General features: G+C 42.3%; 4 protein-coding genes across 13 annotated transcripts; 1 reads left to right on the forward strand and 3 right to left on the reverse strand.

Annotated features, from left to right (window-relative positions):
• The first annotated feature begins 304 nt into the window (after nt 1–304).
• Nucleotides 305–111,145, forward strand: RBM47 (RNA binding motif protein 47). Of its 10 annotated transcripts, none has more exons than XM_050947684.1 (6): nt 922–1,485; nt 56,624–56,724; nt 98,780–99,939; nt 101,860–102,066; nt 105,101–105,300; nt 108,063–111,145. In XM_050947684.1, exons 3-6 carry the CDS (start codon nt 98,811–98,813, stop codon nt 108,315–108,317), a joined length of 1,791 nt encoding a protein of 596 aa, XP_050803641.1. In that variant the 5' UTR covers nt 922–1,485; nt 56,624–56,724; nt 98,780–98,810; the 3' UTR covers nt 108,318–111,145. The 10 variants fall into 10 exon arrangements, with proteins under 10 accessions (XP_050803639.1, XP_050803641.1, XP_050803640.1 ...); XM_050947689.1 differs by lacking the exon at nt 56,624–56,724 and adding an exon at nt 65,803–65,954 and having other exon boundaries at nt 1,372–1,485; XM_050947686.1 differs by lacking the exon at nt 922–1,485 and adding an exon at nt 47,464–47,514.
• A 43,549-nt stretch (nt 111,146–154,694) lies between these two features.
• CHRNA9 (cholinergic receptor nicotinic alpha 9 subunit) lies at nt 154,695–162,968 on the reverse strand. The gene is made up of 5 exons (XM_050947813.1): nt 162,899–162,968; nt 160,454–160,599; nt 159,360–159,514; nt 157,516–158,048; nt 154,695–155,263 (listed from the first exon to the last, which is right to left on the reverse strand). The coding sequence occupies exons 1-5, from the start codon at nt 162,966–162,968 to the stop codon at nt 154,695–154,697; spliced, it is 1,473 nt and encodes a 490-aa protein (XP_050803770.1).
• A 17,850-nt stretch (nt 162,969–180,818) lies between these two features.
• On the reverse strand, nt 180,819–184,383 carry LOC127047394 (uncharacterized). Its single transcript, XM_050945510.1, has 2 exons — nt 184,050–184,383; nt 180,819–182,690 (listed from the first exon to the last, which is right to left on the reverse strand). The coding sequence occupies exons 1-2, from the start codon at nt 184,381–184,383 to the stop codon at nt 181,732–181,734; spliced, it is 1,293 nt and encodes a 430-aa protein (XP_050801467.1). The 3' UTR covers nt 180,819–181,731.
• A 31,425-nt stretch (nt 184,384–215,808) lies between these two features.
• Nucleotides 215,809–238,347, reverse strand: RHOH (ras homolog family member H). The gene is made up of 3 exons (XM_050948094.1): nt 238,259–238,347; nt 236,782–236,886; nt 215,809–222,270 (listed from the first exon to the last, which is right to left on the reverse strand). Exon 3 carries the CDS (start codon nt 222,037–222,039, stop codon nt 221,464–221,466), a length of 576 nt encoding a protein of 191 aa, XP_050804051.1. The 5' UTR covers nt 222,040–222,270; nt 236,782–236,886; nt 238,259–238,347; the 3' UTR covers nt 215,809–221,463.
• Nucleotides 238,348–260,117: the final 21,770 nt, after the last annotated feature.

A 260,117-nucleotide genomic window follows, 5' to 3' on the forward strand; every position in this document is an offset into this window, starting at 1 on the left:
GATGTGTGCTTCCTGTTCCAGTTTGTTTAGTCACAAGTACTGAATTAGATTTCTGTTGGCTGATTGTATTTATAATAAACAGGTTTTGTGCTTTGTTTAAATACATCAGGCTACTTAACCCTTGCATAGGCAGCTAAGGTAAAGGGGGTGGGAAGGGAAAGTTTACTCTCTGGCATCACTGTTTCTTTTGAGGTTAAAAAACAATTGCCAGAGAGATCACAGAAAGGTTAAAAGAGGGCTTGGCTGTTGCTTCTAAAACTAGTTTCTCTTTTGTTCCTTTTCTAGAAACTAGATGTAACTTCAGGTCAGAAGGGGTTGAAATGAGGCACTTATTTAACAAGCACAACTACTGTACTGATGAAACTGGATCAGAAAAGCTTGTGTGTTTCTCCTAGTGCAATATCTTCCTGTACTAATTCAAGCCATGCTATGCCTCAGGTGAGTACTATTGATTTGTTTTCCCTTTAAATCTACATCTCGATACTGAAAACCTACATTGTTTAATACCAGGGGGAAAGAAACCCATGATTTAACATTTTGTTCCTAAAGCGCTTTGTGCAGAGATAAAGCAGGTGACTCAGCAAATAGGTGGTTCCATTTTAGTGAGGGGATATATTCTCCCTTTCTGATACTCACATTGGAACTCCACCTTTTAAAAAATATACAAACATGGGGTGTCAAACAATACTTAAACTGTTTCCAAGTGTCTCTCTCATGCCAGCCTTTACATATCTTCAGGTTATCCTTGCCCCCGCCCCCGTCCCAGTCCCCCCGATTTTATTTTTTTTTATAAAGCAAAGATATCTGCACTCCTAAAACAACAGGAATGCTGCGCTGGCCTTGAGCCAGCAAAGGCTCTGAACAGGATAAAATTTCAGTGCAGATTTACGGGAAGTTGCTGGTGTCGGGAGTAAAAATCTGGTTTGGTGAGTTTAAGGGCAGGGAGTATACAAGAGACAACCTTGCTACTATGAGCAGGGAGAACAAGAGAGGGGGAAGAAAAAAAGAACACAGAGTTGAGACACTTAACATTTTCCTCTCACAAGTCACAGTATGTGCTCCTGAGTCCTGAGATATCGCAGGCTTTACCAAGCCAGTAGGCAGAAAGTAGGCTCTGGTAGGGCAATATCTTAGCTTAACTTTCATGCTTTATGTCTAGTCAGGAATTTAGTCTAAAAGAGTGCCTTCTGATTAGCACTCCTGTTTAGTACTTTGGAATGTGCAGCTTAGGTCAGTGAGAATCAAGGGTTTTAGCTTAGCTGGTATTACTAATTGCAAGTTTCTCTGCAGGCATTTCAGTGTTCAGAAACTCTAAACTGGCAGAGAGTGAAAGGAGGGGGTTAAACAGCATTGTAGGGAGTTGCTCAACACTCCTCATTTAGCAGAACATTAGAAAAAGTAAGAAGATGCATTCCTGCCCAGAAACTTTTTCTTCTCTGTGAATGGTGCTTAAGTGTAGAGACTGTCTTCAGAAACACAACACAGGTAGGTAAATTTTTGTGTTCACCTTGCTATCCCTGTGTCCTTACTGCAGGGTTTACTCTCTTGTGATTGTTTTAAGAACATGGTGGGACATAAGGTATTTTTGAAAAATTGTTTTATGTAATCTCTGTAAAAAAACAGAAACAAAACCACAAGTTGAACTAAGTTTTGATAAATCCTTTCAAGTGATTGAGCAATGGACTGGATTCTTTCTTTAAAAACTTGTAAGATTAGAGAGGAAACGAGAAATATCAACTAAGAGAAGACTGAAAAGTGATTTTTGGTACATACACTATTTCAGAAGCTAAGTTTAAAAGAGTATATACATCTTCATATCAAACAAATTCTAACATGCCAGTATCTTCTTATCTGATGAGTTAAATAGTGTTGAAGTAAATACATTTGTATTTGTTTTTAGTTAAAATCAGTCTGCGCAGAACATGTAGTGGTGACATAATTCTGATGGATGACAAATTACAAATTAACAGGGCAGCTAGCTGGGATCTCTGATTAGAGACATTAAAATGAAGAAAACAAGACTTTTCTAATAGCTATTTAAAAATAAAATACGTTATGGTAGATCTCACCTTCATATGCCTTTAGTTAGATTCATGTGTGATTAGATGAGGATTGTTGGGGCATGTCTCTCTCCCTATGCATGTAAAAAGAAACAGTTTGTTTTACAAATTAAAATTATACAGTTCATTTCCCATTGAGGCTTTAAAATAAAGATTGGGGCTAAAGTCACAGAATTTTAAAAGTTGGATATAGCAAAACGAGGGGTTAGATTCTGAAATCTGCCTTAAGTTCTACCTGTGCCACCCAGCTGAGGTCACAGGGCAGAACTTGGCCCCAGGGGCTAGTTTGAATCTAATAGTGGTTTCTTTATGAGCCTTCCAGTTTTATGTAATAATAATTTGGACAATCTTGCAATATTTCTTTACAAGTTTAATGCTGAGTTCACATGGTGGTCAGGGGGAGAAAAGAAAAAAGCATACATCAGGCTGTTGCAACAAATATGTAGCAAGTTGTTGTACTTTAGGACTATTGCCAGAGAGATATGCAACATTATATACTAAACATCTCCAAGTACTGCAGGTGCCAGATCATAAAGGTGAAAGATCACTTGTGGTATTAAGCAGAGCCTGGTATAAAATTGGAAAACTGAAGACAATGTGCACTCTTGAGAAAGGAAAATAAGATAACACCAGAAATATACTGCTATTCGGAGTTTATCTAACAGAGATTCATGTTTAAATTACTAACAAGGCTAAAAATCAAACTATACAGTCAAAATAACATTAGAGTCTGAAAAATAAATTAGGGGAAAACATTTTGCTTGTATTCTCAGTTTCTCTCCTGCTCTTATATTCAGTCACTGGGTCAGGTTCTTCTTTCACTCATGTTTTACCCCAAAGAAGTAACTTCATTGACTTCAATGTAGCTATTCCTGATTTACAATCTGTCTGAGATGAGAATTGGGCCCTCTCTTTTCCTCATATATCTTGGGATTTCAGACACACACAACAAGGCAGGCTAGCTTTGGCATGTAAATATGACTCCTAATAATATCTGTACCTTAATGTTCCAGTCCAGTCTGAAAAATCAATGTTGGATTAAAAAAATTAAAGGAATGTGCTGTAAATCAGCAAAGTATAAAATAACGTCAAACACTTTTGGATCAGAGTACTTATTTTAAGCAACTAAAATGGCAAATGTTTATGAAAATATTGTTTCAAGAAAAATTTTAACTAAGAGCCTGAGCCTGCCAGGAGGTCCATGCATGGAGCCCCATTGATTGCTGTAGGACTTTTCATAGGGTGCAGGAGTCCACCTGCATGGAGATTACTGCAGGATCATGGTTTCAGTCTGTGGCCCATGGCCATTCATATCTCTAATGGTTGGTGTTATAATTTGCTGTTCTACACATTGTACAGACGTTGAATTATGCTGATTCAATCATCACTGTCATATGATAGAAGCCTGTCTGTGAAAGCTGTATATGTGTCTGATATCAGGGAAATTCATAAGACTGCTCATGAGGATTTTTTAAATGTCTGCTGTACTTTCTCTGTTAACTAAAAGCAAGTGCTCAGATCTAGTTTGAGCTGGTTATCAATGTAAATATCTAATAACAAAAGTTAGATGGCACACTATTTAGAGCTGAACACTGTTAAAGCTATTCTGAACATACATATGCATGCTCATATTGGTTTAGCATAATGAGTTGTGGATGTATTTTTCTGGACTTTGGCAATTGTTATATTACACTTATCTGAATGTATAATTTCATCTCCCACTTTTATAAAATTCAAACTCTTTTCTCTGAGCGTGCATGACTGAGTTCTCAAATTAAGAATGATCCAAATGACTAAGAAGTATACTAAAAGTGTCTGCATTACTACCGACAAACAATAGTAGAGACTTAAGGGCCAAATCCTTTCCCTACTGAACACAGTGGGAGTATTGCAATTGATTTCTATGGGACCAAGGAAAAGGATTTGGCCCTTAGGGAGGAAATACATCTGCCAGGCCTTTACTTGTTAACTTTCAGGACATTTACATCTCAATATTGGAGACGAGTATAAAGCAAAAGCCCTAAGCTGAGCACCCCTTGACCTAAATTATACTCGGGTCACTGAGAACTGTGTTCCCATCTATCATTTTTCAATTTTCATGTTTCTAAAACTGACCAGTGCATGCTATACACTTGTAGTAAGGACACTGCTCATTGTCTTTCCCAGTAAGAGGCCTAAAAGAATATTTCTTTTCTGTTGTTATTTTTTTTAATAACATGGTTCTGGGTACACCTAGCTCCTGCCAAGATCAGGCACATCTTCTCAGTATCCTTGTCAAGACAATGTAGGCTTTGTATAGTTAAGACTTGCAAGAGATTGGTGACACAGTAAACTCAATAGAGCACAACTTATTAACTGCAAAGTCGACAGACAGCCTCATGTTTGGGGAATTTTTTGTTTGTTTTCTTTTTACATTTTAACCGCTGAAAATCATAGAGGAACTCTCTCTCAGGAGAGAGGACTTTTTTTTAGAATATACTTTTCACAAGATAATATTCAGACTCTATTTTTTATTTTTTACCTAGTTAACTTGCAGAAGATTTGAGAGGGGATACAGGCAAAGGTGGGATATTTTGGAGAATGAAGGGGTGAGACAAACTACAGATGCATCAGACTTATTTCAAATAGAATATTAAAGAGCCGTTCAGATAGTAACAATTTTCAGTCACTAACTAGGGATGCCAACTTTCTAATCACACAAAACTGAACATCTCAGCCCTGCCCAACCCCTTCCCAAGGTCCTGCCACACCCTGCCCCTTCTCTGAGGCTCCGCCCCTGCTTGTCCCATCCCCCCTCCCTCTGCCACTCGCTCTTCCCCACCCTCACTCACTTTCGCCAGGCTGGGGCATGGGGTTGGGGTGCGGGAGAGGGGTGAGGGCTCTGGCTGGAGGTGTGGGCTCTGGGGTGAGGCTGGGGATGAGGGGTTTGGGGTGCAGGAGAGGGCTCTGAGTGGGGCAAGCGGTTGGAGTGCAGGGGGTAGGGGTTCTGGGCTGGAGGTGCGGGCTCCAGGTGTGGCTAGAAATGAGGGGTTCAGGGTATGGGAGAGGGCTCTGGGCTGGGGTAGGGGATTGGTGTGGGGGGGATGAGGGCTCCAGCTGAGGGTGTGAGCTCAGGTGGAGCTGGGTATGAGGGGCTTGGGGTGCAAGGGAGAGCTCTGGGCTGGGACAGGGATGCAGGGTCACGATGGTGCTTACCGCATCTCCCAGGAAGTGGCTGCCAGGCCCCTGCAGCCCCTAGGTGCATGGGCAGCCAGTGAGGGTCTTCATGGTGCCCTCGTGCCTGCAGGCACCGCCTCTGCAGCCCCCTTTGGTGACGGTTCCTGATCATTGGGAGCCGCTTAGCCAGCACTCGGCAGCCACTTCTGGGAGCCCTGCGGAGCCAGGGCTGAGCTGTGGACTGGACTTTTAATGGCTCAGTTGGCAGTGCCTACTTGAGCTGCCAGGGTCTTTTTTTGCCCAGGCATTCTAGTTGAAAACTGTACACCTGGCAACCCTATCACTAACACACTGGGCTGGATTTAACTGACAACCCAGAAGCAGAAAGCTCTGATCCTATTTATTAAGCCCTGAAGTCATCTAGTCCCTCAACTGGATTTACTTTGTTGAAGCACCATCCCAATTGTAATGCATCTTACCGAATGAATGAGAAGAACTCCATGTACAGACCATGGAGCTAAAAAAGTTAAGGATCAAGTTTAGCTCTTTCCCACTTTATACAAACAATAGGGGCCTGATCACCCTCTCGTTTACACTGGTGTAAATTAGTAGTAACTCCACTGAAGTCAGTCTACTGTACTGATGCAAAACCTGTGTAAATGAGAAGGAGTATAAGCACTAAGTAGGAAGTAGAATGACTTGCTTCATCCAAGACAGGTTTAGGTTTGTCGGTGAGTAAACAGTAAAGCCAACTTGGATAAGTCACTGTATAAATAAAATATCTAGTTATCAGGGATGATCACAAAGCACTTTATAGAAATGTACTGAGATACACATAGGGATAATAAGAATACAGATACCTTTGGAGTGGAAATATCACCCATTTTACACCATCAATTACTTTTTTTTTAAGAGGGTAAATGAAACCCTCAGCAGCTCAGACTAGGCCCAGATGCCAGGGTTAATACATCCACTCTTGTGAAAAGTGCCAAGGCTGCTTTAATGACCACAAGATTTTCCCCCAACTAGCATTTTCTGAACCCTTGAAAAATCCATTTCCATCTAGACCTGCAGTAAACCTTTATACTTGCATGGACAAGTATGTTTAAAAACTGCAGAGTAGACCAACAATCCTGTGATTACTTATTAGCACTGTGTGAAACGCTGAATTTTCAATTCAGAGAGGATTAGACATATTTTGGTGTTTGTGTCCTGTGAGTATCACTGTGAGTTCGAGTCAAAGCAGAACTCCAGCAAAACCATGGGATTTAAGAGCTTTATTAGAGGTGAATCTGTACTGTGTAGTGTACAGTATATAGTACAGAATTGCTGGCTGCTATTGTCCCTTTGTTTGCTCCCCCAACTTTCTGTATGTACCCAGTGCCATAATGAGGGTAAGGCTAGTGAGGCACTTGCCTCGGGCGCGGAAAGTGAAGGGCACAGAAAGTCTCTCCTTCAGCGGCAATTCAGCAGCAAGTTCTTCCCTCTAAGAGGGACTGAGGGACCCGTCGCCGAATTGCTGCCAGTCATCAGCAAAGGAGAGGGGCGGCACATCCGACTCTTTGGCAGAAATTTGGCAGCGAGTCCTTCCCTTTGAGAGGAACCCACTGCCGAAGAGCTGGATGTGCCGCCCCTGTCCATTGCCTCGGGCACAAAAATCCCTAGTTATGGCTCTGTATGTATCCACCTGTTGCCTCTCTTCTTATACTTAGTTTGTAAGCTCCTTGGGACAGGGACTCTCTTTTTATTCTGTGTTGGAACAGTTCCTAGTACATTAGGGTCCTGGTCCATGACTGATGGTCCCAGGCACTACCTCAACACAAGTAATAATGGGCTGGGCTTTAATAAATAAGACGAGCTAAAGAGCCGTTTTTATTTTGATTAGAGATGGTTCGGATCTGGGTTCTATTTCATCCAAAATGCCAAGATTTGGATGGAAGGGGGAAGTCTGATAAACGGTTCTGATTTTTGGCCTCTCTCCAATCTGTGGGCCTGGGCTTCAGGCCTCCGTATGCAATATGTATACATAAAGAATCTGAAAACAGGAACCAGTTTTTTTGTTCCTTCCAAATACTCTAAACCATCCCTCCACTTTTAGTGCATATTTCCCTCCCGTGTCTTATCCATTTGCCATGTTGTACTTGCATGTGTAATGAGACAAACTATTTATGATGATGTTACGCTTCCCTATTTCCAGATCAAAGTATGATCTTTTGCAAAAACCTGGAAGCTAATTCTACCAGCACTTCATTTTTAAACCTGTCCTGGGTTAAGCACTAAAGATATACAAAGAACATTGATTTAACAACATTTATCTAGAATTTATTAATAATTTATATAGAATTAACAATTGTCTAGAAAGTAAGTGCCAGTGGACGATTCTTGTATTTTCAATCTTGGTATTTTTGAATTTTTTCCCAAACTCCAACCACAGCTGAAAGGATTCCCTCTGAAGTCACACACTAACTTTTCTGTATGTTATATACACACAATAGGTTTTAAATCAGTAGCTGAATGAAAAAGAAGAGAGGAATGAATGGGCCAGTAGTTGTAGCACAAGCTTTAGACCTGGGAAATCTGGGCTTAAGTCACTTCTCCACCACAGACTTCCATTGTGATCTTAGGCAAATCACTTAGGGTATGTCTACACTGGAATTTAAAGATCTGCAACTCACTCAGGCTAAGGGGCTTGGGCTAAGGGGCTGTTAAATTGCAATGTAGACATTCCAGCTTGGGCTGGAACCTGGGCTGTAAGATCCTGCTAGGTGGGAGGGTCCCAGAGCTTGGGCTGCCACCTGAGCCAGAATGTCTACACTGCAATTAAACAGTCCCGCAGCCCAAGCCTCATGAGCATGTGTCAGGTGGCATGGGCCAGCTGTGGATGTCCATTTGAAGTGTATAACATACCCGTAGTTTCTCTGTGCATCAGTTCCCCATTTGTAAAATGGGGATCATAGAACTTCCGTACTTCACAAGGGTGTTCTGAGGATAAATATATTAAAGATTGTGAGGTGCACAGAAATTATGGTAATGAGGGCCATATAAGCATAAAAAGCTCCACATAAACATTTATACCACGGGTGGCGACGATATCCGTGTGATAAACTGCATTTATCTTATACCTTTCTGTGGCTTTTCAGCACTATATGCCCCCTCATCTCTCTCTGCCAAGACTACTACTAACAGTCCAAATCTCTGAGCAGCTTTCAGACACCTTTAAGAATGTTAATATTTAAAGATGGTTTCCTTCTTTCCCCCTTCTTTCCTCCTTCCCCCCAAAATTATACTGCCTTGAGATTTAGGATGGGCAATGTTAAGTCCTAAACCAGCGACAGGTTAAAGGTCCAATGTCTCCTGCACTGTGAAGTGACAAATGCGTGTTTTATACTAGCGGTTCTCAAAGTGCGGTGACACCAAGGCTGAGACTCCAGACGTAGTTGCGTTGGTCAGGATTAGGGCCTTAAGCACTATATGTGGGATTTTCAAAAGCACCTGAGGGAGGTAGGCAGCCAGCTCCCACTGCAAGTCAGTGAGAGTTGGGTGCTGAACTCCTTTAGATGCTTTTAGAAATTTTGCCCTGTATCAAATGATCATTTTAGACTATGGGTTCTGCATGGGCACAGGGGTCCATGCACATGGACCCAGTGGTAGGTTTGGAAATTTGGACCCTAATCTAGAGAGGTGCTGAGCACCTGAAGAGATCTTTAAAAGCAGCAAAGAATCCTGTGGCACCTTATAGACTAACAGACGTTTTGGAGCATGAGCTTTCGTGGGTGAATACCCACTTCCTCAAATCCTAATAAAGTTGATAGGAATTGCAGAGTCTCAGCAAGGACGCAGCATGCTTCAAGATCAGACTCTCACACTACCCCTCATATTGTATATTACTTACACACACACGCGCACACACACTGTGACTACTTTGTTAAATATAGGAAATAGAGTGTAGAAATCCACTCTGTTCCACTGAGGGTTCCCCCCCCGATAGACAATTATTCATAAATTAAGTTGACATACCATTTACCTGAAATGAACCTGTGTTTTCACATTAGAAGGTAATGAATGGGATATTGGAAATATGATCTCTATTCATTTATTGTCCTACGTGCTATAAATATGGTACAGATTGATTTGGACCTTAATTTTTTTATATATAAACAGCCTTACAGTATTGAGTGTTTTGGCGGCGAAGTGATTAAATCAGAATCAGCAATGTTCAAATTGCTCCTACAGGGTGGGATTTGCATATTTGCTTGACATGAACGAGCCAACTTAACAGAAGGGGGGAAATGTGAGTCTAAACTTGTTTAATTCTGAATAGCGAAGGAAAGGGCTTTTAAAATATTTTTTTACAGACAAGTTAAGAGTACTGAATAGGAGTTGGGCCTCAGTCATTAGCAGTTAGAGATTATGTGATTGCAGACTCAGATGTATGTGTGTTGTTTAATACTTTCTCTCTGCTTTGCTGAATGGATATCGCAATTGGCATTTTGTTTATAATCAGACCCAATGATGAGGTACAAAGTTTCAGAATGGATGTTTTGTTCCTGAAAAAAAGTCTGTCCCTCTTGAAGTCAGTGGCAAAACTCTCAATGATTTAAATGGTGCAGGTTCAAACCCTTCGTATGCTAAACATACTTGACAAAATCCTCAGCTATGTAAATGGGCATAGCTCCATTCTTGTTTGTGTTTTGTTATAGTAGATCCCCATTGTTCTAGGCACTGTGTGCACAATGAAATGAGTCCCTGCCCCAACTAACTTGAAGTCAAGAGTCAGAAACAAGTCACTTAGGTAACCATTCAAACACTATTCATACCAAATAGTTGAAGATAGAGTCCAAGCAATTACTTCACAAATAAGATGAAATGCCATATATACCCCTCAAGTGTTCATTTAACAATTCTGAATAGTGAACACCTTCCTAAACACTATCGTGTGGATAGTTCACAAGCAGAAAAATGGGCAAAGTGCTCATGTAAATTACTCCCTAGGAACAGTTTACCCAGCTCTAATAGGGGAACAATTATTAAATTCTTCTCATGGTAAAGCACTGAGTTGGTGACCTTGATAGAAAGACAGAGAGTGATTTTTGTGAACTGTGGTATCAGAGGGCCTTTATAACAAATTATCATAATTTTTCCAAGTTTTGAGGCTTGATCCTGCATTCCAGGCATACTCAAATTCCCATTCACTTATGAATGGAAGTTCACAAAGAACATGGGATAGCTCCCTTGGTATCTGAGCCATTGTCTAAATAGAGGGGTTAGCCCTGATTTCAACCAACAGCAGATCACAGCAACCACCATAGCTGCGCTAGCACAACTCTCTAATGTAGACAAGGAAAACCACAATCTACACTGGTTTGAAACTTACACACTATGGGTATGTCTACATCTACAATTTTGCAGCGCTGGTTGTTACAGCTGTATTAGTACAGCTGTATAGGGCCAGCGCTGCAGAGTGGCCACACTTACAGCAACCAGCGCTGCAAGTGGTGTTAGATGTGGCCACACTGCAGCGCTGTTGGGCGGCTTCAAGGGGGGTTTGGGGGATGCGAGAGCAAACCGCGGGGAAGCAGGTCTCCTTCCCCGGTTTGCTCCAGTGTTCCCCGAACCCCCCTGCAAGCAGGTCTCCTTCCCCGCGGTTTGCTCTCGCGTTCCCCGAACCCCCGTGCAAGCAGGTCTCCTTCCCCGCGGTTTGCTCTCGCGTTCCCCGAACCCCCCCTGCAAACCGCGGGTAAGGAGACCTGCTTGCTCGGGGGTTCGGGGAACGCGAGAGCAAACCGCGGGGAAGGAGACCTGCTTGATTACCAAAGAGGCTTCCTCAGGTATGCTGGGATACCTGCTTATTCCACGGAGGTCAAGAAAAGCACTGGTAAGTGTCTACACTTGATTACCAGCGCTGGATCCTCTACACCCGAGACAAAACGGGAGTACGGCCAGCGCTGCAAACAGGGAGTTGCAGCGCTGGTGATGCCCTGCAGATGTGTACACTTCCTAAGTTGCAGCGCTGTAACCCCCTCACCAGCGCTGCAACTTTGTGATGTAGACAAGCCATATGCTGATTACTGGCCTCCGATGGCTGAAATCAGGGCTAAACCCCAGTGTACATGTACTCTGCAAGTCATCTTATTTTTTTACAGTTAGGCGATCTTAATACCTTTTATATTATTTCTCTTTTTGGATTTTTTTTTATTTTTAGTATTCTAACAATGTTGTTGTTGTTTAGTTTATTTCTTAATGCCTATAAGTTTCCTGCACTTATAGTCAATTTTTATGAAGAATTGTGGGAATACTTAGAGCTGTAAATTAGTGCCCTTTGCAGTTTTTTTAACAGAAGGAGTTAAATGAAACTATTTCTAATCTCTTTATCCTTGTCACACCACTCTGCTATGCAGTAATACACCAAAGAATTTCCAGAAAGCAAAGGTTGGTGACTTAAAGTAGCTCCCTCCCTGGCTAAAAAAAAAAAATATTCATAGTATAAATTCATGTTCTTTTCTATTTGGTGCTGAAAGTTTGTTATGCTTGTGGGTAAAGAAACCTTAAATGCAAAGGAGCTCGAGGCAGGAGAAAGACTGGAGCAGAAAAATGGAACTCTTTCTCATTTTTTATTAAAAGTGAATCCAAACAAACGATTCCCCTCTGAAAGTTAGATCAGGTTTTGAAATGCTGAAAATAAGACATTTTATAGGGAGATATCAATGGCACATTGCTAATCCCTGGCAGAGAGGTAAGCTGCAAAACAAATAGCAGTATGTCCTTGAGTGCATCAGAGTTATGTGCTAGACAGGTTTTCATTTTTTACTGTATTACATAATATCAGCATACTCATAAGGACACGTAGCATCTGAACGGCCCTTTCATTACTGGACAAGATCCTGCTCCTATTCAAAGCCAGGCAGTACTCTCATGGACTTCAACGGGACCTGGCTCTTTTTCCATATTGGATTCTACCATAGCCTGCTAAAAGCTGGACAGCAGTTTTCTAGAATGTCATCCTTCTTCCACTCTTTCCCTGCTCGCCCCAGCCTCCTCCCTCCCCAGGCCCACTCACTCATCCACACACACCACTACTGAAGTCACATAGCAACTGATGGTATTTGCAACCTGCCTGCTCCCCCCTTTTTTACTTAAATAGGGGCCCAGTTATTACTTAACTTTGAGATATTCAAGGCAAAATGCATATTGATTTTCTTGGCACACAGTAGTTACTAATCTTACTGAAGTTGCATGTGTAGGTGGTATTCTGCTTAAAAACAAACATATAAAAACGTAAAATGTGGGTGGAGGTGAAACTGTGGCTGCTACTATTCAATGCATTTGTGTCATCATAAATCTCTCTCTCTTCTATTATGCAACAAGCTAGAAATCTACAGATTACTTGAATCATCCTTTTGTCAACGGACCAAAAACTGTGTGGATTAATGCTTATATCATATTAGCAAGATCCTTATATACCAAATTTATATTTCATACCAGCACCAGCCCACACTGACATGATGAAATGTACCAACAGAGAAAGATGTATTTTTCCTAACACTACATAAAATCAGTATCTCTCAGCTTCCCTCCTTCTGCTCCGCCTCCCTGGTGATCCTATTTAAATCCAGAGCAATGTCACTGAATATAGTACAACACTCTCTTTCAACAAAGTTTCCCTGAGTAACTCTGGCAAATGATATGTCATAGTAAAAGTGCACCTGCATGAATTATTCAAAAGAATTAGTTTTTCTAAACATACTTTTTTACTGGCAACTCGGGTTTCCATGGGACCATAATTTATTTCAGAGCCAGCGGTATCATATATTGGCAGAATAGGCAGACTCCTAAAATTGCAAAATATTAGGAGCAGCAAAATGTTTATGGACAGCTTTTTAAATGACATCCATACCCAACACCTCCCATTTTAGGCACCAAAAAAAGTGGCCGGATTTTAAAAAATACTCAGCAATTCCAAATGTTCTCATCCTCCCTAAAGCAGTAGAACAATAGCACATATATAACATGCCCAGACGTCCCAAAAACTCTAGCTATAGAACTCATGCCATGATTCTAGGACTTAACTAGGATCCTGTTTCCATGGGGAGCAGTATGGCTGAATGAAGTAGAATAGAAATTTGTTACAATATTCCTACATATCTGATCATTCTCTTCTAAATTTCCACAGATCATGGATAGGGTCAGTGAGCCTTGTCCACTAGATTTATTTTGGGTGGTGGGAGAGGGGTTTAGTTATCTATTTTTGTTCTCTGTTGTCTCTGTTTATTCCTTACTGGCACTGGAAATGCACTTCAGTTCACTATTGCTCCTTCAAGGTCACCAGTGTCAGATATACATGCTTAATGCATCCTGATTCAAATAAGAGCGTGACTCGTCAGTTCAGGAATTATTACCTAGACAGCAGAAGTAAATCTTTCTAAACTGGGACTTTGGCAGAACAGGACAAAAACCTTGGAAATTTTGGGATCTCTGCTCCACAAGTCATCTGGAGCTCTGAAGGAGCAAGGCAGAGTAATAAGTGACAGCAGAGGACAATGCTGAGTGTTGCGGGTTGCCTGCTGAGCTGGACTGCCTCACTTGGGAATTGGCTCATGAATTTATGAGTGGGAATAAGACACTGGTGTGTTGGGAGACCATGAAGTTCTATTTTTGTTGTAGTTCTTTGGCAGGGTGGGAATGCTAAGTGGGTACAATACATTGGTAGAATTACATTCCATTTAGCTGTTACCTACCCTGGTCAGGGCAGCTCTTGAAGCAATCCACTCCCAAAGGAACCAAAAGGTTAGTTTGGTTCTGAGTCACACACACACACCTAAAATAAACTGGGTTGTTTTTTTTAACAACCGGGACCTAACTGAAAGTAAAAACATAATGTGGTTAAAAATCACAGACTCCATAGCTGGTAAATATAATATTAATGAGGCTTTATGTTATTCTTCAATCTGTTAACAATAGACAAATATTATGTAAACCAGTGGTTCTCAAACTTTTATACTGTCAACCCCTTTCACATAGCAAGTGTCTAAGTGCGACCCCCCCCTTATAAATTAAAAACACATTTGTATATATTTCACACTATTATAAATGCTGGAGGCAAAGCGCGGTTTGGGGTGGAGGCTGATAGCTCACGACTCCCCATGTAATAACCTTGTGACCCCCTGATTGGTCCTGACCGCCAGTTTGAGAACCCCTGATGTAAACCAAATGATGGCCTGATATTTCAGGTATTATATGAGATCACGTACTGAAATGCCTGCTGATTTGTGATGGTTAAATATTCTTTGCTTCAAATGTTACTGGAAGGTGAGAATACTAAGAAAGGGTAGGAATTACACTGTACTACCATTTTGATTGGGGCTCCTAGATCCTATGGTAATACATAATAATAATAGTTTTGATATTAAAGATCAAACAACTTTAATCAAGGTTGCTGAAATATTCAAAACGAAGATCTCAGTATGCAAAATGAGTTATTCCCTTCTTAGATGGAAGTGTTAAACTTTGTAAAGCTTGTCAAAGGTTCATCTGAGGAAGGTATTTTTTCCTAAGAAATATACCAGTTGATTTACTGTCTTCCTGTTAATTCTCAAATGATAAAAATGCTCTGGGTTCAATAGCAAGATTTTTTTAATTTGCCAGATTAATGTCATCATCCACCAACTTCACAGAAACCTGCTAACAGTAACAAATTTTAAAATTAATAGCAACAACTTTATTTCCTACTTATATCTAGTTTAACTAACGTGAAAACATCTAATCCTCTTAGTTTTTATACTTTCACAAACAGGGATTTGTTTGATTAAAAACTTTTAATTAGTCCAATCACATGGAGTAAGTATTTAACAACTCCAAGGCAAACCTATTACAGACATCAGAAGTGCCTCTCACATCCAATTTCTAGAGCTTAATTCTAGGACCCTTTAACCATAGGCTAAAGAACTTGCATAGCAGGGAAGGTGAATGCTAACCCAGTTTTTCTGGATAAGTGGGTAACATTCCTCAGAGGTAGCACCCTCACCTCCAGAGATAATATTGGCATCTTTTGCTTGCCTCCATTATGTGCTCTCTAACTAAGGTAATATCTCACTTTGTGTATTGAAAAACACAACTAAAGAGAGTAATAATCTTCTCACAGATTTGATGGCATTGTAGAAGAGCTGAGTGAGGTTACTGAGGCAGCTGATCACATTAAAACCATGGGGTGCTGAACCTACTGAACTTTTGAGCACAGTAGCGTAAACTCAAAATCAAGACTCCACAGTGAGTTTACAGGTGTTAACATAGAAAGTGTGGGGTCACCCCTACAGAAAAGAAGGCGAGGCTGGAAAAGGAATGCTAATCAGCAAATGGCCATGGATTTCGTAGTGAGTGAAACCAGATAAGAAAGGAATAGTTGATATAAAAGGAAAAAATAGTTACAGTAAAAAAGGCAGTGCAAATGTTTGCATAATGGGCTAAATGTGTACATTTATTTGTATCCCAATTAAATTCTAGAGGTGTCAGTCAAATCAACAGACTGATTCACTTTTGTATTGCTTTTATAGGATTTTCACTTGCTTTGGAAATCAAAGATGTGAAAATGGGGTACAATTCAAATGCAAGTAAATTAGAAAGTATGCAAACCTGAATCTGTGGAAATCATACACACAGTGAATATAGATTTGTGTCTAGTACAGTGCAAAGAGCATCATTAGCAGTCAGTAATAATAATGGTACTAAGGTATGATTTCAGCACATGCACTTCAGCCCTCACCCTACGGATCCATCTCCCAAAAATGTAAAGGGCCTGATTCTCAAAGGGCAAAAACAAGCTGTAAAGCTGCCATGACAGAGGAGTTCTGGGCTGATATACAGAGGATCTGCATGTATGGGAGATGGGGCCAGCCAGTGGCAGTACAATTACAAATATAGCTGAGCAGCCAGTGCTGCAGGGGTGATAAATAGCGCTGGTATTCCCATGGATTTCTGTGAGAAGTGGCAGCCATGCTCCTTGAATATTCCTCTCTGCTACTAACCCAGCCATCAGCAAGGGTGGATGCAATAGAACATGAAGTACGCAAAGGCCATAGCCTGCAGTGTTCCCTCTAATATTTTACATCCATGTGCGGAATGAATTTTGTTATGTGCATCAGTATGGAGGTGATGTGTGATGGGGGTGGGGCCGAAGGGTTTGGGAGGGGGCTCAGGGCTAGAGCAGAGGGTTGGGGTGTGGGGGGTGAGGGCTCTGGCTGGGGTTGGAAAGTGTATCAGAGGCAGAGGTGCCATGGAGAAATCTGTCTGCAACCCCTCTCTACCATGGCATCAGAACCAAGCCAGGGCACCCCACACATTGGCAGGGCCAGGTGATGCATTTCTCAGACAGTCTCTATTAGCAGGGATTTTAGGGAGTCCTGGCCAGAATGTAAAACTGCCCCTTCCTCAGGCAGAATCCCAAAGGAAGGGTGGCAATGGTATCAGTTTGTGTCCTTTCCCAGAGTGAATCCTCCTCTGCATAGACAATAAGCAATTGGAAACCCCTGTGCCTACAGGAGTAAATCTGCCTGCTTTTGTGTAAGTATATGACTTCTTAGTACCACACATTTCTTCTTGATGGGAATTGCCATTAAAAATGTAATCTGACAAATTAGAAGAACTCCACTTTCTGGCTGGCTTTCCTAGTTGAGTTGAAAGTGAACAGGAGTAAAATAAAAATCAGGCAGAATAACTTGAGAAGAGAAAGAGAAATTATGATAGGGAGCATAACTGAAAAGCTAAATAATGAATCTAAATAATTCCTTCAATGGCACATGGTTCAGATATTGTAACTCACGAAGAAAAATGGACTAGAAACTTGCCTCTATAAAGAAGCAAGAAGAGAACAATTATGGGAATTTCATTATGAGGTTATCTATTAAATCAGTGAATACAAAGTCAATGAAATAGGTATCACAGGGAAGACTAGGTTGAACAAATAGTGACAGGGAAGATGCATGATAATAGAACTGATACCAAAAGCAATCTCAGACCAGAGAGCAAAGCTTTAAAGACACAATAGAGGTAATTCAACATCCATTGAGTAGATGATGTGTGGACTAGACTTGGATCAAGACAAACACATTTGGTGGAGAAATGTTCACTCAAATTTAAAAAAGAAATTTGTTTCATTCAAGTGACTGCCCTTCTTCCATTTGCCTTCTGTGAATATTCATGCAACATCGTTTTGCTTACTCTAGCTCCCCTGGAGAGCAAATGTTAGGCCTTCACCTTAAATAATTGCATCAGAAGCACTATATTCTGTGTGGGATGAGACACTGCTTGATCCAGATTCCCTAGAATTCTTTGCGAGGGTCCAGAGAGAAAGGCAGTCAAACAAGCCAAAAAAGGATCTAAACCTTCATCTTCACAATTCGATCATGCACACGCACTCAACTGCTTTGTGTGAATGTGACCAAATAAAGTTTATATTCTAAACCCAAACACCACTGGCAACTTTAACATCAAGATTGGAGGCTTTCCTAAAACATATTCTCTAGGAATCGTTTTGGGGCTATTCTATAGTTTGTGTTATGCAGGAGGTCAGACTATATGATCACAATGGTCTCTTCTGGACTTGGAATCTATGAATCCCCACAGTAATCTAATTTTTATACCAATGATGCTTTACATAGTACAGCCCCAAAAGGACATTTAATATTTTCTAAATTTCCCCTAGTCTTCTTGCTGTGGTTGAAACCCTTCCCTGTGCAGAAGGCCAACACAAAATGTATGCACTACTTAAATGGGGAATGTGCTGGCCCTCTGCATGGGGATGAATTTCACCTTGAGAGACATAAAGCCCAAGTGGCTTCATTAAACCTTCCTCCTGATTTAATAGTTATGCTCATCCAATCAGAGCACTGAAATAATACCATGTAACTTACGCAAGCAATCACACCTAACCAATACACTTCAGATTTCAGTAATAAATAGTTGCAGTGAACTGTATGTGATCAATCCATACAGTAAAATATGGACCATATTCCTTTATAAATCCACTTTTAATATCCGTCAGTACACTATAGCATAACTGCAACTGTTCTTTAGGCTAAATTTGCTATATGGTACAGCAATCAATTGTAAGCAGAAAAGTACTAACAAATTCAACCACGTCAGGGAGAGGTAGGAACACTCGTGTATAGAAAAGAATTTGACCAGGATAATGCTAAAAGATCATCAGCAGCAGAAATTGAAATTTTAGGTGGAAATATTATCATAGGATTCAGGGACAAGATTAAAAAAAAGATTTTTCCAAATCTATCACCTGTAGGATTTTTTTTAAAAATTATTTTAGAAGTAAAGGGAAGTAGATGCTCTAATAAAGAAGAGCGTGAGAGAGAATAAGAACATGACAAGAAAAGGACGAATCTTTAAAACAAGCAGGTAAAGAAACTGGAAGGGAAAGAAGAAAGATGGAAAGTTTGTTTAAAAACTGATGGGAGAAAGAAGGGAAGGGCTGGGGGATTCATCACAGGATGAGGAAGGCAAGACAGCTGAAAATGATGACAGGGACAGAAGTATAATGAGGAAAGGAAAGTGGTAGAAGACATAGAAAATAAGTATGTTAAGGAATGGAGAAAGAGAAACAAGAAGGCAAGAAAGCAAAGAAAAATAAGAAAGGGAAGAAGGTTTTGAGGATAAAAAACAAACTGAAGCTGAGCTGGAGGATGGATCTGGAGATTTTTAGGGTAGGGAACCCTTCACCTTCAGGCTGCCAGTTCAAAGCCAGCCCACGTTAGCTGTTACAATCTGATGACTGTTAGATGGCCTTCATAGATTGATGGGCTGGCTTTACCTTACAAAATCCACCAGTTAGCACTGTTTTACAGAATCAAAAAGGTGGCAAATGCTCTGCCTAGAAGGTAAGCATCGCAGGGCTTGTCTACATCACAAAGTTGCAGCGCTGGTGAGGGGGTTACAGCGCTGCAACTTAGGAGGTGTACACATCTGCAGGGAATCACCAGCGCTGCAACTCCCTGTTTGCAGCGCTGGCCGTACTCCCGTTTTGTCTCGGGTGTAGAGGATCCAGCGCTGGTGATCCAGCGCTGGTAATCAAGTGTAGACACTTACCAGCGCTTTTCTTGACCTCCGTGGAATAAGCAGGTATCCCAGCATACCTGAGGAAGCCTCTGGTAATCAAGCTGGTCTCCTTCCCCGGTTTGCTCTCGCGTTCCCCGAACCCCGAGCAAGCAGGTCTCCTTCCCTGCGGTTTGCAGGGTGGTTCGGGGAACGCGAGAGCAAACCGCGGCGAAGATGGTCTCCTTCCCCGGTTTGCTCTCGCGTTCCCCGAACCCCCGAGCAAGCAGGTCTCCTTTCCTGCGGTTTGCTGGGTGGTTCCGGGAACGCAATAGCAAACCGCGGTGAAGCTGGTCTCCTTCCCCGGTTTGCTCTCGCGTTCCCCGAACAAGCAGGTCTCCTTCCCTGCGTTTGCTGGGTGGTTCCGGGAACGCGATAGCAAACCGCGGCGAAGCTGGTCTCCTTCCCCGGTTTGCTCTCGCGTTCCCCAAACCCCCGAGCAAGCAGGTCTCCTTCCCTGCGGTTTGCCGGGTGGTTCCGGGAACGTGATAGCAAACCGCGGCCAAGCTGGTCTCCTTCCCCGGTTTGCTCTCGCGTTCCCCGAACCCCCCTTGAAGCCGCCCAACAGCGCTGCAGTGTGGCCACATCTAACACCACTTGCAGCGCTGGTTGCTGTAAGTGTGGCCACTCTGCAGCGCTGGCCCTATACAGCTGTACTAATACAGCTGTAACAACCAGCGCTGCAAAATTGTAGATGTAGACATACCCTCAGTGTTGATGCAACAGAAAAATCAGTAATACTCTCCATTTGTTTGCAGAAGTTCAGCCATTTCTACTTTTTAGAAAATATATGTAGAGCTTCTTAGCATACGCACAACCTGCCTCAGGTGGCACATGACAGGATTCATCACCGAATTTGGTCCACTGGTTGGATCATTAGCTTCCCCAGCTTGGGCCAGGTACTGATGGGAATTGCAGCATAAACACTGAACCATGCCCCCATATGTAGCACTGAGACTTGTCTTCATTCATTCATTCATTCTCCGGCTTATGGAGAATAAAGTGCCCACTTTGGATCACCCATTTCCAGAGAGCCTGGTCTCCTGCCAGTGTAGTGCTCTATATTAAGGCTGAGACAGGCAAGGTCAGCAGCCACACCATCCCTCCAGTGTGTGTGAGGCCATCAGCAAAGTCTTTCCATCCAGCTTTTGTTGGATCTACTACATAAAGCTGGTGGGCTTGTACTAGGGTGACCAGATGTCCCGATTTTATAGGGACAATCCTGATTTTTGCGTCTTTTTCTTATATAGGCTCCTATCACCCCCCACCCTCTGTCCCGATTTTTCACATTTGCTGTCTGGTCACCCTAGCTGGTATAGACTCCTGCATACAGAGCAGAAAGCCAAGCCACTTGAGCCAGTGTTGAGTCAGTGGAGAACACATTGGAGGTTGGTTGGTCTGATGCCTGACATTCTCATTCATAACATGATAAAACCACTATATGACTTCAATATGTCACATAGAAAACATCCAGCAGCCACATGTGTGTCTCTGTGGTGGCCCAGGTTTCAGAACCATACAAAAGGACAGAAGCCACTGCTGCTTCACAAGTATGCATCTTAATATGAATTATATGTGGTGCTAATTCTACAAAGATTCCCAAAAAGTGTGTGTAATACCCTTAACCTGGTGTTGGGATGCTTATGTTTGACCATCAATACGGCCTCTACAAATCATGCTGGTGAAGATATACAGATGACCTTATGATGACCTCACACTGATGTAAATCAGAAATAACTCCACTGAAGCCAGTGGAATTTCACTGGTATAGAACTAGTGAGATTAAAATGGTGTCTGTCTTGCTCACTTTATTATGATGAGAAATGAACCTGAACATAAAATGAAATGGTTCATCAGCACAGCTTGTGATGACCTAATTTTATAACACATTCAGTGTTTCAGGAAAGCTAAGAAAAAATGGAATAGCTGAAGTCTTGTAGTACTCTGCTGACTGAACAGAACTTTCCACTTGAGGATGCAAAACCCAACACCAAGAATGGTTTCAACATTGCCAATCAACATTCAAAAGCCATGAGTCAGACCCCCAAAAATCATGGGGTTAGCTTAAAAGATCAGGAGATTTTTTTAAAAGTAAATTTAGAGTTCTTTTTATTTGCCTTCTAGTTTTTGAGCCATTGGGGTTCACAATTTCAACTTTTCCTCTACAACCAGACGTGCTAGAAGCATTTGTTTAAAGAAAGTAAGTTAAGATTCTCATGGAACCACATGATTCCAGGAGATGGGGCTTTAAGAAAAACACCAAATATTGTAAGTCTGGTAATAAAATAATGAGATGTGGCAACTCAGGAGTTTAAAACCAGCGATGGTAGGGTGGTCTATAAGACCCATTGGTTCTTACCACAGAGTGCAGGTGGGGCCCTGCTCCTGTGACACCCCACCCTGTCCACTGCCTGGCCAGGGGTTATGGGATTTTTGTGTGTGTGCACGCGGTGGTCAGGGGGCCCTGTGCAGGTGTACTGAGTACACATTGGTTAAATCAGAGCTGCAGCTGAGAATCTGGCTTATCTAGTCTCAAGAGAATTATCAGGCAATGATTTGATGCATCCCAGTGACTTCTATGAACTTTGCTTAATAAACTCTTTTGTATGCCTCTAAGCCTGTCTAGTTTTTTCTTTAGACTGCAGGGCATTTGACTTTTATACTGCCCCTAATACTTCTTAGCAAGGAATCAGGTTTGGAGACATTTAGGATTCTTCATAAAACCTAGAACTTTATGAAAGAAGAATACATGTTTTGTGAAATATTTTAGAACTGTTTTCACCACTCTTTCAAAGAGAGAAAAATAACCTATCTCCCCTCATCCCTTCCCAACTCGAATAAAATCATCCAAAGTTTTGGATTCTAGACATGAAAATTTCGAAAAGGATATAAAGTTTTAAGTTCTCCTGTCTCTAAAAAGGAGGATTCCTTGTATGGAAATGCAGCTTTTCACTCACCTTCCCTAGGATTTGTATTATTCTTGTAAAAGCATCGAAGAGTTCTGTGGCACCTTATAGACTAACAGACGTATTGGAGCATGAGCTTTTGTGGGTGAATATCCACTTCTTCGGATGCATGCATATTATTCTTGGTGTCCTTCCTATGCTAAACTCTGTCACTTATGGGTGGGATTTTCAAGAGCAATCGGCAATGGCCTAACTCTACTTCGGACGAAGTCAATGGGAATTTTATTGGTTTCATTGGGAGCAGTTAGGTCAACATAGAAAATCCCAACCTTCGTCTCCAGTTTACTGTTTAATCGCAGGTGGTACAACAGCTCTGACTTTGGTGACACCTTCTGTGGAGACTTCTCTTTCTACTGAAGTGTACCTGATGCCTCTTTCTCTCTGTCCTTTCACCTCCTTAGGGCCTATTTCCCTCAAAGGGTTAAACATATACAGTCTGCTAACACTGATGTTTATAATATCTTAGAATATATTATTATGAACTTCCATTCCCCTGATAGCTGGGCTAGAGGTGGGTATGGTTTGAGAGAAGGAAAACTGAAACAAAGTCAGGGTTGCATCGCTTGTTGCCAGCTCCGGGGGAGGCAGTCACTGCTTTGTGAGGGCTCTGGCTGCATTGAAGCTTGTTGGATTTGTTGATACTGTTGTCCCCCTGATGCTACTTCAATATGAAATAAATAACTGGACACTATTATCAGTTAACTGAAAGCAGATATTATAGTGCAGGATTCAGTTGTTTATTTATTGTTGCATCTGATGAAGTGGGTATTCACCCATGAAAGCTCATGCTCCAAAACGTGTTAGTCTATAAGGTGCCACAGGACTCTTCGCTGCTTTTACAGATCCAGACTAACACGGCTACCCCTCTGATACTTGTTTATCAAAGTCACTTAGATTGTTATCTCCATGGGGCAGAGAACCATCCTTTTATTATAGACATGTACAGTGTCTAGTACTGATATCTGACTGGTGCCTCTGAGCAATACTGCAACACAAAATAAGAAAAAGGAGTTCCATGCACAAGAGTTCCAGGAGAAGTTTATATAATCAGATCCAGGAGTCCTGTGCTTCACAGCTCCTTATACTACACCTAGTCTCCTTCCACCATGTTGAGACCACACAGCTCTTAGGAGTTTCTGCAGTTCTTGGGCTGTGGTGATTCGCCCACATAGCCTCTATATGGAACAAATCAGGCTACAGCAGGGATGTTCTATGTACGTTCAGCCCCTGACATGATAAGGCATGTTGTGCTCTGGCAGGTGAGCTATCTACTGGTCAGTGCAGTTTGAGTGGCTCTCCTCAGTCAGAGGTCTCCTATGCTATCTGATGACCAATTGTGCTGGGAAAGCAAGTGCTGCATGGTTCCCTTCTGTTTATATAGCTGACAGCTCCATTTCAGAAATCCACTCAGAAGAGGTGACAGTACTTCACATTTCTTCTATGGATGAATTACAATCTGTTAGTAAAAACCTGGGCAGACTCTGAGGGTTCACTGAGCACAAGTCTCCAGTGTCTGCATATCAGGTATGAATAATAATACAGGAATAGCAATAGAGTAAGGTGGAAAATTATTCCACTCCAGGGAATAGGTCAGTCTAGGATAGTTGTAGAGGCATTCTGCAGCTGTTGGTTAGATATAAATACCATCAGAATTGGTTGCAACCTCAGAGTTCAGAATTTTAGAAACATGCCAAGTTTGAGGGCCAGCAGCATCAAAATTTGGGAATGGATAATGTTCCAACTTAACCAGTGCCCATTTTTTGGTACAGTCCCAGAATCTTAAAACTGGCTCTCCCTCATTCTTCTCCCTCAATGTAAGTAAGGAATGCATAAAAAACCTCCTCACTGACAACTCAGAGGCGCAGTATATCACATGGGAAAGATCGGTACACTAAAGCAGTTGTGAGCAAGGAGCCTTGACTTGTTCCTTTTTTCCTTTCCCATTGTATGATAGAAGAATATAATCAGAAATCTGAAGACACCCACAACTTTGACTAATAAAGTTTCAACAAGCATTAATCAATGTGCTATTTAAAAAAAAAATTTTGTTTTCAAAAGATCACTGCAGACCATGCAAAATGGTCCATAGGCTGACTCATATCCTGGCATTTCACACTACTACACCATGTGATTCTACAAGGTTTGTATTCATAAATAAATGACTAGCATGCACATATTTTATCTAAAAGTACACATACAGAATACAAACCCACAAGAAAATTATATTTGGCATCAAAGATTGACAACTACAAATAAGCAAGTGAATCTATCTAATCTATGCCTATGAATTTTTAATGCATCTATCAGTTCAGTATCTAAGCACCAATTGCATAAGCAAAAAATAGCAACAAGTCTAATGGACCAAATTCTCCACACTTTTTGAGTGTGGTATTCTCACTTGTTCAGATTACCTGCGTGATGTTGCACAACACATTTCATTGGCTTTATGGACGGAAGGCTTGCATGAAGGAGGTCTTATTTTGTGCCCTAACTATGGGAAGTCCAAAGCCCATGCTTAATTCTGGTAGTAGGGAGTTCCACAGATGAGTGCCTGCCAGTGGGAATGTCCAGTCCCCAGTTCCTGCAAGTTTCACCCTAGACTCTTTCGGACACAGTATCTCCAATATTGCAGCCAATTACAGAGCAAGTGGTGACTTCTGACATAGCTAAGCGCGAGTCTTTGAGGGCTTTAATGAATAATACCAGAACCTTGGGTAAATTTGGAATTGGATGGGGAATCATCCACAAGTTACACTTCCTGTCATCTCTGGTTCACTAGAAGACTCCATCCCATCTTGGTGGACGATGACCGGGCCTCAATTATCCCTACCTTTGTCACCTCTCCTCTCAGCTAGTCTACAGCAATGCAATATACCTGGGCATGAGGCCTTCAGCACTTAGGAAACTTCAGCCAGCACAGAACTGTGCAACGCATATTCTCAGCAACACAGGGTACCACGAGCACATCAAACCTGTCCTCTACACTCTACACTGGCTTCCCACAGATTTATGAATCAAGTTCATGGTCTCAGTCCTTATCTTCAAGGCCCTCCATGGCCTGGGCCCCATGGAATCTAAAAGCTTAAAGCTCCAGATGGAGACGATAGTCAATAACTATGCTCCTCTGGCACAATAAAACTTTCTACCCCCAGGGTATATGCAGGAGACAGAACTTTCTCAGGGGCCTGTCCAAGACTGTGGAATTAACTCCTGAAGGAACTAAGAACCATCAAACCTCACCACCTTCTGCTCCAAGTGCAAGACACATGTTTTTGATCCCACCTTCTCTAATATACACATCAATATGTATGTTAAAACACCCTACTAAAACAAGGCACTCTATTGCCCATGCTTCTTTTCCTGGAGAGAGGCTGAAAGAACAAACACATGACAGATGCTAGTGACATTGCTTAATGCACTACTGGAAGGCACTTAATTACTGTGCTGATAAATGCAGTATAATAATTGATACAAAATAGAACTGCATAAAATACAGAGCACGGGTCTGATGTGTTCTTGTGCATTGAGCACTATGTTACCTAGCAGGCAGGGTACTGCATGGTAACTATGTGCAACAGCTCTAGAAGAGACGTTGCAATTCCAATTCTCTCCTGGGCTAAACTAGGCCCTGAATATGCCAGATAGCTAGCTGGAGAAAACTTATATTTTTAGTTGAAACAAAAACCAGGGAAAATAGGAGTTTAAAAATGGAAACATATGAGACCCAGCACTGTAGCAGCACTATGAAAAACCATACACAAACTTGATAACAGTATGTTCATCCCTGCTTCTTTTGTTGTATTGGATTTATGAATCTTGAATTAATATTCTTCTCTTAACAACTCAATTTTAGCCAGTGCTTTCCCCCCACTTATGCACAGTGGTAAGTACAGCAAGCAGGACTGGGAAACAGAAATTCCTGAGTTCTAATCCCAGTTCTAGCAGGTGGATCCCCATTTATGGTCTTGGATAAGCCACTTACTCTCTTTGCCTATTGTTTCCCCATAACACCACTCCAACTCACAGGGCTGTTGTGCAAATTGTTTGTGATGTACCTTGAGTATGAAAAATACAAATTATTCAGTATTTCTAGGGTTGCGTGTGTTAACAATCTGCTTAAATTAGTGTGTGAGACAGCATAACACAAAACTGCTGTTGCTGGGGCCAGCCTGGCAGTTTAGTAATACCCCAGTGAGTTGACATGTGGAGATCTGAGTTTGGATACCATGCTTCCAGGACAGCAGGAAGCAATGCTGCAAAAACAGGCAGGACGCTATGCCCCTGAGGGAAGGAAGGGAGAAATCTTGCATCACTCTTTAGCGCTCCTTTAGGTCACTGCATGGAATGGTGTTTACTGACTCCAGTGACAGACAAATTCAGCCCTTCTCTGGCGGAGAGAAACAGCCTCTATAAAGGACTTTGGAGAGAGGAATAGTAAAAATAGGGGAGTATAAATTTCCTTAAGTGGAACAGAGGGCTCTGATAAATATACTTGTTTTACTGTTGTCACATCCTTACTGAGACCTGGAGCTGGTTTTGGATCTCTTAAATATGCCACCAAGCATAGAAATAACCTACCATGACAAATATATAACTGATCTAGAAAAGTTTTGTGGTGGGTTTTTTTTTGGGGGGGGGGAGGGGAGAGTGGCAAGGCCTTTTAAGAAAGAAAGTGACTTTTTCAAAGTGCTTTAACTAAATTTACAAATCATGCAAACCCTTACTCATATGAGTAGTCCCACTGAAACCAAAAATCATTAGATAAATAGGAATAATTTCATACTGTACTGACATAGAGCCATCTTGGGTATCTATTGCTTGTATTTAAGTATCTATGCTTAGATCTCTGGCGTAGAATGTCAGTGTACACAAATATTATTCATCAGTTCCGGACTAGGAAGTGATAAAAAAAAATACTGTGTCTAATTTAAAGTACAAGGAAAATTCTAGGTAGTCAGAAAAAAATCTAATTTACTCCATCTGGAATTATTTTTTAGAATGCACCTTTTTATTTAAATGTCCAGAAAATAATTTTCAGAGTAATCTTTTTATGCTGGTAGTGGAACACTTATCCTAAATTCTACATTTGCCCCAAAATGACAGAGATGAGATGTGCTCTGTTTTTTATGTATAAAGATATTCTGGTTTGTGGAGCCAAAGAGCTATGTTGTATTTTGCTTTTTATTGCTTTACTAAAGGAAAGAGGCAGCCAATTATCACTTCCAAGGACTTAGCAGTAATTACGGTGAATTACTTTTTTTATTGTGTCATTTTCTTTTTGATTATCTGTCAAACTTTATTTAGACTTTACCTTGGGGAAATGGTGTACTCTTTTATAAAGAGTAGTGTGGCCTTATAAGAAGGAAAATTACCTTTTAAAACTTATCAGGATGCTCAGCTCTTCAGGCACCAAAGCAATCACTATGCCACCAGTACTCTTCATCTGGAAGTTGGTGTAAACACTTGTGTCTAATTCAGTAGATACATTCTGCTTACCCAGAAACCCACTGTGATTTCAATGGGATGTGGTATTATTAATTTCCAACCTTAAATGTATAGCACAGTGTTCCTCTCCAGAGATGGCTGCATTTCAAGAGTGGGTAAGTAATTAATGTATAAATGTTGCAGTTTATCAAGTGTGTTGGGATCCTTCTAGATGAAAGACACTGTGTAAATTTAAGTCATCAATATAAATAATACAACGGTGCATAAATATGTCAAATACTAACCATCACTTCACAATACTTTAAGGTTATTTCAAAACACCAATAAGCTTTATATTTAGATTCATACAGTAGGTTTCAAAAGATAAAGGCAAGTAGAAGTAATTACAAAGCATCCTGTTTTCCACTTTGCAAACTCATTATCACATACGTTGACGTTACTAGTAAGATAACATTTTGTTTGGGTTCAGAACTTGATTTTTTATTTAGGATTGGATGACTCAAACAGCTGTCCTGCAATCTGAACTTCCTGCTTTAACATTTTTGACAATCCAGTATTAAAATGACCCTCCAGGGTTGGTAAACCCCCAAATTTGATCTACTTCTCCCCTCCTCCAATAGCTATTTGCAGTGCTTATGCAATTTTTTAATGTGCTTTGTTTCAAAACTTGCTTCAGTGGTCTCCCCTCCACCTTCCCCGCCCCCAAAAATTCTAGTAGTCTGTCACTTCTGAGTAATCCTCCAATAATAAAGCAGGTTTATATGCATAATGGAGACAAAAATTCAGTGCCCCTTAAAGTTTTCTCTTCTTCACTGGAACAAATGGGAACATTTAGATCCACAAATTACCTGATCCATCCATCCATTTTATGGACTTAGATCATTCAGCTCTTAAGATTCAAAGTAGTCCCTAGAGCTTTGGTTCTTGTTCAGATGCTGCCGAAGCTATTTCTCATCAGATTTTGCCCTAAAGTGGCAGAAGTCTTGCAGAAACATGCTACTCTCCTGAGATTTCTGCCCTTTAGTGCCAAAAGTTAGTGAGAACAGCTCATGAGATTTCAGTGTTGCTTATGTAAAACAAATCCAAGCCTTAAACCTGAACACTAACATAAACCTAATCGCAACTGAGATCCAAACACCAACTCCCTGGCACATCTCTACCTACAAATAGAAGCCCAAATCTGCTCTCAGGTATGCATACACAGCACCTATCAATTTCAAGGGAAGATGTATTGGTTTACTTGAGGGCAGAACTTGGTCCACATGTCAGGTATCTAAAGACCATTTTATTTTGCATACGCCAAAACATTAAAATTTCTTCCTTCAGATAATCAGAAAAGGAAAAGATTCTAGAAATGTGTCTGACAACAAGATGTATCCTATAAATTGAAGTTTTAATCAATACATTTCCACTAACAACAGCATGATCCTTGGGAGAGCCATAATGAAAGGAAATTCAGTGTGGTTGTTGCAGTTCATAGTTAGATGTTTCAAAATTCATTTCAAAGTGCCTTGCCATAGTATGTATCCCCATGATTTTTTTTTTTAACCTCTCTCTTTGCATGGAAAAATAGCTAGTAAGACAACTTGAGCTGTAATGGGGTATCCAGAAGATAGCAATACCACAAAATTACTGTGGGAAATTTATATATTGGATAAATGCAGCAGTTTTCTGGTACAGAACACTGTGGTGTTCATCCCTTGAGCTTTCATACGATAGAATAGACCACTACGACCATAAAGTATTACTGGCTATGTGTGCGTAAGAGTAAGTGATATCTAGTTTTAGTTCCTGCATAGAAGAGGAACAAGTTTTGCAAAATAGTTGATATGCACATGTGATACAGCTGATGTAAGAGGGTATTATTGATTCTTCTTGGCTTCTTTTATATGAAGATTCTTAATAAGTAAGAAAATCCATCTAGTGCTACTTTAATCAAAAACAGTGAAAAAGATACAATGTTCTCAGAAAAATCACTACTATCTAAAGCCCCTTCATCTCCCATTCTGTCCATCTCCGGCACTAGCAGAATCCTGGATCCTGCCCCTCAACTCTCAACTCTGCCTCTGCAGTAGCTCGCTCTCTCAGTGCCCCCCCGCAACCTCTCACTTCAGATTGTCCCCACAGGATTGTCAGGCTTTTCCTCTCCTGCTCCTCTCACTTGCAGCCACTTCCACCCTACATATTGTCCTCCTTCAAACACCTCTCATCTGACTTTGCTCTCTTTTCCCACTTCCCAAAGCTACATCAACCATCCTCAACCAGACTCCTCCTCAGCCACCTTCCACTCTGACTAGAACACCCAGCTTGCCTCTTCCTCTCCTCACAATCTCCAACCTTCATTCTCAGTGAAATCAACTTCATTTGATGTCCCACCTCACCCACTAGCTTTCCAGCTCCTTATCCTCATTTCTATATTTGATCTTCAATGCTGAATCGTTTATCCCACTCATAGAAGAATGACCTAGTCTTCAGTAAACACTGCCCCTTCTCTGACCTTTGAATATCTGAGTTTCCACTCATGATCAACTCGTCTCCTTCAGCATTGCCCAGCTGCCTGACATCACCTCTCCTCCTAGCCCTTCTGTGACCTTCAATACATCTGTGTCTGACTTCCCTACCTCTCAGTCTTCTCCCTGCTCTCTCCTCCTCTGGTGACAACTGTCAGATCCCTCCACTCCACTATGTCCTCAACTTCCTTCCGTGTCTTTCCCAGGGCAAAGTCCATTCTGCCAGCTCTTGAGCCTGGGTCACTTCCAACAGCCAATTATATGCTGCTGAATGCCTCTGGTGAAATCCCATGACCATGCAGATTTTCCCTACTACAAATTAGTTCATTCCTTCTTCAGTTCTGCATATTAGCAAACAGCACTATTTTTCTATCTTCACTGGCTCCCAATACCAGCCACCCCCATATCACTTACAGTATTTACAACTTCTGAGTCTCTCCTAAATCCTCCCCTCCCCTGCATCCTCCTTCCTCTCTGTCTAGGATCTTGCTGACTTCTTCAAACAGAATATCAATAAGATAAGCCCTGATTTCCCTCCTCTCTCCCTTTTTTCACTTTAATTTCCTTCTTGCTCTTTGCTTTTCCCTCCTCCTCCATCACAGACATCAATGTTTCTCACCTGTTCTCCTCCAAAAACCTCCAACTGTCCCACATTTCCTCCTGCAGCATCACACTTGCTGTCACTCTTGCCATCTTCTGAGTCCTCTCCTCTAGCTCCTTTATCTCACAATAAAAGCATGCTCAGATTTCTCCTATCCTCAGAATGCGGACCCTCCACCTGATTGCCCCACAAATATCACTCCACTTGCCTTTTCCCCTTCATCAACAAACCTCATCCAAGGGGCAGTTTACAACCACTGCCTCAACTCCCTCTCCTCCAGCTTTACCTTGGATCTCCTCCAGATCAGATTTTACTCGCTTCAGTTCAGTGAAAATGCTCTAACCAAGTTTTCTATTAACCTCTTCCCAGCCATCTCTCAGGACCTTTACACTCCATCCTAATCCTCTGTGATCTCTACCATTGCTGCTGCTGCTGCTCAGTTTCCAGCTTGTATTTGGCCCACATTTGGCTGCCACAACACTGTCCTCTCCTGAGGCCGTATTACCTTTTTGAAGCCTCACTCCATACTGGGGTTCCCTTTGAGAGAGGTCCTGGAAGGAGTATTATTCCTCTGGAGTGGGGAGAGAGGGTGTCACTAGGAACACAGAATAAAGGATCCATAGTGTTTGTGGCCAGCTCTGCAGCTCCGTGCCCCCCCTCCCCCAGCTCCACCAGTGTAATGGTGCACCTTTAACAAACACCAGTGACTATCTGGTAAAACACATGAGAACAGAAAGGATTTTATCCAAATATTTTACAAATAATATGGTCAAGGTTCACCATTTTGCTGGCAAGACTGATTCAGCTGTAAAATCCCACTCAGCTGTAAAATCTCCATACACACGATCTTCTTATGTTTTATTCTTTAAACAGAAATTATGTTCACCTCTTGGAGTTCACTTACAGCAGCCAGTGCACTGAGCCAGAGAAAGAGGCTGTATATAATCAAGTGTTTAGGACAGAATATTAAAGTTATGTAGCAAATATATGTCAATGTTTAACCCTTAGGATGCTAAGGAGTTTTTGTAGTTCACTGCTAACATGATCAAATGGCTGCAACCTAATCAGAGTTTGTATTCTGCAGCCTGGAACAGCAGAATTAATGCATTATAAACAAGTCTTTTTATAATTTCTTAGAAGCACTTACATTTTACTGCCCCTTATACCCAATAATGTTCCCCAAAACACTTTTAAAACTTAGTAGATCTCCCCTGTGTACCTATACATATAACTCGATTGTAATACAAATACATTATTGTATAGAATAAACCATTTATTCACTGTCTCAGAGAACTACAGTAATTTATCAAAATTGTAATCAAAACTTTCTGCACTAAACAGTGGCATATAATTATATAACTCATAGGAATAATACACACCATTTTACATTGTAATTGAAAATGTCTAAACTGAAAAAGATTAAATGGAAGACATCATTCTTCATAGTATTACTTTTTAAAGAAGAAAAACTATGAAGAACCACTATGATACTTTGGGAAAGTAATTTTTTCAAATTTTTACTTTTCTAAGCAACAAACAGCTATCTTTGCATATTAAGCAATTTACAAACATCCTTTTGCCTTAGAACACATAAATCAATCAATCCCTTATTTTTGTGGTATTTTCCCTGTCATCTACACCTGCTGATGAAGGAATATGGTTATGAGACTCTACATTGCTCAGGACAGTGTATGTGGTACTTACAATAAAAACCTCAGGTTCTGATTTTGAGCTACACCTCATGAGCAATGCAGTTCTGGAGTATTAGCTCACAGAGGGGAACAAAGGGAGCTAGTTGGGTCCTATGACTAATTTTATAAACAAGATAGAGCACAAATACTGAATTTTAAAGTACGACACCCATCTCAGCATAGGTGGGATGTTGGTGGTTATCTTATAACCTTTAGCCCAGTTTTAAGAGCACTCATAGGATGTGGGAGATTCAAAATTCCGGCACTGCCTGATATAGAGCAGGGATACAGGTGGAACAATTTCAACAAAAGAGACTGAGAGACACCTACCCAAGATTACTCTGTAGCTCAATGGTTAGGACACTTACCTGAGAGCTACTGCTTCATTTCAGGCAGAGTGGATTTAAATATAGGTCACATCCTGGGTGAGTGCCTAAGCAGTGGGTTAAACTCTGTAAGGGAACACTGCCAACTCTGATCCAGTAGGCGTGCTCTGATCATACCTACTGGTTCTTCTTCGAGTGATTGCTCACATCCATTCCAGTTAGGTGTGCGCGCCGCGCGTGCACGTTTGTCGGAAACTTTTTTACCCTAGCAACTCCAGTGGGCCGGCAGGTCGCCCCCTGGAGTGGCGCCGCCATGGCGCTCGATATATACCCCTGCCGGCCCACCCGCTCCTCAGTTCCTTCTTACCGCCATGTCGGTCGTTGGAACTGTGGAGCGCGGCATTGCTGTCCTCCACGTCCCTAGCTCTCCTTGTTACTACCGTTATTACTACAGTTGTTAGTTAGTCGTTAAGTATAGTTAGTTAATTAGTTGTAGTGTAAATAGTATTTGTATATAGTTGTTCGCCGGTCTGGGCTGTAGCCCTTCCCGGCACCGGGCTCATGCCTGGTTCGCCGGGCTTTAAGCAGTGTGCGGCCTGTAAAAAGCCTATGCCAACCAGCGACCCTCACGACGCGTGTCTAAAGTGCCTGGGGGAATCGCACAGGTCGGACAAGTGCCGCATTTGCAAGGCTTTTAAGCCCAGAACAAAGAAGGAGAGAGACCAGAGACTCAGGACTCTCCTAATGGAAGCGGCACTTGACCCAGCAGCTTCGCAGGCCGTGATCTCGACGCCGGCACCGGATCGCACCGGCACCGGAAAGACTCCCCGGCACCGACCTTCCCCGGCACCGGGTGCAGAAGCGAGACCATCAATGTCTGCTACTCCAGCCAAGCAGACTCGAATGGAGCGCCCGGCATCGACATCGGCCGCGGCACTACCGGCACCGTCGACTCCGGGCCCGGTGGGTCCGTCGAGTCCGGTACCGCCAAGCTCCCCCATAAGCTCTGGGGTTGAGCTATTGGTCCCATCCACTCCGGAGACCTTCGCCTCGGCACGGGACCTTATCGCCCTGACTGAGTCTACTCAGCCGCCACCCCTGGTACCTCCGGTGCGGGGAGCATCTAGGGGCAAGCCCATGATGACGGCACCGTCTCGGGACTCGCGCTCGCGATGGAGGTCCCGACGCCACGGTCGCTCGAGATCTCGCCGCCGCTCGCAGTCCCGGCACCGCTCCCCTCGGCGGTACCGGTCGCACTCGCGGCACCGATCGACCTCCAGACGGTCACAGTCTGACTCCAGCCGTCGATACCGGCACCGTGACTCTAGGAGCCAGTCTCGCCGTCATTCACCGCGCCGGTCGACCTCCCGGCACCGAGCTGGTGGCAGGTCCCGGTCCCGGTCGACCTCCCGGCACCACGTCGGTGGCAGGTCCCGGTCCCGATCCTGGCACCGAAGCAGCGGCTGGTACCGGTCCAGATCCCGGCACCGAGACAGAACCCGGTCCCGATCCCGGCGCCGCTATGACTCCCGGTACCGATCCCCGGCACCGAGAACATCTTTGGTGCCGAACCGCGCAGACTCTTATCAGCCGCGGTCGGCCCCGCCATGGCCTTCTAGACAGCCGTCGGTGTCATCTCAAGCGGACAGCGTGTATGCGCTGGGCACCGACAGACAGGCGGCATTATTCCAGGACCCTCCGCAACAGGACCAGGGTCCGCAGCAGTGGGGGTTTTGGACACCCTGGGCGTACGATCAAGCCCAGGGCCCCCAACAGCTTCCTGCTAGGCCTGCAACGGCGGAGCACAGGGTGCCAGAGGCTTCGTTGTCTCGCCCCCCTCTCTCCCCTGATGGAGAGGAAGGATCGAAGCAGCAAGACCCTGGTCTTGCTCCTGAGACAGAGGCGAGGGCTGAGGGGGACCCCCCACTGGACACTTTCTTGCCAGGGGTCTCCTCATCCTCCTCCCCCAACGAAGCGGTGGCTGGCACTTCCTCCAGTAGCCCTCCTCCGCTAGATCTCAGGGCACACCAAGACCTCCTTAGGCGAGCAGCACAGAATCTGAGCTTGCAAGCCGAGGAGGTCTCTGAGATCGAGGACCCCATCGTTACCATCCTCTCATCCGATGCTCCCACCAGGGTCGCCCTACCCTTCATTAGGACGATCCAGGCCAACGCCAATACAATCTGGCAGTCACCGGCCTCCATCCCCCCTACGGCGAGGGGCGTCGAGAGGAAGTACATGGCCCCCTCCAAGGGCTACGAGTACCTCCACGTTCACCCGACACCGTGTTCCCTGGTGGTGCAGTCGGTGAACGAGAGGGAGCACCACGGACAGGAAGCCCCAGCCCCCAAATCCAAGGAGGCCAGGCGTATGGACCTCCTCGGCCGCAAGGTCTATTCGGCTGGGGCCCTTCAGCTCAGGGTTTCAAATCAGCAAGCCCTTCTTAGCAGATATGCTTTTAACTCATGGGTGGCAGCGGACAAATTCAAAGAGCTGCTGCCACAGGAGGCCCGGCAAGAATTTGTGGCCATTCTGGACGAGGGCAAGAAGGTTGCACGAACCTCGTTGCAGGCCTCTTTGGACGCTGCAGACTCGGCTGCCCGCACCCTCGCCTCGGGGGTAACGATGCGCCGCATCTCCTGGCTTCAGGTCTCTGGCCTTCCACCGGAGCTCCAATACACCATCCAGGACCTCCCGTTCGAAGGCCAGGGCCTGTTTTCAGAAAAGACAGACCCCAGACTCAAAAGTCTTAAAGACAATCGGGTCATTATGCGCTCCCTCGGGATGCACACGCCAGGAACGCAGCACAGACCCTTCCGGCCACAGCAGCAACAGCAGCGTAGGCCATACCCCCAGTTCCGCCAACGGCAGGACCTTAATAGGCGCCGCGGCAGGAATGGAAGGCATAGGCATTCGGGGAACCAAGGGGGGCAGAATCAAAGCTCCTCTAAGCCCCCGCCTGGGCCCAAGCCTTCGTTTTGAAGGTGCGCCCGAGGGCGCAGTAACAGTTTTCCCCACGGATCCTTCCCCCCCGTTTTCCAACCGCCTTTCGTTTTTCCTCCCGGCGTGGACCCAAATAACATCGGACCGCTGGGTCTTACGCACGGTGCAGACGGGATACCGCCTGCAGTTTATATCATTTCCTCCTTCCCGCCCCCCTTCCTCGTCCCTCTTCAGGGACCCCTCTCACGAGCAATTCCTTCGGCAGGAGGTACAGACGCTCCTCAACAAAGGAGCTATAGAGGCGGTTCCGGAAAACGAGAAAGGCAAGGGGTTTTATTCCTGCTACTTTCTGATCCCCAAGGCCAAGGGAGGCCTCAGGCCTATCCTCGACCTGCGAGAGCTCAACAAGTACCTAGTGAAGTTGAAGTTCCGCATGGTATCCCTGGGGACCATTATCCCATCCCTGGATCCGGGAGACTGGTACGCCGCCCTCGACATGCAGGACGCTTATTTTCACATTGCCATTTGGCCACACCACAGACGTTTCCTTCGATTTGTGGTGGGCCGCCTTCACTACCAATTTGCAGTCCTCCCATTTGGCCTTTCTACGGCTCCGAGGGTATTCACAAAATGCATGGCCGTCGTTGTGGCACATCTTCGGCGCAGTCGTATCCACGTGTTCCCTTACCTAGACGACTGGTTAATTCGGGGCACGTCGGAGCTACAGGTTTGCAGCCACGTCCGCAGGATCACCGGCCTGTTCGCTACCTTGGGCCTCATGATCAACGTAGACAAGTCCACCCTGCTCCCCACGCAGAGGGTGGAGTTCATCGGGGCCGTCCTGGACTCCACCGTGGCCAGGGCTCTTCTGCCGTTACCAAGGTTCCAGGCGTTGTCGGCGATCGTTCAGCGCTTGCGGGCAGCCCCCTTAACATCAATACAGACATGTCTAACCCTGTTAGGCCACATGGCAGCATGCACATTTGTGACCGGTTACGCTCGGCTCCGCATGAGGCCCCTCCAGTCGTGGCTCATCGCACATTACCGGCCGGCAAGACAACCACTAGACATGCTGATCACAATTCCCCAGGGGGTGTTGGATTCTCTCAGCTGGTGGCTAGACCAGTCCGTAGTGTGTGCGGGGCTCCCATTCCACCCACCCCAGCCCTCGGTGTCCCTAACGACGGATGCCTCAGATCTTGGCTGGGGGGCCCACCTGGGATCCCTGAGAACACAAGGCCTGTGGTCCCCGCAGGAGGTGAAGCTGCACATCAACATGCGGGAGTTGAGAGCGGTCCGCCTTGCTTGTCAAACGTTCTGTCACCAGCTTCGGGGTCGTTGTGTCGCGGTGTTTACCGACAACACGACGACCATGTACTATATCAACAAGCAGGGCAGCACCAGATCCTCTCCCCTATGTCACGAGGCGATGCAACTCTGGGACTTTTGCGTAGCCCACTCCATTCACCTCACGGCTTCCTTTCTCCCCGGAGTACGGAACACGCTGGCGGACCGCCTGAGCAGATCCTTCCTTTCACACGAGTGGTCCCTTCGCCCGGACGTCGCCCTCTCGATCTTCCAGAGGTGGGGTTATCCCCGTGTGGACCTCTTCGCGTCCGGGGGGAACAGGAAATGCCAGGCGTTCTGCTCTTTTCAGGGCAGGGAACCCGGGTCTATAGCGGATGCCTTCCTTATCCCGTGGACGACCCACTTGTACTACGCGTTTCCCCTGTTCCCGCTGGTCCACAGGGTCCTTCTGAAGGTGCGCAGGGACAGGGCTCGCGTGATCATGGTAGCCCCGGCGTGGCCCAGGCAACATTGGTACCCCATGTTGCTGGACCTGGCCATAGCCGACCCAGTTCCCCTGCCCCTTCACCCGGACCTGATCACCCAGGAACACGGGACTCTCTGTCACCCGGACCTGCAGTCGCTGCACCTAGCGGCGTGGTTCCTGCGTGGCTGACCAGTTCTGAACTGCACTGCTCCACCCCAGTACGGGAGGTACTCTTGGGCAGCAGGAAGCCTTCCACTAGAGCGACATACTCGGCCAAGTGGAAGCGTTTCTCCTGTTGGTGCGTGGAGAAAGGTCTCCGCCCGATGGAAGTTTCGGTGGCCAATATTTTAGACTATATTTGGTCCCTCAAACAACAGGGCCTGGCGATATCGTCCTTGCGGGTCCACCTGGCAGCTATCTCCACTTTTCACTCGGGTGGGGATGGCCGCTCCGTTTTTTCTCACCCGACGGTGACTAGATTCCTGAAGGGGCTGGAATGTTTGTACCCTAACGTCCGACTCCCTGCTCCAACCTGGGATCTTAACCTGGTGTTGTCTCGGCTCATGGGGCCTTCCACATCAACCAAGAGATATTCCTCCCGGTTTTTTTCCCGAAACCTCACTCTTCAGGCAGGGAGCAACAGCTCCACTCGCTTGATGTCCGTAGGACTCTCGCGTTCTATGTGGAGAGGACCAGACCGTTCCGCAAATCCCCCCAGCTTTTCGTGGCAGTAGCGGACCGCATGAAGGGGCTTCCCATTTCTTCGCAGAGGTTATCCTCGTGGGTAACGTCCTGTATCAGGACCTGCTATGACTTGGCCCACGTTCCTACGAGCCGTGTGACTGCGCATTCTACCAGGGCGCAGGCGTCGTCGCTGGCTTTCCTCGCCCGTGTGCCCATCCAGGAAATCTGTCGGTCAGTGACCTGGTCATCGGTCCACACCTTTGCTTCCCACTACGCCCTGGTCCAGCAGTCAAGAGAGGATGCGGCCTTCGGATCTGCAGTGCTCCATGCCGCTACTTCTCACTCCGACCCCACCGCCTAGGTATGGCTTGGGATTCACCTAACTGGAATGGATGTGAGCAATCACTCGAAGAAGAAAAGACGGTTACTCACCTTTGTAACTGTTGTTCTTCGAGATGTGTTGCTCACATCCATTCCACACCCGCCCTCCTTCCCCACTGTCGGAGTAGCCGGCAAGAAGGAACTGAGGAGCGGGTGGGCCGGCAGGGGTATATATCGAGCGCCATGGCGGCGCCACTCCAGGGGGCGACCTGCCGGCCCACTGGAGTTGCTAGGGTAAAAAAGTTTCCGACGAACGTGCACGCGCGGCGCGCACACCTAACTGGAATGGATGTGAGCAACACATCTCGAAGAACAACAGTTACAAAGGTGAGTAACCGTCTTATCAGGCCCTGCAGGGAACACTTTGTTTGAAGATCCCACTGGGGCATATGTGTGAGGTAGGTGCCAGGACATCAGGGCTCAGGTGGCTTTGCATATGTCCAGAGATGTGTTGGGAATTCAGGTGCCTACAAAGCTAGGCAGCAGCTGAGTGGGGGGGAGTTAGGATCTACATTTTGGACTAAGGTGCCTAGTTTAAACTCTGCATAGATTTGCGAGGTGTGGGTATGTTCGTGGTTTGTTTTTTAAAGTAGCTTGCTTCCTGCTTGGACTTTTCCAGTTGATTACTGTTATAAATGTGACCCCATTTGGTATGGTGCAATAAAGCAACACATGCAGAAGCAAGCTGAACGGCTACAAGGAAGTATTTTGAAATACTTGTCTGCAGTCAGAGCTTGCTGAATCACCGTTGTAGCCCTTTCCCACAAAATACAGATAAAAGCTAGACATTTCAAGACATCTTTGGATCTTCTAAACGAAATGTGCATATCTGCTTTCTAAACTTTTTTGTAAAAAGCAACAAGTAAAGAAGTGAGCAGACAAATATTTTATCTGTTTTTTTTTTTAATTCTTTCTTGTGGGGGATGTTCTCTAAGCCGTTATTGCAGGATTTTGTACTTCTTTTACCCATCTTTTGCTAGCCAGCTCTTTAAAGACAGAAAATGTTCTTGGAAACAGAATTGCAAACAACAAGTATTTCCTCCCATCACATTCAGTTTTTCTATGGATCGTGGACAATTTTTTTCCAAGTTGCATGCTCTTCCAGCCACAGATGACAGAAACCCTGCCTGGAGAAAACACTAATGATGCCAGCCTGTGGATCGGCCAATAGAGGAGTTACGTGAATAGCCATGCTATTATCTCCTTCTCCAAAAGCACTCACATTGCTTATAGCACTCATTCTCTGCTCTGGTGAGGACTCATTTTACACTAGCTCTGGACCTACAGTTCTTTGTCTAAACCCTTTGAGGAAGGCACTGAAGCTATATTCAAAGTAAAGAATAGGCACGGAAGTTGCAGTGGCTGAACTCCTTGTTGGCCACGTAGGTAGGGTATGTCTACACTGCAGCTGGGAGTGAGCCTCCCAGCCTGAGTAGACAGACTTTGCCAGCAGGGCTCACACTTCAAATAGCTGCATAGACATTGCTTAGATATTGCAGCCTGGGATCTCAAGCTTAAGGGGTCGGATGGACGGCAACATCTACACAGCTATTTTTAGTGTGCTAGCACGGGCCCCGCTAGCACAATTTGGTCTACCTGGGCTGGGAGGCTTGTTCCCAACTGCAGTATAGACTTGCCCATAAAAATCTCAATAAGCACAAAGTACTATGTTAAAGTAACAAGCAGAATACATGCTACCCTGGAGAGCGCCATCTTCAGATCATTGCTAAGGAGCAAGTTGCCAATGAATGCTCTTGATGTTTGTTTTTGTTGTTATTTCCCCCTGTGGTAGAGATGCTTAGGGTCCCACATGGAACCTCAAGGATAGATGCCCATTTTCCTTTCTCCTTTACACCGGTTCCCTTACAGCTTCTAAGGGCTGCCAGTCCTTCTGCTCAAGAGGGTGGCATGAAGTTACCTTTGGTGTTTGTCAACTCTGCCCTGATATTTATTGGAGGGGCCACTACAGAGAAGTTCAAAACACTCTTTTCTCCTGGGAGTGGGGATGAGTCTGAGCACATTATCTCCACAGTGCTTGCTATTCTAATACAGTAAGCTCTTTATTATGAACATCAAACTTTTAAAGCTTCTACAGCAGCCACAGGGACTTGCTCCTGGCTGCCATGCTGGATTTATCTGCACTTGGTGCATTGTTTATGGATCTGAATATCGCCATGAAGGATGAAACACAAACATACCCTGAATGAAGTGGGAACTATTTATCATTTCCTAACTAGTGCAGAAACACACTAGTGCAAATAGAAATTCACCCAATCAGGTATTTTACCTGCAACATTTTGATTCTGTTGTTGTTGAGGCTATTAATATTTCCTGAGTAACTGACAATGCTTCTTCCAAACGCATTATGGATTTTTAGGTGCTTTTTCCATTTCTGAAATGTACACCTTTCTCTTGCCTCCAAACCAATCTGAGGATATAAATTTTCTGTCCTAAGTTAACATTTGACTTTACAGCCAGAATACTGTATGACACAACATCTCTTCCGTTTCCAGTAAGCAAATATTCAAGTGTTATAATTGCCCTTGAAATCTATGCTCTGTGACAAAGGTTGGACTCTGAGAAGAGTGAAATGCCAAGTTTCTGTGGGTCACAGTTTCTTCTGTCACTGATATGTTAATCAAAAACTTGCCCTTGGTTATCTGTGTAACCATGATATGGGGGACTTTGCAATAGATGATGCAGAGATGGGCTGAACTGCCTGAGAAGTGTTTGGGTCACGCTGAATGCTGCAGAGCTCTGAAAAACTTCTGTTTGGAAACAGAAAAAGAGGAGAAATGAAACTCAGTCCAGGTTTATCAATCCTTACAAATAGTTTGGAGAGAATGTGACCCTGTTTATAGATTTGTGCCAAAACTGTGAGAAACAAAATCCATCTCTGGCACTGTCTTGCCACGTCAAATCACTTTACCTCATTGTTTTCCTCATCTTCAAAATGAATGTATTAACATTTATCTTCTGACAGTGCTTTGCAGGGTAACTTACCTCATAAGTTTAGTTTGCACTATGCTTTGAAATGTTTGAAATGAAAGAAAAGTGCTAAGTATTCTTACGCTTCATTCCAAAAGCAGATGAAACTCAGCGGTTTTGGTTGAGTTTTGCTGTGAGGTTTGGAGTTAATTCCTTGGAAATTAGAGAAAAAATTTGCACAGACCTATATGAATGAAAAACACTGAGTTTCACAAAGCCGTAGCTCCACACAAATAGGAGAGATACTTTATCACTTGTGTATCAACTTAACTTGTTAATTAACAATAAGTTATTTAGTTCACACTATATCTCCCCATATCAAGTGTGAAAAAGTGGTTTGTGTTGTGTGGCATTATAGTGATATGACTATAAAATGCAGTGTGTCACCCAGACCTCTACCAATCGTGATGACTGAACAAAAATTTGGCCACTTGACAAGCTAAACATTATTACAGAGAGTGTGTATAACCCCCTGGGGAACATGAGGTTTTGGCCATTCTTTCTATAACAGCTGGTGGATACTGGCCTGGTCTATAGTAGCACACAAACTAAGGTCAACCTGGTCCTTTAGCTCAAGCAGCAGAGTCTCATGCTTTTACCTCAAGAGCAATCCCTGATTCTGACCCAGCCAGGGATGTCATTACATAAGAGATACTGCGATGGTCTAAAGGAGTAGAAAATTTAGATTTAATTGACATTAATAAGTAGAACTAGTCAGAAATTTAAAAAAAAAGGGGGGGGGTGGTTGTGTAATGCTGATTCATCAAAAACCGAAGCTATTCACAAAAACATCATCAATCTGGCAAAACTTTTCTTGGGACTCGATCTCAGGTCCAGGATGGAATTTCTGGTCAAAACAGAAGATAAAGTCCATGCATCTCTCACATCCTAGGTGAATGCCCTAACCATTGGGCTAGAAAATCAGTTTCTTTCTCTCTGGCCCAATGGAGCTGTTTCATTTTGTATAAATAATTAAATATTCAACAGGAGAGACTGAGAAACGCACCCCAGAATAGCCAATACGTAGTGGTTAATCCTGCACTTGGCTGTTAGCTAGTCTGGGGTGATTCTCCCCCATAATTTCAAAGAACAAGTTATAAATTACTTAGACAAGTTAGATATCTTCAAGTCACCAGGCCTGATGAAATGCATCCTAGAATACTTAAGGCACTGACTGAGGATATATCTGAGCCATTAGTGATTATGTTCGAAAAGTCATGGAAGACGGGTCAGATTCCAGAGTACTGGAAAAGGTCAAATATAGTGCCAATCTATAAAAAGGGGAATAAGAACAACAAGGAATTACAGACCAGTCAGTTTAACTTCAGTACCCAGAAAGATAATGGAGCAAATAATTAAGCAATCAATTTGAAGACACCTAGAAGATAAGGTGATAAGTAGCAGCATAGATTTGTCAAAAATAAATCATGTCAAATCAACCTAACAGGTTTTTTTGACAGAGTAACAAGCCTTGTGGTTAGGGGGGGAAGTGGCAGATGTGGTACATCTTGACTTTAGTAAGGCTTTTGACACTTTCTCATATGACCCTCATAAACAAACTAGGGAAATACAACCTAGATGGAGCTACTAAAAGGTGGGTGCATAACTGGTTGGAAAACTGTTCCCAGAGAGTAGTTATCAGTTGTTCACAATCAAGCTGAAAGGGCATAACGAGTGGGGTCCCGCAGGGATCCGTTCTGGGTGGCGTTCTGTTCAATATCTTCATCAATGATTTAGATAATGGCATAGAGATTACACTTATAAAGTTTATGGACAATACCAAGCTGGGAGGAAAGATTGAAAAACTGTTTGCAAGTACATAAAAGGTTGTTTCAACGAGGAATGAGAAAAATTATTCTCTTTAACCTCTGAGGATAGGACAAGAAGCAATGGGCTTGAAATGCAGCAATGGCCATTTAGGTTGGACATTAGGAAAAACTTGCTAACTGCCAGGGTAGTTAAGCACTGGAATAAATTGCCTAGGGAGGTTGTGGAATCTCCGTCATTGGAGATTTTTAAGAGCTGGTTAGACAAACACCTGCCAGGAATGATCTAGATAATACTTAGTCCTGCCATGAGTGCAGGGGACTAGACTGGATGACCTCTCAAGGGCTTTTCCAGTTCTATGATTCATCCCCATGTGAAATTGGGAAGAGGAAGTAGGAAGACATCTTAAAAACTGTTTCCTGCCCAGCTCTATTAGGTCACAGACTTCAGAGTCTGTAGCACATTTTAAAAGGAAAAATGTAGATTTGTGACTTTAAAACTCTGGCAAACTTGTGTGTCCTATTGAACTTGCCACAAGTCCTGTACATACTCCATGTGGCTAAGACTACTTTGGTCATTCCCCGTGATCAAATAAGCTTTTCTGTTGAAGAAGAAGAATTTGCATATACATAGCTCCTCCCTTATGAGGGTCCCAATGCTCTTTATCTATAATGAATTAAAATTCACAACACCTGTATCTGAGGTGCATCTGAGGAAGTGGGTATTCACCCACGAAAGCTCATGCTCCAAAACGTCTGTTAGTCTATAAGGTGCCACAGGATTCTTTGCTGCTTTTACAGATCCAGACTAACACGGCTACCCTCTGATACTTAACACCTGTATAAGTTACAGATGGCAAAACTGAAACACAGAGAGGTTAATGTGACTTGTCCAAAGTTACACAGGAAGCCTGTTGCAGAGCTGGCAATAGATCCCAGGACTCCTGACTCCCCATCCTATGCTTTAGTCAAAAGACCACACTTCCTGACAGAAAGGAAAGCAAATGTTTTAAAGCAGCTGTGAGGTGCCTTGCTGTCAGGAGAGAATCCATGATGATGATTGGGATTTAACAGGGCCCACACACTAAGCACTGCACATTTTTGTAGAGTATCCCATGGCATCACCACAGTCACCAGTTGATATGAACTGAATTAAATATGAATTGTCTGCAGATGTCAAGGACCACATTAATACCTGACTCCCATCCTGTATAGACATGGGCTGCTGGAATGACATTCTTAAATACAAAATGCTGAGAGAAGCTCATCAGAATCCTCCCTCTTTTTCCAACTTCCAGGCAAAGGACAGATTATGTAATGGGAAGTCTTTTGGGAACATCAGGAGTGAGTGAAACTAATAAAATATAATTTCTACATTGTCCTTAGCAACTGCTACCATGTTGACTGTTTCTGAGAACTATCTAGGCTCATTTACATATGGGCAGGGCTGTGCAAATAGTGCAGGGTTCAGTTACAAACCAAGCTCAGTTTGCTTGGAGGGATTGGCAGTGAACCAGCTCCTGTAGGTTCACTTGCAGACTTAAGTTCTGTGACCACAAAAGGCAAACAGGAGCCCCAACTCTCATCTATTCCCAGGTCACCCCATGTTCTATCCTTGTGGTGCACAGGAGTGCCAACAGTAGGGCTGGGCAAGTGAGTTTTCAGTTCACTGGTCATTTTAAAAAAAATTCATTTTAGGTCAATTAATAAATAAAAAATTTCACCGTTCCTGGCAAATGGAGAAGTCAAAAAAATCATTTTAGGTCAAACCAAAAATCTTGTGCTTTGTTTTCGAGCATTTTTTAAATGTTTTTAAAATAAAATTAAAGGACATTTCCAAATGAAAAATCATTTTGAATAATAATAATTAAATTTTTCTATTTTTTCAAAATTTATTGTTTGTTTTTTGATGAAAACAATTTGGCAAAATTGACATAAATTTGCTAAATTGTTTCACTGACGCCAAATCTGCATTTTCTCCAAAAAAAAGTTGGTTGAAAAATTTTACCCAGCTCTAGTGAGCAACTGACCAATCCTCTCTCCTCCCAGCTGGCCTTTCAGTCCTTCTCCTTGTCTTCAAGGGCTGCCTAATAAATGTCACTGACTTCCAGTCTTTACATGTGTTTTCTGGGGTTGGAGGCAGTTGCACGTGCAAACTTCAGCATCAGCCCAGGTATGTGAACTGTTCACCTGCCCATTGCCGTTTTCTCATTACTCCACCTTGAACTGGGACTGGATTATCCAAAAAAATAGCAATTTGCCTTTATATTAGCATAAGAATAGCATCATGATGAAAAATTACCTGTACTCTATGTGTTAGGAAACCCCTTTGATATATTGAGAACTAAGATGTTGCCTGTGCTTCACCATCTGCAACACGCTCAGTGAGCCTCTTTATTGCTGCTGGTGATATTGCTACCACTTGCACAACTCAGTGCAGCCAGCATGGCTCATTCTTCTTATATGAATATAGAAAGCTCCCTAGGTTGTACATTTGCCCCTCTAATTTACAACTGACAACAGAAGATGGACCAGAAAGCTATTCTCCCTTTCTGTGACACATCAGGATGAGTCTACACAAAGTCTGGTTGCCGACTGGAATGCTAATTAATTCATATGCGAACACGTGTGTCAGATACAGTTCTGTACATTAGTCATGCTCCTACTGATCCATTGGCAGAACTTTCCAAATGCCAGTGGATTGAATTAAGGTATCTGTAGGAGGACCTAGAAGCCAGAGAAAAATCAAAAGTAGAGTTGGGATTAATTTTTCATTAGAATTAAGCTATCAACCTAACCAGATCCTTAGCTGATCTAAATTAGCATAGATCCACTGAAGGTAATGGAATTTCTCCGATTCACACCAGCTGAGGATCTGACTTACATAGTGCAAAATCCACACTCTACATAAAATCCAGAACACTGAAATACTCATCACCGTCATGTATACATCATGAAAAACAAGCCACCAAATAGATTGTTACAGACAGCTTGGATGTATGCATCAAGTGATTGATTATATATATATATTAGTACAATTTAGGAACCTTAAAGAAATCAAATTAGACAAAATAAATCAAACTTACCCAAAACAAGATAGAACACAGCAGACAATATACTGTCTCAAAATACAGATGGGGAAAGAAAGGTTTTTTTGTTGGTTTGTGTTCATGTGTCTGTGTATCAGGAGTTAGTGAGGGTTCTTCTATTCTATTGCACTGTTGTGTTTGATTCAGTCATTTGTTTAAACGCTCGCTGTCATTTTCAAGTTAGTTCACTGACCTCTCCTCTTTTGGGACCAGTGGTGGTACTTTGTCAAGTCAGTGTTCACTGTTTTAATGCCAGCTGGTTTCTGCTGTCCTCCATTTTTAATTGTTAACTTGAATGGAATGCAAAAACTCTGGTTTGGGACTAGTAGAATTTTAACTTTGGGTAAGTTCAGGGAAGTTGAAAAGTGGGCAGGTTACTTATTAGGAAAGCACCTTGTTGAGAAGTTCCTTTTACATTCATTTTACTTGTCACTGTGATTTGGTTCTGTTCACATAATTTTACTGTGTGATTTCAGAGTCCAATAGGGCTGGTCATGGGTTGTTGTTGTTGTTGTTGTTGTTTTTTAAATTGTAACTGTCATTGGGATGACTGTTCCTCGGTACCGAAGAGTTATTTAGAAACTATATACTCCATTTTATTAACCTGTTCGTCAGTTTTCCTGTTAAACACGCCCAGGCTTGCTTGCAGATTAGAACAATGAAGAAAAAGGTTATCATGATTTACTCCTTGAAAAATATTTATTAATAGTCCTGCTGATGTGGTTTTTTCCCTGGCACCCTTCTCTCATTATCCCTCTTTCATATTAGGGATTTTTTATTTTGGGAGAAGAGGGAGTCAAAACAGGGTTTCTTTGCTGCATTTGCACTGCCCTGTACTGCATGTGTGTGCCTTTGTGACCATGATACCATGTTCTCGCAATGGTGTTTGCATGGAGGGTGGGACAGAATGTTGCTTAGTGTCTCGTAAAACATTTACCAAAAGCAGTCAGCCATGGATTTGAAGGGCATTCCATTGCCAAGCTGCCTGTGGGAGGGGAGAGAGAGTGAGAGAGCACAAGAGCACACCAGGTACTTGCCAGGTACTGTTTCATACTTTGATTTTTCTTGAGTTAGAAATTCTAGAAGAGCAATGGTGTTTGACTGTAAAGGTTGCTAATGGTTTACATGGCAGAACTCGAAAATCAAAACAGTAACTAGCATTTCTCTTTATAGTTTGTTTTTGTCAAATATAATTCAGTTACAAACTGTGATCTAAGGCATCGATTGATCAATGTCTATTTGCTATGGGGTTTTTTTTTAACTGCAGAAGTAAAATTCATATGAATTATATAAGTAGTGATCTTCAGACGGTTGAGGTTTTCTAATGAATTAAAACCAGCTGGACTCAGTTTGTCCTGTAACCAAAGGGTTAGAACAAGAGTCAAGGCTTCTAAAATAAAATGTGTAATCCAGTGATTGAAACAGGGATGTGGTTAGTGACTCAGTCTGTTAGAAGACATGCTAAATGTTGAATCAAGTTTTGCTAAAAGAGGCAACATGACAAACTTTTTCAGGAATTTTTTTTCCTGTGCTGTCCAAGTTCCAAGACACAGACAAATCAGAAATCAGATTTATAATTTCTTTCTAATATAATTCACATATAGAAAAGACAGAAGTGAAGCTGAGTAGTTTCAAAGAACTGCTCTATGAATATTCTAGACAGAAAAATATATCACATGATATAAGCTGATTCAACCAAATGATAATATGTCCTCTTTCTGTAATGGTATAATTTGATAATCCTAACATGCTTTGAGAAATAACCTTAATAATGACCGAACCACCCCACCCCCCATGATTTCCCAGTTTGTTCTCAGGTAATCACAAGAGGTGAGTTTTCAATAATAGCTTGATGTGTAATAAATATTAAATGTGTGATAGGTAAAATTCTATGATTATCTACAATATGTTCTGAATCCAAAAAGGGGAGGTAAAATAGGGAAAATATATCACTAGAAAGGGAAAATCTGTTATTTCTTTACAGGGAAAAATGCTACAGCATCTGTTGCTTCAGCTTTCCTCCTACTAAGTCAAGCTCAGTGCAACATCCTATGCAGTTTTGCTTTAATACCTCTCTGATGTGAGGGAACACTATAAATCTGTGTGTTGCTTACTGTACTCACATGCTAGAGAGTAGCTAGATTTAGTAGATAGCTATTGCTGCTGGATGCTATTAAAGTTTAACAGCCCTTGAAGTATATTAAAAGTTGCTTAAACCAAATATGATGTTGATGTATCATGCTGCATGGGGCCTCTAAAAACCTAGTACAGAGTGCAGTGGTCACAGCTCCTGCAAAATAGTGAGACAATTTCTGGAAAACAAGGTCTCTGAAATCCCACAACACTGAGATGTAAATAAATGAAACAGACCTTCAGAAATGTAAAGTTTGGGTAAAACTAGCACCCTAGTCCTTCAGCTATTACATAGAAAAGCAGCCCTTGTATTAAAAACAATCCAGGGTACCACCAGTGACTTTGATTTCTAGATCTCATAGTAAATATGAGTCTTGTATTTGCATGCAAATAGTTTTATGTCAATGCCAGATTAGAAATTAGGCTGATATAGTTTAAGAACTTTTGGTTACAAACTTAAAGATTATAGATTTTATCTCGGAGCTCAGGGACTGGATTAAAAAAAGTAAAAATCTGAAACAAAAGACAGCAATGTTATCTCGCCTATTGTCATGTGATGATAGAGTTCTAGCAGGTCACCATAAGGATGAATTAATGGATTAAACAGAAGGGATAAGACTGTTGACAAAATTTGTTCAGTCTTTCAGTCCTGTTTACATTTTAAAAACCTACTATGGTGGGATTCCAAATACTGTATACCTATGAATCTTGTTCCCAAATGCCTGTGCGGAATGCAAAGAAACACTATCAAATAGATACAAATTTCAGTTGAAAGAGGCCATAATAGTTAAAAGGTCCACGAGCAAAAGTTGCTGTCCATAGTCTGCTGTCATACCGTGGTTGCTCTTAAACCTTTTCTAATTTTGCCTTGGATAAATAGAGAATGTTACTTCAGGATATGCTTTATTCTGTGCCTGCTTTAACTCTTTGCTAAGCCTCCTAACCTCAGTGCAACTCACCATTGTGATAATATTACAATATAGCTTAATTTTGTATAATGTTTTTCATACAAACTGTATCCCAGAATGAGTTACAAAGTTCCTAATGAGAGACAGCCCACAGTATAGCATAAATCATAAACCGCAGTGTAGACTTTTGGCCCATCCTAAACCTTGTTGCAGCCATTTTGTATCAGCCCTAGAAAATAATCCAGCCCTGTGCTCCCAGTCCATTTGCAATGTGGCTTGCTCTCCCAGAGGTCTCTGGAAAGGGCATTTTAATGAGTCAGACTAAATATTTGTACCCTCATGGCCCCCAAATAACCAGACCTCTTAATTGACTCAGGAACTGCAATTATCTCTGCCCCTTGCACTTCTGTCAGGCACAATCTTTGTAAATTGTGTGTGTCCTTTGAGATTGCGGCAAATTGTCAGTCTGCTCTCTGCTTGGCAAAGTTTGGGTATTCCAATATTCTGTTCCGATTTTCCTGTTCATTCCAGTGACTGTTATTCATTTTAGTATTCTTGCACTGCAATTGCTATGCAATCAAGAAGATAGTGTAGATTACATTTTATATATATTCTTCCTGGTCCTACATAATAACTAAGATATTTAGTAGTAAATCTATTTGATATGACAGAACTGTTCACTCCCCCCTTTTGTGTATGTGTGTGTCTGTCTTTCTGTCTCTCCATACAGTCTTTTTATTTAAGAACAGGGATGGTGAATCTTAACTCTGCTGTTTTAATATTTATTATTTTTTCACGACTTGAAATGGGAACTGCAAACACTTTGAGCCTAGGACTCAAAGAGGAGTTTCACGGCAGCTTTTGAAAATACTCCTGCATGTTCTATTGAAATGTTGATTTTAATATCTTCCCACACGTTTCAGTGATCAAAACAGATATCTCCATTTATACCACACTGAAAGGTCAGACACCACGCCAAACAGTCCGTGGAAAAGGTCCCTGCTCCAAGAAGCTTACAGTCTGGAAGTCAGACAGGACACAAATGAATGTGATGAACATGGTGCTGGGTTGTGCTCAGACAACCTTACATGAACAAGGTTATGGGGTCACTCCGTTAATTCATGATGAACAATCTAAAAAGCGTATATGTTTGTCAGGGGCCAGCCAGCAGTAGAGCCAGTCTCTAGGCAACCCAGTGAGCCCTGTAGAAGTTGTCTGATGGACCACAGGAGTATGCAGGCCGATACATAAGCTCGGTAGCCGTCCAGTGGCTACTCAATGCATTCTAGCCTGCTACTGTGCTTGGTCCTGGCCCTGCCTCCACTATTGCTAGCCTTGCTCTTGCTTCAGCCCCAGGCTATACCAGCTCACACCCCCAGCTCCTTCCTGATCTCTGACTTCTGGCTCAGACCCTCAGCTCCACCTTCAACTCCAGCTAACTCTTCAGCTTAGGCTATGGCCTCTCACTCCCAGCTATGACCCTTGGCATTGCTCCTAGACCCACCCCATCTGGATTCAGCTCAAACTGGTAGGCCTGATTCTTGCTCCAACTGCTAGGCTAGACTGCACATGGTTCAATTGCTGACAATATTTTAATTAGTTCACTTCTTTTACACTCAATAACACAAAAAGACTTTTACTTGGGGTAGGGGAGCTCTTTTTTCCTCTTATGGCAGCAATACATTACTGAAGGGAATTTTTTCCCTTTCTCCTCTAGAACTGTAAGTATATTTGTGTCAGTGGGACTTGCCCTCTACATTAAGGCTAATGGAGCTATTAAAGAGCCAACCTAAGAAAGTGAAGATTTAAAAAAACTACATAATTTAATACCTGCCCATTTCCAAATGTGAACAAATACTAATGTTCTGACCTCCAATTTCACTTTTGCTAAAATAATAATCTGAACAAACTAAAAGAACTCTAAAATCACTGCTCTAAATGAAATGCAGTTTTTATTAAATGAAGCACCTTTAATTACCTACAATATTAATTGCCTACAATATTATGTGCACTTCCCAATGATGTCCATGAGAATTGCTTGCATAGATGGAGGTAAGATATTCCTCTGATTTTTCTTCCTTTGTGTTCTTTGAATGAGAATATTTTCTGTGCACTTTGCTATTATATATATTTGAAAGTCAGATGCTGCAATGAGCAGAAGACACTGTATAAGCTGGATAGATATAATTGGCCACCTACTCAAGAAATAATAATATGGTTAAATACTACATTTAAATTACAAATGGCCCCAACTGAAAGCCAAGATCTGAATACACCTCTTCCCCGATATAACACGAATCAATATAACATGAATTTGGATATAACATGGTAAAGCTGTGCTTAGGGGGGAGGGACGGGCAGGGCTGCACGCTCTGGCGGATCAAAGCAAGTTCGATATAACGCCGTTTCACCTATAACATGGTAAGATTTTTTGGGTCTCGAGGACAGCGTTCTATTGGGGTAGAGGTGTACCTCTGAACTCTGGGGAGTTCTTATCTGAATTTGATGGCTCAGGATGTTCTCCAGCCTAAATAATGCAGAGCCTCACAAATCCTCACATTACTAAACCACCACATGATCTAATTTACACAGACATACATAAAATGTGTGGTTTCTCTCCACTTTTTAGCCAATAGACTATAGTGAGGTCTCATATTAATGAGACTTACAAAATAAACACAAGAAATTTGCTCACACGCCATAGAATATAATATCAGTCATAATTAAAACTAACCTGCAACTGACCAAGTAAATTAAAATATTTTAGGATAAATCATCCTGGCTTTTATATTATATATAAATTTGTTTTCTCACTCAATTGTAAAATTCAGTGAGTTGCAATGAGTCTCCCAGTCATTAATTTGTGAGGAAGGGAAAAAAAAGACACTGTTAGAAAGCTTCCATCTATGTTCCATGATTGGAATGAATAAAGTCTGACATTTTGTAAGAACAGATATGAGAGAGGTCATCTGAGGAAGGTGAGTCTTACAAATGAAACTACATAACTCAAATTGAAACCTTTTCTGTTGTTGAATGGAGGAAGTCATATTCTGCAGATGCAAAGTATTACGTGGATTTTCATTCTTTTCAAAGGGCTTTAAAAAACATTCATTATCCTAGCCCTTCCTTTCCTACCCACAAAGAGTGTGCAAGGCAATGAGACAAAAATAGCAGCATCATAGCAGTGAGGTCTTTTTATTATTGTCGCCGATGAAAACGTGCATCATGCTTGGAACCCCTTCCCTCAAAGTACTTTCTGTGCTCATAAGAAAGTGGTGAACAGCCCCAGAAGCATTACCTGGACTGGGATCATATTAAGCTTTTCTGAACTGATTACTTTAGTTTAAATTCTACCCAAATTCTCAGCTTCAAGTTTTCATATAAACATTCTGTGATACATCGAGACTGTATCCTTTTAACCTGATTATTGACATATCTGTAAAATTTTTCTCCTAGAATCACTCACTGGCAGCTCCTTTACAGTGCAGCTCTCACCTTTCTAAAGCCTTCAGAGATTGCTCACACCACCCCTATACTTAGCCACATGTACCCCCAAAACGGAAGGTGCTGCCCCAAAGAAATTTCAATACAAGGCTCCAATTTTGCAAGGACTTACACACATGTTCATCTTTACATTGACTTCACTGGGGCTGCTCAGAGTGTAAAGCATGTATGCACATTTTTCTGGGCATAGATCTTATTACCGCAAGTACTCCTCAATGTGACTACCTGGTATAACAAGTGCTTACTACTATAAGTTCAGTGGGACTACACATAATAATAAACACTGTGCTTGATTGTTGTGATTCCTTGCTGTGTTCTGCATAACTAACAGAGCACTATGGGGCAAACCAGGGTTATAATAGTGACAGATTATGGAAGATGGATATGGTTAAATATATATTTTTAAAATATACCAAAATGTAGGTACAGTGACTGGGATTGGTGCTCAGGTATTATGGTGATGAAGGCCATACAAGAGGATGGAGAAATGGATAGATGAGTTGGAGGTCAGTGATGGAAATAAATGATAGAGGCCAATTTTGCACATACAGCATAATATGAGTACACAAGTAGGGAGAGCCTTTGTCAAAGCAATATTGTACCATTTATCCATAAACATATGTAAATGTTATATAAAAGCACAATAAAGAAAGAAAAATCATACAGATAGACAAATGAAGAAAGGAGATAAAGGGAAACCAGAAAGAAGCAGCTGAAGTACATCAGACTTTAACATACTGGTGGTTGAAAGAGATCTGCCTTTGTCAAAGCTTATTCAAACAAGGCCATTCAGATAAAAAATCCAAGGTGGTGATATCAAGGAGGAGTAAGTAGGGAGCAAAGAACAGAGTCTTCATGAGGCACATTTTACCTGCTGTTAGGGTCTGACTCAAGTTTCAAATTTCAGGAAAGCCTCAAGCCTGTGTATGTTGTTATACTCAGCCAGAAATGGAAATATTAAAATTTGGTACAACCTGAGAGTGAGAGACAAGGACAGGAGCAGAGTACACTCCACTCTCTTCAAAACGTCAGGGACAAGAGTTAGCAGTCAAAACCCGGGAGAAAATTAATTTGACAGACTCAGTGGGCCAAACACATCCTTGATAAAATTTCCCTGGTATCACCTGGTTGCCTGAGGTCAGTGGAGTTACACAGAGATGGATCTGGCCCATTCTGTTCTGGGTTTTCTTCCTATTGTTTGCGAAAGCTTATCACATCAATGCCTTACCACCTTTGAATAAAGGTCCAAGGGAGGGAAAATATACAACAGGAACTCGGAGGTCAACTGCAGAAGTCACAGACATCACTTTTCTGTTCTGAATATTAGACACAGCACTCAGATATATGATTATGACTGTGAAACTTCAAAACTGAACTAGACGTTATTTTAAAGACGCACAAGGTTTTATTTGATCAAAATGACAGACTTGGGTCCTAAAAATAAATAGGTTGCATATCGGTGAGAAAAAGCACCAGTTACCTAGTAAGGGGAGCCTGTATTTCACTCCTGAATCGCAGGGGGTCGGGGGGAAATCAGTGTACAACTGATTCTCTGCTAGGAGTTTGACAGTATTTAATTATAGAATAATAAAATAGAAGATATTCCTAATTGAAAAAGTACTCTCATCCTTTCTAGTGTAAGGAATACACGTACAATCCCATAAGGTTGAATAGAGGGACTCGTCATTTCTGCTCACATAGGGCTTCAAAACAGCAAGAGATCCATTCTTGTACTAATATTATAATTACATATTATTCATGCTATAACTATAGTCATTGGTACTGTGTAGAATTCTCATCCCTGTTTAATAAGATCATTAGCCTTAAATAGTAATATATTATTCACAGTAGCTGTGAAATGTTTTGACTCAAACAGCTGGTAGTGGATACTTAAAGAGCTCTGTTAAATGCAAATAATACTGCAAGTGAAGTAATGTATACAATTTTCTGGACACCTTTCAAAGCAACTGTATTCTGTCATGATGTTAGAGTTTTGCTGGAGTCAGAATTGTTTCTTTTTAGTGTTTTTTTTTAACATCATTTAAGGTAAATAGAATAACCTCTTATGTCAGCAGCTTTCTCACATAAGCACAAACAGAGGGATTCATATGCCTAGTGACACTTTTTTAAACTAACAAGGACCCAGTTGCACTGCGAAGGTACGAACTGGAGGTGGTGAAGTTAGATTAAGTAAGAAAACATGGAATCATCTTCACAAGTTAGGTTGTGGTGATGAACTGCTGTAGGCTCAAATTCTCTGATATTTGCATTTAATGCAAAGAAATGTTAATAAACAAACCCTGAATTACCAAGGATGATCTTCAGGGCAGCCAAAGAGACCTTGCTGTGTACACTAGTTGAACTCTTTCTGATATTTTAGTTGGTATTGCATGGAGGTTATTGTGATGTCAGTCTTCTGGAGTGTAATAAGCAGTTAGGCTTTGATCCAGCAAGGTATCGAAGCACATGAGTAACTTTAAATCCATGCACTGTACCACTGAAGTCAAAGTGATTAGTCACATACTTAAACACACAGAATCCTAATGAACATGAAGGTAAACAGAGACAACATTTAGTGGAAAACTGTAGAATTCTTAGGTTAAAAAAATTAAATGTAGACATTCTATTATAAGAAGTACCCAGGATTACTCTCTCAAATAAATCTGATGTACAAACCTAGAATTTTACAAGGAAGTATTAAGGCTGGCAAACCCATATTTTATACTCCTGCCCCTCAAAACTTGCCTATTTATCTACATTCTTTCTTAATAAAGATAAAATCCTAGTCTCAAAAATAAGGCATGGAATACTCTAAAAATCCCAGATGATGAGTTGAGTGGACAATGTGATGAATTCCTAGTGTAGCATTTATTCGGATAGCAGTTTTCCAGGAGGGGGGTGTGTGCGGTTGTGTGGTTGTGTATGTGCACGCATAGACACACTCCAGCAACCCTGCCAAACATAGCATCCTGAGTTTGTTGTTGTTCTGCTTGCCAAATTAATTAATTGTGATTTAAGATGGTAAAAGCTCTACTTGTTGAGGCCTGATAGATTTGTTCTACAATCTGTTGGCATGCAAAAAGTATAATTATAAAAGTTTTAGAGGAGTCAAATTTTGGTACGGTTCCTTAAAGTAAATGTAAAATTCTACTAACAAGCCAGACTAGAGAAGATAGGATCACTGTCTTCTATACATTTTTTGTGCAGTGAACTTCTGGGAAGTTTGAGACAGTACATTTGGTATTTTGTTAAAATTCAGGTTCTTCCAGAATTTTAGTTATGTGGATCATTCATATCTAGTGTTACGTTTAGTTGAATTTTGTGTCACATCTAAGTCATGGGTTCCTTCAGCATATAGAGTAACCCAGTGATAAGGCTACAGCCAGTTCATTTTGAGAAGAGAAGGAAAATGAGAGATTGTAAAAAGAATAAGATGTGAAAATGTCTATTCTAATCTCCAGTTCTGGGTGCCTGCTTTAACTTAGAGACACCCAAAGTTTGTTTCACAAAGGGCTTCAATGGTAAGTTGACAGAGGTCTATATGTAACTTGCATAAAATGGATGAGACTGTAGCCTCCCACTTCTTCTCATCTTTTACACAAAGGAACAAAGGTGGGACCACCAGGACTATTTAAGATGGTGCACTGCATGCAGAGAGCTGTGGTCAATGCAGAAGGATCCTTTGTATTAGAGGTGATGGCAGAGGTGAGCCACTTTATAGAACTGCATGAATGGCATTTGGCCATCACTGATCTAACATTCATTTTATTTCTGTCAGATTTTGTATCACTAAATTTCATAGCTAGAACTTTTCTGGATGAATAATGAATATCTTTCTGAGTACATCTTGGCTACATGTATTACACTAGCAGTATATTATTTGTAAACAGTTATGTTTTCCTCTTTGCTTATAAACAGTGTTTATAGAATGACATTATTTTGTATTTGCAATAGTTTATAGTTTTTCTTTCATCCCTTTTGATCTTAATAGTTTTACAAATACAGACACACACCCATTAATGCTCACTGATTCAGCTCTGAATGGATGGCTTCCCAGTGACTTCAATGGGAATTACATAGAGCAGGGGTTCTCAAACTGGGGGTTGAGCTCCTCAGAGGGGTCACGAGGTTATTACATGGAGGGTCGTGAGCTGTCAGCCTCCACCCCAAACACTGCTTTGCCTCAAGCATTTATAATGGTGTTAAATATATAAAAAAGTGTTTTTAATTTATAAAGGGGGGTTGCACTCAGAGGCTTGCTATGTGAAAGTGGTCACCAGTAAAAAAGTTTGAGAACCACTGACATAGGGCCAAATATTGCAATATGTTAATTTGTGGTAGAATGTGGAAGCTGAAGGCCCTTTAAGAAAAACCGTCCTGGGAAACTGTTTGGGGCTATACCAGCCTGGGATCATGCAGTTCAAGTTAGCTTTCAAAAACCTAATTCATTAAGAATATAAAATCTGAACAGACTTGTTTATTTCTCATTGTTTATTTCTCATAAGCCATTAGCACCTGGCTGCAGGGCCGGCTCCAGGGTTTTTGCCGCCCCAAGCAGCAAAAGAAAATTTTTTTTAAATGCTGCGATCGTGATCAGCTCTACTGCTGCCGCTTCAGTTTTCAGCAGCAATTCAGCGGCTGCTCCTTCGCTCCGTGAGGGAGTGAGGGACCCCCTGCCGAATTGCCGCCGAAGAGCCAGTTGTGCTGCCCCTCTCCTTTGGCCGCCTCAAGCACCTGCTTGCTGGGCTGGTGCCTGGAGCTGGCCCTGCCTGGCTGATCACAAGAAGAAAAGACAAAAAACAAACAAACAAACAAAACATTTTACCAGCTTCAAAGGAGGAATGTGCAGCCTATAGCAATGAGATGCAAAATGGCCAAAAGAACACTGCAGCTGCTTGTTTCCCCTGGTTAAAAGGATTAGCTATCAGAGAGACATTCAGGGAAAGACTTCTATGGGAGAGTGAACCCACATCAGACCAGGGCTTTGGAGTGGAGCCCAGAGATGGAGCGCGGAGCAGCTCCAGAGCAGTGGAGCTGCAGGTTTTTGCCTGGAGCTGGAGTGGAGCTGGAGCACAGCTCCAAAGCCCTGCATCAGACAGCTGAGTGGTAACTAATTAATCAGAGTGAATAGCCAGTGGAAGGATCTGAATTCCCACCTTTCTGAGGGCAACACATCAGGACTGAAAATATCCTGAGGTTTTCAGAGCTGAAGTTTGCTGCTTCCTGTGCCTAAAGTTTGCCGTCAGTCCTTCACAAATGCAGTATAGAGGAAGGTAACATGTTAATGAACAACCATGAACTGCATTTCATCCCGAAGTGTGTTACAAATTTAAGCTCCAAACCTGCAATGAGTTCTTGTTTCCTGCACCTGTGTGCAGCCCCACAGAATCAGCGATGCACAGAATGGGCACAGGAATCTGCCTGCATGGATCCAGTTGCAGAATCAGGGCCTAGTGTTTCTGTATAATGTTAAACAGTTGTGTTTCATCCCAAAGGTTTCTGCCTTTCAATAGCGGGTGAAGCAATCCTTACACATTAATTTAAAATGAGTGTCCCATTCATGACATGATTTTTCATTAACTTAGAGCCAGGGCCGGCTCTAGCCATTTCGCCGCTCCAAGCACGGCGGCACGCCGCAGGGGGCGCTCTGCCGCTTGCCGGTCCCGCAGCTCCAGTGGACCTCCCGCAGGCGTGCCTGCGGATGCTCCACCGGAGCCGCAGGACCAGTGGACCCTCCACAGGCACGCCTGCGGGAGATCCACCGGAGCCGCCTGCTGCCCTCCCAGCAACCGGCAGAGCGCCCCCCGTGGCATGCCGCCCCAAGCACGCGCTTGGCGCGCTGGGGCCTGGAGCCAGCCCTGCTTAGAGCATCTGTAACTCTTCCTCTTCCCCCTTCCCCTCCGCCTCCCAAATAAGAAGGTCAAGATTAGCTCTTCTATGAAAAGAAAGCACCAAGTAAAAATGAATTTAGCCACACCTTTAAGGGACACTTCTTCCTCGTGTGAGTAATCCCATTCACGTCAATGTTATTACCCTTGGGGGAAGGCAAATAAGATTTGGCCCTAAGGCCCTGATTTGTCAATGATCTCCATGCAGCTGGATCCCTATAGCTGCATTATGCATCACCACTGAAGCCAATGGGATTACATCTGTTTTAAACACATGCTTCAATGCTGTGCTGGTCTAGAGCCTTAGGTGCTTTCTGTTTAATTTTTAAAATATCTTTATTGCTCATTTTTAATAAATAATAATCATTTTTTTTATTATTAATACTAGGCCTGATTGTGCAAACCTTTATGTGATAAGAATTACCCATGTGAGCAAAGATTTGCAAAAATCAAGCACATTGTCTATGCAAATTTTCACATGATGCAGAAACATTAAGGAACATGTTATCCAAATACTCCCAAGTCTTCTTAGCATTGACAGAGGCTCCAATCCTGCAAACACTTACGCATATTGGTAATTGGTAAACACATGAGTAAGGGTATGGCTACACTCGAAACTTCAAAGCGCTGCTGCGGGAGCGCTTTGAAGTGTGAGTGTAGTCGCAGTGCCAACGCTGGAAGAGAGCTCTCCCAGCGCTGCACGTACTTCATATCCTCATGAGGTTTAGCTTGCAGCCCTGGGAGTCGCGCTCCCAGCGCTGTGGCACTGTTCAAACTGGTGCGTTACAGTGCTGTATCTTGCAGCGCACAGGGGGTGTTTTTTTCACACCCCTGAGTGAGAAAGTTGCAGCGCTGTAAAGCACCAGTGTAGCCATGGCCTAAGAGTTTGCAGGAGCTGGACTTACATGATTATTTACCATATGTACTAGGGCAAGGGTTCACAAACTGGGGGTCTTGAGATTGTTACATGGGAGGCTGCAAGCTGTTAGCCTCCACCTCAAATCTCACTTTGCCTCCAGCATTTATAATGGCGTTAAATATATTTTAAAGTGCTTTATAAGGGGGGAGGGTCTCACTCAGATGCTTTCTATGTAAAAGGGGTTACCAGTACAAAAGTTTGAGAACCACTGTTATTAGAGTATATTTGGCTACATGTGAAAAGTATAAATATTGTCAGACCTTTGTAATTTCTAAGATTATAATAATGCTAATGACAATAACTATCCAAAGCCTACAATATATGAAATCAGATGACAGGACACATTGTATTATTAAATATAGCACTGCAAGAATCCTTTCTTAGTGACCTCCAGTTTCTTATTTGGTTCAAACTTCTAAGTAAGTACTTTCACTGTAAATCTCTGTGTTGAAAACACTGTGAGGAGAATCCCATAAACACAGCTGGGATGCCATCCACATCTCGGCTGGTTCTCTTCTAGATACAATACAGCATGCAGCTTACCTTTTAAAGACATATCTCATCAGTTCCACAGCCTCTCAGCTGTAAAATATAACTCCTTCATTCAAATATGGCTATGAAGTCTGATTTTCTACTTTGCTAGTTAACACCAGAATTTTTGCTATATTAGTAAAATATGATATCACAATTAACTGACTGAATAACTGATTTTTTAGTTAAGGAGCTGAGCCAAAAAACTGAAAAATAATTCAGTTAAAAACCAAAACTGAATTTTTATGTGTTTGTCACAAGATAGATAGATAGATAGATAGATAGATAGATAGATATTGTTTTAGAAACATCCTCACATAGTGTTCTGAAAAGAAATTTGCTCCCCAGGACTGGCAGTTGCTGGCGAGTCTGCCTGTGAGTCATGGACTCTAGTGCTTCCTGAGTCCCCAGCAGCCCGCCAGGAATCCAGGCAGGGTTCCCTTTGGATTTGCAAAAAGTTTGTTGAACCCAGATGTCTCTGGTGAAACATTTTGAGCTTGATGAATCCACATTTTCCAGTGAAACTTAATTTAATTGGAAAAATATTCTACCAATTCTAATCACAGTATTTCAATGACAGCAGTATTATAGGTGGGACTCATGGACAACCTTAATAGTAAGTGGTACTAGGGCCGGCTCCAGGCACCAGCGCAGCAAGCAGGTGCTTGGGGCTGCCAAGGGGAAAGGGCGGCACGTCCGGCTCTTCGGCAGCAATTCAGTGGCTGGTTCCTCAGTCCCTCTGGGAGCAAAGGACCAGCCGCCGAATTGACCCCAAAGAATGAAGCGGCGTGGTAGTGCTGCCGCCGATCGCGGCTTTTTTTTTTTTTTTTTTTTTTGCCACTTGGGGCAGCAAAAACGCTGGAGCCAGCCTTGAGTGGCACTAAGACTTCCCATTGTAAGACCCTCCTGATCTTGATTGTAAGAGGATGCTAATTTCTCTATCATTAGCATTGAAATCACTTTCTGGCAGTTAGCCTGATTTTCAAATATCTGCTCTTCAAAATTATCAAAATCAAAGTGAAGTTTCTCAAAAATTGTAGTTGTTTACTTTCAGAGATTGTCTGTTTGTTTTGTGTGGATCACCATAACTTCTAAACTGCTTGAGCTGCAAACTCCTAAATTGATTTAACCTGCTTGGCTTTATCAGCAGTACCGTTGACTATTTTTGAAAGGGCATATAAGGCAAGCAGTTAGACAGTAAGAGTGGCTTTCATTTAAATACTGCAGCACAAATGTTGTTTGCAGGGGGGAAGAAGCATGTATCATTAACATATGAGCCACATATATTACACACTACTGGGCATACTTGCAGCCAACATGGACTTTATGAAGTCTGCACGTTTTTGTGGCTTATTATGAGGGTATATGGTCCACATAGCTTGACTGAATTCTCCATGATCTGATGCAGACTCTAGAACATCCATATGACCTGACACAGACTTTATACCTTCCACATAGCCCAGATGTAAATAGCTATGATTGGAGGGGAATGGCAGGCAGTGGGCTCTGGGGAACTTGCTGCAGAATTTACATGCACCTTGCCATACAGTATGGCTACTTCATTAGTGTCCAAGGTATTCTAAGGCGACCTCAGGTTATGCACACTCTTTCTGCCATTTCTTCGAGTTCTAATCTGCCCAACTGCTGGCTGCACAAAGACATGTGAACAGAAAGAGAGTAGCGTAAATCATCTCTACCATTTTGCTTACGTATGAGAGATTCTTCTTTTGGGGACACAGAAACAGCCGACGCGTTTCTAATTTTTGCACTAATCCAGATTTGAAGGTAAAGAATATGCTTCCAGTCTAGCTTGTTGATTATCTGACCATCCCTTAGTGTTTGACAAGTGCTATAACAATAACGTTAAAGGCACCTTCAGGATTAATCAGCAGCACTTAAATGCATTTGCTCAAGAAGTTTTGGTTTTCAAATCAGCTTCCCAAAATCTGGAACTACCAGCTCAAACCTAGGCACAAATGTGCTCAAGCACCCTTTCCCATGATGATAAGAATGGTAAGGATATTCTTGCGTGTCAAGAGAATTCTCACCCGGGGTGAGCAGATGAGTGGACATTAGCAAGTCTGTTTTAGGTTACCTGAAACAGTGTACACAAGGAATTCCGGAAAATTATCATAGCCCATGAAAGTTATCTCCTTCCTTCCATTTCTTTGTAGCACTAACATTAGCAATTGCTAAGAAGTTCCCAGTTTTAAGTAAGGTGGTTATCCAGTGTGAAATAAAATCAATTGATACTTTGCTCAAATTAATTGCAACATAAGGAAACTGGCATTTATAAAAAGGAGTTCACACTATCACTTATAAACAGTCAGTTGAGAGTGCAAAACCTGTATTTCCTGATCTACTGTGAAGGGTCTGCATTCACATATGTTCTATCATCAGGAAACTATTGCACTATTTGAAGTAGTTTCAATTCCTAATGCTGTGCTGGCTACACAAATACAGTTTGTGAGTTAAAGGAGGAAAAGCTAACTAGTTTGTAGAAAAGTCCTAACAGAAACGCAAATAAGGCAGCATGTCCCCTGTGCTGGAAAAACAGGATTGTTAAAAGTGCCACAATGGGTCGTATTATCGTTAGCAATTAATTGAGTTTGTTTAGGGAGAGTAAGCTACTGTTATTTAACATGGGAATAAAGTGCCATACTGTAGGCAAGCATAGTCTAGGTAGTCTGTTTACTTACAGAGATAACTATTGTTAAAACAGGGAGCATAAGGAGCCAAAGTGTCTGCTTTTATATCTAGCATTCATTGGAAACAGAAATCATGAGGGTACTGTATTTTGAATGTTTTTGACACCTTATCCCACTCTATGCCAACAGGGTAAAAATTAACAGGACTTCTCATTTGTGGAAAGCTTATGAGTAAAGATAAGCACTGAATAAACAGGCAATTTACCAAAGGATTGAATTAAGAGAATCCTCTCTCCAACTAGTGACAGGGCATGGGACATTCACACACTCATTCTGCAGCCTGTAGTGCAGTCCATGGGCTGTAGAAATGGCTCCACACACTCTATGTTTTACAAACTCCCAATATCTCCCTCCACAGTTTTGTATGGAAAGTGATGATGGAGCAGTGTTCTAGAACATGCAGGGGGTGTGGAGCAGGGGCGGCGCCAGACATTTCGCCGCCACAAGCACGGCGGCATGCCGCGGGGGGCGCTCTGCCGCTCGCTGGTCCTGCAGCTCCGGTGGACCTCCCGCAGGCGTGCCTGCGGAGGGTCCGCTGGTCCCGCTGCTCCACCGAGGCCACGGGACCAGCGGACCCTCCGCAGGCACGCCTGCAGGAGGTCCACTGGAGCCCTGCCTGCCGCCCTCCTAGCGACTGGCAGAGCACCTTCCATGGCATGCTGCCCCAATCACGCGCTTGGCATGCTGGGGCCTGGAGCCGCCCCTGGTGTGGAGTGCCCCCATGCCACTGCTACGACATAATTGGCTCAGCTGCCTTTTGTGCCTTGTACACCTGGGGATGGGGGACAGCATTTGGCCCGCTGAGAAGAAAAGCAATTTTATCATATTTGAACATGTTTATTCATGAATGCAACTTAGTTGTATTCCCACAACAAGGAATGTCAGGTCACAGTTCTTCTCTTATTTTGATCTGAGAACATAGTAGGTTGCAGGTTGTAAAACAGTGCACGCTTAACTTGGTAGGCCATTTTTAGAAACTCTGGCAGGTACTGATGGGTTCTGTTTGCACTGTTGTAAATTATCCCTGCCTTCATTCAGTTCCCTGATTTCTTTGATAATTCTGGTCTAAATTTACCACAGCCACAGTCATAATTTATTAATAAGCTGAAAACCATTCTGAAATCTCGCCACCTGGACAGATCCACAAGCTATGGCTTCCTCATTCAGATGAGAAACAAGAACATTGTTCAATATTAAACACTAGAGTGTTTTTGGTACTTCGGCTTCCTTTGACCATGAAAACACAGGAAACAAAGCCTTTAAAAAGATAATAAGCAAACTGATTTTTGGTCTCTGCAAAAAGCTTAAAGGAGGAGGATGCACAAAGCCACTATACAAGCCTTCATGGACACCCAAACCTTCAAGCAGACATCAGGAAATAAAATGTTGCTTTTTGCCATCCTCATTCATGAGTATAGCTGATTCTTTAGGCTGCCACATATCTCCTGATTTTTGTGATTGCTTCTGGTTTTATTAGAGGGACGCAGTCAACTTCTGTCTGAAAATGTTTTCCTTGTTACTATTATGTTAAAATTAACTGCTATACATTGTACCGAGGAACACCAGAGATTACTATAAATGAAAGAGATTAGAGAAAAAAATATTTTTCTGGTATTTCCCCATTATGTTTACTATGTGCATTTGACAGCAATATGGGCCAGAGTTTCAAAAGAGCTCGGCATATTGGGGTTCAAATGTCACAACAGACACAGCTGGTTGCTGAGCATATGAATATCTGGTGCTATGCATATACTCAGTTTTGCTATTTCCCCTATTAGTCACTTGGTCAGTTTTCCCTGTTTAAGTTGGTCTCTCATATAGCAGAAGGGAGAAAAACACTTTTTAAAAACACTTCAAGGAAACATTATTGTAACATCAAATAAATTAGCAGGGGAAATCTCAGGACTGGCATAAATATAGCAGCTGAAATTACTGAAATTCTTTTGTTTTTAAATGGACTAAATTTCAAAATGATTATATCCCTTTATTAGCAGTAATTATAAAGTGCCATTGGCATGCATGGCACTTTACAAACCAAATAAAGACAGAGTCCCTGCCCCCCCAAATTTATAATCCAGGTTAACACTAGAAAAACAGGAGATAATAGACACAAAGAGGAAGTTGATGGAGGAAAGAATGGGAGTGAAGACAGTAAGATCATGAGATTTTTGGAAGAGAAGTCTATTATCTTAAGAGTTACACAGCTTTTGCTTGTTTTGGTGATTGTTGTTAATATGAATATAACATTGTAGTTTATAAACTTGCTTGAAGAAATAGGTTTTGAGAAGTGGCTTAAAGGAGGAAGATGAGGCACGAGAGGCAAAATTTAAAAGGGGGTTTCAGGCAGAGAAGATCACAAGAAAGAAGACACTCTGGAAAATATGGGAGAAGGACATCGAGACAGTAGTCAGGTAGTCAGATGTGAAGCCTGGGCTAAGTGCAGAAGGCACTGGGAAGCGAAAAATGATAAGAACAGAGATGTAGGAAGGAGATAAATTCAGGAGGCCCATGAAAGCAAGCAAGCAAGAGCTAATTTGAGGCAATAGGGAGACAGTGAAGGGATTTTAAGGCCTTATCTACACTACTGCGGTAAGTCGACCTAAGTTACTCTACTTCAGTTATGTGAATAACGTAACTGGAGTCAACGTAGCTTAGGTTGATTTTCTGCGGTGTCTACACTGCACTGCATTAACAGGAGACGCTCTCCAACCGACTTACCTTCATCTTTTCCTTCCAGTGGAGTACCGGAGTTGACTGGAGAGCCATCTGCCATCAATTTAGTGGAACTTCACTAGATGTATTAAATCAACACCCACTGCATCGATTGCAGCAGCACCGACCTACCAGACATGGCGTTAGAGAGGTTGAATATGATCATACTATCAGGAGGTAGCTGACTTTTACAGCAGAGTTTTGAATAAACTGAAGGGTACATAGTGAACATTAAAAAGGCCAGAAAGGTGGAGGTTTTAGTATGGCGTAGAGCAGTGTTAAATTTTTTAGACAAAACTTTTTTTAATAGAAAAATGCAGATTTTGCTCAACCAAAACATTTGATGAATTTGCCTGGAATGGCTGTGGTTGAAAACAATTGCTGATATGTCTTGCTCACATGTTCAGCATCAACCTGATCACCATTTTTGAGGTTGGGAAGGAATTTTCCCCAAAGTTAGATTGGCAGGGACCTTGGGGTCCTTTCCCTTCCCCTGCAGTCTTGTGTACTAGTTGCTTGCTAGAATCATCTGGGTATTTCTCACCAGATCAATTCTTTACCGTTGCAGGAACCTCGGGCATTGGTGCACCATGGTCCCTCGTAGTCTCTGTCTGTGTCACACAATAGTTTAATCTTTTGAGGGCTGATACTTTAGTCTAATCCAGGCTATTAGGCTCAATACAGGGTAACTTGGTGAGATTGAGTGACCTCTGATGTGGAGGAGGTCAGACTAGATGTGCTGGTGGGTCCTTTCTGGCCTTAAATGCTATGAAAAAAAGTAAACAGAAAAAAATTCTGAAAAAAAAGTCAAAATATTTCTTTTTGACATTTTAATTTGAACATAGTTTTCATTTAGAATTTTATTTCAATTTTATTTTTAAAGGTAAAAAACCTTGAAAATAAAACTAAATGTTTTGTTTCATTTGACCCAAAACAAAATATTTTCAACTTTTTATGTTTGCTGGAAAATTTGAATAATTTTCCTTTAGAGTGACTTGAAACAACGTTCCCCTCCAATTTTTCTGTTTGGCCACTGACCCAAAAAATGGTTTATTCCCACGGGTCTAATAGGGATCACACTAAACCAGAGATTTCCCAAACTGATGTTCCACAGAATATTTCCTTGTTGACCACATTTCCAGCTGTTTCTGAAGGTGTGCAGGCTCTTCAAAGTAGGGCTCGAAAGGCTGAAAAAAGGATTTGGAAACAAGGAGGAAGACCCACTCTAACTGCCTCCATTAGGGACCATGGCTACGTTAAAAGATGAAGAAAGGCAGTGGGAGACACTTTTAGGTACTGGAGCCATCAGTGTGGATTAGAGTTGTCAGCCACTAGCAGGAGAAATATGTCTAGGAGAACAGGGGAGACAAGAACAATGTAGGTGATCAGTATGTCCAGAGTGATAGGAACAGACTGCTATGGTTCCTACAGACATGTTATATAATTGTAAATGAAAAGGGAGGAGCCCACAATACACCCTCTCTATTAAAATCTAGTTCACACTCCGAAAAGTATGAGAATCCCTGCATTCTAAACAGTTTACTAAACAGAAAACATTACTAGGCAACACAAAAACCATTTTGATAAACCAATATTCAGTTTCACATTTTCTGATGTCATCAAATCACAGTGAGTAAAACAAAAAAGATTTTGGACGCTCTGCAAAATGTCTTGGCCGTATGCTTATCAAATACTGCTTGCTAAAAATTTTTTCCAATAGCTAGTTTTTTAAATAAAATAGCCCTGAGATCATATTCCTTCTCTCCTCAATGATAATGGTTTCTTTGTAGCTTTCTCATCCCATTAAAGGGAAGAAAGCAAGCAGCTCCCTCTGGAGTCAACGGTAGTGCTGCTTTGTAGTTAAAACACTATAGAATAGGTGCAAGAAACTAAAAATCATGATTTTTCTGCAAATATGCTCAGTTTAAGGCCTGGTCCACACTACGCTGTTAAACCCATTTTAACAGCGTTAAATCGATTTAACGCTGCACCTGTCCAACTACACTGCTCTTTATATTGATTTAAAGGGCTCTTTAAATCGATTTCTGTACTCCTACAAAACGAGAGGAGTAACGCTAAAATCGATATTACTATATTGATTTAGGGTTAGTGTGGACGCAAATCGACGTTATTGGCCTAATTCTTTTACAGTAGCTACCCACAGTGCACCGCTCCAGAAATCGATGCTAGCCTCGGACCACGGACGCACACCACCGAATTAATGTGCCTAGTGTGGACGCGCACAATCGACTTTATAATATCTGTTTTATAAAATCGGTTTAAGCTAATTCGAATTTATCCTGTAGTGTAGACGTACCCTAAGATTCCAGCAGACTGAAAATGAGACAAGTTTATTGTTTCCTTATCTCTTAACTCTGTGCCCTGACACCAGTTTTCCTAGATGGCTTAATTATCCTGTTCTGTTATAAATTACAGTACCTTATTTGTACCTACAGAAATTTTAATAAAGTCTGAATTAAGTCTTTCTGATGAACGACTTCTTTTTTAGAGCATATGTCACTTAAAATTTAAGGTAAACTGTTAAGTTAAACTAAAGATTAGTATGGTCTAGGTCCAGAAGTTCACCTTTTGCCCAGAATATAATTACATGCATTTTCAGATTTTGACAATTTTCTTGACACTATTTCTGGAGCGCAATTTAGTGGTTAAAGTGAGTGCCTGGGAGACAGACCTTCTGGGGGTTTATTCTTGGTTCTGTAATTGACTTATGATGTGGCCTGTGGCCAGAGGTGAAAGTAAGCCAGTATGCCCCAGTATGGCGTACTGGCTTCCCTAGGCGGCAATTTAAAGGGCCTGGGGCTCCCAGCAGCAGTAGCAGTGGCTGGGAGCCCTTGGCCCTTTAAATTACCGCAGGAGCCCCGCCGCTGCTACCCCAGGGCTCTGGCAGCAGGGCTCTGGCAGCAATTTAAAGGGCCCAGGGCTCTGGCTGCCACTAGGCACCAGGCCCTTTAAATTGCCGCCAGAGCCACACTGCCAGAGCCAGGCGGAGATTTAAAGGGCCAGGGGCGGTACCGGTGGCCAAAGCCCCAAGCCCCATAAATCGCTGCCCGAGCCCTGCTGCCGGAGCCCCACTGTAGTGGCAGCAGCTGGGACCCCTGGGGCTCCATCGGCAATTTAAAGGGCCCAGGGCTTCGCTGTGGTAGTGGTGGCTGGGAGCCCCTGGTCCTTTAAATCACTGCCGGATTCCCCACATGCTGCTGCTACCCCAGGGCTCTGGTAGCAGGGCCCAGAGCTCCTCTGCGGTAGCCGGAGCACCAGACCCTTTAATTAGCCCCTAAGCCCTGGGGCTACCAGCCACCTCTACAGCTGGTAGCTCCAGCAGTGATTAAAGGGCCCGAGGCTTCCAGCTGCCACTACTGCAGCCGGAACCCAGGGCCCTTTAAATCTCAATTTAAAGGGCTTGGGGCTCTAAAGGTCCTGCCTCTTTCAGTTGAGGCCCTGCCCCCGGCTCAGGACTCCAGAGTATCGATAAGTCCTTTAAGTTACTTTCACCCCTGCCTGTGGCAGTTTACCTAACCCAGAATTTTCAAGTGTGGATATCTAAAATCAGGCTCCTAAGTCTATATTTAGGCACCTCAGTAAATGATCTGATTTTCAGAGGTGCTAAGTACCCACAGTTCCTATTGAAATCAACCTGATTTTCCACTGAGTGATTTGACCTCATAGTTACAAAAATATTGAGCATTCATTACCCTTCAGAAATAAGGAGGATATGTGAGTGTGAGGTGTAGTGTCCAAGGGTGAAGTTCACCACATATAAAGGGCCAGCATGACACATATCCACATTTAAGTCTCATTTAATGGGAGTAGTGTGCATAAGCCTTTGTCGTCCTGCTGTTCAGGAATGAATTTTACCCCAAGTTTAAGTCCTTTTAGTAGTTACAGCTAAGTAAATTTTCACAATAGCTTCGGTTCAGTGGTGTTTAGGATTAAATTGTTAGTTACTGTTGGACCTTGTTCACTTTGACATGGTGACCTTTGAGCATCAGAGGTAGTGGGGGAGGTTGGTTGCTCTTAGCAGAGCATGATCATAGTGTACTCAGGGAGGCACCTCTTGTAATCTGACCTTTTGTTACTGTATATAAGAAAACCTGGTCTTGAATTACTACAATATCTCTCACTCTCTCCCTTGAGATTGTAGTAATTCAAGACCATGTTCCTTTATAATTCAGCCACAATAAAAGCTAAAATCACAAGGCTGTAGATGATTTTTTGTTGCTTTAAGAAATCTCTACTCCAATTAAAAATGTTCCAAATTTACTGATAGGCTGGGCTGCTCAGCCCAAATTAAAAGGCACTTGAACATGCACAAGGGACTAACTTCTTCCTTGTTCTCTGCCTCACTGGGGTGAACTCAACCACTGTGCAGAGAGCTTAAGTGGGACATAAACCTTGCACTGGACTTCTGCACAGGGTTGAATGGTATGTTAGGAGCCCTATCCTGTAAATATGTACTACCAAGCTTAGTGCTTACTACTGTGAATGGGCCCGTTGGCATCCAGAGGGCTACTCAGATAGGTATACAGGAAATGCCGTATGGAATCAGACCCCAGTAGTTCATGTAATCCAGGGGTTTAAGATGAACATGCAAGAAACTATGCAGTAGTCAGTGGTGGAACAACTTGCTCTAAGAAAATGTTTCTTCCTATTCTAAATAGTTAAAGGTTGACTTATGCCTTGGAGCTAGAGGGTTTATATATCTTCTGACTGTTTATCTTCTTTAAAAAATATATATTTACTGCTATAACTATGAATAGTTTTGCTATTCACATAAATGTCTAGTCTGTCTTTAAATCCTGCCAAGCTCTTGGCCTTGATGACATCTTGTAGCAATGAGTTCTATGAGCTAATTTTGCATTGATGAAAGAGTATTTTCTGTTACTAGTTTTAAATTTGCCACGTCTGAGTTTCATTGAATGTCTTATAGCAGTAGGCTCTATGCCTACCATTACTGAATTCAGTGGGGGTGATTCACAGCAATAAATGATAAGATCAGTGTTTTTCCAGAATGGGTTAGTAAGCATCAGTTGTATGTTAGAATTCTGTTCTACTGTAGGCAGCAATACTCTAATACTTGTAGAGTAGGTACAGTAGCATTAATAGTGTTACAATTCAGAACTGATTAATAATTGATTTTTTAAAATTTTATTTCCCAACATTAGCAACATCAGGCAAAAGTAACCTTTCCTACTATATAACATGTATAAAATACCCTTTCAAATGTAAATGTAATAATTTTTTCCTCTCTGAACTAGCATGTTTGACTAATTATATGGGGGCATGACCTTCTCTATGTCGGCATCTTCTTTGAACTTAATAAAAAGTAACATACAAGACATCTTTCATTTCACATAGATTTAAATTTTGACCATAATTACTCCCAAAAGAATTAATAGTGTTTCCATACAAAAAAGTGTTGTGGGGCCTCAGTTTAACCTTACTACTTCACATTAGTTTTGTCTCACATCCTCTCAGACATCTTCTGGAAGTTGCAAAAACCCACAGCGCAGACTATAACAAAAGCATGGAACCAACTTTGCCTGATTATTTTATTCATGTTTTCTGAATGTATAATTATGCACCAATTTAGTGCCTTAAAATTTGTATGTAATGGGACAAATTCATGTCTGGAGTAACATTACTGATTTCAGGCTTGGAGTTGTTATACTAAGAATGAACTTGGCTTACTCTGTATTTTTATGGGTATATGTTCACTCAAAGTCACATTTCCTCCATAGGTTCTTTACATACACACATATAATTATAAACTAAGCAAGCTATTTCTCCTACCGGCTGGGAAAGGAGAAAGAGAAAAGTTACTTCTATTTTAGTACATTTGGGAGGCACTCAGATACTGGGGTAATGGGGCCATAGAAGATCAACATGTATGATTGACTGTACATTACTATGTTAAAATCATCTCAGGAAAAAGAGTTTAACACAGAGTTATCAACGAGGAGTATCACTGAAGGTTTAGTAGTGATTGGTCAGCTGACAAGCTTCAATTTAATTGAGAACATGGCCTTGTAAAAATCTAATATTTCTGATTATGTTCAGTAATTGAGGCTAATTCCTGTTCCCCTTGTGTCCTCCCCCACCCTTGCTAGTGAGGAGGGCTTTGGCTGCAGCAGAACTGGTGCTGTTTCTCTAAACAGTGGGAGGGTGCCCCAAAACACAGGAGATTTTCTGAAGTAGTGGATGCGTGGCTACATGGATCCATCAGCTAAAAATACATGTGGAGAAACATAAGAACTAAAGTAGCACAGCTCTGAAGATGCAGAAATTACTTGGAAGTAATTCTGTAACCACTCCACAGCCACTGGAAATTATTCCTTTTTGCTCAGGCCCTCAGCTTATAGACCAGGGGTTCTCAAACTGGGGGTTGGGACTCCTCAGGGGATCACGGGGTTATTACATGGGGGTGGGGGAGATGAGCTATCAGCCTCCACCCTAAACCCCACTTTGCCTCTAGCATTTTTAATAGTGTTAAATATATTTAAAAAGTGGTTTTAATTTATAAGTGGGAGGGAGGAGTCACACTCAGAGGCTTGCTAGGTGAAAGGGGTCACCAGTACAAAAGTTTGAGAACCACTGTGACATAGACTCAGACTTTGCATAGGCTCAAGGGTTTGGTCCTTTGTGATTAGGGAACATCCACTTGAAAATATGACCCCCTAGAAACAGGAAGCTTGGAAACAAGACACATTCTGAATTAGCTCACAGTTTGTTGTCCACAAAAAAGCTAGGGATTGAAGAGAATTCTGAATCATTGTAGCCATATTTTGTGGAGCAGGAAAGGTAGAGAGCAGCTTTATTGCTTTCTTTACAACGTATACCCATTCACACCTTTCTTTCAATTCAGCTACAATGTTCCTAACAGCCATTCACTATTTACCCTCCCACCTTGTCAAAGGCCTCAAATTTTTCTTGGAGAGAGAGAAATATTTTATGGCAAAAGTGAAGCATAGGACTGAAAAGAGTATCTTACCTTAGGGTTTTGTACTTCTGCCTATCACTATAGTACATGCACTCCTTCCACATTAGATTGGCAAGAGAGGATGCCCTCACAGAGTCTCTGGCACTTTTGAGGGGGTGGTTATAAAAGCTCTGTTTGGTGTAGGTTTTTTAACCTAAAACTTGCCCAAAGATATGCAGGGCTACAAGTGAGGAAAGGGTTCGTGGTACAAAGGTTGACATGCATGCAGCTCAGCAGGGTGCGGTGACGTGTGGCTAGGGCATATGGCATCCTATCATGGCGCAATGACATAGACAGCAGTCTGCATTCAGCTTAAGGAACAAGGTGCATACCACAGACTGAGGGTGTGTAGTTAGTAGCGAAAGAGGTGTAACTGCTTCACAATCTGATGTGAACATAAGCATCATGCACTAGTTGGCTTATCAGCTGAGCTATGCTGGGAGTACAGAGGGGAGGTGCAGAAGCATCTGAACCCACAGTGGAAGATCAACTCCTCCTTGGCTTTCACTGTCTCACTGTTGCCTCAGTGACAAAACATACTTCTCCTTCTATGAAGAGTTCTGGTAGGGTGACCAGGCAGCAAGTGTGAAAAATTGGGATGGGGGTGGGGAGTAATAGGAGCCTATATAAGAAAAAGACCCAAAAATCAGGACTGTTCCTATAAAATCAGGATATCTGGTCACCCTAAATTCTGGACACCAGCCTGCAACTCTGTGGGTCAGCCACATGTGAGACATCTTTACCTGTGATGGCAGGATTCTTCTGATCATAGATGCATCTTCTGCAGCGTGACTCTACCCTGATCCACCACCTTTTTGCTATGCTTGCTATATAACTATTGTGTCAAGTGTTGATATTGTAATAATGGTATAAAACATAGTCTGAATAATCCTTATAGTGATCTAATATAAAATGTTATGTATAGAATGAATACTGGCAGTTTATAAACTGCTTAATTGACAAGTAGCTAATCCCCCACGTTTTGTAATTTTGATGATGAGTCACCATTCTGTGACATGTCAGTTTGTAAATAGAGCATAAGCTAAAAGATTTGTGAGAATTAATTGGTCTAGTAAAAACACCCTTGCAACACATTCAGCCTTATTTATTGGTAATCATTTTTCTCATATAATTCAAGTTTATTTACCTTACTTAAGAAAAAGAAGAATTGAAGACAAACAGCCATTTATTTTAGCTTTAATAGCTGTTGCCCTCTCTTAATATTAAAATAAGGAAATCATGTATATTTTGTACAATTGTTTATTTTTAATAAAATATTAATAACTAAAATAAAGGAATAAAGGTAGTCACCTACCCAGAAATAATTTTAGTAGCTGAAGGGAACCCTTTCATGTTCAAGTGTCATCACTCTTAAGGGATGGGGACTAGGTGGAAGAACAAGGCAGTGCAGCAGGTTAAATGTACAGTATTAGTTTTTCACATGTGGAGACTAGAGACCTAGTTTCAAATTCTGGTGGTGTCATCCTAGATTTTAGTGGACACTTGACTGCATCACAAACACACTGTTTCCTGTGCAAAAGTTCAACAGGGGAATAGCATGGATGTGACATGTCAGCATTAAATTTAATTAATGGAGCTGTGTAGTGAAACCTTCACAACTGGGTGAAGCTCACCGTTGTGCAGAGCGCCAGCATAAAACCTGGGCAGCACTTAATTCCACTTCAGTCTGGCCTGAAGTGGGGCTTTAAGTGGTGTATAAGAGCTTGTGCTGGCTCTCCGAACAGGGATGAATTTCACTACTCCGCCCGACTCTAACCAGTGCTATTAGTCTCTGACTTTCTTGAGCACTCACATTTATTAACTGTATCCAAACTTTTAAAAATTGTTGTTATACCCTTGGGACGGTTCAATGAGTTCGTGAGTATCACTGAGACAGAGCACCTGTTCTGGCTTCTTTTGAGATCCCAGTGACTTCAGTGGGAGCTAGAACCATCTCATAATGCCATTTTTAGCATTATATTTGTTTTGTTTTATTTTACTTGGTCTCACAGGTAAATATGAATTTGCTCAATATTAAAATACTGACTTTTATCACTCAAAACAGAGTAGTCAGTCAAACACAGCTTCCTAAATGTAGAGCAAAAACTAATTACTGCACCTGTATAGAAGCCACTTTGGGAAGTTTAATAGCTATTCATTTAATGTTTCTTCCGAAAGAGTATAAAATATTAGGCCATATGTGGGTTATTCAATATGTCTCAATTTGCATTTTGGAAACTCAAACTTACTTAGAAGCACAAAAAGCAAAAATGTATATCCAACAAAAACTGTATAACTTTTACAGTGCTAATGACAAATATTCAAAAGAAGCTTTTATGTGGTACCAAAAAAATGCACCTAACTCCCACTGAAACCAGTGGGAGTTAGGCACCTAAACTGCTTAGGAACTTTGAAAATCCCATTAGGTGCTTATTTGCATTTTAGGGCACCTAAATACCTTTTGAAAATCTGTCTCATGAATGTTAGGCTTCTAACTCACTTAGGATATTTTGAAATGCCCCTGTACAAGACAGAGGTTCATACCTACAAGAAAAAGTACTTCATAAACAATTGTGGGTCTTGAATTTTATGTAATAATTTTTTATTCTTGTGACCTCTTCCCACACACCTAAGTGTCTGCCATTTCAGGAGAGATCAGGTCAAGCAAAGCATGCATCCTTAACATGACTGTATACATTACATTTGAACACACCTTTAAAAAATTGCATATGCAGCCTTAAGAATATATGGCTTATAAATTAATTTTTCTAGAAACACTAATTTATCCTCCCATGTAATAAAAATGAGCAGTTATCACAACATCTCTGGCAACACATGATACCTATGCTACCTCTGAGATACTGTATGCTCTGCAAAGACGCTTATCAGTATACAGCAAGTACAAATTTTTATAAAACTTTGAAAGAAAAGATTGTGCTATGATAAATTGTATTTCGTAAAAAACAAATGAAAGAACATGTTATGCTTTCAAATAAAGTGATGTTGTCTCTTTAAACATGTAAATTGGCAAGAAAATAGTTCTAAGGACATGTAGAAACCTGTTCTGCAGAAATTCAAAATGGCTTGTTAAAAAAAATTAACTGGTGGTGCAGAATTATCAGAGAACAGGCTACAGTATTGCTGCTAAGAATTGTTTTAGATGGATTCAAATTAGTGAAATGTAGCCACCTCAGAGACTTGAAATCTGGGGACTTCGCAGAATAGCTTTAAATCTATGTGTTTTGAAGGTGAATTACTTCAACTGGAAAAGTATTTTCTGCTTGCTCCAGTAGAAGCTCTCAATAGACTTTTGAAGTTCAAACTCAGCCAATAAAGTCAGCTTATTCACTTCATTTTTTTCTCTCACTTTCATCTTCACACTATCCCCTACGTCTAGAATGACCTCTCTATCCCAGTATGGCAGGCTAGTATCCTATTTTAATTCAAATACCTCCTGAAAACCCACTTACATGACAGCGAAAAGTGTTAACCCACATCAAGATAATGACTCAACTATATTCTCTTCTTAAAATATCTAGTCACCACCCTCTTGATCTCCCAGTGTGGTGGTGGTTAATATTTATAAGTTTCTTGGGACCAGAATCATTTCTGCATCAGTGCCTTTTACATAGCTGAACATACTACATGCTTAGTATCAGAGGGGTAGCCGTGTTAGTCTGGATCTGTAAAAGCAGGAAAGAATCCTGTGGCACCTTATAGACTAACAGACGTTTTGGAGCATGAGCTTTCGTGGGTGAATACCCACTTCTTCAGATGCATGTAGTGGAAATTTCTAGGGGCAGGTATATATATGCTAGCAAGCAAGCTAGAGATAACAGGATTCTTTGCTGCTTTTACATGCTTAGGGTGACCAGACAGCAAGTGTGAAAAATCAGGATGGGGGTGGGGGGTAATAGGAGCCTATATAAGAAAAAGACCCAAAAATCGGTACTGTCCCTATAAAATCAGGATATCTGGTCACCCTATACATGCTGCTTCTTATAGGAGGAGCAACAGCAGATGGGGGAAACATACTGCCCCTCTATAAGGCCTTTTCTACACTAGGGGACAGATCACTTTCTGGTGTGAACTGTCATAACTGCATTGAAGTCACGCTTTTTTCTTTAAAATTTTTAAACATCTCTACTACCAGTACAGCTCCAACAGCAACAGCAATGGAAAGAAATTCTTTAGGGAAAAAAACCTTTAATTCTCCACCAACTGGAGTTGATGAATAGCAACCATTTAATGTTTGCTTTGGCAGTTTAAGGGAGTGCGACACTCTGTAACTGCTTCCAAACTGTAAATGCGGGAAAGGATCACATACTATAAGGAACCAGTTTGTGCTTTGCATCTTGCTGAATGGGGGACACTTCAAAGCATGGGGCTAAAAAGCAAGTGTGAGAAAATTCATGTAGAGAATCTATTGATCCAGGTACTTGTATCATCTAGTATCAAAGCTTCTCCACTGTAGCTGAGCACCATTTTTAATTGTACTGCTCAGCATGATATTTAGGTGCCATTATAATGAGAGATTTTGAGTGAGTGCATTGTCACTCAGCATTGTTGAGAAGCATTCTGCACCTGCAGGGAAATAGACTAGGGCTGGGATATTCCAGGGAGCCTATGGAGATAAGGAGCCCAATTTTCTATGAAAGTCAATGAGTGCATTAATTCTACAGATGTAGAATTCTACCTAATTCTCTCAGGCTTCTTTTAAAATGCCAGCCTAGATGTCCCAATAATGTGGTGGTTGTCGAACCACTATGATTATGACACTTCATAATCCTCCCTAGCAACTCTGTCTCTTCATGTTTACTATTTAAGTAATAATGATAGAGGATCAGGGTATCTACTGGAGATTAATGATCATCTGGAGCTAAAAGGGAAAAGAGAAACAACAAAGGAGTATGGATTTGGTTTGATTTCATGGGTGATACAATTTTCAATTATTATGTAGAGGACATTTCTACAGAATGAATGCACTGCATATTAGATGTCAGATTACTGGTATAATTGCTTTTCTATTCTGTTTCATTATGATAATCTTCCTTATGCAGACAGAGGCACATGGGTGTTTGGTTAGTTTCCTGGAAGTTTAATGTACGTTGCTGAAGATTCTGGGCAGTAAAAGTACAGGCCATTTCTATAATTTATCATCCCACAGAAAAAATGTAATACTGATTTAATTAAAGAAGAAAGTGAAGTACTATTAAAAACATTTGACTTCAATGGGGCTATACCAGTTTACACTACTAAAGATCTCACTCTTCAGCTCTTACATGAAATACCTGCCAACTCTTAACTCCAGTTCTCCACTTCTCTGTTTAGGGCACTTGGAGAGAAGTATGGTTTGATCACAGACCTCCATCTCCTAAATTCTAATCCTAGCTCCGACACTGGTTCCCTCTGTGGCCTTGGGCAAGTCATTTAATTTCTATTCTTCAGTTCCCCAATCACCAGAATGGAGCTAATACTTACTCACCTCACGGTGGTGTCATAGTGATTAATTAGTTCATGTTGGTAGAGAGGAACTCTGAAGATGAAAAATATTATACAAGTACTATTTGAATTCAACCTCTTTGAGGCAGGGATGATATCTGCCTATGTGTTTGTACAGTGCATAGCACAATGGGACCATGATAATGACTGGGGCCTCTCGGCACTACCGCTCTACTAACAAGAAATCTAAATGCCCATAACACATTAATTATAATTAAAGTAGCCACCTGTCCTGCCAATCCTCAAAAACACTGACAGAAGATATTTTCTTAGCCAAAATCCTTTGTTGTTTTCTCTCAGCTCCTCCTCCCAGTCCCTTCCGCCACCTGATCTCTTCACTTTCCTAACTCCAGTCTCTGCTTTATCTCCTCTGTACCTTTTTTCTATAGATTATCCAAAGAATCCATATAATAAGTACATGTGATTATCTCTCTTAAGGGTTGTGTGCACAGATCAACCCACTCCCTGAAGTGAACATGTTTTTCTATGGCCTCTCCTGTTCCTTACGGAAATATGGCTATGATGGGGTGGGCAAACTATGACCTGGGGGCCACATCCGGCCCTCCACACATTTTAATTGGGCCCTCAAGCTCCTGCCAGGAAGTAGGGTGGGGGCTTGCCCCACTCCAGCGCTCCAGCCAGGGAGCAGGGTTGGAGTATTGCCCCACTCCGCATGGCTCCTGGAAACAATGGTATGTCCCCCGTCTGGCTTCTACACATAGGGACAGCCAGGGGGCTCCGCATGCTACCCCTGCCCCAAGCATTGCTCCCGCAGCTCCTATTGGCTGGGAACTGAAGCCAATGGGACCTGCAAGGGCAGCACCTGCAGAAAAGGCAGCTTGCAGAGATGCCTGGCCATACCTCCATGTAGGAGCTGGAGGGAGGACATGCCACTGTTTCTGGGAGCTGCTTGAGGTAAGCGCTGCCCAGAGCCTGACCCCCTCCCATGCCCCAATCCCGTGCCCCAGCCCTGATCCCCCTCCTGCCCTCTAAACCCCTCGATCCCAGAGCAGAGTACCCTCCTGCACCCACAACCTCTCATCACCAACCCTCTCACCTCAGCCCCACCCCATAGCCTGCACCATCAGCCAGAGCCCTCCTGCACCCCAACCCCCAATTTTGTGAGCATTCATGGCCCACCATTCAGTTTCTGTACCCCAATGTGGCCCTTGGGCCAAAAAATTTGCCCACCCCTGACCTATGAGGTGCTGTAGGAAGACATGTTCACTGCCATGGCCAGTAGGGGACGACTGGTCTATATGCATAAAGCCCAGGCTGTCCCAAGTCCAACATTCTGACCAAACCAAACCCATACTGGGTGTTACACTTGCTGGTTTGAACTTTAATCTCTGAGGAAAAGGAATGGATGTGCCAGTTAAAATACAACCCGATTGCAAACCCGTTGCTATAACTAATGAAAGGTGCATGTACTTTGGCCGGGCAGATTTTATTTAGTTTGCTACAACCAAAAATAATTAAATGTGTGGATGCACAATAGCCATGTCCATTTTAAATAGAATATACACACAGCCAATATATTTCATTGCATGAGATTTAACAAAAAGGGGGTAGTGGGGGTTCAGATCAAGTCCTAACTTCTAGATAAAACTTTACCCTCAAGGAGTCTACTATTGAGACTCTTGAGAAGTCTGTCAATTAATACTCCCTTCAAACCCCTATGGAAACAACTCACTTTGCCCATTGTAACTGTATTCCTGAATATGTTTCAAATCAGCATTCTGAAAATAGTTTTTAAGCTAAAGTGGCAGCCCAAAACTCTGGCTATAGCTTTAGGAAGAATTGTAACCTACAGTTTGTTTAGTTCATGCACTACAGTTTTTGTTTTTAACTTTGTATAGGTGGGCTCCAACCTCAGACAATTAATCATATTCTGGATCACACCCTTCTCCCTCTTTTCCCACTGGTTGGTTATATTGACAAATCCAACATCCAAAGAGTGAGGAGTACTTGTGGCACCTTAGAGACTAACAAATTTATTTGGGCATAAGCTTTTGTGGGCTAAAACCCACTTCATCGGATACATGCAGTGGAAAATACAGTAGGAAGATATATATACATAGAGGTGCCACAAGTCTTCTCGTTCTTTTTGCTGATACAGACTAACATGGCTACTACTGTGAAACCTGCCATCCAAAGAGTGTTTCAGTTTAGTTTCTTCTCTTAACTGCTTAAAAAGGTGTGTTGTTTACTTTGCCTAAGTGCTTCTGGGGCCTAGTGTTCCGTTGTTATGTACAAACCATTTTTACTGTCATGAATCATGTTTTACCACCCATTTGCTTTTCCTTCTATACTAGGTTTCAGTTTTTGGTTGTTTTTTTTTTTTTCCCCTTTCTAAGCAAACACATTCTGAGTTCCGTGTTTGCAAGCTGATAGTACACACCAGGTATTCAGCTGTTATTATTCTTTCATTCTTGGGGCCTCCGAGATCAGTAAAAGTACCTTTCAGTGTTTGAACTACAGTTGCTTTTTAGTACAACCAAAGGTAAGCTAACTAAAAGTAGCCTAAAATAAAGTTGCTAAACAGGCATAAGGAAAAATACTTTACTGAAAACATCGCATTGTCAACTAAAATTTGTGCTTTCCTTATCTTATCTGTTTTGATTAACACAAGCTATTTGCACAACGCCTTGTGCTAGGAAGTTGTTTGTACATGATTCACTCCCTTTTTGCAAGTTTCAAAGTTTGAATGAAATCTTTCTGTTTAAATTCCTCCTCCCTGTGAAAATGTCAGAGCGTCTCTCTTCTATTCTCTTAAGGTTCAGACAAGCCCTCCAAAAAATCCATTAGTTACAGATGGGTTTCTATTAATTTTCAAATTGCTGTTGGGAGCTTTCTTTCTAGATCTGGCTGTTTTAACATCGCTTTCCTTTCTGTTCCACCCACTCAGACTCATTCCAGGTGCCCTTAGCAAATGACTTCCAAGGAATTTAAATGGCCAAACCTCATTGACCAATAAAGAGATGCATGTGCTGTATAACAGAGTTACACAATTCTTGTGATTAGGAGAAAGGTTGCTCAAGCAAAAGGTGCTAATACTATTAACCTGTCGCACTTAGATTTCAGGATTGAAGAGGTAAGGGAAACATTTTTAATATAGGCTTTTTGGTTTGTTTTGTGTTTGCAAAGTAATTGAGAATAAAAGTCTGCAATGCAAAGGGTACTGAAAAATTGTATGAGGAAGAAGCAATTACTTCTAATCTTGAGCTACAACCTGAACAAATGAATGCAAAAAAGGATTGTGTGTCAGATAACAAAACACATTTGGAACTGTTAAAACTAAAAGATTAATATGCGTAAACAATTTAAATATATTTATGCTTAATTAAATATTGTTTGTGTAAAAAAATAGAATCAGGTTTCAAGGAGTTACTTACTTGCCATTATTTTAAATTAATCAAGTGAAAGGCATTCATTTACCACCTGTTTGCACTTTATTTTTATGGGCCTGACTCTGCTACCCTTACTCACGTTCCGTAGTACGGCATTCCTAGCTTATTCAAGGAATTGAAATCAGAATCTAGCTCTAAAAGTGCACTAGTAGCTTTAGTCAGATGTCTTTAGGTTTCTAGATTGATGGTGGCTAGGAAACATGAGTAAACAGAATTATATATCATTATTAATATAATGAATCTACAGTAGTCCCTCTGTATACGGAAAGTGTTTGGTATTATTATGTTAAGAGAATGGAAGTCTAACACTGTCGTTCATATTCTGTTTATGAAATGTGGATGTTTAATGCCTGCATATTGTACAAGGTCTAGGAAGAATGATGTTAACAAAAATCCTTTTTGTAAGGTGAACAAGTTATCTTCACATGTTGTTTGTACTTTGGGGTTAATATTAACAGAGAAGCAGGGGCGACGGGTGTGTGTGTGTGTGTTGAACTCAAGTATGGGAAAAATATCAGTTTGATCAAGTATGTTTAAAGAAAGGAGAATTGACTTTATTAATGAAGTCTAGTCCTGCTCCCATTTAAATCAATGGCAAAACTCCTATTAATTTAAGTGAGAAGAGGATCAGACCTATTACTTTCTATATAATGGAGTGTTATTTTAAGTTAAACATGATAGAAGATGTGTTCTGAAATGCACACTTGGGACCTAGTCCTTCACTCTTTGCACACTCAGTTCTCCCCGTGAAGTCAACAGGGTGCACAAGAAATGTAGGCGGGGGAGAGAGGGAAACCCCAGCAAAGCTATAGTCCTCTGTAGTGCTTCATGCTGAGTTAGGCCTTGTCTTAATCAGCAAAAAGGGTGCATTTTTTAAAAGCCCTCTGCACTTGTTAAGACACAGGGTAATGACTGTATGCTAGCTGGCTGTGATGTAGCCAAGGTCCCACCTAGTGTTTAAAGCTTTAACAGAGCTTTTCAGTCATGTTAAACTAGCTCGATTGAGCTAACACAATTGAAAAATATATTCTTTTTGCTTCTCAAGACAAGGCCTTCAGAATGTCTATAGAAAGCAGAGTGACTGTTATAATGCAGTTGATTTAAATAATTTTTCTATGGATACCTTATATGGTTTTGCACTTCATAATAGAGATTAGATAAAGTGTTGGATAAAAATGTAGAACATTAGCAAAAGATGGAGTAGTTTGGCTAATCTTCTAACATGGTCGTTTTCAATTCTATATTGGAATCTAGAAGCAATCTTGTTATGTGAATTGCTTTGAATCATTTTTTTTCTCCTTCAGCTATTCATAACAAAAATAAGGGTCAATGAAAGGTGAATTTCAAATGACATCTGCCTCTCATTCCATTTTTTTCTTAAGCCCAAGAAACATTACTTCCAAAATCATACATCTTTTTTACCAAATTGTACTGACCTAAATTGTCTTGAATTGATCAAAAATTGTGTCCGTGGCTCCTTAGACAGTTCCTGCCCTGGTTAAACATTTTTCTAATTTATAATATTAACCCTGGACAGAGGTAACAATAACTGGCAATCTCATCCTACTACTAGTAAACTGAGTTTCTCAATTTCAATCAGAAGTTCAAAGGTTTGTACGAACTTCAGAGATCAGGGGTCAGGCACAAATTGCTGTACTTTGCAGCTCAGTTCTGCCGATATGACAGAATTTCACAGCTATGATGATTGCTTTTTTTCCCCTCTTCTGCACACAGGCAATACCAGGCAATTAAAAGCATGATATGTACAAGTCAGTCATTGGTACCTGAGTTTAATGAGTAACTAGCTGGTGCCTTAGGTTTCCCTGGTGCAAGGTGCATATTATAAAAGGGGTCAAATGTCAGTGCACACTGGTTTAGTCACTGACTAAACCAAATACTTTGAATTTAATGTATTTTAACAATAAATGTTCCCATCCTCATAACAGAGGATATTTTGTGCTGAATGTTCATTCATTTGACCTGGAGGAAATATGTTGGACTATATTCACCTTTCACTTCCACCATTGCAATGCCATTACCATCAAAGTTGCAGGATTAGCCCCGTGATTGTTACAATGTTCACGTGGTAATATGAAACTCTGAGAAAGATCAAAACTCAATCAGACAAGAAACATGCTGCTGAAGATTAGAGTGAATTTAAAACAATTAATCCATGCTTTTATCTGTTCAAAATTGATTAAGCAAATAGGTTTTGTATTAAAAGTCAGTAGATGTCATTTAATTCAGGGACCTCCCTCGCAACTAGCTGAAAAGCCAGATCACAAACACTAAAAAAATGAAACTATAATATATAGATTTCTTTCAGACACTCTCAACACTGCTTTGATCACACTGTGGTGTGTAACATTATAGGATGGTCATTAGAAAATATTAACAGTGACCTAAATTCTACTCAGAGTTACATCCACACACTGCACCCCCTGATCTTAGTAGAAGTTACACAGCCATATTCCAAAGCAGAATTTTGGTCAGTCTGTTTATACATGAGAAAAGGCAAAGAGTGAACTGGATGAACTTTTGGTTCTTTCCATCCTAAGCTTTCTTTTCCCTATTGTCTATATACTGATTTTTAAAAAAGACACAAAAATAGACTAATCCTTTAAATTGCAAATGAAAAACCTTGCTATTTGCTGTCATTTGTTATCAAGATCCTACAGGTACATAGTCCAAAGTAAAACACTCCCTCTTTTCCTAGAAAGAAATGTGTTTCTTTAGCAGAGTATTTGTAAAGAAAGCCTCTTATCTGTGTTAGAACTCTGGTTTTGTAATTTTCATGGCAAACATACTCTGTAAAAACATTTCTCATTAAAACCTAGACATCTATCATCACAAATATTTGCAGCATATTGAATTATTACACTGCACTTGATTCATTTTCATTACTAATGACATTGGTAAGACTATTCATGCATATAAAATAGGTCCAAGTACAAGAATTTGGGGGTTTTATCGTAGTGTTAGCATTATTACTATTATTGTTATAGGTGTGTTTACAAAATAAAGATGGGGTGAAATCCAGGCCTCATTGAAGTCACTGGGAGTTTTTCCATTCACTTCAGTGGGACCAGGATTTCACCTGTGACACTAACTCAGAGCAGCTGGCAATCTAGGGGCCCCAATCCTGCAAATTTTTGCTACTGAGCATGTTGATCACTGTCACCCATTAGTACGCAATATATCAGGTAGTATTTTACAAGATCAGGTTCTAAACAGCATATGACCTAACATGATGTAGACAAGTGAACTACAAGGAAGTTTGCACAGTACAAGGTGACTTGATTTTTGTATGGGAAGCCTGTTACTTACCCTAACATTTTTATTTAATCGATTTGTATTAGGCTTGTATAGTATTAGATGGATTTCAGAGGTATAACTAAGGGCATAATTTGGCCTGCAGAAACTTTATATCATTGGTTATGGTGATGATGACTGAGGTGGAAAGAACTCAGCTTAACCTTCAGATCATGGGTTGAGTTTGCAGGGGTGTCAATTAGAAAAAAAATATTTTACTTCATAAACTGAACACATTTGATATTGAAATCCCTAAATATGGGACCCTGTGATTCCATTTGAACAGGCACTTCACAGAACAAAATTGCATTCATTTTAAGTCCAAAGTCATGGCCAGAAACTCCACTATTCCTTTACCCAGTCTACACATAGCACTGAATTTCTAATCTGGACAATGAAGCCCTAGGCAGTTTACTACTATAAGGATCAAGAAGTACAAGAAGACATTTAGAAGAATTTTGTTGTTGTTCATTTAATCAATGAATTGTTCACACTAAAGAGTTTTTACTGTGGTATAACATTTTGGGTAGCAAGTTTAGGGATAAGAAAGGGGACAAAACTAAAGGACATAGGGAAAGCGTTTAGGTTGGGATTTTCAAGAGCACTCATCATTGGCCTAACAGTGCTCCCACTGAAGCCATTGGGAATTTTACCATTGACTTCAGTGGGAGGAGAGTTAGGCTAACGCGGAGCACTTTTGAAAATCTCACTCCTAATTTAAATCTCTTTGCTTTTCTCAGTGTTAAAAAACAAACAGGAAAAACCTTGTTACCAACCACATAGTTCCAAAAATGAAACTGAAAACACTGAGTGAATTTCTTCTAGTGTGCTTACAGGACCCAATGACTTGTTCTCCTCTTAATAATCCTGTGGAGCTTCGCCCCAGTCCTTATGTTGTTAGCAACAATCACCTCACATATGCCCATAACATATGCAGTAAGCAATAAATACTGTAATTTCTATAAAAAGTGCTTTGTGTCGGTAATGTAACTCCCACATGTAAAAGTGGCTATGCATTTGGGGATATTCTTTGTCCATGAATGTCAGGGCATGGTGAAAAATCTGACCTTGTGGGCCCAGGCCTGAAGTTCTTTCTCAAGACTCACTCAGGACAAATTCCTAAATACATGTAAGCACCTATACTGTCACACAACTTCTTTTCAGTAAACATACTAAAGTCTGCGGGAGTTTTGGGTGAGTAGAGAAGACAGTTTTGGGCTTATGGGGCTGATCCAAAGCCCACTGAAATGAATGGAAAGACTCTAGTTGACATCTGTGAGCATTGGATCAGGCCCTGAATGAATAAGTGACTCCTTGTTGAAAGTACCATGTTAATATGATAATGGATCGAATACATCTTTACATAGACTCTCTGTATACAGTTTGCTTATTTTATAATGTTACATTTAGATAAACAGTCTATAGATGTAGCAGGACAGCACTTTTTTTGTTCACAGTTGTTAATGTTTCTATAGCATTAACAGACAACACCATATATGTAAGAAAGAGTGGAATACAACATTAATGTTAGCAAAGTGAGAATATTGTGATAATTAGTAGAGGCAGGAAATCTAGGTGGCCTGCTTCTCTTAACATTTTGATTTTTATAAATATTCTAGCCCAAAACGGTAACTTTCCATTTGTAATATTAACATTTCTAATTGCTCAGAATAAGTTTAAAGTCACAAGTGTAAGGTCTGATACTGCTTCCATTGAAATCAATGGCAAAACTTCAGTTGATGTTAATGGAATTTTGGTTAACATACCTATGTTTATGGACCTGTAATTAGGGAATTAGGGAAATGGGAATTCCAGACCCCATAATTGGAATTTTATAGTTTAGAGAATCCCTATGGCCCTGTAAAAACGTATATGGCTGAAGGAGAACAAAAGAGGATGAGAGAGAGAGATTCTCTTCTCTGGGCTTTCCTACCCTAGATAGCTACACATGTTTAAGTATTATAGCACATCATAAAGGTAGATATGTATATGTCAAGCAAATATTGAAAAGAAGTTGAAATATGTATAAACAAATGACATTTAAAATGAATTTCTTTGGCATGGAAGCTTATTGTACGAATCTCTGAAATGCTAACATGAAGATACCCTTTAAAAACTAAGAAAAAAAATATTGTCTTTGGTGGGGTTATATGTTTTCCCCTTTTCTAAAGCAAAAAGTTTCAACAGACAAAACAAATAATAAATATAAAAACCTAAAACATGGCCTATATATAGCTATATGACCTTTCCTGATGTTAACCAATAAGACTGAGATACACTAGGCAGGCCTTAATTCCACTGCCTTAGTGATTGATGTTGGCCTTGGCTACTGTGAGATCTTCCTCTCTACACTTCTCACTCCTTCAGTCTATCTAAAAAGATGCAGCTGAAATCATCTTCCTTTGATTTTACTCTGATCATGTCAGCCATTAATATCCCTTAATTGGCTCTCTCTGTGTAACTCTATCCTCACCTTCAAGGTTCTGCATAGCTCTACCCTATCTGTGTGTCAGCCCCTGTTTTGTCCTAAACATATTGTTCCATGAAGTCCTCTCTCTCTCTCTTTCCTTCTCCCTCTCTCAACTTTGTGACTTTTTTCATGCCTGTTTGGAACAGCTTCCTCTTTCCCATCTGCCAAGCGTTCGCCCTCTCCTCCAAATCCTCTCAAAATGAATTCCCTTTGCTAGTCTCCCAAAGCTGACCGTCTCCTACGCGGGGCTCCCACACTTTACTGCTTTGCAGTGTATCTGTCTAAATTAGACTCAAGGGGTAGAGAGCCATCATCATACACAGCTGTATACACGTGTACCTCTGCCACCCTAAACATTGTCATAAAAAGAAGCTGTATATATTACTTTTCAGATCCAACACCCATCAAAATCAATGGGATTCTTTCCATTAATTTTAACAGAACAGAGCTCTGTGGCCCTAATTCAGCAAAGCACATGCTTTATATTCACTTTAGATTTTGTGGGGGGGGGGTGTTTTTTTTTAAAAGGGGATTGGCAAAAGAGACCGGCTGAAACCAGTTACTCCCTTTTTGCAGTAACACAGAGTACGAACTTCAGCCTTCAGCTGAAGTAACTTTTAGGGTCTGGCATTTCACTGTGTGGCTGCAAGTGTGGATAGAGACTTTGATTCAGCTCCTCTCAAAGTGAGCGGGAATCTTTCTTTGACTTCAGTGAGAACTGGATATGGCCCTTAAAATAAAAATTTGGCATCATGACCTATAAGAAGTAACCTTATCTGTGTGGCCTTGCTGATTGTCAGCTGACTCCTCTGCCAACAGGCTCCTACTAACCCACCTGTGATGAATACACTGTCTACACTACCAGCCCAACTAAATCAGGTAGCCTGGTTACCAAAGGTTGTTCCCTAATCTGGTTACACAACCAAGGCCTGATCCTGTATTCTCTTGCAGTAGAAAGTACTGTACCATGTAGTAAGTGTTTACAAGATTGGGCTACAGCATGGTTCAGACCACCGTGTTGTAACTAGGCTCCCTGCTATGGTTGTACCTAAATATAGCCGGGACTACAACTAAGTTTGGAGTCAGAAGTCTCAGTCTTCTGCAGCCATGTACAGCTTAGCAGATGAAAGAAAAATATTTATTATATCAAATCTAAAGTGAATGCCTGTACTATACCTAAGTGTCTGTCAAAGTAGGTCACATGACAATCTTGCCAAGAAGGGGAACATAAATTATAACAGATACAATTGCTATATGCAAATCAAAGACAATTTTAAATGTTATATATGAAACACAATTCTAGAGCCAATACACTATTTTTGATTAAAGTTTTTAACTTCATTTTTATTTCCTCAGAAGGGATCTTCAAACAAGTATATTGTTTTCAATATTCAAAAGTATTGCCATTGCACTGAAAAAACTCACACTAACGCTGGTGTTTCTAAAACTGGATACTTATTTAATTTATAACATTTTAATTATTATTTTAAATCAGGCATTGCAAATAGTTTAACTTTAGTGCTTTTTTAAAAACAACAAGGGTGTTTTAAAAGACTGACTTTCTCTACAACTGTAATGGTGCTTTGTAGCTGCAAGTGAACTTCAGAGGCAGGGCTACTGTATACAAGGAATTTTAACTAAATAAAAGGGTCACACCTAAAACTGAAACTAATATTTTACTGTGTCAATATTACGCAGGACCTTTTATTAAGATGCCTTCTATGGATGCTTTGTTTATTGTGTGACTTTACTATAACACCTGATGAAATCAGCTAGCAAGGTTGTATAGTGCAAAACTGAGAATTTTCTGGCAGCAAACCTCACTGACATGTTTTCACTAATGAATGTGGCATGATCTTTTTATGCAGTCTATCATAGGAAATGTATTTTAAACTTTTATATTAAAGTCACTCAGTAATCATAAATGCCCTTCTGAAAACCAGACTAATAGGATTTGTCCTAGAGCTTAAAATAACTCACTGGTGGTGATATTTTAGAGAACCTCATCAGATAATCAGGTAATTTTATTTTTAAATTTCCTATTTTAGCAGGCTCCAAAAATCAACCAGAGTTGCACTATATAGGTTTGATCCCAAATTAAATTATCCTGTGCTGCTGATGTTTAATAGAAGCTCTGCAGACTCCTGGGCTCCATGGCCATGGAACCTACCCCACTTCTGAAGGGGGAGATAAAGTGCAGATTGGCTGGTTTATAATCCAAGATGCAATGCTGCAAACCCAAACCTACAGTGAATGCTCCTCTTCTCCTGCGCTGGCCAAGATCATCCATCACATTCTCTTCCCTAGTACAGAATCTCTTCTCCAGATAGTTTCACACCAGTTCATATTTCCCAAGAAGTTCTCCCATCCATCTTCCCAGTGCATAAAGATAACTTTATCCTCTTACTCCCCTGCAAGAACAAGAAGACACTATAGTCAACTTCTTGTCACCTAGCACCTCTGCCTTAAAGTGGTCTTTAAGGGTGGATCCTGGGTGGATCAGTGTCTACTGGAGTTGCTGGCACAGTCCTCTTCAGGTGAAGCCCATCTGTCTTAGTGCTGAGCTTATATAGGAGCCCATTCCACCTCTCTGCTTCTTTTTAAAGTGCTCCTGTAGAATCTGCATGAGCTTTTTCCTGCCAGCTTGCTTTGGAATTCTTGGCCACAGAGCTAGGCTACGTGGGGGACTTCCCTGGTGAGCTGACCCATTTGTTGACTAGCTAAGCTTGCTGACTGACTGACAAATCGAGTCAGTAGCTATGGTCAATGGGCACTTACGTGGCTCACCAGGATCTCCGTCTATCTTAGTTTCTGTAAGGCACCTGTCACCATTCTGTCTGATCACTGAAGTCTGTGGATGTTTCCTGAAGCACTGTGTCTTCTTTCACTCAATTTCCCAAACATGTTTTGCCGTTATTTGTTTTCAGGTATTTTCCAATCACTTCACTTCTGGTGCCATTTGCTGACCTTGATACACACTTACATGATGCCACTAACTAACTCTACTGTAGATCAAATCTCAGAACACAGGTACAGGGTTGAATGCATACATAAATAAGATTCCTTAATAAAACATGTGAGCCAGGTAGAATGTACGTTTGCAGTTCAACAGCATCTCTCAAACATCCACATTGTTTCCACATTCTGTTGTACTATAGCTGAAGGGCTAATTTCAGCAGTGATGTAAATGGTTGTGTAACCCCACGAGGCACTTAGTACCATTGTGGATGGTAAGTCTCAATTTTAGGAGCCACTGTAAGCCACAAAACTCCTCCTTGGTTGCCTGTACTGAAATACACTCGGCCCCTACGTATTTGCAGTAAAAAGCTCCCTGGGCTGCTTTGTTTCTGTCTCTGGGCATGCACACTACTGCCACACTCTAGGTGTCGGGATGCCGATCTCCCACCTAAGCCCCACAGTAATCCACCCCAGGGGAAGATAGGCATTCCTTTGCATAACTCACCCATGGTGCCTGATCTGGTAAGCAGCCTCTGAGCATGCCTACCAGATCAGGTCCCATTCAAAATCTGCCCAGAGGAGGAGGCAGCTGATGATGCCTACATTGTAGCTTTTAGCCCAGGGGTTAGCGCACTTGCCTGAGATGGGAGGGACCCAGGTTCAACACCCCTCTCTGCCTGAGGGGAAGAAAAGATTTAAACAGGCGCCTCCCACATATCTTAGGAAAGTGGCCTAACTAATGTGGGAATAGTCTCATGTGGGGATCCCTCAAGTTCTCTTGCTGAAGCTGTTTGCATTTTGGGTAACTAATTAAAGCGTGGGTGGAGCAGGGGGACTGGACCCAAGGTCTCTCACCTGCCAGACTGGTACTCTAACCACCAAGGTAGAGAATCTCTCTCATTCTGCATATGTGGCCCAATGACTCTTTAAGCACATCTGAGTGTTCTAACCATATGGCTGAAAGTTACAAGGTGGCAGGGCCAGCTCCAGGGTTTTTGCTGCCCCAAGCAGCAAAAAGGAAAAAAAAGCCACGATCGCGATCTGCAGCTCTACCGCACCGCTTCAGTCTTCGGCAGCTGGTCCTTCGCTCTGAGGGGGAGTGAGGGACCTGCCCCTGAATTGCTGCCAAAGACCCGGACGTGCTGCCCCTCGCCATTGGTCGCCCCAAGCAGCTGCTTGCAGGCTTGTGCCTGGAGCCAGCCCTGTAAGGTGGGCTCCTCCTCCAGTCAGTTTGTTTCCCCAGTCAGTTTGTGTGGAATGAAACACATGCCTAGTTCAATTTAGGCAGCTAAGCCACCTGAATGCAGGAGAGGGTTCCTGGTTGTGGCCCACAAGCAGAGATAGGTGCCTACCTCAGGGCTGCAGGAAGGCACCTATCTCCATGAGAGGGGTAGGGTTTAGGACACAGCTCCTCTTGTTGGCATCTCCCATTGGCTAACCTATGTGGCTTCCTGCTTAGCATGCTGGCTTCTGTGGATTGAATTCATATAAAATTTTTTAGGGTCAGAGGGTGTAAGTGACAAAGCCTAAGTTGCAGGAAAATGTCTGTAGCATTGAGTTTTTCAGTTTTAAATCTATTTGCTAAACTAATAATATTTACCTCAATTTTTTTAAAAGAAGCTGCTGAAAAGCATTAGAATGGATAATTAAAATCTAGGCATATTTATTCCAACACAGAAAAAGGACTTGACTCAGACTCATGGGCTGGTGGGTGGCAATATAGAAGGCAGAAAGCTGACATACTCATTTGTGAGGATTCATCACGTAGACCAACTGAACATTTGAAGCCATTTTGTTGTGTTTCTCCAGTAGCAGCAAAATGGTGTCAGGAAAGATAATTATCAGTGTGTTGATTCACATGCACACATTCTCCAAGATATCTCAAAAGTTTTCCTGTCTTCTAGGCACAATCACTTTCTTTCCCCTCCACTACATCACATGACTGAGGACCCACTTTTCCCAGATTTATAACCATCTTACACTTGAGTCAGCCAACTCTGCTTGCACATATCGATGGAGGTCTCATCACATGACAATCTTTAAATAAAAATTAATCTTCAGTTCCTGGAGACTCCTGAAAGAACTCTGAAGGTTTGGCAGCCCTATAGCCTTTCATCCAAAAGAAAATCCTTTCAGAGCCCTACAACATTTCTTACTCTTTAATTGTTGTCTGGAGTGTTGCTGTAGCCACGTTGGTCTCAGGATATTTCTTAGGCTTTGTCTTCTCTAGCACTTTCATTGTTAAAACTTTTGTCCCTCAGGGGTGTGAAAAAAAACAACCCCTCCCGAACAACAAAAGTTTTAATGACTAAAAGCGCTGGTGTGGACAGCACTTCGCCAGGGGGAGATGCTCTCCTGTCAATTAAGTTATCACTCCTCATTGGGAGTGGTTTTATTTTGTTGCTGGGAGACAGCTCTCCTGGCAACAAAGAGCAGCTACACCGCACACCTTACAACAGCGCCGTTGTAAGGTGTGCGGTGTAGACATAGCCTTAATCTTTAGACATTCAGAATCCACAGTAATGGCTGATGTACAAGTGTCTATGCAGATTAGATAGATAATCAACCAGAGGGGTTGCTGATGAGCAAAGGAAAACTATCATGTATCCCAAGGGCCAAGTGTTCTGTCTCTCCTGAACCCCTGGTTCCTGCTCACCTGGGCAGTGAGAGGCCAGGATAGGGGATTTAAACTGAGATTCCTGCATACCCCTGAGGAGCTCAACCAGCAGCCCTTAAAGGTAGCCCAAATTGGGTTTGGTTTTTGCAACATAAATTGTTAAACTTTTAATTGGAAAGAGGATGGGAGGGGAGGCATGAAAGGAAAATAGAGTCACACTGTATATCATAAATACCTTATGTGTGCAGATATTAAACAAATGATTTTCAAAGATAGTCTTGAGGTTAAGGCACTGCAGTAAGACTCTTGAGATCTGGCTTCAGCTCCTGACTCTGGTACAGACTTCTTGTGTGGCCTTGAGCAAGTTACACAATATTTCCATGTGTCAGTTCCTCATCTTCCACAATGGAATAAATACTTCCCTACCACACAGAAATGCTATGAGGAGAAAGTCATTCATTAATATTTGTGAGGTGCTTATATACTATATAAGTAGGTAGGTAGATGGATGGATATTATTTCTTAAATATATTCCATTTTTTAATCAATGCTTTGTATCGTTTTTTAAAATTCCTGAGTATTTCAGAGACTGCACATGCACTATGACAGTAACTATAGCAACCACAATTTTAATCCATTCCCAGATAATTAGTCACATAACACTTGTTAACTCCTACAGTCTCATTTTCACAACAGTTTAGATTAGGAATGGTCTTTTCTTCATATGATCCTGTGTCATTGTGAAGCTGGTGCAACCTACTCTTTGGATATACTAGATGAGGAATTGAGCTCTTATGTATCATAAGACCATGTGCTTCAAAGTGTAAATATATATTTTCTGGTTTTCCCCATATTAGTCATTCCTAATGGAAATAAGGAAGTCATCTGACTCAATCCAGCCTACTAAATGTGTACAATATTAGCTCTCACACTGCAGAGATACAGTTTTCATGGTAACAGATTTATGTTTCAATTGACAGTTTATTTACAATAATAAAATGTACATATGGTTCTGTCATTTCAGAAAAACATTTTAAAATTAATATTGTGCATGAGATTGGTTGCTATAAAGTCTTGCCCACTCATCTTTGAAAAATCAATCTAATGTATGAAAAGTAACAATAAAAGTAACAGTAAAAATGAGAATGCCCTGAAAATGTGCACTGTCTGTTTTTCTGGCCAAAAGACATTTTACCTGAACTTTGTGAAGATTTCTGTTGTGTCATGCAGCAGGCGAAGCTAAAATGTGTGTTTAACTAAGTGAGCAAAATAGGTTATGTGGGCCAAAGTGAAGTCTCTAAACAGTTCTGGTCTCTGCACTCTGTGCTACTGCAGTAACAACTGGGCACCCACAAGGAGCCATGTTCTACAGTACCGGTGGCTAGCTATGGATGAGAAAGAACACAAGGAAATGGAAAAAGCAGAGCGGGGAAAGAACTTGGAGGGAAACAGTGGGAGAACGTGGGGAAACAAAGGGGTAGATAGGTTGGTGAAAGAAGTGGAATGGAACAGACAGGAAGAGAATCTGAAAAAATACCCAGGATAGAGAAAAGAGACATGAAAAAATAAAGGGAACAGAGACAGAAAAAGTCAGAACACTGAGGCTTGGTATACATTTATAGCTTTTACTGGTATTGCTATGTCAATCAGGAGTGTGAAAAAACTATACTCTTGACCAACATAGCTATGCCAACAAAACTCCAGTGTAGAAGCAGCTATGCCATCAGACGCTATGCCATCAGCAAATCAGATCAAAACATTGTGTTTTGATAACATTGAGAAGTTTTATTTTCATTTTGATTTTAATTGTTTTTATAATATATATTTTGAAACGATTGTTTTGAAACAAAAATATCAAAATGTTCCCTTCCTATATTATCAAAATGGAATGCGCCAACCTTATTGACATTTTTGTTAAAATTTTTCTAAATGGAATTTCATCAAAATTGACACACTCCCAAAGAATGCATCAATTTTGATGAAACAGCATTTTCCAACAGGAAAATATTCCATCAGAAATTTTTCAACCCACTCTAACTTGAACCACTATGTGCACATGTTGATATATTACACTCCCCACATCCATACATCAAGTGGGTTAGGTACCACTATCTAAAGTTTACATTCGGTGCCATGAGTCTTCTTTTCTTTGTAAGAAGTGTTGTTCTAAGACGTTACTTCTCATAGTGTCTTCAGGTACTCTGACTAAACTTGGTGTATTACTAGCAGTGGATAACTGAGTCCAGGAACAGATATAGTAAGTATAGCTATCTCACTGTGACTCTGAAGTTGTACACATATCCTGAGGCCTTACTGCAAACTTAGGGAAAATTCCCTGCCAAAGACTTGAAATAACTGAAATGACGGAGTTGATTTTTAGAATTCTTAAGGGGGAAAAAAAATGCAAAATTTCTTAATGACATCTCATTAAAAGAAAGGAAATACCTACAAATGTCCATCTCTCTAACCATCTAACATGCACTCACTGCTCTATCTTTCACTTCTGTGAGGAGTGCTGATGTTTAGATACAGAATATTTCTGCTTCAAACAATGACAAAAGATATGAAAGGTCACACAGGCAGGTTTTGAAACTTGTTTTTAAAAGTGATATCAGGTATAGAGCCCATAATAGTCTCTGGCTCTAGCGACTGGAGTTGCTCAAAGATTATTTATATGCTACTACTGTTGAAAGCTACTGAAGATTCCCCTTTATAGATGAAACTGTTATTGGTCGTGAGTTACATCCTTTCCACTTGCATCAGACCTGTTTAGAGACAGAACTCTTCCTTTCATCCCCCCATGATACACAGACTCCAAGGAGTTGCTCTGTGGCATCTGTGACCCAGGCTTCTGCTTCACACCGTCCCTCAGCACATCAGAACCTCATTAGTTCCACTGCCTCTTGGGCAGTATGTACCTGTGGAGTGCAACATTTGCCCTGCGTGCAAGAGATTCTCCACTAGCTTTCAATGGTAGCAACACTTATAGCTTCTTTTCAGAACTCCTGTCCTATAAAATTAAATCTTTACGTGCTTCCTCTGTTTTACAGAAGCGCTTTGCTCTGAACAGACAAGCATAAAGACCTGGCGTACATATTGTCCCAGCAGAACTACGTCAGACTGACTAAAATCTACTAACTAGGACCAATCTTTCCATGCTCACACTTCAACCAATTTTAGGGAAAATAGATCTTGTCAAACAATCATCACTGAATAGGGGTGTTTTTAGTGATGTTCTGCAGGGATCAGCACTAGGCCTAACACTACTCAGTATTTTCATCAATGATCTGGAATATAAACTGGCAGATGACAAAGTTTGGCAGAAAGATAAATAATGATGAGGACAGAGCAGTCATACGAAGCGATCTGGATCACTTCATAAACTGGCCTCATTCAAACAAAACGTGTTTTAATGCAGCTAGATACAAGGTGATACATCCAAGAGCAAAGGATGCAAGCCATACCTACATAATGGGGGACAATATCCTAGAATGTAGTGACTGAAAAAATTTAAGGGCCATAGTGGACAAACAGCTCATATGAGCTCTCTGTGAAGTGCTGTGGCAAGAAAAGCTAATGGGATGGTTGGATTTATAAACAGGGGAGTTGTGAGGTGTTTTTTCCTTTGTAGATAGCATTGGTGAGACAGATACTAGAATACTGTATGTATGTCTGATGTCCACAGTTTTAAAAGGACATTGAAAAACTGAATAGGGTGCTGAGAAGAGTCACAAGAATTATACAAGGGCTGGAAAAAATTCCTTATTGTGACGAACTTAAAGAGCTCAATCTGTTAAACTTATCAAAAAGAAGAGTGAGAGGTTTTGTGTATAAGCACCTTCATGGGGAGAAAATATCAAGTACTAAAGAACTCTATAATCTAACAGACCAAGGGATAATAAGAATGAATGGCTGGAAGCCAAAGTCAGACAAATTCAAATTAGAAATAAAGAACAATTTTTAACAGCAAGGGGTGATTAACCAATGAAACAAACTACCAAGGCAAGTGATGGATTCTCCATCTCTTGATGTCTTCTCATCAAGACTGGATGCCTTTCTGGAAGTTATACTTGATTCAAACATAAGTTATTTAGCTCCATACAGGGACTACTCGGTGAAATGTAATGGTCTGTGATACACAGGAGGTTACACTAAATAATCTAATGATCCCTTCTGTCTTTAATATCTTTGAAACAAAATCCAAAAGCAACTATTCTTTTAATTGAGCTAGAGGAAAATCACCATTAGCACTCAGTTGTAGTAGCAGTTAGCATTTCTATCCTCTTTTTGAGGCAAGACTATCTCAAGAAGTAGACAGACAATACCTCCCTCACTGGTGTTCTACTTGGATACAGAACAAAATTTCATAAACTGCTTTTCCTTTTCCAGCAGCTTTACTGTGCTGATTGTGTAGAGACACTAGGTGGGTGAGGAAATATCTTTTATTAGAGCAACTTCTGGTGGTGAAAGAGAGAAGATTTTGAGGTACACAGAACTCTTCCTCAGATCTGGGAAAGGTGCCACAGCTAAATACAAGGTCGAACAGATTGTTTAGCATAAGTAGTTAACACATATTCTAAGGGACCATACAAGGTGAAGTGGGCAATTAATGCTGGTTTGTAATTGGAGATTTTTTCTGTAATTCCTGAATTATTCTTTTCAGCTTCTGTAAAGTAATTAATTAATTTACTAAAGAAGACAAATGTGTTAGACACCATAACAAAAACAATTAACTCAACTGGCAACTAGGAAGCTCATCTAAATTTACCAGATTACTGCAAGGGGACGAAAACCATTCTTTACATAAACCATGTTAAAATGGTTTTACTTCCATTTCAGGTTTTATTCTGCAAGTCCATAGAAACCTGGAAGTTCTTCGTTTACAAGTACTGTTCCCACTGCTTAATAAGCCTTGCCCATATTTTGCTGTAAAATTACTTAGTAGCGAATTAACCATGAGTATAGGATACACTGATAGCGAGGATTCCATCTGGGAACCATGGAAATGGGCAGTGCTAGTTCTGTAGGATCAGTCTCGTTTTCTGATCCAGCAGTAGCCTCTTTTTACCAGAAGATCAGGCTCCATTGGGTTTTGAGGATCCAGGTGGCCACTATACTCCGAGGTATCCTTCCCTCGTGTGGCAGAAGCTATCTGCATCGAGTGCCGTGTCTACTCTACCACTTATGTCAGTAAAACTTATGTTGCTTAGGGATGTGAAAAAAAACAATTGAGTGATATAAATTACACCAGCTTCTCCCGCTGACATAGCTACCGCCACTCATTGTGGGTGATTTAATTATGTTGACGGCAAAGCTCTCTCCCACCAGCATAAAGCGGCTACATGAGCGATCTTACAGCAGCACAGCTGCATTGGTATAGCAGCATTTACCCAGGTTACATGCCTATACTCACCTCAGAGTGGAACAGACTTAAGGTGCAAGAACAAGAGCTGCATGGTTCATGGGAAGTCGGACCACTACCTTCCTCCATAGACCCTTTTAGAGTCTCTCATACAAGGGGAAGATTTGAAGGAAACACATCTCAGGGAGTTTCCTGGGCCAGCATCCACTGCATGCAGGAGAGTATATTTTGCTATTTAAATTTTTATGTTTTTTATTTAATAGTCATCCCGTTCTTGAAAAATAAACTTGCACATAAACTGCAGAAAAAAGTCAGATTTCTGTCATGTTAACACCACCTAATTAATGTCCTCCCTTCCCCTCTCTTTGTTTAAGGTTTCATCCCACTTTGAATGATTTTGACATAATGACAGCTGAGGATTCCACTGCTAGGATGAGTAACGACTCCTCCAACGTGTCTACAACAAAAGTTCCTGAAGGTGTCGCTGGTGCACCTAATGAGGCTGCTCTGTTGGCACTCATGGAGCGTACTGGATATACCATGATTCAAGAGAACGGGCAGCGCAAGTATGGTGGGCCACCACCTGGCTGGGAGGGGTTGCACCCTCCTCGTGGCTGTGAAGTCTTTGTTGGTAAAATTCCCCGCGATGTGTATGAAGACGAGTTAGTGCCTGTGTTTGAGTCTGTAGGACGTATCTATGAAATGCGCCTGATGATGGACTTTGATGGGAAAAATCGGGGCTATGCTTTTGTTATGTACACACACAAGCATGAAGCCAAACGTGCCGTCAGAGAACTGAACAACTACGAAATCCGTCCTGGTAGGCTTCTAGGTGTTTGCTGCAGTGTGGATAACTGCAGGCTGTTCATTGGAGGTATACCCAAGATGAAGAAGAGAGAGGAAATACTAGAAGAGATCTCCAAGGTGACAGAGGGGGTGCTAGACGTCATTGTGTATGCGAGTGCAGCAGACAAGATGAAAAATAGAGGCTTTGCCTTTGTGGAGTATGAAAGCCATCGAGCAGCCGCAATGGCGAGGAGAAAGCTGATGCCTGGGAGAATCCAACTGTGGGGCCACCAAATTGCTGTTGATTGGGCAGAACCAGAGATAGATGTTGATGAAGATGTAATGGAGACTGTTAAAATCCTATATGTGAGGAATTTAATGATTGAAACCACAGAGGATACAATTAAAAAGATCTTTGGCCAGTTTAACCCTGGCTGTGTAGAACGGGTTAAAAAAATACGCGATTATGCCTTTGTGCACTTTACAAGTAGGGAAGACGCAGTTCACGCCATGAACAACCTCAATGGCACTGAACTTGAAGGCTCATGCCTGGAAGTTACCTTGGCCAAACCAGTAGACAAAGAGCAGTACACTCGTTATCAGAAAGCAGCTAAAGGAGGAGCAACAACAACAACAGAAGTAACTCAGCAACCCAACTACGTTTACTCTTGCGATCCATACACACTAGCGTATTATGGATACCCATACAATGCTCTGATTGGTCCCAACCGAGATTACTTTGTGAAAGGTTAGTAAGCACAGTTGAACATGATATAATTAGGGGCATTATTGCCAGCTCTGCATTCGGGGGGGGGGGGGGGGGGCATGAATCTGACTTAAATAGGTAACAGCTGACATGTTTTGCATTTTTCAGAACTTACTTTTGCAGCACGGTTCATCATAATTATACTCTGTCTTACTTTATTAATGCTAGTATATTGAAGATATTTTTCTTTTGACAATCCCTTTCTAAGACAGGTGTAAGGTAGGAGTGTATTAGTGGACAGAACACAAGATTGGGAGTCAGGAGATCTGACTTCTATTACCCTGGGCAAGTAACAGAAGTTTCCTATAGTTTGAGTACCAGACTTCTTGAGTCTAATTATCCAAAGTGTTGTACATCTCCACCTCCTTTTGACTTCAGCTACAGCGCTGGGTGCTCTGAAAAATCAGTTCCTAGACATCTCAAAATAGGCATCAAAAAATTACAGATGCCTTTGAAAACCTTAGCCATAAACTATCTATGCCTCAGTTACTGCATCTGTAAAAAAAAATTGATCATACTGTACCCTCCTTTATGAAAAGCTTTGAGATCTGTTGATGAAAGGTGCTATAAGTTAGAAGTATTCTCTAATTATTGGAATTTAATTGTTATTGAATTCTATATATTAAAAATTAACCAAAAAATTAATCATTCAGGCTTAAATTCCAACAATTATAACTGACATTTGTAATTGCAAGTGGTTTTGTACTATCATTACAGAGAGTATAATTTACTGAAATTCTGAAAATGTATTTCCCAGCCAAGTTCAGTTTAACAATAAGCATGATCTTATTATTTTACCACCTACATAAATACAGAAATATTTGTAAACCCTAACTTACAAAAGTTCCAGCCTCAACTCAATCTCTGGATTTATATCTGTAACTATTTCTGCACTAGAAATCAGTTAATTGCATGCCTAAATCAGAGGCACCAGAACAGGGGGTGGGAAAGGGGCCATGGCCCTCCCACTTTTTGCCACAAACTCAGCCCCCTGCCTCTCCTCTTTCCCCCACCCGCCTCCCCCAAGACTTTGGCAGCTGTAGGGAGCTGCAGACCCTCCACCTGCCCAAGGTGGAGGGCCCTGAAAGCAGCCCCCAGCACGTGTCCCCGCCCCTCAGGTCCCCTGCCCAGGGTCCGCAGCTCCCCACAGCTGTCCAGGTGGCTCTTACCATGGTTTGGCTGCAGCTCATCGGCCCCTGAGGCCCTGCCCCAGGCCAGACCAGAAACCAAGTCAGGGTAAGAGCCATGTGTGCAGCTGTGGGGAGCTGCGGACCCTCCATCTTTCCTCAGAGGGAGGCCCAGGAGGCAGGGACATGGGCTGAGGGCTGCTCTAGGGCCCTCCACCCTGAGCAGCTGGAGGGGCTTGGGTTCCCCAGCCTGGCTCTGGCTTCCGGCTTGGCCAGGGGGCAGGGCTTTGGGGGGAAGAGGAAGGGCAGGGGTGGGGCCATGGGTGGGGCCGCATGCCCTCTCCCCCTGCTTTTAGAAAAATTCCATCACCCCGGGTCTGAATATCCAGACAACCTGTCATAAAAATACCACTACATCCCAGGACCAAAAGCACCATAGTAATATGTGCAAAATTGCTGATATACATTTATATATATTAATATATATTAATATAAATTAATAAATTCCAGAGAATACCAAAGTCTGAACTAAACCACTAAAATCTAGTCGTGCAAGGAATAGTACTACGAACAACAGAAAATGCATTGTCTGATTGTGCCTTCCTGATTCGAGCAAGATTCCCTTTGTTTTCAAGAACAGAGTCATTCAAATTCAGCTATTTTAACTTCAGCAAGCTTATTACTATCCAAATGCCTATACATGGGGGTGTTAAGCATTTCCCCCATTGCTGTTACTGTGTTATTCATCCTCATTTTGTTATGTTGTTATTATAAGCAGGCAGCATAAGAGGCAGAGGGCGAGGTGCAGCTGGCAACAGAGCCCCTGGCCCCAGAGGCTCTTATCTGGGGGGATATTCTGCAGGCCGTGGCATATATAGCAGATACCACGAAGGGAAAGGAAAACAGCAAGAGAAAGGATATGAGCTTGTACCCAATTTGGAGTTGTCTGCTGTCAATCCAGTTGCCATTAAACCTGGTGCAGGTTAGTATAATTACTAGGTTGGGCAAACCTGTTGGGAGGTGGGTGGGGAGAAGAGGCTTGAAATTCAGCCTGTTCTTTGAACTGAGCTTGAACTTTTTAGATTCAGATTGGTTTGGGTAAATTAACACCCCACCCAACCAGCTGTGGTGATACTTAGGATATTTTTATGTCTGGGACCAGTAGGTCTGTATTCTTCCTGCTGAGTTTGTCCAATTGTTCTATTCAAATCTGACAATCACCATCTTCTCTACAAATGTGAGGCAGCAAATGCATTTTCCAGCACCACTCACTGATGGTTACTAGCTATGCTCACATATGTGGGCTCCACAGGCCAAAGGAACAAGATAGTCCCACACCTCGGTGTCCTCTCCAGGTCCAACATATAGCAACATAGCTGCTGGTTTCAGAGGCTGCTGCTCTGTTTGTTAGAGAACAAAGACTAGGGGTCACATTCCTCCCTGGTTATCTCCTTTGATGTTAGTGATTACATCAGGGGTGAATTTGGCCCCCTGACTACACACATCTAGAAGACAAAGGGGTTGAGAAACAGTTAGATCTCCCTATGTGAGGATTTCCTTGGCATGGGAGAGTCCCCAGCTGGCACAGAGTTGGCATTACTGGTTTCTATGCCACCTTTCTGGAGCCTCCAGTTTAGGATGTTACAGTAAAAATGCACTTGACTGTAGTTGCAACATTATGAAATACTCTAATAACAATCAATTACAAATAAGTGGAAATCACTTTTAAGATATGCACTTATCTTAAATAAAATAAAAAAAGATGAACACTCCTAAAGGAAAATGCCATCCTGACAGTTTGATGATGTAGTTTGAGAAAAGAGGCATTCAGTTTAGTATCTGCATGACAAAAGTAGATGATTTTCAAAGACTAGGGCTGTTTTCAAAGAAAGATTTGAGATAATTTAACCTATATCCTCAGACTCTCTGGGCAAAATGTCAGTTATCAGAGAGAGCATTCTCACCAGGGCTGGCGCAACCCATTAGGCAACCTAGGCAGTCGCCTAGGACGCTAACATTTGGGGGGCGGTGACTGCAGTGGCCAGACCTTCCGAAGCCTCTGTCGGGGACAGCATTTTGGGGGAGGGACCGTCCGCCGCCTCTGTCAGGGGTGGCATTTTGGGGATGGGACCTTCCGCCGCCTCTGTCAGGGGTGGCATTTCGGGGGTGGGACCTTCCTCCGCCTAGGACACCAAAAAAGCTAGTGGAGCCCCTGATTCTCTCCCTTCATAATTGTTAATATATCTTAGGAGTTTCAGGTATTTCTAAAGATTATTTGAAAAATGATTTTTGATATACACACTATATTCTTGCCTAGTAAATATTTATTTACAGTATCTGTCTAATTTATTAGAACTCCAAAGACAGGCCAAAAGCAGACTCTTGAGTTCACATATTTCCAGATTTTAGGAAGGTTTGGATTCAAATCCCTAGAGCCAAACCTGCTTGTGGTACTGGTTCCAGTACCTGAATGGGAAGGGCTAAGTTCTGATCCCTGTCAATGTGTGCTCAAACTCTTATAAAAAGAGGTGTTCTTGTGAAGTGGGGGTTGTTGTTTTTTTGTTTTGTTGGGTTTTTTTAAACCAAAATGGTGGAAAACAGAACTGCTGATCTCACATGATTTCTGCCAGTTTGGACTAAACTCTTGCAAGATTTATTCATAGAATACCAGCGTTGGAAGGGACCTCAGGAGATCATCTAGTCCAACCCCCTGCTCAAAGCAGGCCCAATCCCCAGACAGATTTTTATCCCAGATCCCTAAATGGCCTCCTAAAGGATTGAACTCACAACTGCGGGTTTAGCAGGCCAATACTCAAACCACTGAGCTATCCCTCCCTCCCAACACCATTGAAACCAAACCTTGATTGTGGGGGAAGGATAGCTCAGTGGTTTGAGCATTGGCCTGCTAAACCCAAGTTTGTGAGTTCAATCCTTGAGGGGGGCCATTTGGGGATTGGTCCTGCTTTGAGCAGGCAGTTGGACTAGATGATCTCCTGAGGTCCCTTCCAACCCTGATATTCTATGATTTGGCTTCAGATCTGATCCATGGCCTAAAGCTAATTCAGATCCCAATCCAGACATTACCTCCTCCAGCCATCTGTAGTCATTCAGTTACCTATAAATATATTGTTGAAAGATTAATCAATCAAAAGCTGACTGTACATTTTGAGGAACACACATTGCTGGAGATTTTCAGCAGGACAAATTTGCTTCCTAAGCAATGCAGCCAAACTCCATTCAGAAATGTATACAGACTCGCAGCCTTTGCATGTATAACCCTCACTGTTCACAGCTCTTTCCCCTTGTTCTTCTATTTATTGCAAGTTACCTGCTTTTCGACATGAGAAGAAAGGCGTAAGAGGTTTTTTTAATTAAATAAATAAGCTGAGCCCAGAGTCAAGCAGAAAGATGTGATGAAATATGTGCAGCTAAATTAAGCCAGAAAAATACACTACAGTAAGTAACTATAGTGCAGAGTTGGCCAAAGTGAAGCCTATAGGCCAGCTGCTACCCACAGAGTTACACAATATAAATCACAATCTTCTTTTCATACAGCAATTCTGCCTATGGAAACTTCAGGTCCCAGAATGCAATACTCCCATCTTGATCTCAGAGGCAGTAACTAAGATCAAGATGGAGCACTGCATGCTCAAATTTATCATCTCCTTAGGCCAATAGATGAGGACAACTGTAATCTGAACAGATTTCTGTAAATTTGATGTAGCCTTCAAGTTTTCAGTGTGACCCTCATGGGGGAGGGTCCTGCTTTAAGAGCCCATTGAGATAAAAGTGTTTGAAAACTGTGCAGTACATACAAAATTGTAGTACTGAGCACACCTTGAAATATTTATAGTAATTAACATATGAATTGAGAAGCACCCTAAAGACCTTGTGTGTTGTATATCACAGTGATGAGCGTGGTGTAAATTACCTAGCAAAAGAGGTTTCTTTTACCTTGGAAAGAAAGCACTGTAGATGCAACTCCAATATGTTTTTGTGTATGTGGTCTGTTCCAGTGGCAATCCCTGCTATTGGAGCCCAGTACTCCATGTTTCAGGCAGCTCCAGCAGCCAAGATGATGGAAGATGGCAAAATCCACGCAGTGGAACATATGATCAATCCCATTGCTGTCCAGCAGGATCCAGCTAGTGTGGCAGCAGCAGCGGCAGCAGCAGCAGCTGTTATACCTGCAGTGTCAACCCCTCCACCTTTTCAGGTAAATTCAGCATGTAGTCCTTGCTACGCTTATCTTGGTATATTGAAACCCTGGCCTCTTGCCAGACTGCAGTTTAAAGGGAGATTGTTTAGTTATTAGACTAAAAAAACCAGCCCTCCCTTGACAGTTGTCTCACACTGCAGTAAATCACTTAGCCCCAAACAGGTAAAGTATGAGTCACATTAACTATTGCACAGATTAGCTAAATCTCAAAAGGAGTGTTTTGTGTAGAGCTGGAGTGCTACTGCACAGCCTCAACATGCCTCTGCCAGAACTGTGTGCCCTGAGGCTATGCTAGGGTCTCCTTGGGCTTGTGGGGGGAAGAGTTTAGAAACTTGCAACACTGGCTCCCTCTTCAGTTTAGGGTCTTTTTCCATCTCATTTTAATTTATATTCTCCTCCCTATATAGCACAGGGCAGGGGAGCATATTGGCCACAGAGAAAAAGGAAGGTGGTTAAAACTCAGGTAGAAGCAATTCTACTTGTGCCTTGGCTTTACTACAGAGTTGCTGTGCAACATTAACTATTCTGTACGTCACTTACCCAGTCTGTCAAATGATGATAATTACCCTTTCCTATCTCCCTAGAGTATTGTGGGAATAAATTCTGTAATGTTTCTAAAGCACTTTGGGATCCTCTAATGGAAGGTGCTATAGCAATGCAATGTGTAATTACAACAATTAAGAAGATCTCTGCAAATAGTAAAAAGCTCTTCAGTCTGACATAGGATGAGAGAATTCATGTTCAACAGAACAAAATGCAGCTAAGGCACTTTCAGCACTTATTTTGGGGAGTCTTTAGTTCAGCAAGTGGAAACTGGACATATATAACATTAAAAAAACAAACTGTTTTGCCCCTTTTGTGCATGTGGGACTAGACACAACCCCAGATCCCTTCTCAGCTTGAGGTGTTTTGTTTTGTTTTTTACTGCTCTAGCCACATGAACCTTCACATGCCATTATCATAGGCACTAGTAAGAAGAAATACATTGCTCACCCTTTGAAGCCTGCTAGCAACATTCCTGTAACTGATTGGATAGTCTCTATTGACAGTGCAGAAGTGCTTCCCTAAAAGGCTGTTGGTGCTGCCTCTGTAGCAGTGCCAGTCCAGTCAGGGAGCAAGAAACCAGGATGGGAATCCATCCTGAAACCCTCTCATGGGAAAGCCACCATCAACCTATGGCATTGGCTGGATCTGTAAGGGTTTATTTTGATATGACATATTGACTTTTTTTTTTGGTAGTTCCATTCCATTATGTTAATAGTGAAAAAAAATGACACTCTGAGGCTACTACAGCTCCAGAATTACTCTGTGTAATTACATTGTGACAGACTCTTTGGGCACAGTAACATTTGCAAAACAAATGCCTTCCTTTTTATTATTCCTTATTTGTCCTGCAGCCCCTGTCCTGGGCCAGGAGCCGTACAAACACAAAACAAAAAGTCTCCCTGCCCCCAAAGAGCTTATAGTCTAAGTAAACTTGTTGCCATATCACTGATCTGCAAAGCTCTTTGGAAACAAGTTGTGAGATTTCAGAAGGTGAACAGGGACAAGGGGAGGTATTAATAATACTTTGCACTTCAGTAGCACCTTCTATACAAGAAGCTCAGATGTTTCACAAGCATGAATTAATTTAGCCCCACAACAAGCAATGGATTAGGAAAAGTATTATTACACCCATCTTGCAGAATTGAGACCTGGTGGCCTGTCCTGTATCACAGCTAGGAATAGAGTCCAGGAACTTGATTTTCCCCTATGGGTGCTGAGAGAACTGACACCGCCTACACCAACAAAGGCAGTGGTACCAGAGTGGGGAATGTACCCTTAGGTGAAGGAAGGCAGTGGTACCACGGCTGCCTCCAGCAGAGTAAAGCAGTTTCAGCTTAATTTAGGAGTTCCACAGAAGTTGTACTAGTGAAAACTACCAGGGAGATAGATATCTGTTCATGTAGGATGCACTAGGTATTTTACAGACATTCGAGAAAGGACAGTCCTTTCCCTGAAGTGCTCAAGGAAAGACAGAAATGTAGACAGAGTTTAGGGAGTTCTGTCTTTTTGTATACAAGTCAGCTAGATTCACTATGGGCCATGTGGCAGAAATGCATCTTTAAGAGGGATATATATATGGATGGGGAAGTTGAACCATGCATAAGGACCATGTGGAAGAAGGCACGAAAGTGACTGTGTGGGCAGCTGAAAATGAGGAGACAAGGCTGGGAACACTGGTGGAGCAGATTTGATGAGAGGCAACACAAAGTTTGACAAGAGAGGATAAATGGGAAGGAGCAGTAATATGTTAAATTTAAACTTCTTGTCTCTGCCTTCAGAAATCTGTAATAGTAGCTGAGGAGCCAGAGAGAGTCAAAGACAAAAGTGACATCACCCTTGTGCTCTAGCTCCCTCCCTCCCTCCCTCCACAGGTGGCCCTGCCTATTTTCTGGCCTGTGCTTGCTAGTTCCAGGTCCCCTGGAAGAGCAGGTGATGCACATGGCTTCACTGGCTTGCCTTCCCCCCATCACCCGTGATGTGCTGTCTCTACCCTTACAGGCCCACAGCCTTGGTCTTGCCAGCAGAATCAAATCCACAGTCTCCTAACTCCCAGTCCTATGCCTTCACCACAAGATCATCCTTCCTTAACTTTAAAGGATTCACTTCAGTTTTTTATTGTGTGAAATAATTATACTCATCCTAGTAGATTAGATTGCTAGTGACTGCATAAAGTCTGTGAGTTGGAATGTTAAATGCCAATTTTTTGTCCCCAGGGTCGCCCCATAACTCCAGTATACACCATGGCTCCAAATATTCAGAGAATTCCTGCTGCAGGGATTTATGGTGCAAGTTATGTTCCGTTTGCAGCTCCTGCTGCAACAACAGCAACTATAGCCACACTACAGAAGAACGCAGCAGCAGCTGCAGCAGCAGCAGCAGCTTATGGAGGATATGCCGGCTATATACCTCAGGCATTTCCTACTGCAACAATCCAGGTTCCAATACATGATGTCTACCAGACATACTGAGACTATCAAACAGTGGGGGGCAAGGGGTGGGGGGACGGGAAGGGAGGGACAAACACTGAAGGAACACTTTACTATTTATGAAGAAAGAACCTACTGCAAAAGAATATGTTTGGACTCAGTAAACTGAAAAAAACCTGAAAGTGAAGAATGTTATCAAATATTATGTATGAAATATTTTATATATGTGACGTTTTCACTAATTTTTTAGGATATTTTTAAAATTTAACATACCTGTATTCATACATTTCTAAGTGACCTACATGCATTAAGCCCATTGCCTATACACATTTATACACAGTAGTGGGATTGCATAGGGGGCTTTTTGGTTGGGTTTTTTTTTTTTTAAGCAAATTATATTTTCAATATATTTGTGGTATGAAGGTTATTTTTTAGTAACTTCTGCACTCCAGAGAATTCTATTTTGTAGTGCCTTTAATAATATATCAACTATATATATATTAAAAAAAAGTACATCTGAGCAGCTAGGAAATGTATAAACAATATATTTTGAAGAATATTTTCAATATTTAAAGAATACATACAATAGATTTTTGTTTGTTTTTGTTTAAAACAACAAGTATCTTATTTAAAAAGTTAAACTGGAAAGTGCAATTTGAAAATGAGCGAGACCTCTGCATTTTGTGCTGGCATTAGTACAGTTTGTTTATCACTATCAAAAATCACAGGCAACAAATATCTATTTTAAAAAAACAACTTCATAAAACATACCTCTTTAAAGCATGATTTCGTGAATCGTTTTAGCTAAAGAAGAGGCTGCTGTGTTTTCCGTAACATCTGGCTTTTATATTTATTGAAGTCACTTCTAGTTCAGTCTCTGAGCACTGCTCAGAGTATCTAATATTTCATGAGAGGTATCTTGACTTAGATCTTCTTCCAGTATAAAACCTAGTTTCTTTTTAAATGCTCTTTTTATTTTATTCTTTTGAAGTGTAAGTAGTAGTGACAGAGAATGTATGATATCTTAGACAGGGCCAAATGTGCTTTTGTCAGCAGGAAGTACTGCATTATTTACCTGTAGCTTCATCATGTTTCATGCAAAATTTCTAAGGTACTAGGGGTGTTAGTGATATTGTTCTTAATAAAATGGGGCTAGCCTCCTTCCCATTCTCCCTTTCACGCCTAATTCCTATTAGCGTTAATTGGAGTTATGCATGCACATCAGGGAAGGAAGAGACTATACCCCTAAGAATTTAAGAAACAGAGTTTGTAAATATCTTCTAATATACATTTTTAAAGTCATTTTATGTTGCTAATTTACATGGTATGTGGTTTGTCACAAAACAAAACAAAAAACATTTTATGTCAATGTTATTAAAAAGTTTGTTTTATTAAGTAGTAAATATATTATTGCAGTGTTTTGTGGCCTGTTTAAAGGCTTTTATTTAGTAATGCAGTGAATGTAAAATACAGTAAAATGTCAAAGGAATAGCTCACTCACTTTAGGAAGTGCATCAGCTTTGCCAAGACAACTCTAATGAAGTGTGGTGTGCAATAGAGTAGTGAATAAACAATTTTGCTTTCTTTTTTAATTTAAGAATCAACTGTAGGTCCATACAATAAAGGTATCTTTTACCTACTAACAACAATTTCAGATCATATCTAACTAAAATAAGTGACCAGCTAATATGCATTTTCTCAACTTAAGTTGGGCCACTGTTTTTTACTCAGCAACACTCAGTTATATTTAATGCTATTTAACTATTATCAAAAGTACTGTGAGGAAGCTAACCATTAAATCAGATTCTGCTCCCAATGCTTCTTCCCACGAGAGTTTTATCACATGTTCCAGCCTTTCCAAAAACACACTAGACCTTAGGCCCAGCCCAACTGCAGTGTTATCCAAGGGCTTGATTGCATGGAATGGGCAGCCTTCAAAACCAATCTCTCCTGGGAATCGGTGGGGAATAGAAGCCCAGCCCAGTGGAAGTGGGAAATAGTTCCCACCTCTCCTGCCTTTGGCTAAGTCATCTCATACCGTGCAGTGGCCACAGATAAGACCCAACATGAGTAAATGCCACTTCATGCAGCTTCAATACCTGACTGGATTGCTGCATAGAAACCCATTGGGTCAGCAGAGGATAATACAATGGAATGTGGGTTGATACTCTGCTTCACCCCATCCCAGCCCTTCCACCAAAACCTTGGCAAGTTCCAGCAGTGGAGAGATGGTGGGAGGGATAATGTTGAAGCCATCACTTCCCTGCCCCCATTTCTGTGCCCACCAAGAGGAATCTACCCAAATCAAAGTCTCCTCTGCTTGCAGAAGCAGAGGGTGTGATCCATTCCAAGGTATTTAGTTTAAACAGTAACTAGAGTTCTTACTGTATTTTACATATGCCTGTATATTATGTGCAACAAAAATAAAGATGGAGATGATATCCTAACGGGGCAGACACCAAGATACTTTAAAAACAAATGGCCTTGATGACTGGGGTCTGTGCTAGAAGCTCCAATGGCAAGATTAGGGCCAAAAGTTGGTAGTACAGTCAGTTAGGTATCTCTGAGCCCCGCACCTGTGGTCTGTCTTTATACTTGTTTTCTCCACCATTTCATGTACACTACTGAGGTAAGTTTATGACTTGAAATGTGAACATTTTTAGGTTAAGAACAAACTATATTAAGAAATATATATGTATATATAAATATATACATATATTAGCGTGCCTCATTTTCAGAAGTGCTAGTATTTTGGGTGTTTTACTATATCTCTGTTCTTTGTATTGTTTAAAACTTCTGAGTTTATTTAGTTCTTGCTCCATTTATGGTACGTTCCTAGGATGTAGTAAATAAAGCATTCTTTAAAAACAGATATTGTTACTTCATTTTAAAATGCTGCTTGCCGGGTTTAGTCACAGAGAAAAAGCTGGGACATGTGATACATTCTGTCTAATTATTTGCAACAAAAGTTGGGCAAATGTGTGAACTGAGTAGAATTTGTGGGTTAAAGTAAAGTAAATTGAAAAAGGAGGCTTTTGCCGTATGGCCAGAGTTGAGAGAGCACTCTCTAGATTTTTAGCAGCACCAGACAAGGAGGAACACTTGGACAAGGAGGAGCATACACTGTTTTTAATAGAGAAAGGGGAGATGTGCTGCTCCACTTCCCTCCCTTACTTTAATCTTTGAGCAGAACATACCAACTATGGACCCCACTCCAACTCCCGCTGAAGGTAATGGGAGTCTTTCCACTGATTTCAATGGGACTTGGATCAGGCCATATAGAATTTAACCAAGAGGTGAAAAATTTTCTCTGGACACAGATGGAGCTGAGTTTGGTGTCTGACTTTCATTTCCATTTATCCACAACACAAAACTACCACATAGTTTTGCAATAGCAGGGATGCTGCAGGGCAGCACTAAAAGTGAAATATATTGGCACTCTGGCATAGGAATCTGCCTGCATTTACTACGCCTGTCGCAGTTCAGGACTATGAGCCCTTCATTTGTTTTTTTCATTTGCACTACATTTGTGCACAGACATTTTAAAGAAAAAAAGATACTGATCTTTCATATATTTGTCCCTTCTCTGCATGTCTTCTCAATATATAGAGTTTCCTTTTTAAAAGTTAATTTCAATGGCTATAAAAGGCTGTCTGCCAGCCCTGCAGGCCAAAGTCTTCCTCAAAGCAGGCAGTAGCAATACCATATTCTCCTCACGGTCTCAGAACCCCCAAATACATCTCTACCCTAATATAACGCTGTCCTAGGGAGCCAAAAAAATTTTACCATGTTATAGGTGAAACCACGTTATATCTAACTTGCTTTGATCCACCGGAGTGTGCAGCCCTGCCTCGGCGGAGCACTGCTTTACTGTGTTATATCCAAATTCGTATTATATCGGGTCACGTTATATCAGGGTAGAGGTGTACTTTTAAGTGTCAGATGATAGTTAAGACTCTGTGCCAATTCAGTCTTTGCCTTACTCCCTTGACTGCCCTTGTAATGTAGACACCTGTATTGGAACTGGACTAAAGCCAACAACTCATTTCACATAAGCTACCATGGACCTGAATGACATTTGAATTAGAACTACAGATGAATGACTCCATGGTCTCTTGTCTATCCCAAGGGTTCTCGGCCTTTTTCTTTCTGAGGCTCCCACAACATGCTGTAAAAGTTCCATGGCCCACTTGTGCCACAATTGTTTTTCTGCATATCCAGAAGATTAAAAAACCAGGGCCAGCATTAGGGGGTAACAAGCAGGGCAATTGCCCAAGGCCCCACACCACAGAGGCCCTGTAAAACTAAGTTGCTTAGGTTTTGACTTTCAGGCCCAGGTGGCGGGGCTTTGGTTTTCAGCCCTGGACTCCAGCAAGTCTAATGCCAGCTCTGTTCTCTGGTTTATTTTGGCAGACCCCCTCAAACCTGCTTGCGGCCTTCCAGGAGGCCCCAGACCCCTGGTTTGAGAACCGCTGATCTATCCCTCTGCGTCTTATACTTGCAGAAGCTCCTGTGCGGATTTTCTGCCACAATGAAGCATGCACTACTGAAACCCAGGGTAGCCTTGCTCTCCTAGAGTGTTTCAGTTCTGCATGTGTCAGTCTTCAGGCAGGATCCCCCCTTAAACAGAATGTGCTAATTTTGCCTATATCTGTTTGGGTTTCTACATAGACTTTTAGAGAGTCTCTGTCTTCTTTTTCTCTCACGGTGTGTGCGTGTGTGCGCATATTCATCTGTGGCCAAATTTTCTGAAGATACCAACATTGGAGGAAAAGCAAATACAGGGGGAACGGAACCAAACTGCAAAGCGACCTGGAGCGATTAGAGCAATGAGAGCTGCAGGCAACCAGGGAAGGATTAGTACTAATAAATATGAAGTCCTACATCCAAGGAGAAGGACATCAACTGCATAAATACGTCACATACAGTTACACCCATCATGTGAAAGCAAATGTTTTTATAATTCACCTGTCTCTTAGCATGATGGATAATGGCTGAGAACCTTTGCTCACATACCCTGGTGATCAAAAATAGTCTTGAATACAAACTGTTAGAGGAACCCTCCAGTAGGTTTCTTTAGTAGGAATTTTTTCCTAAAAATTCCCACTGCCGTTAACACCAGCTCAGCTGTACCTGTACAGGGGCACTAACCATTGCACACCAGCATTAGCAACCCTGGCAGGTCAAGTCTAGACGATCCACCTGCTCCAGCAGTCATTTTCTGTAGCAGGTCAATTAAGCCTGTTCACAGCATGACTAATCAATATGATGCTGAAAACAAGTTTCAGATCCAGAGAGCCATCCACACTGTAGATTAACAGATTATAAAACCAGTGATCTAGTGTGACCTCCTCCATAATGAAGGCCACAGAGCTGCCCTGAATTAATTCTTGTTTGAACTAGAGCATCTCTTTTGGAAAAACATCCAATCTTGATTTTAAAATTGCCAGTGATGGAAAATCTACCCCAACCTTGGGCAATTGTTCCAATAGATAATTAACCTTACTGTTAAAAATTACATGCTATTTCTCTGAATTTGTCTAGCTTTAACTTCCAGCCATTGGATTTTTTTTATACTTTCTCTGGTAAATTAAAGAGCCCTCTTCTCAAATTTCTGTTCCTCATCTAGGTACTTATAGATTGTGATCAAGTCATCACATAACCTTCTCTTTGTTAAACCATTCAAAGAGCGCAATCTGTGTCTGTCAGGGCGACTCGGCTGCACTTTTGCGGTGGGTCCTGCTTCGGCAGTAATTTGGTGGCGAGGGGCACGCCACGGATCTTCAGGGCACTTTGGCAGTGGGTCCCACTTCAGCGGTAATTCGGCGGCGGGGGGCCCATGACAGGTCTTCGGGGCACTTCGGCGGCAGGTCCCAGAGTGGAAGGACCCCCAGCCTCCGGATTACTGCTGAAGCAGGGACCCCCACCGCTGAAGACCCCAGGCCCCCGCAATCCTCTGGGCGGCCCTGGTGTCTGTTACTCAAGGAGCTCAATACAGTATATTTTCCAATCCTTTAATCATTCTCGTGGCTCTTCTCTGAACCCTCTCCAATTTATCAACAGCCTGCTTGAATTGCGGGCTCCAGAACTGGACACAGCATTCCAGTAGTGAGCACACCAGTGCCAAATACAGAGGTTTAATCTCTTTCAGTCCTAGGGCTTCCAACGTTGCTAACACACTAACTGCCACACCAGATCACACCAAAAATCCAAATGAGGGCTTCCTGGGTTTAGCATAGGGCCCTATCCTGTGAACTGCTGAATCCCCTCAGCTCCCATTGCCTTCAGCTGGAGTTGGGGATGCACATCACTTCACTCAGGGTCAGAGACAGCTAGCCCAACTACTGTATGTTAATGAAGCAGGGAGGCACAAGCACAATTTTGCCCTAGCTGTTCTGAGTGAGATTTGGGAGCTATTGTGACCTTGGCATGTGCACATTCCATAGGTGAGGTTCATTTTTGATGTGTCCAATTAGTGCACTGACTCCACCACAATTAGTCCCCAATTAGTGTCCCACCTACATTTATGCTGAAGGATAAATAAAAGACACCCAAGCTCCTGACTTGTGTTTGCAAAGAGAAGCTTTGCTAAGACCTACAACGCAGTTTTCTGTTAACTATAAAATCAAGCACTCTTCCCAGGGAGATGAACAGTTGTTTTACTGTAAAGAGTGACATTGGGGCTCTAATGGAATATTCCCTTAACTTTGCATCAGATCCTTTTTAATTATTAAAACAAAACTGCAAACCATACATTTTATAAGCATTCTGATCTTTTAAAATAGAAACATTTACAAGAGTTTCTTGTTTCTCAAGCTTCCTGGCATCTTTTCCCAGTTCTGTAAGCTCTTAATTAATGATTAACCTATCATAAGGTTCAAATATGCCTGAGTCATGCTGAGGATATTAACATAAAAAGTGCCACTGAAACAGTTGTGTTTATAAGATGACCTTGCTGAACTAGGCTTGGTTCAAAAAACTATATTGGGTTCCTGCTTGCTGAGCCAATTAAAGCCTCTGCCAAGCTGATTTTATTTCTTTTTGAATACTTCTATCTTGAATAATAATTTGTTTCAAAGTTTTTCTACTAGTTATAATAGTCAATTGATTTTTAATATACCTTATTATTTTCCTGACACAAACAGCACACACAAAAGTATAGCCATACTACAATTAACAAGAATACAGATTAATCAAAAAGTCAAATGGAGTAACACCATTTCTGCATTGCAACACGTTATCTATATAGTATTACCAGAGCTCAAAAAATACACAGAAAATATGTTAGGCCATACGCAAAAAGGTATAGCAGAGAGTGTGTTCACTGATGTGAATATAAAACCAGAAGTCAGATTTTATGACCTAGTGAATGAATTTTCCAGTCTATGCTGAATTCCCATTGAGAGGATTTAAGGAATAAATCATAACCTGCCATGTAAAAAGAGTGACCAAGTGGGGAAGTGGGAAGCTGAAAGTTAGAAAACTTCATGGGTTTGGCTACAGAGGTTCCACTCCCTAAGGCAAGGGTGTGCTGCCCCACACATTCCAAATTCTACACAGGAAATCATATAGTTCTTCGGGCATCTGTGGTGGACAGAGGAATCCAGGCTGAGGCCCAGTGTCCCACCTGATTTCCTTGGGACCCCAGATACCAATCAGGCCTCGGGGAGGGGAAGGGAAGAGAGAAGATGACATTATGGAGCAGAAATCCATGCAAATTAAGGTTGACAGGGCCATGTCTTACCTAGAAAAAAACAACATATGGTTTTATAGATGGATGATACTACAGAAAGCAGCTGTTCCTCTGTCTCTCCTTGCTCAGTAATTCTTCCCCCTCCCCTCAAAACCACAGAGCCCATCAGGCGTTAGTTGTGAAGTTTAGAGTGACCACTAGGGGGCACACAGCAAAGAGGTAAGAGTCAGTGATGAGCTACCAAAATCTTAACCAGTTCCCTATAAAAAGTTCTGATTTAAGTTATGTGCCACAGTATGTATTTTTTGTACCTTTCTCCATAAGAAGTGGCAATGCATTGAGTCATTGGGAGTCATACTTAACAAAAAAAAATATGTCCATATTTTCCTGGATGATGATTTAAGAACCAAAAAGCCTGACGTCTGGGAAAATACGGATGTATGTTAACCCTACCTAAAGTTCTTTTTTAAAAAGATGGGCCTGAACTAGGAATGAGCTCCGTTTCACATGTGTGTGTCCCCATCATTCTCTGGGGGTGTGCTAGGGTGACCAGATGTCCCGATTTTATAGGGACAGTCCCAATTTCTGGGTCTTTTTCTTATATAGGCTCCTATTACCCCCCACCCCATCCCAATTTTTCACACTTGCTGTCTGGTCACTCTAGAGTGTGCACATGTGTGGGTCCCAGCTGCTCCCTGCCCCCCTCATTGAAGCAGGTGTGCAGAGTTACTATCCTGGAAACTGCAGGGCACCAGTGGATGTGGGACCGGCTGCAGACAGGGGTGTGGGGCAGGGCTAGCTGGAGGCAAGGGGTGCGGGGCTGGCTGGAGACAGGGAGTGGGGGGCTGGCTGGCTTCAGGCAGGACTGCAGGGCGGTGCAGCAGGGGCTGGCTGGAGACAGGAGTGTGGGGCTGGCTCGCTTCGGGCAGGGGGGCATGGCAGGGGTTGGCTGGAGACAGGGCAGTGGCTGGCTGCAGGCAGGCAGGAGTGCGGCAGGGGCTGGCTGCGAGTAGGCAGAGGAGTGTGGCAGGGGCTGGCTGTGGGCGGGGCAGAGGATGCGGCAGGGGCTGGCTGTGGGCAGGGATGTGGGGGGCGGCAGGGGCTGGCTGGAGACGGGCTGGCTGGCGAGTACTCACAGGGAGAGTGGCTCAGAGCAGCCTGAGCAGCAGGACAAAGCCCAGGCCCAGCAGAGCAGCTGGCAGGGGCAGCTCCAGGCACCAGTGCAGCAAGTGTGTGCCTGCGGCGGCAAGCCGGGGCGGGGCAGCATGTCAGTCATCATGAGGGCGGCAGTCAGGGAGCCTTCGGCAGCATTTCTGCAGGAGGTCCACCAGTCCCGCGGCCTTGGCGGGAATTCGGCGGCAGGTACGCTGAAGGCGCGGGACCGGTGAATCACCCGCAGAACTGCCGCTGAATCTGCGACTGGTGGACCTCCGGCAGAAATGCTGCTGAAGGCTCCCTGACTGCCATGCTTTGGGTGGCAAAAAACATAGAGCCACTCTGGTAGCTGGGGACCCACCAGGCAGCAGTGGGAGCCCCAGGGCCAGGGGTCAGGGGAGCAGCTTCAGCAAAAGGGCCCATTCCCAGAGCCAGGCAGCGGCCCACATGGCTCCTGCAGTGCAGTGCCCCCGGCGGCCAGATGAGGAATGAAGTCTATCAAAGCCACAGCACCCCGTCATAGGGAAGCAGGTTAACAACAGGTTCTAAAACTGCTTCAAAATTTAACAACCAGTTCACGTGAACCGGTGCAAACTGGCTCCAGCTCACCGCTGGTAAGAGTATGTGTAATTGGGAAAGAAAACTGTTGCATTCACCCCAACCACTGTGTGCTTGGTTTTTGTAAACTCTACACCCTGAGCATGTAAAACTCATGTGGAGGGGCTTTCTGGTGCTCTGAGGGCGATGATACCACATTGGCTCCACTCACCTCCTTCCAGCAGAGCTTAAGCCCTGGGGTGGGCTGTTACACACTTTCCATTGCAAAAATCTGAAGACCCTTCATGGAATATTGCAGGGTTGGCTTCTCTCTTTGGATATGAATGCAGGCTAACTGTAATAATCATTGATCAAGATCACAAATAAAGGAAATATTAAAAATTGAATGGTTAAGTTTTTGCTGATGTTTTAACTGTAGGACTATTTTAATCAAAATACTTTCTCTGACCCTCCAATGAACTAGAATGGGATTCCATGCCTTTCACCCAGAGGCCAGGACTGGAGTAACCTGTTATTCTAGAACATGAAGAACAGAAGGACCAGTCCTGCAGGCTATAGTCTTTAATCAAGAAGCACAACATTTTAAAGATGAGTAGTGAAATCCTAAAGCTTTATCAAGAAGCCTTCTATGAACTGCAAAGTGATGGACAAATTCTTCAGATGTACACAACACAGTGATATGCCACTGACATTTTAACAAGGGACTCCATCATAAAAATGCCTGGTCAGCAATACATGTGACAATATGAGACAATACATGTCACATTTCCTGGATACCATGCTCTCCCCCCAATACATAAACATCAACTTCACCCCTCTCCTACAGCCCCTCAAGCCACCACATTTCCCCTCCCCATCATCTCATGGAAGTGTCTCTAGTTAGCTCCCCACACCTAGCAGTTGATCATGAGAACAGCAATGGCAGACAGGTGACGTGCAGATGCCACGGTGACAGGCAGGCCCAGATTAACCGATGTGCACTCAGTGCACTTGCACAGCGTCCCCATCTCCGGGGAGCTGGAGGGGACCCTTGACCACGGAGAGAAAAACAAAAAGAAATCTGTGAGGTGCTGCAACCCCATGTGCCAGATTGCAAAGTCACTCACTCAAATTTAGCCCAGCCACCCCTCAGTTATGACAGAGAGGTGGCCAGGCCAAACCTGAGCAGCATGGGGCTATGTGAGTATGGAGCAGGTGATGGGTGCAAACTTAGTTGGGTGGCTGGGATCAGACACGAGCGTGGGTGAGTGGCCAGAAGGGTCCTGGGGGTGGTGGATGAGGGGCTGGGGACAAGTGGGGGTTGTTGGGAGCCAGGATATTAGGGGTGAGTGGGAGATGTTGGGAGCTATGTCAATGGGGCTGAGGTGTTGGGGGCTGTGGTGAGCAAGATATATGTCAGGGCTATTGGGAGGTGTGGGGGTGTCAGGATGTGTGGGGTAGGAGTGGCATTTGATGGGCTGTGTGTGGATAAGGAGGGGGCATTCTGGGGTCTGTGTGGGATGGGATATGTATGGGGCAGGGCCACTTTAAGGAAGGTGAGAGGGGCCCAATTTCCATAGTGCACAGGGCCCCAAAATTCTTTAATTTGCCAGTGCCAGGGGTGTTGTCCTGAGGCCACTGGCAGTGGAGTGACTGCTCAGGTGGAGAGAAGAGCCTCTATGGTGGTCATTGGGATGATTGGTTAGAGAAGAGGTACCTTTGCGTTCCTGACTTGGGCAGGGCTCCCTCACTACTGGAGCTCTCCTCACTGGTTCCTGTGGGGAGTAGGTCCACCCAGGCTGTGATGGGGTGAGCTGGGTTCTGGGCTTCCTCCCAATACTGGCTCTTCAAACACAGGGCTGGAGCTGGAGCTGGGCAGGAACCAATGATGCGAGAGATGAACAACAGCTGTGGTGAGAACTCCCATTCAGCACCACACAAATTTGGCCCTGCCTCCTTGTCTTTTCTCTCCTGCTGCTGCTGGAGCAGCCAGTGCCCTGTACTTTCGGGGTAGGGACTAACTGGTGAATTCCCCTACATGCTCCTACCAGGAATGGTGAGAGATATGCAGGTCTGGTGACTTCCTTGTATCATCTGTTATGCCTGTGCCCACTAGTCCCTCAACCTGCAGGCCAGCAGCTGCCTGACTACATACCAACCAGCTCAGTAACAGCCTTAGAGGGGACTGAAAACATTATCAGGCTGTGCTGGTCTTAGCTGAGCCCATAATATTTCACTCTCCAAGTGGCTTCACGTAATTATTGAGGAGGAGGGTAGACAGAACTGATTTTTGTAGGATCCCACATATGAGATCCCTTCAGAAAGAGCAACTACGCATACCCATTCTCTGGATCCTGTGGGAGAGAAATAAACTTAGCTACTTTAGTGATGTTCTGTCTACTCAGTCTGGATAGGAGTCATATCCTCTTGCTCCAAAATCATGACTGATCTATAAGAGAATTTCTGTTAGCTTGTTAGAAATATATTGCATAGGACTTACATTACAGAAATTCTGATTCTTTCTGGTAGGTGGCAGTGGTGTAAATACACATATGAAAATGTTTCAAATGTAAACAGCCACTTTTTTATTATTACTAAGCCAAATATTAAAACAGGATGGAGACTGTTTTAAAAAATCTGATATTGGGCTCCTGTATGGGTGCTGCACAGTGGCACTAGTTACCAAAATGACTGCTGCTGCCACCACTAATGGGCTCAGAAATACTAATGGTAATTACAAATCTTAATTCTCTAATGTGCTTCACTGTTTACTCATATGAGGCTTAAATGGAACATAAGGGAGGCATAGGCTTCACGCTGGTATGCAGGGGTGAATTGAATGAATGAATGTTTCCTGTCTTTCAAACTTTTAGAGTTACGCTGAGCAGGCTAGGTCCATGCAGTGTGTCCTGAAAGCTACCTTTTTCCACTCTCTCCCCCTTTTATTTGGATGTATGTCCACTCCCAAAAAATAATGGATAACATATTGATATACTAGTTACACTATAGATAGGAGCTTCAGCAGCAACAGAATGAGGGTTTTGGTTCAAGTGCAATGGATTTCAGTGTGCTCCTCTTCCTGGGATGTGAGAGAGATTTTGTGCAGCTGCTGCAAGCTGTTCTTTTGAAGTCTTTGGAACTGTCAATAAAGGGAACATTTTTAAATAGTGCAAGTTTTCTCTGAAGAGTTCTTGCGAGAAATAGTAAACTGCTCATAACCTAACAGCACAACTCTGTCAGAAGAAAAGTATTTAAACACATTAATTGGTAATTCTGTTCTCCAGAAACTTTTATCTTGCTAAACCACCAATTGTATCAATAACTGTGCACACTCCTATGCCCTTTCATGCCCAACAGTCCCTCAACATTTCAAGAAAGATGTGGAGAAATTGGAGAGGGTCCAGAGAAGAGCAACAAGAATGATTAAAGGTCTTGAGAACATGACCTATGAAGGAAGGCTGAAGGAATTGGGTTTATTTAGTTTGGAAAAGAGAAGACTGAGAGGGGACATGATAGCAGTTTTCAGGTATCTAAAAGGGTGTCATCAGGAGGAGGGAGAAAACTTGTTCACCTTAGCCTCCAATGATAGAACAAGAAGCAATGGGCTTAAACTGCAGCAAGGGAGATTTAGGTTGGACATTAGGAAAAAGTTCCTGTCAGGGTAGTTAAACACTGGAATAAATTGCCTAGGGAGGTTGTGGAATCTCCATCTCTGAAGATATTTAAGAGTAGGTTAGATAAATGTCTATCAGGGATGGTCTAGACAGTATTTGGTCCTGCCATGAGGGTAGGGGACTGGACTCGATGACCTCTCGAGGTCCCTTCCAGTCCTAGAGTCTATAAACATTATGCTTCACCAATTATCTGAACAGAGTATGGATCACAGACTGGGAGCCAAATTTCTGAGCTCTAATTCCAGCTCTGCCACTGACTTGCTGTGTGACCTCGGGCAAGTAGTTTCACATTTCTGTGCCAGTTTCTCCATCTGTAGTGTGATAATATGTAATAGGGATAATACCCGCCTATCTCACCCAGGTGTGGTGAAGTGCCTGAAACCACTTGAAGAGCTTGATTCTCTAAAATGCTGAGCACCTGCTTCTTCTGTTGGGTTCACTGGGGGTTGTGGATGCCCATAACCTCTTGATTTGAGTCCTGGAACTACAGAGAACTATCTAAAATTTAAGTATGACAGAGACAGTGATACTGTAGAATCTGATTCTGATCAGGGTTTGATCCCACACATAACTGATCTCACATCAACTTCCCTGGCACCGCTACAAGTTTATACTGTGATCTGAATATAATCCAAGCTCATGATGAAATTGCATGATATGACACATCTACCCTTAATTAAAGACTTGTTTAATCCATCACATAGTCATCTGCCCTCTCATCGCCTGTTGTGGATAAGTTTACTGGGTGAGGGATTTACGGTAGAGGATGCATGGTCCGCAGAGTAAGTGACAAATAATTACCTTGTCTCAGGCCCCACTCAATGTCAACCCGAGTTTAATTTACCGTGAAGACAATGGAGTCTTCTGAACCAGTTTTGTATCAGACATGGAATTTGTGCTGCAGCAGAATTTCGGTGGTGTTATAAAGACAGTCCACTATGTTCATGTGGGCAGCCACAAACCACAACACACAACTTCCTGGAGGTCTTCGTGCCTTGAACATGGTTGTGGCTTGGCTTGACCAGATTGCATATGCCAAATAAATAGTGTATATGGCAGACTGAAACAGCCATCAGACTATTATGCAATTAATCAGGTGCATGAAACTTGTCCTGCATATGCCCTTTCAGCTTTTATCTATATGAGTAATATTTTTTCGCATATTGCTTATTTGAGGTTGGGCCTTGGACTGCAGAGCAGTTTTAAAGGATTATGTTTGACAAGGATAGGTGCTGCATTCAACTTTTTTATTATTATAATTAATTTAAATCCACCCCATGAGAAAGCAAACTTTCTCATTACTCTATTATGTCCTTGCAGTTTGTATACACAGGAGAGAGAATATAAAATGTACAGCCATTGGTGCATTGCTCACCGTAAACTAGTTTTTCCACATTTTGCAAGCAATTCTGACCATGTGATCTGTGTGGCAAGATAAACTGAGACATATAATCCTTTTTTACACAAGGAGGTGAATGGTATGCCATTTTGGTGGTGATTAAATTACAGTTTGTCCAAAAGAAAAAAAGTTTAGGCTAGGAAAACCCACCATTTGATAATCAAATTTTATTTCTCCAGCTCAAAAATTCTCTTGTGGCAATCCTGATAATTCTACTTCAGCCTCGGCATTTAGGGCGTCAGTAATGTAAATCTCACTTAGGATGAGGATTATATTATTTACTTTTGCAAGCAAGATATTATTAATAGTTTTCTGGAAGTGTAGCTTGTTGATCCACTGCTTGTGTTAAAGCAACAGTCATTACGTACATGGAACTAAGAATAAGATGAGGCTATTCAGATACCATGTTGCTCTTGGAAGCAATGACACGTTTTTATTGTTGCCTTATCTTAAGAATAAGAACACCCTAGTTTTTCAAAGGAAATGTTAGTGCCAATGGACAGAAAAGTAGTATATTGTATTGTGATGGGTTAGGCACTGCATCTGAGATGTTACCACAAGAGAGAGAACAGATCTGATAGTAGCAAAGGCTAGCAGCATCTGTTCACTATACAAGAAAGTCAAAATGTACCAACAGAAGGGGAAGATTTGCAAGAAACTTGGCAATGTCTGCCCATGATCATACAGCTTATCTCACATTAGCCCTTAATGCCCATAAGATAATATGTGTAGATGCTTTGTAAGCATATGCTACCACAGATAATTAAAAGGAACAACAGAAATCTGTGAGGATTTTAGTGACAATAAGCAGCAATTTCCTTAAAAGTCTGATGGGATTAGCCAGCATTCAAGGAATTTCCAGGAAGATTTTCTGCTTTCTATCCTCTTTGGCTGTATTCTTATATTTTAATATATGTTATCATTGTAAGATGCATTATATTAGTAAGGCTGTGAATGGCCTTTTGCTACAGCCCAGTCAATTAAGGATCAAAGGGAACTATCACAAAATAACAACTGACACTGAAAAGTGTGTTTTTAAGGACATTGCAGTCTTGACCTGCAGCCCATTGAAGTCAGTGGAAAGCCTCCCACTGACTTCAATAAGCTTTGGATCAAGCCCTAAAACACTGTCAACTTTGTAACCCTGTAGAACCACAGCTTCAGCTCAATATCCTGACAGCCACATTTTACCAACTTTTTATTGGCCACATGGTGGCTAGCACTTGGCTAATCCAAAAAGGGAAGAGGCATGCAGAAAACTGGAAAGCATGCAGCAACCTCACTAGTGGGCATGCTCCCCAGAAGCCCTGGGTGGCATTGTGTCCCAGAGTCCACTCCAACTTGGACCCATCTGTTAAAAGCACAAGCATCATTATGGACATCAGTATTTTTGTAAGAATGAAACTGAAATATGGATGAGAAAAGTGGGAAGCTGGGTGTTGATGAGTGACATCAAACCTAATTGTGGGGGATGGGGAGATTCTTACACTTAGAATTTTAAAATGTCACTTATTGCAACCAGCATATCCTTTCTGCACTAGCACTGCTTCTCTGTCCCAGTTAATAAGAAAGTCCAACAGCTTATGTTATAGAGGCGGTCAGACTAGATGATCACAATGGCCCTTTATGGTTTTATAATCTATGAATCAATACATTTGGCCTTAGAACTAGTTTAACTAATTGATTTAACTACAGCTTTGTCATGCCAATTCATTCTACTCCTACTAGTTCCTTTCCAAAGACAGTTTCTGGGCAAAGACAGGGCTCATATATGCTGCCAGAACCCCAGGTGCATTCCCTCTGTGCCTGATCCATCAGCCTTCATTCACTTCTTCTTCTAATTCTTTCCTGGCATTTGCACAATTGCACCACACCGTTTCATGAATTTTCATGAATAGAAAAGACACTAGTGTCCTCTGTAAAGCCTGCTCAATAAGGGTGAGTCACAGTAATGTCATTACCACCTCTCCCTCACGCGAGGGAAGGATGGGAAAGTTCTGGTACATTCTTCTTTTTCCAGCATGAGCTCCTAGCAGTGTGTGAAAGGTTTGCTTCCTGGCTCGTCATCTGCCCACTTAACTCACCTGGTGTTGAGAGACCATATCATGTTTTAGCAGCTTCCCAACACCTCACAGATCTGTGTTCTTACTTTTTCTTTTTGAATGATATTTGATGATCTTTGTACCATTTGCAGAGGTTTTCATATCATCTATAATCAACATAGAAGATTTTCTCTATTAAGGAATATGACTCTGAGTAACTTCAAAAAATGTTAATTCATATTCAAAAAAGTGATTCTTTGCCTCTTTCATCCTTCTGGGGGAGCAGACCAATTAAAAGTCTCTGGATGAAGATAAAAAGGAAAAATAAGCAGGATAACGTTATGATGGGGCTCTACTACAGACCACCATGGTTAGGAGGAGGCAGTAGATGAAACATTTCTAAAACAAATAACAGAAATATCCAAACACAAGAACTGATAGTAATGCAGGACTTTAACTACCCTGGCATGTGTTGGAAAAGTAATATGGAAAACACATAAAATGTCCAGTAAGTTCTTGTAATGTATTAGGAACAACTTCTCTGTTTCAGAAGGTGGGGGAAGTAACTGGGGGACAGTCATTTTAGATTTGATTCTGAAGAATTGGTTGAGAATCTGAAGGTGGAAGGCAACATGGATGAAAGTGATCATGAAATGATAGACTTAATGATTCTACGGAAAGGAAGGAGTGAGAGCAGCAGAATAAGGACAATAGTGTTAGAGAGCTTATTTCTTCACTCTCACCCTTCCCTGGTCCTTCTCACATGAACAGAGAGCAACAATACCCGAAGTCCGAAGGTGCAATTCAATGTTTATTGGGGTGAACTTCCAGCAAGCTTAAATTCAAGTTCTTTTTCCTTATTTTCGAATCCCCACTTACTTCCTGTTTGTCCCTAATTTATATAGTAATATTTTCAGCTATACCTTAACCAATCATTCTGCTAAAATTTACCTAACCAATCCTAACGTATTGTAACATGATTAGCTAACCAATTATATCCCACCCCCTTAATTAGTTTACACCTAGCAAAATTAATTATACAGCAGACAGAAACAATCACAGAATCAGACAGAGACCATGCAAATAAACATACAAAACAATACAGAAGTAAGGATTTCACAACTACATCTATACAGACATAAGGGTTCTCCAGCTGTGTCTATTGTTAAGTGAGTTCTTACCAGACAGAAAACTATCAAACTAAATTTCTAGGCTCTTTCCTTTCTCTGGAGGTGATAGATCAAATCACCTTCCTAACAATCCCAGATTGCTTTATTTTAATATGACTAATTTGGAATGTGAGGACATGACCATACATTTCCCAGTTTATGGCTGCTAAAGAACCAGGCCTCAGACTGTCACAGTAAGAGAAGGTCACTACACAGACAGTGATTTTTTATTCTTTCTTTTATACCTCTATAACTAGCTAACTGATAAGAATACACCTAAATTCTTAAAGTATAGGCCTTTGCAGACAGGCTTGAATATCTATATCCTAACTAATGGACTTAAAAAAAAAAACAGACTTTAACAGACTCAGAGAACTAGTAGGTGGGGTCCCATGGGAAGACAAGCTATGGGGAAAAGGAGTTCAGGAGAGCTGGCAGTTTCCCAAAGAGACAATATTAAAGGTGCAATATCAAATTATCCCAATGCAAGGGAAAAATAGGAAGAATAGTAACAGGTCAATATTGCTGTACCAAGAATTCTTTAATGACCTGGAAATCAAAAAGGAATCCTACAAAAAGTGGAAACATGGACAAAAGTGCTAAGAATGAGTACAGTAGAGTTGCACAAGCATGTAGGGACAATATCAGGAAGGCTAAGGCTGAAAATGAGTTACATCTAGCAAGGGACATAAACGAAAACAAGAAAAAGTTCTATAAATACATTAGGAGCAAGAGAAAGATGAAGCTACTTAACCCTGTTGTTAGAGGCGGCCTGCAGGTTTGTTTTAATTAATTAGCTTGACAGTGGAGAGGGGCCATCAAGCTTGACAGTGGGAAGGGGCCATCAAGAGGGGTAATTCTGATAGCCACGGATGGCACAGGTCTTGTCCCCAGCAAGCCCTCCTTTTGCATGGTTTTTAATAATGGTTGAAGAGAAAGGAATACAAAGGACACTAAGAAAAAAAATCTAAATGAAAGCTTCTGTTTTAATGAAACCAGAAAGAAATAATAAGGTGAAGGCAGATTGGAAAAAAACAGCAAGATGATCATTTTGTAAACAAAAGAAACAAAAGGAAGCTTTGTGTAAGCAATTATTTCACTCCAGAAATCCAAGAACCATGGAACACAGTTATAGAACTGCTGCCCAAGCGTCTTTAGAAGAGGAATTTAGTGTAATTGGGATAATTTGAACTTTGCTTAAATCAAGCAGATAATGACAGGGCTCCTAAAGACAAAGTAGAGTTTACATTAAGATGAGAATTTGAGGACTGGAGTAAAACATAAATCAGTGAGGAGAAACTATTAGGGGCCAGAGTGTGAGAATATCCATGAGTGCACACAAATGTGTAACAGTGTGTGTAAAATATATATCTGCATGTGCAAAATGGGCACCTGGCATGAAACAAGTAGTACCTGTACACTTGCAATTTGCACACACGTTCCCACTGAGCGTAAGAGAGTTTAAGATTTGGAGAGACCCAGGGTGAACTGGTCCTAAGTTGTTGTCGTATTTTAGTTATTTATATGTTCCCACAGCAGTAAGTAGGCACATTTTAAACCATTAACATAAGATACTTCTTTTGCTTGCACATGTACAACTCTGGGCTCTAACTATTTAAAATATAGCCTATGTGCAAATAAGAAATGAAATATATGTACTAAATCTATAGTAATACAGCAGAAGGTTTAACCTGCATACTGTATAATACTCTTCTAATCAGAAATAAGCACTAATGTGTCTCTCCACTTTAGTGATGGAAGCTATGCAGAAGAATTAGACACTGTGAGCAGTGAAGGGGATGACAGCAGTACAACTACAGAAAAAAAAAACAATGTTGCTGGATATACAAGGCTGTTTCCTTCCTGACTCTGTGGAGTACTAAATAAGATTTGAAGTGATCCACTACATTTCAATCCTAGATATGCCTGATGCAAGACAAATAAAATAAAAGCTGTTGATGAACATTAAGGGATCTGCTGATCAGAAGATATAGATTAGAACCAGCTAACAGAATTAGAAGAGGATAAAGAAAGGAGATTGCAATCAGCTGTTAAGAAAATGAACTTTGGAAAATTGGTAACTATGAAAGGAGTCTCATTTTTTCAATAAAATGATAGAATCAAAGTAACAGTAACTAGACACTAATACAGTCAAACAAAGGTGTAAGGAACAGTGAAAAGAATGAACAGATCCCATTACAAAATTATAAGGAGCTAACACATGATGGGGGGTGGCCAGATCATTGTATCGAAGTGAAGCTTAAGCATGTTTCTGCCACAGAATAATTCTGACACTTCTAGTCAAACTGAATTCCATAGAAGACAGACACATAAAATCATAGAATCATAAAAATGCAGGGCTGGAAAGGACCTCGAGAAGTTATCAAGTCCAGCCCCCTCTACTGTGACAGGACCAAGTATATCTAGATGATCCCTGACTGATGTTTGTCCAACATATTTTTAAAAACTCCAATGATGGGGATTCTACAACCTCCCTTGGCAGTCTATTCCAGTGCTTAACTACCCTTATAATAAGAAAGTTTTTCTACAATCTAACTTAAATTTCCCTTGCTGCAGATTTTGCCCATTACTTCTTGTCCTATTTTCAGTGGACACGGAGAACAATTGATCACCATCCTCTTTGTAACAACCATTAACATATTTGGGCTGTTTTCATGTCCTCACTCAGTTTTCTTTTCTCAAGATTAAACATGTCCAGTTTTTTTAACCTTTCCTCATAAGTCAGGTTTCCTAAACCTTTTATCATGTTTTTGCTCTCCTCTTGACTGTCTCCAATTTGTCCACATCGTTCCTAAAATGTGGTGCCCAAAATTGGACACTGTACTCCAGCTGAGGCCTCACCAGTGCTGAGCAAAGCAAGACAATTACCAGACCTAAATGTCTTACATATAACACTCCTATTAAATACACCCCAGAATATTTTCCTTTTCCACAACTGTATAATATTGTTGACTTGTATTCATTTTGTGATCCTCTATAACTCCCAGCTCCTTTTCAGTTATTCCCCATTTTGTAGTTGTTTAATTTAATTTTTCCATCAGAAGTGTAGGACTTTGCACTTGTCTTTACTGAATTCATCTTTCTGTTATCAGACCAATTCTTAATTTGGTGAGGTCATTTTGAATTCTAATCCTGTCATCCAAAGTGCTTGCCTCCACACCCAGGTTGGTGTCATCTGGAAATTTTATCAGCATTCTTTCCACTCATTATCCAAGTCAATAAAGAAAATATGCTAACACACAGTGTAGCCCTTAACACACACTGTAGCCACTTAGTTCCTCCTAGTCCCTGCTTCAATTCTCACTCCTGGAGTCTAACAGGTTGTAACTGCCAATATTCCTCCTCACTTGAACACATGGTGATGCATGTTATCTTTGAAGTTTGCGCAATCGGACTAGCGCAGGGGTTCTCAAACTGGGGGTCGTGACCCCTCAGAGGGTCGCAAGGCTGTTACATGGGGGTCACCAGCTGTCAGCCTCCACCCTAAACCCTGCTTCACCTTCAGCATTTATAATAGTGTTAAATATAAAAAATGTGTTTTTAATTTATAAGGGGGGGTCACACACTCATAGATTTGCTGTGTGAAAGGGGTCACCAATACAAAAGTTTAATAACCACTGGACTAGAGTATATTTATCTATTACCAACATGATTATTTGTTGTATATGCCTTGTTTTCGGTTGGAAATTCCCAGTATAAAAAATTGTGTCATCTGTATATGGCTGCTGTTCTGCTTCAATATAAATTTTTAGCAGCAAAGATGCTACTCTACCCAGTTAAGTCTCCTGGGTGAGCCATTACTATAGACTAGTTTGAGATGCAAAACCAGTTTGAGAACTCTATCCTTACTACTAATAGAGATGATAGAACAAAAGAAAATACAACACTACATTCAAAAGTAGCCCATTGTTTATGTTTTGACAGACTCACGATATCCTGAAAAACTTTATGGAATTAAGATAAACTTTATTAAGATTAAGTGTATTAAATTAGGGTTAATATTTTGGGGGTACATTGTATTAAAAATGCAATTGTGTATGTGGTGTTGTGGCATTGTGCATACTTTCTCTAGTATGAACTTCCTCTGTCAGCCTTTGGAGCCCCCTGAAGAGAGATGCATATACTAGTTCAAACTGGATGCTCCAGAGACCAACAGACAAAGGAAAGACTTTTGGATAAAATCCCCAAGTTTAGGCTGACTCGGGCCTTCTTCCTGATCCAGAAAATAGAATGCCTGGGCCCCAATCCTTAGGGAAGGATTGGAAGGACTTGGCTCACTGAGGCCTCCTAAGACCATGTGCTTGTTCTGAGCTGAAGGTCTGATGATCTTCTAACCACAAATCCATGCATCTGAAGAAGTGGGTTTTTTACCCATGAAAGCTTATGCTCAAATAAATCTGTTAGTCTTTAAGGTGCCACCAGACTCCTCGTTGTAACCACAAAGAAACCCCTCGGGAGGAGAGATGGCTGGTAAGCTTATTAGTATGCATGTAGGTTTTTTTTATTGTTTTTCATGTTTTTCTTTGATGCTTTTTAACCTTAAGAATAAAGTAAAGTGACTGCTACAGATATAGTTATCAGATTCTGCAGAGAAAGAAAGAAAGAAAGTCTGTTTATGCAGATTGTCTTTGCTGGGAAGTACACAGTGAAGGCAGGGAACTGTGAAGCCTGAACATATCCTTGTCAGAGAAGAGTGAGATGCGGGTCTCCATGTAAGACAGGAAACAGTGGAGGCAGTTGAGAGTAGATGCCCTTGCTGAACCCCATATGTCTCAAGGGCAACAGAGAAATTACGTCAATTTTCCCTGATGACATTTAGGTGTTAGAGTGTAGTGGAGAACTGAATGCCTCGGACAGAGTTTACTATGGTTTTAATCCAGGATATTGCTTAGATACTACCATGATAAACAGTATATACATGCAGCTAGACTAGATGTCTTCCCATAATATATTTTTTACTTTTCCTCTACTTATAACTCGGGCCCTACTAAATTCATGAAAAATGCATCATGGACTGTGAAATTTGGCCCCTCACCCTGAAATCTGATCTTTTGTGTGCTTTATACCTTATACTGTACAGATTTCACAGGGGAGACCAGCGTTTCTCAAATTGGGAATCTTGACCCAAAAGGGAGCTGCAGGGGGTAACACGATTATTTCAGGGGGGTCATGGTATTGCCACCCTTGGTTCTGCAATGATTTCAGAGCTGGGTGGCAGTAAAGCGGCGGCTGCTGGCCACCTGCCCAGCTCTGAAGGCAGTGCCCTGCCGGTAGCAGCGCAGAAGGAAAGGTGGCAATACCATACCCAGGCCACCCTTATTTTTACACTGCTGCCTTCAGAGATGGGTGGCTGGACAGTGGCGGCTGCTCACTGAGGGCCCAGCTCTGCAGGTAGAAGCACAGAAGTAAGGTTGGCAATACCATACCCAGGCCACCCTTACTGCTGCGTTGCTGCTGGTGGCGGCTCTGCCTTCAGAGCTTGGCTTCCGGCCAGAAGTTGCCACTCTTCAGCCACCCAGCTCTGATGGCAGCACCGCTGCCAGCAGTAGCCCAGAAGTAAGGGTAGCAGTTCCACAACCTTCCCTACAATAACACTGTGACACACACACACATACACACAACTCCCTTGAGTCAGGACCCTACAATTACAACACTGTGAAATTTTAGATTTAAATAGCTGAAATCATGATTTACTATGAAATTGACCATGAAATTGACCAAAATAGACTGTGAATTTGGTAGGGTCCTATTTATAACCTGTATGTTTATTTCTATTTAAGCTATAAATTATTTGTTCATATCTGAAATTAATGTAGAAGAACAATTCAGTGTGCAAGGAAAGTAAGTGAATCTACTGATCATTTGGGACCAGGTATTCAGCAGAGTTCAGCATCCACCTTGGAGGACAGACTGGAGCACATTGGGCCCTGAATTCTTTTGTCTGACCTCAAGTCACATAGTGGAAGCTGCTGGGTACATTTGGAAATCATACCTTATTTAGGCATTTGAATGGGACCTGAGCTCTTGTGAAAGTCTGGCCTTAATTGCGGGGCTGCTTAATTGCAATCTGGCCCTGATTACTTTTGAAAATCTTAGTGTGTGTTGCTGCTGTGTTGCTGGGAGCTGTCAAGTGACAGTATGGGACTATGTCTGACAGGATTATTCAAGACCAGCTAGTGGAGAAGGAGCAGCCAGATTATCCATATGTGAACCATTACTGCTTAAACCTGAACTCATTTTACAGCAAGCTGTACTTATTGCTAACCAAACTGCTTCTATGTCAGAGGCTTCAATAACTGTTCACTCAGACCAGGTTCAAACACTGATTAGCAACGGCACCAACAGTCAAGCAGAGGTGTGGCAGACATAAGGGTGATAAACAGAGTAATGTTCATAGATCCAATAAATTCTATGCAGCTCATGTACTCTCTTTTAGATTAATTGAAGTCTTGCTTCAGCTGTGTATCTATTCTGTGCATGATCACAATACATAAATAGTCACAAAAGATATCCAGGGTGAAAAGGCAAAACATTTAATTAAAGCAGGCCACAGTCCTCAATCCAGAAATCAGAGAGATGGAGTTTCTGTCTCTCACGTTACTGTCCAAATGCAGATGGTTTCTGTTCTGCTCGCTTGGCTCACAATCTGCTTTGCTGTGTTTACACTAGTTCCCTTTAAGGCCTGTCACTCTCCACAGAATTACTGCTAGAGGCTTGTTCAGCAGTGAGATTTCTGCCCTAATCGACTTATCTACGGAGTTCTGATAGAATACACAACTAAATCAGCAAAAACAATGAGGAGTCCTTGTGGCACCTTAGAGACTAACAAATTTGTTTGGGCATAACATCTTGGTGCCGTGACTCGGATACATCATGTCAGACAGGTGAGTGGCAGCCAGGTAAGTCTCCCTCCCCGTAGTCTGTGCAGCTGCTTGGAAATGGTTATGGTGGGCTCTCATGATGTAATTGCAGGTCCTTGCAAGCTGGGGTGACGGTCTTTTTGGATAGGTGGATATGGAAGAAGAAAATACTCTGTCTCATCAGAGCTGGGAATGGAACACTAGGGAACAGACTCTATTGGCATATAGAAATAAGCCTGACTAGTGTGAAGGGCTTCTGAATATGCTTGCTTGGAAACTAACCCCAATAAACATTGCATTGTCTGCACTTCGGACTTCTGGTCTTTTGCTGCTTGCTGTCTGTGTGACAAAAACCAGGGAAGTGAGACGGTTGAGGGAAAGCCCTCTAACATCTTGTTAGTCTCTAAGGTGCCACAAGGACTCCTAATTGTTTTTGCTGATATAGACTAACATAGCTACCACTCTGAAACCTGACAACTAAATCAGTTACTGTAAGAAACAATCCCAGTATTTTATCTCATTTGCTTGAGGACTTAAACCAATTATAAGCACTTGGACCCAAATCCTCAAAAGCCATTTAGGCAACTAGTTCCCAAGGAATTCCCTAAATACCTTTTAGGATCTGGGATTTTATAACCATTGTATAATCCCAGGTGATGACTGTGAATCCCTGTGACCTCGAGTAATATAAATGATATAAATGAGAGCTTCCCAAATTGTTGTCCATGGAGCAGGTGCAGCTGATATTGGCTCCTCCTCATATCCAGCTGCTAAGTTACAGTGAATGAGAGAAAAACAAAAACCTGAATACATTCCTAATATATGACCTTTCAATGTAAGCACTTGGTGTAGTTGCCACAGAGGTGTTGTACGAATGTGAATGGGAGGGGAGATGGTCTAAATGAGGTTGTTCCCATCACCCATTCTTTCTGTTAAGATGTGGCCCACTTTCTGAAGAAGCTTAAGAACACCTGATTTCAGATACTGAGAGTAGTTCTACTTTATCATCATTGATGGAGATGGGGAGAGAGGGAGAGAAAGAAATCCTGTCCAATACATTTTGCTTTTAAACTGAACAGCAGATTGACAATGTATTTGCTCCATTAGAATTGAATGCACAAGGGGCAGCACAGTCCCCACATCAGGAAAGTGAGGAAATTGGCATTCCATTTTTCTCTGGAGATTTTTAAAGGGGCAGAATTTATTTGTAAAAGTTTATAAATCTATAACATGATTAAAACAAAGAGGACTTGAAAATAATTTCTCACCTAATGGTAAACAGAAGGCAAAAGGTTAATCAGGATCCAGACCATATGAACAGCCAGGGAAATGAGGAACATCCATGCGTCCAAAGGAGAAGGAGGACTTTTCCAACAACAAGAGGAAAATAATTAGCATATCCTTGTACATGTATTTCAGCTCATCTCACTGTGATGAATGTACCATATAGCATATTTACAAATACATTTAACAGTGTGATCCTGCCAAGTGGTTTTGGACTATGGCTGCCTCCTACTGTATGGTGTCTGAGCAGCCTGAGGGTTGCTCTAAATTATTCTTGTTAGTTATGTTCATATTCTGCCCCCCCAAAATAATCCATAATCACACATCCAAAGATCTGGCCCAAGCAATAACCATTGTATAATCCCAGGTGATGACTGTGAATCCCTGTGACCTCGAGTAATTCACTTACCTTCTCTCAGTCAATTTCTCCATCTGCACAATAATGATAATTACCTACTTCACAGATGTGTTGGAAAGATTAATCATTTAAATGTTTACAAAGTATGTGAAGATGGAAAACTATATAAATGCTAAGTGTTGTTATCCTCAATTAATCATCATACAACTCTCACACCACTCCCTGTTTAATATTATGGATTGTGTCTACTTGTCCCTTGAAAAATTTTTGTGGCCACAGGGATAGTTTTTACCACACTCTTATAGCTTTCAGCATTTGAACTCGAGTACACAGTTGGCTAGGTAAGTTATGGTTTCCTTTCACATTTTAATGAAGCTTCAGGCAAAAGGACACCACTGGAAACTGGATATAATAATATTCTGATCCATTATAACAACTCTTATGTTCCTAGACCTCCCTGAAATAAATCTCCAACCCAATCATGGTCAGAGGGAACAAGGATCCAGCAGATCTCTGCCAAATAATATAGAAGAGAGGGAGTCCTATCTTTGCAGCATGGACACTTATGAAACCCAGTGGACATCCCTTTGCAAGGATCTGGGACCATAGCTGGAGAGGAGCAGGCCATGTATGAGACTACAGGCCATGTGGTCTCTGCTTGTCATCAACCAGCAGTGTTCCAGGGATTCCACTCATTCTGACGGGGTTAGTATTACCTTGTGTGTGTGTACCACTTCTGCACTCTGATCTCCTGCGCAGTGTGATTTGCAGGGATAGCAGCCACTGGGAAAGACCCTATGGAACTGCGCTGCCAAGGAGCTGAAAGATGACAGTGAGTGGCCAGAAGGGATCATGGCAGTAAAAGACTGCTGTGAGGAAAGTCCAGGAATCCATGGGTTTCCCCCAAGATGGATCCACTGGTTTGTGGCAACAAATCCCTTATTTGTATCATGGAGGAACATAAGGGGCAAACCCCACCCTCACTAATGAAAATCTATAGAAAAATCCACAAGGGGAACTCCAGGGAGTTTTCAGTCATTTCAGGGTAGGTGTAAAGACCCCTGCATAACGAACAATCCTGACCACGACTGATTATTTCCCTTGATAGCTGCACTGAAGCTTCAGATTACTTGTGCAACAGAAGCGTCATTCTCCTATGTGAGTACACCTCAGTAAAATTAAAACTTTCTAGCATGATTTCCAGAAGTCACTCTAAAAACTAGTTAAGAGTTTACTACAAAACCAAGATATTCTTCCTGATGAAACCTGAAATGAATAATGAATTTAATCAATAGTCTTCTACATCAATTTTCAGGATCTGAGATACTGACAGTCTTTGTTTGAGGCCAAAGTCTCGGTAAACTTTACCAGAAGAAAAATTTAAGAACAGCAATTAATATTTAGAGGCCAAAATAATTAATCTAGACAGAAAGTAAAAGTAACAATTCTTTAGCATTTAAGATTGGAAAATTTGAGTGGAAAATATATTATGTACTTTTTTAAAAATAGTCAAGAGATGAAATTTATCACAGTGGCAGATCACACAAGGCTTAGTGTGGTTGAATAAGAGTGAAGATGAGAAGTGTCACTTTTTATCCTCTAACAGAAGAAGTTTCATGAAAAACCACATACTTGTTATACTCTGAGACCATCTAACTTAATTCACTTAGAATTCTAAACAGGGCCAAAATCCACTGAACAGTATTTAGTGGAGCAACAACAAACTTCATATGACTGTACAGATTGCTGATAAGATTTTCACCCAATTTTATAGCGAACCTTGGAACTTTTAGCCTGATACCAGAATGAGATTCTTTTCTCTTAATAACATACAATTAGGTAAATTGCTCCTTGTAGATAAAATTGCTCTTAAGAAAGATATTACTTAGGATGAGATAGCATAATCCATAAAACTAATGAAAGGTAGTAAGACTTCGGTGACTGCAGAAGTCTTACAAGGTGTTTTTTTGTTGAGCTCTCTCCCTCTCACTCAAAGGTGTGTAATCATACCTTGGCTGTGTATTCTCTTCCTCCCATCTGTAGATTAATTAACATTTCATTCATTTTAAAAAGAAAGAAGAGAGCCATATCTCTGCAACATATATAGGCCCTTATGTGTCTCTGTTTATTTCCCTAGTGATAACCCAGAGCTTCAACTGAAGGGTCCGTGTTTTTTTTAAAAATGAGCAACTGAAATTAAGATCCTAAATCCATATTTAGACACCATAATAAATGGCCTCATTTTCAAAAGTGCTGCGCATCCCAGAACTCCCAAGAGACGCCCAAGTCTGGATTTGGGGGACTAATGATAAGCATCCATTTTAAAAAAATACTCATCTTACTCAAAGTAGATATTTGACAGCATTAATTCTTTCAGCCAAGATCCGCCCTCCTGTGATATCCCTGTAAATATGTTAAAGTTAAAATAGTTAAGCCGTGGAAGGAAGGAAGGAGTAGGACACACGGTCCCATCCAAGCAGCCCCATGGAATATTGTATATATTAGCTCCTTTCTCTCTCCCAGGCTCCCTTGCCCTTGCCGGATATCCTCTCATCTCAGTTACCTGCCTTGTATTCCATTTAGGCCCTCATTCTCCCACTATGACTTATACAGGTGCTTCTGCCTTTACAAACTGTAAGTACAGCACCTGCTCAAGTGTTTGCAGTATTGGGGCCTAAGATTGTAAAATCACTGGGACAAGGACTACCTCTACTCTCCCTATAAAGCACCACCATACACCTCTCTAATGCTCAGACAGGAACCAGTTTCAGTGCAGAATTTGACTAACCATAGAATTGTTCTACTCTCGTAAGGAGTCCCTATCTTTTTAGATATTATTTTAGCCTTTTTAATCTCTCAGGTGTTCCATGCACCCTCCAAAGGAAGTGTTTCACAGGCAAAAGTATTTTCACAAGTAGTGCTTGCACCATTTTATAGTTTAATCGAATGGATTTGAAGTACTATTCATACAAATATGAGTGGGGATAATTACCTAGATTTTTGGGTTTTGTTGTTGTTATTTTTAAAATACACCGCTACAAAACTGAGACATGTAACATTAATAGGTGCTGGGTAACAGAGCCAAACAATGATTTCTGCTTTGTTGCTGCACAACTATCAAATTCAATTGCCTGAGCTGACCTATTATCATTGGCCCCTTATTAGGCTCCCCTCCGTACTAACGGCACTGGCATTCAACTCCACAAGTGGGCATTCTTTAGGAACCAGCATAAGCATATTTCTATGTGCTCTAAGGGAAGTACGTTTTATACCATAGAATGCTCTGTTTGTTTTGGCATTTTTTTCTGTGCAGATCTGACTGTGGGCAAGGTTTCCATATCCAGGATTCCAGGAAATATAATTACTCTGTGACCAACTATGGCTTTCTGCCTACATGGTTATGGCTACCTACAGTACAAGGGTATGTCTACACTACGGGATTATACTGGTTTTACAGAAACCGGTTTTTTAAAACAGATTGTATAAAGTTGAGTGCACGCGGCTACACTAAGCACATTAATTCAGCTGTGTGTGTCCATGTACCAAGGCTGGTGTCGATTTCTGGAGCGTTGCACTGCGGGTTGCTATCCCATAGCTATCCCATAGTTCCCACACTCTCCCCCACCCTTGGAATTCTGGGTTGAGATCCCAGTGCCTGATGGGGCAAAAAACATTGTCATGGGTGGTTCTGGGTACAGCCTTACCCCTCCCTCACTGAAAGCAGCAGACAACCGTTTTGCGCCTTTTTTCCTAGGTGAACTGTGCAAACACCATAGCACTGCAAGCATGGACCCTGCTCAGCTCCAGACAGCAATCATGGACGTTGTAAACACCTCGCGCATTATCGTGCGGTCTATGCTGAACCAGGACCTGCAAAACCAGGCGAGGAGGTGGCAGCTATGGCAGCGCGGCGACGAGAGCGATGAGGACATGGACACAGAATTCTCTCAAACTGCGGGCCTCTGTGCTTTGGAGATCCTGCTGGTAATGGGGCAAGTTCTAGCCATTGAACGCCCATTTTGGGCCCAAGAAACAAGCACAGACTGGTGGGACCGCATAGTTTTGCAGGTTTGGGACGATTCCCAGTGGCTGCAAAACTTTCGCATGCGTAAGGGCACTTTCATGGAACTTTGTGACTTGCTTTCCCCTGCCCTGAAACACCAGCATACCAAGATGAGAGCAGCCCTCACAGTTGAGAAGCGAGTGGCAATAGCCCTGTGGAAGCTTGCAATGCCAGACAGCCACTCGTCAGTTGAGAATCAATTTGAAGTGGGAAAATCTACTGTGGGGGCTGCTGTGATGCAAGTAGCCAAAGCAATCATTAAGCTGCTGCTACGAAAGGTTGTGACTCTGCGAAATGTGCAGGTCATAGTGGATGGCTTTGCTGCAATGGGATTCCCTAACTGTGCTGGGGCAATAGATGGAACCCATATCCCTATCTTGGCATCGGAGCACCAGGGCACCCAGTACGTAAACCGCAAGGGGTACTTTTCAATGGTGCTGCAAGCACTGGTGGATCAGAAGGGATGTTTCACCAGCATCCACGTGGGATGGCCAGGAAGGGTTCATGACGCTCGCGTCTTCAGGAACACTACTCTGTTTAAACGGCTGCAGCAAGGGAATTACTTCCCAGACCAGAAAATAACAGTTGGGGATGTTGAAATGCCTGTAGCTATCCTGGGGGACCCAGCCTACCCCTTGATGCCATGGCTCATGAAGCCATACACAGGCAGCCTGGACAGTAGTCAGGAGTTGTTCAACTATAGGCTGAGCAAGTGCAGAATGGTGATAGAATGTGTATTTGGCCATTTAAAGGCGCGTTGGCGCACATTACCGACTCGATCAGACCTCAGCCAAACCAATGTCCCCTTTGATATTACTGCTTGCTGTGTGCTCCACGATCTCTGTGAGAGTAAGGGGGAGACTTTTATGGTGGGGTGGGAGACTGAGGCAAATCACCTGGCCACTGATTAGGCACAGCCAGAAACCAGGGCAATTAGAATAGCACACCAGAAAGTGGTGTGCATCAGAGAAGCTTTGAAAACGAGTTTCATCACGGGCCAGGGTACGGTGTGACTGCTGTGTTTGTTTCTCCTTGATGAAACAGCCCCCCCTTGATTGACTTATTCCTTGTAAACAACCCACCCTCCCCCTTCGATTACAGCTTGTTTAAGGAAATAAAGTCACTATCGTTTAAAAATCATGTATAATTATTAATTCATTATAAAAAGAGGGAGAGAACTGACACGGTAGCCCGGGTGTGGTTTGGAAGGAGGATAGGAGGGAAGGAAAAGGCCACTAAAAAAATTTCAAAGTAATGACAGCCTTTTGGTTGGGCTGTCCAAGGGGGTGGAGTGGGCAGGTGCACGGAGCCTCCCCCCACGCGTTCTTACACGTCTGGGTGAGGAGGTTGTGGAACATGGTGGGGGGTGAGGGTGGTTATACAGGGGCTGCAACAGCAATCTGTGATCCTGCTGCTGTTCCTGATGCCGGAGCATGTCAGTTTGATCATGCAGCAGCCCCAGAGTTGCATCCCGCCACCACTGATCTTCCTGCCGCCACCTCTCATCTCGAGCATCCCTCCTGTCCTCACGTTCACTGGCATCTTTCCTGTAATTTGATACCACGTCCTTCTACTCATTCAGATGAGCTCTTTCGTTGCGGGTCCCTTCCATGATTTCCGAGAACATTTCGTCTCGCGTCTTCTTTTTCCGCCGCCTTATCTGAGATACCCTTCGGGATGGAGTAGAGAGGCTTGAAAAATTTGCAGCTGCATGAGGGAGGGAAAAAAGATACATTTTACAGAACAATGCTTATACTCTTTCATGGTGAACAACACTATTCACCTTACATAGCACATGTGATTTCACTACAAGGTCGCATTTTGCATCTTAATATTGAGTGCCTGCGGCTCTGGTGTTAAGAGATCTCACAGACGCAGGTCCGGGCAGCAGAATTCAGCTTGCATGCAGCCATGGTAAGCCATTGTCTTCTGCAGCCTTCATAGCTGCCAGTGTCCTCCTTTACCAAAGAGCAAGCAAAGCCCATTCAGTGCTGCTTCTTTCCTGTTAACATGCAGCAGCAGAAACCACCCCCCCATCCAATTCTCTGGGATGATCGCTTTACCCCTCCCCCCACCGCGTGGCTAGTATCATGGAAGATCACTGCAAAAACACCCTCTTCCCCCGCCCTCCCCCCCCACTGCGTGGCTGGTAGCAGGGGAGATCCCTGCTAGCCAAACGCGAAAAAGCTCAGCGCCAATCACCCGCCCCCCTTCCCCCTCCTTGGCTACCTGCAAGGAAGGATTTATTTTCAGCAACAGGCAAACAGCCCAGTAGGAATGGCCATCTCTGTGCCCTTAATTAAATAGTGGAATTTCAACCAGGTTACCATGAACGCTATCACTCTCCTGAGGATAACACAGTGAGATAAAGAAAGGATGTTGCTTTCTTCTTTCAGTGCCAGCAAACACCGGGACCATATGCAGCTAGGCTTTGTCATGCAATGATACCAGATTACTTGCTACATGCATGACGTGGTCAAATGTCCTACCATGGAGGACAGAATAAGGCTGCCCTGCCCAGAAACCTTCTGCAAAGGCTTTTGGAGTACCTCCAGGAGAACTTCATGGAGATGTCCCTGGAGGATTTCCGCTCCATCCCCAGACATGTTAACAGACTTCCAGTAACTGTACTGGCCGCGAATGCATCTCAAGTCCTCAGGGCAAATTAATCATTAAAAAACGCTTGCTTTTAAACCATGTTTTATATTTACAAAAGGTACACTCACCAGAGGTCCCTTCCATGGCTTCATTGTGTGGGATAGTGGCTTGGGAGGGCTGGGAGGGTAATTCCGTCAGGGTGTGAAAAAGTTTCTGGCTGTTGGGGAGAATGGAGTGCTGTGTGCTCTCTGAAAGCTAGTCCTCCTCTTCCTCCTCCTCCTCCTCATCTTCCCAGTCCGCAGAATCCTCAGCCATGGCTGAGATTACCACCCCCACCTTGGAATCCACGGACGGGGTAGGGTAGTGGTGGCGGACCCCCCGAGAATTGCATGCAGCTCAGCATAGAAGCGGCATGTTTTCGGCCCTGCCCCGGACCTTCCATTTGCTTCTTTGGTTTTCTGGTGGGCTTGTCTGAGCTCCTTAAGTTTCACATGGCACTGCAATGGGTCCCTGGTGTGGCCTCTCTGCATCATGGCCTTGGAAATTTTTTCAAATATTTTTTTCATTTTGTCTTTTGGAACGGAGTTCTGTTAGCACGGAATCCTCTCCCCATACAGCTATCAGATCCAGTACCTCCCGTGCTGTCCATGCTGGAGCTCTTTTTCGATTCTCAGGAGACTGCATTGTTACCTGTGCTGATGAGCTCTGCATGGTCACCTGTGCTGGTGAGCTCTCCACGCTGGGCAAACAGGAAATGAAATTCAAAAGTTCGCGGGGCTTTTCCTGTCTACCTGGCCAGTGCATCCGAGTTCAGATGGCTTTCCAGAGTGGTCACAAAGGTGCACTGTGGGATACCGCCCAGAGGCCAATACCGTCGAATTGCAGCCACATTAACCCTAATCCGACATGGCAATACCAATTTCAGCGCTACTCCCCTCGTCGGGGAGGAGTACAGAAATTGGTTTTAAGAGCCCTTTATATCGATATAAAAGGCTTTGTTGTGTGGACGGCGGCAGGGTTAAATCGGTTTAACTCTGCTAAATTCGGCATAAACGCATAGCGTAGACCAGGCCGAAGACTCGTACTGCGACTTCACTCCAGGAAGGATTCACGCCAGAGTTGTAGTCAACACGCCTAGTAGGAGAAGGAAATTCTCTATAATAAATACTATCCCCATTTCTCAAATCTTATTCAGGATTGTTATAAACATACCTTTATTTACAAGGCACCAATTCACTAGAGACGTCCCAGCACCAACAAAACAGAATATACCAATACACCATTATTAAAACTACAACCAGAAAGATCAAAATTCTATAGCCATCAATGTGCCATGGTGAAGACCCTCTGAAATAAAAGTGTTTTTCAACTCTCTCTCTCCTGCCATAGGGCCAATTCAGTGACCACCCCCACCACCATTGCTTTCTGCTTCTAAAGCAGAGGGGAAGCAACCCCTTAGCCATGGATGGTGCATATAATAGGCTGAGGAAGGCTATGCCTCCTCAAACAGCCTGGCCTGGCCCCGCCCACACTCCACCCCAAGGTCTCTCCTGCTGCTAGTTGGCCCCCATCCAGGCAGGCTGCTCCGCTTCCCAGACGGGAAACCTGCTGGAGCTAAGGTGGCTGGGACTTTGGTGGCTAGGGCCACCCAGCACTGGGGCGACCCCGGAGCTGGGGCCATGCTGCCCAGCGCTTCAGGGCTCAGGGGGAATGCACACCTCTCAGTGCTCCAGGGCTGGGGGGGGGTGCACCCCACAGTGTTCTGGGGGAGGGTGTGTGTGTGTGCTGGGGCCCACCCAGTGCTGGGAGGGGGTGGCCATGCACCACCCACTCGATGTTCCATTCCTGGGTAGGGGCCTGCAGACCTGGGACTAGGGAGCAGCTGGCTGCTGCAGGAAAGCTCAGGGGGCAGAAGGGGTGGGGGCTCAGGCAGAAGGGGTGGATTGGCCTGGGGGCTAGCCTCCCCAAAACTGTGGTTCACCCACCGCCCATGCCCTTAGTACTAGCTACATCATAGAATCATAGGACTGCAAGGGACATAGAGTGGTCATCTAGCCCAGTCCTTGTAACTCATAGCAGGACTAAGTATTATTTAGACCATCCCTGACAGGTGTTTGTCTAACCCGCTCTTAAAAATTTCCAAGGATGGAGATTCCACGACCACCCTAGGCAATTTATTCCAGTGCTTAACCACTTTGACAGTTAGGAAGTTTTTCCTAATGTCCAACCTAAACCGCCCATACTGCAATTTAAGCCCATTGCTTATTGTCCTATCATCAGAAGAAAAGGAGAACAATTTTTCTCCCTCCTCTTTGTAACAACCTTTTATGTACTTGAAAACTGTTATGTCCCCTCTCAATCCTCTCTTCTCCAGACTAAACAAACCCATTTTCCCCCCAATCTTCCCTCATAGATCAAGTTTTCTAGATCTTTAATTATTTTTGTTGCTCTTCTCTGGACTTCCTCCAATTTGTCCACATCTTTCCTGAAATGCGGCATCCAGAACTGGACACAATACTCCTAATCAGAATGGAGTAGAGTAGAATAATTACTTCTTGTGTCTTGCTTACAACATTCTTGCTAATACATCTCAGAATGATGACTACTTTTTTTGCAACAGTGTTACACTGTTGACTCATATTTAGTTTGTGATCCACTATGAGCCCAGATCCCTTTCCGCAGTACTTCTTCCTAGGCAGTCATTTCCCATTTTGTATGCGTGCCACTGACTGTTCCTTCCTAAGTAGAGTATTTTGCATTTGTCCTTATTGAATTTCATCCTATTTACTTCAGACCATTTCTCTAGTTTGTCCAGGATTAAAATTTAAAATTATCCTCCAAAGCACTTGCAACCCCTCCCAGTTTGATATTGTCTGCAAACTTTATAAGTGTACTCTCTATGCCGATATCTAAATCATTGATAAAGATATTGAATGGAACCAGACCCAGAACTAAGTGGATTTTGCACTCATTTAAAAAGAAAAAGAAAAAAGAAAAAACAAGCACAAAATCTGTGGTATTCCTTCATTTCTGAATGCTGAAGAAAATAGAATGGCATACAGATGACCCCTAGAGGTCTCATTGTTTAGAACATAGACTGTACTTGTACATAAAGCCTGGTCTGCAGTACAGAACTAACCAAGTTGAAGCATGGTTGTGAGACATGATTATGACCAAACTGTGCTGTATCAAGGAAGCACAAAAATTTATATCAATTCTATTCCTAGTAACTGCACTTAAACATGGTTATTTTTATAGAGCAGACAGGATCTTTGTATGACAGTCAATGTTAAAGCATAATTAAAAACCTACCTTGAGAATGGTGCTGGTAACTTCTTCCTCAATTTTGTGACATAAGTCCCAAACCTTTAAGAAAAGTTCCCACCATTTAGTTATAAGGAAATTTTATGAGCACAAAGATACAGTCTCCTATGCTTTTATTGTCAACAGTCAAGCCATAAATGGTAGATAAAGTTTATTACCTCATGTGTAACTAACCTTTAGGTTATTATAGATATTTTATTGTCATCCACCTACACCATTCCTATGGCTGGCAGAATGGATACAGCCTAAAGGTTAATGATTTGACAATCTCTCTAAATAGTATTGAGCCAAAATCAGGCCTTGTGCAGAGTTGGTGCAATTCCCATGGAAGTGTTGCAGCCAAATGCAAAGACGGCATAAATGGCAATGTACGTTGAACAGAAAATTTAAATAAGTGTAAGGGATAGAAGCAATTTGAACCAATCTGCTATACTATGTGAAAATGAGCTAAATTGCATGACAGTGGGGTTGCAGAGGGTATACCAGTAAAGCAGCTAACTAGAAGATGAAAAATAAATAAGGAGTGGGCAACTTTATATCTCACATCTTATTTTTAATTGCTTTTTTCTTCCTCTGTCTTGGCATGCAAGTTACACTCATTTTGCACACCCATCATGTCAAGTTAGTGCAAATTACTTGCCACTTAGAAGTTGATCAGCAGAGGGATGTAAGTGGATCTATCTAATGTAACTCACTCTACCCTTTTTTACCACTATCAAATTTGGACCACAGACTAATAGACTGTCTAGTCCCTCCTTGAAGGGACTTGCTAAGATGGACCCAGACAACACTGACATTTATATAACTTCATAGTTTGAGTCTATTTTTAATTTTGATGAAATATTTTATAGAGACAGAACATGGATGGTTAGTGGGTTGAGAAGCATCTGTTTTATTTATTCTAGATCCTTAAATCTGGCAGGAATACTGAAAAAATACTGTTGCTAATATGTACTATGCACATACTAATTACTGAATTATACAGAGGTATTCATTATAACACTGTCATCCCTTATTTGTTCATACAAATTGGTTTGATATTTTCCTGTTGGCATATTAGAAATCTCTAGTAAATGCATATAAAAAAACAGAAAGCAATGTTAAACTACATTTGGAAGTTATTAATAAGGTCTATGTGCTAATAATCACACATACTGAACAAGAATCCAGTAATTCTCAATGTATCAATTTTGTTCGCTGAAAGAACTTTGCTTATTATTAAGATTAGATTTAAACAAGCTCTGAAAATCATAAAAATGTAGAGCTGGAAGGGACCTTGAGAAGTCATCAATTCCAGCCCACTGTGCTGTGGCAGGACCAAGTAAACCTAGACCATCCCTGACAGGTGTTTTTAAAAGATTCCGATGATGGGTACTCCACAACTTTCCTTGGAACTTTATTTCACAGTTTCTACCCTTATAGTTAGAAATATTTTCCTAAAATATCTAACCTAGATCTCTCTCGCCTCATATTAAGCCCATTACTTCTTGTCCTACCTTCAGTGGACCTGGAGAACAATTGTTTTCTGTCTGGTTTATAACAGCCCTTACGATATTGGAAGACACTTATCAGGTCGCCCCTCAGATTAAAGATGCCCAGTTTTTTCAACCGTTCTTCATAGTTTGGGTTTTCTAAACCTTTTATCATTTTTTGTTGCTTTCCTCTGGACTCTCTCCAATTTGTCTACATCCTTCCTAAATTGCCCAGAATTGGACACAGAAGTCCAGCTGGGACAATTGCCTCCCATGTCTTATATACAACGTTCCTATTAATACACCCCAAAAACATACTAACCTTTTTTTGCAGCTGCATCACATTGACAACTCATTTTCAGTTTGTGGACCACTGTAACCCCCAGATCCTTTTCAATAGTACTACTACCTAGACAGTTATCCCCCATTTTGTAGTTGTGCATTTGATTTACCCTTCCTAAGGTTATGTCTACACTACAAAATTAGGTCAATTATATAGAAGTCAATTTTTAGAAATCAATTTTATACAATCGATTGTGTGTGTCCACACTAAGTGCATTAAGTTGGCAGAGTGCACTCTCACCTCCATGGCTAGCATCGACTTACAGAGCGGTGCACTGTGGGTAGCTATGCCACAGTTCCCACAGTCTCCGCCACCCACTGGAATTCTGGGTTAAGCTCCCGATGCCTGATGGGGCAAAAACATTGTTGCGTGTGGTTTTGGGTTCATGTTGTCAGTCACCCCTCTCTTCGTGAAAGCAATGGCAGACAATCGTTTCGCGCCTTTTTTTCATGCAGACGCCATACCACAGCAAGGGTGCAGCCCACTCAGCTCACCAACACCACCGCTGTTGTGTCCTGGGTGCTGCTGTCAGCAGACCATGCAGTAGGACTGCTAACCGTCGTCATACACCGTTTCCACTGCAACTCTGCTCTCTTGCTCTTGTCTCGATAGTGAATTTCTCCATGGTATATGGCTCATCCATGACTGCTATTAGCAAATATCTTCAAACGGCCAGAGATGATGACACTAGATTGGGAGGTCTCTGAGTTACTACAAAGAATTCTTTCCCAGGTGTCTGGCTGGTGGGTCATGCCCACATATTCAGGGTCTGATTACCATACTTAGGGTTGAGAAGGAATCTTCCCCCAAGTCAGATTGGCATAGACCCTGGTGGCTTTTTGCCTTTCTCTGCAGCATGGAGTGTGGGCCACTTGCTGGTCTGAACTAGCATAAATGGTGGATTCTCTATAACTTTAAGTCTTTAAATCAAGGTTAGAGGACTTCAGTAACTCAGCTAGAGGTTATGAGCCTAATGCTTGAATGGGAGGGTGAGGTTCTGTGGCTTGCAGTGTACAGGAGGTCAGACTAGATGTTCGTGATAGACTCTGAGGCCAGAAGTGACCATGAGTCAGATTATTAGATTCCAAAAGATCAACTACACCCATGCTGCAGTCACCAACCTGCTTGACAATCCTGCTATACCATCATATTTGATCTCAACGTGGCCCCTAAAGTTCCAGTTCTGCCAGCCAACTCTCACCCACTGCGTAGCCTTCTCTTCAGGGAGAAGAGAGAAAAGAAATTTCCTGTGTCCTCATGACAGGCTGCAGGACAGCTCCATGGCCACTGCCACACCCCCAAACCTGCCATCTTGATGTGCATGAGAAACCAGGAGGATCTGCTATAAACAGTGAATCAACTATCCTTGCTCCCACCCCATCTGTGGTCCAGTGCACACACATACCTACACACTGGGAGCCACTGTGGTGCTAAAGTTTCATACCACAAAGGAGGTGCAAACTCCTGCAGAGGAAAGGGCTGTTTTTATCCAGAAGTTGCACTTATTTTGTCCAGTTACTGCACTTGCTTGTGCTGATCCAGTTGTTGAGCACCAAGCAACGTGATTTGCCTGTGCCAATGCCATGACTGCAGGTACAAAAGTGGTGGCTACACATATAAACTCCAAGACCACTTTTGAAGATTTTGGCCCCTCATAATTTTAGGTACTTGTAGCTGGTGGAATGACTCAGCAAAACAAAACAAAAGCCAGCAATGTCTTGTCCTTAAGAAACAGATGTTTATAACATAAATAAACAGAAGATAAAAAGAAAATCTTCTTTCACTGAGCTCTTCTGCAAAAGACAAGGAGAGAGGAGCTGAGGTTAACCCTTTGCCCACCAAAGAAAAAATAGTGCACCCTGTGCCCATCATAATACCAAATTGTCTTATATGTATTATAGCACTATTAGTAAAATATAGGACCAAATTCCAGTCTGGCACATTGACACAACCTCATGGACTTCAGTGGGATTGCATAAATGTAAACTATGAGAAGATTTGGTTACATGCAGTTTCAAAGAAAGGACTAACATTTTAAAAGTCAATAGTAACATTTTAAACTTGATTCTCAGTTTCAGAAGTAGCTAATAGACTTAGGAAATGGAAAGTACAAGTAAGAGCACCAAACCTGAAGAGCTTTCAGATAGTGGCCAGAACAAGCAGGAAGACCAGGAAGATTATAATAGTTAAGGCAAAATATTACTTGAGAACAGACATTTTAGCAGCAGATATAGCTGAATAATTACATCTGTTTGATATATTAATATTAAACAAATTCAACTTAAAGGCTCTAGCAACCCAACTAACATGAGAAGCAACGTGTACATCAGAATCCAAAACCAAGAATCCTCACTACTCACCATGATGCAAGAAGACTTCACCTTGAAGGAACGGAAACCAGGGATGGCACTGAAGTCTAGGAACAAGGCCTCACTTTTATCTGCATTCAGCCTGGGGGAATTCTGGTGTATTCACTATGTTAATACATATGTCAATCATTGTGAAAGAAGGCGAATATTCTCAGAACTATGGGGAAGAGCGAAAAACAATCTGAGCATCAGTAGCAGTTATGAGCTTTGTCATGTTAATTAACAGGTTGTAAACACAAAAATGAATGAGGAGCTAGGACAGAGCCCTGAGGCATTCCCACAGTTCAATCAGGAGATCAGACAAATTATTCTTCATAGGATATATTCCAATATAACTCTCTTCCAGTCTGTCCTGAACATAGCTGCTGAAATGATCTTCCGTACCTGTTCAGACCATGTCAGTCACCACCAGTTTCTTTTTGCTCACTGTAATAAAGTTTAAACTTCGCATCTCCACCTTCAAAGTCCTGCCCAATTCCAACTCCCCCCTGCACCCAAACTCAGTGTCTACTTTGTTTCTTGGTATGTTTTCTCTTTGCTCAATCAGTGATGCAAACATCTCTGGCCACTTGTATGCATCTTCAGGTTTGACTGCACTAAGCTTGGACTCTGACTCAGATTTGAGCCCAAGCCCCTCCCTTCCATCTACACATAAATCAGTCTGACTCAGGTCAGCAAGCACTAAGCTCCTGTCATGAATCAGGTTCAAACCCTGTCATTTTGCAGTGCGGCCACAGATCAAGCCACAGCCCCAAGTCAGAAAGCCTGGGTAATGTGGATGTATTAGCATGGCTGTGGCTCAGGTCCAGCAATTGTAATACAAGATTTACAATGCAGTGTGAATGCTTAAGCATGGGAACACCAAGTCCACAAGCCCAAGTCCCACAAACCCAGGTCTACAATGCAATGTAGACATACCTTCAACATGCAGCCTCCACATCTCCTGTTCTGGCCCCTATGCATGGAACAGTCTCCCAAATCCCAGTGCACCAAGACCCCACCCTCTTCTCATTCATATCCCCAAGTCATCTTCCTGGAGACTCACAAATGCTAACCTACACCAATCAAAACAGAACAGGGAGATCTGCACTATTCACTACACTAAAAACTGAATTGCATCAGTGGAATTGCACCAGTGTATCAGTAGCACAGTGCATTCATATTAGTTATCAGCTACTAGGTGCAGGTCTGCTCCATGTCCATCCTAGTTCTCAGTCCACCACTGCAGTTGTACTGCATTCTGGATACCCTATCTCACAGCTTCTTGCATCATCGCAGTGACCTGTGGGAGATTTTGAAGAGCCAAATGATATACCCAGGGAGATTGAGGGAGGAGTGAATTCTTCGTATAAACCATTGTAGTTTCCAGTTTTGTCTCAAAGATTTAGGTAAACCAAACAATTAGAACATGCTCCTCATTCAGCTAGATATGCTTCTGTTAGAGTTCTTGAAAACTAATCTCACACAACTCAGGAGAGGGTTGTCGTACCTGTGGAAAACCAAAATTGAGACCAGTAGTTAATCAAATTCATGATGCAAGATTCATACCCTTCGGATGTGGATATGCCAGCTTCACGCCCCATTTCAAGATGGGGTTCACTGGGTAGAGTGCCATTTTTGGGTCTAGCTCATGTCTACAGATTGTTGGGACTGGGTTGTTTGAAACCTGGGATGAGCAGCTATGACTACAGAATTTCCGAATCGAGACATTTTGTACCTCTGAAGCAAGCTCACCCAAACACTGTCATGCTAGACCACTATCGTGCTGGTTAGTCTATAGAGTAATCACCACTAACTGCAGGAAAGGGGAAAAAAAAAAAAAAAAAAGCAACTACTCTGTAGAAGCTGGCTTCCCCAGATAGCTGTCAGTCAACTGGATACCAGTGAGGATTGAGGTGTCACGGTGGGTGCTCTTGTGGTGGAAATTTCCCTGAAGCACTAAGCACCATTGTACTGCAAAGCTTCCCAGAGATCCTGCCGGGACAGCCCCCTCTCTCCTGGCCCACAGTACTTAAAAGTACAGCCTACTCAGGACACAGCATACAGATCACAAACTATATTTACAGCCTTTTTTGTCCTCCTGAGCAAATATAACCAGCATGTCATCCTGCAGTCTTAATTCTCAATAGGGCTTCTCACCTGAGTGCATTAATACATATTTCTCTTTATTATTGTAATCATATACATTAATCAGTTTTATTTAATTTTCAAGGATTATTGGATGTGTGCGAGAGAGACACATACAAAGGGAAAGGGAAAAGGAAAGAGAGACAATGAGAATATTAGATTCCTCTCTCTCCATTAAACACTAAAAATATTGTATACAATTTAAATTCCCAATGCTCTCAGTTTACATGGTTTAGGACAATTTTTCCTCTAGGCAATACTTGAGATGTTTGTATTTAGTGTATTGGTCTAGAATGTATGAGCTGACTATTAGCAACTAAGCAATTATTACTACAAATGCATATGATGTTGGTACGTAATTTCCACTTACAGGCTATATGATTCTGGTTCTCTGAAAACCCCACCGTGCAGGATTTCTTCTCCTGGGTTTTACCTCCTTTCAGGCAGATCCAACAGGAGGAGTTCTGGCAGTATAAATAGAATAGTTCTGTTCCACAAGAGAAGGCGGATGTCATACAGCACTGCTCTCAAGCATACCTCCGCCTTGCAGGTGCCTTATGCACAGCACCCACTCAGGTTTTTTTCAATCAATTACCCAGGCGAGATTAGTTAAAAACCTATATCCTGTTTGTGGTTCTGGTTTAACAATTAACTCACTGATTGGTTGCTCAAGTTCACACCCACTCTGGGCCCAGAGTTTCTTGTCCCTGTTCAAGAGGTCCCAGCTCTCCTCCTGCAACTGGGTTGTACATCAAACAGTCACTCTCTTTTAAAACAGGAGACTCCCAGCTCTCCTCAGAGTTGCTAGCACTTTAAACCAGGGGTGGGCAAACTTTTTGGTCAGAGGACCACATCTGGGAATAGAAATTATGATAGGGCAGCACTTACAATAGACATAAGATACCAGAGTAGTGAGAAACTCAAAAGAGAAATGACCTTCCAGATTTCACAGGCTGTATGCAGTGCTTAGGAGTCTAGAAAGGCAAGAAGGGTTTTGGGGAGGTAAAACACAGCAGTTGAGGTCAGTCACATCAGGACATATGCTTTCTGCTTCATTTTCTGTTGCAGACATATTGTGTGACCTTGGGCAGGTCACGTAACCTCTCTGTGCCTCAGTTTCACCATCTATACAGTCATAGATTCTCTTAGATTTTAAGACTAGTAAGAATTATTGTGATGATCTAGTCTGACTTCCTATATAACAGAGGCCTTAAGATTTAATTAATTCCTGCTTCATGTCCAATAGCTGTAATTGAACTGGAGTATATCTGTGAGAAAAAAAATCCAGTCTTTATTTAAAGATTTCCAGTGATAGAAAATCCACCCCAACCCTGAATAAATTGTTCCAATAGTTAATTATCCTCATTGTTAAAAATGTGCACCTTATTTCAAATTTAGCCACCTACCAACAACTGTATCTTGTTATACATTTGTCTGCTGAAGTGAAGAGCCCCCTCTTTCATCTAATTGTGTCTCCCATGTACATAGTTAGACTGTAATCAAGTCACTCCTTAACAGTCTCTGATAAGCTAAGTGAAATTGGGTGTAATTCTCAAGCCTCACACCATTCCTGGGAGAGAGGTAATTCTTTCATGCTTTGAAATCTTCAAACAGAAGTTAGTAGAGAAGTGCAAAATATTCTCACCCTTCCTCACACTCATTCCTTCAAGGGGAAAAACACTTAGGGACACAATTTTTGTTTTAAAAAGCACAAGATCCACACGCATCTGCATGCACATGTAAATTTTACAGCTAGTACACTTATGAGTGCAAATATTGTTATATGAAATGATGCATGTATATTTGAATGCAGTCTGAAGTCTCTTAACGTTTTAGCCTCATCTTGATTATTTCTCCTTTTCTCACATCTTTGGGCAGTATTTTTTCCATGGCATAGAAAAAATTCATTTCCTCAGACATACACCACAAAGCTAAGCACTGAAGTCCACAGCAAATAGAAGGTGCCATTTGTCTGCACTTTGAAAATGTAGTTTGACTTCTGAATAGAATATGTACCAGAAAGTGCCTGATTTCCAGGGAACTCATGGTGCGGTACAAAGAACCTGCAATATTTTGTCAGATACTTAGTTTATTCTGATAGCTACTCAAATTATCTTTACGCTAGAAGCGAGGCTTTTATGGCTTGCATTATGTATGAAACTTTAGAGAGGCTTTCAGCTTTAATTATTCCACACAAGAGACAAAACCCGTCATTAAGAATTCAGTGTATCATTTACACGATAATACAAATCCCTTTCTTCCGATGAGTTTTTGGATAACAATGACAATGCTCTGCTGTTTTGACTCCTCATCATCTTAAATTACATCTTCACGGGTGTGCTTCATATTAGTTGCAACAATTATGAAAATAAGTTTTATCATATGAACTTCTGACTGGGATCCATTTCAGTGTCATCCTGCATCTCTCACTGCATCTAGAATGTCATGGTTTCAAAGCTCAAGGTGCTTAGCAAAGGTCATTCGCTTGCCCCTTGCAGTGAAGTTAGAAGCTGATACATGAGGCGTACCCAGGGCATCTTCCTTAGGCATATAGGTCTGCAGGACTACAAGGAGTAAAAAGCATTAAAAGAATTGTTTGTCCGTAAAGCAAACAAACACACAAGCAGTGGATGCACTGAGCAAGGAGACAGTTTTGTATAGTCAATTGACTGACTTTCACGTAGTTTTAATTAGTCTGTTTAAAATTTATGATTTGTATTAGAGTAAGGGGAGTCACCCAATAATCACACCTGTTGTGCTAGATGTTGCATAGGCAAGTGCCAAAGAAAACAGACCCTAGCCCAGCAAGCTTATAACCTAGATCAAAACAGGATGCAACAAATGGGCAAGATAGATAAATGAGGTGGGATGGGTGGGAGGATGAAGTAACAGAATGAGTAGTGTTGAACAAAGAGCACAACTCCGTGCTTTAGTAGTATTAGGGTAATAGACCCCCTCCCACACGTACATCTTTACACTATGCAAATACAGGGGAAGATGTGGAATCAAGGAGGAAGTAGGGAAACAGTGTCAAAGGCAGCAGAAAGTTCAAGGAGGATGATAGGGAAGAGGATGCAAGACTTAGCCAGAAAAAAGGTCCTAGAAATCATGGTGAGCATGGTTTTGATGGCGTAAAAAAGTAATACCGGAAGGGATTCAGGCAGGAATTAGCTGGAAGGAAATCAAGGTAGCTATTGTTTTTAACAAGTTCAAAGAATTTAGAGGGAAAGAAGGAAATGGGACAGTAGTTAGAGGCAAGTGGGTGTTAGGACATGAACATGTCTGAACACTCACAGGACGAATCCAGGAGAAAAGGATGAGGCAAAATGAGGGAGTGAAAAGAGGGAGGAAGAGATAGCAGCTAGGCAGGGATGGTCTCAGGGGAACTGTCAAACATTCACATGTAGAGCAATAAATGTGTTTTTCCATCTAGCACACAGTTAGTTGGTCACACTGCCGGCCACAGATTAAACATAGCCATTGGAATTCTATTATCTTTAATATGGAGGAGCATCTCATTGGGATCACTGCTTCTAGGACACAATGCTCCTTCTTGAGTCAATCCAAGGCCATAATCAGTTTTAATCAAGACAGAGCACAGCATACTTGTCCAGCACTTGTTCATGGGGTGTACTTCCATATTACAGATAAGGGCAGTTGCAACTGTTCAGTTTAATACAAGTTAGACTCAGCCCTTAGCTCCTGTCAAGTTGCTAATATATTAGCTGAGCAAAGTTTGGATGCGTCTGATCTGACAGAATCATTCTGACAAGATGACTCACGTAACAGCAATCTTAAATTATTTTGTTTGTTTTTACAAAATTAAAGATACAGAAACCTTAAATACATCCCTCAGTAACAAAGTACCATCAAGGAAAACTAGCTAAACATTCCTGCATACATAAAAATAAATACACTCTAATATCTTTGGTTAAATTGCTTTGCCAATAATCAGGAAGCTCATGAAAAAGACCATAATAAAAAAAATCCACATGAAGAATCTGTCCATCACTTTTGCTACCTTTTTCCACTCAATTCCTTTAGCACGGTTTGCTTTATGGTCTCTAACGCAATTAGCAATATACTCAATATTCTTTATCAGTACTTTATAACAGGAGCAGCAATTAACAGCATCCTCAGCATTTTCACATTGAATTCCATTACTGTTATTTAAATGAACATTCAGATTCTTCTTTAGGTCACTGTCATTGTTTCTATTCCTGGAAAGTTGACTGGTCACCACCCTGTGTCTGTCCTGCTTTTTCTGATACTTAAAATCCTCTCTTAATTTATGTTCTTCTGCTTTCACTCTTTGTGGACTTGTACAATTTTCACCCACATCATAAACAAAAAAGATCTTTGACATGTAGTCCAAAATAACCACCCTGGCCCACTGTGGAACAGGTTGGGCTTCTGCTCCACAGTGATGGATATTCATTATAATGATGGTCAGTGCAGTGGATGCTGTGATCATTGTCATAGTTGCTATGTAATATTTGCCTGTAATGTAAAAAATATGGAAAGTATTATTCAAGTTAAAATCACCCTGTGCAGAAAGGAAAAAAAAAATCCCTCAACATTAAGCAAAATGTGAGAAGCTATCAAAAGAGGTCAGAATACTGGAATCATCCTAATGCTCTGTAATTATGTTTGCATTGCGATTTGCCACTTATAATAGAGTTTAAGTCCATTCAAACAAATAAAATCTCCCACTGATCATGACCCATATTATACCATTTCAAAAGATTAACCACCTAATTATCAAGATATATATTCACACTCTCAAATGCCCCAATTTCAAAAAGCACCCATGTTAAAGTCTTTTTAAAAAATGTTCACAGTGAATGTTTTTAGGATCCCTACAAAATTTGCATCAACATTTACACACTTCACATGTTACACCACTTCCTGGTGCATAAATTAATTTGGAAAAAAGCCCACCTATCATATAAGTGATTATATTAAATTATCATAACTGTTGATTTTCACCATAGAAGCAGTGAAGATCACATTTTTCATCTCTGGGTTTCTAGATGCAAGAAGGGCTGGGAATGTCTGCAGCTCAGTGGAACTAGTGGGGGAAAAAGGGGAGCCTGGAAGCTGAGTTGTACAGGAGAAGAAGGCATATAGACGCTTCTTTACTTTTTCCCAACAGATCAGCTAGGGCTCACCAAAGGAAGGGGTTAGGAGGAGTCCTAGTTCTGCACGGCAGAACAAGCTGTGCTGTAGGTGTGCTCAGATTCTATAGAGCCTAACAGGTTCTCAAACGAGGCCACTTAGGAATCAGTCAGTATATGGGAGTTACACCCTGGGATAGCAGGCTGCATGGTACGTGGGAAGCTAGAAACCTACAGCATAAGGGAAGTCTTCTGCAGCATACCTGCTCTGAATTGTATTAAAAAAGGGCTCTCCCACTCCCAGGCAAGCCACAGAATATCCATCAGGTGGGCCAGAGAAGACACTAGTGCTTCTCCCCCTCCTTCTCCTCGTGGATAATTGAGCTGCTCTTCAGCCCCCACACATCTGACCTCTTCTCCAGAGAGTTGTCCCCAAATCTTCATATAACCTCTGCCCTTAGCTCAACTTCCCAACAGCCAGACCCTGCTCCTTGGAATCAGGGCTACCTGTGGAATTTAAACCAGGATCAGAGTCTGGGATGGAACTGAGACAGTAGATTTCCTTCTATGGTCCTGGGGGAGAGAAAGTGCAACCCCACCCAATATGCTCTGACCTCTTCAATCCCCTAGCCATAGCAAAGGGGCTGTTCCTCAGCTCAGCTGTGCAGAAACAGTCATAGGGAGCACTAATGCTTGTCTGGCTTCTCTATCTAATAGAGCTGCTATGGTTTGCAGTACCATGTCTTGTGGTATCAGGACTCATCTCTGGTGAGCCATAGCAGGTTAAACAGGTGCAGAAGGCAGGGAAGACTTAGACTATGGCTACACTTGAAATTTCCAAGCGCTGCCGCGGCAGCGCTTTGAAGTGTGAGTGTGGTCGGAGCGCCAGCGCTGGGAGAGATCTCTCCCAGCGCTGCACGTAAACTACATCCCTTACGGGTGTAACTTGCAGTGCTGGGAGCCGCACTCCCAGCGCTGCGGCACTGATTACACTGAGGCTTTACAGCGCTGTATCTTGCAGCGCTCAGGGGGGTGTTTTTTCACACCCCTGAGCGCGAAAGTTGCAGCGCTGTAAAGTGCCAGTGTAGCCAAGCCCTTAGTGCTCACCCCTTCTCCATCACAGCTCAGCTCATCTTCCCTGCAGCTCTCCCTCTTCCCATCCAACAAGACACATGATCCTCACCTTCACAAACTCCCTTTTGCTTCCAACACACAACCCACAATGCTCTCATCCATTTTCTCAAGACAGCATACTTCAACCAAATGAATCACTACACCAGTACCTGGAGCACTGTGTGGTCTCTCAGCCAATTACTGACCCAGTATAGCTTGTGAATCTGTGAAGATGACATCTTGAAGTGTCTGACCTCACCCTCAATTTTCCTTCATTAACACTGCAGCCCAGTTTTTAGCACATCCATGTCTTATTAGTTTCTCCCCATGCAGCACAAAATAACCTTGTCATAGTACTTCACTATATTTGTACAAGTTCCATACACATTTGAAGTATTACACAAGGTTTTAGAAACTTTGTATCACAATATTTATCTTTCCAGATTCCATTAGTGGTATGCAGTCTCCCTGACAATAATCAACCACTATTTATAAGCCATGATAAAAATCTGAAATACCCACCTATCAAAGGCACGTTTTCAGAAGGAGGCATGCTCTCTGCAACCATTAGCTGAAATACCGTTAGAGCAAGCAGAACTGTAACACCAAGTGACACTTTTTCCCCAGAGTCTGCAGGAAGGTAGAATCCCAGTGGGGCCAGGAAAGAGATCAAAACACAAGGGAGCAGCAGGTTAAATATATAGAAGGAAGACCTCCTTTTCAAGATCAGTGTGAATGTAATATCTGGATACGGCTCAGAGCAGCAGCCGTATGTGATTACATTCTTAACAGCTGGCATTCCATGAATCTCCCACTCCACATCTTCTATAAAGTCAGATAGATCTCCACTGTCCAAAGCATTGATTATGTCTACCTGATTACCATTGTAGGTCCAGGAACCAAAGGTAAGGTTACACTGCTGGTCATCAAAGGGAAAATAAGATACATCTACCACACATGAGCTCTTTGTTATAGCTGGTGCATCCCAAGTAATTTTTCCATCATATCGCAATACTACATTTGTGTTCACTGGTTCTGAAAAGTCATCATCAGCCCTAAAAAGACAAAATGATAAACAAAATTAGAACACAAAATATATCAGAAAATCAGGTTATTAAACACACCTCTGAATTTACATCATTTACTTAATATTGTATGGCTGTTATGTGTGGCCACTCTTATGGCTATTATTGGACAGACTCAGCTGTGTGTCAAAGACCCAATACTGCTAACATAGAACTGAAATTCTCCTTAGCACAAGCAGGGGATTTGAGTGCTATTCCTGATACAACTGTAAAGTTCAGCATGCAGCATTAATGACAAACTTGAAATCCTAAATGACCATGCATTCGCTACAGTAGTTAGGCTGTCACAAACAAACATGAAAAAGAAAGATGGCCTTGTTGTTAAGGTAGAGTCAGATGAGAGTTCATACGTCTCCCAGACCTGAGAAGTATCCAATGTGAGGAGCCCCTGAGCCCTTCACGTCATGTGCAACACAAAGATGTATCTTTTGGTCTCACGGAGCGTAAACATTTGGGGCTACATTTTACACTTATTAAAATGTTCCCTGCCATGCCAAAAGCCTAAATACTGTACCATTGTGCTAGTAAAATTGATTGTTCTAGTTTTACTCTCCATCCTAACAACAAATAAACTAGCTCAGATAAGGGCAATTCAATGTTTGAAAACCAGCTTAATTCACAACACAGGTAAGGACATTTTTTCCAAAGTTTTTTTTTCCTCTTGTGGTGTCCCTTTCTAGCAGGTGATATTGTGAACCCAAGCTCTTTAATAACATCTCTTTAATGTAAATGCTTGATCAAACCGTTTTAAACAGATTTTGAAAGATAGTTTCTCCTTATAAAACATTTCTACTTCTCCGTTTCTGTAGAAAAAGGCACTTTTTCCACATAACAAGTCAATTATCTGGAAGCTCCCTAGTACTTCATGTGTAATGAAAGAGGTGCTGCGGCTCAAGCAATTGGTGCTAGGGCTCAAGCAATTTTTTTTTACTTTCATAACTGAGGTGGCAAGTCCAGAGGTGGTGAGGCTAAGAGCTGCCAAGCCTAGAGGTGCCAGGGCTCAGTCCTGACAAGTGTGTAGTAGTAGGACTCAAGGCCCCTGTTCACAGCATTATATTAAAACAGAAATTGCCAAACCATATCAGACCAATGGTCTGTCTAGTCCAATATCTTATGGCCAGATCCAGACACTCCAAAGGAAGGTGCAATAAACTGGAGGAGGTTGGTTATGGGTTAACTCACCCATAGGGAAATTTCTTCATATATATTCATTTATAAAAGAAAAATATTAAATCTAACTATGTGGTTGTGCTAAGAAACTGCCCCTCCAATTGTACTTACTTGTTATACAAGACAATGTCTGGTCTCCATACCAGATTGCTAGGAATCCTGATAGAATCCAACCCATCATATTCATCTTTGTCCCACTTGAGATATGCATCATACCAACTTTGTCGAATCCATAAATATGCAGTCAAAATTTGGTTTCTTTCATCCTGTAAGGAGTTACTATATACATAAACATCTCTAATCTATGACTCAACAAAAACACACTTTGTTTCAGGGGGAGTTCATTTTATAAACATAATGTGTTTCTTCTAAGACTGACTGTACTGTAAGTCCATAATGTCAGTTCAGAGGTACCAACTATGACAATTCCCACTGATTTCTCTGGAAGCCGTGCAGGCTCAGACCTTAGTTTGGTACATACACATGTTAATGTTTACATTATTTTAAATTACCTACTGTTCAAAACCCATGTGAGGAATTTTCTTCACTCTTTGCAGACACATTCTCCTTTGACTTCAAAGTGAATCTGACCACGTTCAAACCAAACCAGTTTTCCAAGCAAAAATTATAGGGGGGTGGGAGTAGGGGTGGGGGGCTAAACTAGGACTTTTTATTGGAAGCTGGATACAGCACTGACTGTGAAGAACTACTGCTTCTGCAAAACAACAGGTAAACTAGAGGGAAAAATAAGATATCCAATTATTTTTTATTATTATTTGCTTCAGTGCAATGGGACAAAACAAACACTTTGATGCTGAAAGAAATCAGTATATAATTGTTATTATAAAAGAATTCTAACATCTTAACCATCTTTAGGTAGTTAGGTCATAATGGTGTAAATGGATGAGTACATATTAGAACAGAAACCTTTGAGGAAACATTATTAAAGTTATCACTTTATGCCGGAAAATGACAATTGTTCTCACATCTTCAAGTGAAAAATGAAGTTTTAAATTTTGAATCCCATGCAGTTCTAATGCATCCGATGAAGTGGGTATTCGCCCACGAAAGCTCATGCTCCAAAACATCTGTCAGTCTATAAGGTGCCACAGGATTCTGTGCTGCTTATGCAGTTCTAAGAGTTTACAAATTGTAGGTGTGGAAGTTTGCACATTTCTAGAACATGGAACTGTCTTGTTACTCACCATATCTTTAATTTGGGACAGTGTGATCTGAAGAGTGACATTCAGTGCTTTATCTGTGTCTTCCACTGGTCTCAGAGCATTTGAGTAGTCTTCAAACAGTTCACTGAATAGCATTTGAGCATATTTTCCTTGTGCAGACTCCACACCTACATCAAATAGTATACAAAATATATCACATGAAATAGTGTCCCCAAGGCTCCAAATAGCATTTGTTACTATTAGAATACATACTGCCATCCAGCTAGTATTATACACATACTGTACTATATCATATTTAATATAAAAGCAGCAGAGTCCTGTGGCAACTCAGACTACCAGACGTATTGGAGCATGAGCTTTCGTAGGTGAATACCCACTTCGTCGGATGCATGTAGTGGAAATTTATTCTATTTAATATAGAATATATGTAGCAAATCTGATGAGACCCATGCAGAATAGGTCATTAAGTTGTAGTAACTAAATGGATATTATAAAATTAATGTTTTACATCCATTTTATAAAACACTGTGCAATATTATAGCCCTTTTTATCCATAGATTCTACAGTCTTTTTCATAGGACAAATATCATTATCCCTATTCTGTTGATGGTAGAAATAAGGCCCAGAGAGAATAAGGCCCAGATTTTTAAAGGAATTCAGGTACAGGCGTTGCAATGCTGAGCATAACTAATTGATTTAGGACAGGGGTGGGCACACTTTTTGGCACGAGCGCCACATTGGGGAATAGCAATTGTATGGCAGGCCATGAATGCTCACAAAATTGGAGTTGGGGTGTGGGCTCTGGAGCGATGCTGGGGATGTAGGAAGGTGCTCTGGGCTGGGACCCAGGGGTTCAGAGGGCAGGAAGGGGATCAGGGCTGGGGCAGGGGTGCGGGAAGGGGTGCAGTTTCCGGCAGAGGCTGCGGGCTCTGGAAACAAGAGGTTTGGGGTGCAGGAGGCTGCTTTGGACTGGGATCGAGGGGATGGAGAGCGGGAAGGGAATCAGGGCTGGGGGCGGGGGGTTGGCGCATGGAGCGAGGCTCATGGGGTGCAGGCTCTGAGTGGCACTTACCTCAAGCGGCTCCCGGAAGCAGTGGCATGTCCCTTCTCCAGCTCCTATGTGGAGGCACGGCCAGGTCGCTCTGTGCACTGCCTCGTCCGCAGGCATCACCCTTGCAGCTCCCATTGGAGCAGGTAGGAGCCGGAGCGGGGCCATGCTGCAGCTTCCAGGAGTCACATGATGTGGCCCCCCGACCTAGCGCCCCAGCTGAAGCGGGGCTGAGCCGCCTGGCCCCCAGTCTGGCACCCCAGCTGGAACAGGGCCGAGCTGCACGGTGTGGCTCAGGGGCTGGCTTAAAACAGCTTGTGGGCCATAGTTTAGGAGTTTTACTGATTTAGGAGCCTAAATCTCATTTTCAAGAGGGATTTAGGCTTTTAGGTGCCTAAATCACAGCAACTGTCAATGGGGTTTAGACTCCCAAGTGCCTAAATCCTTTTTGAAAATGAGATTTAGGCTCCTAAATCAGTTAGGTATTGCAACACTGTGTGCAGCAATGCTGAAATACTTTTTAAAAACTGGCCCAAAGTGATTTACTTAAACAATCACTCAGTTGCTGAGCTAACAATAGAAACCAGGTCTGACTTTCAGTCCTCTACCCTAGCCAATGGCTTTGTGCTGTCTCCATACATACAAATATTGCTCTCTACAAGAGAGGGCTGAATACTATTTATAAAATTTGCTCCTCTTTTATGGCATTCATGTTTGAATAAATAATTAGACGAATTTTGTTCATTATTTGGCCATGGTAGAGTTGGTTGAATAATTAGTGAATATATTCATTGAATAATTTCTTCAATTAATTTTTGCAATCTTTTCCAAAGAATAGAGTATACGTGAAAAAGATTTTTTCTGTTATCCTTCCAGCTCGACAGATAATCCACTGAAATTCTCTCTTTAAAATGAGAGGTTTACAGATTGCTTTGTCCTCTGAAGTTTCTCTGTGTTGTACTGAATTATCTTTAGATGGAGTCATAGATTTCAAAAAGCAAAGGACAAAGATGTTAACATTTGTCTGACCTATGCAAATTCAAATTCACACAAGCATGCAGCAAGTATTTCAAAGTACTTCACTCTTCAGCCATTTAGCTGTTCAATTATTAGTACTGCAATTCAGGACTAACTACAGTTCAAACAGCCAGGTTCACTGGAAAAAAAGCAATCAAAGCTAATGAAACTATTTAAACAGCATTTAGGTTCAACAGTATGTAATCAAAATTGTTATATTTCTGCAGTGCTTACTCAGCAATGAGATAAAATAGCCTGAAACAGTTAAGAGGATCCACTGCTGCCCAAACTGCATTTTTTGGGCACCCCAAACTGTGAAGTCAGTGAATACACTAGGAATGATCAATCAAGTGTATAAAGCAAGCCTCAAGCTGCACACTGATACGGGGAAGTGCTCTCACCTTGAAGTATCACTGCTGTGAAAACCAACCAAAGGGAGAAGCAGCAGAAGGGAAGGCTATTTCTCTTCATTTTGAACCTTGAAGTAACTCTGCTCCTCCAGGAACACAAAAATTATTTTCACCTTCCAAAGCTGAGACAAATTAGTTGTGCAGCAGCACAAAAGCTGTGAAGATACGGACGTGCTGCTGGTAAGAGCTCTGTTCTCAGCGGCAGGAAGTCTCCTGTGTCCTGAGCTGAGCCCGCTGAGCACCCCACTCTGCTCTGGTAACCTGAGAGCTCCCACTCTGCTGCTCAGTGAGAAGCCAGACAGATGGGATATCAAGAGGACACACCTCATGTAAAGCTTATTCTTTCCACAGTGTTACTGGCTTTTTCTTCTTACTATTAATGCATCAGTAGAAAGTCAGTATATGAAGAATAGCCCATTCACACTCCCTCAATCTGGGCCAGATTCTGTCACCCTTATGTTAGTAATAGTTTAGTCTGTGCAGGTCCACTGAAATCTGTGAAAATTCTTGCAGAGTAAGTCACTACTCAACATGAGGAACAGTGGCAGAATCTGGCCCCATAAGTATAGAATTCTTCCAGGACAGTTCAACCCCAATTTGATGGAGGCCTTAGTGACATGAAACTTTACAAAAGGGAGACAGCCTTTGGCATGGGTGGCACATAAACCCCCCTTCAGGGAGGCTAGGCATGCAGCCTCATCCCTGCTACCTGAGACATCACCACTACCCGAGCACCACCCTCCTCTCACGGCCAGAGGTGCCCCAGCCAAACAGCCCTGGGCTGCCGGCTGGTCTCAGTGCCCACCCACACACTTCGTTCACTGACCAGCCTCAGTGCCGGGTTGCCAGCTGGCCCCAGCACTGGCCCAACATTGGCCCACTCACTGGCCCCCACCACCTGGTAGTCTCCAGCCAGAGCTGAGCTGCTGCCAGCTTGGAGGAGAGGGTGCAGCATGGGCAGGGCCAGGGCTTATTTTAGGGGAGGTTTAGCCTCCCTGGCCTATTATACCCGCTGCCCATGGCCTTTAGTGTTTGTTACACAGATGAATTTGTGAAATATGTCTCACATGGGCATGGCAGCCTCAGGTTTAAAATACTACAAGAATTTGACCAAGATTTTTCATTCTTACTCTTAATCTCAGTGACCTGCAATAGATGCCCAATGTTACTCATTTGTTTATGTTCCTCATATTGTTAGTCAAAGAAATTCGCTCCGTTCTTCATGGCCAAACAGTAGTTTGCTGGCATCGTAGGTGCCTTTTGACTGATCAAGCCATTGTTCACTTCCACCTCCCTCTCTCTCCTTTCCATGTAGATTAATCCAGTTTGAAGAAGAAAAGCACCAGGGTTCAGTGAGGGGCACTAGATCATTTTTGCCATCATTTTAGAATGGGCAGTGACGACTATATATCTATCTGAAACTGCAAGAGGAAGTGTAGATAAGTAGAATGAAATTACTAACAACAGATTTCAGCCAGGACACATCTGGCTTGTGTAATAAGATTAAATACTACTCTCACCAGATTACACTCACCAGTTCTTTCTGGTGAAAGTGAACTGGTATTTCCAAACAAAAAATACTTTCCTTTTAGTAGCATTCTTAGTACCATGTGACTAGTGTATGTGCTTAGCATTCTACATAAACTTGGCCACAAATCTCACCGGTGTAACAGCTAAACAAGTAATTTCAATAAGAGTACCTGTAATGAAATCTCTCTCCGTCACATCATCTGCTGAATTCCCAAAAGGAAAAAATATATATAAGTAGTTTAGAAATAAGAGAGGTCAAAGTGGCCCTTAGATTGTATGTAACAAGTTGCTTTCTCTTTAGAAGCAGGGGCACACAGCGTTAAAGGGGATAGCTTAAACAGTTATTGGATATGGTCAGGTCAATGTGATCTCAGGGGATAACATCAGTCTGTAGCCTATTTGTCATTAGGCTGGGAGTAGATACTGTTGGTGTGTCCCAGTCCTTGGAGAGATTAGGGGGTTGTCTGAAGGCCAGAAGAGGAGGTTCAGGAAAGATTTATTTCAGGATGGAGTCCCCATTGAGACTGAGTTGTAATAGTTTGATGATCATATGGGTTCCAGTGTGGTGTTCTAGGGGACAACTGGGGGGGGGGGATGGTCAGAGTGCGTTTGGATTTCTGTATTGAAGCAGGTTCTCTTGGGATATTTGGCCTGTTCCAGGATCCAATTTACTTCTCCAGTGGAGTGTCCTTGATTGATGAAGGCAGCTTTGAATGTGCTAAGGTGTGTATCCTGCATTTTTTCTCAGAGCATATTATGTGGTATCTGAGTACCTGGCTGTAGATTACAGATTTCTTGGTGTTTGTGTGGAAGGTAGACGTGGTGATCCATGGGTTTATTCTATATAGTTCTCTGTAGGGTTCCGTTGCTGAAGCTGATTGTGGTGTCCAGGAAACTGGTGATGGTGTAGGAGTTTTCCAGAGAGAGTTTGGTCATAGAATCATAGAAGATTAGGGCTGGAAGAGACCTCAGGAGGTCATTTAGTCCAACCCCCTGCTCAAAGCAGGACCAACCCCAATTAAATCATCCCAGCCACGGCTTTGTCAAGCCGGGCCTTAAAAACCTCTAGAAACCCATGCCAGTGCTTCACCACAGTCCTAGTGAAATCATTTTTCCTAATATCCAACCTAGACCTTCCCCACTGCAACTTGAGACCATTGCTTCTTGTTCTGTCATCTGCCACCACTTTGAACAGCCTAGCTCATTCCTCTTTGGAATATCCCTTCAGGTAGTTGAAGACTGCTATGATGTGGTGGAAATGTATATGGGAATTTAAGTCGTCTGTCCATAGGATGAAAATATCATCAAGGTATCTCAGGTATATCACTGGTTTCATGGTGTATATGTCCAGAAATTCTTCTTCAAGGAGGCTCATGAAGAGGTTGGTGTACTGGAGAGCCAACCCAGTACCTATGGCTGTTCCTATGGTTTGGACAAAATGTTTGTTGTTGACTGTAAAGTTGTTATGGGTGAGGATGAAATGGGAGATGTGGTTGGAATGGATATCCAAGGGTTGTCCTTTGTCTTGTAAATATCTGAGTCAAGGCAGCTATGCCCTTATTTTGAGGGATGTTGATGTATAGGGAGGTGACAAATGGTGGTGAGCCTGGTGTTCTGAGGGAGGTTGTTAATGTTGCAGTTTGTGGAGGAAGTTGGTTATGTCCTGGAGGAAGCTAGCACCATGTGGTGAGTGGTTTGAGGATGGTTTCTATAAGTCCTGATATTCTTTCAGTAAGAGTGCTGTGGCCAGATATGATGGGTCTGGGTTCACTTGTTTGTGTATCTTGGGAAGCATGTAGAAGGTCCCTGGGGTGAGTTCGTGGAGGATGAGTTTGTAGAGTTTCTCTAGGAGTTGTTTGGGGAAGGATTTGATGATATCCTTAAATTCCTTGGTAAATTGTGTTGTGAGGTTGTCTTTGAGTTCTTTATAGAAGGTGGTGTTGGAGAGTTGGTGACAATACCAGGACACACCAACTCAAAGTGGCACCAGACCCTGCCAGAACAGATGCCTCTTTTGCAATGCAAGTTTTACACAGGCACAGTATAAATCATGCAGCACCTCAAATATAAGAGGAAGCAAGTATGTTCCCATATGTATTTGTATATATAATATATATATATTCAATTTATTCCATACATATATATTTCATTTAATGTTCATTACGGAATCCTAAATGGGTGATCAGGTGATAATAAAAAATTAACACTACTATTCCAACAAACAAATTTAACTCACTCAGCCACGCATGTAGTATTATATTTCTTCAATTCTTTTCGTATGCACTTCAGTTTTATAATCATCACCAATATCATAGTAATAGTTACATTGACACTTCTGTCTCCCTGTAACATAGAAAATTGCTGTGTGTGTCTTTGCTTCTCTAAAGACACTAACTGTGGAATATAGAAACAGAAAAATTGGATGGATAATCCTATGCATTCTCACCTACCTAGAGAGAAAAATGAAATCATTCTTGTGTTCTCTTACAAAAACTAAACAGACTTTGCCACAAAGAGCATAGGACTAGCTGCTGAAGAAGTCTGGAAGAGTTATGTCCCCCCAACCACTTTTCAAATACTGTAGGATTTCAGAAAAATGAGGCTCATGTAATGGGCAAGCCCTGTAGTCTGATATAGAGGAACCTAAGGGGAAGCACTATTCCCCACTGCATCCAGGTTTTATTCACTGACGGATTTAAGCACTGCAAAGCAGCCAAATAGTTTAAAAACAAACCAACCAACCAAAAAACTTCACACAAACTTGTACCCCTCTCGCAAACATAACAGTTTTCTTATTGCTATATAATGGCTTTATATTAGTGATCAAGCAATAAAACAGAGTTTTTGAGAGAGGGATTGTTTAATTATAGCTTCATCTATGGAAGTACTATTACAGACAAAAAAATCTTTTAAGTTTGAATAAAGATTAAATATGAAATAAAGCAGTTCTCCATTTTCACAACATCAAGTGGTGCTCTAAAGAAAGGAATTAATATAAAGACGTTTACAAAAACAAACAAACAATCTAAAGAGCAATGAGCCTTTAGAAATGGAATCAAATGATTAAGCGTTTCAAAAACGTTTCAGGCAAACTTAGTTATTTCAATTCAGTGTATCAACCACTAGATGTCCCTATTATCCATCCCATTTACTTCTCAAGGCATTCAAGAGAACTTTCTGTTTATCTTATCAATATCGCATGATATTATTTTTACTCTATTTTGATTAATCCCAGCAAGTGATTATTTGCCTCACATTGATCTAAGCCAAAGCAGAAACAAGAAGTTATTTAAAACAAGAAATGAGATAAAAGGAAGAAACAAATGACAGCACTTGGCTCTTTAGTTTATCCAATATACGACACTGTAGTTGCAAAATGGTTTCAGTACACACAAATATAAATCAGCATTGACAATTGGACAATTTGAGACACCACTTAAAGTACAATAAGCTTTTGGTGCCACAGTCAATTGTTAAGGCTGCATGGCACAAGGTCCAATAGCTGCATCTGCCATCTCACAAAGAAAAATATTTGAATAAAATATACAGATGATTCTGTTTATGGACAGAACATTGTGCCTCTTTTGTATCCTTTGGAGATGATTCATGCAACATCAATTTGTCAATGCACTAAGCCTGCTCATATTTTCCATGTCACTTACATGACATTTTATAACTACTTTGAGGAACCAGACTAGCAGACGGTTCTGCATGCTGTTCATCAGCAAGACATGCAAAAATCTCTGAATTGGCATATAGCTGCCATCTAAGTGACATTTGGCTGATCATGCACTTTCAAAGGGATTTAAATAATCAGAAAAAATATTTTTTTATATAAACGTGTAATGAAAGAGCTTCCAGTTTTAGGTGTTTGATCCTAGGCAAATTTTTAATATAAAAAAGCAACAAAGCTGTTTTAAAATTAGTGTTTTCTATTAAAAGTCAATACTACTTTTCCTCCCCAAAAAGTCCTGCGCTCCTAGGACTAAGGTCTCAGCAAATACATTTTGTCAGCCTCCTCCACACAGAATTTTGTAAAAACCCATTATCTTTTTGCTTCAATCAGGATTTTAAACTCATGCCGTGGGGGGCGCTCTGCCGGTCGCGCGGCAGGCAGGGTGCCTTCGGCGGCACGCCTGCGGAGGGTCTGCTGGTCCCGCAGCTTCGGTGGAGCCATGGGACCAGCGGACTGTCTGCAGGCACACCTGCGGGAAGTCCACCGGAGCTGCGGGACAGGCGACCGGCAGAGTGAGCCCCTGGCAAAATGTCTAGAGCCGCCCTTGATTGTACTGTCACAGGCCCTAATGCGCTCTGTACAATCAAATATCCTCCATCAGAGAACAGCTGAGAAGAACAGATTGGTTTCCAAGCACAGTTTGTGAGAACTGTCTGACAGTCTGGTCCTGTTTAAGTTCATGCCAGTTTTTCCCCCTAAAAGCACTGACGTGCAGTTTTTTTGCTACAGAATATTCTCCTGTGATTAATCAAGCAGCATACTAGTTCTTCACAATCACAATCTTTTTTCATCAGATTAATTGCAATCTTAATAGGATTGGGAAGTCAGCTATGAGTACCAGTAATATGGCCCTACTAGGCCCACTTCTCATATGTAGAACATAACACTAAATGTAGATGTGGTGGTGGTGGTGTGTGTGTGTGTGTGTGAGAGAGAGAGAGAGAGAGAGAGAGAGAGATTTGTTCTCACCCATCTCCTTCCCCCTACTTTCTTCTCTCTCTCAAAAATCCCCTCCCCTGAAACTAGCACACTCATTCACACTCTCTCTCTCTCTCACACACACACACACACACACACACACACACACACACACACACGATAGGAAACACTAAGAAAAATATCAGCCTATATCAGACAGTTTGGAATCTTGGCCACACTTTCCAGAAAAGGAAAACATAAGTGGTGCAGCTAGAGTTTGTTTGAAATATTGGCCCCAACTGGTGAATTTTTTCTAGATAGAGATACAGACACACACCTTTGCTGTCCGCCTTTCATTCAAAATCTGAAGAAGAGGGGCCTTTTGCCCTGAAAGATTTGGTATTATTTATGTGATCTAAAACACAGTATCACATTCACTACTACTTCTTCCCCTAGGATGAATACAAACTAACAAATGTTTTGTGTCTGCTCTTTAGAAACATTTTGTCCCTGGTAGTGCTAAAGTACAGTCTGTTTGCTGAGATCAGAACATTTTTCATATACAGCTCTTTATTATTAGTGTCATGCCCAGCTTTGCATTGGGTCTTTGAATTGTTGATCATAAAAGTTCTGCTCTTCACAAAAAAAAAAAAAAAAAAAAAAAAAAAAAAAAAAATCTCAAGGCCCTAGAAGCTATTACAGATCATACATCTGGCTTTGATAGACATCCCAGTGTTTTAAAACAAACTGGGCTACAGAAATGTTTTCCCCATTACACAGGTGCATAGAGGACAACTTCAATGCCTTTCTCTACCCGACTACCATACTGACATGGAGGACAAAGGAGAGTACCCCTAAATAAAAATTAAGCTAATTTGGGAGCAGGGGACAAGAGAGACAGCCCTCCTGCAGCTTGGAACTGGAGATTATAGTAGTTGTTCCAGATATGGTTCCCCCAAACTGAGGGCATAACAGATATTAAAAAGTCATGGTACACTTGATATTATATAAAGTAAGAGTAAAAGGCAACATTTTAGTTTTATTACCTCTGTAGGATTCAGGAGGGAAAAACAGCATCCCTTTGTTAGTCTCTAAGGTGCCACAAGTACTCCTGTTCCTTTAAGAACCGAAACATCGCACCAACATCTGTTGAGGGTCTTAATGCTCTTTGACAACATCTACTTTATGAATAAACTTACTTCTATCCAGCATCAGGGAATAAAGTACATTTTTATGAGAACTGCCTAAGAAATTGGAGCTCCTGTCTTAGTTCCTGAGACTGCAAGAGTTCCCTGCAAATTCAAAGTGAGCTACAACAGAGGCTGAAGCAGCGCAGTTAGCAATGCAGGTGAGGTACCAAAAGATGCAGATACATTGTGTCTTTTACTTTTCCAGTTATCAAACATAGTTTAACTGTGGCTTTAATGGATACAGTCTTGTAACTCTAGATTACATAAGTAAACAGATGATTACTTGAACCTCATCACTGACTGTATTTAACAATTGCTGCATAGAGTTTTGCAAGCAAAGCTTCCCTGGTAATATACATACATTTGAAAAATATTTACAGACACATTTCCAATGGAAAATTTGTGCTTACCCGAGCATTTCTTTTCTTTGACTAATGTCCAGTGCTACTCAGAGTGGATTTTTCCTTCTCTCCAACAGTTGGAGGTGGAAACCAAAACTATTCTGTTGCAACCAGGGCTTTGAACGACACTTCTGGAATCAGTGTCTTCCAGAGTTGACAAATAATAAACTTCATGTTAACAATTAAATAATCTGCCATTTAAAAAAAAGAATGACTAAGTAATGACAATAAAAATTAAATTATCCCAGAGTAAAAACTTCTTATTTAGGTCTGACAACCATCACTATAGGATGTACCAAGCAGTATTTATTCCTGTCAGAGAGTTTATTAAAACATTCCTTTTCTGACGGACAATTTTAGGTACCCAAATTTCTTAGGACTTATTAAGTAGCTGATGATATACTTCAGACTCTCCCTCAGCTTGAGTTTAAGTGTGGAAAGGGAAAAAAAATGAGCCTTGTAAGCTGCACTTTTGAGGGGAGACTGTGGATGGTAACAGCAAATTTTGATCTCAGTAACACCAGTGTAAATCCAGAACATCTCTGCTGATGTCAATGAAATTATTCTGGATTTACACCAGTGTCACTGAGCTCACTATCTCTAAGTGGTCTCCAAAGATCTCTCTCTAGGCTTTGATAGAGAAAGCCTCCTTTAAAAAGATTTTTGGTAGGATGGCAGAGGTGAAGATTCCTGCTGAAGAGGATTCCAGAGATTGTCAACAGGGGTCTGTATTTCATAGCCACATATATCAGGGGCGGGAGTGTCACACTTGAGGGGAGTGTGGAGGGATGGTCTAGCCTGATTCTTACTCCCGAGGTCCTTTTCCATCCTGGAGTAGTTCCTTAGAAACGAGGACTACAGAGAGGAGTCACAAAGGGCATTGCCTGCTTATCTTTAGATATTCTGCCATGTTGGGAGCCCTCAGCAGTAGACCAAGCCTCACAAGGTGTCTCCACCTGCCTTTCAATTTACAACAAAATGCCCAAACCAAGAAAGGACAATCAATCAATTTAGGTATAACTTGGTTCAAACTCACGCTTTAGGCTGTTCAGGTGCTCGCCTGAAAACCTGGGCCCAAGTCAGCAAACTGTCAGTGTTTTGGGCACAGCAGCTACAGATGCTGCCAAAGAGAAAATATAAATCAGTAGCCAGAGGAGATCTCTGCAGAGGCCTAGGAATGCTAAAAATGTAATAAGTGTTAATTATCCCTTATTTTCATATTCCAAACTGCTAGCATTTGTACAGTCTGGCCCTGACACAAAGCAGTTGCCAATGGCTGCCTGGTGACTCACTATGCAGTAGGGTTCTGGCCCAAACTTTTTGAAGGGCAAATCTAGTAACACCCTGTAACTGCAGAGAGCCTTAACTTTAGATGATATCACATTAATAGAGATTCTGAAAAAGAAGAATTGTCCAAGAGAGCTAGAAACTAGCCAGCAAGATATACTGAAGTTTCATTTCTTGCATGGTTCCCCCCAGCCAAGCAACAGACATGGAACTTCTAGCTATTAGGAGCAAAGGGAAGTATGTAGGGGCGGCTCTAGGCATTTTGCCAACACAAGCACATTCACATAATGCAGATAACATGGGATTTACTCTGTGGCCTTTGGTTTTTTTTTTTTTTTTTTTTTCCTCTTAACAATTTGTCTCTGGTCCTTTCCCAGCTTTTTGTTTCAAGGTGGTCAATGCCAAGTGTGAGCAGCTGATCAGCCAACACTGATACACCTTAGCATTCCTCTAGGGCTACGTCTTCACTGCCCACTGTATCGGCGGGTAGCAATCGATTGCTTGGGGATCGATATATCGTGTCTCATCTAGACGTGATATATCGATCCCCGAACGCGCTTATATCGATTCCGGAACTCCACCAACCGAACGGAGTTGCGGAGTTGACACGGGGAGCCGCGGACATCGATCCCGCACCATGAGGACAGTGAGTAATTCGATCTTAGATACTTCAACTTCAGCTATGTTATTCATGTAGCTGAAGTTGCGTATCTGAGATCTATTTTCCCCAGTAGTGTAGACCAGCCCTAGGTTTCCAGACATGACCAGGCATCTTCCTCACCCCACAAGGAGATGACGGTACAGACATCCTCAAGGAAACAGGCAGCAGTGCATCACAGCATTTCAATAAACTCTGGTTAAAAGAGAAAATTCTGTATCTGGAAGCTGCTACGAAAATAGCTTGCAAATGACCCTCATGCAGCCAATACTGCCACTTGTATTGGTAGGTGGTTTCTGGATAGGTTGACCCCTGGATGTCAGAATTGCCTGTAAACTACAAAGACCCCAAAACAATGTATTTCAGTCATGTTAGCTTAATATGATTGAAAAATCCTTGTAATGCTCATTTGAAGATTCCATATATACAGCGTTAACAGGGATGACTCTTCTACTGCTGAGGGTATTCTGAACAATTTTTTTTTTAATACTGCACCTAAAAATGTGTGCACAATATTTTAAAATTCTGCAAAATTTGTCAATAAATAAATGTGGATCACAGACCACCAGCAGCATAGAGGTGGGGGATCACCCTGAAGCCCCCACCTCCTCCGGTACAGGGACTCAAGAGTGAGGCTGCACCTGACCCTGACACAGTGCAAGGGCTGAGCCTGCCCCAGAAACACTCCAAAGCCCTGTCCCTCTGTGCCAGGCACATCAGGTGTGGGTCGAAAAGCACAGCCCAGCAGGATCCAAGTGTGGAGGAACTTAGTGTGGGAGGATGCAGGTGTGGGGCGAGAGGTTTCTGTGTGGGGCAATCTGAGTGCGGGCAGCTCAGTGGGAGATCTGGATGCACAGGGGCTTATTGGGGGGTTCTAGGGTCAAGGGCAATGGGACTCTGCAGAGGATCCAGGTGAAGGTGGTTAGGGCTCAGCAAGGGGGGTCTGGATGTGGGGAAATAGGGCTCAGCAGGGGGTCTGGGTGTACGGGGCTCAGTGGGGGGCCAGGCGCAGGGGGAGTGGGGCTTGATGGGGTGGGGGTCCAGGTGCAGCTGGTTGGGACTCCGTGGGGTGGGGGTCTGGGTGAGGGGGGCTCAGAGGGGTCAAGGTGTAAGGGTGTAGGGCTTGTCAGGGTGACAAGTCGATAGGCCTCCTTAAACAGGGGAGCCCCAGCTGCTGCCAAGGGTACAGAGCATGCCAGGCATACACTGCAAGGCGAGCTCCTGCTTCCACCCCATGATTCCCCTATGCCCTTTTCCTCTCCAGCCCTCTCCCCTCACTCCCACATTCCCCTCCCCCTGCCCTATTCCACCCCCTCTTCCTTCCCCACTGCCTCTTCCCCCCCATCTCCCTTTACTCAGCCCCACCACAGGCACTCACTGTTGCACAGAAAACAGGAAGGCTCCTAGCATACAGAAGGGGAGCCAGCCTGGCATTAGGACCCAGGAGGTGGCAGAGCCCAGACTCAGCCTCCTTCAGCTGCGCAGTTCTGCGCCTGCAGAAATGAGGCAGCACAGGTACGTATGCCATGTGTCCCCCATGCCTCACCTCAGTTTGGAGAGGGAGAAATCCCCCCAAAAACTGCACTCAGGGTCATCTCCTACCCCACCCCGCCCGCAATGACTTCCCTACCATTTTCCACATAGAAGCACAGGAATTCTGTAGGGGGAGCCCTTTCCTGCAGGCACACAGTCCTGCAGAATCTCCCCCCCCCCCCCCCCCAAGTACTCTTTGTATCAGACTAAAGAGCTTGAAATGGTTTGTATTTAACAAAGAGCCAGGACAGGGCAGAGTGCTGGGGCAACCTGCTGTTAAGAACACAGGTGGTTGTATTTTGCACAAGTTAAAGCTCTTGCAGAGTATAGCCACATTCCTATAATAGGGTTGCAGTAATCACAAATGTCACAAATGCATGAAACATGGCTAGGTCCACGTCTGATAAAATGTGATGAAACTTTCTGGCCAGCTGCAGACAGAGATGGACATTTTTTGCCACAATGGCTTTTTGGACCTCTGAAAGCATTATGGAGTCCAAAAAATACTAGACTGAGTTAATAAACTGTAACCTTGATCTTGCTTCCATGCACTTTTAGCCAGTTGCTTTCCATCCAGGCACTGATTTTGGCCAGGCACTGAAAGTGCTTGGAGATGGTACTGCTTACATTTAATGTAAAGATATAGAAATAGATGTCTGTATAATCTCTCAACAGCTTCCTATAGGATGAACAGTTGCCCCTAAAAATCCCCCTAAGGGGAATGACCTGGACCATATCAGGGTATTTCCATTTGTCCCTAGCTCTTTGGACATGCGATTTGGTGATCAAAGTACACAAAACGTTGTAGAAAGGGCCAGGTGCAATTAGCATGGATGTTCTCTTACCAACAAAGGAGAAAATCACCCGCCAAAGCAACAAGTGGTGTATCTATCTAATGCCCTGGACTGGTTCTAGCTAGCTCCTAGCTACTCAACTTCAGGGGGTATAGAACAGAGACAGGAGGACTGTCCGCCTGTCTTGAGCCCTCCCTATCTCCAACTTTCCTGCAGCCCAGGGGCTTGAGTGAACTCTGGTGCACAGAGCCTCAATTATGAGAAATGTTAGTGCCTGATAGACTAGGTGCCAGCCCACTGCCTAGACATTTGATTACTCTTCTTGTCAGTGCTCTGCCAGTAAGCCTACTGCATAAGCAGTTAACATTGGGCACTTTAAGAAGGGTGTACTTGAAAGAGGCACCACTACCCTGATCATACTAGCAGGATGTACTGATGGGGAAGTTTCCTCTCTTTCAGTGATCACAATTCCTTTAGTCATTAGCTATTACATTTCCAGACTCTGCATGTTACATTTCTAAGGGTGAGAACTGACTGAATTTGTAAATCATTTATCATTTCTGAAAATTACCTTGCATAAAATTAGATAATCCCCTTCTTTCTTAAATCTGTGAATGCTGTTAAATTGAAATAAAAAAAGGGGATGTATCATCCTTGAAAAGTCTGCCTGTCACACACCCAAAGACTTAATTTGGTACTGGAGCTGAAAGTGTAACTGTCATTCTGAGTTGATAAAACGTAACACTCTTGAAGGCTAAGCAGAAAATAAAAGTTTCACTTCAGGCATGGCTACACTTGCAGACGGAGCACCAGGAGTTAAATCAGCCTTCGGAGACCATAGCAGGGAAAGCACTGCCATGTGTTCACACTGTTAGCTGCAAGCACAATGACATGGCCACATTTGCAGCAGCATTGGGAGCAGTGCATTATGGGCAGCTATCCCACAGACCACCTCTTTAAATTCTGGTGCTGTGGCTTGTGGGAAGCGGAGGAGCATTCTGGGTTCTGTCCCAATGCCCCGTGATACATTGCTTCACATCCCCAGCAATCCCTGTGCTTCCACCTACATTTGGTGCCATCTTTCAATGGTTTCTGTACTGCGCATTCTGTCTTCCCTTTCTGTCTGCAGGAATGGATCCCGAACTTGTGTGAAATATGCTGATGGGGTCTCGCCAGCACCTCACAAATTGCAGTCAAGTTACTCCTTAAGCTACAAACTGACAGTGTGGAATCCGATGATGTCGACTTGCATAATGCATATGACATGAGATCGCTTGTGGCATTCACGGACATCTCACTACAGTGGAAAGCCACTTTTGGGCTCAGGAAACAAGCACTGAGTGGTGGGATCACATTGTCACACAAGTCTGGGATGACGAGCAGTGGCTGCAGAACTTTTGGATGAGGAAAGCCACTTACATGGGACTGCATGCTGAGCTCACCCTAACCCTGCAGCGCAATGACACAAGACTGAGAGCTGGCCTGCCCATGGAAAAGTGGGTGGGGTGGCTATTGCAATCTGGAAACTGGCAACTCCAGACAGCTACTGATCAGTTGCTAACCAGTTTGGAGTGGTTAAGTCGACGGTTGGAATCATGTTGATGCAAGTTTGCAGGGCTATTAATTGCATCTTGCTCAGAAGAAACATGACTCTAGGCAACAAGCATGACATTGTGGGTATTTCTCTATGGTTCTCCAGGTGCTTTTGGATCACCTTGGGAGTTTCATGGACATTAAGGCAGGCTGGTCTGGAAAGCTGCATGCATCATGCACCTTTCGGAACACAGGCCTGTTCAGGAAGCTGCAAGCCAGGACTTTCTTCCCAGACCAGATCACCATAGGGGAAGTCAAAATGCTCACTGTGATCCTTGGAGACCCCACTTACTCATACCCTGCTCTCCAGCTGTAAGGTCTTGTATACACTCTGGGGAGAAAAAAATCAATCTAAGATATGCAACTTCAGCTACGAGAATAGCATAGCTGAAGTCGACATATCTTAGATCAACTTACCTCCTGTCCTCACAGTGTGGGATTGATGGCCATGGCTCCCCCACCAACTCTGCTTCCACCTCTCACCCTGGTGGAGTTCCTGAGTCGATGGCAGAGTGTTCGGGGCTCGATTTATCACGTCTATCCCTGATAGATCGATCGCTACCCACCGGTAGTGTGGACATTAAGGTAGAAGACAGAATTAGCAGCGCAAGAGTTCACTTCAGAAAGAAAAGCTGTTTAGAGGTTACATAGGCAACACTATGGATTCTCTCCAAAGCCTCAGCACTGCAGCAGAGAGATTAGGACACAGCCTCTCTACTGAACTTTTTCTGAAGTCTCCCATTGTTTTAGTGCCAATGCAACTTCAGTAGTAGCAATGGTGAGAGCAATACAGCATTTGGCGGTTAGCCAGTCTATACAAGTGCTCTCAAAACTAAATCAGGGTTACAGCAACAAGCTCATTACAAACAGTTAGAAGGAAGCCACTCACTCAATTGCAGAGTTGGAAGTAATCTATAGCATTAATGGACAGCAGCAACAAGAAAAAAAAAAAGGATTGAAAGCAGGAGGGCCGGCTCCAGCGTTTTTGCTGCCCCAAGTGGCACAAAAAAAAAAAAGCCATGATCGGCACTTCTACCATCACTGCTTCATTCTTCGATGGCAGGTCCTTCCCTCTGAGGGGGACTGAGGGACCCGCTGCCAAATTGTCAGAGATGCTGCCCCTTTTCCTTGGCTGCATCAAGCACCTGCTTGCTGCGTTGGTGCCTGGAGCCGACCCTGGAAAGCAGCAACAGAGGCAGATAGGTTAACTAGAGACCAACAGGCATAAGGTAAACAGGGAAGAGTAAGCAGTATTGGACAGCAATTATTCAGACAAGAATTAGAATTACTGAGAAATTAGAAAAGCTGTGTTTGGTAAAGACCAGGTTGAGAGAGGAACCTAAATAGCAAATGGAGGAGTTAGTCCAAAAACTGTTAGATAAAAAACAGTGGAATCAGTCACATGATATATGGAAACAGAGAAAAATTATACTGTAATTAGTTTTACAATCGTGGCAAGAAAAAAATGACATCAGGGTAGTTAGAATACAGAAGTCAGTGAAACTCTAGAATCTAAGGTTAGACCAAAAGGAATGGAGAAAGCCTGGGACAAGCAAGACAAGAATCCAATATTGTCATACAGATAAAGCAGTGACAAGATAAAAAGCTTCGGTAGCATTTAGACTCATCACCACTTTAAATGTATTTTCTGGGGTCTCTTTTAGAAGGGCTAACTGGTAACTATCTATAGACTTGCAATTGCCCTTTGCACATGGGAGTAGCAGCTAAGTTTTAGAGATAGTCTACTGAGGTCTAGACTTCTTGAGGACGATAATCTAGCCCACTGATTTCAGAATTATTTCCAAAGGACAATATTTCCATGGGAGAAAATTCAGGCACTCAAGCCATCTTGATAAGCCATCAGTCAACCAATCGGCTTCAGTATATCTAGTAGTAAAATAGACTTTAGCATCATCATTGGAAGTATGTTTACTAAAACAAACTTAGGGTAAGCGAAAATAGCAAAAATAGAAGCTAGGTTAAGTAACAGCTTATATTTAATATTTAAAATGGTAGTATAGAAGAAGTGGAAGCAACCAGTAGATAGCTTCCTGGGATCTAGATACCTATATTGGTTGAATATGGGTTTGGTTGGGGGGTGGTGAGGGGAGAATAAGCTTCCCAAAGCATTTCCCATACTACAGCGTGATCCTAGTTTGGGATAAAATTCAGTGCTACATCATTAGGAGATATGCAGAAATTGTAACTATGGGGATGGGAGCGCCTGTCCTGTCCTACTCCTTGGCTGCTCTAGCATGATCTTAGACAGCCCTGGGAAGCTGCCTGAGTTCCAGCAGCCTACCCCAAGCTACCTGTGGGCCAAGCAGCGTCTTGAATCTCTGCAGGCCACAGCCCCCTCTACACAGGGGCTGCCCCTAGATAGGCAGCCTTATAGTCAAGTTCCTCAGTGCCACATCCAGGGCTTTTATAAGAACAGCCATACCGGGTCTGACCAAAGGTCCATCTAGCCCAGTATCTTGTCTACCGACAGTGGCCAATGCCACGTGCCCCAGAGGAAGTGAACCTAAAGGCAATGATCAAGAGATCTCTCTCCTGCCATCCATCTCTATCCTCTGACAAACAGAGGCTAGGGACACCATCCTTACCCATCCTGGCTAATAGCCATTTATGGACTCAACCACCATGAATTTATCCTGCTCTCTTTTAAACCCTGTTATAGTCCTAGCCTTCACAACCTCCTCAGGCCAGGAGTTCCACAAGTTGACTGTGCACTGTGTGAAGAACTTCATTTGTTTTAAACCTGCTGCTTATTAATTTCATTTGGTGACCCCTAGTTCTTGTATTATGGGAATAAGTAAATAACTTTTCCTTATCCACTTTCTCCACACCACTCATGATTTTATATACCTCTATCATACCCCCCCTTAGTCTCCTCTTTTCCAAGCTGAAGAGTTAAATATCTTAAAGCGTTTTAAATACCTTTATGCTACTTCTGTCTCTTCATCTGGTTAAATGGGCCAGAGCAGGGATTCCAGTCTTCCACCTAGTTTCCAGTTCCAGCCCTATGAAGAATTTGTTGTGTGCCCCAGCAAAAGATCCTTCACAGTTACTGAAGGGTTAATGCTCCCAGTTTATAGGTCAGTACATTTTACCTAATCTTTGGCAATGTTAGAAGGATTGAGCTGTCTTCAATGATCTCAACTTCCCTGGCCAACAGCAAAGGGTGAGTGGAGAGACTTGAAGTTGATACTGGAAATCTAAATTCTCTGAGCTCTCAGCCTTAAGTGTGACTGATGAGTCAGATCACAGAAACCTCTTTGGGACTGTCAGCTAATGTGCCAAGACTACTTCTGCCCCTGCTTTCCTTACCAGCTTGGGATTCCTGCACCCTGTCTTGTTGAGCCAGACACACCAGTCTGCTCCAACAGAGACCCAGGGTCTGAACCACAGGCCCGAAAGCTATCGACTTAACTGAAAGCAACTTAAGAAGTGTTCCTGTCTAACACTCAGAGGCTCAACTCCCATCCAAACCCCAGATAAATCCATTTTACTCAGTATAAAGCGTAAACTCAAATAGTTTGCCCTCTAACACTGATAGAGAGATATGCACAGCTGTTTGCCCCCACTGGGTATTAATACATACTCTGGGTTAATTAAGAAGTAATTTTAGTAAGGATTTAAGTGGTTCCAAGTAATAAGCAGAACAAAGTGAATTATCAAGCAAAATAAAATAGAACACACAACTCTAATACATTAAGCAAACTGAATGCAGATAAAACCTCACCCTCAGAGGTGTTCCAGTAAGCTTCCTTTTACAGACTAGCCTCCTTCTAGTCTGGGGTCCAGCAATCACTCACATCCCCTGTAGTTACTGTCCTTTGTTTCAATTTCTCAGCCTCTCCACTCCCAAAGATACCTATTGTCTGAGCCAGCTGAAGACAAAATGGAGATGTCTCCCAGGGGTTTAAATAGGCTCTTGTGGGTAGAGACCCCTTACTCTCTCTCCTATGCAAAGTCCTACTCCAAGATGGTGTTTTGGAGTCACATGTCCATGCATGACTCAGTTTTTACAGGCAGCAGCCACTGTTTACATGCTACCCTGAACATCCTCAGGTAGACTTGTGGATTGGAGCCTCCCAAGATTCGTTGTCCTTTAAGTGCTTCTTGATTGGGCACTTAATTTGCTCCTTAGAAATCAAGCAAGTATATAGCCAATATTCATAACTTCAAGTACAAAAATGATACATGAATACAAATAGGAGGAATGTATTCAGTAGATCATAACCTTTACAGAGATATGTTACATTGCATATAAAACATATTCTAGTTATGCTTATGAAGGTATATATGACAGTTCCATAAAGCTTCATGGGGTACACCATCACAGTGACCATCAGCAAGCTTCTGGTAGAATTTGGTGAGTTATTATATTTACCTCATCTAGGTCTCAGACTGATATTAGCTGATATTGGAGGGGCTGCTAAAATAGTCTGTAGTCAATTATTCACTTTGGATATCCATATAGATAGTTGATTCCTTCTGGAATCATGTTAAGTTCTTGCCCTCAATGAGTTCCAGTGACAGCAAGTTCCATTTTTATGCCATCCTTTTATTTAAACTAGTGTTCTGAATTTCCCCTTTAATTTGCAAGAACGAGATATGTTCAATGAATTATCTATAATTTGTATAATTGATCTAACAGTTGTACACTTTGCCTAAAGTTATATTTAGAAAGTTTCAGTTTAGCAATATACTGCTTACAATCCCCACATACAAGATTGTTTGTCCTCACGTCCCAAGTAAATATACCATTGAGTCTAACAGCAATAAGGCTGCAAGACTTAGTTTATTTGCTGCTGAGATGTGGCATAGAAACAATTTGTTGACTTGTCACAATGAAGGCCAGACAAGTTTGAAAAGAGACTGCACTGCAAGTTTATTGATCATGAAGTCCTTACTAGGTAAGCAATTCTTGCAAGTTAATTTTGCAAAGAGACATGGAAGTCCAATCCCCAACAGATACAGCTTACAAACAAATGCAGAGGGCAGCACACTGCAAACTTCAGAAAAGTCAATTAACTAGAATGTTCTCTGAAAATGTTGCTCCATTACTTTGAAGTTTATGCATCAGAGCACTAGATCACACACTATAGGAAACAATACTGCACCAGCAAGGGGAATAGACCAGATAACATTAGCTATTCTTTTGGCTTCTGTGGTTGACTACTTCTGTCTCCTCTTTGAGTGGATACCTTGCCACCTGCCCAGGCGCAAAATAGTTTCTTCAGAACATCTGTAGCGTACAGCAGTCACAACAGCTCCCAGCCAGAAAGAATGTACACCATATTGCTCTGGAGGAAGGCCAAGTAATCTTAAAGCAGAACGGAAGACAGCCAAGAACTGTCTCCTTGTCAATGGTGTGCCATCCCAGTGTATAAAGAGAGGCCCATCCCCTCGTGGCCTGGCTGCCACATAATTGCACAGTGCCTCAACAGGGCATACCCATGTCTCTCTAGATAATCGAAGAGAGATCAAAAACCTTTCTTGGCCCAGGTAGGATGTATGCAGGTAAATGTTCACTCTTTCCTCAGTCAGCTGGACATCACTCATGTACAGGAGCTCTGGCTGTGCCCAGTTGTGGTGCTCTGCTACCATCTCTTCCACCCGAAGAGCCCCAAAAAAAGCCACAGTAAACAAGGCACGGAACAACAAACTTTCATAAAGAGAGTCACACACAGATTGTACTGTGCCCAAGAGAGATCGCAACACCTCAATGGTTACATGAGATCTGCAATATCTTTGATTACCTTCCCTCCACTGCAACCCTGTCACTATATGAAATGTTACAAAATCTTGAAGAGGATCAGGGTGACCTGTGATTTTGGAAATATAGGAGAGTGCTGCCAAGTACATCAGTATTTTTGGTGAAGACAAGCCTTGTAATTCCATAGCCACCACAAACCCTCTAATTTGATCCTTTGGAACTGGCCAAACTGCAGGCAATCCCATCTCTTCTCTAAAGAGAAAAAAGTGCATCAGGCCTGCATGGTAGGCTTGCCAAATTCTGGCATCTCCTGAACGCTCCAACAAGTCCAAGGCCTTCCAGGGCCAAGGGCCCAACATATGCTGCTCAGAGACAAGGCTAGGTCCATCTCCTATATGAGGTCCAGAAATACATCTACCTGCAATAAACACAATCAGAATCAGTTAATATCTGACAAATCATGAAATAAGGGTTAAAAGTTGGACAGATGGCCGTCCCCATCCTACTCTCAGCACTTATTCACCTTATACCATACATTCTATGGAATCTCAATGCCCTCCCACCCCAGGGGCTGCCAACAAAATGGGAGAAAATTCAGCAGCTAATGTGCCTGGAAATAATTCTGAAGTCAGTTGGCCAGATTACCCTCCCTCAAAAGTCTGGAGTTTAGCAAGACTCTTGAAACCTAGCTGCCACTTTCTTGGACAAAGTACAGTTGCAAGTCCACAGATAGTTTAAGTACTACAAATGGTGAACTAGAACAGGTACCACACTGGGCCAATCAAATAACTGTAGGTGCTGCAGTAATGCTTGACATTCCCAAAAGCCCAATGGATGCAAGTTTTCTTTCCCCATGTGAAAGCAAACCAAATGTGTAAATTGAGAGATTTAGCTTTATATTATACTAAAATGAGATTACATTAGTAAAACTAGCCCTGTCAAGTCAAGCAAGCAAAGGGAGGATTATAAGTTTCACTGTTTAAAGCCTTTGACTTTTGCCAAGCCCTCTTGCACCCCAAAAGAAAGCATTTAATAGAGATTCACCCACCTCCTCAATTGGAGGTTTGAGCTCAGAACGGAGAGGACCAGGATGTGTGCTTTTACCGTGTCTAAGGTAAATAAGCAAGCCATAAACCCTGTTAAAAACCCCAATTGCTTAGACCTTTGTCAGAGATCAAAGGATTGTTCTGAGGCTTTTAAATCCTTTGTAGATTTTTACTTAAAGATATTCTATCTTCCTGTACAGCCTCTCCCCGCTGCCGGCAGTATCAAACGCCAGGCCTCACATATCTCACCCCCAGAGAAGGAAGCGGAGCTGCGTCTCCAGGTGTATTGTCAGAAGCTGTTGTTTACTAACCCTCCAGCTGGCTCGAGCACTTACATTAGAAGCGGCCGGGCAAAGCGGGAGCGAGGGGAGAAACACCCTATTCCCGAGGAGCGCGGGGCACACCGCACGCCGGGGGCTGGCCGCCGCCCAGGCGTGTCCCTGCGCTCCCCCGAGCCTGCGGGTGGCACATGGCGCGAAGCATCCGCGTGGAGCTGGTGCTGTGACACAGCCCCACGCCCCGCCGCGACACCCACCCGCGGCCAAGTGGGAAGCCGCATTGGCCGTTGTCTCCGCACACCCCTCCCCCCCCGCCCCACTCCCCTGCGGCCCAAGTCGCGCAGAGCGGGGAACAGCCCCCCATGCCCTGGTCCCGAGCCGCCCGGCAGCTGCGGCCGCGCCGCAATGCACGCTGGGGATTGGAGTCCCCACCGGCCGCAGCCCAGCACTCACCCTCGAGCCCGCCTCCTAACGCCTGTTCCGCGGCGTCCCCCACAGCTGCGAGCCAGCACCACTGCTCCCTGCGGCTCCGCGTCCTGGCCCGGCCCGCGGCCGCACGGGGACCTGGGCTTGTGCTGACACTGCTTGCGGCTGCCCAGCGGCCACCGCGCCTGCTGCGGCTCGAGGCGGGCGGCGAGCGCGGGGCCCCCCGCTCGGAGAGACGCTCCGCCAGCCACCCCATGCCGGGCTCCCGGACCAGGAGCCCCAGCATCGCCCAGAACGGGCAGGCGGCGGGCTCGGCAGCGCTCTGCGGGCAGCGGCTCCTCCAGCCGGGCATGGGCGGCATGATGGCAGCGGCCTCTCCCAGTGTGAAGCGGCAAAACCGCTACCGCCAATGAGCGTCCTAATTACACTAGGTGGTGGTGCCGCCTCCTGCCCTTTTTGTTTCTGAGCCTGCCCTCTCCGAGCCAATCGGAGCGCCTCGCGGTCTTTTCCGACTCTCCTGATTGGTGAAATTGGCGATTGACAAGCAGAGTTGCACCGCCCATTTCTGAGAACGCTGCGATTCGCTGGTGTCTTGACCAATGACTGGGCAGGTGCTCCTCGCACCTGAAGGGATGTGCAGAAAGCCCAGGTCGGTGCCAACAGCGCCTTAGGTCAGGGACTGCAGAGTCACCGAGACATGCAAGGCGAGGTGTAAATGCAGGGCTGGGCTGGATCGCTGGCGGGATATACATTTTCCTCAACTAATAACTCCTTAAGGAGTGTGAGACCCACATCTACCCATGGTTTCTTGGATGACAGTAGTCAGGGCAAGGGCTGTACCATATCTTCCTGAGTTCCAGTTCTCACAAGTGATAATGCCATTTTACTATCTGATTAAAATATTAAATGCCATACCTCCTAGGATTGAGTCTCCTGAAAACACTCCAGAGTCACCATTGTCCCCTGGCTGCCACCACACCCTCATCTGTGGTGACAATATTAGAACTGTTGCAATTGCTGTCTCAAGAGGTGACAGGTACAACATCACAAGGGTATGTCAGGCTGGATCATCTCATTTTAAATAGGTGCTACTGCCATGAAACTGCTGGGTTACAATTAGTACCCTTTAGTGATACCAGATCTTTGGTGTTTTTATTGTCTCTCATCATTGTGAGTCCAACAGAATTATACCAGATTTGGCAAATGTGCCTAAAATCTGTTTATACCCCCTGCTGGTTCCACTAGTAAAACGCTCACTCAGGTTGGATGGTCTCATCCCAAAGTGCCAGGAATCTCTTAATCTTGATATCTGACCATGCACAGTTTTGGTGGTCTTCATTTTATGAGATGAGATGGGAAGAGCTAGCAAACTGCATAGCTGAAAGGAAAAGAAAAAGAAAGCAAGCTGACACTGAGGTGTGCATTGTGACTATTTACAGCAAGGAGTGGGCAAAAAGCATTGGAACTTCTTGTTTGTTCAAGCATTACTTCCTCATGGAATATCTGTTCTAATGGGAATGTGATGGGGAAGCCTAGTTATTGTGTGATGCAATGCTTTGGTAAGACCTGCTAGCCAGGCTACAGTCATGGCTGTGTGTTCCCATCTGAACAGAGAGACTATTTCTTAGCAACAATCATACATCAGCCTTGGTTGTAAGCAGGACTTAAGTTAATAAAATATGGGTATGAAATCAACAAGGACACAAATCATGTTTAATTGCTGTGCTATGGTGTGTTTTCCAAGGTCTTTTTGTTTCATTTGGGAGAAAAATATGTGAATCCCACTATGCACTCTTCTCTAATTACTAGTCTAAACCCAGCAGTGCATGGTCACTTGTGAAATGCAATTTACAAAGCTTGCTTCAACTTGTGATTATGTTTGCCATGTACCTGGCAATATAATACAATAATATATACTTAATATAAATTGATTTACCAAATGTAATATATCACTCTTTAACTTTTGTACAGCTGGAAGTTTAATTCTGGGCTGTTCTACATGCAGTTTGAGTGAACCCAGCTTTTTTGGCAGGTGTTTCCGGTGCAGAAAGAAAACATCTCTCTGTGGTTAGACTGCTAAGTTTACTGTACTTCATCACACTCACCAATCAGCTCAGAGCACAAGAGGCTCAACCACTTTATTTGAGGCCTGTTGTGAAAAACTCCAGAGTTTGTGGGACACAGTAACACTGAAACATAACTCTTTTACGCAAATGTTGAAACTTCAGGGTAACTGAAAGAAGGTACTTGTAATATTGGATTAAAATCACTGTCAGCTTTTCTGTTGCAATACCCACAAACTCTAAACTAGAGAAACTATATTGGCACTGCACCAGTGAATCTTTGACACAAACACCATACCAACTATGCATAATACTTTGCACTGTTTTAGTAACATCCATCTAAGGGGTAGGCTACACTGGCAATGTTAAAGTGCTGTAGTCGCAGCAGAGCACTGGGAAAACTAACTCTAAAAAAACACCTCCATAGGTTATGTTTTCTAGAACTTCAATAATTTTTGTTGCTTTTCTCTGGACTTTCTCCAATTTGTCCATATCTTTCCTGAAATGTTGCGTCCAGAACTGGACACAATACTCCCATTGAGGCCTAAACAGCGCAGAGCACGTCTTGCTTACAACACTTCTGCTAATACATCTCAAAATTATGTTTGCTTTTTTTGAAACAGTGTTACAATGTATCAGAGGAGTAGCCCTGTTTGCTGCTTTTACAAATCCAGACTAAGAGTCCTGTGGCACCTTATAGACTAACAGACGTATTGGAGCATGAGCTTTCGTGGGTGGATACCCACTTCGTTGGATGTAGTGTTACACTGTTGACCCATAGTTAGCTTGTGATCCACTATGACACCCAGATCTCTTTCTGCAGCACTCTTTAGCAGTCATTTCCCATTTTGTATGTGTGCAACCGATTGTTCCTGAAGTTGAGTACTTTGCATTTGTCCTTACTGACTTCCTTCCTATTTACTTCAGACCATTTCTCCAGATCATTTTGAATTTTAATCCTATCCTCCAAAGCACTTGCAACCCCTACCAGCTTGGTATCGTCCGCAAACTTTATAAGTGTACTCTCTATGCCATTATCTAAATCATTTATAAAGATATTGAACAGAACTGGACCCAGAACTGATCCCTGTGAGACCCCATTCAATGTTTTATATGTTAGTTACATTCCTAGGGAACAACTTTTCAAATGAATAGCACATTCTACTAGATAAGCACAATAACTGGTTGTGGCTGTTGAAATTATAAGCAGGGAACTAAACTAAATTTAAATTTAAATTTTCATTATAAACTGTTCAAGTTACAATCCTACTGAGATGAATGAAGGCAGTTCACACTTCTTAGAGTTTTTGTTTCAATTGGTCAGTAATCTACCTCTAATTACACTTCAAAGGTATTTTTTGCAACATTCCACACTAGAAACTTAACTCTTATGAAGAACTCTGTGACAGATCAGCATTAATGTATGAAGTCTGTTTTTAATATAGAGTAAAATAAAATTGAGGGAATTATAAGATAAATATATAGCAATATAAGAAATAAGTTATCAGATGATATTATTATATATCCTGTCACTTTCTGCAAACGGTGTCTGGATTCAGATTGATATCTCTGGTGAAATAACATGCAAAAGGTGGTCATGAGGCAAGGAAAAAAAAGCAGGGCATTTGAAGTGAGGGTGCTTATTTAAGAAATAAGATATTGATAAGATCAGATGGGCTAAGAGACAACTATTATGTGAGGCACTTTTAAAGAGACTTTAGTTGACATGCACAAAAAGAAATAACAGGAATCAAGAACAGTTTGTCCAAAGCAGTGAATAAAATTATGCATGGATTTGGGACACATAAAATGGATATTTCATAACAGACTGTCATAGCATTCTCAGAGTGTATATCTGTATAAATATTTTTGTGGATGAGGATACAGGGGTGCAGATCAAGTAACCTGAGGTGTAAAACTGTCCCACAGGAGAACAAGAGGAGGAAGAAAGAAATGACTTGAGAGACACTTGAAACTAAGCTGTACCAGTTTAATTTAAGGTCTGATTTTAAACTGATTTAGTGAGGGATTGTCTACACAAGTAGTTATTGTGATACAGCTATTCCTCTCTAAATTCACACCTTATTTTATTCTGATTTAACTTTCATGTGTAGACAAGCTCTTAAACTGCTGCAACTCCTGTATGGATGCTGATTTCATGTAAACATGTCTTAATTTGGTTTAAAGTCAATAACTGATTTTAGTTAAACTGGTGCAACATCTATTTCTAGACAAGATCTAAATCCTTTCTCTAGACTGGCGATTTCAGCCAATATAGCTCCAATAAAGGATGTCTCTAGTATGGAATATAAACCCAATTGCTATAAACCATAACTGCACCTATGTAGCTTAACTCAGTTCAAAATCAGAATAAACTGCAACTCCAAGTATATGGTAACCAGTGCAAGCCACAGTTGATAGTGGCTTTGCGTATCTTCAAAAGGAATAAGGCGTGTTTTTTAACCGGTGGTACATGTTAAATTACATATGTTAAAATCTTAGTGTAGACAAGGCGAGCTGTGTGGTTGAATTAAAACCTCCAAACAAGTGTTAAAACTACAATTGGCCTTATATAGACTGGGATTTTAATGCGTTAGTTGACAAATGTTAAAAACTCACCTTTTTCCTAGTTTAGACATGTTCTAAGAAGCTTAAGTATTAAAACAATTCAAACTAAACATTTCAATACATTGCAATGATTTAGGAACTTAAAATGTACAGCAAATTTGCTGGAGATTACTTATTAGGTCACAGAGTATACTTCATATACAGTAAATATGGCAATATCTCTGTCAGAGAATGGAAATTATTAATCTATACACAATCCTAATGAGCTGTTGCGTGGAAATTCAGAACTGTTCTGACTCATATACTCTGCAAACAACTTCATGAGACTGCAGTTTCACTTTTTCATGTGGCTTCATTATAAAGGTTGGAGCTGATTGACTTACTATGGTGAAATAATATTCCTTCCACTTGGCTAAATGCTTTCTAATTTTACTACAGCTCATGGAGGGTAGAAAGACCAAACTGCTAAATTGGTTTTTGCACCCACACTTCAAGGAAGAACTCAGTCCTTAGCATGAACAGGAAGGAAACAAATATCTCAGTGCTCTTCACTATTTTTGAAGGGGGAGCCAGTTGGGCAAAAAATCTTCAGTGTGAGAGCCACATCAACTACTAAATTAACACACTGCTTACTACGCCTTAATGAGGTAATGTTACAGAGCCACTCGTGTAACTAAAACAAAGTTTACCTGTACAATAAAACAATACTCATTTTTATAAAATAATAACCAGGAAAACATATGGAATTAAAAAAAGCACCTATGCAAGTAAACTTTTTAAGAGCAGAATAATGCAAACCTTACTTTAAAAACTGGATGAGTGAAAGTGTGCCTGTTCCTCCTTGACTTTGTTCATGCAGTATTTGTAATCTGTCATTGCAATCCTAGTAAGGCAGTGCAAATGTTGGTTGGTCAATTTGTTCCTCTGTTTTCTCTTCATCCCTCTGGCTGGGGGTGAGGGCTCTTGAGTGGGGCCGGGGATGTGTGTGGCCTCACAGCTTAGAGGGAACTTAGTGAGCTACACGTAGGGTCGATGGGAGCCACCACTGGCTCGCAGGCCTTGCATTGAAGAACACTGAAATATCAGCTTATCACCTAAGAGAGAAGGAAATAACTTTATCTTGCCTTTGAGATGCATATACAAGAGGGATGACATCAGTGATGCTCAGACTGAGGCACTGGAGCTGCAAATGGCTCTTCAATGCATCTCCTGCAGCTCTTTACAGCGTTTGATATTAAAACACTGTGTGATTTAATTATTAACCAATATAACTTATTAACCAATCAGAATGCTTTTACTATGTTATTAACCAATTAAGTTATCAACTTGCACTAAGTTTTTCTCTTATTTGGCTCTTTGGGGTAATGCTGATCGCTAATTTGGCTCTTGAACCAATGAGGTCTGAGTATCACTGGATTAGATAACTGAATGAAATTGCAGTGGGATAAGAACATAAGAACGACCAAACTGCGTCAGACCAAAGGATATGGGAACCTTTTGCCTCTAGGTTCAACTCCAGCCCATTGCTATTTGGTGGCCTGTAGTATGACAAATGCCATTGATAAGAAAGTGATGGTTACTATAAAAATGCTTGTAATAATAAATAGAGTTAGTGGTCTCAGTTTCCAGTAAACAGATGTCCAGATGGCAAAAAAAAACCAAAAAAAAACCCCACAACACATTACAAATGATGCTAATTGGCATCCCTATGTAGCATTCTCATTGGAGGTGTCAAAGATTGAATAGTCATGGCAACTGAACTTCTCCAAAGGGCAGCATGGAAAAGTATGCACTACCCATGCTCTACCTGATCTTTGGGTAAATATGGTACCACAGTGTCCAGGGCTATCAGTGTAGCAGACAGCATAACCTCACACAAACATAAGAAAACTATTTCTTCCTTTTCTGCAGTCCTCAGACTTTACTAGGGCGTTATTTAGGCTTGGTCTACACTACAAAGCTTGGTCAACCTAGTTGTTCATGTATGCACACTTAAAATTTGTCTTCCACTGACATAAGTGTCCAGTTACGCCGACATAGTAACACGACCTCCCCGAGTGGCATTGTCAAAGTCAATGTATGGAGGTCAACAAAGTGCACATGTAGACACTGTGTTACCTAGGCGTACCCTAACAGTCCTCCAGTAGCTGTCCCACAATGACCACTCTGGTGACCATTATGAACTCCACAATGCCCCAGCCCAGGAATGAGATAGACTCCCTTTAATGACTCACAAATTTTTGAAATTCCTTTTCCTGATTGGCTGGCTTGACGAGCATACCTAGCAGCACTCCATTGTTGAATGCAATGCCCAGCTGACCATGCTGGTTGCATGCTTCAGACGTGCTCAGGCCTGAAGTAGACAAGAGTTATTGGTAAAAGCAGCAAAGAATCCTGTCGCACCTAATAGACTAACAGACGTTTTGGAGCATGAGCTTTCGTGGGTGAATACCCACTTCATCAGATGCATGTAGTGGAAATTTCCAGGGACAGGTATATATATGCAAGCAAGCTAGAGATAATGAGGTTAGTTCAATCAGGGAGGATGAGGAGGAGGAACTGGTTTTGTAGTTGGCAAGCCATTCACAGTCTTTGTTTAATCCTGAGCTGATGATGTCAAATTTGCAGATGAACTGAAGCTCAGCCGTTTCTCTTTGAAGTCTGGTCCTGAAGTTTTTTTGCTGGAGGATGGCCACCTTAAGGTCTGCTATAGTGTGGCCAGGGAGGCTGAAGTGTTCTCCTATAGGTTTTTGTATATTGCCATTCCTAATATCTGATTTGTGTCCATTTATCCTTTTCCGTAGAGACTGTCCAGTTTGGCTGATGTACATAGCAGAGGGGCATTGCTAGCATATGATGGCGTATATTACATTGGTGGACATGCAGGTGAATGAACCGGTGATGGTGTGGCTGATCTGGTTAGGTCGCTGTGATGGTGTCGCTGGTGTAGATATGTGGGCAGAATTGGCATCAAGGTTTGTTGCATGGATTGGTTCCTGAGCTAGAATTACTATGGTGCGGTGTGCAGTTACTGGTGAGAATATGTTTCAGGTTGGCAGGTTGTCTGTGAGCAAGGACTGGCCTGCCACCCAAGGCCTGTGAAAGTGTGGGATCATTGTCCAGGATGGGTTGTAGATCCCTGATGATGCACTGGAGGGGTTTTAGCTGGGGACTGTATGTGATGGCCAGTGGAGTCCTGTTGGTTTCTTTCTTGGGTTTGTCTTGCAGTAGAAGGCTTCTGGGTACACATCTGGCTCTGTTGATCTGTTTCCTTATTTCCTCGTGCGGGTATTGTAGTTTTGAGAATGCTTGGTGGAGATTTTGTAGGTGTTGGTCTCTGTCTGAGGGGTTAGAGCAGATGCGGTTGTACCTCAGTGCTTGGTTGTAGACAATGGATCGTGTGATGTGCCCGGGATAGAAGCTGGAGGCATGAAGGTAGGCATAGTGGTCGGTAGGTTTTCGGTATAGGGTGGTGTTAATGTGACCATCACTTATTTGCACCGTGGTGTCTAGGAAGTGGACCTCCTGTGTAGATTGGTCCAGGCTGAGATTGATGGTGGGGTGGAAGCTGTTGAAATCATGGTGGAATTTTTCCAGAGTCTCCTTCCCATGGGTCCAGATGATGAAGATGTCATCAATGTAGCGTAGGTAGAGAAGGGGCGTGAGTGGACGGGAGCTGATGAAGCGTTGTTCCAGGTCGGCCATGAAAATATTGGCATATCGTGGGGCCATGCGGGTGCCCATAGCGGTGCCACTGATCTGGAGATATATATTGTCATCAAATTTGAAATAGTTGTGTGTAAGGATAAAGGCACAGAGCTCAGCAGCCAGTTGTGCTGTGGCATCATCAGGGATAGTGTTCCTGACAGCTTGTATTCCATCTGTGTGTGAGATGTTCTTGTAGAGAGCCTCTATATCCATGGTGGCTAGGATGGTGTTTTCTGGAAGGTCACCAATGCATTGTAGTTTCCTCCAGGAAATCAGTGGTGGAGTTATTGGCTCTCCTGGGCCTGTGGAGTGCAGAGGTTGTGCAGGCACAGCTCCAAACCAGCCATAGAAGCGTTGACATCCACAAGTAGATTGTTTGGGGAATGCAGGAGAAGGGCTTTGTCAAGGACGAGCAGCAATGCCATATGAAAGCCCATTCCAGCCCCAAAACCAGATCAAGATTCTGAATTTAAAAGTCAGTTCCTAGCTTTTATGGGAAGGAAGAAAGAAAGGAAAGAATGTTCTCTAAAGTGACTAGACACTGTGCTGAAATAGGGTTCAATGACAGTTTTGCTTCAAGCAGGATGGAAAATTGCCTCTACAAAGAGAAAATCACTCTGAGCCATACCCACTGAGGTGAATAGAAAGAGTCTCATTGACTTTAAAGGATATTTGATCAGGCTCTAAGTGAGGTGTAAACTGCCCCATTCATCTCAATGGGTGTGAATTGTAAAACCTAATTATGACAATTTAGGCTGATATTTTCAAAGGGGCCTAAGGAAGTTAAGTCCCCAGAGGCCTTTGCCTTACAATGGGACTTGTGTTTTTAGCTCCTTTAGGCCCCTTTGAAAATCCTAGTCTTAACTATCAAAATTATGCTAACAGCTAATATTAACAGAAACAGCCAGTTGAGTCTCTTTCTACTCACACTAAAGGTCATTCCACTGAAGTCAAAATCCTTTGCATCTATCTTCACTACAGAGGATGTCAGAGAGATTCACACACCTGAGCCATTCTTTTTAGGTGACAAGTCTGAGGAAGTGTCCAAGACTGAGGTGTCGGTAGAAGAGGTTTGGGAACAAATTGATAAATTAAATAGTGAAAGTGGATGAAGTGGGCTGTAGCCCATGAAAGCTTATGCTCAAATAAATTTGTTAGTCTCTAAGGTGCCACAAGTACTCCTGTTCTTTTTTCAGGACAAGATGGTATTAACCAAGAGTTCTGTAGGAACTCAACCATGAAACTGCAGAATTACTAACTGTGGTATGTTATGTATCACTTAAATCAGCCTCTGTATCAGATGAATGGAGGATCGCTAATGTAATGCTGATTTTTTTTAAAAGACTCCAGAGGCAATCCAGGCAATTACAGGCTGGTAAGCCTAACTTCAGGCTTAGGAAAAGTGGTTGAAACTATAGTAAATCACAGAATTATCAGACACATAGGTAAACATAAGATGTTTTAGTCAACACAGCTTTTGTAAAGGGAAATCATGCCTCAATAATCTATTAGAATTCTTTGAGGATGTGAACAAACATATGGATAAGGGTGATCCTGTGGATATAGTGTACTTGGACTTTCAGAAAGCCTTTGACAGGGTCACAGAATCATACAATATCAGGGCTGGAAGGGACCTTAGGAGGTCATCTAGTCCAACCCCCTGCTCAAAGCAGGACTAATCCCCAGACAGATTTTTGCTCAAAATCCCTAAATGGCCCCCTCAAGGATTGAACTCACACCCCTATGTTTAACATGCTAATACTCAAACCACTGAGCTATCCCTCCCCCCATCACCAAAGGCTCTTAAGTAAAGTAAGCAGTCATGGGATAAGAGGGAAAGTCTTCTCATAGATCAGTAACTGGTTAAAACACAGGAAACAAAGGGTAGGAATAAATATTCTGTTTTCACAATGGAGAGAGATAAAAAGCAGGGGCCCCCAGGGGTCTGTACTGGGACCAGTGCTGTTCAACATGTTCATAAATGATCTGAAAAAAGAGGTAAATACTGAGGTGATATGACAGGAGATGAAACACTCTATAAATTGCCCTGTTCTGTTCATTCCCTCTGACTAACCAGCTACTGTCGGAAAACAGGGTACTGGCCTAGACTGACCACTGGTCTGACCCTGTATGACCATTCTTATGTTATGTTCTTTCTCTATATGTTGAAGTCAATGGAACTACATTGTCTAAAACCATATAGAAGTAGAATCAGGCCATAAGTGTTGATCAGCTTTGTTGTGTGCAGCGGCAAATATAGCTTAGCGGTCAGGGAACTTGCTTCTCCACCACCTTAAAAAAAATGCACTACTATAAGTCTCCAGAAGTTAGAAACCCCTTTATGGTAGAGGCCCCTTTCTGGATCTGGGTCAGGAAGCATTTTTTGAAGGGGAGAAAGAAATAGAGGGGCATGGATGAGTGGGGAGAGTTGGAGAGAGCAGAGCTAGTGGAACAGCCATAGGGAGAAATTGTAGGGAGAAGAATTTGAAGGGGAGGGAGAGAATAAATGTTTCCACTCCCTACCCCATGCTCAATATGTCGCTGCAGGGAAAGGTGCACAACTTTCACCCTTTGTGCTTCTGGTCTCCCAGATCCCCCAGAGTGGAGCTCTCAGCCGCCCCTTTGATGACAAGCCTTTATTCCTCAAAGGATTCTAGGAAATCTGTATTTCTGGAAACCCAACTCTTCTCAAAGATTTAGTCCATAAACTGGGTTTTCAAATGTTTGATGATCTGTGAGGATGTGACCTGCTCCAGTCATTTCAATAGGCGTTCTAAAGCAGAACTCACCATACTTGTTCTTAGTTCCACAACCCTGGTCTCGGCACTGTGTGCCTGTGCCAGGCACCAAACATGCCTAAACCCAGCCATTGTGCCTTGTGCTGCACAGCCTGAGTTCACTGAGCCTATTCCAGCAGTGAACTGATTCAAACCAGCTGGTACTCTTGCACTGATCTATCTTGTGCAATTTTCAATGTGGCCACTAGTCCCTCCCATACAATCCCAGATCCATTCCACCATGCAGGATTCATACCCCCAACACAGTACTATCCATCACACTCTCCTAGGGTGGGACTCCTGTAGATGGTTGGATATAATGGGGAGGGCCAGGGCGGTGCAAGGATGTTTCGCACCCTAGCTGAAACTTCCACCTTTCGCCCCCCCCACCCACACCTGAGGCAGCTCCCCCCCTCTGCCCTGAGGTGCCACCCTTGCAGCAGCTCCACCCTGAGGCACCCCCCCCCCACCCCAGCTCACCCCTGCTCTGCGCATGAGTACCTCGAGCACGCCATCGCTGCTTCACTTCTCCCACCTCCCAGGCTTGTGGTGCCTAAGCTGATTGGCACCGCAAGCCTGGGAGGCGGGAGAAGTGAAGCAGCTCACCCCTGCCCCCACCATGCTCGGGGAGGAGGTGGGAAAGGGGTGAGCTGGGGTGCAGGGTTCCCCTGCGTGCCACCCCCTCCTTACTTGCTGCAGGTGGCCCACCCCGCACTCCCCTGCCCCAGCTCCCTCCACCTAAATGCCGGCGGTGACTGGGGTGGCGGAAGATCCGACCACCACGGTCGCTGCCAAAGAAAATGGCGCCTCCCAAATCCCAGCGCCCTAGGCAACCTCCTAGGTCACCTAAATGATTGCACCAGCCCTGAGGAGGGCATTGTTTGTGGGGTTCTGAACTACCGCAAAAGTGAACAAAAGCAGCATCACTGTGGTCCCAGACCCTGGGCAGAAAGGCAGGTTGAGAGTACTAATGTGCACAGTACACAAATCACCTGAATAGAGGACTGGAACTCCTTAGGGTCAAGAGATAGCACTTGTTCTCTTAAGCCACCCAGTGAACAAACTGCTCAGTGTGTGCCTCTCACAAAAGAGTTTCTGATGAAGCAATACCTTTTCTACAGTCTCACTCTCTGTACACAGAGGTTCTAAAGTGTGTGTAATGCAATAACTGTTTAAATATTTCTAATCTGGTACCATTCAATAGCTGAATTCAGGGACAGCCCAGTGGTATACATTTAAGGAAAGTCAAGGCTCCAGTTGTTTTCCCTAGCTCTGCACCAAAAAAAAGTTATAAGAATCTGCAAATGATAATAAACAGCCTATTTTCAGGTGGGAGGGGCTACATCTCATGAACACTTGACCAAACGATTCCACATATGCACCATAACGTCTACTGTACACTCTGTTGCAACATACAAGATTTTAAAGCAATCATCATGAGCATATGGATTTTAGTGCACTTTGAAAATTATAAGCAGCATATTTTAGAGAGGGCTGTATCTCTGGAACTCCTAACCAAATGACTCTCAATTTGCACTACAAATTTGCACTACGCCAGTTCCTTTAGTGGTACACTACTTTTAAATATAATCTCCCTATGTATGTGAATTTTAGAGCACACTGATTATTAAGATCAGATCCTTATTGTGGGGGCTGTATCTGAGAACCCCTTACCAAATGACCTCAGCTTGTACCAATAACTCTGACCCTGATATTAATGGGCAGTAGCATTACAACAATTTAATTTTACATTCTAACTGGGGTGAAAAAGGATTACAAACATTGTCTTCTAGGTTAGATTTATCATTTTAAAATTTTCAGTGTGGTTTGTGCACCACTTTTTTATTGGTCTATAGCAGTACAAGGGATGACTCTTTGAGGTTTGCAATGACTGTTTTAGAAAGCGCTATGTGATTACATTTTTTCTAGTGTCTGACATTTCTTTGGAACCCCTTTGTCACAAAAAAACAGCACTTTGAGGTACAGTTATAACTGACTGTAATTGACCTGCTTGTAGTTGCAGCAGCAGAATCCAGCTGTTGTTACTTGATCAGTAGAATGTGCCTGTCATTTGGATTAAGGCTGAACATGAAAACATGGAATAGTTTTCTGGCTTAATATTCATTATTGAGCACTGACAGTCTGTTTGATGCTGTCCAAAACCTGAAGTTGCAGATCTGTAATACCTAGACACTCTGCAAGCAGAGGGTTAACTCCCTTCTAGGCTGAATAAATGATCATTCATTTTTAAGGCCTTATCTATACTGGAATCTCACCCACACAATGTAAGCTGCACCAGTGCAAACCCCTAGCACAGATACACTTTACATATCTCAAAGCATCTGTGTAAGTTATGTCTGCGCAAGGGGTTTGCACTGGTGCAGCTACACCAGTAGCTGAAATCCCAGTGTAGACAAGGCATGTGATGGATTAATTAGTTCATTTTACTGTCTGGGGATCTGTAGATGAGACCGTAAAGGATCTATAACTCTTCTGATCATTTTTAATCACTTCAGTTATATCTACATAACTGTCACCACCAACCAGGATTTTTTAAACAACATTACCTGTTTATTTTTTAGATTGCAAATCAGGAAAAACTGTCTCCATCCATACTTTCTGATTTGAGGCAGGGGCTATGAGCACTGTGCTGATGATATCTGGGGCAGAACTCATCAGAGCAACATTAGAGAGCATATGAGCAGGATCCCAACCAATGGGCTGAGACTCAATTTATGGTTAGACAGAACATTCCCATCCACTGCTTTCTCCCCTATGGAGCCAGAGGTGGGAGAGCAGGGGGACCACCATCTGTGTTAATCACAGGAGGGAGACATGAACTCATAGGTTACTGGAAAGCAATATGACATTCCACAGCTGGGTTGGCTGGCAAAGGCTAACATTGGTGACAGTTGCAGTTACTTGATTTTCTTTTGTCATACTCAATCCCATTGTTCAGGAAAAGGCTGAGGAGAATGGGGCATGTTTACATTATCCTAAAGATACTGCTTACTAGACCAGAGTTCTTACAACATTTTTGGTGGCCTCACCAACTCTTGCTGGTGGCCGCTCTGACAAATTTAAAAATAAAAATAAATAATAATTATAATAATAATTAACATTAGGAAAAACAAATAAATATGCACATATACATTTCAAAATTGTAATTTATGTAAGGGACTTTTTGAAGCCTCAATAATACAAATAATGTACAGTTGTTTTGGTGCCCCTGGTCCCCGCTGCCTCCCCTAACCCCTCACCAATCGCCTCTGGTCCCCACTGCCTCCCCCTGAGCCCCCAGTAGATCTCTCTGTGTCCCGCATCGCCCCCTGGAACCCCATAACCCCCCTGGCTTCCGCCCAGTTGCCTTGAGCTCCCTTCCTTGGCCTCGCACCCCAGGATCGCCCCGCTCCTTGCCTCTTGGCCATGGCATCTGGCAAGGCTGGCACTGCTTAAGCCATACTGTCCTGGGCTGAAGCACAGATCCAGAGCCTCTGGCTGAACCAGAGGGGGGCTAAAGCCCATCCCCAGAGCCTCATAGATGAAGCTGGGGAGAGGGGGCTGAAGCACAGAGTCACTGCTTTGCCCCCTCCCCCATCTCTGCCCAGGAGGCAGTTGTGGCCACAGGAAAACCCCCGGTGGCCACATGCAGCCATGGTGGCCAGATATGAGAAATGCTGTACTAGACTAGTTCATCTTCCCTCTATTTAACTAATGCTGTTTTTCTGACAATACTTCTGAAGTAAAATCTGAGCCTGCATGTGGACTTTTTAAATCACTTGGAAATATCAATTCTTAAACCAGAATTTTTGTTCTCAGGGAAAAATTTCAAAAGGAATCCCTGTGGGGAAAAACCCAGAAAGCTGCCAAGTGCAAGACTCAAACTCATAGTACAGTTCAGTTCAACAGCATCAGCAGGTCAACTTGACTAGGGAGGTTGTGGAATCTCCATCAATGGAGATTTTTAAGAGCCGGTTAGACAAATACTTGTCAGGGATGGTCTCTACTTAGTCCTGCCATGAGTGCAGGGTCTGGACTAGATGACATCTCAAGGTACCTTCCAGTCCTATGAGTCTATGTTGATCTGTCCAGTTATTCTCGTGTCCGGCTGCCTGTAAATACAAGTTTGCAACTGAGCACCAGTCCTGCTGCTCGTTCACCAGTGACTCTCTCTGTCTCGTCATCTTGAATTGAGCCACACTGTAGAGCCAACTTTTACCCTGAATAACTTTTAAAATATTTCTTCCCCAAAGGAGCAGTGAGTGCAGGACGCTAGCTGAAATCAAGCCCAAGTGTGCGATAGCAGTTTAGAGGAGGACCTGAACCATAGTTGGAGCTCCAAGTGTATGGGGGAGGAAGAGGAAAGGATGGAGAAGAAGCATACAAAATACAAAAATTTTGATGTCGTGATTTTTTTTAAGGGGGGGGATCTATGGCTCCATCTCAAGAACACTACCCTGCATCACCATAAGGTACATTACCTATTAAGACAGTCCAAGTAAGGTCTATTCCTGCCTCCAGTCAGCTCATGATGCCAGCTTCCATCACCCACTTGTTACATTTTCAAACAAGCAGTTTTGTGCTGCTCCCCATGCCTGGGAGGAGATCCCTGTAAACAGCCACAAAGTCACCTCAATATCCACCTTCAGGTCCCTCCTCAAAACTCTCCTTTGCCATGATGCCTACAAAAATCTGAACAATGGTAAGGCTGTTGGCCTGCTGAGATCTATGCCTGTCACACTGACTAATACTATCTTACTTAGGGTGACCGGATGTCCCGATTTTATAGGGACATTCCCAATTTTTGGGTCTTTTTCTTATATAGGCTCCTATTACCCCCCACCTCCATTCCAATTTTTCACACTTGCTGTCTGGTCACCCTAGTCTTACTGTTTACTTGTACTCACTCCTCAGATTCTCTTTATCCATTTGTTGTCTTTTGTCTTAGGCCATGTCTACACTTACAAGCTTACAGTGGCACAGCTGTACCAATACAGCGTGCTGCTGTAAGAGCACTTGTGTAGCTGCATTATGCTGATGGGACAGAGCTCTGCCTTCGACATAATAAAACCAGATCAACGAGTGGTGATAGCTATCGGGGACTGTCTCCTGCTGACATAGCACGGTGCACACGAGCGTTTATCTGGCAAAACTTATCTCGCTCGGGGGTTTTTGTTTGTTTGTTTTTTCCACATCCATGAGTGAGAAAAGTTTTGCTGATGTAAGTGCTAGTGTAGACAGGGCCTCAGGGTATGTCTACACTTAAAACACTACAGTAGCACAGTTTAGGTAAACCACCTCCCCAAGAGGTGGTAGCTAGGTCATTAGAAGAATTCTTTCATCAACCTAGCATGATCTATACCAGGGGCAGGTCGGCATAGCTACGTCTCTTAGGGGCATGGATTTTTCACACCCCTGATAGAGATAGCTGTGCCAATGTAAATTCCCAGCGTAGACCAGCTTTTATACTTAGGTTGTAATTTGTTTGGGATAGGGACTAACTTTTTGTTCTGTTTGTACAGTGCCTAATGAAGTGGTATCCTGGCCCATGACTGGGGCTCCTAGGTGCTACAGCAACACAAAGAAAGAAAGAAAGTCCATTTTAGAGCACTTAGAAAAATCCTATGTTAAAAAATAAAATTAGTCTCAAATTTAAATCTAGTGGTGATACCACCCCACTATAACTGAAACAGAGGTATCCAAATCCTTTCCTCTTTCACCACAACTTTTTCTTTACCTCCACTTTCTGTAAAGGCTCTGGGGTGGTGGGTAGGTGGGTGGGTGAGGGGTTCTGGAAAGTCACTGAAATAATAGCTTGATTGTTGCGGCATGAGCTTGAATCCATGCTACAAAAGAGCGGAGTAAGAGGGAAGCTCCCTTGAGGTGTGCCTTATAAACCCCCTACCCCAACATACCAGTCAACTCATGTTATTGCCACCACCACGAACTAGTGACAGGTTTGTGTGTGCAGAAACAAATTAAGTTAACTGGAGCCCTTGAGACATAACTCGTGTTAACTCACTAGCAAAGACAAGACCTCAGACGGCCTTTTGGTTTTGGTCAAATAATCTGTTTCTGGTTTGGTAGGAGACAAGGTGGGTGAGGTAATATTTACGGAACCAACTTTTGCTAGTGAAAGAAACAAGTTTTCAAGCCACACACAGCTGTTCTTCAGATGATGTGATTACTGCTCTGAGAACTGTGGGAGGTATCAGAATAAACTGTAACACCTTTAAAATGATTGCTTTCTCTCCCTCCATCTCTCTTGCTAAAAACCACAGAGAGCTTAACATCCTTAAAAACCAAGTACAATAAGCTCAACAGAAGTCTCTTCAGTCATATTGTTTCTTCTATATCTGTTTTCTCCAATTCTCAGTCTTTCTCCCTTGTTCAGGTCTCAGCCATTTCCTTTCAGCCAGCCTATTTTTCTGTCCACCCACCACTGTGTCCTTCTATAGAACAAACCACATCCTTTTCAGCTCACCGTTAGAGCCTCTGTTGCGCTTTGGTCTAGTGGTCTAGCATTGTTCTAAATCTTGCCAGTCTTTCAAACATTCATGCCTGTAGATGCTCAGAATATCCTCCTAAGGTATATTGTACAGGGACACACAAATTGCACTTCACCTATGCTTGTATACACCTAATTTGGTTATAATGAATATGAAAGAGAGATTTCAGAGTAGCAGCTGTGTTAGTCTGTATCCGCAAAAAGAACAAGAGTACTTGTGGCGCCTTAGAGACTAACACATTTATTTCAGCATGAGCTTTCGTGAGCTACAGCTCACTTCTTCAGATGCACAGAGCTGTAGCTCACGAAAGCTCATGCTGAAATAAATTTGTTAGTTTCTAAGGTGCCACAAATACTCTTGTTCTTTTTATGAAAGAGAGAAGTTATCTTGATGTTTGAATCCCAGGGTAAGCTGGTGATACTACAGAAAAAAAATATTGTGCCAAACTAATGTGATATAGAAACTTCTAAAAGATGATAAAGAAGAGATCTGCATTATGCAATTTTTAAAGAATTCCTTTTCAGAGTTCCACCACACTTTAAAGCTCAGATTACCCAGCTTTCTATATGTAGGGTTACTAGAGAAATAATTCCCAGCTAGAGCAGTTGAAAAACAGATTTATATTAGGAAACTTAATTATTTCTACCTATTTATTAATATTTCTTAAGTGTTATTTGTGTGCATGGCACCGTACATAGCAGAGAAAGGTATAGGCCCACTGCCAAAAGAGTTTACCATTACAAGGCTTGTATTCACTAGACTTTTTACCTAGTATTAATTGATTGCCAATTAACTCAAGTGTCTTAACACCATGTACTAGTATGGACATTCCCCACATGTGATCCAAATGTTTAATCTTTAACCTAGGCTAATTCTGAAGGTTTTTGGTGTGTTTTTTTTTTTAAGTTCAGTGTTGTATGATCCTACCTACTAACAGTTAAGTCTGCATATATCTTTATTCCTTCACATGGTTTCACCATAATTTAATTACTTTAATACATTTACACTCAGTATAAGAATCCATGCAGCAGTGACTCTTAGCAGGACCCTGCCCTGAATTAGTCAGAAGAGATTTTCAGAGACATCTGAATGTACATTTTCCTCCTGATATGTACTTCAGAATCACCTGACATCTCCCCGGAACATGACAATAGCCTAATGCTTCTGCCACAGTCATACATGTTTGGTATCCTGTCTTCTATTTTTTATTAGAAAAAAATAGCTTGTATAACCACAATTTTTATTTTAATTATTTTTGGACATAGATTTCTGTTCATTTTGAGTTGAAACACATTATTTTAAAGGTAAGTAGTAAAGGCAGAAGGCTTGCTCTGTATGTGTGTTATGTAAAGGAATGTTAAGTTCTGAATTTCACATCATTTGCTCACTGAAAGCTCGTGTAACATAAACACTAACATCCGGGATGTTCAACACTAAGAATTATGATCTTTAACATGTAGGGCTTACACATAACTCACATGCCATACAGAAAACACTAGAAATGGAGGGCACTTCTGTGAAAATCCTATATTTATTTAAAAAACAGGCAGTGTTACTCTCTGTCTTTCCTACACCACTTCCTTTCTACTATATTGTTCACCCCTCATTACATCATGTGTGATGTTACCCAGATACTACAGTGATGAGGCAACATAAGAATTTATATAGAGTAGACTAGACTAGACTAGAATTGTGGAATCTGGATCTTAATTTGTAAACTCCATAGGACAGGGATAATTTCTTATTTCTATTTTGGGAGGTGCCTAGCACCTGTTTAGGTGCCAGCAGAAGTAGTATAATTATTCATTTCCTTAATTGCTGTATTTAAGAGATGCAGAATCTTTCCTCAGCACACCCTACCCTCCACTAAAAAGATGGATATAAAAAAAAGTTTTAGACATTAACTAGAATAAAAATGAAATTTAAAAATGCCAATAATTAAAAAATGTCCATCCCACTGAGTGTTATACCCTAAGGGGAATTACTGTTCTGTTCTATAAAAGCATGCTGTTTAAATATATATTTCTCTTTTTCTCTTAAAAAAGTAGAGGGAAAATAGGTAGGGAAAGGATGAATTACTATCCCTCCCCCTCTCCAACTTTTGAAAGGGTCAATAAAAACCAAAACTTACTGCATTAGAGCCCATTAGGCTCCAGATCCATGCATAGGTCTCCCCTAGTCTGTGCAGAAAGGTAGGTAGTTTGCACAGTTGTAGCCATGTCAGTCCCAGGATATCAGAGAGACAAGATAGGTGAAGTAATATCTTTTATTGGACCAACTTCTGTTGGTGAAAGAGACAAGCTTTTGAGGTACACAGAGCTGAAGAAGAGCTCTCACCAAACAGAGGTTGAGCCAATAAAAGCTATTACTTCATCCACTTTGTCTCTCAGAAAGGAAGGGTAAGTCAGCCACCTCTTAGAATCATATAAATGTGAGACTGGAAGGGACCTTGATAGGTCTTCTAGTCTATGGTGGCAGGACTAAGAATTAGCAAGACCATCCTTGGCAGATATTTGTTTAACCTGTTCTTTAAAAACCTCCAGTAATGGAGATTCCACAGTCTCCCTAGGTAATTTGTTTCAGTGCTTAACTACCCATACAATTAGGAACTTTTTCCAAACGTCAAGCCCAGGGGTGGCCAAACTGTGGCTTGTGAGCCACATGCAGCTCTTTTACACTTAAAGTGCAGGTTGTGGAGCCCCACACGCTCACCCTGCATTCTCCAACTACCGGACTTGGGGGAAGGGGGAGCTCAGGACCTCTGCTTTGCAATGGAGTGGACAGATAGGAGCTTCTGCCTAGTGGGGAGGGGGGCTCAGGGCTTCAGCTCCATGGAGCATGCCTGCCAGGGCTCAGAGCTTCAGCAGGAGCAAGGCTGAAGCCCTGAGCCCTAGCAGGTACCTCTCATGGGCAGAAGCCCCAGCAAGTGTGCTCCAGCTCTTGAACTTCGGAAGATTGTCATATGTGGCTCAGAGAATCAGTAAGTTTGGCTACCCCTGATCTAAGCTAAATCTCCCTTGCTGCAATTTAAGCCAGGGGCTGAGGTCTCCAATTTGTCCACATCTTTCCTGAAGTGTGGTGCCCAGAAGTGGCCACAATGTTCTAGCTGAAGTGTTATCAGTTCTGAGTAGAGTGGAAGAATTACTTCTCATATCTTGCTTACAACACTTCTGCTAATACATCCAAAAGACTTGTCGACTCATATTTAGTTTGTGATCTGCCAAAATCTCCCAATATTTTTCTGCAGTACTCCTTCCTAGGCAGTCACATCCCATTTTGTATTTGATTAGATTATTCCTTCCTAAATATAGTATTTTGTATTTGTCCTTAATTAATTTCACTCTGTTTAATTCAGATCATTTCTCCAGTTTGTCAAGATCATTTTGAATTGTAATCCTATCCTCTAAAGCACTTGCCACCGCTCCTGGGTTGGTATCATCCACAAACTTCATACGTGTACTCTCTCTGCCATTATCTAAATTGTTTATGAAGATATTGAATAGAACCTGACACAGAAAGATTGCTTCAGGACCCCACTTCATAAACCCTTCCAGTTTGACTGTGAACCATTGATAACTACTGAATATGGATTTTCCAGCCAGTTTTGCACACACCTTATAATATGTTTGTTTAGACCAGTGTTTTTCAACATTGTAGATACCAGAGACTGGCTTGCTACCTTCCTAAACTGTGTCAGGGAAATCAGTTACCAGCAAGGAGGCTGCCATGGACCAGGACTGGTCCACAGACTAGTCATTGAGAAACACAGGTGTAGACTATATTTCTCTAGTTTATTTATGAGAAAGACATGTAAGAAAGTATCAAAAGCCTTACTACAGCCAAGAGGTATCACATCTACTGCTTCCTCCCTATCCACATGACTATTTTACAGACTATTCCTCCTTTAGCTTGGGAGCCTGCAGGCTAGATTCAAGATTGGCAGATGGAGAGGAGTCAGATGGGTCTGAGCAAGAAGCAGTAGGGCCAAATTTTAGTCATTCCAGGGCCACAGGCACATTCCTAAATGGAAGCTCCCTGTGGACCTGCCTCATGCCATAGCCCTGCCTCTGTTAGGAATGGCAATGACAATGAGCATCCACAAGCGCTCTTTGCTGAGTTAGTGAGGGCCCCCCCCAATCACTCCTCTTTAAGCAGGCTAGGACCTCTCAATTCCCCAGATGGCCTGTTTAAGCCTGTAAGCAGCAATGATCCATCCTGGAGGAGGGAGGAGTCAGCCCCCATCCATTTGAGTAGAGGACTGTGCATAATAGCTCTTGCCACCAACTGCTGCCAGGATGGGGTTGCAGTAGCAAGGCCACCTCCACCTCCAGTCCCTGCACAGTCTCTTCTTTCAGTCTTCTAACCTGTTAATATGAATGGCCAGTTCACACTGCTGCCTTGGATTCTTTGGCTCCATTGGAGAGCTGTGGAAGATGCAGAGGCTCAGGAACTGCTACATAAAAGTATTCCGTAGCTCTGAGCATATCCATGGAGTTTGAGAGCAACTGCCCTGCTTCGTTCCCACTGGGGCATAAACCCTATGCATCTGAATGGAACATTGGGGAAACCATGAGAAGAGAACCTCAGACCCAGAACTAAGAACCCTCTTCATAATTAAACCACAACTTTCCACTGAGGATTTGTCTTTTAATTGGTTCCAAGGGAGGACAGACCACATTTAATCTACTTACAGCTATTCTCCCCTAGTCTGATAGTTTTTCAAGGGAGTCAACTTTAACTGAACCCTTTAAACTGGGTTTTAGGTCCTTTACCTGAAATTGATTTAGCCTGTTACCTACAATTTTTGTTTTACCTGTGTTTTGTATGATAAAAGTGTATTGTACATGTGCTGACTGACAAATGATAAACATGTTATGATGCTAGCAGACCAAGTACTAGCTCATGCCAAGGTTTCCATATCAGAATTGAACACAGACAAATATATAGCTCGAATAAATAACCTGTGTGTTACTATTGTTAATAGGTATTATGATAAGGATGTATTTAGATTTTATTGAATGTTGTGCAATTGCTGCATGCATTAATCTCACTTATAACATCAGTGTCCCTTATTTGTAAGGTAATATTTGAACATTCACATTGTAGGCCTCTGCAACTGTGGCCATATCTACACTAGTGAGCTTACAGCAGTACCTCTGTACCATTCTGCTGCACTGCTATAAGATCTGCACCACTGGGAGAGCACTCTTGTTAACATCATAAAACCACCTCCACAAGTGGTAGTGTATCCATGGCTTGTGTAAATCACCAGACAGGAGGAAGAAATTAACTAGTGTGAAATGTTGATCTCCCACAGAAGGTATTCCTGAGGTACAAGGAAGGCCCATTGACACCAGACAGACTAGAGTAGAACATTAAAGACGACAAAATACTTTGTTGTTTACTACTCCTCCTCCCCCGAAGATGGGTCTTGCAAGTGAATTCCTCCCATCAGCTGAGTTTGCAATTCTAAGCAGAATGGCGGAAAAGAATGAAAAAAAAATCACTAACAAGAAGGAACTGCATCTTTGTGCTGCTTGGACTCTGGTGGGGCAAGTTTTTTAAGCACAAGCAAGGGATTCCTAGCTGTTTAACCTGGGTGAGCCCTAAAGAGCTTGCTTATTACAGAACTTTCTATTACCTTTTCAACCTTAAGATTGTAACTCATTTGCACCCTGGTTCATAGCAGTTTGCCCTGAGCTTGGTACTCACTGCAGAACAGTTTGGCACATTGTATATTTTAATACATAAATAAAGTATAAATGCCTTCCTCTCTGCTTCAGTTGATCTTATTCAGATGGGAGATGAGGCTGTAGTTGACCCCACCTTCATCCCTACACTTTCTGAACCATTGGAATGGGGTAAGGAACCCCATTTCTGTAGAGTCACATGGCACCTTTTAAAAGCAAACACACTGGGCCTAATTCATCACCAGAATAACTCCATGAAAGCCAGTGGTGTTAAGCCAGGAATAAACAGGGCCCCTCTTATTTATATTAATATAAATAGAATATAAAATCATGAGTGGTGTGGAGAAAGTGAATAAGGAAAATAATTTACTTCTTCCCATAATATAAGAACTAGGGGCCACCAAATTAAATTAATGGACAGCAGGTTTAAAACAAATAAAAGGAAGTTCTTCACACAGTGCACAGTCAACCTGTGGAACTCCTTGCCTGAGGAGGTTGTGAAGGCTAGGACTATAACAGAGTTTAAAAGAGAACTAGATAAATTCATGGAGGTTAAGCTCATTAATGGCTATTAGCCAGGATGGGTAAGGAATGGTGTCCCGAGCCTCTGTTTGTCAGAGGGTGGAGATGGATGGCAGGAGAGAGATCACTTGATCATTACCTGTTAGGTTAACTCCCTCTGGGGCACCTGACATTGGTCACTATCAGTAGATAGGATACTGGGCTGGATGGACCTTTGGTCTGACCCAGTATGGCCGTTCTTATAAATGCATCTTTAGTCTGTCTCTGCCCTTACATTGCTTTAGAAATGCACACTTTAATGTATTTATATGCCCTGCCTAAATAATAACGAATTAAATAATGTCTAGCTCCCGCATGGCTATTTTCATCAGTAGGTGTCAAAAGCATGTCAGTATCATTATCCTCATTTTTACAGTGGCAAAACTGAAGTACAGAAAGGAAACATGACCTGTCAAAGTCGCCGAGGAGGCCAGTGGCAGAGCAAGGGAAGAATCCAGGTCCCCGGAGTCCCGGTCCAATGCTCCATCCCATAGTGCCTCACAACTTCAGAGCATAGTACAACCATTAAGTAGTGAACCACAACACAGTTACAGGGCAAGTATGGTTACCTCCTTTTTGCAGGTGAGGAAGAATAACTAATCTGGGCCAAATTAATCCATGGTGTAACTCCACTGACTTCATTGGAATGACACCAGCAACATTTGCTCACAGTCACTCAAGGCCTGATCATAAGCCTATTGAAGTCAATGGAAAAAACTTCCATTGACTTCAATGGGCTTTGGGTGGGACCCAGAGCAAGTCAGTGGCAGAAATGGAATCAGATCTCAGGAGTTCCTAATCTCAGTCCCATGCCCAGTTCACTAGACCATGCTAGCTCTGCTTGTGAGATTAACAAAGTTAACAGTTCAGCTACCTGGCAAAATCCTGACAGGACAGAATAATTTTAAATATTAAATATTAAAAAAGTTCCCATGCAATTTATTGGAAGCGTCTAGTTGAAAGAGCAGCACCCAGCTTCCTACTAGATTCCTGGGTGGAGTTGGAAAATACAGGGACCTGACTCAAAGGCATGCTGTGTTCATCACTGTGTCATTCATAGTGGGATGGGCTCTGATGTTAGGATGTGGGAGTACAAGCTGGTCTCATCATGTCAAAAGAACTAGTGTAGTTAGATGAGGCTGAGGCATTAACCCAAAATTCACCCAGATTTTCTAAAGAAAAACAAAGCGTTCTGAGAATGAGGAACTTAATAATAGCTCATTCATTGATGGAGGTTTGTGACTAAAACACTTAAATCTGCTTTCAATTACTTCCATCTGATTTATTCCTATGAGAATTCAGAATCCATCTGTAAATAATGGGCTTGATTTTCTTTTACTTAGGTCAGTTTTACACCAGCCTAATTCCACTGACTGCAATAGAGTAACTCCCAATTACACTGGGGTAAGCGAGGCCAGAATCAAATCCAATATATTTACCAAATGCACATTGTTTTAAACTCACCAATACATTGTAAAAGATAATCTGTGAACTCCTTACCTGTCTCAGCCCAATGTGAACACACGTAATGGCCAATGGAGGGAAGGAGTTCCCCATTCAGATTTCGGAACAGCAACAGAATTGCTCCACAGCCAGTACTGCAACCACTAGGTTGATGCAAACTCTTCAGCTGTTGTGTCTTCCTTCCACGGAGATAAATGTCTGGTGGGCATGCTGGGCTAGGTTTACAAGTGCTCAGCACCCACATTTGGAGTCAGATTTTCAAAAGTCTCCAACACTCACCATGCTCTTTTGAAAAATCTCACCATTTATTTTGGTGCCTAAATGGAGTGAAGTTCTTTTTAAAGCCAGCTGTGATTGCAAGTGGAATCTGGCCCTCAGCATCACAAATCCACTGGGTCCTTCTACACAATCACCCTTCATGGGAGCACATCCTCTCCATAACATTGTGCTACACAATGCTCAGGATGTGCAAGCCTGCAGATGGTCAAACCCTCCCCCTGCTTACTGAATACACTGCAGCCAGGGCCTTCTGGAGCTGTGGAAGAGAGAGCAGGACTCACTGTCTGGGCTGCTCTTCCAGCATTTATGACTGGCAACTTGGAAATTCTGCAAGCCTGCACACCAGAGCAGCTCCTCACTGTAGACTTTTTTTGTGCAAAGATTTCATCCCTATTTCTTTCCCTCTTTTCCAAAATCAGAAACATCTACTGGCAAGAGTGTCCCCTTATGAATTACACTACTCCAGTGAGAAAAGTAAACAACTCTTTTATCCCTAATATGGCTTATTAGTCATTAAAAGGAGTTTAGGTCTCATTCAGCAAATGTTTCTTAACTATAGATAGACAGCAACTATCAGTAGCTGATTGAGAATAAGCAACCTGCAGCTCTTTAAACTGACTCAAACGAGCCAACAAATGTAAGACTAAGAGCTAATTTTCACAAGGAATACTGTTTCACAGGGATTAAATGAGGTCAGAATTTGGCCCAATAGTTTGGGATGTTAGAGCAAGGGTTAACTATTTGCTATTATCCCAGCTGCTCCCCTCATGCTTTCCACACCACGTAGTCAGGCTATTCAGTAAAGGAAGTTAAACAAATGTTAAACAGATGCATCCTGAGTACCCCTAGAGAGAATTTCAAAAAATGAAGAGGCTAGCAGAATTTATGCGCGTTAAGCTGTTTGTCACCGGGTATAAAAAGGTTGCTCTGCGCTTGTAAGGTATGCTTCTCTCTCTGGCATGAGCCAAGAAGAGCACCCGCTCAGCTGACTGACAAAATAAAGAACTTGGTAACCATCTTATAGTCTTCCGTGCCTCCTTGGGGTAATTGAGTAAGCTCCAAGGGGAAACGAGCCCATTTGGCTAACAGGGAAACCAACAGAAATGTAATATATGGAAATTATGATTAATTACAGACAAAACCAAGACTGACTCATCAGCAGATAGCTACCAGCGCTACAGTTTTCCCAGAAACCATGCTTGAATAGTTAATACCTGGTACCTGTATCAGTTTCTATATATTGTTCCAAATTACAGGTAACATTTTAAAAAGTGACTTGAGTAACATTGGAGTTTAGGGCGTGGCCTACACCTAAAATTTAGGTCTGACCTGGATACATTGCTCAGGGCTATGAAAAAACGTCATACCCTGAGCATTTTAGTTAGGTCATCTTAACCCCTTGTGTAGACACAGCTAGGTTGATGGAAGGATTCTTCTGTCGACCTAGCTACCCTCTCCTGGAGAGGTGGATTGCCTATGCTGATATAACAACCCCTTCTCTTGATGTAAGAAACATCTACACTACCCCCGTATAGCCCTGCCATTGCTGTAACAGCTACTCTGGCTAAGGACTGGTCTACACAAGAAAGTGTCTCTACTTTGTATCATATTGGTATAGTTATTCCTGCCTAACACCCCAGGTAGACAGTAGTCTGACTCTGGCATAAGTGTGGCTTTCCCCTCAAGTTCATCTTAAACACTTCCCAATATAATAAGAAACTAGAATAAGAGTGACCACATGGTGGGCTATACTAATATAATAATATTGGTTTATTGGCTTATCCTGAAAAATTATATACTAATATAATAATATTGGTTTATTGGCTTATCCTGAAAAGTTTTCCTTTGTAGACAAGGCCCAAGTGTCATTGACTTTAGTTCAGGTCAGTTCTGCTTTGAGCAGGGAGTTGGACTAGATGGACTAGATGACCAGTCCTAGTCTTCTATAATTCTATGACTTTGACCACAATTTAGGCCTGGTTTACACTTAAAAATTAGATTGACCTAGCTAAAATTTCACACCCTGGACACAGTAGTTAGATTGACCTAATGCCCAAGGTAGATGCAGCTACGTCGATGGAAGAATTCTTCCATCAACCAAGCTACTGCTTCTCAAAGACGTGGAATAACTACATGCTTATCTGCACTTAAAATGCTGCAGCAGCACAATGAGGAGGGCTCCTCCTGTTGGCACAGGTAATCCACCTCGCTGAGAGGTGGTAGTTAGGTGAACAGAAGAAGAATTCTTCCATCAACCTAGTGCTGGTCTATAACAAAGGATTAAGTCAATATAGGTATGTCTCCCAGGGGTGTGGATTTTTCATACCACCAAGAGACATAGCTATACTGAAATAAATTCCTATCATAGATGAGACCTACCTCAGAAATATCCCTTTTGAGGTTGTAGGAAGCATCTTGTCAGCTGACAGGGATGAGGGCAGTCTAGCCTAGTGGTCAGAGCAGGCATCAGGCCTAGTGGCTAGGGTCAGTGTCAGAGTCAGTAGTCAGGAACCAAAGTCAAAGATCAAACTGGAAGGCAGGAGCTGGATACCAGAGCTGAGGGCTGAGCTGGAGTCTGTAGCCAGGAGCCAGAGCCAAGGGTCAAACCATAGGGCAGGAACTGGAGCAACTTATGGGCTGTGAGTTCTATGGCCCTATGGTGCCTGGGCACCAGGAATATTCCTGGCCCAGGGCCGGCTCCAGCAATGTTTGAGGCCAGGTCTCTTCCTCCCCCCACGTGCCCCTTGGGTGATTTAAAACTGTCTGGGGCTCGCTCCCACCCACCATTGACAGTGCAGCAGAGCTGAGTGGCTTCCCACTGCTCACTCCACATGGCTGCCAGCCTGTCTCTGCAGCCCCTGGGTGTGGTAGGTGGTCGGTGTCTACGTGCGCTGCTCACACCCCAAGCACTTCTGCAGCCAATAGGAAGCTGCGCAGGCAGTGCCTTGGGGTAGCAGCGCACAAGCAGGGCAGGCCGGAGTTCTCTAGGAGCCCCAGGTAAGCACTGCATTCCCACACTCCCTTCCAGAATCTGCACCCCAACCCCTTTCACACACACACCCTCCCACCCTCAAATTCCCTCCCAGAGCCTGCACCAGCCCAGAGCCTGCACCCCTACCCCAGCCACCCCCTCCCTCCCTAACCTCCCTCCAAGAGCCTACACCCCCTCCCCAAGCTTGCACCCCTCACCCCTCCTGCACCCCATGCCTCAGCCCAGAACCTGTTCCCAAATCCCAAAGCCTGCACCCTTCAACCCCCTTCCCACACCCCTACTCCTTTCCCACACACTCCCTCCGAGGGACTGCACCCCAACCTTCATCCCAGAGCCTGCACTTCCACCCACCCCCAAACTCCCTCCCAGAGCCTGCACCCCAATCCCCTGCCACAGCCCTGGGCTTGCATCCCAGACCATCCCCTCCTACCCAAACTCCCTCACAGAGCCTTAGGCAGGCAGGGCAGGACAGAGTTTGGGGATGGGTGGGCTCTGGGCACCACCATAATTTCTACAAACCTGCCACCCCTGGGAGCAATCAGAGCATCAGACAAGGAGGGGTGGAAGGTTGGAGCAGCAGGAACAAGGTAATACAGGAGTAAGCACACTGGTGGACATAAGCATTGAGAAGCCAGTGAGCTGGTGCTGCTGCTGCTGCTCCTGCTGCTGCTGACTTAAGAGCCAGCTGCTGCTGGCCTCTGCAGCCAGTCAGGTGTTGTGGCTAATCAGGCAGCTGCTTGCTGCAGGCCAGCTGTACTAATGAGGCTGCCTGCAGACTAGCTCTGCTGCAGGACTGGATTTCTGACACATCCACCATGCTATAGCAGCACAGCTGCAGTGCCACAGCTATGCTGCTGCAGTGGCTGCAGTATAGAAATAGCCTTAGGCATTGTCTACTTGAGACGTTATACGGGTATAAGCTAAAGTGTGAATTTATACTGCTATAGTTATACTAACATAACCTCCCTGAGGTCACTCTTATTCCAGTATAAGGGAGATTTTTTGGTTTAATTTATGTTATTTGGAAATGGTTATAAACTGGAAAAAGGCATTCTTATTCAGGAATAGGGCCTGGTCTACATTTAGGGTATGTCTACACTTGCAGAGGTTTTGCGCTGTAAGTTTCACCAGTGATAGGGAAAGTAAAGTGCTGGTCTGTGTACTCACTTTTCCTCAGGCATCAGAGAGTGTTTACACAAGCAGCACTTCCATCCCCGATGAGAGCAGCGCTGTAGGGCAGCTATCCCACAGTGCAGCTCTCTTGATAGGTCCTGTGGGAAGGGTGGTGGTGAGTGGAAGACATTCTGGATCCCTGCTCAGTGTCCCGTGCTGCACTGCTTCATGTCGGAGCAGCCCCATCACTTCCTTGTTTCTTTCGCAGCACTTTTTAACACTCCTTGCTGTCTGGCTGCTTTCCCCGCCACATCTACAAGCAGGAATGGATCCTGCTCTGCTGTCCATTACTCTGATAGCTGTCACTTACATATCTTGCGTGGTAGTGCAGCTGTTCTTAAACTTGTAAAGAGAACTGAAGTCAGAGCTGCCTGATGAGCTGCCGGAAATGGAAACAAGTAACATTCAATTGCTTTTGGCATTAACTGAGGAGCTGAGCACTGTGGAATGGCGTTTTTGGGCCAGGGAAACTAATCCAGAGTGGCGGGATTGTATCGTCATCCCAGACATGCATAACGACCAGTGGCTTCAAAACTTTCAGCTGCGGAGAGCCGCCTTCATGGAACTGTGTGCTGAGCTTTCCGCAGACCTGCATCACAAGGACACCAGACTGAGAGCTGCACTCACTGTAGAGAAGTGTGTGGCAATCACATTGTGGAAGCTGGCAACTCCAGACATCTACTGGTCAGTTGCAAACCACTTTGGAGTAGGGTGATCGACCTTTGGTGCTGTGGTAACTCAAGTGTGCAAGGCCATTAATCGCATCCTGCTGCGCAAGACCGTGACTGTGACTCCTGGTAATGTGCATGACATTTTGCATGGCTTCGCAGAAATGGGCTTTCCTACCTGTGGTGTGGTGATAGATGGAACACACATCCTGATTGTTGCCCCAGCCCACCTTGGCAGAGTACCAAGTACATAAATCATAAGGGGTACTTCTCCATGGTTTTGCAGGTGCTAGTGGATCACTGATATTAACTCCAGCTGGTCTGGAAAGGTGCATGACGCATGTATCTTTAAAAACACTGGCCTGTACAGAAAGCTGCCAGCGGGAACTTTCTTTCCAGAGCAGCGGATCACCGTCAGAGAAGTGGAAATGCCCATTGTGATCCTGAGAGACCTAGCTTACCTACTGATGCCATGGCTCATGAAGCCATACAGTGGAAACCTAGATGTCAGTGAGGAATGTTCCAACAATAGGCTGAGTAGGTGCAGAATAGCTGTCGAATGTGCATTTGGCTGTTTGAAAGCTTGCTGGAGATGTTTGTACAGTGGACTGGAAATGAGTGAGGAAAATATTCCCATGGTTATTGTGGCGTGCTGTACTTTACATAACATTTGTGAGGGGAAGAGTGAAAGGTTTACTCATATGTGCAGCGTGGAGACCAAACACCTGGCTGATGAGTTTTAAATGAAAATTTAAACTTTGCTGCTGTGCTTGGGAAAGGAAGTGTTAACAGCATGTGCTGTGCTTGTGAAACTTCTGAGTTTCACCACAAAAAGTCATTCACAGGTGTAGACACTCCACGGTTTTTGAGCAAAAAAGGAATATTTTGCGTTTTAAGTGGCAAGTGTAGACATGCCCTTACAAATTAGATTGACCTAGTTATGTCTCTCAACCCTACAGTGGTGCGTCTGCAATGTTTCAAGTGTAGACAAGCCCATAGCATAACATAATTAATAAGCACATCATATCAATTTTTCAAAAGCATCTAAGTGACTAATTTTCAGAAGTACCTTAGGACCCTAAATCCTATTTCAATTGTCTAAGTGAGGTGAGCTCTTTTGACCCTTAGTCAATATGGCCCTGTTCAGGAAAGCACTTGAGCATGTGCTTAAACATCCTTCCCTGAATCAGGGCCTCTATTTGAACATGTACCTATGATTTATTTTAAAATTCTATTTGTATGGCTTTTGTGTACGTTGCCTACAAACCAGATTGCTGAGGGACATGATACATGACCATGAAATAATTTTGACAATATTATTTTCCTTTCCTCTGTGTTACAGTTTAAAGACAGCCACAAAAACACAATATAACAAAATACACAAAACAATGAAAGAACAAGGTGAGCTCACAAATAGTTAACAACTGTTAGTTAACATATAAGTCAGATAGAACAAAGCAAATCATATCTGTCAGGCCTGGGTTACTGGAATGCTCCTTATCCATTTCTGGTCCACTACGAATATTTATTCAGATAACAAATAATTATTTATATGCTTATTTTCATAGAAACACCCAGATTTATATATTAGAGTTCAAGCAAGTACTGCTGAATCTTTATATAAAAATGATCTTCTGTTATCATCACATTTTGCAAAACAAGTGAGTAAAAATAAAATCTTTATGTTGCTTAAAGGCAGATTAGGGGTTTAGAGCAATTTGAATATTAAAGTCAGTTCTGTATGAAGGTGGCTGTATCTGAGGAATCCCTTAACCAAGTAACTCCTGCAAGAGGGCACTCAATTAAATTAAAAGGTTGCAAATTCAAAGATGATCAAAGAACATACTTTTTCACACACCATGTAATTAGATGCAGAATGTTGCTGAGGCCATGAACTTAGCAAAGGACTGGACATATGTGTGAATAACAAGAATAGACGGAGCTATCATAATCAGTGATAAAAAATAAAATTTGGAAGGCATATTAAATCTCATGGTTCAGGGTTTAAGTAATCTCTGACTTTTAGATTATGTTTACACAGCAGGCTGGGAGTGTGCTTCCCAGCCTGGGTAGAGAGACATGCACTACCTCTGCTCAAACTAGTCTGTTAAAACTATCAGAGTGACTGTGGCAGCACAGGTGGCAGCTCTGGCTTGTCACCCGAGTACCAGCCTGCTCAGGGGTTGCGTAATTGGGTGGCTAAGCCATACCGTTGCTGCAGCTACACTGGTATTTTTAGCACGCTAGCCTGAGCAGGGCTAGTGCATGTCTGTCTACATGGGCTGCAAAGCACTCTCCCAGCTGCTGTGTAGACATATCCTTAGAGATAAGGATGAGACCTAGTCTATCAGGGGGCAGATTATCCCACATTTGCTTGATGTAAGGTTTTTACACCCTCTGAAACATCTGCTGTTGGGCATTGGACTAGATGGACCTCAGATCTGATCCATATGGCAGTTCCAAGGTTCCTATGTTTAAGCGTGTTGGAAACTACTTTACAGTCTCTGGGTGAAATCCTGGCTCTCATTGAAGTCAATAGGTGTTTCACCGGTGATTACAATGGGGCCAGGATTTCACCCTCTGTATTTGGGGTCTCACACTGGGAGATCACTATTTCTAGCACTAGGCTTGAGAAAGAGACATACCCGGTAATTACAAATACATAAATAGCCTTTCACAGTTTATTCATGGTGACAAATGCTTCTTAGCTTTAACATTCTGTAAACTGTCGGGCTGAGAAAAAGTGGCTCAGTTTCCCTCTAAGTATCTAGACAAAATGCCTCTGCCTTCATCATGCCTCTTGGCTTGATTTTAAACATCAATATACTCTTACTCATCTGGGTAGTTTTTATGATGAACTGGATGGGATTAGAGGGGGTAGTTAAGGAATCTTTTTCTGTATTGAGGGGGAAAAATGAATGTCCAAATCCTCTTGCCCAAGTGCACAGCCTGGATACTATGCTTTGTGTTAGTGAGGCCTATAAGGTTGGGAAGGAAATAGCATCCCTTCCAAGTCAGTAAGGGTATGTCTACATTGCAATTAGACATCCGTGGCTGGCTCGTGCCAGCTGACTCAGGCTGCAGGGCTGTTTAACTGCAGTGTAGACGTTCCACCTTGGGCTGCAGCTTGAACTCAGGGACCCTCCCACCTCTAAGGATCCTAGACCCTGAGTTCCAGTCTGAGCCTGGATGTCTAAACAACCCCTTAGCTTTAACCCTGCAAGCCCAAGTCAGCTGGCACGGGCCAGCCACGGATTTTTAATTTCAGTGTAGACATCCCCTAGGTGGCAGCAGCACGACCTCACAGATATGTTGGGATCCACTACACTTCACTCTTATCAAGACATCTTAATCCCACTGTGTGATCTAGGCACGGCGCCCATCCACAAACATGCGGTACAAAGCCAGGATGTGGTGTCCTTTGAATAATGCCTCTTGCTCAGCTGAACTGCATGCAAGGCCTTCCAAGGCCTTTCCAGAGTGTAAAATAAAAGCCCATTGGGTGACTCATTTACATTAATGCTATATTCCTCTAATGGCGTATTTCTGACGCACATTTTCCTTTTACTTTGTTCAATATAAAGATAATTTGAGGGGGGCATCTTTATAGCCAGTAATCACAGCAGCATGTAGCCGATAATCACTGCAAGAGGTCTTGGCATAACACTTATTATTCTGCAATACATAAAAGCAGCACTTTTACTCAAACTGAACCCAAGAAGAGAAGATAATCTGTTAGAGCCTTTTAAAAAAAATATATCCAGAAAAAAATGATTGGCTAAATCAGGTTAGACATCAGTTACTCTGGTAATAATCACTATAGAAATGTCTATAAATAAAGTGAGAAGATTTATAATGACTCATACTTTTTGCACCCATTTTTTAATGTTCATGACATTAACAATCGTTAATCTTTAGTTAGGCTTACAGAAAACACAGTTTTCAGTAATGAAGGAATATAAGATTTGATAAGGAAAAAAAACCACGGTGGTTGCCAAGGCTAAAGGGTTTTCATTGAGGACCTCATCTGTGCATCTGAATGATGTTACTCATGTGAGGAGTCCCACTGAGTTCAAATTCATTTACTAATAGGCTAGTTTTTAGTGTTTCTCTAGGGAATGGGCTTGCACTTTGTGCCTAAAATTTTGCAGACAGAGGTGGCAGAACTTAAGAGAGGAATACAGATAAGCTGAGAAATGACTGGAGCCCCTCTGCTGTGATCCTGGATGCAGGAGTTTGAAAGGATTTAAAACAAGTATAAATGACCTGTACGAACCCAGTACTTGTTTGTAATGAAAGGGTCTCCCTTGAGATCACACTGGAAAGTTTAAAGTAGAAGTAATGTTTACCAGCCTGGGACTCGATGGTATAACAAACACTTCAAGTGCTTTGTGCCCACTTGCAGTTCAAGGGCATACCCTGGAAACATTTGCTCAAATTAGTAATTTTATTCATAGGAATTGTCCCACTGAACTCAGTGTTTAAACCACAGTGTATGACTCTGCCCATTGCTCCTACTTAGCTCCAATTCCAAGAGGTAGGTAATATACAAGCAATTGGCTGATACCAAAACTAAGTAACCATGGGATCTCATTATGGAATTCTTCCTCTTTCAACCCTCAATTCCCGCTGTATTATTTGCTACTCACACTCACTGAGTCATGTCTTAAATTGTTCTAGAGGGCACCTAGTATGCTTCTGAGCACCATATAAATAATAACCATCATTATTTTGTCTCATGCAAGTTCATGTCTGCAATTGCTGGGAAGAGCAGGACTTAATTTGCTAAGTTCTCTTTAGAGAAACTCTGATAGCCTATCAGCATGGGAGCAGCACCCTGAGGGTACCCTGTTCATTCCCCAGGGGGGAACCATAGCTATATTTGAACTATGATTTGCCTGCTAAGGAAGACGGACCCACCCAGCACTGGAGGTGTCTAAAAACAGTAAGTCAAAGTCCTGAGGTTCTTACTCAGTTTTGAATCAGACAAGTTGTTACACCCACACTCCCATCCAAATGCTAGCAGGAGTTTGCCCAAATAAGGACTCAGTGAGAACAGGGACAGATCTTTCTCCCAGGATCCATGTGTAAAGAAGATCCTTACTCATATAGAATGGGGAAGTGTTGCTTTCTATGGCACCATCTCCTCAGACCCTACAGAGAGCAGAAAGGGACGGGTTGAGCTAGAGGTGGAAAGGAGAGGGCTGGGTGCACTGCATACGTGACTAATCTATCTCCCCCCACACATCTATCCTGGCAACCACAGGACATCCTTTGTAAAGCCCCCACAACCTAAGGTTGTGTTACCTTTTGTGCAGTGCCCTACTGGAAGGCTGCTGTGGGCAGGGAAAGCCCTATGCATGGGGCCATAGGTGCTGGAACTAGGGCTGTTGAGGGTGCTGCTGCACCCCCTGGCTTGAAGTGGTTTTCACTATATACAGGGTTTACAGTTTGGTTCAATGGCTCTCAGCACCTCCACTATACAAATTGTTCCAGAACCCCCGTATGGGGCAAGAGTAGCAAGGGTGTGGCGGCACAAAAGGCCCTGATTCCCAGTGAGACCAGTGCATCTATCACAGAATCCACAGGTTGCGTGTGTTGAATGACTGCCATCCTGAAAGGGGGGCAAAGCCCACCCTCGCCCCCAATAGATTTATCCCATGCAAACCCATATGCAGGTTTTCTCTGCAGGGGAATAATCTAGCCCCAAGGATTTGACCCTAAATATTGTTAGTCTCCTCTGGTAAGTAAAGGATATTGAATTATATCTTGCAGAAATCCAAAGTAATTACACTTGGCTTCCCAGTTCCAGAGATTGTTTGTTGCTGATTCAATTTATATCAATTCAGTGTCACTATGTATTTGATTACCTTTAAGATGTGAGATTATTGGTTTCAACAAAACCTCTGTTCAGAAAAATGTTCATTAAAAAAAATGTGAGCGAGAATTTTAGTGCTCATGAAAAATGTCTGTCATCCCTGGAGACTGGAATCTTCTGCCAGCAGATCAGGGACAGCACATTGCATGAAGATGTGAGCATCCCTGCACTGTCCCATCCAGGAGCCTAGAAGTTCTATCTAGGAGCCAGCACCTCTAGAGATGAGAGACCACGTCAGTTTCCTCTGTCCCATTCAGTCATTGACCTCTTTGCTGAGACAGTCACCAAATGCCAAGTATGGCAGGTTTTCCGATTTAGTCATCAGTCTTCTGGGAACTGGGCTGAGGCCGTAAAATAAATACTATGTAAGACACAGATCAACTATCAATAATTTTTGGTCACTTCCAGACTGAGTAAGTTGGATTTAAACCAGCAAAGGTGACAGATTCTGTTCCATTAATGATCCCCAGTATTCCAGCCCTCACCCCCATTGCTAACATACTCTACTGGGGGCTTTACCTCAATAAGAACTGCAAGAGTTTGGTCCTAGGAGACTGTTTCACAGATATGACAGTTTGCATTTGTGGTTAGCTAGAGAAAACAAACTATATTAGAGGAGTTTAAAACAAAATGTACAACTGTCTTTTTAAATTAAATATACAATGATCAGATTATATATACAAAGTTCTTAGAGTCAAAAACTCAGCATGGTAAGTTATGTCAGCAGGGATTTCAGGCAAAGCAGAGGCCTTCTATCATTAAATAAGTGCAGACAAATAAACCAACAATAGAAATGAAAAATTAAAGAACATAGATATTATCCATAAGTCTCCAGTTCAGGCTCACTCCAGTCCTCTGTGACCAGGCAACCTAGAGTAAATTAGCTCATTTACAGTTTTGTGGAGAAAGGAGAGCTGCACTTTTCATGTTCAAAGGCATTATTCATGGAAAGGGAAAAGTCAAGTCAGGTAGCAAGTACATCTGGCCCATCAGGAACACTAGCATGGTGATCCTACCAGAGGTCCTGCCTTGGCTCGCCTTCCATTTTCTATGCTGATGTATTTCTGTTCAAGGGAAAAAGTAACGTGGCTAATAGAGTAATAAAGGGACTTCAAAAGATCCTGCACTCATTAACAGAGAAGAGTTTCCTTCTCTTCTGTTTTCGGGCTTGATTGACTGCAGTCCGGACTGCATACTCAAACACCTGCTGCACTCCCCTGTTGCTGAGAGCAGAGCACTCCACGTAGCCTTTAGCTCGGACCTCCCGGGCCAATCGCTTCCCATCAACTGAGCTGATGCAGGACAAGTGATGGGGTCCTGTTTCCCGCTGGTCAGTTTGAGTGGCCACCACTAAAACAGGGATTCGAGGCAAATGGCTTCTGATCTCACCAATCCATTTATTCCTCAGGTTTAAAAAAGAGTTGTGATTGGCCACTGAATAGCACATTAACACCACGTCAGCCTGTTGGTATGAGATGGGGCGGATGCCTTTGAAGGCATCACTGCCTGCTGTGTCCCAAAGGCCTAGGCTAATCTGGACACCATCCATGAAGACATCCACCCCTGTGTTTTCATACACTGTGGGCTTGTAGGTATCGGGAAAAGTCTCAGAGGTGAAACGTACCAAGAGTGATGTTTTCCCCACAGCGGTATCTCCCACCAGCACGCACTTGATTGAATCCAGCATTTTCTCAAATTCCACCTCAAAACACAACGTTTCAACTCAGCAAGAGCAGGAACCATAGAGAGAAAAAGAGTTCTCAGGGACCTTTTGAAATAATCTCCATTCAGTAGGAATTCATCCAGATTCTTTAATTTCTCAAGACCCGAGAGTTTCACATGAGTACAAAATCCCCTTCTCTCCCACACAACTGGGTGATGCTATCAGTTGAATGCTTCAGTAAGTAAAACGAGCTTCCTGAAAGAGAAAAAATAAAATGTAACATTTATATGCCTTCTTTGTTCTAATCCAGTGAAAATGCATCATTTATTGTAAATTTCTCTGGACATCAATTTGGGCAGCTCCAAACCGTGTTCTAATGCAAGTATTAATGTCATTCCCTCAAGCCACACAGATAGCACCAATTAATGTAAAAAAAATCTTTCTAGGGCAATAATCATCTTTCTCTAGTCCAACCATTTGTTATATTAGATACCACTCAGGTTTCTCACTCAGCAAATGGGGTAAGATTTTTAAAAATGCCTAAGTAATTTAGGAACCTAAGTCCCACTGACTTTCAATGAGACTAAGGCTCCTAAGCATCTAAGTCACTTTTGAACATGCAAGGGTACGTCTACGCTACAGGATTATTCCGATTTTACATAAACCGGTTTTGTAAAACAGATTGTATAAAATCGAGTGCACGCGGCCACACAAAGCACAATAATTAGGTGGTGTGCGTCCATGTACCGAGGCTAGCATTGATTTCTGGAGCGTTGCACTGTGGGTAGCTATCCCGTAGCTATCCCATAGTTCCTGCAGTCTCCCCCGCCCATTGGAATTCTGGGTTGAGTTCCCAATGCATGATGGTGCAAAAACAGTATTGCAGGTGATTCTGGGTAAATGTCATCACTCATTCCTTCCTCCATGAAAGCAACGGCAGACAATCATTTCGCACCCTTTCTCCCTGGATTGCCTTGGCAGACGCCATAGCATGGCAACCATGGAGCCCATTTTGCCTTTTGTCACTGTCACCATACATGTACTGGATGCCGCTGACAGAGACGGTACTGCAGCGCTATGCAGCAGCATTCATTTGCCTTTGCAAGGTAGCAGAGACGGTTACCAGTCGTTCTGTACCGTCTGCTGCTGTCATGGGTGCTCCTGGCTGACCTTCACTGAGGTCAGTCGGGGGCGCAAAGACAAAAATGGGAATGACCCCCCCGCTCATTCCCTCCTTTATGTTGTATCTAAAAATAGAGTCAGTCCTGCCTAGAATATGGGGCAAGTGTACTAGAGAGCCAGTGTACCAGAGAGCACAGCCGCTCCGTGTCAGATCCCGCAGAAATGATGAGCTGCTTGCCATTCTAGGGGGTGCCCCTGCAACAACCCCACCCGTTGCTTCCCTCCTCCCCCCATTTGTGTGATGAAGTAGTAAAGAATGCAGGAATAAGAAACACTGACTTTTTAGTGAGATAAAATGAGGGGGAGGCAGCCTCCAGCTGCTATGATAATCCGGGCAGTACAGAATCTTTTCTTTAGACATGAAAGCGGGGGGAGGGCGGCTGATGAGCTCAGCCCCCCGTTGCTGTGATGAGGACGGTTACCAGCCATTTTGTACCATCTGCTGGGAATAACCGGGAGTCATTCCTATTTTTACCCAGGTGGCCTCAGCCTACCTCACCTGAGGCCAGCCAGGAGCACTCACGGGAAGATGACAAGGACGGCTACCAGTCCTTCTGCACTGTACCGTCTGCCACCGGGGAAGGAAGGGGAGAGGATGCTGTGGTTCAGTGCCGTGGCACCGCGTCTACCAGCAGCATGCAGTAGACATACGGTGACATTGAAAAAAGTCAAGAAATGATTTTTTTCCCTTTTCTTTCACGGGGGGTGGGTGGGGGTAAATTGACGAGATATACTCTGAAACACCCTGGACAATGTTTGACCCTACAGGCATTGGGAGCCTAGCCAAGAATGCAAATACTTTTTGGAGACTGTGGGGACTGTGGGATAGCTGGAGTCTTCAGTCCCCCCTCCGTTCCTCCATGAGTGTCCATTTGATTCTTTGGCTTTCCGTTATGCTTGTCACACAGCACTGTGCTGTGGACTCTGTATCATAGCCTGAGATTTCTTTCAAATGCTTTGGCATTTCGTCTTCTGTAAGGGAGCTCTGATAGAACAGATTTGTCTCCCCATACAGTGATCAGATCCAGTATCTCCTGTACGGTCCATGCTGGAGCTCTTTTTGGATTTGGGACTGCATGGCCACCCGTGCTGATCAGAGCTCCACGCTGGGCAAACAGGAAATGCAATTCAAAAGTTCGCGGGGCGTTTCCTGTCTACCTGGCCAGTACATCCGAGTTCGGATTGCTGTCCAGAGCGGTCACAGTGGTGCACTGTGAGATACCGCCCGGAGGCCAATACCGTTGATTTGCGGCCACGCTAACCCTAATCCGATATGGTAATACCGATTTCAGCACTACTCCTCTCGTCGGGGAGGAGTACAGAAACCGGTTTAAAGAGCCCTTTATATCGATATAAAGGGCCTCGTTGTGTGGACGGGTGCAGGGTTAAATTGGTTTAAAGCTACTGAAATCGGTTTAAACGTGTAGTGTAGACCAGGCCCGAGTTAGGCTTTTTAGGTACTTTTGAAAATTTACGCACCCTCTCCAGCAATGCTCTTCAAATGCAGCACATGAAAAAAAATACACACTAATTGATTTGATTATTTAAATAATTCAACAATCAAAAACAACATGCAACCTCTCAGATAACAATGAAGTGGGGAGGGCGGGGGGAGTCTTTAGATATAAATCTTGTGTGACGGGAACCCTTTTAGTTTTACAAATGGTGCAGTAGCTACTGGCGGGGGAAAAATGCTTAAAATCTCTTTGTTGCAAATCTCTTTAAAAAAAACAGGCCAGAAGAGCAAACCAAATAAATACATTCCCCTTCCCAACAGTCACATTTTGTTAACCGTACGCAATCAATTCAAAATATAGATTGTTTTAAAAACTGAGTTAAAGTAGTTCCAAGTGTCACACCTGGTCTTGAGACCGTGGCCAGTATTGAAGGTTTTACAATCACATTTTCCTATTTTTGTAAATGTTTCTCTCTTCCCCAGTTGCTCTGCGAAAGATTCACACAAACAACAGGGGGAAACTAACTGTCTGATTGTACAGGGGAAACAGTGAAACTGACTATGTACTAAATGTTGTCAAATTCAGTAACTGCAAAACTAAAGAAAAATAACTTTCCCTTCTTCTCCTTCTAGTCTTCGATGTTCTGAATAACAATAGTAGCTTAAAAATATGAGTTTAATTGCTAAATTGACAATGTCCCTCTAATGTGTATTTGATTTCCATTCCATCCCCTTCTTTTGTTAAGAGGGGAGATAGTTCTGGAGTTTAGTTGTACAGACAAAAATTATCACCTCACCATGAAATGCAGAATAATGCTCTGTAGTTTACAACAGCCAACTCCAGTTTCACCTATCCCAGCATTCTGCTTTCCTAGCTATACATTTCTAGTATATTTAGTGCTTCTGCTGATTTCACAAAGAAAAAAAACCAAAGCATCAGCTGGACTTGCAATGCATTTAACTAGCATTGACAGTGCAATTCACTGCTTCCATTTTATAATCAGGCAGTGTCCAACCTCCTGTGAGATTGCCTACAGCATGGGCATGTCTTCTGCCACATGAGCCAACCGAAAGAAGATAAACATACAAGCAATCTGACTTGTACTCAAGGGAGTATTTTATTTTATAAATGCTGCTTCAAACCCTCAATTTTCATACTGATTTCTTGTTACTGGTATTTAGAAGAGAGTCACTGCAATAGGCGGTATTTCCTGGTTTGCAAACACAATGTCCGTTTCCAACCCTTACACGATGGATTCTGAGAATTCAGATAAAGATTGAATCACATCCAGGTGCCCTCCTGTGTGTCAGGAAATGAACAAGAGCATGAATGAAGAAATCCTCTCACGTTTGCTTGATACCACAGAGTGTCTGGTATATAATTTACTTTTAAAACTGAGAGTAGTAACTGTAAAAGTTTAACCCCCTCATGGAATAGATTTCACTCAGAGAAGAGAATTCCAAGTAAATCAAACTAGATTTTAAAAAAATAGAAATACAATACTGGAAAAGCACACACTGGATGTGCTGTTCAATTATTTAAGCATGTTTATTGGAGCGCTGCTATACTTGAAAATTGTATTAATGTTACCATGATAAAGCCCTGTATTCCATTGGCTTATGACTCAGACATAACCATTTGCTCCCCTATTAAAATTCAGCATAAAAGAACTACTCTCCACAGCACAAATTTCTTTAATTCATTTTCAATCCTATTAGTCTGGTTATTTTTAATGTAATTGAGAGAGAAAAAATAGAAGTTAGCAGTTCAATATGCTTTTTGGTTTTCTCTAAACTAAAAAATGAGACCGACAGACACATAGCGGTGGCATACAATTTGCCCTTAATCTGATTCTATTGCTTTGGATATTTTGAAAATAAAATAGAATGAAGGCTAATATAGTAAAATCAGACTAATAAGCCTGCTATTACATGTGCTATTACTGATACACACTGACTAGTACTGACACATACTTACCAGTACTGACAAGTCCCGTCACAAAAGCATATGGCTGTTTTTAAAGTAAAGGGGGTCAAACTACAATCCATGGATAAATGAAACTAAAAGGCACACAGTAAGGGCCATTTTCTGATTCCTTTTGAGTGGGTATGTGCAAGGGCTGAGGGACCTCTACCCTGATCTAGATCTGGCTTTATTTTTGCTATCAGCTGCAGTTTTCATTCTACCATATGTTATATACACTAAATAAATGCATATTAGATTTAGGATTTTAATTACACGAAAGCCAAAAATGTCAGATGTAAAATTCTCACACAACTTTCGCAGTAATTGCCAACTATCTGTGCAAAACAGTAGGGTCTTAAATGACATGATCACACAACATATGTGCAGTATTGCAAAATTCCACCTACATCCATGAAAGTTTACAAGAATAGATGCAATTTACGCATACATCAAGCATGCACAATTCATCTCACTGACAAAGTCTTACTGTAAAAAGAGTATTAAAATTCAGTGTAAACAGTAAAGAAAAGACTGAACAAGTAAAGCTAAAGCTATACAAGTCAGTTGAAACCTAAATGAAGAATACATACTTGATGTCCTTTAAAAAGTCCTGTTGGAGGGGCAGTACTATACCTCGGTTTAAGAGCAAAAGTGGCAACACAACACACTGCATAAGCACCCGCAAGGCTAGAAAAACATATTGCAGTTCCATTCGACTGCATTGTATTATAGAATGTGCCAAATAATATATCACATTGCCCAGTTCTGTGCGATCACCAAATAAAGACCATATTAGAAATGCCTGCTAATGGGGTAGAGTAAAGGTTGATGCAAGTAAAGGCACAAGATTTGTTTGTGTGGTTGCAGAATTGGGCCCTCTAATGATTAATTTTACCACATATACCAAACAGTTTATAATCTGTAAAAGTTACACAAAAAAATAAGTAGAAAGACTAATGCGTAAGTGACTTCTTGGAAGAATACTTAAACACTGCAAAGCCTGATGTGGTTTGTGAGTAGTACAGGAAAGTAACCAGGGCCCTGATCCTGCAGTGGGCTCCACATGGGAGCAGTGGGCTGATGACATACTGATTGCAGGATCAGGGCCTGAGTGAGTATATATCACATGAAGAACTAGCTTTACTTGTGAGGAAACAATTCCAGGCACAAATTAATTCAGAAACATTTATAGCTTAATGAGGCAGGTTTATCTGCTGAACTAAATGAGACTGTTTTTCAATTTCACTAGAAAAAATGCTGGCTTCTAGTTTAAAGTATAGAATGTCATCAAGTGTGGTCAAACATCTACATGAAAACACATCCCTGAGCTCAGAAAGAGGTATCAGCAACTCCTACATTCTAATCCTATCTTTGATACTCCTGAGGGGGAATTCTGTACCATTGCAAATGTGCAGAATTTATGTGCGCTGTGGACTTCTTTGCTTCCCCACAGAAAAATGACTTTTTGACAGGGAAGCAAAGGGAAACCACAAGAGTGGTCATGTGACCCTCTCCACCAGTATGTTTCAGGTGCCCACGGCAGCCAGTAGAGAGGTAAATCACTGTGAGGCAGAGGGCAGAACTGGGAGAGACCCATCTGGTGGCTCCTATCCTGTAGCGGGCTCAGCTGCTAGTCCTGGCTGGGCTGGGAAGGGCAGGACTTTCTCTTTCCCTCCACGGCATCCAGGGCCGGGTCAGACCCACACCCATATTTCTTCCCCAACTGCAAATCCGCCCTCTCCCTGCTTCCTGCACCCATCCCTCCTCAGCTGCAGTGGGAGGGATCCCCGTACAGGGAGCTGCTCCCCCATCCACCCAACCACTGTGAATCCAGAGACCCTCATACCCAGACCCTCCCACTGAGCCTCACTCCCCTGCACTCCTTGCACCGTGTCAGGTCCTTGTGCTGTGTCAGGGCTGGGTGTAGCCTCACCGCTGAGTCCATTTCCTGGTGGCGGATCTGCACAGTGATCTCCCACTTGTGTGCAGCCAGTGGCCTGTGCTCCCTAATGACATGCTGGAGCCTCCACATTTATTTGACAAATAAAATTTTCAGAATTTTCAAATACTGTGCACAGAATTTTTAATTTTTTGGTGCAGAATTTTTCATATTTTGGTGCAGAATGTCTTCTGGGTACTTTGAAAATGATTCCAGCCTTCTCTAAACTAGGATTTGGATTAGTTAACATGTGTACAAAGAATAGTGTAGACAAGGCCTTTAACACACGCTAGTCTGGTTGGCCAGCCAAAGATTAAATACAATGCATATGCTAAGTAGTATCATCATTATCCAGCGACTGCAGCCAAACATCCTGGAGATAAACTTCCCTAAAAATATTCACGTCTGAGATGAGACAAAGCATGAGCATTTTGAACTCTAAAATGCTTTTTCAGACATTGTAAAGCTTGAAACTAAAAACAAGGGATAAAGGCCAAATTTTCAGACATTTGTAACTATGCCCTCAGTTTTGAGACTGAAATCTCCATTGCTGAGAATGGGGATTTCTACTTTAATGTGGGTAGCATGATATGGCCCAGCAGTATTAACGAAGAAAAGTAAGATATGAAACCCTATACTGTGATTATTTGTGTCTGATCACACTTTTGATACAACCACATCATGAAAATTTAACATGTACACCCATGAATTAGAACAACCTTAAAAGGTCAAAAAAGTCTGAGTAAAGGGCTGATATTTAGAGTTCCTGAACTACTGAAGACAATGGGAACTATGAGTGCTGAGTACCTCTGATAATCAAGGCATGGATCAGGTGGATCCTTAAACCACCTCATTGTCATTGTGCTTAGGTAGGGAGTATAGTACGAAATGTCCGATAACTCACTATTTGGGTGCCCAAGACACAACAGTAAATGACTGATTTTCTACACTAACCCCTGTGTCCTGCCCAAATTCATATGAGGTTAATTCCTGGAGGTGAAAATCACCCTTTACGGGGGGCCAGTACAAGTTACTGATCCAACACCCTTTGAAGTCAATGGAAAGGGACCATCGGGTCATGCCCTAAGAGAGCGATGCACAGGCCTTTTACTGGTTACCTGAATAGGGGTGAACTTCATCCATTGTGCCGTGTAAAATTGTTCTGGTAGACTGTATATTGGATAAAATAGCCTTTGTTTCCCATCCCCAGCTGTAACACCTTTTTATTCTATGCTATTAAATAATTCAAAATTTTTACATCAGATGTGGCTACATTTCAGTGGTGGATATGCATATACATATTGAGGGGTAGTATTCTCCACACATACACCCATATTTATCTATCTAAGATACTTAATGGCCCCCATTAGGGTATGTGTATCCACCAATGAAATACAGCTATTTCTGTGTGTGCATCTAGGTATAGATATGCACACACACACACACAACATACTTAAACTTATATAAACACACTCACATTATAGTCCTATTACATGTACATATTATGAAGAGACATCTTTCCATAATTAAAAATTACCTAGGTTTCAGTCCTAAGGCCATGCCTAACTTCAGTATAATCAAACCAAAGGTCCAATCTTGTAACCATTTAGGCATGGAAATAGTCTCATTGCCTTCAATTGCACTGCTTGTGTGTGAAGTTATTCACATGTATAAACCACGTCAAATTTCTCATGACAACACGTCCTACTTTAAACACAGAACTTTTTTCTTGAAGTATGAGGTAAATCAGAAAAGACATATCTATGGTAACATATATATTATATAACTATTTATATAATATTTGGTAAAAACATTTTTAGCGGTTTAACTCTTTAAAATCCTTCTATTGTTTTTTGTTTTACTGAAGTTCAGATATTGATTTCACTACAGATAGGACTTATCACAAAGTCTGGTGTCTTTCACTGTTTTTGTTTGAATTTTTAATAATTTATTGGATAGCTAAAGCACGTTTAACACCCGTTAGGAAGTAAAATGTACACAGAGTGCCCATCCCTCATGCACACATAATGGATACAAATCTGTGTATAAAATTAATATATATCTTTATTCAGAATATGGCACTATTTGCCAGCCTGGATAGGTATGTAGTTATATACACAAAATCAATCAGCATATATTTAAAAACATGAAACATTCAATAACTAATCTATACATTCATGTTTACTAAAACACAGATACACACACATATCTATATAAATACACTCATACACATGCAAATATATATATATAGATGAAGAGATAATAGATGTTTATATTTGCAAAATAATGGAGACAAACGGACATAAATAAATTACACAGTCACTTACATGTAATTACATTTCTATTCTATGTGTACATACTAATATTTATATTCAAATAATTACAATTTTTCTATCCTCTATTGTATGTGTCTATGCATGCATTTTTATGTAAATCCTATAACTATATAATCTAAAATAAAATACAAAAACTTAAAAATCTGGAAATCCTCACACTAAAATCTTTAGTTAAAGATAGTTGAGGTTAAAAGGATGTTAGTGTCTTTGCACATTGTCCAAAGCTCATTGCAGTCCATGGGAGTTTTCCATTGATTTCAGTGAGCTTTGATTAGGCCCTTGGGGAGGGACTGTCTTCTTGTTACTTGTTTATACAGTAACTATCAAAATGAGGCCTTTGTCCTTGACTGAGGGAGTGGGAGGTGTGGGGGGCGGGGCTTAGACACTACTATAATAAAAATAATAAAAAATATAGATTTGTATACCTCCCTGTCACATACATATAAAAACCTCCAAATGTTAAAAAGTCTGGAAATGCATCTGTAAGCTGTCCAGCCACTTCCCCCCGCTGGGTAGTAAAAACTGGCCATCCACTCATACTGCAACCACTTTCCTTTATCCACTCAAGCTTTAGCTTTGCCCCCATTATTTCATTGTTTAATTGAACAAAGGTATTGGTTGGTAAATTAGGGGCGTGTATGTTCCTTACAAATTGCACATTATAGGTTTTTAAAATGCCCAGCCCTACTTCTCAAAGCCCTCAAAGCCCAGCCCTACTTCTTCTGACTTCAGCAGGAGTAGGAGCAGACTCTCTGTGTTTAGTATGTTATGTAGTATTTGTATGTGCTTTATTACAGGGGGATGTGCTCAGAGAGAGGAAAATTAATAATGCAACACAGAATTGGAATGTTTCATGGAGGTGTTTGGTGTGGGGGAGGGATTTGGTGCTGTTGTTCCAAGTATGGGGATGTGCGTACAAGATATTCTATGTTTAATTTGTAACTGTTTTGTGCAACAAATAACGTATGTTGTATTTCATAGTGAACAATTCAGGATACATTGATACATTATGGTGAACATTTATATTTTCCTGTATTTCATGTCTGAAGTTATGTGTTGATTTTTAATGGGGCAAAGGTAAAATTGAGTGAGCTGTAGAAATTTGATGAGGTGGCGAATCATGAATGATTAATTATGTCAAGGTAGTAAGGAACTGACTACATACTTTAATCGTGTATTTCCAGAATTGCCAATGTCCACAGTTTCTGTCCTGTGTGTATGGTATGCAGGTATAAAATCTTTAGTTAGATGTTAACTGTAGCAAGTGGTATCCCCCTTTCGAACCTAACTATCAGTTACAGTTTGTGTGTGGCAATATGTCTGTACCTAGTTAGCAAATCATTTTATAAAGCACTTTGTGGATGGAAGGTTATTATTCCTGCATTTGGTGGTTTAACCTATTTAACCCTTTAATTTGTTTTACACTTTTTTGTATTTAATTTATATGTGGCTACCTTGCAAGGTCTATTCCATTATCCAGTCTTCATGTACTTTATACCATGCAGTTGTAAAATTGGTATAAAAGCATATTTATGGAATACACTGGAAAGGCTCCTTTCCTACATTCATAGCTTCCCTAGGAATGCTTTATTTTAATAAAAGAAATTGAATACAAAAGTGCATATAAATGGCACTGAAGTCCCCTTTCCTGCTCACACGGAGTCACAATGAAGTTCTCCAGCTGGGTACAGAAGCCTGTGAGCATGGATCTTATTTCAGGGTCAGGGCTGCAGTTATAACAAAAAAGAAAGGGAGTGCCCCAGCCTTAGCAAGCTGTCATGCTTGTATTCATTTAATTTATTTTTGAAATAACACCTGTTGTATGTAGAGGGTCAGATTTACATTGATGTATACGCTGTGCAATCCGTGATGTAAGTCTTTGCAGAATTTGGCCTGAGAACGCCTGCTTTATTAGCTTTCTCTGATTTCTGTGCAATCTTAACATTCTATCACTTTTCTATCAAATGTGTAATATTACAAGCAGCATTGGACCATATGGAGTAGTTTCAGAAGAAGAAAAAACCCTCAAGAGTGGATTATCCAACTTCTCTCCACTACCAAAAATAGATACTTTATATAGACCCCTTCTTTTCTTATCCCCCAGTACAGTTTTTTTTGGTCAGACTTCATTTTAGATTCTTATAACTGAAACGTCGTTTTTCATCTAGTGACTGGATAATACATAGTACATGCGGGGTACACAGCAAACTATTTCTGTTCTCTCAGAGTGGTCGGGAACTTTTTAAAGTTTTTCTTTATTAGCAAGGAAGTGTTAGCACATTTTGCATGAAATCAGCCATTTATATGAAAAAGAGACATTTTTATTGGCGATATGGCAGAATGTCACATTTTGGACTTGTATACTAACATTTGCAAAATTTGGTTTATTTGACTCAGGGGGCTTGGTCCAAGCCCATCTGGAAGTTTTATAAAAACCTCCCATTCAGTATTAAAGCCTTATTGAAACATAAGTGAATTTTCAAATCTGGTTTTAGTTTGATAATAATGAAACATCCCATCTTGAAAAGCTTTTGTTTAATTTATTTTATAACATGCCTTTGTAAAGAGAGGAAATCAAAAATACAAATATGTTTAAAAGAAGACACTATAAATTATTCAGTTTACCATACACTGTTGGAAGTAATTTGATATAATGGCCACACTTAAAACTTTCTAGTTTTTGACAAGTTTTTAAGCATAACCATTGTAAATGGAAAAATACAAAGTGCAATTTATCTATATTTCTGCTTATCCCCAAACTGACTTTCATCAGAAGGGAAAATATTTGCCTTTCCTATTAAAGTGAAAGATTTCAGGACTTTTCAAAGCCCTTGGATATGAAAGACAAGAAAAAAAATCTTTAACTAACTACGGCCCTGGTTGCATGAAGAAAATCAGCCTTATTTTAAGTAAACAAGGGTAACCTTCAAAATCAAATCAATATCACTTGTGAGGAGTAAAGAAATCAACAAATGTTACCACTAGCTCATATTGGTGAATTTCACATATTTTAGATTAATTTTCAACCTTGCAAACATGTGTGCACTGAAAACAGTATTGTGCATTACCATTAACCACAATATTCGTTCTGGCCTCTGCTGGAAGAGTAGTGTTCTTTCCCTTCCCATGTATGTCGGGTCTTTCCCACATGGTGTGTCATCAGTGGTGCCCCTTTGGGAAACCCCCAAAACCAACAACAGCATCATTTTTTGGTTTTTAACATTTTTAAATGTTTGATCTGCCTATTTTACTGACCCACGTGGATAAAAATATGTATCTTGAGTTCAATTACATTCACATCACATATGAATTTACAACTGCCATTGACTCCTGTGGGAGTTGAACAGAAGTATTGGAGGGCAAAATAGGGTCCCTTGTGCAAAAGATATGTTTGTCCATATATCTGAAGACATAGGTAATTAGGAAAGGTAATCTAATCTGTGATAATTTATACCCCTGCTTATCTCTTTTTTCTTTTGGATGTACAAACAGATAAAATCTTTGGTGAAATTCTGCTCTTAGTTCCATTGGTGCAGTCACATTAACATCAATAGGGATATTCTGATATAACTGAGAGCAGAATCTCTCAGTTGCCTTTCCTTTCTCTGGTGAGAGATACATTTTAGACCTGATTATGCAGCCGCTTTGTACAAGTGATTCCCATTGTTCATACTTAGCAGCTGCATAAGCAGAGCCTTTGGCTCCATGTTATTCTCCTCTCAACACAGATCAGAGCTCATCTGTATGTTGGAGAGTCTTTTGGTTTTTCAATGAACATTAGAAATTAAGCACAAATAAATTATGCTAAATATATAGGAAAATATGTTTAATTTTATGTGAAAGGGGTGATGGCAAGTCATGGGCCTCAAATTTGTTGTATGTTTCCAATACATAGCGGTATCGGCACAATGTTTTAAAATATGTTCTCAATGGTGAGTTTGACAAGATAACAGCCACACTCCCTTTCTTTATGGCTAGGTCATGGCATGGTGATGTCTGAAAAACCACTGTTTTAAAAGATCCAGCTGGAGCTAGTCAAAAAATTAAAAACTTACTTTTGCGAAAAACTGAAATGTCCAAGTTGTTTTCATTCTTAAGTGTTTGAAACAGACTCATTTTTAGTGTTTTAGAAATTGTTCATGATTTTCATTCTTTTTTTCCACAAATTGTTTTTAACGAAAAACATTACTGAAAAGGTAATTGAAGGTTTTAATTTAATGGTAAACAAAAAATTGCAACAAACTTTAAGTAAAAGTTTTCATTATTTTTAACTATAAAAAAAATTACCTTTTTGCAACAAAATAAATATTTCATTTTCAAAGGCCATTTTTCAGCTAACCACGTTGTCAATGAAAAATTACAACCAGCTCTAGATCCATGAAGTGAGAGATAGGCTAGTGTCTTGGTCTCACATGCCTTTGTGACCTTTAGATTGGTTACCATATTTCACACTATACATGAGAGTACCAGGAAAGACCAGTCAGAAGGTTCCACTAGTGCAGATACAGCAGATCTCTTGCTTTGCAAAATTGGCCACAGGGAGCTCATTACATCTCTAGTTCTACTGGTTTCCGGTTTGCTTCTGGGTGTAATGCAAAATGTTCATTTAGGCCTTTAAAGGTCTATGGTTTAGTCCTATCTACCCAAGAGATTGACTCTCTGCTGTCCACCACTGTGGTAGCTGAGATCAGTTGATGCTCTCTTGAGGTTTGCGTGACTGCGGGCTGCTTCAAGGTTTTCATTGGAGAGTATTTTCCCCCAGAACTCATTTTCCACAATGGTCAGACAGAGCCAGAATTTGTTGAACTTCAGCACGTGGTGTAAAACTCATCTCTCTACTCATGATATTCCTGAGAAGGTTGGTCAGACCCTTAAGAATTTCTCTGGGAAGATCATGTCTACACTATAGCTGCTATAGCAGCACAGCCAAACACTGCAATGCTGCTGCTGTAGCGTAGATGCTTCCTACATCGATGGAAGGGGGTTTTCCATTGATGTAGTTCAGCCATCTCTATGAGAGGTGGTAGCTAGATCTGTGAAAGAACTTGTTAGTTGACCTAGCCACGTCCACACTGGGGGCTAAATCGATCTAACCATGGTCAATCTAATTTTTAAATGTAGACTAGGTCCAGTGGTAACTGGCTGGGGACGTAGACTTAAATTTATGCTCTTACTCTGGCAGATGGACATGTGAGCATGTCCTCTGATGCAGCTAATCATTGGCAGAAAAAAGGTAAATGTTTGAGGCCTGATTCTCATTTATACTATGGCCACTTTACAGTGTACAAGCAATTTAAGGCAACTTGGCATAACAGACCAGTGTAAACGAAACTCAGGCCCATATACTACAATTTAATGGTTAATGAGCTCAGAGGCTTAGACAAGGGGTAGAGGTCATTTATAAATACATAAAAGATATAAACACATAAATGTCTAATTTTCCCATTGTAGAGCTTCTAGTCTAGTGACTAGAACCTTAAGTAAATTCAGCCACTTCCTCCTTCCAAAGGTATTTCTTGCTGTAGGAAGTAAATTCACGTAAGCCTTCCTATAACTTTAATTCTGCCCAACATCTAAACAGTACATGTATGCCAAGTCCCTGCCTTTTTAATGAAATTGGATTCAATTATGTGATACATATTTAAGTCATTCTTTGATGGATGAGATTAAACCACATTTTTAAATCACTTTCACATTTATGGTAACTTCAAAAGTTGAATTAATTTATTTCTATGAAAATTCTGAGTTTTTATAAATGTAAACTACTACACAATCTAATGCAAAGTTCCACCTTATCTCTGTAACAGTAGAAGACAGGCATACACTAGGTACAGCAAAAAGCAAGCAGATCAGTCCTGCAAGGATCAGCTAGCCTTTTTTATCCTACCTTTCCACTCTGAAAATATTTTCCTTAGGACAAATTTGTGTTAAAGACGTCCTCTTCCAGATGGTCACAGCCCCACTCCTATGCCATGTACTAATGGAAACAGCACTGAAAGAGGAGGATAGGAAAATTAAGAATTACATTCAGATTTTTACGGGTACCTGAGAGAAATCTAGATCTGGCTGTGTCTAATGGATATTATGTGATCCAGCACCCTTAGACTCCGTCCTTATCCACTTCTTACATTAGGTACCTTTTCATTGCCAAGGTGACCATTATCGAATAGCTTATATGTTTGGAGGAGCAGCCTCTGAAAACAGAATCTTGAAATGCATGTGTATATCTGGGTTTACATGTATATACACACCACTGCATATGTAACCAGACCATGTGTCATGAAAATAAAGTACTTGTTCTATAGAAGAGAAGAGTAGCATTGAGAAGGAAGAAGAGAATTGTGTTTGTGGCCATTTAGAAGGCAAGTTAAGGACTTCATTCTCAAAATGAAGAGGTGAAAAATCATTAGGATCCTAGCTGGACCAGGCTTCAACTGAAACTAGGAATGGAGCTGAAGAAATCAGTAAATTAAAAACCTTTTAATACTAACTTCAGTTAATAAAACATTACCATTTAACCTCTTTGAAAAAATTATTACAAAACAATTCTCATTCTAAATGTATATTGTGAAAATAAAACAATAAATTTTCCCCTCAGTGACAGTTTACTTAACAAACAAGGGATGGGATCCTCCTTTCATTTGCATCAGGTTTACGCATGTATAACTCTATTGACTTCGGTAGAGTTATTCATGATCTACACTACTGTCAATTAGATCAAAATCAGACCCAGGATTTTTAGATTTGTTTGTTTTCTATCTTTTTTATCTGCATCAATTAACATATAAAGTTACTGGCATGTTCAACCTCACTTATGTCCTCCCTTTACAATGGGTCATTTTAGGCTGAAGTTCCAAAAAGAACCCCTTAAAACACAATCAAAAATCCAGGGACAGCAGCATGTTCTTTTTATGCTGAAGTAGAAAATAAGCATAAAATATAATAACAAATCCAGGGGAAGTGAACAAGGGGGACTAGGTTGTCTTTTAATATGATATCACAATAAGGAATGTTCTATTTTGTATAAAATTTGACAGTGTAGTTTTCAAATCAAGTTTTGTAAGATGAGACAATGAGGAAAGCTAAAAACACTAATCTTGATTTAAAATATATATATTTACATTAAGACATTGGAGGGAGGGGGCAAAAATTCACCAGACACAGGATGTTGAACATGGCTCTTGAAAATAAATGTTACGGAAGTCAAGTACTCTTAGTGCAAGTGGAGGATAAAGAAGCAAACTGGAGCTCTATGGTTTTTGTTTTTCCAATAGAATTTTCCTTGCTGGATTAACAGTAAATTTTCTTTTTTCTTAAAAGAGGGTGGGGAGAGGAGGGGAAAAGAAGAAAAGAGAATTACGTACCTTCCAAATAAGCCCGGTGTAAGAGACTGAGTTTAGTTCATCTGGTGATGGGGCAGCAGAGCCAGACGTAATGTGATGAAAAATAAGCGAGTGGTTTAGTTCAAGTCAGCTTCCTGAAGAGTTCTTAGCTCTGCCTGTGTGGGTTTTGCTGTGGGTTTGTGTGTCCTATTCTCTCTGTGATGACTCCAGAACGTACATGTAAAACCTACTCAGAGAAGGAGAGGGGGAGGGACACAGCAAGGCCCTGATGCATAAAGATTTCTCTGTCTTGCATAGTGACAGGTTTCAGAGTAGCAGCCGTGTTAGTCTGTATCTGCAAAAAAGGTGCCACAAGTACTTCTGTTCTTTTTAAAGATTTCTCTCTGCAGCTTGCTGTTTCCATTCTGTTGTTGCTGCTACTAAGGTAGGGGCACCACAGCCCACTCACCAGCAACCAGTTAAAGGAAGAGCAGTTGAACAACTGCCCACGAGTCTGGTCTATAATTCAAACTTCCATCGGTTTGACAAAGAATGTATTTACTCACAGACTTCGGTTGAAATAACTACACTGATTTTAATTCACACCATTGAGCATTTTGGTTCCAGTCTGTGAGTAGACTAGCCCTAAAAAGTGCGATTTTAAATTGAACAGGTGCAAAACAGTATGGACACTCTTAAATTGATTTAAACCTTGTTTATAGGGATTTGGCTTAATTCATTTAGGAAATGAATTAAGCTACACTGCCACCAGCATCTCTGATTGAATCTGGGTGGGGGGAGGGGAGTGCTGAAGCCCAACCCGGGAATCTCACGGCTGAAGCCAGGCCGGGGAGGGAGGGGAGGACTGAAACCCTACCCTGGAGCCGCTGCTTTCCCCTTCCCCCATCTCTGCACAGGAGGCTGTCATGGCCATAGAAAAAAACCCTGAGTGAGGTAGCTATGCCAATCTAACTTCCCATGTAGACACAGCTAATTGATAGAAGAATGGTTCAGTCAACATATCTACTGCCACTTGGAGAGATAGAATACCTACATTGATGGAAAAAATCCTGTCTGTCACTGTAGGAAGCACCTACGCTATGTCACTACAGTGGCATGGCTACAGGGCTGTAGCTCAACCTGTAGCTTGTAGTGCAGACAAGCCCTTATTCTGATATAATTGGGCCTTTTCAGTTTAGCTTATTTTGCTTGGGAAGCGATTTATGCTAAAACAATAAAACCCAATTCATATCAGAATCAGTGTGTCTACAAAGTGGGGTACCCCATACAACCGCATTAGATAAATAGTAAAAACTTTCTGTTATATCCATAGTGTAAAGGCCAGGGCTGGCTCCAGGGTTTTTGCCGCCCCAAGCAGAAGAAAAAAAAAAAGCCGCAATCACGATCTGCAGGAGCTTTACTGCCACCACTTCAGTCTTCAGCGACAATTCGGCGGCAGGTCCTTCACTCTGAGAGGGAGTGAGGGACCCGCCGCCGAATTGTCGCCAAGAGCCAGACGTGCTGCCCCTTCCCCGTGGCCGCCACAAACACCTGCTTGCTGGGCTGGTGCCTGGAGCCAGCCCTGGTAAATGCCAACAGACCCCCAGCAGCGGTGGGCGGGAATACAAACCTGGGAACCTCTGGAGCTAAATGCATGAGCCTCTACTGCATGAGCTAAAAGCTACATGGATGTTAGCTTAGGCTGTAGAGCAGACTCATTAATCTCTCTCTCTCTAAGAGGTGTCAGTGCCACTAAATGGGACAGAACCCCACACCCAGGAGGTATATAGGTTACAATAGCATACAAATAAAGTTAGATGAAACATAAAATGCTCTTTCTGGAAGGTTGAAATGCAACATTACTTTATTTCTTAAAATCTAGAACCTTAACATACAAGTAACAAAAACAGAGAGAAAGAAAGCAGGCTACTCTTTAAGGGAAAGGGTTACAGCTCAGCCCAACTTCCTCTAGAGTGGCTGCTGAAAGACCCAGGTCACACACTTCCCTACAGAGCCTCTCGTCTGCAAGCAAGACCAAGAAAACCCATGAGAATTTAAAGTGATAGTTTATCATTTTAACAGAACATTCAATACACCACTCTTTCTCATGTGGATAAAGCCTCAGGTTAATTATATTTGAACCCATGTTAGCTGGTTGGCTGTGTTTTTGCCTCACGTCAGCTTCCTTTTAGGCTACGACATGACCAGACAAAATGGCTTGAAATATATTCACCTACATCTTAGACATGGTCTACGCATTTGTTTGTTTGTTTTACTGATTTAACTAAGGGTGTGATTTTCTACCTAAATAATTACATCAGTACAACCCTGTGTATACACAGTTATATTGGTGTAAAGATGCCTTCCAGTATAGCTGTGTTCATACTGAAGGGGGGTTGTTGTACTGCTTTATCTATATTGGTTTAGTTAAAGCAATACAATTTTTGTGTGCAGAAAAGCCCTTAATTAGAATTAAGAGGGCATCTCAATTGTGTTAATCTAGTATGAGCTAACATGAGTTAAAAACACACCCTTCTTGTATGGAGTCTAGATGGAGTCTCAGGCCTTGACCACACAGGAAAATTTTTTCAGCATAGCTGTTTTGCTATAATTATACAGGTATAACTAAACAAAAAGAAAAAACAATGAGGAGTCCCTGTGGTACCTTAGAGTCCTCATTGTTTTTGCTGATATAGACTATCACAGCTACTCTTCTAAACCAAGAGTGTGTCCACTATACTTTGTCTAAAATTGCTTAAACTACTTTCCTTCTGACTCACATAGCATTGCACCTTTAAAAATAAGTGTACAGTTATCCCCGGGGACAATGTTTTGCTGCTAGGCTCTATGCATTATGAGTTGTTGTTCATGGTGGATTGTGGGATACCTAGCAGAATCTACTGAAATTCTAGGACTTAGTGTCAAATTCCCAAGATTCCTTCTCCAGCAACTATAATTTCTCTAGTATTTGTTTGCCCCTGAAGGCAAGGAATTCCTGGGTCTCTGACAAGACCAAGCAGAAGAACAGAGCATGGTGGTGTACCCTGATGGTTTTTATCATCAGATGAGGACCAATAGTCAGCCACGCCCAGATTAGTTTCTGTCACTTTCTTCAGGGCTCTGTTTATTATCTTTGCAAACAAACAAAGAAAAATGTTCAAAAAGTGACAGAAACAACAATCTGGTTTAAGGTTTTCAGACTGGGCCCTCTGGCAGCTACTGGGTAGGGCCTTCTCCAACTCTACGGGGATCCACAGAAGCCTCCTGGCTGCTGCCTCTTGCTCTTGTTACAGGAGAGTACACGCCTTACTCTCTCCTGATTCACCTCCCCCCATGGAACTGAGTCCTCCTTTATACCTTCAACTGAGAGAATGTGCCAGTTATGAAATGCTGTTCAGCATGGGTAAGCTGATTCCCAGCACCTGCCTCTGGGCTTCTCTCTGGAGTATAGGTCAGCTGCTCCCTGTTCCCCACCCCCAATCATGAAAGGAGCAGATCACCTTGTTACACATGGCTGTACTAGACTTAGGGACTGCGAACTTGCCATGAGCTGGAGTTGCAAACAGAGATACTTGAGCATATGCCTGCATTTAAACAGAAGATGCTCCCAGAGCAAGGGAAAACATGCATGTAACCAGACAAAGCAATCCAGATATGCTATTACATACTGCATTGCATCAATGGGATGACTGCATGAAGCAATATAGTTAATAATTCAAAATGGGGATTCTGCCAGGGCCCACTCACTCCTGCCTCTGCTCAAATCCTAAGCTCAGAGACATTTATACTGGTAAAACACACCATGCAATTTATTTACATGTTGGGATGTTTCCCCTGGAACTCAGTGTTTTGTCTGAATCAGGGATAGCAAATACAGCACTCAACTTCTATTGATTTAAACATCTGAGATGATCACTATCCATTTTTAGGAGTTACAGACAAAACAGTTGCCTAGAAATGCAAATTTGTTTCTTGTTTTTTTTATTACTGATTAACCCAGATGTGAAGACCATCTGGTAAACTGTTTGCATTTTGGTTGAAATAACACAGCCATCTGCTAAATATTTCATAAACAACTTTCAACTAAACTGAATTTTGTGAAAAAGCAGGCCTGGGAGAAAGAAATTGGTTTTAATTTATATTGATTTCCATCCATTCCCTCTACTTTTAGATTGCAAAATTCACTGTTCTTCCTGGAACCCGCTTCAACCTAGAGGTTTCTAGGAAGATTTGGGTAGAAGATATTTTTCTTCTTTTACTTTTTTCAATAAAAATTTGAGACCTTTCTTAGGGAAGCATGCTGTAGGCAACAATTGCTCCATGGCTCTTTCTACTTATGGCTAACCAGTTTAAATTACAAGAGAACCCACAAGCTCAGGAGCAAGAGTAGAATCACACAGCATAGCTGTCACTTCTCCCATGCTTGAGTCTCAGGACTTGTCTGTTTGTCTTTCTTGATGTTTTTCTGCTCCTTTTTTTCCCTTCCGTGCCGTGCAGTGGCGGGGAACATCTGGCCGTGAAAGAGTTTTGTTAACACTAGCACACAACAAAATATATTGGTTCTCCTTTTTTTGAAATTCGGTATGAGTCACAATGCCGGGGCTTTGCAGAAACCACCTATTACTTGCGGAAGATTGGTGGGGGAGGTGCAGAGGACTGCATTTTGGTTTTGCATTGAAAATCAGTTAACAATGGGTTAGAAACTAAAGAGAAACATTCAAGTGAACTCAGTTTATATCAAGTTACATAATATAACATTACCCAAATTTTTTGGTCACTAATGTATGACACAACCTGATTTACATACAAGTTTGTGTTGGTCTTTTAACAGTTCCGATGATAAAGTCATTGGGCTTGATCATGCAATCTTTACTCATTCAAATAGCGTGCATACTACAACACTGAGAAGCACAATGCTGCTACTTGCATAAGGACTACTCATGTCAATATGGATTGTGAGATCAAACCCAGAATTTTCTTTCATATAACCACTGTCTGATTTCCTTTTCGTTTTCAGCTTCTCTTATTTATGCTTTGGGCAGCTCTAAGTGATAGAAAACACTGCTGTTTCCTCCTCAGTAGTATACACACATGCTCAGAAAGTAAAGTGAATTACTTTTAAATGATTTGGGGAAGGAATCTCCATTAAGGTATCCGTTTACATCAATGCCTGCAAGCCCGCCTTGTAGCCTAGGATGTCTTAACATTGTACAAACTAATTTTATTAAGTTGTTTATATAACACTCATGACTAACTGTCTGGACACTGTGTAAAAACTTTAATCAATAATAAAACTAGAGGTGCTCAATTTTACATATAATTGATTTACACACTATGTTCTCAACATTAACAAGGAAGGAAGGAAGGAAGGAAGGATGACTCTGTGGTTAGGTTGCTAGTATAGGATATGGTAGACTATAGTTCAGTTCTGTGCTGTACTACAGGGTTTTGGTGGGACCTTGGACAAGTCACTTGGGGTACATGGGACCCAAGACCCTCTTATCCTACCTGGCAAGGGGGTTGCAAAACCTCTGGATTCTGGTGTTTAAGTTTTGAAGCAACAAAGAATGTCATGTGAGAGCCGCTGACACACTGGTCATTAATATAATTGTGAAATGTATGTACAGCTGCTATGTAAGGAGTTATGTATATATCCTGAAAAATACGTTCTTAAAGTAAGTGTCTACCGGCTGGTCACCAGCAAAGGAGAAAAAGAGGTTCTATTTCAGACAAGAGATGTTTACTCATCTATCTGTTTTCTTGTAAATGGAGTATTGTCTCATTTACAATGGGTCTCCTACCACAAGTCTAAACCAAATGCAAATGAAGGACTGTAAGAATGAACTTCAAAAAAGGGTTTAATAGTAAGAAAAACACAACGGGGAAGGGGAAGAACCTTATCTTGGGGTGCACTTTGAATGTTTGCTCCACTATATTTGGGAGACAAAGAAGACACCCTGGCACCTTTGCAGAGGAAGCAAAAGGACAATGATTTTGCTTCAGGAAAAAGGGGACTCAGCCAGGCTTGATTGAAAATGCTGAAGAGAACATTGGGTGAAATAAAACTTCTTTAGACAAGAGAGTAACTTCTTAGTTAAGTTTAGTCTCTAGCCAGCATGTTATGATTTTATTTTACCTAAGAAAGTGGTGAGCCTCAGAACCTGAGCTGCAACTTCAAAACACTGTCTGCCCAGCTATTTTTGGCGAGGTCGCACAAGCTCCATGAGCCCAAGTCTGTTGACCCAGGCTGGGAGGCTCGATTCCCTGAGCTGTGCAGACTTACTCTCGTGTCTCTGTGTTCCAGTTCTCCATCTGTAAAATGGGGATAACAACACTTCCCTACCTCACAGGGGTGTTGTAAGGATAAACATATTAGAGATTGTGAGATATTCAGATACTGCAGTAATGGACACCATGTATTTACCTAAGATATATAGAACAAGCACGATGACTTCAATGGGATTACTCATGGTAAAAGAACTACACCCGGGGTGACGGGGAGCAGGAGGAGGCATTTTCATGAGCAAGTCGTACTACATTAAAACTACTCGTGACAGTGTCAGTACTATGCCTGGTAGTATATTGTTGCTTGGTGCCTAAGGGCTTGTCTACACTAGCATTTTACAGTGCTACAACTTTCTTGCTCAAAAACAGCCCCCTGAGCGCAGCAAGTTTCAGTGCTGTAAAGTGCCATTGTAGACAATGCACCAGTGCTGGGAGCAGCACTCCTAACGCTGGTAGCTATACTCCTCGTGGAGGTGGGTTTTTTAGAGCACTGGGAGAGCTCTCTTCTAGTGCTGGTGCCACGACTACACAAACCATTTTAAGTGCTGCCACGGCAGCGCTTTAACAGTGCCAGTGAAGATGAGCCCTAAGTGAATCAAAAGAGTTATATAACACTCTGTAAGCTAAACTGTTGCACATTACAGGTGGAGCTGGTAGTGCTCCCTATCATTTAGGTTTCATGACAATTCCCATTACAAGATCATGTTTTTAGTTGCTTCGTACTTTGCCAGGCTTTATCCATTCAGCCTGAAATTTCTCATGCCAAATGTCTGCCTTGGGCTGATTTTTTTCTGGAAAAATTCAGACAAAACAGTTTAGCCATTTTGAAAAATGAGGCAAGGGAAAAATACATTGATTTTCAACGTTAAAAAAAATTCTTATAACCTTTTATTCGGAAAGCTCTAGCAGCCCCATGAGTATGAGCAGGGACCTGAAATTTGAGACGGGGTGGGCTTTTTGCCAGGGATATGCCTTTTGCTGTTCCTGTGAAAATCCACCTAAATTTGGCTAAGTTATAAGCCTTTGCAATATCACAATTTACACATGCTCAGTAAATACTTGCTAAGTCTTAACAGCTAAAATCTCCACAGATTCAATCCTCACTAAGCATGCTCCAGCCCCTCGTCGCTCTTAGTACTCTCAGACTGCACATGTACCTTCCCCACAGAGCAACTGAGAATGCTCCCTCCAGCCCAGGGCTACTGGAGTGAAACCAGATTTTTCCTGCAATTGCTGCTTCCAGGTGCTCTGGGCCAGAGTGGGGATGGGCACTGGAACTGAGAAGAGGGAGCCTGTTTCTCCTGTGCTCTCAATGACCGCCCCCGCCTCCCCTTGGCACGAAGGCAATGTGGAGAAGGATGCCATCTGATTCAAATGCACAGGGGACAAGAACCAAACCTAGGATGCTAGCAGGGAGGGCTTGGGCATGAGACTGGGACAAAGAGCCTGGAGGTGGAAACTGGAATTGAAAACTGGCAATGACATGAGGAAGGAGACTGGGACTGGGAGACAGGGATGGGGACTGGGATTGCCCATGCAAGGAGACTAGGTCTGGGAGCTTGAAAGGGAAATGGGGGAGTCAGTGGTTAAGGGTAGTAAACTGACATTGGCTGAGGAGCTGGAGGAAACTGACAGGAGAAGGAGATTGTGACTGGGAAACTGTGTGGTGGGAGAAAGGTGGGGGGAGGGGAGACATCTTTGACAAGAAGCTGTGTGCAGGGGGAGAACTGGGACTGGCCGGGTAAAGAGATTGGGCAAGGAGTTGGGGTGGAGGAGGCACTGAGATTGGACAAATAACCTGGGGAAGGAGACTAGGACTATATCTGCACTTAAACCAAGACAGTGGCACAGCTACAGTTGAGTTGCTATAGCACTCAGTGTAGACGCTACCTATACCAATAGGAGAGGTTCTTCAGTCAACATAGGTAATCCATCTCCCCAAGAACCAGCTATGTCAACAGGAGAATTCTTTCATCAACCTAGCGCTGTCTACAGCAGCATGTAGGTCAGTATAGCTATGTCTCTCAGGGGGATTGATTTTTCACACCCTGTGGTTATACCACTGTACGTTCCCAGTGTAGACCAGCCCTAGGACTGTGAGCCAGTGGAGACAACAATGTGAGGGAGTAGGGGTTGGCAACTGGAAGGGAGAGAGACAGTTGGTTTAATTTGATTTTTGTTTTTAATATGGGAAATTACACACAAAAAAAACTATGCTAAAAGAACATTATTAAGGTTGCAAAGTTAAGCACTAAAAAGTTAGGAAATACCAGAATTAAGGTTGTCCATGCAATCTTAATACATCCCCGTGTGTATGCATTATGATACAATCTTTAATACATGATCACATTCCACCCTGCCCCCGCCCCTCCAGCACAAACACACAAGACCCCTGTCTCCTTCAGTGCACAGGCTGGGCCTGCTCTAGAGACTGTAGTGACCTCGAGCTCCTTTGTTGTGGAAGTTGGAAAGTGTATAGTGTCTGAGGCAGAGAAAGGCAGAAAAAGAAAGGATGGTCACACCGTTAAATCTGCTGCCCTGGAGAATTAGATTCTATTTGTGACTGTACCACAGAACTCTTGTGTGATGCTGGGTAAGTCACTTAAACTAAACTTTTCACACATGGTCACTGTGTTCCTCATTTTCTGGATCACTGATTGCTGAGCACCCAGAGCTGCAACTGAGGTCAACAGGAACTGTGCCTTAAACATATAAAGTGCCACGTAATAAGTAATCAGTTCCGAGGTCACAAATTGGGCATCCAATATAAGTGTATTTTTTTAACCTTAATAGCTCCGTGCCTCAGTTTGCCAGTTGTAAAGTGGGGATAACATCACCTCCTCATGAAGGTTTTGCAAAAATAAATTCATTAACATTTGTGAAGCACTAAGATACTATAGTGATGAAGGCCAAAGAGAGAACCATAAGGAAATTAATTCTGTCTTCATAGCAGAGTGTGAACAGTGTGCAGTAAATAAAGCATGGGGTTACACACTGAACAATGAGGAGAAAACAAAATTTTGGACAGCTGCTCCTTAAGTGAGTATAACTGATACTGCAAACACATGCAGTATCTTTGGAAGCCCATATTGTTTTCTCACTGTGGACCAGCGATTGCGTGTAAGATTGTGTTCTACTCAGTGGTGGAGGGTTACCACAGCTCCACCAGGAACCAAAAACAGTGGGGGTGTATAAGCAGAGGGGAGGGGCACAGCCCTCTGCCTAGTTAGTAGAGTTAAGGTGGTGGTAATCCCCTCTACTAGTTACAGTCTTCAGGATGGTGACACAGTCCAGACAGCAGCCATCCCACATCATGGCTACACTGCAGGTGGGATACTGGAACCAGGGCCCTCCCACTCCACTGGGTTCCGACCCAATCCTTAGCCCATCCAGCCAATGCCCATCTCTGGGGAACATCATCTTCTGGGCTTCCAGGTCTCATCCTAGCCGCTTGATGCTGTGGCTCCTCTGCTCACCTGCAGACTCAGCTCCGGTCCTCCCTTACTGCTCTCAGGGCATGTCCTCCTCCCTGGCTTGCCAGTCCCTGACTGAGCTGCATGGCTGGCTTTTAAACCCTGTCTCCAACCCAAGCATCCTTAATCCCCACCTGTCTGGTGAGGGGTTTAGACACCCTGTCACAGGGTGATTAAAGGCAAATCACTTCGATTTAAAAGACACCTCCAGAGAGGAACAAGTCCTGAAGAGGCTTGCATGTACTGGTTCAGACTGTATTTTTCATACAGCAACAGACAAAGAGAGGGGTTTGGGCATGAAAAGACTGCAGTTAAACTGACTCAGTCAGAGTCTTTTTCTGATCAGGATGAATAAACAGGACCTTCTGTACAAAGGCCTCAAACATTGCAGAAGGATTGGAAAGACTTTGGTCTAATAGGCCCTCACAAGACTGATGGGTTGTCATAAACAGATAGCTAAGGGTTAATGTCTCTTTCACCTGGAAAGAAGTAACCTGAAACACCTGACCAGAGGACCAATCAGGAAACAAGACTTTTTAAAATCTGGGTGGAGGGAAGTTTGTGTCTGAGTTCTTTGTCTTCTGCCTGTCTCTCTCTCGGCTATGAGAGGATTTCTGTTTCCTGCTTTCTAAACTTCTGTTTCCAAGTTGTGAGTACAGAGATCATAAAACAATAGGGGTTATTGTTTTTTTCTTTTGTATTTACATGGTATAGTTGCTGGAATGTTTTGAATTGTATTCTTTTTGAATAAGGCTGTTTATTCAATATTTCTTTTAAGCAATTGACCCTGTATTTGTCACCTTAATACAGAGAGACCATTTTTATGTATTTTTTCTTTCTTTTTACATAAAGCTTTCTTTTAAGACCTGTTGGAGTTTTTCTTTAGTGGGGAACTCCAGGGAATTGAGTCTGTGCTCACCAGGGAATTGGTGGGAGGAAGAAGTCAGGGGGAAATCTGTGTGTGTTAGATTTACTAGCCTGACTTTGCATACCCTCTGGGTGAAGAGGGAAGTACTTCTGTTTCCAGGACTGGAAATAGAAAGGGTGGAATCCCTCTGTTTAGATTCACGGAGCTTGCTTCTGTGTATCTCTCCAGGAACACCTGAAGGGGGAAAGGGAAGGGAAATGGTTTATTCCCCTTTGTTGTGAGACTCAAGGAATTTGGGTCTTGGGGTCCCCAGGGAAGGTTTTTTGGGGGGACCAGAGTGCCTCAAAACACTCTAATTTTTTGGGTGGTGGCAGCTTTACCAGGTCCAAGCTGTTAACTAAGCTTGGAGGTTTTCATGCTAACCCCCATATTTTGGACGCTAAGGTCCAAATCTGGGACTAGGTTATGACATGAGTGGCAGCGTTTGTGGGAAAGATAGAATCCAGAAGCCAGTAGAAATATTATATTTTTCTTTTCTCTGCTAAGGGCTTTTAAGCAGAGAGAAACAGTTTGGTTTTAAAAGGAACCAGAGAGAATTTTTTTTCCTCTGCTCTCTCTTGCAGTTTCTGGCTTGCATATTAAGCAAGGAACCATTAAGCTGTCACAAAAGGGTCTTTTGTGACACAATAGCACTCCCATTAGGAGTCAAATACCAGCACTATACACATGCAAATAAAGTGGTTTTTCTGGTTTACTTTACATTTAAAAGATTAGCTAGAGGAAGAAAGGGAAAAAGGCACTGTTGCTAGGCAGACCCCAGGAGGCAACAGAGAACCTGCAGTTCAGAAGATAAACACCGGAGGGCACCCCAACACAAGAAAACAGGAACCATGCCTAACAAGACAAAAATGGAGGCCGAAGAACAAATCAAAGACGCCAAGCACAGGCGAGATATGGAAAAAAAAAAACAGGAACTAGAAATAAAACAAAAAGAGATGGAGCTGAGAGAAAGAGAAAGAGAGGCAACTCACAAACAAGAGATGGAAAGGCTACAAAAACAAGAAGAAGCCAACAATGCAGCCCACCAACGAGAGTTGGAAAAACAGAGGGAGGCCCACCGACAGGCCATGGAATTAGAAAAGGCTAAGCAACAGGCTCCAGCCAATCCTAACAAACCTTCGCCAATTATGGTTCCACATCCCAGGAAATTTCCCACCTACAAGGCAGGTGATGACACCGAGGCCTTCTTGGAAAATTTTGAAAGAGCCTGTCTTGGGTACAGCATCCCTGAAAACCAGTACATGGTAGAATTGAGGCCACAGCTCAGTGGACCTTTAGCAGAGGTGGCAGCTGAAATGCCTAAGGAGAACATGAACGACTATAAACTTTTTCAAACCAAGGCCAGATATAGAATGGGGATAACCCCGGATCATGCCCGTCGGCGTTTCAGAACCCAAAAGTGGAAACCAGATGTGTCATTTCCCAAACACGCCTACTACATTGGGAAAAATTATGAGGCCTGGATATCAGGACACAATGTTAAATCCTTGGAAGAACTGCACCTCCTCATACAAACGGAGCAGTTCTTGGATGGTGTTCCTGAGGACATAACACGGTACATACAAGATGGAAAACCCAAAAATCTCGCTGAGGCGGGGGAGATTGGAGCCAGATGGATGGAAGTGGCAGAAAGCAAGAAAGCTACTGTCAAGGGGAACGAATACCCCAGAGGGCACACTGACCATAAACCCTACAACCGAGGACAACCAAAGACCCCACCTACAACCCAAGGAAAGCCACAGACACAGTATTCTTCCACCTCACCAGTCTCCAGTAACCCACCTCGACCCAGTGACCAGTCAGATGGAAGATGCTTCAAGTGTAATAAACTGGGACATATCAAGGCCAACTGTCCAAAGAACGTCATCCGAGTGCAGTTCATTACACCACCATCACACCAAAGATCCCCAGGCCCAGATGCCTCTCAAATACCCTTGGAGCAAAGGGAAAATTTGAGAGTGGGCGGAAAGAAGGTTACTGTGTGGAGAGACATGGGGGCACAAGTGTCAGCTATCCACCAATCCTTCGTAGACCCCAAATTCATCAACCCAAATGCCCAAGTGACAATTTACCCCTTCATGTCACAAGCTGTAGACTTGCCTACAGCTAAACTGCCTGTCCAGTACAAAGGCTGGTCAGGAATGTGGACTTTTGCAGTCTATGACAACTATCCCATCCCCATGCTACTGGGGGAAGACTTGGCCAACCAGGTGAAGCGGGCCAAGAGAGTGGGAATGGTTACACGTAGTCAAACCAGGCAAGCTTCCAAACCCATTCCTGTTCCTGAGCCGTCCACAGGCGCCTCGTCTGTGTTACCAGAGACCCAGACAGAGGTAGTGGACTCGGATTCCATGCCAACCACTGAAACAGCCACAGCACCTCCAGTCCCAGGCCCAGAACTGGAACAGCAACCAGCACCAGCAATTGCAACCACATCTTCAAACTCAACGCCAGTGGGCGCCAGCGAGCCAGAACTGGCAGAAGCAACAGACACCCATACCCAAAAGGCTCAGCCAGAGCCTGAAATACCCTCAGGTGCACCAGCGGAGAGCGGTTCACCAGCAACGGAAACAACCCCATCACCTACATCGCTTCCAGAGGGACCAAGTCCAAGTCCCCAGTCTGAGGAAGAACTGGTAACCCCAGCCTCAAGGGAACAGTTCCAGACTGAGCAGGAAGCAGATGACAGCCTTCAGAAAGCTTGGGCGGCGGCACGGAGCACCCCACCGCCTCTCAGCTCTTCTAATCGATCCCGGTTTGTTATAGACCAAGGACTTTTATACAAGGAGATTCTTTCTGGTGGACACTGGGAAGAATGGCAGCTGCAAAAACAGTTGGTGGTTCCAACTAAGTACCGGGGGAAGCTCTTAAGCTTAGCCCATGATCATCCCAGTGGCCATGCTGGGGTGAACAAAACCAAGGACCAGTTGGAGAAGTCCTTCCACTGGGAGGGGATGGGCAAGGACGTTGCCAAGTATGTCCGGTCTTGTGAGATATGCCAAAGAGTGGGAAAACCTCAAGACCAGGTCAAGGCCCCTCTCCAGCCACTCCCCATAATTGAGGTCCCATTTCAGAGAGTAGCTGTGGATATTCTGGGTCCTTTCCCAAAAAAGACGCCCAGAGGAAAGCAGTACGTATTGACTTTCGTGGACTTTGCTACCCAATGGCCGGAAGCAGTAGCTCTAGGCAACACCAGGGCTAACACTGTGTGCCTGGCCCTAACAGACATTTTTGCCAGGGTAGGTTGGCCCTCCGACATCCTTACAGATTCAGGATCTAATTTCCTGGCAGGGACCATGCAAAAACTGTGGGAAACTCATGGGGTGAACCACTTGGTTGCCACCCCGTACCACCATCAAACCAATGGCCTGGTGGAAAGGTTTAATGGAACTTTGGGGGCCATGATACGTAAATTTGTCAACGAACACTCCAATAATTGGGACCTAGTGTTGCAGCAGTTGCTGTTTGCCTACAGGGCTGTACCACATTCCAGTTTAGGGTTTTCACCGTTTGAACTTGTGTATGGTCACGAGGTTAAGGGGCCATTACAGTTGGTGAAGCAGCAATGGGAGGGGTTTACGCCTTCTCCAGGAACTAACATTCTGGACTTTGTAAGCAACCTACAAAGCACCCTCCGACACTCTTTAGCCCTTGCTAAAGAGAACCTAAAGGATGCTCAGGAAGAGCAAAAGGCCTGGTATGACAAACATACCAGAGAACGTTCCTTCAAGGTAGAAGACCAGGTTATGGTCTTGAAGGCGCAACAGGCCCATAAGATGGAAGCATCATGGGAAGGGCCATTCACGGTCCAAAAGCACCTGGGAACTGTGAACTACCTCATAGCATTTCCCAATTCCTCACTAAAGCCTAGAGTGTACCATGTTAATTCTCTCAAGCCTTTCTATTCCAGAGACTTACAAGTTTGTCAGTTTACAGTCCAGGGAGATGATGCTGAGTGGCCTGACGGTGTCTACTACGAAGGGAAAAAAGACGGTGGCGTGGAAGAGGTGAACCTCTCAACCACCCTGGAACGTCTGCAGCGGCGACAAATCAAGGAGCTGTGCACTAGCTTCGTCCCATTGTTCGCAGCCACCCCAGGACGGACTGAACGGGCATACCACTCCATTGACACAGGTAATGCTCACCCAATTAGAACCCCACCCTACCGGGTGTCTCCTCATGCCCAAGCTGCTATAGAACGGGAGATCCAGAACATGCTACAGATGGGTATAATCCGCTCATCTACCAGTGCATGGGCATCTCCAGTGGTTCTGGTACCCAAACCAGATGGGGAAATACGCTTTTGCGTGGACTACCGTAAGCTAAATGCGGTAACTCGTCCAGACAACTATCCAATGCCACGCACCGATGAGCTATTGGAGAAGTTGGGACGTGCCCAGTTCATCTCTACAATAGACTTAACCAAGGGGTACTGGCAAGTACCGCTAGATGAACCTGCCAAGGAAAGGTCAGCATTCTTCACGTGTATAGAAACATTTATTGTTTTCTACGTGTTTTCTCTGTCATGCTTTCACCTTCAGAATAAAAGGTATTTGCTTAGAAAGAACTCTGTTGTAACTTGTTAGTGCTGGCAATACACTGTTCATAGCCACTGAAGTGAAAGCAAAGCACAAGTGCTGAACTTTAGGCAGTCTGGATGGTTGGGGATCTCACACTGTAAGGCAGGGAACTGTGCAGCCTTAAAATTCCGTTCAAGAGAGAGAGACAGAGGTCTCTGCCCAAAAGAGGTGATGGCTGGGAACCAGAAACCTTACAGGGGTGGCCTAGAGGGATGACAGAGAGGAAACACAGGTGCAGTTACCCTGTAACAGTGACCACTGTCCATCCTGTGCACTGAATGAGGTAGGGATGCTGTGGGGGAAAAGTATGATTATGTAACTGGACTAGATCACAATGCGCACACACAAGGGGGTCAAATTAAGATTGTACAGGCAACTTTAATTCTGGCATTTCCTAATTTCTGAGTGCTTGACCGTGCAATGTTCTTAGCAATTGATCTTTTAATGTAGCTTTTGTGTGTAATTTGTACTATAGATAACCTCAAAAAGGTGGATGTTTCCCTACCTTTTGAACCCTCCATTATCTGCTTTTTAATAGAAGTGGCTAAAAGTGTCGAATTGTTTATTTACCACTTTTAAAGAGTTTATCCTACTTATTGGTTACTAATAACAGATCATTATCCTTTGGGAACAGATACCAAGGACTGTTTGTATGTGTTCTATGCTGTGTGCCCAGTCTAATATTTACACCTTTTACTTTTGATGTTTGGTGGGTAGAAAAAAATGTGATATCTTTTTAATGGAATTCCCATTATGATAACAATGAAGAAGTAGTGGCATTTGCAGCTTGGAGGAAGCTATTTTCTATGAGCCTTCCTCTATGGTACTGTGAAATTCTACTTCTCATTTCTTTTAAATGGTTTCAACTTGAAATTTTGTTTAGCTGTTACATTTACAGGTACTTAATTCCTCCCCCCCAGTTTAAATATTATTTCCACTGATGTTCTACCATAAAAACATAAAACAGCTGAAAACGAGTTAAATTCCCCTCTTCAAAGATAAAACACTGTGTGTAAAGATGTACTAATTCCCACATATGCATACACGTGTTACTGTGCATGTGTGTGAGACTTCATCTCTTTGTGACTGTGTAAAATGGTGAAAGCATTTGATTTCTCCCACCTTTTATCAGTCTATTTAGAGCTATTTACAGCCCCACACAGGCATTCCAGCAACATGAGATCACCAGAGCACAACAGGTGCCCATAGTCATGTCATCTGTCCTGCCCAGTTGGAAAGGAAGTGGGTGGCATAAAAGCTGCAGGGCCCTACACCATCTGAAGATAGCCTTGCACTGGGGACATCCTCCTACACCTGGATCAGCCAGACTTAAAGCAGCACAAATCTGTCCAAATGCAGGGCAGATCTGGCTCCACACATTATGCTTTGTTTATTTATTTCAAAGCATATACTGACATTTCTGTTTCATAACCAAAAGGAAAGTGATATTTTTCCTCTTCAATTTAGGTAAGTCGTAACCTCTCTGTATGTCAGTTCCCTATTCTTCCTATCTCACATTCTTAGCACTAGAATTCTTGGGCTGGCAGAGATGCTTGTGCAGCATTTCCCCTTCTCATTGCTGCAGGTTGGGCGGGAGGGGAAATAAGAAAAATGCTGAAGAAGAATTGAGAAGAAGTTGACCTCAACCTTTATTTTTGTAGGGAGAAGAGACAGCATAACTTTGGGGTTTGGCTCCAAGAGTTTTATTAGGGGAGAAGGGTTGTGGAGAATGAAGATTTTTCTTTTTGGACGTGTGACATAACGAGGGCGTCTACCAGCTTTTTGCCCACAATTCAAGCACAGATGACTGTGAATTTTAACTCACAGTGGTATGTACTTCAGCAGCAGATTAAAATGCAGGCTGCTGTTGGTTGCATTAGCAGGTGGTGTGGCTGCTTTGTAGCTTCAAAACACTGTTTCTGATCCACCCTTCTCAGGAGTTGGGGTAGCTGAAGCGCAGGTCCCATTTCCTTTGAGACACCATCATCCTTTCGTCTAGGAAAATACTTTCTCTTTTACAGGCTCTCATGAACAGAACACACATACAATCCACTGACCCCAAGAGCCTCCAATACCCACCCCCCTGCCTTTCCTGTTTCCTCCAGTGACTAATACAAATACAAAAACTGCACTACTGTGCTCAAGAAAACCACAACCCTTTCATAATGGGCAGCTCAACTCCAGCCCCTCCCGCACACTCACATACACTAGGCAAGATATATAGTAAGTGAAGAATAACAGTGTAAAATCAATGAGCATAAGGGGCAAAAGTACCTTGTATTTCCCATAAACACAAGAGAGAGTGTGTACTGCTTGTAATCTTATTCTGGAATTTGAGTTGAAGACTTAAAAAAAAATCCTAGTAGAATACTAAACTTACAGAGAGCGAGAGATTTGTATATTAAAAATACACTCACCACAGAGCAGGTCTTTGGCTCTGACAAAGCCCAAAGTCACAAGAGCCCCTGATTTAGGGGAACCAGATATGTAAAGATGACACTCGGTTTTTGTTTAAACATCTTTTCTTGCCCTTTTCCTTGTGAAAAAAGCCTTGTAAACAAAAGCTATATCTGCACTAAAAAGCCTGTGCTGGCACAGCCCCCTAGTGTAGACAAAGCCTACACACCAACAGAAGGAGTTTTGGAGGGGTTTTGGACTGGAACACCGCCTCAAATGACATTAGCTGTGTTGACAGAAGCAGTCTTCTATCAGCATAGCCATGACTATACTGGGGATTTTGTCACTGCACTCCTGACTGACATAGCAATGATGATATAACTTGTAAATGCAGACGTAGGATTGGTCTACACTGAAAACTTACATCAGCACAGCTAAGTCCACACCCCAAGAGAGGTAGCGATGCTGACTTCCCCCCCTCCGGTGTAGACAGTGCTAGGTGTAGACAGTGCTTCTGTCCATCTAGCTACGGCCTCAGGAGGTGGATTGACTACAAGAGAGAACCCATTCCATCACTGTAGTACATGTCTACACTGAATATCTACAGCAGCGCAGCTGCACTGCTGCAGCTGTGCCACAATAGCGTTTTAAAAGTAGCCATATCCCAAGTACAACTGATCATTAGGGATAAAAAGAACAAGCAGCCAGACTCCACTATCCTAGTAGGAAGTAATGGGCTAGAGGCAGGTGAAGATAAAAATTCTCCCTCTACTATATATACACACTTAATATTATTCTTATTCAATAGAACCTACAGGCCATTGCCAATAACGGGGCCTCATTGTTGCAAGTGCTACACAAATGCATAGTGGAAGATGATAAACACAGAGGAGCAGAGCGTATTCGAAAAGACCAGACAGACAAAGGTTGAGAAGAAGTATTATTATCCTCATTTTACAGATGGGGAATTAAGGCACAGAATGTGTCTTGCCCCAGGACATACACACATTTTGTGGCAGAGTGAGCATTAGAACCTGGATCTCCCAGCTGCCATTAGACCATTGTTCTTTCATAAATGTAAATGAACCACTTAAGTTTGGGATGTATCCAAAAGATTCATTTTGCTCATACTCCCAAATTCTTTAGGCCAGTGCTGTGCGTATAAGTGCAACAATGGTGGAATTGTTTCTTGGGCCTGTGTAAAAATGCTACGGCTGACTCCAAAAGGCGACATCAATCTGCTGATTTTAATGTGATGGGTGATATTGTAAATGTGTTTAATATATTATACAGTTTTTCTAGTATTTTCCTGTGCCCAAAAGCGTGCCAGGCAGCTTGGACTATAAATAAGCAAACACAGTTCCTGCCCCAAAAGAGTTTGCAATCTAATTTTAGACCTAACATAATGCAAGAGGTAACAAAACAGCCTGGGAGGAGCCACAGGGTACAGATCAATATGGTGGATCTTTTTTCTCTCTTTTAACAGTATAAATAACAAGAACAACTTTTAACAAAAAAAATCCAGAAGGCCAGACCTTGTGTTATATCAGCTGTGACCTCTAGTGGTGGCAAAGACACACTGCTGTTTTGCCAAATTCTTTGTTATAAGCAATGTTCTGCATTTGCTGTGATTTCAAAGCCAAAGAATGTGCCTGCTACATAACTGGTACCGAAGCTCCTATTTTTCCTGAAAAAGCTGCCAAAACTTCCAATCCCCCTTTCAGCTTCTACATGACCTGGATGTAATATAAAAATAAGTAACAAAAAATGCTGACCCATTTGTATTATTCATATTTAATTCAACAAATCCTCAGGTTTTCAAAGTTGCTCATCTAGGTGGGGGAGTCTGGTTTGAGGGCACAGTCTATGTCCTAGGAAAGATAGTATCCCATTTCTGATTTGGAGATGAGCAGAATTTCTTACCTCCTCCCCTATTTATACATGGCAGGATCAGGTTAATTAGATCTATGGTAGGGTGGAAAAGTCAAGGTGTCTCGGAGACCAACTTTTTAGTTTATAGAGTCCTGAGGGCAGTAGCTCTCTAGTGACCAACATTTCTTGCCATTTTTCTCTGTTCATCTACCTTTTGAGCCAGGATTCTGGTTCTGCCACAGACTTTCTTTTGGTATGACAGACTTTTGTCAGTGCAATGATTACTGATAGCGGTAGAAAGATCCAGAGGAAAAAGCTTGTTAAGACGGTAAAACAGTTGCTGCATTAAATTATTTCAATTAAAGAAGCAGTTTTAAATTAATTTATAAAGCTTCCAACATGGAATATAAGACTCTCCTCTTCATATAGAGTAGTGTATATAGAACTTCAAGAGCCAAAACCCTTTAAAAAGGGATGGACTGAGAGTTGCGTGTGTGTGTGTAGTACACATAGCCATCACAATAAAATGACAATTGAAAATGAATGACCCCTTTAAAATATTTTCCTATGAAAATACAAATTTCAATAATTTAACTGCAAATTGAGAATTTTAATAATAATGCCCATTTTCTTCTTTTCATTAGTAGATCTCACGACATCCCTGTGTATTATCCCCATTTTACAGATGGGGAACTGAAGCACGGAGAGGCTTAGTGACTTGCCCATTGTGGTGCAGAGAACTGAACCAGGGCTCCCATGTCCTAAGCCAGTGCCCTAACTGCTGACCCACCCTTCCCCACCATTTCAATGATGTACTGTGGCAGATGTCAACTCCTTCCTGTCTCACAACACAATCAAAACCTAGCAATGTACTGTCAGCTTGCCCAGAACCCAAGGGACACCCCTATTATTATTATTTGTAATATCATAGGCCCTAGGAGCCCCAGCCATGGATCAGGACTCCATTTTACTAAGGGCTGCAGAAAAACACAGAACAAAGAGACAGTTAATATGTACATGTACTGCTATCCTTCACTGCAGATTAATCATCTGTGCAGGTCCAAGATGGGGGAACAAACTCACACAAGAACTAAGGACATCACAAACCTCACAATCTTCCTTTCCAAGTGCAAAGTGTACTTCTTTGACGTGCCTTCTCCAACTTAAACACGAAGCAGCATGTACATATTAAAAACAACCTCCCTCTTGAAAAACCCTGCACTACCAAATCACTATACTGCACACATTTTCCCCCCTGGGGAGAGGACAAGAGCTAATGAACCACAGGCGATACATTAGTAACACTGCTTAATGCACCCTTGGAAGGCACTGAGAAACCAGTGGTGAGGGTAGTGCAAGAACTTGTACTATAGGCAGGGCCTAACCATTGTCATGTTTTTGTAGGCATCATGGAAAAGGGGAGTTTTAAAGAAGGATTTGAAGGAGGTACCTTTGTAGATGTTCACAGGGAGTTCCTCCCAAGCATCAAGGGCAGCATGGGAGACAGTATGAATGTGATTGTTTGAAAATGTAACATGGAGGCAATGGAGGCTGGCCTTCTGGGCTTATTGGAGGCAGCAGTTGACATTATGATAGTGAATTATAGTAGGATGGGGATAGGCCATGAAGGACCTTGAAAGGGAAACAACTTATGTTTGATGTGACAGAGAAGGGGGCACCAGCAGAGGGATTCAGAGAGGGGTGACATGGTCAAAGTGACAGACTAGAAAAAATATCTTTGCAGCAGCATTCTGAATGGCTGGGGCTGGGGGAAGATTGAATTTGTCAAGGCCAGAGAGAAGGATGCTGCAGTAACTGAGATGATGAGAGACTGGACACAAGTTTTAGCTGTGTGAATGGATAGGGGAAGCCGTATCTTAAGAGTTATGTGGAAAAAAAATCTGCATGAAATTTTAAATATAGCCTGGATGTGAGGACCTAGACAGAGGTCTCTGATCAAATGACGCCCAGGTTATGGGACTGAGTGTCAGGCAGAATGGCAGTGTTTTGCACAGTAATTGAGAAAGGAGGTAGGAGGAGCACTTGTGGGGAAAAGATTAGGAGCTCTGGTTCAGACAAGTTGTGCATGAGCTGATGGCTAGATACCCATGAGGAGACAGGGATGGTTAAGGTAGGTGAATGCTTCCCCAGAGAACTGGATTCTATCCCTGTGCTTCCACAGAGTTCTACTATATGATGCTAGACAAGTCACTTAAAACAAACTTATTACAGGTAGTGACTACTTGTGCGTTCATTTTCTGGGTGCCGGACATGGAGACCCTTGTGTCTGATTTGCAGAAGTGCTAAGTGCTCACAGTTAGAACTGAAGTCACTGGGAGCTGTGCTTCAAACACATTTAATACTGT

The sequence above is a fragment of the Gopherus flavomarginatus genome, chromosome 3 (genome assembly GCF_025201925.1).
Source record: "Gopherus flavomarginatus isolate rGopFla2 chromosome 3, rGopFla2.mat.asm, whole genome shotgun sequence".
NCBI lineage: Eukaryota > Metazoa > Chordata > Testudines > Testudinidae > Gopherus > Gopherus flavomarginatus.

Coding starts and splice junctions, on each gene's coding strand:
- CHRNA9 (XM_050947813.1), bottom strand. CDS start 162,968: ATGAAGAGAAATAGCCTTCCCTTCTGCTGCTTCTCCCTTTGGTTGGTT. Junction 158,049..159,359: donor GACATTGTCTTGTATAACAA/GTAAGTACAATT, acceptor TTGTCTTTTTAG/GGCTGATGATGACTTTTCAG. Junction 155,264..157,515: donor TGAAAACGTGCCTTTGATAG/GTGGGTATTTCA, acceptor TTTACATTACAG/GCAAATATTACATAGCAACT.
- LOC127047394 (XM_050945510.1), bottom strand. CDS start 184,383: ATGCCGCCCATGCCCGGCTGGAGGAGCCGCTGCCCGCAGAGCGCTGCC. Junction 182,691..184,049: donor GTTAGGAGGCGGGCTCGAGG/GTGAGTGCTGGG, acceptor TGTTTATTGCAG/GTAGATGTATTTCTGGACCT.
- RHOH (XM_050948094.1), bottom strand. CDS start 222,039: ATGCTGGATTCAATCAAGTGCGTGCTGGTGGGAGATACCGCTGTGGGG.
- RBM47 (XM_050947682.1), top strand. Junction 102,067..105,100: donor TGCCATTAAACCTGGTGCAG/GTTAGTATAATT, acceptor GGTCTGTTCCAG/TGGCAATCCCTGCTATTGGA. Junction 105,301..108,062: donor CAACCCCTCCACCTTTTCAG/GTAAATTCAGCA, acceptor TTTTGTCCCCAG/GGTCGCCCCATAACTCCAGT.